General features: G+C 42.1%; 1 protein-coding gene and 1 non-coding gene across 4 annotated transcripts; one reads left to right on the forward strand and one right to left on the reverse strand.

Moving 5' to 3' along the window:
• Nucleotides 1-14,681: 14,681 nt before the first annotated feature.
• LOC126273191 (dTTP/UTP pyrophosphatase) lies at nt 14,682-134,615 on the forward strand. Of its 3 annotated transcripts, none has more exons than XM_049976714.1 (5): nt 14,682-14,787; nt 76,668-76,771; nt 105,955-106,196; nt 116,088-116,234; nt 134,285-134,615. In XM_049976714.1, the coding sequence occupies exons 2-5, from the start codon at nt 76,682-76,684 to the stop codon at nt 134,430-134,432; spliced, it is 627 nt and encodes a 208-aa protein (XP_049832671.1). In that variant the 5' UTR covers nt 14,682-14,787; nt 76,668-76,681; the 3' UTR covers nt 134,433-134,615. The 3 variants fall into 3 exon arrangements, with proteins under 3 accessions (XP_049832671.1, XP_049832672.1, XP_049832670.1); XM_049976715.1 differs by lacking the exon at nt 14,682-14,787 and adding an exon at nt 14,799-15,073; XM_049976713.1 differs by lacking the exon at nt 14,682-14,787 and adding an exon at nt 14,804-15,062.
• A 141,151-nt stretch (nt 134,616-275,766) lies between these two features.
• Trnas-cga (transfer RNA serine (anticodon CGA)) lies at nt 275,767-275,841 on the reverse strand. Its single transcript has one exon. It is a non-coding gene; the product is annotated as a tRNA-Ser (tRNA).
• Between the last annotated feature and the right edge of the window lie 12,517 nt (nt 275,842-288,358).

The following is a 288,358-nucleotide window of genomic DNA, read 5'->3' on the forward strand; positions in this document are numbered from 1 at the left end:
ACTGCACACAACACAGTCAGTGATTTTCATACCGAGCGCTACATGGCGTTACCAACATAAAAACCTAAACAGCCTACTTACAGTAGTTCGAATAATACGTTGCTAATAATTTCTAAACTATGAATTATACTGCTAGTCATTCAAATTGCTACACTGTGAAAAATAGCAAATAAGAAATTTTAGTAATTGTGCTTATGCACTATAGACGGTGACATATACGATTAAATTTGTAGGTGAACTTATGGGTATGCTGGGTGCAAAATTTAGTATACAGGGTTGCCAACACTAGCAGCAGCAACGCTCTAACCTAGTTGGTCATCGATTAGAATTTAATGTGGATGGCAGATATGGGTGTGTCATTCCAAGCTGCTTCAAGTTTGTATCACATTGAATCAATCACTGTGGTTGGTGAGTGGTGGCGTGGCAGTCTCTGGGCAACCCACGACCAGAAATGTTTATGGTGAGAGATATGGTGAGCACGCTGGCCAGGGTGTTGTTGTTGTTGTCGTCTGCAGTCCTGAGACTGGTTTGATGCAGCTCTCCATGCTACTCTATCCTGTGTAAGCTGCTTCATCTCCCAGTACCTACTGCAACCTACATCCTTCTGAATCTGCTTAGTGTACTCATCTCTCGGTCTCCCTCTACGATTTTTACCCTCCACGCTGCCCTCCAATGCTAAATTTGTGATCCCTTGATGCCTCAAAACATGTCCTACCAACCGATCCCTTCTTCTACTCAAGTTGTGCCACAAACTTCTCTTCTCCCCAGTCCTATTCAATACCTCCTCATTAGTTACGTGCTCTATCCACCTTATCTTCAGTATTCTTCTGCAGCACCACATTTCGAAAGCTTCTATTCTCTTCTTGTCCGAACTAGTTATCGTCCATGTTTCACTTCCATACATGGCTACACTCCAAACAAATACTTTCAGAAACGACTTCCTGATACATAAATCTATATTCGATGTTAACAAATTTCTCTTCCTCAGAAACGCTTTCCTTGCCATTGCCACTCTACATTTTATATCCTCTCTACTTCGACCATCATCAGTTATTTTACTTCCTAAATAGCACAACTCCTTTACTACTTTAATTGTCTCATTTCCTAATCTAATTCCCTCAGCATCACCCGATTTAATTTGACTACATTCCATTATCCTCGTTTTGCTTTTGTTAATGTTCATCTTATATCCTCCTTTCAAGACACTGTCCATTCCGTTCAACTGCTCTTCCAAGTCCTTTGCCGTCTCTGACAGAATTACAATGTCATCGGCGAACCTCAAAGTTTTTATTTCGTCTCCGTGAATTTTAATACCTACTCCAAATTTTTCTTTTGTTTCCTTTACTGCTTGCTCAATATACAGATTGAATAACATCGGGGAGAGGCTACAACCCTGTCTCACTCCCTTCCCAACCACTGCTTCCCTTTCATGCCCCTCGACTCTTATGACTGCGATCTGGTTTCTGTACAAATTATAAATAGCCTTTCGCTCCCTGTATGTTACCCCTGCCACCTTTAGAATTTGAAAGAGTGTATTCCAGTCAACATTGTCAAAAGCTTTCTCTAAGTCTACAAATGCTAGAAACGTAGCTTTGCCATTTCTTAATCTTTCTTCTAAGATAAGTCGTAAGGTCAGTATTGCCTCACGTGTTCCAACATTTCTACAGAATCCAAACTGATCCTCCCCGAGGTCCGCATCTACCAGTTTTTCCATTCGTCTGTAAAGAATTCGCGTTAGTATTTTGCAGCCGTGGCTTATTAAACTGATAGTTCGATAATTTTCACATCTGTCAGCACCTGCTTTCTTTGGGATTGGAATTATTATATTCTTCTTGAAGTCTGAGGGTATTTCGCCTGTCTCATACATCTTGCTCACCAGCTGGTAGAGTTTTGTCAGGACTGGTTGTCCCAAGGCCGTCAGTAGTTCTAATGGAATGTTGTCTACTCCGGGGGCCTTGTTTCGACTCAAGTCTTTCAGTGCTCTGTCAAACTCTTCACGCAGTATCGTATCTCCCATTTCGTCTTCATCTACATCCTGTTCCATTTCCATAATATTGTCCTCAAGAACATCACCCTTGTATAAACCTTTCATATACTCCTTCCACCTTTGTGCCTTCCCTTCTTTGCTTAGAACTGGGCTGCCATCTGAGCTCTTGATATTCATACACGTAGTTCTCTTCTCTCCAAAGGTCTCTTTAATTTTCCTGTAGGCAGTATCTATCTTACCCCTAGTGAGATAAGCTTCTACATCCTTACATTTATCCTCTAGCCATCCCTGTTTAGCCATTTTGCACTTCCTGTCGATCTCATTTTTGAGACGTTTGTATTCCTTTTTGCCTGCTTCATTTACTGCATTTTTATATTTTCTCGTTTCATCAATTAAATTCAATATTTCTTCTGTTACCCAAGGATTTCTAGCAGCCCTCGTCTTTTTACCTACTTTATCCTCTGCTGCCTTCACTACTTCATCCCTCAGTTCTACCCATTCTTCTTCTGCTGTGTTTCTTTCCCCCATTGCTGTCAATTGTTCCCTTATGCTCTCCTTGAAACTCTGTACAACCTCTGGTTCTTTCAGCTTATCCAGATCCCACCTTTTTGCAGTTTCTTCAGTTTTAACCTACAGGTCATAACCAATAGATTGTGGTCAGAGTCCACATCTGCCACTGGAAATGTCCTACAATTTAAAACCTGATTCCTAAATCTCTGTCTTACCATTATATAATCTATCTGATATCTTTTAGTATCTCCAGGGTTCTTCCATGTATACAACCTTCTTTTATGATTCTTGAACCATGTGTTAGCTATGATTAAGTTATGGTCTGTGCAAAATTCTACCAGACGGCTTCCTCTTTCATTTCTTAGCCCCAATCCATAATCACCTACTATGTTTCCTTCTCTCCCTTTTCCTACTGACGAATTCCAGTCACACATGACTATTAAATTTTCGTCTCCCTTCACTACCTGAATAATTTCTTTTATCTCATCATACATTTCATCAATTTCTTCATCATCTGTAGAGCTAGTTGGCATATAAACTTGTACTACTGTAGTAGACATGGGCTTTGTGTCTATCTTGGCCAAAATAATACGTTCACTATGCTGTTTGTAGTAGCTTACCCGCACTCCTATTTTTTTTTATTCATTATTAAACCTACTCCTGCATTACCCCTATTTGATTTTGTGTTTATAACCCTGTAGTCACCTGACCAGAAGTCTTGTTCCTCCTGCCACCGAACTTCACTAATTCCCACTATATCTAACTTTAACCTATCCATTTCCCTTTTTAAATTTTCTAACCTACCTGCCCGATTAAGGAATCTGACATTCCACGCTCCGATCCATAGAACGCCAGGGTACTAATCAAATATCCTCATAGTCAGGACAGCACGGGTGAGATAGCAGACTAACATTATCAATTTTGATAATTAATGTACAGAGATCACGAAGATAGGGTTCAGCCACCAACCTAAACACATCAGAAATCTAACACCTGTTGTCCAGATTATTTACTACATGAACCAGATGTAATTGTAGTGTGTACTCAGTGGTACTTCATAACATGACAACTGGTGTTGAGCCCATTTGAGAATGACGAATAAAATATGACAATGTTCATTCAAGCTTCCACAAGTGGAAATATCAGTTGTGTTGTATGAAGAATTGGGACTCATCGGAAAGGACGATGTTGCCATTAGATGCACAACTGTTTGCGCGGCTCTCTCTGCTGTCATATCCAGGAAAGCAGCAACATTTGTCGCCATGCTGCCAGTCTGTGGTGCTGATTATATCATCGCTAGTCTCACTGAACTCTTCTGAATTCTACATGTCATGTGTGGTCTGGGGTCTCCTTACCAGCAACAGGTCCCAGTTTCAAACTAGTTCCCTAAAAAACACGCTCAGAGCGTCGTTGCGCGAAAGTGGTAGGGATGTATCAGCAAGGTACAAGCTACACGGGAATAAAACTATTCGATAACTTGCCATTTAATGTAAAAAGTATTCTAAATATTAATGCTGTTGAAAGATCTATAAGAAATCAGCTACAGTATCACAGCTCAATTCAGTAAGTAAATGCTTCAACTACAGTAAATGGATAGATCCATAACTTTTATTCTTTATAGAATGTAAAAATACATTGTTCTCTGTAAGAATTAGAATTAAGTCCAATATTGTCTTGCATATTGTACCATCAATGGACACATGACCAAATACATAAACAGGGTGGTGCACATTAAAACAAATAATGCCTCTTGTCTGGGTTCTAGGGTCATACTTGGATCATTTCAGTGACTATTAGAAAAAGACCAGCACTTTCCTGGAATTTCAGTGAAACTCACAATCTGTAACACTGTCTATAAAACTCATTGTGTTTCTCTGATGTTAAATCGAGTGGGAGGCTTGAATCGGAAACTTCAACAAGCTAGGCTGTGAATCCCTAGACTTGTGCAATAGGGTTGATAACTGTAGGTTTCCTATAAATGACTCAGGGATTCACTACACATCGCTACCTAGATAGCTGCATGTGTGTCTCTCTAAACAGTCTAGATAATGATATGTGTATGACGACCCAAAATGTTATTGCAGTAATGTAAGAAATTCACTTTAAGTATGAGACTATTAAACTCCTAGTGAGAAAGTGCCAAAGTTTGAAGTGGTGCTAAAAAGTAGTGAAGCTCACATAATAATAGGTACAGAAAGCCAGCTAAAGTCCAGATTGGACATTGCTGAACTTTTTGGGAAGGCTATGCAGATGGGCTTTGATAGTGATGTATTCATCACATCTAGAACAGAGACTAAAATCCATGAAGACAGTAATTAAAGCTGCATATGGGATTGTTTAATCGGGCAGGTAGGTTAGAAAATTTAAAAAGGAAAATGGATAGGTTAAAGTTAGATATAGTGGGAATTAGTGAAGTTCGGTGGCAGGAGGAACAAGACTTTTGGTCAGGTGAATACAGGGTTATAAATACAAAATCAAATAGGGGTAATGCAGGAGTAGGTTTAATAATGAATAAAAAAATAGGAGTGCGGGTAAGCTACTACAAACAGCATAGTGAACGTATTATTTTGGCCAAGATAGACACAAAGCCCATGTCTACTACAGTAGTACAAGTTTATATGCCAACTAGCTCTACAGATGATGAAGAAATTGATGAAATGTATGATGAGATAAAAGAAATTATTCAGGTAGTGAAGGGAGACGAAAATTTAATAGTCATGTGTGACTGGAATTCGTCAGTAGGAAAAGGGAGAGAAGGAAACATAGTAGGTGATTATGGATTGGGGCTAAGAAATGAAAGAGGAAGCCGTCTGGTAGAATTTTGCACAGACCATAACTTAATCATAGCTAACACATGGTTCAAGAATCATAAAAGAAGGTTGTATACATGGAAGAACCCTGGAGATACTAAAAGATATCAGATAGATTATATAATGGTAAGACAGAGATTTAGGAATCAGGTTTTAAATTGTAGGACATTTCCAGTGGCAGATGTGGACTCTGACCACAATCTATTGGTTATGACCTGTAGGTTAAAACTGAAGAAACTGCAAAAAGGTGGGATCTGGATAAGCTGAAAGAACCAGAGGTTGTACAGAGTTTCAAGGAGAGCATAAGGGAACAATTGACAGCAATGGGGGAAAGAAACACAGCAGAAGAAGAATGGGTAGAACTGAGGGATGAAGTAGTGAAGGCAGCAGAGGATAAAGCAGGTAAAAAGACGAGGGCTGCTAGAAATCCTTGGGTAACAGAAGAAATATTGAATTTAATTGATGAAACGAGAAAATATAAAAATGCAGTAAATGAAGCAGGCAAAAAGGAATACAAACGTTTAAAAAATGAGATCGACAGGAAGTGCAAAATGGCTAAGCAGGGATGGCTAGAGGACAAATGTAAGGATGTAGTAGCTTATCTCATTGGGGTAAGATAGATACTCCCTAGAGGAAAATTAAAGAGACCTTTGGAGAGAAGAGAACTACGTGTATGAATATCAAGAGCTCAGATGGCAACCCAGTTCTAAGCAAAGAAGAGAAGGCAGAAAGGTGGAAGGAGTATATGGAAGGTTTATACAAGGGCGATGTGCTTGAGGACAATATTATGGAAATGGAACAGGATGTAGATGAAGACGAAATGGGAGGTAAGATACTGCGTGAAGAGTTTGACAGAGCACTGAAAGACTTGAGTCGAAAGGAGGCCCCCAGAGTAGACAACATTCCATTAGAACTACTGACGGCCTTGGGAGAGCCACTCATGACAAAACTCTACCAGCTGGTGAGCAAGATGTATGAGACAGGCGAAATACCCTCAGACTTCAAGAAGAATATAATAATTCCAATCCCAAAGAAAGCAGGTGCTGACAGATGTGAAGATTACCGAACTATCAGTTTAATAAGTTACAGCTGCAAAATACTAACACGAATTCTTTACAGACGAATGGAAAAACTGGTTGATGCGGACCTCGGGGAGGATCAGTTTGGATTCTGTAGAAATGTTGGAAAATGTGAGGCAATACTGACCTTACGACTTATCTTAGAAGAAAGATTAAGAAATGGCAAAGCTACGTTTCTAGCATTCGTAGACTTAGAAAAAGCTTTTGACAATGTTGACTGGAATACTCTCTTTCAAATTCTGAAGGTGGCAGGGGTAAAATACAGGGAGCGAAAGGCTATTTACAATTTGTACAGAAACCAGATGGCAGTTATTAGAGTCGAGGGGCATGAAAGGGAAGCAGTGGTTGGGAAAGGAGTGAGACAGGGTTGTAGCCTCTCCCCGATGTTATTCAATCTGTATATTGACCAAGCAGTAAAGGAAACAAAAGAAAAATTCGGAGTAGGTATTAAAATTCATGGAGAAGAAGTAAAAACTTTAAGGTTCGCCGATGACATTGTAATTCTGTCAGAGACAGCAAATGTCTTGGAAGAGCAGTTGAACGGAATGGACAGTGTCTTGAAAAGAGGATATAAGATGAACATCAACAAAAGCAAAACGAGGATAATGGAATGTAGTCAAATTAAATCGGGTGATGCTGAGGGAATTAGATTAGGAAATGAGACACTTAAAGTAGTAAAGGAGTTTTGCTATTTAGGAAGTAAAATAACTGATGATGGTCGAAGTAGAGAGCATATAAAATGTAGAGTGGCAATGGCAAGGAAAGCGTTTCTGAAGAAGAGAAATTTGTTAACATCGAATATAGATTTATGTATCAGGAAGTCGTTTCTGAAAGTATTTGTTTGGAGTGTAGCCATGTATGGAAGTGAAACATGGACGATAACTAGTTTGGACAAGAAGAGAATAGAAGCTTTCGAAATGTGGTGCTACAGAAGAATGCTGAAGATTAGATGTGTAGATGACATAACTAATGATCCGGTACTGAATAGGATTGGGGAGAAGTGGAGTTTGTGGCACAACTTGACTAGAAGAAGGATCACCAATTTAGTACTGGACGGCAGCGTGGAGGGTAAATATCGTAGAGGGAGACCAAGAGATGAATACACTAAGCAGGTTCAGAAGGATGTAGGTTGCAGTAGGTACTGGGAGATGAAGCGGCTTGCACAGGATAGAGTAGCATGGAAAGCTGCATCAAACCAGTCTCAGGACTGAAGACAACAACAACAACATGGGATTGTTTGAGTAAGACTCAGTGTCATTGGTGTACAAAATCGTCTGATTAGGTTCTTCTATCGACCACCCTGCTCAGCACAGGTATAATCGAAAAGTGTAGGGTAAATCTCAGCTCATTAGTACATATTATGTCCCCTAAACAAACTGTCATCATTGTAGGAAACATTACACATCTAACAATCAACTGGGACGTTTACAATTTTGCAAGTGGTGGTCATGCCAAGACATCTAGCAAAACAATATTACATGCTTCCCTGAAAACTACTGTGAACAGAAATTTCTGAACTAAACATTTTACATCAAATGTCATCTAACAGGCCTGACTTCTCTGAAGATGTGCAAATTAAAGCTGGCGACAGTGACCATGAGATAGTTGTAGCAATTCTAATTAGTAAAGTACAAAATGAAAGAAAGACAAATACAAAGATTTACATGTTCATTATACCAGATAAACAGGCAACAGTCTTATAACTCAAGAAGGAACTCTAAATATTTAGGTCTGGGCAGAAGCATGTAGAGGATCTGCGGCTCAAATTTAAAACAACAATGGACCAATCACAGGCTAAGATATACTAGATATTTCAGAAATAAGCACAGAATTTTTTTGGGATGAAAGGCTGGATATAGGCAGTTATTTTAATTATTCAAACACGGGGCCACTGGAGCAAATTTATGATGCTAGACGACCTCAAAAAGTCATTGAGGCACCTGGTAGGGCGGTAAGTGTCCTTATATTAGATTAATACTTGTTCCATAGCTCATGAATACGACACTTCATAATGATGTGGAAGGTGTCAGGTTAATAAAAGATGTCTGTACAAGATATTACATTACACGAAATATTGCATGACACTATTGTTTAAGTTGTTCCCCCCCCCCCCCCCCCTTAATTTATATCTAAAAAATCAGCCAATGAGTAGAAGGAGTTGTCATCTAGAAATTCCTTTAATTTATTTTTAAATGTTGGTTGGCAATCTGTCAGGCTTTTGATGCTGTTTGGTAGGTGACCAAAGACTTTTGTGGCAGCGTAATTTACCCCTTTCTGTGCCAAAGTCAGATTTAAATATGCATAGTGAAGATCATCCTTCCTCCTGGTGTTATAGCTATGCACAATGCTACTATTTTTGAATTGGGTTGCATTATTAACAACAAATTTCATAAGTGAGTATATATATATATATATATATATATATATATATATATATATATATATATATTGAAAGGATCATTAGATCCTTAAATAGATGTCTGTAGGATGGCCATGGGTGGGCCCCAGCAATTATTCTGATTACACGTTTTTGAGCAATGAATACTTTTCTACTCATCGATGAATTACCCCAGAAAATGATGCCATACGAAAGCAGTTAATGAAAGTAGGCATACTAAGCTAATTCGCTGAGATTTTTATCACTAAAATTTGTAATAACCCTAATAGCATACGTAGCTGAACTCAGACGTTTCAGAAGACCATCAATGTGTTGCTTCCAGTTTAACCTCTCATCAATGGACACACCTACAAATTTTGAAAACTTTACCTTAGCTACAGACTTCTGTTCAAAGTCTATATTTATTACTGGAGTTGTGCCATTTATTGTACGGAACTGTATATACTGTGTTTTATCAAAATTTAAAGAGTGTCCGTTTGCTGAGAACCATGTAATAATTTTGTGAAAACATCATTTACAATTACACCACTTAGTTCTTGGTTTTTGGATGTTATTACTATACTTGTATCATCAGCATAAGGAACTAACTTCGCATTTCCATCAATGTGGAATGGTAAGTCATTAATGTATATTAAGAACAGTAAAGAATATAGGACCGAACCCTAGAGGACCTCATACTTGATAGCCCCCCCCCCCCCATCAGTTTGAGAAATCAGCTGATGTTTTAACATTACATGAACCACTTATTTCAACTTTCTGCATTCTTCCAGTTAAGTGTGAATTAAACCAATTGTGCACTGCCCCCCTCAAACCATAATGATTTAGCTTATCTAAAGGAATTCCATGATTTACACAATCAAAGGCCTTTGAGAGATCACAAAAAATACCAATGGGTGATGTCCGGTTATTCAGGGGATTTAATATTTGATCAGTCAAATTGTTTATAGCATTTTCTGTTGAAAAGCCTTTCTGAAAACCAAACTTTATTTTTACAAATATGGGAGGCTACTCTTGAATGAATACATTACTTTCTCAAAAAATTTTGAAAGAGCTGTCAGAAGAGAGATTGGGTGGTAGTTGTTGACATCCGACGTATCCCCCTTTTGATGCAATGGTTTTACAATGGCATAGTTCAGTCTATCGGGGAAAACACCCTGCTCCAAAGAGCTGTTACATATGTGGCTGAGAATCCTACTTATCTGTGGGGAACAAACTTTAAGTACCTTGCTCGAAATGCCATCAATTCCTTAAGAGCTTTTACTTTTCAGTGAGTTTATTATTTTACTGATTTCAGAGGGAGAGGTTGGTGGAAATACAGTTGTTTCAAACTGCACAGGTATGGCCTCTTCTATTAGTAGCCTTGCCTCTTCTAGTGAAGATCTAGATCCTATTTTCTCCACAACATTTAAAAAATGATTATTGAAAATATTTTCAATTTCTGATTGTTTGTTAGTACACTTGTCATTCAGTTTTATGGCACTAAAGTCTTGCTGGGCTCTTGCTTTAATTTTATTATCAGAGTTACTGATGTCAGACATGATACACATGCTTCTGGACTTTTTAATAACTTTTCTTAGTACCGCACAATAGTTTTTATAATATTGAACAATTTCGGGGTCAGTACTCCCTCTTGCTGTTAGATACAGTTCTCTTTTACTGTTGCAAGATATTCTTATTCCTTTAGTTAGCCAAGGTTTTTTATATGTTTTCTTGGAATTATGTTTAACTATTTTCTTGGGAAAACAATTTTCAAATACCCTTAAAAATGTATCATGAAATAAGTTATATTTCAAGTTTGCATCGGGTTCCTTATACACTTCATCCCAGTCTAGCTGCTGTAGGCTTTCCCTAAAGTTTGCAATTTTTATATTGTTAATTGAAAGCACTGCTTTGAAATTCTGATTTGATATACTGCGCGGAGCTATGTCATGTACCGTAACTAGCTGCGCACCATGATCTGAAGTACCATTCTGAACAGGATAAGCATTTATGTCCTTAAACTTATCTTGGTCTATAAAAAAGTTATCTATCAATGTACTGTTGTTCTTTGTTATCCAAGTAGGAAAATCAGTGATGGAGCTCAAATTGAAAGAACTGAGTAATACTACAAGGTCATTCTTCCTATTACACTCTTTCAGGGAATCAACATTGAAATCCCAACACATGATAATTTGTTTCCCCCTGTCTGAGAGATAGCACAACAAAGCATCCAAGTTTTCTAGAAATAGCTGGAAATTCCCTGAGGGGGACCTATACACTGTTACAATTATGAAAGTGCCATCATTTAGTTTTAGTTCAGTGGCACATGCTTCCATATGTTTCTCTACACAAAATTATTTAGTTTCTACAGATTTTACACTGTGGAAGCTTTTGACGTATATGGCAACTCCTCCTCTCAACATATTATCTCTACTTACATGTGCAGCTAATTTGTACCCATTGATGCTAACCTTTTGCATATCAGTGACAATGTGATGCTCAGACAGGCATAGTACATCTATTACATTCTCAGTTTCTATATCTTCTAAACAAAGCAGAAGCTTATCAATTTTATTCATCAATCCCCCAATATTTTGGTGTAATATACTAACATTATTTATCACTTTACTTTGGTGAGTATCTTTAACTTTTTTTAACATCTTTAGTACTTGCCTGTTTGAGTTTCTCACTGAACACTGATCTTACACTAAAAAAGAATTTCCACCATGAGATATAGTTCCTTCCCCCTTTAAATATCCTGCTATCAGCCTAGTCAGTTTATTCCTCCCTTAAGTTTGAATATCTTGTGTCATATGTTTTCATCGATACTGACACCCTAATGAGAAAATCCCTGTACCAGTACCCTTCTTCCTTATTCTGTGCTGTGTGCCTGAAGTGATTCATAATCAATTTTTTTACCAAATTTAAGGTAGGGTGTTATAGAACAATGGTATGCACTTCCTAATGCAGAAGGATTGTTTACACTGTGTTATCAGGCAGGACATGGAACGTTTCAAGTGGAATGCACTTACAAATATGCACTTGGCCTTTGGTGCAGCAGGAACTATGGAAGGAGCACAGCATTTGTATGCAGAACATTATCCAAACAGACGAATACAAAATCAAAGAACGTCTGCTGCTGTGGACCGTCGTTTCCATGAAAGGGGCACATTTCTATGCTCGAGGTCCACCACAGAGTGTTCATAATCCTGGTTCTGAGGAGCAAGTACTACAGATGTTCTACAACAGTCCTTCAGATAGCGTGCGCTCCATTGCTCATGCTCTAAATGCTAGTTCTAACAGTGTCCAGTGTCGGCGTGAGATCATCGTCATCCTTACGAGTTGTGTAAAGCACAAGAGATTCTTTCCACTGATTTTCCAATTCAGAACGACTTTGCCGTATGGTTTCTGCAGCAAAGAATGCTAACTCCCGACTTATCAAACACTTTTCAAACACTTCATGGGTCACATCTCCCATGTTTTGCCTCTTGAAAATCCCTGAGATTCGGCTGTCCACCATTTTCAGGAACAATTTTCAGTTAATGTTTGGTCTGAAATTATACACAACCAAATTGTGAGGCCTTACGTTCATCCAAACTGTGTAACTGGTCATGTTTACCACATTTTTCTCGAACACATACTTCCCAGTATCTTGAAGATGACCTGCTTCAAACAAGAAGACGGAAGTTCTTCCAGCTTGATCGTGCACCTCCACATTTCACAAGTCGAGTGAGAAGATTCCTGGACAGACAATACTCTGGACGCAAGATTAGACATAATGGAACTGTTCACTCGTCTGCAAGATTCTCGGATAGCACATGACTTGTTTTTTTTTTATCTGTGGAGCCACTTGAAGGCTCTTTTATATCAAATTCCTGTAAAATCTGTGGAAGAACTCGTAGTTCGAATTGCTGTTGCTGCAAGAGACATCAGGCATCAAGCCAATGAAACATCATCCAGTATCCACCATTCCCCGATTCAATGGCTTGAGGTATGCCAGTAAGTCAGCAGCGCACATTTTGAGTATTTAATGGAGTAATTACAAGCTACAGCGATATTTCTTCCAGGCACAGTGACTGTGCTTTGCCGTTTTCTAGCACACAAACTATTGAGTCAGAGACCCCATGTTTGTATACTTATAACGATTGCCAATATCCAACCTGTCATCCCACAAAATTTGTGAACGTATTTATGAAACATTCGGTGTGTATAGTAAGATGGTTCATGATGGGATGGACTCTTCACGTTACACAGAGAGATTAGTACAAGAGGTTACTGAAGAGACTGTGGCACATGAAGTCTAAAATTAAACATAAGGCTCTATTTATAAATATGATAAATGAAACGTGTTTGGTTGTCAAAAAGTCAATATGTGTAGCCTTCAACAACAAACATAGTAGAATCTTATCGACAGACCTCTCACAAATAGGCTGATAGTTGTAATGAAATTAGTGTCCAGCTCAAGAACTTATAGAAGGTACATGAACCGAAACTGAGGACATCAGAGCAAAAGTATAAATGCTCAAGTTTGTTTTCAAATTATCTTTTATAAAGGAAGATTAAGGATTACTGCCCCAGTTCGATTCACACCGCTGTGAAGATGAGCACTGTAGGGCATTAGTGTCAGTGGCATTGAGAAACAGCTGAAATCGCTAATATTGAAGAAGGTCCCATGTTCATGTATTGAACTGTTTGTCAAACAGATTATTATTTTTCCTAGTGTACATTACATTCCGAAAAATATACTGACAAGGGGTTACAGAAATTTGTAGCATTTTAAGTAACTCAACACTGCTGCTAGTTATCACGATTTGCGTACCGCTTTTCTGTACCTTGAGCAAATGATGCATAAATGTATCTCGTTAATGAAATATCATCTTATTACTGATTCAGAATCTGTTTGAACTACATGTGATTGGCTCCAACAACAGAGAAAGCTTCTTACATAATTTAAAGAAATCAGTATTATTATGAGAGACAATATATTCCAAACTGAAGTTGGTCTTTAAATTAACGATCGAAAGTCAGGAATAGGGAATATTTTACAAACTTTAAATTAGATGGCATGTGTCAAGAACTAACACTTTTCAGTTTAGTTAATAGGGATGTTTCATGTAAAAGGTGTGAGCCTAATTTAAGAAAATTTTATACTGGGTGATTCAGCTGCCCCTATCTATGGCTTTTCTGCAACCCACAACGCCTTCAAATATCATCTGCAAGATTTCCATACACTCTCGCTCGCTAATCGCAAATTATTAGCTTTCTCTAGAGATTGTAGTTTCCGTGTTATGTAAGAAGAACGTACAAAAATGACATTCAAAACGCATTTTTCTTGAATAACTCGAAAACCAAGGCCTCCAGCGAGAACGTATCCTGATACAAAATCTAAGTACCTTATATTTCCTACAGAAAGATCATGTTCATTTTTTCTGTAGGATCAATAGTTGGCACTTGGCGAGCAAGAGAATATGAAAATCTCGAACGTGGTTTTTGAAGGCATTGCTGGTTGCATAAAACACATATGCAGGGGCAGCTGAATCACCATGTACGTATATGTTACGTGCCCCCTGCCATTAATAAAATTTTATTTGAATATTTTTCGTCCTCTAGATAGAGCAAGCTGTTCAAATAGAAAAAAGAGTTTGGAACTTTTCAACCAATACCAGGCGAGCTGGTAGTAGGACAGAAGGAGCCCTATCCAGCGTTTGACTTACAGCCAAGGTAAATCCCCCGACTCAGAACTGCGAGTTGGTGACCATTACTAATTTAATTCTGGAACAAAATCTGTATGTGAAAGTCTATTTGTTTGTAAATATGCAATGCCAGATCTATTATTTGCTCCATATTTTCACTGCAACTGACAAAGAACCTATGGTCCTTTAAGAAAAGTATCTCTCACACTATTTCATGTTGAACCATATTACGCCCTCTTGGAACTAGCTGAAAACTTGGCCATGTAACCATCTCGAAATAAATGATTGTCGATACACCAATCTGCGCAGAACAACGACGAACAGCTTGGAGGTAAGAACTTTGGCGTATACACTTCGTGTTGAACTCTGAAGTCGAAACTACAAGAAAGAGAATGCCATTCGCGAGAATAACTCATTCTATGACTCAAGTCCACTACAATTCTTAAAACCATTTAAATGAATGAGTTTCTGTCCTAACGTAATCTGTCATAAATTTTGTTATGCGATTGATGAACTATGGCAAATAGGGTTTTATGTCAGAGCGCATGGACCAAAGTGGCTGTAATAACTCAGGATTCTAGAAGTTCTTGTTCCTATAATTGGAAAGTAAGTCAATGGTTAGCACCTTCATTGGTTCTTTTCCTGGCATATGTGTAACTTGACAAATTCGTAGGTAGTAATGAAAAGGATTAACAAGTGTTTTTGATATATGTCAGCCTATCAAGCTTAGGTCGTTGTCAGTTCGGCGTTCTAGCACGTGCTAGCTGTAGCACATTATGACACTAGACATACATGGACAGTAATGCGGTATAATAGCTCATGTGGCACATCACGTATTGTGAATATCCACGGTGACTTTTAGCGAAGATGAAAATAATGCAACAGTAACAGTAATTGAATTTAAAGCTGTTGAATAATTACAGTAAACATTTTGTGCTACTATTCTTCCTCGATTTCTGTTTAGAAAATCCTGTAATGTCCTAGAAGACATTTCATCATAAATACACGTAGAATAGCCATTTTAACAATTCGTATATTCTTTGCCCCTTTTCCATTATAGTTGTATGATTTCCCGTACGTGATCTTGCAAATATTAGTAAAATAGTGAAATCCATGAGATTTAACATGTTTCATCATAATATTAATTTTCGGAAAGGATACAAGCATCATTTCAGCGTCCAGTTTGTAAAATTGCATTTTATTTTCTGTGACAAAGACAAAATGTAGAATTACTGTGCAGAAACATAGTTTTCTTTCTTCTTATAGCCAGCTTTTTGGTCATAACACATGAAGAGGATCCAGATTTTTAATAAGTGAAGTGCCTTACTATGTGATCCTGCTGACTTTTTACTTCAGGTGTATAATACAAATAGCATGGGGAAAACTGGGTTAAGTGTGAAACAGGCGCCCCCCCCCCCCCCCTACCACCACCACTGAAATCTTGGTTGTGGTGACAGATTTGACAGATTGCTGTGTAGCACAGCCCGAGGTCTAGGTTAGATTGAAAGTTGACAATTTGGTTGTGAGTTGAGGAGGCCAATGAATGTTAAATCCAAATAAAGATTATGATAAGTAATACATTGACCACTAGTGAAATGTAATGTTTGTCTGCACAATACTGAAAAATGCAAGTGTTTCCTGTAAGTAACTTTCTACGGAGACAAAGTATTCTTGTGAAATTGGTTACAGAAATATAAAATGGATGCACAAAAATGCATTTGCAATAGGTATGACTGCATTAGTAAGGCAAGCACATGTTCATGAGACACATTTCAAGTTCTTTCATTTTCCGGAACCACATGCTGTATAATACTTGCCTGATGGTTCTGAATATTTTATACTATTTGCTTCACACACCACATTTTTTACCGTGTTTTATTTTAGTTTGGTTATTAACCATCTAAAATGCAGAGGTCTTATTTTGGGATGATGGCATAAATACTTCAGTTTTGATGACTGATAAATATGCAGCTTCCATTACCTCAGATACCATTTGCAGCACTTGACTTTTTACTGCTGTTTTTCCATAACAACATGAAGATGATGATCACATTGACAAACTGCACTACGGGAATAAATTGAGCACGGAATGGGAGATATAAAATGCAGAGTTGTACAAGATTTGGCATTGGGTCTGCATTTGTTCTTGAAATGGGCAAAAAAAAAAAAAAAAAGAAAGAAAAAAAATCTCTTTGTCGTTAAAGGAACATTCAAAGATTTTATTGTTTGTGGTGAAGCGAAGATACTATACAAAGGTTCAAATTCAACCATACAATAAACCCCCCAAATTATAGTTGAACAGGGCTAAAACTGGCTGGAAGCAATCGGTCTGCATGTCAGAGAGATATAACATGTGATTATGTACAATTAACAGGAAACTTGCTTACCAGCAAGAAATAGACATTAATGTTCATACACTTAAGCGCAACCTGTGTGTAGAATTTCATGGGGCCCAGCTCGATAACACTAAAATGTCAACATGTAGATTAATGTGTAGATAAGTTCCATAAGAATTTTTTACACTTTTTGAAACTCATATGATGTGACTTTAAGAGCAGGGTACTAGCCGAGTGTATATACTTTCACGCCATGTTGTTATGTGGAGTTAACACCTGGAACCATACAATTCAAGTGTTGAACACAAATTTAGTATAAGAAAGCAATTTGTGTAAGATCAGTGTCCAGTGGGAAACTCAGCCAGGCAAATACTAAAGATGTCAAAAAAGTTAAAGATACTCACCAAAGTAAAGTGAAAAATAATGTTAGTATATTTCATCAAAATATCGGGGGGATTGTAGAATAAAATTGATGAGCTTCTGCTTCGTTTAGAAGATATAGAAACTGAGAATGTAATAGATGTACTATGCCTGTCTGAGCATCACATTGTCACTGATATGCAAAAGGTTAGCATCAATGGGTACAAATTAGCTGCACATGTAAGTAGAGATAATATGTTGAGAGGAGTTGTTGCCATATACGTCAAAAGCTTCCACAGTGTAAAATCTGTAGAAACTAAATAATTTTGTGTAGAGAAACATATGGAAGCATGTGCCACTGAACTAAAACTAAATGATGGCACTTTCATAATTGTAACAGTGTATAGGTCCCCCTCAGGGAATTTCCAGCTATTTCTAGAAAACTTGGATGCTTTGTTGTGCTATCTCTCAGACAGGGGGAAACAAATTATCATGTGTTGGGATTTCAATGTTGATTCCCTGAAAGAGTGTAATAGGAAGAATGACCTTGTAGTATTACTCAGTTCTTTCAATTTGAGCTCCATCACTGATTTTCCTACTTGGATAACAAAGAACAACAGTACATTGATAGATAACTTTTTTATAGACCAAGATAAGTTTAAGGACATAAATGCTTATCCTGTTCAGAATGGTACTTCAGATCATGGTGCGCAGCTAGTTACGGTACATGACATAGCTCCGCGCAGTATATCAAATCAGAATTTCAAAGCAGTGCTTTCAATTAACAATATAAAAATTGCAAACTTTAGGGAAAGCCTACAGCAGCTAGACTGGGATGAAGTGTATAAGGAACCCGATGCAAACTTGAAATATAACTTATTTCATGATACATTTTTAAGGGTATTTGAAAATTGTTTTCCCAAGAAAATAGTTAAACATAATTCCAAGAAAACATATAAAAAACCTTGGCTAACTAAAGGAATAAGAATATCTTGCAACAGTAAAAGAGAACTGTATCTAACAGCAAGAGGGAGTACTGACCCCGAAATTGTTCAATATTATAAAAACTATTGTGCGGTACTAAGAAAAGTTATTAAAAAGTCCAGAAGCATGTGTATCATGTCTGACATCAGTAACTCTGATAATAAAATTAAAGCAAGAGCCCAGCAAGACTTTAGTGCCATAAAACTGAATGACAAGTGTACTAACAAACAATCAGAAATTGAAAATATTTTCAATAATCATTTTTTAAATGTTGTGGAGAAAATAGGATCTAGATCTTCACTAAAAGAGGCAAGGCTACTAATAGAAGAGGCCATACCTGTGCAGTTTGAAACAACTGTATTTCCACCAACCTCTCCCTCTGAAATCAGTAAAATAATAAACTCACTGAAAAGTAAAAGCTCTTAAGGAATTGATGGCATTTCGAGCAAGGTACTTAAAGTTTGTTCCCCACAGATAAGTAGGATTCTCAGCCACATATGTAACAGCTCTTTGGAGCAGGGTGTTTTCCCCGATAGACTGAACTATGCCATTGTAAAACCATTGCATCAAAAGGGGGATACGTCGGATGTCAACAACTACCACCCAATCTCTCTTCTGACAGCTCTTTCAAAATTTTTTGAGAAAGTAATGTATTCATTCAAGAGTAGCCTCCCATATTTGTAAAAATAAAGTACGAACAAAATGTCAGTTTGGTTTTCAGAAAGGCTTTTCAACAGAAAATGCTATAAACAATTTGACTGATCAAATATTAAATCCCCTGAATAACCGGACATCACCCATTGGTATTTTTTGTGATCTCTCAAAGGCCTTTGATTGTGTAAATCATGGAATTCCTTTAGATAAGCTAAATCATTATGGTTTGAGGGGGGCAGTGCACAGATGGTTTAATTCACACTTAACTGGAAGAATGCAGAAAGTTGAAATAAGTGGTTCATGTAATGTTAAAACATCAGCTGATTTCTCAAACTGATGGGGGGGGGGGGGGGGCTATCAAGTATGAGGTCCTCTAGGGTTCGGTCCTATATTCTTTACTGTTCTTAATATACATTAATGACTTACCATTCCACATTGATGGAAATGCGAAGTTAGTTCTTTATGCTGATACAAGTATAGTAATAACATCCAAAAACCAAGAACTAAGTGATGTAATTGTAAATGATGTTTTTCACAAAATTATTACGTGGTTCTCAACAAACGGACTCTCTTTAAATTTTGATAAAACATAGTATATGCAGAGTGAAAATCTCATTCTGGAAACATCCCCCAGGCTGTGGCTAAGCCATGTCTCCGCAATATCCTTTCTTTCAGGAGTGCTAGTTCTGCAAGGTTCGCAGAAGAGCTTCTGTAAAGTTTGGAATGTAGGAGACGAGGTACTGGCAGAAGAAAAGCTGTGAGTACCGGGCGTGAGTCGTGCTTCGGTAGCTCAGATGGTAAAGCACTTGCCCGTGAAAGGCAAAGGTCCCGAGTTCGAGTCTCGGTCGGGCACACAGTTTTAATCTGCCAGGAAGTTTCACAGTATATACAGTTCCGCCCAATAAATGGCACAACTCCAGTAATAAATATAGACTTTGAACAGAAGTCTGTAGCTAAGGTAAAATTTTCAAATTTTGCAGGTGTGTACAATGATGAGAGGTTAAACTGGAAGCAACATATTGATGGTCTTCTGAAACGTCTGAGTTCAGCTACGTATGCTATTAGGGTTATTACAAATTTTAGTGTTAGGAATCTCAGTGAATTAGCTTAGTATGCTTACTTTCATTCATTGCTTTCTGGGGTAATTCATCGTTGAGTAGAAAAGTATTCATTGCTCAAAAACGTCTAATCGGAATAATTGCTGCGGCCCACCCACGGTCATCCTACAGACATCTATTTAAGGATCTAATGATCCTTTCAAAATTATATATATATATATATATAAAGATTCCAAGACTTACCAAGCGGGAAAGCGCCGGCAGACAGGCACATGAACAAAACACACAAACACACACACAGAATTACGAGCTTTCGCAACTGGCAGTTGCTTCGTCAGGAAAGAGGGAAGGAGAGGGAAAAATGAAAGGATGTGGGTTTTAAGGGAGAGGGTAAGGAGTCATTCCAATCCCAGGAGCGGAAAGACTTCCCTTCATTTTTCCCTCTCCTTCCCTCTTTCCTGACGAAGCAACTGCCAGTTGCGAAAGCTCGTAATTCTGTGTGTGTGTTTGTGTGTTTTGTTCATGTGCCTGTCTGCCGGCGCTTTCCCGCTTGGTAAGTCTTGGAATCTTTGTTTTTAATATATTTTTCCCATGTGGAAGTTTCTTTCTGTTTTTTATATATATACTCACTTATGAAATTTGTTGTTAATAATGCAACCCAATTCAAAAATAGTAGCAGTGTGCATAGCTATAACACCAGGAGGAAGGATGATCTTCACTATGCAGATTTAAATCTGACTTTGGCACAGAAAGGGGTAAATTATGCTGCCACAAAAGTCTTTGGTCACCTACCAAACAGCATCAAAAGCCTGACAGATTGCCAACCAACATTTAAAAATAAATTAAAGGAATTTCTAGATGATAACTCCTTCTACTCATTGGCTGATTTTTTAGATATAAATTAAGGGGGGGGGGGGACAACTTAAACAATAGTGTCATGCAATATTTCGTGTAATGTAATATCTTGTAATATCCGGCACAGGTTCCGCGTCCGCTCATCATCGACCAGTAATTTACGGGAATTTCTTGAGCTGTGAGTAGACATCAGGTCCATATACCTCCGGATTCGTGCGAGGGGGGTTCAACATGTAATTCGATACATTATTTGCTGAAAGCAGGTTGGTTTTCAGGATCCCAATACACATATATATTAAAAACAAAGATTCCAAGACTTACCAAGCGGGAAAACGCCGGCAGACAGGCACAAGAACAAAACGCACAAACACACACACAGAATTACTAGCTTTCGCAACCGATGGTTGCTTCTTCAGGAAGGAGAGGGAAAGACGAAAGGATGTGGGTTTTAAGGGAGAGGGTAAGGAGTCATTCCAATCCCGGGAGCGGAAAGACTTCCCTTAGGGGGAAAAAAAAGGACAGGTGTACACTCGCGCACACACACACACGCACGCGCACACATATCCATCCGCACATATATGCGGATGGATATGTGTGCGTGTGTGTGTGCGTGTGTGTGTGTGTGTGTGTGTGCGCGCGAGTGTACACCTGTCCATCCTACAGACATCTATTTAAGGATCTAATGATCCTTTCAGTATATATACTCACTTATGAAATTTGTTGTTAATAATGCAACCCAATTCAAAAGTAGTAGTAGTGTGCATAGCTATAACACTAGGAGGAAGGATGATCTTCACTATGCAGATTTAAATCTGACTTTGGCACGGAAAGGGGTAAATTATGCTGCCACAAAAGTCTTTGGTCACCTACCAAATAGCATCAAAAGCCTGACAGATTGCCAACTAACATTTAAAAATAAATTAAAAGAATTTCTAGATGATAACTCCTTCTACTCATTGGCTGAATTTTTAGATATAAATTAAGGAGGGGGGGGGGGGGGGGGGGGACAACAGCAACAACTTAAACATTAGTCTCACGCAGTATTCTGTGTAATGTAATATCTTGTACAAACATCTTTTATTAACCTGACATCTTCCACATCATTACGAAGTGTCGTATTCATGATCTATGGAACAAGTATTAATCTACTCTAATCATGGTGAAAAGGAGAAACCATAATTTTTGTAGAGACCTATTTAAGACATTGAGCATTTCTGTATTTAATGACATCAGGGATAGGCTACAACCCTATCTCACTTCCTTCCCAACCACTGCTTCCCTTTCATGCCCCTCGACTCTTATAATTGCCATCTGGTTTAAACTGTAAAATGCCCTTCGCTCCTTGTTTTTTACCCCTGCCACCTTCAGAATTTGAAAGAGAGTATTGCAGTCAACATTGTCAAAAGACTTCTCTAAGTCTACATATTCTAGAAACGTAGGTTTGCCTTTCTTTACTCTATTTTCTAAGATAAATCGTAGGGTCAGTATTGCCTTAAATGTTCCAACATTTGTACGAAATCCAAACTGATCTTCCCCAATGTCAGCTTCTACTAGTTTTTCCATTCGTCTGTGAAGAATTCGCATTAGTATTTTGCAGCTGCGGCTTATTAAAGTGATAGTTTGGCAATTTTCACATCTGTCAACACTTGCTTTCTTTCGGATTGGAATTATTATATTCTTCTTGAAGTCTGAGGGTATTTAGTGATTTATTATTATTACTATTATTGTGTGTGTCTGGGCTCTGTTGGATCACACAAAGCTATTAGGTTTCTGTTTTTGGAGTTTACAAGCATCTCTCTCTCTCTCTCTCTCTCTCTCTCTCTCTCTCTCTCTCTCTCTCTCTCTCTCTCTCTCTCTCTCTCTCTTTTTCTTCCCCACCCCCCACCCCACCCCTGTTTTCATGGTCTTGTGATACTTCATTCTCTGGCACTACTTCCCATTTGCTATTTATTTATTTATTGTCTGTATAGATTTGTGCTTCTGTTAAAAATGTTGTTTTATGGACTTTTCTAAATCCTTGTTGAGCTGCTGGATCCAGGGTACAGTTTGGAGTTTTTCAATTTATGCAGCAATTTTGTGACTGAGACTTGTTGTTGGGAATCTGTTGAAATGCCCTAAAATATTAATCTTATTTTTCTGATGTTTGCCATGAGATTTGATAGTTTCTTTTTGGGTTGTAGTCTGTACCCACCTTCTGTTCATTTGGGGCCAAGTATCACAGAAATTTGCATTCTTCTTTTAGGATCTCTTTAGATTATCTTTTCTGTGGAGTGTAAGTGATTTGCTAGCATATGAGACTTCGGGTGCAACTTCCCTGTAGTGCATGATTTTTGTGTTGTAGAGTTTTACCCTATGCTCTCCTAAAGTTTTGGAGCTGAATTTCCTGTGTCATTTTCCCTGCCACTATAGGTTCAAAGATTTCACCTACATACTTGAGGTATGGAACTCTTCTGATTCGACTATTTTTTGATCAGTTTTTAGCAGTGTAAGCCAGCTCTTTTAGTACATACCTTCATAGCGTGTACCTGTTTAATTGCTGTTGTCTCATTGTCTGCTAGTAATGCCAGATCATCTGTGTAAGTTAGGTAGGAAATTTCGATCTTATTTTTATGTCTTGCTGGTTGTTTGGTTTGCAATAGTTCCGGTTTTTAAGTTCTTTCTACCACTCGTGGATGACTTTGTCCAAAACCAGGTCAAAGATGATAGGAGTCAGAATGTCACTTTGCTGATATTTTAATGTCGTTTTTAAACTGAATATTTGTTCTATGCAGCTACAGCCAGCACAGTGTGCATGAACTCTTAAGAGGATGCATGCTGACATAATTTTGTATATAACTTGCAGATGGTTATTTAAATCTGATTTGTTGCTTTTTATGCCCTTTATCTACTGTGGCACTGTGGTGCAAGGAGCTGAGCAGTTTGACACTTTTTATTTTATTTTTTATTTTTTTTTAGCTTATAAACTACAATTGCCAAATTGTCTTCAGAATGATTTGATAAGGATAAAACTTCTCTGATCTTAAATGTCATAATTTCTGATGGAATTACTTTGTTGTTTATCTCTAAGTTTGCATTGCTGTAATCTTTTGCTCCAATACTTCTTCAAATAATGGAATATTTGGGGAAGAGATTATGCATTTAATGTTTGTCGAGGTTCTTCCCAAAGTCTTTGATAGTGTCCTTACTGTAGTAGAAGCAACAGTGGTTTGCATTGTCTGAGCAGAGTCGAAAAAAATGCATTCATTTCCTCAGGTGGCAATATCCTGCCAATTTTTTCCTTGATACATGCAATGTGTCTACCTTCTAAATTAGTATAGTGCATGTTCTCTTCTAGCATTGTTTGTGAGATAAAATAGTCCCTACATTCAAAGTGACAGGCACATTACCAGTTACTGGTTCAAGTGGAATTGTCATGATATTGTGGACTCAAATACTGCTGTGTGGTGGCAGTGTTTTATTCTGCTGAGCTGCATCATGAAAAATATAGAAATTTCTACTTCTTTTGTTTGTAATCACTTGGAATGCTAGAAGACACAGATTCATAATCCTGGAGGCTGTCAGTATTTGAATCACTGCCATCTTACCACTCAAGAAGAGCTTCATCTTTAAGACATGGAGGAACTATTGATTCAAAATTGTGATCACTTTGGTTACTTCTGATGATGATCTAGGTGATTTCGTCTCAAATCATACAGATCAAGAGTGAATGTGTCACATCACTATTTCAGAGTTCGCTGAAAAAATATATGTTGAAATTGCACATGATACCTCTTGAAACCTACAATATTCTCATGATTTGTTAAAATGCTACACATATCTCTAAATCAGAGTATTCGTGAACATATAACAAAAGGAAAATTAAAAAATTGTAATAAAGAAACCAAAAGTTGTAGAGATCTGAATTTATTTTCAATCAATACCATATTCCCAATACTACGAGACATTATTAATACATTCACACTTCTGAGCTCTTCATTTTTATTTTTTTTATTTTTTTGGAAAAATAAACTGTGAAATTTGTAACTTTATGCGAATTTCTAAATTATGTTTTGAAAATATGAATAGTCACAGGAATTTACTGTCTTGTGACATGATAATATGGAAGAACTGCAAACTGTCAGCTATGACATTATTATTATTATTATTATTATTATTATTATTATTATTTTTTTATTTTTTTTTTTTTTTGATTATTCCCATTTAAGAGAGCGTTTGAACTTGAATTTCTTTATGATGATTGTTTATGTTTTTTCTGAGCCCAGATTTTCTTCATGTGTTCACTGTGTTGTTTCTTTCACTCCGCTGTCCATTTGCATCCTGGTCTCTTCTGTGTTGTGGTGTCAAATTTATGTTTTTTGATGATGTTCCTGAATTCAGTTCTATTGTCTGCATCGTTTACTGTTGTGTGTGCTTGTCTGAGGTCCTCTTCAACTTCTTTTATCCATTTTGTTTTTCCCCTGCTTGAGTTGATGACTTTAAGAATTCGCTTTGAGATTCTGTTCTCATTCATCCTGTGGATATGTCCGTAGAACTGCATTCTTCTTTTCCTTATTGTGTCCGTAATCTTGTCTGTGTATTTATATGATTCTGATGTTGGTCTCTTCTTCCAGATTCCTTGCTCTCGTATTGGGCCAAAAATTTTCCTGAAAACTTTCCTTTCTTGTTTCTCTATTTCTTTGATTTTAGTTTGCTACCTATTTGTGTTGTTTCAGATGCATACAGTGCCTCCGGAAGTACGACAGTGTTGCAGTGCGTCAATTTTGCGTTAATGGATATGGTATTTTTGTTATAATAGTTCCACGTGAGGTTATATGCTTTCTGTAGTTTTTTTATTCTTTCCTCATTGGCCTTTAGGTTGATCCCTGATGGCTGGATGATTTCTCCCAGGTACTTAAAATGTGGTACTTGTACAATTTTCCCATGCGTTGTCACAATAGGCAATTTGTCTTGTGGCACTCTTTCTATGTACTGGGTTTTCTCATATGAGATTTACAGGCCGGTTCTTTGTGCAATTTCGTGTAACTTCTCTATGGCGTTAGTGGCTTCTTCTCTATTATTTTTGAGGATTGCAAGGTCATCCGCAAAAGCTAAACATTTCACATTGAATCTATTATCTTTTCTAAGGCCAATTTGGATTCCTTTGACTTCTTTTTCCCATATCCTGATAATTTTTCAAGAATGATATTAAAGAGTAATGGTGCAAGTCCGTCACCCTGTCACACTCCAGTTTGGATTGCAAATGGTTCCGAGATATCCCCCATAAATGTAACCTTGGAGACTGTGTCAGTTAATGTTTCCCGAATGATTGCTCTTGTCTTTCTGTCAATGCTGAATTCTTCCAGCTTCTTGCAGAGCGCTACTCTGTCTATTGAGTCGTAGGCCTTTTTAAAATCTAGAAAAGTGACCACTGTGTTTCGGGTGTTTCTCATTTGGAGAATCATTTTCAGATTCCAGATCTGCTCTATTCATGATCGACCCTTGCGAAAACCAGCCTGGTATTCTACATCTACATCCATACTCCACAAGCCACCTGACGGTGTGTGGCGGAGGGTACCCTGAGTACCTCTATCGGTTCTCCCTTCTATTCCAGTCTCGTATTGTACGTGGAAAGAAGGATTGTCGGTATGCTTCTGTGTGGGCTCTAATCTCTCTGATTTTATCCTCATGGTCTCTTCGCGAGATATACGTAGGAGGGAGCAATATACTACTTGACTCTTCGGTGAAGGTATGTTCTCGAAACTTTAACAAAAGCCCGTACCGAGCTATTTGTGGGTCAGCTTGTTCTTCTAATCTATTCATGAGAACTTTTGATAGGATTTTATATGTGACCGGTACGAGTGAGATACCCTTGTAATTATTTGGTTCACTTTTGTCCCCTTTTTTGTGGAGTGGATGAATGAGTGCGCATTTCCATTCAGAAGGGATCTGTTCTGTTTCCCAAATGTTTAATATGATTTTGTGAATTTTTCCTGTTAATCTTTCATCATTTAGTTTCCATAGTTCTGCAAGAATTCCATCTTCTCCTGGCGCTCTATTGTTTTTCAGTGACTTGATTATTTCTACTATTTCGTTGATGGTTGGCGGTTTAGCGTCAGGATTTGGTGTAGATGTCTGATAGTGAATATCCTCTGTAGGTCTTTCGCAGTTGAGAAGTTTGTTGAAATAGTCTGCGAGGATTTGGCAGTTATTCTTCGTGTTAGTTTCTAGTGAAACATCCGATTTCTTGAAGCAAAGATTGGGTGGCTGGCATCCTGCAATATGTTCTTTAAACATCTTATAAAAATTCCTGGTGTTGTTCTTCTCAAAGTCTAGTTCTGTCTCATCTAGTCGCCGTTTGTCATAATTTCTTTTTTCCATCCGAATAGTTTTCGATGATTGTTTTCAGATTACTAGAAATTGTTGCCATTTTTCTGATGTTTTGTGACTATTGAAGTTTTTCCAGGCATTGGTCCTTTCTTCTATTGCTTGGTCACATATTATATTCCACCACCTGTGTTTTCTCCTTCTCGGGGGTTGACCCAATTTCATCGTGGATTTGAGGATGTCCACAAGTTCTGTCCAGTTTGTGGTGTTTGTCTGACTAATTTTCTGTAAGATGTTTTCCTTGTTGAGTTTTATGTATTTGGGGTCTGGTCTCAGCACTTCGTTTAGTTTTGGCTTTTTTCTATTGTGTTGTAATCTGGTCTTTATCTGTGGAAAATGGAGGTCTGAGTCAAAAAATCCTCCTCTCGTTTTCACATTCAGAATTTCTGCTGTGTTACTCTTGGAGATGGCCACATGGTCTATCTGGAATTCACCCAACATTGTGCTGGGCGACTTCCAAGTATATAGTTTCTTGTTGGGTTTTTTGAATTGTGTTGACATAATTATATAATATTATAATAGTGATATTAATATATAAATATTATTATTGTTTTATTATTATTATTATTATTATTATTATTATTATTATTATTATTATTATTTACATTTTATGGCCTTCATTGGACCATTCTAGCCAACTTTATACAAGGATTTTTTCAGTTTCCTGTCAGCCCAGTATTTCTTCATTCGCTCGGATCTTATCCTTCTTTCTTCATCCGGAATCACCCTTCCTATTGTCTGTTTGTTGATTCTCGTTTGCAGTCTGTGATTTCCTGATTTTGTCAGTTTTGTTTTATAGGTCTTCCGATGTAATCTGTAGCTCATCCATATCTTCCTTGATTTCTGTAATCCACTTAATGTTGCACTTACTATTCCACAATTTTTATATTATTCTCCTAATGATCCTGTTCATGACTTTCCATGATTTAAACTGCCTACAATGTAACAATCAACACTGCACTGTTGAAAAGAGTTCCTTTTTTTTTCAACTGCTTCTCATTGAACTTGTAAAGCTGAGCTGAAATTGTAGACAGACAAACATGATCCAACAACAATACTTAGGAAATGAGGACTGCACACTGATCTTTTGATGATGGCCATTTGAAATTATTAGCAGGACCATGAGGTCTCATAAAGGAGACAATTGTGTCTTGCAGGTAATGTGAGACACTTATTATCTATCCAAGCCATCACTGATTGTCATACATACCACAAATGAAGTAGCTCACTATGAAGTCTTGTAGTATATAGTGTGGTCTCTGCATTGCACACACAGTAACAGGCTGCATCGTTCTTGTAATGTACGAGGGGGGACCCAAAAGAAACCGGATTGTTTTTGTAAAAAATTTATTGATGAGCCTTTTTACAAAATTACTTCAGTCACCTTCAAAATACTCTCACTTACATGCGATGCACTTGTCAAGTCTCTTTTCCACTGTTGGAAGCATGTTTCAAACTCTTCAAGTTTGATATTGTCCAGTGCCATTTGTGAAGCTGTTTTTACTGCCTCCACATCATCATAACGCTCCCCTTTTAGTGTTTTTTTTTTCATTTGTGGAAATAGGAAAAAGTCGCATGGGGCTAGGTCCGGCAAATACAAAGCGTGGGGAATGACAGACCACCTCTGAGATGCCAAATAGTGGGTTACTCGTAAGGCCATGTGTGCTGGAGCGTTGTTGTGATGCAGAAATCAGTCACCTGATCGCCAAAGTTCCGGACGTTTCCTCCTCACATCCTCTCGCAGATGCCTTAAAACGTCCAAGTAAAAGTGCTGGTTAACAGTCTGGCCAGGCGGTACGAATTCCGGGAGTCCTCCACTGGTTTCACACTTGCCTGGTTTCTGGGTCATACCCATAACACCAACTCTCATCCCCTGTAATGACTTCGTTCAAGAAGTTTGGATCCCGTCCAATCACTGGTTTCAATTCCTGACACAAATTCATGCGGATGGTTTTTTGCTCCTCTGTGAGAAGGTGCGGAACAAATTTAGCAGCAACACGTCTCATGTGCAAATCCTCACTCAAAATCTGCTGCCACGAGCTCCAACTGATTCCTGTCTCTGCTGAAATTTGGTCGATCGTTTGGCGATGATCCTCGTTGATCTTTTGGTTGACCTTTTCAGTGTTCTCCTCATTTCTCGATGTTGAAGGGCATCCAGAACGAGCTTGGTTTTCAACACACATCTCACCACGTTTAAAGCATCCAAACCACTAGAAAACCTGTGTGCGGCTCATAGAGTTCTCCTGGAAAGCTTCCTGAAGCATTTGGTGTGTCCCCGTTGCAGTTTTTTTAAGCAGGAAACAAAATTCCACACACACACTTTGTTTTTTTAAAGTTGCCATAAAGATTTCGCAGAGGTAAGCTGCCAACAGTCAGAGAAACACAATACCACACTTGCACGTTCAGCTCTACACTGACGGCGTCTGCACAGATGTTTCATGAAGGTCTCAACTAACACCATCTAGTGTGAGAACCCTGCACTACGTCTATGAGTAGCAGCACCCTTGGAGTCTGGTTTCTTTTGGGTCCCCTCTCGTATGTGCCACTCTGGGATGCAAACCAGTAGTGACTTGATTGAATTCCTACCACAGGCTTCACAGCAGACCACTCTTCTCTCTTTATTTAAATGGGATTCCCTTAAGGAGTACTTTCATTTGCAATTAAGTTTCATGTTTGTTACTTATGTTGATTTGGTGTCTACAAATCCAGTAGCATCTCGTATAGCAGCTTCATGCTGAAGATTAAATTTTGTTGCAATATGTTTACAGAGGCCTCCTGCCCTATCTTATGCACTTCTTCTGTTACCTATTGCTGAAAATAACCATTTTTTGTCTTAACTCCTGCACTGCAGTGTTGGCAAAGTTCATATAGCTGAAAACGGTTTTTAAAATGAGATGCCGCACCATCAATCACACACACATATGTTTAAGAAATGCCACTAGATACTATGTCATAAATTATCATTTTGACAGCGAAGTATGCTTGTGTATTGTCATGAACAAGATCATCACTGACAATAGCAAAACAGTGTGATGTTCCAAGAAAGTAACACATGTGAATATTGATATCTGTGATATGTGCCTGTGGTAATTTTGAATTTTGTTCTGCATAGCAACAGACCAGTTCTTAGCAAAGTCGAAATGAAGAACTAATGTGTCAGTATTCTGGGATGTGGCTGATTTTACTTCTGCTATGGTCAGTCTGTGAATCCTCTTGATATGATGGTGACCTATTCCTTTCATGAACCAATGCCTAACCTCTGTAACAAAGTTCTCTGGTTGTACTATCTTCTTTACCAACCCTTCTCCCTCCTACAATGCATAGGTTACATCATTGACAGAATCCTGAAAATGTAACGCTTTATCAGTCATCACTTCAGCACCAGGACACATTGCACACTCCTGCAATCAACATTTACCTTGCGGCTCTTGACGAATACACAAAAGCATCAGCTCTATATCTGTGTACTTCTTTCGTGTGACACTGCTTATGATGAAAAAATACAAGTTTCAAATCAGTGCAGTGAATACATGTGAATACTTCCTTCACTGGCTGGTATTTTACCCATTTTAGTCATAAGGAGTAGAATTTTGTGAGACCAATTATTAAATTGGGGTTCTCCATTTTCATTAGGAGATATGCTTTTCCTATTGATCTTATCATTGTTGTTGTTGTTGTTGTTGTTGTTGTGGTCTTCAGTCCAGAGACTGGTTTGATGCTACTCTATCCTATGCAAGCTTCTTCATCTCCCAGTACCTACTACAGCCTACATCCTTCTCAATCTGCTTAGTGTATTCATATCCTGGTCTCCCTCTACGATTTTTACCCTCCACGCTCCCCTCCAGTACTAAATTGGTGATCCCTTGATGCTTGAGAACGTGTCCTACCAACCGATCCCTTCTTCTAGTCAAGTTGTGCCACAAACTCCTCTTCTCCCCAATTGTGTTCAATACCTCCTCATTAGTTATGTGATCTACCAAACTAATCTTCAGCATTCTTCTGTAGCACCACATTTCGAAAGCTTCTATTCTCTTCTTGTCTAAACTATTTATCATCCACGTTTCACTTCCATACATGGCTACACTCCATACAAACACTTTCAGAAACGACTTCCTGACACTTAAATCTATACTCGATGTTAACAAATTTCTCTTCTTCAGAAATGCTTTCCTTGCCATTGCCAGTGTACATTTTATATCCTCTCTACTTCGACTATCATCAGTTATTTTGCTCCCCAAATAGCAAAACTTCTTTACTACTTTAAGTGTCTCATTTCCTAATCTAATTCCCTCAGCATCACCTGACTTAACTCGACTACATTCCATTATCCTCGTTTTGCTTTTGTTGATGTTCATCTTATATCCTCCTTTCAAGACTCTATCCATTCTGTTCAACTGCTCTTCCAAGTCCTTTGCTGTCTCTGACAGAATTACAATGTCATCGGCGAACCTCAAAGTTTTTATTTCTTCTCCATGGATTTTAGTACCTACTCTGAATTTTTCTTTTGTTTCCTTTACTGCTTGCTCAATATACATATTGAATAACATTGGGGAGAGGCTACAACTCTGTCTCACTCCCTTCCCAACCACTGCTTCCCTTTCATGCCCCTCGACTCTTATAACTGCAATCTAATTTCTGTACAAATTGTAAATAGTCTTTAGCTCCCTGTATTTTACCACTGCCACCTAAAGAATTTGAAAGAGAGTGTTCCAGTCAACATTGTCAAAAGCTTTCTCTAAGTCTACAAATGGTAGAAATGTAGGTTTGCCTTTCCTTAATCTTTCTTCTAAGATAAGTCGTAAGGTCAGTATTGCCTCACGTGTTCCAGTGTTTCTACGGAATCCAAACTGATCTTCCCCGAGGTCAGCTTCTACTAGTTTTTCCATTCGTCTGTAAAGAATTTGTGTTAGTATTTTGCAGCTGTGGCTTATTAAATGATTGTTCGGTAATTTTCACATCTGTCAACACCTGCTTTCTTTGGGATTGGAATTATTATATTCTTCTTGAAGTGTGAGGGTAGTTTGCCTGTTTCATACATCTTGCTCACCAGATGGTAGAGTTTTGTCAGGACTGGCTCTCCCAAGGCCGTCAGTAGTTCCAATGGAATGTTGTCTACTCCGGGGGCCTTGTTTCGACTAGGGTGTTTCAGTGCTCTGTCAAACTCTTCACGCAGTATCCCATTTCGTCTTCATCTACATCCTCTTCCATTTCCATAATATTGTCCTCAAGTACATCACCCTTGTATAGACCCTCTATATACTCCTTCCACCTTTCTGCTTTCCCTTCTTTGCTTAGAACTGGGTTTCCATCTGAGCTCTCGATATTCATACAAGTGGTTCTCTTATCTCCAAAGGTCTCTTTAATTTTCCTGTAGGCATTATCTATCTTACCACTAATGAGATACGCCTCTACGTTCTTACATTTGTTCTCTAGCCATCCCTGCTTAGCCATTTTGCACTTCCTGTCGATCTCATTTTTGAGGCAAATTACGCAGTCACAATCTGTCAGATGCATACTCACCCACATCACTCATCTCTGTTTCACCAACAACAGTTCAGACTGTTTGCGCATCAGCCAAAACTGGGTAGACCAGCTGGGATGTGACTTGATACACTCCTGAAGGACCTCCTACAGCCTCCTTTAGTCTGTGTTCCTTGAGCTCCCTCTTGACACCCCCCATGGTCTGTATCCTGCCCTATGATACAGGTGGACCTATTTTGTGGCCCAAAGAAGGATGCCAATCCTACCCTTCTCTAATACCAGTTTCATACAATCCTCCACAATTATTCTAGTTCCGTATGCATCTACATGAATGGATCGAAAGTCGACAACAGGGTTGGTTTCGCTTTTGCACATGCAAGGGGACATGAGAAGCACTGTCTGCTGAGTGCTTGCAGTGTATACACTGCAGAGTTGGTTGCCATATCCCGGGCTTCATATTACACCAAATCCATGGCCACAACAAACTTTCTGATCTCTAGTGATTCCAGGCCATGACAAACCTTCTGATCTGTAGCAATTCCATGATTGCTTGAAAGATGTATTCCTATGCTATCCCACAAGTCTTTTGGTGGCTAACATCCAGCACCTACTGGTTGACCAATACAGTTCTGGAAAACAGTGACCTTTATCCGGACACCCACCCTGGCATTCCATGAAATGTATTCAACATCCATCTAATTAAAAGCGCAACTACAAGAGATCAACTTGACGTTGGAATAACGGGCACTGACCTATGGTTACAACTTCAACACAATATTTTGAAACTCTGGAAATTGGAAAAGCAGGCTACTGTGACAAAAACAATTTGAGTGTGATTAGAGGGCCCACTAAGATGTGCCATATAGCTTTCCAGACCTCTCAGAAAAATGCCATTATGTTGTGCTGACTATTCTTTGGCCACACGAGACTCACCCATGAGTTCCTTCTGCATTGGGTGGATCCTCCTCACTGCAGCTGCAGTAGTCTACTGACAATAGCACAGTTCTTGTTGAGTGTGCCCTGCTGGCCAGTCTGCAGCGCACTCTCAGCTTGCCTATCTCACTGCCTCAGATTCTTGTGGATGACGAGACAGCCACTACCAAAGTGTTGCATTTCCTGAGCGAGAGCAGATTTTGCACTAAATTATAATACTCCTCCACTGGTAGTGTTAGGGTGACTGTGTGGGAAGCCTGAGTTGCAATAGAAAAATAATCTTTCTTTTTGACAATATTCCTTCCTATGTAGATGTTTTCCTTGTTTGGATTAGTTTAGATATTTGTTTTGTTCCATATGTGCATAGTGAGTTAGTGAGGAGAGTGTCAAGGATGTGGAACATGTGATAAAGCACAATACACAATACATATTTATAAGAAAAAGAGATTAACTAATGTCTATCAACAGATCCGACATAAAATCTCTTCCCTGTGCTTGGACTTCTTCCTCGCGGCATCAACATCAGGAGGAGGTAATTTTAACTAGACTTCTGATAGGGCACTGTCTTTTTAGCCATCGACATCTTTTAAGTGAAATTACCAAATATGCAGCAACCAGTCGCAAAATCATGTTTTATTTATTCACTTTTGCAAATTGATTTCAACTGATAAACAGCTATAATCGGTGCATTCAACCAATATGTGCCCTGAGTAGTAATACTGTCTTAAACAGAGGTCTCTGCTTAAGACAGTATTACTACTCAGGGCACGTATTGGTTGAAAGAACCGATGATGGATGTTTATCAGTTGAAATCGATTTGCAAAAGTGAATAAATAAAACATGATTTTGCGACTGGTTGCTGCATATCTGGTAATTTTATGATTTACGGTCACTGCACGAGTTGGGAACCACATAGAGCCCACCATTCATCTTTTAAGTGGCAATCCTCCCCCACTTTGTCCCCACTGCTATCAACCGTGGGTAATGAGACCCCTTTTACTTCAGTGCCTGTATTTTAATCCACTATGAGCCTGTTGACAGCTGTCACCCGATCTATATTTCCTTTTAGCAGCCAATGGTGTCCTTGATTTTATCAGTGTCAGTGAGTAGGCATTGGTCATTTGAAGCTCCTTTTTGGGGAAAACCACCCCCTTTAATAGCAATTTTCTATGATTTCCTTCTGTTTTTAGTTTCTCTCCACCTTAAGTTTTGCTCCCATTGCTGCTGATTTAACATTCGGTTTTTTGCTCTTCCCTAAACAACTGATTGGCTGCTTATGTTTGTAGCTGTTTTGTACCCTAAAACCATAACAAAAACAGATCCCAAATGAAATGATGCTCATGGATTGGCAATAAGTAAAAAAAGTATTAAATATATCCCCCATTTAAAAGGAAATAACAAACTTGTCACAAAACATGTAAGTGTACAATACACTGAGGTGCACATAACATTCCTTACGCTGTCATAGCCACACAATATCAAAGAGAACATCAGTTAATAACACTGATTCACATTGATGACATTACTGTACTGAAGAATGTGGAAGTCAGATTTTATGTTATATATTATTTCATGTTATTAATGATACCTATATACCAGTTGGTTTTATAAAGAAATTAATCAAAAGCATTGGAAATTGGCCATTAATAAATCCTTTGACCTCGTCTTTAACTAAACTATATTAGTAGTTAAAGTTTTTATGGCTGCTGGCAAGTTATTGAAGATGTATGTTCCTGAATAATGGACATCTTTGTGGATCAAAGTAAGTGCTTTAAATCTTTATGAAGCACGTTCTTATTTCTAGTACTGATTACACAAACATAGCTGTTGGATCGAAAAAGAGATATTATTTATGAAACATTTCATTAATGAATAAATGTATTGGGAAGTAGCAGTTAGCATCCCCAGTTCCTTGAGCAGTCCTCTGGAGAACATTTTGAGTTCACTCCACAAATAATTCGTATTACAGGTTTTTGGACTCTGGGAACTTTAGCTGGGCTTGATCAGTTACCAAAAACATAATGATCACATATGACCTATGTGGAATGAAAGCAAGTGAAGTGTACTAGTTTTTCTATTTTTATATCAACTATTTCCAACAATATACACATTGCAAATGAAGATTTGTGTAGGCACTTCACCAGTTCTATGGATGCTCCTTCCAGTTGAATTTGTTATCAAGCTGTAATTCCAAGAATTTAATAGTGTCAACCTCTTCCATAGTCTGTCGGTAAACTGTAGAGAGCAAAATCCTCTCGCTGTACTAGAACAATATAAAGGTTTCTCATGATCCATAAAAAGTAGTGTAGGTGATGTACACCGTAACTGATCACGTGTTTCTCAAGTAGAGACTGTGCTGGTTAAGCTAATGAATCTGTGTGTAGGATTTCCACCAGCTTGTTTGTGTGAGTATATCATAGACATTGTCCCTTGAAACAGTTCTTGTATGCACTGGTTTCTTCAGAAGATGCAAGCAAGCCACCTGTCATTATAAGTAGACCTGTGGATAGCTAATTTACTTGAAATAAGCCCTGAGATGCTATTACAGTGAGTTTACTAGTGTAAAACAATATCAGTTTAAGTCTGAAATGATTGTTTTCAAAAACTTGTTAAATTTTGAGAGGAGGTTGAAACTGACTACTGCATTAGAAAAGGTTTTGACTGGTGAGATTAAAGCAGGGTCAAAATCTCTTGCTTGCAGTGCAAAATTTGGAGTTCTTCATGCATCATTTGTGTACTGTATTAACTGGTTTACTGCATAGAGACGTTATGGTACTGAGGGGGTAAGTTCATGAAAAACACACACTATTTAAACGATGCACCAAACCTACAATTTTGAAGATATGGCAATGTAATGTTGTACTATGCTTCATATGAATTGACACATTTAGTGTAAAGTTCCTTGGATTGTATATATTTAATATTTCATGGAATTTAAAAATTATATTTTCAAAATATGTGTACCTTTTTCTCAGAAACTATGCTACAGATTCTACAAAATTTTCTCTGTTTAATCTGTTTGCAACAGTAAAGCTTTGTCATGAGGTTTTTTGAATATATTGAATAAGAGAATTTTAATAATTTTTAATTGTAATTCTGTAAGTATAAGATAAAATTCATGCAAAATTCCAAGCACTTTGTTCCGTATGTCAACTTAGAATTTCAAAATTTACTCTTGAGACAACATTTACTGGGTTTACAGAAGTAAGTGTACAAAATTTAATAACTCTAGTCATCATACATTCTGAGAAAAAGGTATATAAATTAAAAAAAAAAAACACAATTTTCAGGAAATGCAATTTAAAGTACAAAATCACATTTTTTTCTTATGTCATCTCTTCAGTAGGTCCTCGATTTCTACCCATAGACCTCATTCCCTTCAAGGCTTCTCTTCTGGTTTCTTGATTCCTGTCTTCTTTCTTTTGCCAGGTCATCAACTGATTTTTCAGCTGCAAAGAGACGCTGTAAATCTATTTTTCTCAAGATGTGTTTAGTGAAATTTCCTATTTTAAAGACCATTCTCTCTAATACCTTTATCCTCCCGCTGTTCCCTTGATTAAGTACAAGAACTGGATGATAAGTTACAATTATGACAACTGTAGCAGATGAAAAGGTGGTTTTAGGGTATCATTCCCTTATGAGTGAATTGAGAGTCTCATTTAGATTCTGCATTTTTCCATGAACACAGTTTTTTAGACGTTAAAGATTGGCCAGAAATCTGTAAGTGGGCTTGACAACATCCATTATACAATTTGGAAGCCTCTCCTTGTGAGTGTAGAGCCTGTTATCCTTCTATGCCTGTAGATTTTACACCAGCTAATGTGGCACAGATGATGAATGGGATGTTCATCAGTTGGCACCGTGTGGAAATATGTAGCCTATACTGCACTTTTCATGTCACTGGGTTGATCCTGTCTGATAGACTTGCCATAATACACTTGAAGAGTGGCTATCATCTCCTACGCAAATCTGTTGTGTCCAACAATGGCCTGCCCATCTTCCAACTTTTTGCCCTTTATATTACTGACAAGAGTCACAGATGATTTATAAAACCAAAGAGTGTATATCACTGCCTTCTAGATGTATCCCACACAAGTTTGCTTGAAAGTAGTCCATGGAAATGTTGTTCATCGAGCTGGTATTGAAGTGTTGCTTCAAAGAGTGGATGTAGCAGGAAGGTCATGTCACACGTTTAATTATTTTTCATGCACTTGTGATGCGATTTTGTCATTCAAACTTTGGGAACTTACTGCCCCAAGTTCTTCTACACTCCTGGAAATGGAAATAAGAACACCGTGAATTCATTGTCCCAGGAAGGGGAAACTTTATTGACACATTCCTGGGGTCAGATACATCACATGATCACACTGACAGAACCACAGGCACATAGACACAGGCAACAGAGCATGCACAATGTCGGCACTAGTACAGTGTATATCCACCTTTCGCAGCAATGCAGGCTGCTATTCTCCCATTGAGACGATCGTAGAGATGCTGGATGTAGTCCTGTGGAACGGCTTGCCATGCCATTTCCACCTGGCGCCTCAGTTGGACCAGCGTTCGTGATGGACGTGCAAACCGCCTGAGACGATGCTTCATCCAGTCCCAAACATGCTCAATGGGGGACAGATCCGGAGATCTTGCTGGCCAGGGTAGTTGACTTACACCTATTAGAGCACGTTGGGTGGCACGGGATTTTGCGGACGTGCAGTGTCCTGTTGGAACAGCAAGTTCCCTTGCCGGTCTAGGAATGGTAGAACGATGGGTTCGATGACTGTTTGGTTGTACCGTGCACTATTTAGTGTCCCCTCGACGATCACCAGCGGTGTACGGCCAGTGTAGGAGATCGCTCCCCACACCATGATGCCGCGAGTTGGCCCTGTGTGCCTCGGTCGTATGCAGTCCTGATTGTGGCGCTCACCTGCACGGCGCCAAACACGCATACGACCATCATTGGCACCAAGGCAGAAGCGACTCTCATCGCTGAAGACGACACGTCTCCATTCGTCCCTCCATTCACGCCTGTCGCGACACCACTGGAGGCGGGCTGCACGATGTTGGGGCGTGAGCGGAAGACGGCCTAACGGTGTGCGAGACCGTAGTCCAGCTTCATGGAGACGGTTGCGAATGGTCCTCGCCGATACCCCAGGAGCAACAGTGTCCCTAATTTGCTGGGAAGTGGCGGTGCGGTCCCCTACGGCACTGCGTATGATCCTATGGTCTTGGCGTGCATCCGTGCGTCGCTGCGGTCCGGTCCCGGGTCGACGGGCACGTGCACCTTCCACCGACCACTGGCGACAACATCGATGTACTGTGGAGACCTCACGCCCCACGTTTTGAGCAATTCGGCGGTATGTCCACCCGGCCTCCCGCATGCCCACTATACGCCCTCGCTCAAAGTCCGTCAACTGCACATACGGTTCACGTCCACGCTGTCGCGGCATGCTACCAGTGTTAAAGACTGCGATGGAGCTCCGTATGCCACGGCAAACTGGCTGACACTGACGACGGCGGTGCACAAATGCTGCGCAGCTAGCGCCATTCGACGGCCAACACCGCGGTTCCTGGTGTGTCCGCTGTGCCGTGCGTGTGATCATTGCTTGTACAGCCCTCTTGCAGTGTCCATAGCAAGTATGGGTGGGTCTGACACACCGGTGTCAATGTGTTCTTTTTTCCATTTCCAGGAGTGTAGTATATGAAAAATGTCATTTTTTATCTGTTTCGTGAACATCCCCCTGTTAAATCTCTGGTGACTCTCGAGATGCTTCTAGTATTTGCTATCTCAAAAGTGGATTTTAATGACTAAATTGTGAGTTTAATGCCAGAACATTTGTGATTCACCTACATATTGACTGCCAATCAAGATTCACTCTCAAGGCTTGCATACTTGTCTCCAATCATACGATTCACTGCCGCACCATATGGTTTGCTTGTCACCACTACCTTTTTGAGGACCAACTTCATACTCACTTCCATCACTGCAGAACTGTTTAAGACAGTGAATTAATTCTGCTATCTGCTGAGTTCAGATAAATGTAAAATTTAGAAAATAAACTAAATTCCAAAACATGAGGAACCTCACAAGAGTGAGCAATGCTTGTGATGGGGGAAGTCGCCTTTTACAGAAGAATGGCCTATCTGCTGTACAGGATGACTATACTCCAATTAAAATTCCTTTGTGGTGTACGTTTCAGCAAGTATAGTGGTAGGGGTCAGCCACCAGCCAACCGTACTTGTTTCTTGAGTGCCACATGCCCACAATGTTGCCTGTTTTGTAGGATGCGCAGTGCCATGCATCAACATCATACTCTGCAAGCCACCTAACAGTCTGTGGTGGAGGGTACTTTTTGTATCACTTACAGAGCCCTCGAACCCTGGTTCACTTATGAATAGGACCTCTTACAAGTTATGAACTGCATGTAGTGTGTTTTTCAAAGTTTAGTGGTAAAGAATTGGCTGGGAAGCATTTAGTAATGTCCGTGAAAATTTTATTAACTGATATTTCTAAAACTGTACTTGTTGTGCATTTGCAAACAAAACAAACTTGACATGTGGTAATGTCGCTGATGGAAAGTTCACTGCTATAAACATTAAAAAGTAAGAGCCCTAAGATAGAATCTTGTGAGACACCCCATGTAATTAGTTCTACTGTTGGATAACTGATACTTCAATATATGACTATTTCCTGTTGATAACCTTTGAATCCAGTTTGAGAGATACAATCTGAACATTTTATGGCATTTCCTGTTACCCATACTTAAAGGGATATTGTGACTTAAATAGTCAGATGCCTTTAGCAGAACACAGAACAGTAGCCTCTAATTTACTGTCTAATGAATTAAGTACATTTTTGCTGTATGTGTAAAGAACTTAATTGGGAACCCGTTGTAGTCTGAACTATGACTTTGAGAATATATATTGTTTCTATTCAAATGGTTTAAAAACTGATTTTATATTACCTTTTCTAAAATTTTTGAGACCTGCAAAAGTGGAATTGGATGGAAATTTGGGGGTATTTCTTTATTTTCTTTCTTGTTCACAGAGGCTTAACTACAGCATGTTTCAACCATTCAGGAAATGTTCAACTTATAAATGACTGGTTACTCATTTATCTTAGTCAGAATACTCTTTAAATAATGTTGTTCATACTTTGCCATAATCACTAGTCTTTTTGTTTCAAAGATTTTATAGTGGATAATACTGCTAGTGGTGTAGTGTCATATTCATATTCCTAAAGATACCACAGTTAATTTGTCTATCTTCAGTTAACTCCTGTATTCTCAGCCCACAGGTTTGTCTTCTACCAGAAACTCATTGTGAAGATATCATGACAACACAGTAACAAATACGGATATATTATTGTGCTTTCTCAATTGTCAAGGAATAGAAATTTACAAGGTAGCATTTGATGCATCCACACACACACACACACACACACACACACACACACAGACACAAAAGGTAGAAGAATTAGAGATTGTTTCATAAGGTCAAAGAGAGAAAATTGTTGGAGGAAATGAGATTTCTCAAGGATTAAACAAGAGGGAAGGGACAGGCAGGGCATAAGTACAGGCCAAGACCAAGAAGGAGATTAATCAATTTTCTGCTTGCAGTGGAAAGGAAGAAGACAAGAACAGGGAGTGACTGAGTGATGAGAATTTAAGTGGGTACTGGAAATCAAGCACGGTCCCTAATCTCTAGTTACAAAGTACTGTTATCAGGAGAAAAATCCACTTACATTCATTGTTGAGGTGTGTAAGGCCCTGTTTGATAAATGATAGTTCTTTAATAGTATAGCAATTTCCATGTCGATCTGTGTATTGTGTTGAGATTGAGGGAAAAGAAAATTTGAGTTCTCCTAATTAAATTTGTTTGAGAAAATAGAACTACAAAAGATGAATTAAATGGTCAAAAAATTGTTGAAAGAAAGAAATTGTCTTTCTTTCCAGATTCCTTCCCCCCTCCCTCCACCCCACCTTTCTTGTGACTAATTACCTGAGAAAGGTCTGTCCCTACATGAACACCTGTTACATAATGTAGATGCTATGTCCTCATGTCCATAGATGCTATATCCTCATGTCTGCCATGAATGGTCCCTCAGGATCTGTTGTGTACACTACCAAGTAGATGGCATGGTGGTTAACACACTGGACTTGCAACCTGGAGCAATGAAGTTTATATCTGTAAATTGAGCAAATAGAATGTCAAGACAGTTCCTTTGGAAAGAATTTGGCTGATATCCTCCACTATCCTTATTCTACCTGCGTTTGATCCGTGTCATTGATAAGACATTAAATCCTGGTCTTCCTCCCCCCATCTTTTGTTTGTTCTAGAAAATTGGCAATAATGGCTGGGACTGTGGGCTGATGAATAGTGAGTGTGAGATATCATTTTAAAGACTTTCTATTGACAAACTTATAAGTCAGGAATGATCAGTGAATAGGAGTATTTACTAGATGGGAAATCTCAGATTTATTTCCCTTATATTTTTCTTACTATCCTGCAAAGAACTTGGTCCATAAAACATGACTGTATAGCACAGCTATTATTAATGTGTCCTTTGGAATAATAGTTTTTGAGTAAGTAAACTCTATTGAATCTGGATCTTTCTGCAGAACTTCAAGCATAAATGCTGCACTGATTTGACTGCATACTTACTTACGCTATCTGACCAAAATTATCCGGACACTGTACATTAATTTGGGGTGTGCCCTCACAGCTATAGAAGTGGTGTGATAAACTTCTTTGTTGAGCATTTAAAAATGTATGCTAGACTGAATGCCTTGCAAGCAACTTCCGATACCTTGCATAAGGTTATCAGAGGGTACAGATACTGTACGACAGAAATTAAAAAATGAGATATAGATTGCTAGTTATCATAAAGATGGCACATTAATTTGCAAACAGGCACAATTAAAAGAGAGACATTAGCTTCTGGCCACAGCCCTAAACAGAAAAGAAGGAGAAACACCCACTCACACAAGCAAGCACACCCCATGCGCACATGACCCCCATCTGTCGCAGCTCGGACCAGAATGCAGCTGTCATGTGAAATGGTTGCAGCAACCTGAAAGGGCTGAGTAAGGGCAAGGGATAGCAGTGTACAGATAGGGAGAGAGAGGAGCAGTCTAGCGGAGTGTTCAAAGAATAGACTGCCAACAGGTGTAGTGTTGGAAGGCTGTAGAGTGGGGATTCAGTGGGACCAAGGGGGGTGGGGGGTGGAAACAGGGCAAAAAAGGAGAGGAGTGAAGAAAGATGGGTGGGTGCATTTGCAAAGGGTGGCACACAGAGGATGGGAGAAGAGTACAGGGAGGAGGTGATAGGACAGAGGGGATGCGAACAGTTGAGTAGAGGGTGTGGGGACAGTACGTACGTAGGCTGAGGCCAGCATAATTTCGGGAGCAGAGAATGTGTTGTAAGGATAATTCCCATCTTTGCAGTTCAGAAAATCTGGTGGTGGACGGGAGGATCCAGTTGGCTTGGGTAGTGAAGCAGCCACTGAAACTGAGCATGCTCTGTTCAGCTTCATGTTGTGCCATAGGGTGGTCCACTTTGTTCTTGGCCACACTTTGATGGTGGCCATGATCCTGGTTTACAGCTGCTTTGTAGTCATACCAGTATAAAAGACTGTCCAAGGATTGCAGCAGAGGTGGAATATGACACGGCTTCTTTCACATGTGGCCCAACCTCTGCTGGGGTAGAATAAGCCTGTGTCTGGACTGGAATAGGAAGTGCTGGATGGGTGGATTGGGCAGGTCTTGCACCAGGGTCTTCTGCAGGGATATGATCACTGTGGTAAAGGGATGCAATTGGGAGTGGCATAGAAATGGGCTAGGATGTGCTGGAGGTTGGGTGGGCGATGGAACATCACTTTAGGAGGGATAGGAAGGATCTTGAGTAGTATGTCCCTCATTTCAGGGCATGATGACAGGTAATAAAAGCCCTGACAAAGGGTGTGGTTCAGTTGTTCCAGTCCAGGGTGGTAGTGTGTGATGAAGGAATACTCCTTTGTGTCTGGTTCTTTGGGTTACTTAGAGGATCGGGTATGTGAGGAGAAATAGCATGGGTGATTAGTTTGTGACTCGGTCTGGGGATAGTGCGTGCCTGTTAAGTTCTTGTTGAGACCCTCACCATACTGGGTAAAGGGAGTTTTTGTCACAGCAGATGCACTCTCCCCAGGTAACCATGATGTATGGGAAGGATTTTGTGTGTGTGTGTGTGTGTGTGTGTGTGTGTGTGTGTGTGTGTGTGTGTGTGTGTGTGTGTGTAGGATGACACCTTTTGAAATTCGGGTGCTGTTGTGGTGTGGGTTCATTGTGGGCAGAGATGCAGATACAGCCATTAGAGAGGAGGAGATCAATGCCCAGGAGGGTGATACACTGGTTTGAGGGAGGGATTGGCACAGGAAGGAGCCATACTGATGCCTGAGGCTGCGCTATGGATTTGTTTGTATGCCTTCCATTCAAAGAGGAAGTAGTTATGAGTTAGGATAACATTAGTAAGTTGTATGAGAAACGAGGTAGCATCTTTCGAAACAGAAGGACACTGGGAGAGGCAATAATGTTCAATGGCAGTAAGACCATAGGTTTGGTGTATAGGGAGATGGTGTCAGCAGTGATGAGTAGGGATCCAGAAAGTTGTGGAATGGGGATGACGGAGAATTGATGATGGAAATGGTTGGTATCTTTAAACTGGGAGGCTAGATTACAGGCAGTTAGTTGGAGTTGTTAATCAATGAGGGATGAAATTCTTTTCATGGGGGCACAAAAAACAGTCACAATGAGGTGTCAGAGTTACTGCGTTTACGGCTTTTGGAGAGCATTTAGAAAACGTGTTTGAGGTGTCACAGGGATAAGAAGGGAATTGGACTCAGGGTAAGGGTTCTGGAAAGGCCCTAAGCTTTAACCAGGAGTTGGAGATTGTTGGATTCTGGGATGGGATCACTCTGGCAGAGGTTATAATTGGAGAAGCCAGTTACTTGGCAGCAGCTCTCAGCCAGGTAGTCATTGCAATTCATTGACAGTGGTGGAACCTTTGTCAGCAGGCTGGATGATCAGGTCAACATTTGTTTCAAGGTTGTTTATGATTGTTCTTTCTTCTGCTGGAAAGTTGATGTGAGGAAGGGACCTGGGGAAGGATGGTGAGGCCAAGTTGGAGGTAAGGACCAGCAGGTGGTTAGGTGAGAGGGGGGAGGATGCTGGTTGGTTGGTGGTATGAAGTGGGAGAGGCATGGTTCAATGTTGGAATTATGTTGGCTTTGTTTGTAGGGATTGATGGCAAAGAAGTGTTTCCATTGCAGGGATTGGGAGAAAGAGTGAAGGTCTTTGACAAGTCCAGCATGGTTAAATTTGGGTTTAGAGCTAAAGGTGATGCCTTTGGATAGGACTGAATATTCTGTGGGGCTGTGGTTTAGGTGGAAGGGTTAACAACAGTGATACATAATCTAGTCTCCCACATCAAATATACCAATCACTTTCTTCACTGATTCACCACTGTCCCCACCCTTTTACCAACAGTATCCCTGCTCATTACTGCTGATGTCGCCTCCCTGTATACCAAAATCCCTTATGCCCATAGACTTACTGCTACTGAATCCTAATTCTCCCAGTGTCCTTTAGTTTCCAAACCCACTTCCTCATTTCTTATACAACTTACTAACTTTATTGAGTATTACTAGAATGAAAGTTAACACTCACCATATAGCGGGGATGCTGAGTCGCAGAGAGGCACAACAAAAAGACTTTCACAATTTAAGTTTTCTGCCATTGGCCCTCATCAACAATAGACAACACACATGCTCACTTGCACGCGCTCCCGCACACACACACACACACACACACACACACACACACACACACACACACACACACACACACACAAACTGCAGTCTCAGGCAACAGTCATGGGCACCCACATGGCACCCTCCTATGCCAATCTGTTTGTGGACCATTTGGAGGAGACCTTTCTAGCCTTCCAAAATGCTAAACCCCCAGTCTGGTTCAGGTGTTCGGGTTCATTGATGATATCTTCATGATCTGGACTTAAGGTAAGACATCTTGTCCTCATTTCATCACAAGCTCAACACCTTCTCTCCTATCCACTTCACCTTGTTCTCAGTCCAGTGTGCCACTTTCCTAGACATTGACCTCTTCCTCTCTGATGGCTCCACCCATACCTCTGTCCTCATTGAACCCATCAGCCATCAACAGTACTTGCATTTTGACTGCTGTCATCCCGTCCACACCAAAAAGTCCCTCCCATAGAGTCTGTGCACCACGCCCCAGACCTAGTCCACTGACAAATATCCCATGCCATTTCCCCTCACACCCCCTATCCTCCTGCGACCCCCAAAAACCAGCCACAAAGGAGTGCACCCCCATTGTCACCCAATACCACCTTGGACTGGAACAACAGAACCACATCCTTTACCAGGACGTTGATTATCTACGATCATGCTCCGAAATGAGGAACATTCTACCCAAGATCCTTCCCACCCCTCCTAAAGTGTTGTTCCATTGCTCACCCAACCACCACAACACCCAGTCCATCCTTTTGCCACTGACAATCCCAAACCCTTGCCACAAGGATCATATCCCTTTGGGAGACCCCGGTGCAATACCTGACCAATCCATCCGCCCAGAACTTCCTGTTCAGATCCTGTCACAGGCTTGTCCCATCTCATCAGAGGCTGGGCTACCTGAAGCCATGTCGTATATTAGCTATGGTGCAAATTATTGCACAGCCTTGTACACTGGTATGACTACCAACCAGCTACCCACCCAGAAGAATGGTACTGCCTAACTTTGGCTAAGAGCAAAGTAGATCACCGTGTGGTTCAAATGCAGCTGAACATAACATTCTGTATTTCGATGTCTGCTTCACTACCCAAGCCATCTGGATCCTCCCACGCACCATCAGATTTTCTGAACTGCAAAGATGGGAGTTAGACTTACAACACATTCTCTGCTCCCAAAATTATACCGGTCTCAACCTATGGTAACATATTCTCCTCACACCCTCCACCCAAAAGTTTTCACCCCCTCTGTCCTATCGCCTCCTCCCCTGTTCTCTTCTCTCACCCTCTGTGTGTGTTATCTTCTGCCAATGGACTCACCCTTCTTTCACCGCTCATGTCCTTTTTCGATCTCCCCACCCCATCTTCCACACCTCTCTGCTTCTCATCCTCCCAATGCTACGCCTGTTGGCAGTCTACTTCCTGCACACTCCGCCAGACAGCACTTTTCTCTCTCCCACCTGTGAACTATCGCTTCCCCTTCCCTGCCCCTTCAGATCACTACATCCATTCATGTGACAGCTGCATCTGGACTGAGCTGCCAGAGATGGTGGTCCTATGTGCATGTGGTGTGCTTGCTTGTGTGGATGAATGCATCTGTGTGTCTCATTCTTTTTCTGATGAAGACTGTGGCAGAAAGCTAACGTGTAAGTGTCAGTTAATCATGCCTGCCTGCAACTTAATATGTCACCTTTATGGTAAGCAGAAATCTGTCTTTTCCTTAAATTATATATATTTAAACCTGGAGTTTCCATTGTTAGAGATTAAAAAGGCTATGAAAGTTCATGTGACATCTGCAGCAGTGACAAATTAGACTTCATTGGCAAAAGATATTCCTCAACATTATGTTAGTATAATGGATAGAAAGGTAAATGTGCTCCACTCTGAACATCCGTTGCCAGAGGAGAGGAAAAAAAGAAAAACAGTGAAGCACCCAGAAGACATGATCAGATATCAATGTACCATCATACACATACATATTGTGGGTGATTACGTAAATGATCATAACTGCAATTCTTTGTGACAGAACAACCAGCAGAGTGTGTTAGTATTGTTTGGTTCAGTGTTGTTAGCAGGCTTGGTAGGGTATGTAAGGGTCATAACAGCATTACATGTTGAGTGATCTTTTTAGTTTATGTTTCACCCTTTGGTTTGCTTCTTTCACTTCCTCTTTCAGTGTGCTTCACAATTAGTTTTACACCCTTTTACTTCCACCAACTCCATTGTTTTTAATTGTTTTACCTGGAGACTTGTTTTCTTGAGGAAAAAGGGACAGATGACCCTGTAGGTTGGTCCCTTTATACCACAAACCAACCAGCGAACCTACCATGTTGAGTTAGCAGTGTGAGGGATAGAGAGATGCCATGTACTCTTGTGGGTGAGCGTTTTCACCAGACGACTGTATTTGAAAGGGGCCTTATTGTTATTTCCATTTGGCTGGCTGGTTGAATCGTTCAATATCCAAATTTATGGGCATTTTGATATGACAGTAACCTGATGGACTGAATGGAAACAGTAGGGCAGTTCTGCTTATTGCCAAAGTTCTAGCAATCCCATCTGGCCACTGCCCCTTTACATCTGTGCCTACCATCTGGAAAAAAGTGATGGACTACCTGCAATATTCTGTGTCGTCCTGTACCATTGGTTGGAAACTAGCAGTAGCCAGACAAGGCGATTACTGTCCCATGCAGAGGCTGCCATTAACAAAACAACAAAAATGGCTGTATGTGGAATGGCATCCTGACTGTGAAGTATCGACTACCGATGAATGATGTCACATTGTGTTCAGCAATGAACCATGGTTCTGTAGTACCGTGGATGACCATCATCAGCAAATATGTTGACCCGGAGAGATGTCCCACCCTTCCAGTGTCTTGGAGAAGCACAATGGTGTTACTCATTGCGTCATGGTATGGAAATTCCGTGTGGCTAGGACCTCCTGGCGGGTAGACAGTTCGCCTGGTACAAGTCTTTCGAGTTGACGTCTCTTCGGCTACTTGCGTGTCGATGGGGACGAAACGATGATAATAAGGACAACACAACACCGAGTCCCTGAGCTGAGAAAATCTCTGACCCAGCTGGGAATCGAAACCTGGCCGTTAGGTATGACATTCCATCACGCTGACCACTCAGCTACTGGGGGCGGACTATTGTGTCATGGTGTGTGGAGTCACTGCATATGATTTCAGGTTGTGGCTAGTAGTGGTTGAGGGAATCCTCAGAATGAAACAGTACATCACAGATGTCTTGTTCCTCGTGTATTACCCCTTATGGGCCAGTAGCATGGTGCAACTTTTCAGTAGGATAATGCTCATCCACACACACTATGTGTGTATACTAACTGTCTTCATGATGATGCGGTCAGTCATTTTGTTTTAAAAAGGCTTCTGAAATTTATAAACATTTTGGCGCCATCAATAGGCAGGAAGGAAACTAAAAAAACAAATTGCTTCGAGAGTCACTGTTTCCTATTTGAACCTCCATTTTGTCATACAATCCAAATGTACACATAATGAAATGTGCCAGTTTGCATGCTGTTCACAGCAACAAACAGCCTGATAATGGTTAAAGCAGCAGATTAACTTTCATAACTTCTTATTTGACAACTGCAAAAGCCTGGACAATTTGGTAACAGCTTTGGCTGTCCACAAACGTGGAAACTATTATTTTCTCCATATTGAAATTTCACACATTATTTAATATATCCACTGTCCGCGGATAGGAAAATCTCAGAGTGTGAGTTATAGTGCTTTTATTTCAACTAAAGTCTTTCTTCAAAATTTACAAAACAATATTCGTGAGGTATGACTAATCCTCCAAGCCTACTGATAACTATATCAGAGATTCTTCCAAACATAAACTGTCTGTAGTAACCATACAACTTCACCAGACCAAGCCCTTGGCGTCTCATGAAGAGCGGAGTGAAGTCCACGTTGCCGTCACCTGAGTCCGAGGGCAAGTAGAGGCCCTGCGAGGATGGCTCTGATACGCTGGTGGCGGTGGACAATGACGCAGCAGCGACGATAACACCAGTGGGCTCGCTCTGCGTGAACTGCCTCTCCAGGCTCCTGCGCCAGCCTAAATACTGCTTGGCACATGGATATGGCTGGCTCTATTTGCAGTCAAGCGGAAGGAAAGAGGTCCGCGGCTGTAGCGACCTCTTGCGGCGCCGTGGACGCCTATTGGTGGTCTCTGGGAAGCGTCTGTGTGTCCGGGACGACCGGTCAGGTTGACCCCTACTCGGTCCAGGGCCCGCTGTACTGCTCTGCTTCGCGGGAAGTGAGAGTTGCAGACGCTTAGTCTGGACACGGTATTATTATTATTATTATTATTTTTGTAATCTGTCAAATGCTTTGCCGTATGGTCTAAACCTCATCAGTCATTATTGGTGGCACTCACCCTAAAGACATTTCTTGCAATTTTAGGTTTTCTGCCAGAATCAAGCACAGGTTTCACATGCTAATTCCAGTTTTTGAAGCTGTGTGTTTCATATGTGATCAGTGAACATCCGTAACTATGTGGCATGCATATGAAGTCATATGTTAGCAGTCTGATATCCTTCTTCTGAAATAGTCAAAGGATACACACACGCGCACACACACATATATTCATGCAAACACAACTGACACACACGACTACTGTGTGTGTGTGTGTGTGTGTGTGTGTGTGTGTGTGTGTGTGTGTTCTCTGGCTGTTTCAGAAGGAGGTCTTTTGACCAAGAAATCTTACTTGTTTGACAGTCTTTATGTTTTGTGTTGTGTCTGATTGCGACTCAACATATTCACTATATGGTGAGTACCAATCTCTGCTTCTCATTATACTTTTCCATTGTTAGATTGAGATTGACATTTACTCAGTTTTTGATTGCTGTAGTTCTTCCAACATCCAGATAAATACTGTATTCTGCTGCATCAAGAAAACAAATGGATAGGGAAATCTTATTTTGTGAGCTACAGCTGCAAAACATACGCTAAACCTCAAATATTACTAACATATTTATAGAAACTGAACTAATGAATACTAAATATGTGGAAATGAATCCCAAGTCATAAGCTTAAATGAAAACTATGCCCCACAAAAAGGAACCTAGTTCTACTGTGCATCTAAAGCTCAGTAAATCATATGTTTATTAATATTTTCAGTTTGTTGCAATGTGCAGCTCTCAAATATTGAAAAAAAAAAAAGACATTTTTAAATGTTGAACCCCAATGCTGGTATTTATTTACTGGCTGGTTAGTTTCGGGCTCTTCCCATTTTCGCAAGCCATGTATTTGCCTTAAGAATGTGTTTTGTGTGTACAGTTCCCTGTTTATGTCGTCAAAGTTAAATGTGTCTCAGACCTTCATTACCCAGAATGATATGATCCAGATGACAGTGATAGTCTATTTGATATAAAATGGAACATTTTTCTTATTGAATTACACTGTGTGTCACACTGGCTTTTTATCGTAGGTGTTGTCATAATTTTGACAGATTCTTTGTATCAGCATCTGTCAAAATTATGATAACATGTACAATAAATCAGCTAGCATTAGACACAGTGTATTTGTTGAGAAAAAATTCTCCATTGTATATCAAATAAAATATCTTTGTCACATAGACAACATCATACTGGATAATGAAGATCTGACATACATTTATGTGTGATGATGTAAATAGAACTGCCTACAACAAATATCTCCTAAATACAAATATGTGGCTTGTGAAAATGGGCAAAGCTCAAAACTAGTCAGCCAGGAAATAAATATCAGCTTTGGCATTAAACATTTAAAAGTGTCTTTTCTTCTATGTATGTTCATAGTGTCTTTGGGATTATGATGAAATAATCATTGCATTGAAGTGCAACTTACAAATGAAGAGGGGTGTAGGCATTAATGACGATGAAGTCACATACCAGTAGCAAAACTTGATCCACAAGTATGTTGTTACTGTACAGTGTTGGTAAACCTTTTCCAGACATTTTTGGTATCCATCTGCTTAAGTTTAAGTAATGTGTGACATTTTTTAAACCCACAGCAGCTCGTGTATTACTTTATATATGCGAACTGTGATCTGAGGATACTGTTATTGCAAGCTACTTCAAAACAAACCCCCCTGCAGGTATTCCTATCTGTCGTAAGAGCTGACTAAAAGAAATCTCCAACATTATGGCTTTTCTATGATGGTCCCCTCTTGCGTTTGACCTCTACCTTTTCGAAATTTCTGTTGATAGTGCGTGCCATGTGGGGAAGGACGCCTTATTTGGTGTTTTTTGTTTGTCCATCGTTCACCAGTGTCTTGCATGCTACTTATTGTCATGTAGCAGGCTTTTCACCCAACGTCTTATGGGTTGCCTACTTCTCGTCTCATGCGCTGTCCCACCCTTTGTGCCCATGATGATTGTTGACCATTTTGGCATCCGAATCCAGCGCGGTAGCTAGTCTGTTGTAGTGGGGTTGTCATGTACCCTCTTGATGATAGCCCCCTGAGAACACAGGGATCGCACTGCTGATGCCAGTGCTGAGATCTCCCTGCGTATTCCAAGGAGTAGGTGCCCGTCTTTTCTGGGGCTGCTGGCAATGGCCATCTCACCAGGTGGCCCTTGCTAAGGCTGGGTGGCGCCCGTGGCGAGAGCCCCTGGTTGGAGGTGGGTGGCATTAGGGTGGATGACCCACAATAAAATGGGTTAAATTGAATCTAGCTGGTGATCACTCGGCCCCAGCTATCCCAAAGTGTGTAAGGAATGGTTTGCATGCTGCAACCTATGATTCCCAATCATTCCTCTCCCTGGCCACACCTTCGGAGGACTGTAGGGCAACCAGGTCTCGCTAGCTGTATTCGCCTCATTACGTAGTTTGCAGCAGGACTGACAAAACGACCTTTCAGGCAACAAAGCACCAGTTTTTTGTCAATCATCTTGAAAATAGGTTTGGGGAAGTGGCGGCATTGTTCAAAATGCGCAGCAGATCAGTTAAACGACTTCCCCACCCTAGTCACGGGCATTGCTCGCCTGTGACAAGCTGGGTACGAACCCTGTCTCGATTACACCCCATAAAAGCCTTAACATGGTCCAGGGTATTATTTTCCATCATGACCTCCTTTTGCAATTGGACAACGAGCTACGCACCAACTTAGAGCGACGGGGTGTCCACTTCGTCCGGCGTGTGCATAGGGGTCCCCAAGACAATAGGGTTGCTACCGGTGCCCCTTCATCTTGGCTTTTGAGGGTGACTCGTTACCTGAAAAGGTCAAAGTGATGATTTACCTTTGTGACACAAAAACCATACGTTCCTCCTACGATGTGGTGTATCAAGTGCTGAAGGTTTGGCCACATGTCATCTCGCTGTAACTGCAGCGTCACCTGCAGGGATTGGGATAGTCGTCTGCACCCGGGTGCTCCGTGTGTGCCTCCTCCCACATGGGTCAGTTGTGGGCAGCACCACTCCCCCTGCTCGCCTGACTGCCCTGTTCTCCATAAGGAGTGGCGAATAATGGAGATAAAAACCCTGGACAGGCTCACCTATCAAGATGCAAAGAGGAAATACGTAAGACTTCATCCTGTTCCATTGGCTGCATCATGTGCTGCGACCGTGACTTCATTGCCCCCGTTGGCGACAGCTGTCCTGCATCTCAGGCCTGCCCTACCTCTTCTCCCGTGTCCATGGTGGGGGACACTGCTTCATGTGGTGCTCCCAAGGTTCCTCCTTTGGGAGACCAACCCCCCAAATTGACAAGGATTTTGGAACCCTCCCCCCTCCCCTGCCGGAGGTACACCAGCCTCCTCCGGCTTCTCTCGCATGGAAAGGGTCCCTTGGAAGTCTGCATTCTAAGGCATCCTCCTGCGCAACAGCTGACATCAGTCAGTGGCTCAAGGAGTCAAGAGTGGCAGATCGAGGAGCTTCCCGGTCTTCATCTGTCCCTGATCATTCTTCCGCGACTCTCTGCCAGGTTGCTCCTAAGGAGCAGCGAGAGGAGAAGAAGAGGAAGAATAGGAAAAAGCTGGGTAAGAAGGCAGAGGTTCAGGTTGCCTCAGTGCCACCTGTTACTGCCAGCTCTTTGTCTGAGGACGATTTGCAGATTGTGGTGTCCCCCCCCCCCCCCCCCCCCCCCCTCCGATGACCTCAATCTTGCCCCTACCTCGGACACAATGGTTCTTGATTCTGACTCTCCTTGGATGGTAGTAGATGACCCAGTGGTGTAATCTGCCTCCGCCATCCCTTCATGCCTTTTTCGGCTGTGGACAATGTCATTCTCCAGTGGAATTGCAGTGGTTTTTCACCCACCTTGCTGAGCTCCAACAACTAATCAGCCTTCACCCTTTCTTCTGCATTGCTCTCCAGGAAACTTGGTTTTCGGTGATGTGAATCCCCACCCTCCATGGCTATCGGGGTTATTATAAGAATCGGGCAGCTTATGTGAGTATGCCTGGTTGAGTCTGTGTCTACATCCTTAACTCTCTTTACAGCGAATGTATATCTCTTCACACAGCTTTAGAGGCTGTCACTGTTAAGGGGTGGACGCCTCAGGCTGTTACTGTCCGTAGTCTCTATCTTGGATGGTGACGTCCCATAGTATGTATTGGCTGCACTGATAGCCCACCTGCCACCACCTTTTATGTTACTGGGTGACTTTAATTCTCCATAACCTTTTGTGGGGTGGATTGGTGGCAACAGGCCGAGATACTGTCGTTGAGCAAGTGTGGGCACAGCTCAACCTTTCTTTATTAAATAATGGTGTCTCCACACATTTCAGTGTGGTGCATGCCACGTACTCAACCATCAACTTTGGTCTGCAGCCCTGGCCTTCTACCATCTGTCCAGTGGAGTGTGCATGATGACTTGTGCCGTAGTGACCACTTTCTGATCCTCCTGTCACTGGCACAGCGTCGCTCTTTTGGGCGCCTTCCCAGATGGGCCTTGAATAAGGCTGACTGGGACTCGTTCGCCTCCCTTGCCACTATTGAGCCTCTTTCTCACGATGCCATTGATGTGGTTGTTGACACAATAAACACCGGCATCATTTCTGCAGCGGAATCTGCAATCCCCTGTTCTTCTGGGTTCTTTCGGTGGAGGACTTTGCATTGGTGTTTCCCAGAGATTGCTGAAGTGATTAGAGATCACAGGTGGGCCCTCCAGCATCATAAGTGGCACCCATCACTGGAACATTTCATTGCCTTCAAGCTGCTCCGTGCCCGAGCCCATCGCCTTATTTGCCGACGGAAGCGGGAGTGCAGGAAAGATATGTCTCCATCGCAGGTTTGGACCAAGATTAGGTGACTCCATGGATTTCAGATGCCCGTCAGTGTACCTGGGCTTTCCCTGAATGGAGCAGTCTGTACTGAATCAGATACGATTGCAAAAATCTTAGCAGAGCATTATGCTGAGAGTTCGCTTCTCCGAATTACCCACTGGACTTCCACTCCCTGAAAGATTGGTTGGAATGTTGGAGCCATTCATTCTATACACGCCACCCCGAATCATACAATGCTCCATTCAGTGAGTGGGAATTCCAAAGTGCCCTAGCCGCTTGCCCTGATACGGCTCTCGGGTCGGATAGCATCCACTATCAGATGCTCAAACACCTCTTGGTGGACTGCCCCACTAGTCTCACCAATGTTCTGTGCAAGTTGCTCGAACGCATGGTGAGCCAGAGGTTGTAAGTCGGCTACTTGAGTCTCGGAGCCTTCTGGCTCCATCTCAGGGTGGATTCCATAAGGGCCGCTGTGCCACCGATAATCAGGTCTGCCTGGAGTCTGCCATCCGTATGGCATTTGCCTGTAGTCAGCGTCTGGTTGCCATCTTTCTTGACATGCGGAGGGCATACTATACAAGATGGCGACATCAAATCCTCACCACACTTCATGGATGGGGTCTTAGGGGCCCGCTACTTATTTTTATTCAAAATTTTCTCTCCCTTTGTTCCTTCCTCGTGCAAGTTGGTTCCTCCTGAGTCCAGGAGAATGGGATCCCGCAAGGCTCCGTCTTGAATGTCTGCCTCTTTTAGGTGCTATCAATGGGCTAGCTGCAGCTGTGGGAACATTTGTATCAGTTTCCCCCCCCCCCCCCTGTGGGTTCGGGGGTAAGAATAGGCCCACGGTATTCCTGCCTGTCGTAAGAGGCGACTAAAAGGAGTCTCAAACGTTTTGGCCTTGTGAGATGGTCCCCTAACGGGTTTGACCTCCATCCTTCTAAATTTTCCGAAGAGCGAGCCGATTGGGGAAGGGCGCCTTACAAGGAGCGATGTGTCCATCATGCATTACCATCTCTAGCCAGGTTTGTCGTCATCGCTTAGCAGTCCCGCTCACCTACCATCTCTTGGGCGTGGATTTGTTCTTGGGTGCAGTTTATTGCAGTCTGCTATGCTGTGTCGCTTTATGCGCCAATGACGATATTGGACTACATCACCTGAAATCCAGCACAGTAGCCAGTCCGTTGTGGTGGGGCCGCCATGTACCCTGTTGGTTGTAGCCCCCTGACTACACAGGGATCGCTCTGCTGATGCCAGCGCCGTTAACTGCCCCAAGTATGCCAAGGAGTAAATGCCTATCTCCTTGGGGCATTGGGACTCCCGGCAATGGCCATCCTGCCAGGTGGTCGTTGCTGAGGCTGGGTGGCGCCCGTGGGGAGGGCCCTTGGTCGGAGTAGGTGGCATCAGGGCGGATGACCCGCAATGAAGCGTGTTACATCATCTCTTGCTGGCGGCCAGCTGCCAGCAGTCTCTAAGCGTTCCAGGGCTCAATACAACGCAACTACATATGACCCCAAATCGTTCCCCTCCCTGGCTACACCATGGGAGGAACGAAAGACTAAGGATGCCAGCGAACCGTACTCGCCCCGCTACCTGGTGTGTACGAGAGCTGATGGTGAATCCTTTACATCCATGAAGCCTCAGTTCTTCGTCGAGCACTTAGAGGACAAGTTCGGGGAGGTTGAGGGCTTGTCCAAAATGCGCTCGGGCTCGGTTTTGATCAAATCGGCGTCCTCCGCCCAGTCCCGCCGGTTACTCGATTGTAACAAGCTGGGGGATGTTCCAGTTACAATCACGCCCCATAAGAGTCTTAATATGGTCCAGGCCATAATATTCCATCGGGACCTTCTATTGCAGTCCGATGACGAGCTTCGCGCCGATTTAGAGCGGCGAGGTGTTCACTTCGTCCGGCGCGTACATCGTGGTCCAAGGGATAAGCAGGTTGCCACCGGTGCCTTCATCTTGGCCTTCGAGGGTGATACTTTACCTGAGAAGGTCAAGGTGATGGTCTATCGTTGTGACGTCAAGCCATATATCCCTCCCCCGATGCGGTGCTTTAAGTGCTGGAAGTTCGGGCATATGTCTTCCCTCTGTACTTCTAGCCTCACATGTCGAGATTGTGGACGCCCATCCCATCCCAATACTCCATGTGCTCCGCCTCCCATCTGTGTAAACTGCGGAGAGCACCACTCGCCTTGCTCGCCGGACTGCAGGATCTTCCAGAAAGAGCGCAAAATCATGGAGTATAAGACCCTGGACCGCCTGACATACACTGAGGCCAGGCAGAAGTTCGAACGCCTCCATCCTGTTCGAATGACTGCCTCTTACGCCGCGGCTACTACTGTTATGGCCCCATTAGCTCTCCCTCAGACTGCCACCTCTCAGAGCCGGAATGCTACGCGTGCCCTCTTGATGGTGGGGGGCACTTCACTCCCTGCTGCTCCTGCACTACCTGCCTCAGGAGCAGCAACCCCCCAACCATCGGGGACATCAGTCCCCACTTCTAAGCTGGGGAAGCCTCAAACTTCCCTGGCTCGAATAGCACGGAAAGGGTCCCTTTGGTCCCTTCCTTCCCAGGTTTTCGCCTCTGGGAAGGGTGACGTCAGCCAATGGAAGAAAAGCAGACCAGCGGCTGATCGCAGGGCTTCCCGCTCCTCCTCCGTCCCGGAGACTGACTCGCTGGAGCCCTCCCAGCCAATGAAACCCAAGGACCAGAGAGACAAGACGAAGAAGAAGACCTCTAAGGCCAAGGACCACGCGGTGGCATCCACCCCACTGCTCCCTACAGGCTCTGCGTCCGAGGATAAGGTGGAGATCCGGGCGTCCACTGAGGACCTGGATCTCGCCGGACCCTCAGACACCGTGGAAGCAGATTGTACTGGTCCTCCATCGGTGGCAGCAGGTGACCCAGTGGCGTGATCTGCCTCCTCGACCCCTTCACGCCTTTTTCGGACATGGACAAAGCGATACTCCAGTGGAACTGCAGCACTTTTTTCCACCACCTTGCTGAGCTTCGCCAACTCATCAGCAGTCACCCTTTCCTCTGCATTGCCCTACAGGAAACTTGGTTTCCGGCAATGCGGACCCCTGCCCTACGTGGGTATCGGGGTTATTACAAGAACCGGGCAGCTTATGAGAGGGTATCTGGTGGAGTCTGCGTCTACATCCTTAACTCTGTCTACAGCGAATGTGTACCTCTTCACACACCGTTAGAGGCTGTCGCTGTAAGGATGTGGACGCCTCAGCCTATTACTGTCTGCAGTTTGTATCTTCCGCCAGATGGTGATGTCTCACGTCATGTGTTGGCTGCATTGATAGCACAACTGCCTCCTCCTTTTGTGTTACTGGGCGACTTTAACGCCCATAACCCCCTGTGGGGTAGCGCCGCGATTACTGGCCGGGGTAGAGATGTCGAAACTCTTCTCTCGCAGCTTGACCTCTGCCTCTTAAACACGGGAGAGCCGACACATTTCAGCGTAGTCCATGGCACATTTTCGGCCCTCGACCTTTCTATCTGCAGCCCCGGACTTTCACCATCCACTCACTGGAGTGTCCATGACGACTTATGTGGTAGTGACCATTTCCCCATCTTTCTGTCACTACCACAGCGTCACTCTTCTGAACGCCCCTCCAGATGGGCTCTGAATAAGGCTGATTGGGGCTTGTTCTCCTCTCTCGCCACTATCGCACCTCCTTCCCCTGACACCATTGATGCGGTGGTTCAGTCGGTCACCACCGGCATCGTTTCTGCGGCGGCATCTGCGATTCCCTGTTCATCCGGGTCCCCTCGGCGGAGGACTGTGCCTTGGTGGGCGCCCGAGATCGCAGAGGCGATTAGAGATTGCCGGCGGGCTCTTCAACGCCATAAGCGGCACCCGTCCTTGGAGAACCTCATCGTATTTAAACAGCTCCGTGCCCGTGCCCGATTCCTTATTCGCCAACGGAAGCAGAAGTGCTGGGAACGGTATGTTTCCACCATTGGCGTCTGTACCTCTGCATCGCAGGTTTGGGCTAAGATTAGGCGACTCCATGGCTATCGTCCGCCTGTCTCTGTCCCTGGGCTTTCGCTGAATGGAGTGGTGTGTACTGACTCCGGCACGATTGCGGACCGGTTAGCAGCGCATTTTGCTCAGTGTTCCGCATCTACGAATTACCCACTGGCCTTCCGCTCCCGGAAAGAGCGGTTGGAAAGTTGGAGGCTTTCCTTTCACACGCGCCACGCGGAGTCGTACAATGCTCCTTTCAGCGACTGGGAATTCCAGAGTGCACTATCTGCTTGCCCTGATACGGCTCCTGGGCCAGACCGCATCCACAGCCAAATGCTGAAACACCTCTCTGTGAACTGCCAGCGACGCCTCCTAGATGTTTTCAACTGCATCTGGGTTGAGGGTGTGTTCCCGTCTCAATGGCGAGAAAGCATCGTCCTCCCCGTGTTGAAACCTGGCAAGAACCCGCTGGAGGTGGACAGCTACCGCCCCATAAGCCTCACCAACGTTCTTTGCAAGTTGCTAGAACGTATGGTGAGCCGGAGGTTGAGTTGGCTCCTCGAGTCTCGAGGCCTTCTGGCTCCGTCTCAGGGTGGGTTCCGTAAAGGCCGCTCTGCCGTCGATAATCTGGTCTCCCTAGAGTCTGCCGTCCATACAGCCTTTGCACGCCGCCAACATCTGGTTGCCGTCTTCTTCGACATGCGGAAGGCGTACGATACGACTTGGCGATATCACATCCTGGCCACACTTCATGGGTGGGGTCTTAGGGGCCCGCTCCCGATTTTTATTCAGAATTTTCTGTCGTCTCGTTCCTTCCGCGTGCAAGTTGCTGCGTCCCATAGTTCCTCCCGGGTCCAGGAGAACGGGGTCCCACAGGGGTCTGTCCTCAGTGTCTCCCTGTTTTTAATTGCGATCAATGGGCTCGCTGAGGCGGTGGGATCGTCCGTCGCAGCTTCGTTGTATGCAGACAACTTGTGCCTCTACTACAGCTCCGCTGGCATTGCAGTTGCTGAGCGCCAGCTGCAGGGCGCTATCCGCAAGGCACAGTCGTGGGCTGTAGCGCACGGCTTCCAATTTTCAGCCGCTAAGACCTGCGTTATGCATTTCTGCCGGCGTCGCATGGTTCACCCTGAGCCACGCCTTTACCTTGACGGTGAACCTCTTGTTGTGGTAGAGACGCATCGGTTCTTGGAACTGGTATTTGATGCCCGGTTGACTTGGCTGCCTCATATTAGGCAGCTTAAACAAACATGCTGGCGGCATTTAAATGCTCTCCGTTGCCTTAGCCACACCGGATGGGGTGCCGATCGGTCCACCCTTCTCCGGCTGTATCAAGCGCTGATCCAGTCCCGCCTTGATTATAGGTGTGTGGCTTACGGTTCGGCATAGTCATCAGCGTTGCAATTGCTGGATCCCATCCATCACTGCGGGATCCGACTCGCTACAGGAGCATTTCGGACAAGCCCTGTTGACAGCTTACTTGTGGAGGCTGGTGTTCCTCCATTGCGGATCCGGCGCGACCGACTTCTGGCCGCTTATGCTGCCCACGTTTGTAGCTTGCCAGGGCATCCCAACTACCGTCTCCTGTTCCCGCACTCGATCGTCCATCTTCCAGACAGGCGGCCCCGGTCAGGGTGTACGATCGCGGTTCGCATCCGGGCTCTACTGTGTGGGATTGAGTTTTTTCCTCTCCCGCCTGTTTTCCGGGCCAATCTCCGTCTGCCCCCTTGGTGTGTGCGCCGACCATGCATTCGGCTGGATTTGGCACAGGGTCCGAAAGACTCGGTCCCTCCTCCGGCCCTCCGCCGAGTTTCCCGGATCTGCCGTGGCCTATACCGACGGTTCGATGGTCTCTGGTCGCACTGGTTACGCTCTTACTCTAGAGGATCATTGTGAGCAACGGTCGCTGGCACCCGGGAACAGTGTATACACTGCCGAGTTGGTTGCCATCTAGCGCGCCCTAGAGTATATCCGCTCCCGCTCAGGTGAGTCCTTTGTCATCTGTAGTGACTCCCTGAGTGGTTTACGAGCTCTTGACCAGTGCTTTCCTCGTTCTCGTCTGGTGATGGCCATCCACGAGTCGCTCCATGCTCTTGCCCGTTGCGGCCGCTCCGTGGTCTTTGGACCCCAGGTCATGTCGGCATCCCGGGCAATGAGCGGGTTGACACACTGGCTAAACAGGCAGTGAGTTCACCGGCTCTGGAACTCGGCCTAATGGAGTGTGATCTCCTGTCGCTTTTGCGCCAGAAAGTGCTTGGTGCCTGGGGTGACGAGTGGTGCACTCTGCCCACGCCCAACAAACTTTGGGCGGTGAAGGAGACGACCGGTGTGTGGCGCTCCTCCATGCGGGCCTCTCGGAAGGACTCTGTCGTCCTCTGCCGGCTGCGCGTTGGCCACACGTGGCTGACGCACGGCCATTTGTTGCGCTGGGAGGACCCACCGCTGTGTCGCTGCGGGGCAGCTCTGACGGTGGTCCACATTTTGGTGGACTGCCCGCTTTTAACAGGACTCAGGCAGACGTTTGCGCTGCCTGATACCCTCCCTGCCCTTTTATGTGATGACGTTGCTATGGCGGACCTCGTGTTGAGTTTTATTCGGGCAGGGGTTTTTTATCGTATGATTTGAGTGTTTGTCCTTTTATTTCCTGTATTGACTTGGGCCTTTGGCCTGTGGTTTTAAACTGTGGGTTTTAATGTCATTTGGTGGTTGGCTTTTCCTTATTTTCATGGTCGGCCAACCACCTTCACACTCGGTGTGATTTTAGTTCCGTTTGTCTGGTCTTTGTCTGTCTTTCTTGTATTGTGTCGTCCCTTGTCTCAGTTCTCCGTTTTTAACGACTGACAGTTTTTATTTCGTGTGATTTTATCGTGGAACAAGGGACCGATGACCTTAGCAGTCTGGTCCCTTCCATCCCACACCCAACCGTATCAGCTTCTTTGTATGCTGATGACTTTTACCTGTACTCCACGGGAATTGCAGTTGCTGAATGGCAGCTGCAGGGCACTATCCGCACAGTCTTGGGCTGTAATGTGTGGCTTGCGTCGTGCATTTCTGCCGATGTCGCACTGTTCACCCTCAGCCATGGCTTTATCGTGATGGCAAACCTCTTACAGTGGTTGAAACGCATCAGTTTTTGGGATTGCTTTTTGATACCTGGTTGACTTGGCTCCCTCATATTCGGCAACTTAAACAAACATACTGGCAGCCTCTTAATGCTCTTCGATGCTTGAGTCACGCCAGCTGGGGTGCCGATTGGTCTACCCTTCTATGGCTGTATCAAACGTTGATTCAGTCCTGTCTCGATTATGGGAGCCTGAATTACAGTTTGCCATTGCCTTCCGCATTGCGGTGCTTGACCCCATACGTCACTGAGAGATTCGACTCGCAACTGGAGCTTTCTGCACGAGCCCTATAAACAGCCTACTTGGGGAGGCTGGTGTCCCTCCATTGCGGATCTGGCGCTGACTGCTGGTCGCTTATGCTGCACACGTTTGTAGCTTGCCAGGGCATCCAAATTACTGTCTCCTGTTCCCCAACTCGATTGTCCATCTTTCAGAACAGCAGCCTGGTCAGGGTGTACAATTGCGGTTCCCATCCGGTCTCTTCTCTCTGGGCTTGAGTTTCTCCCACTCCTGCCCCTTTTCCAGGCTCATATATGTATACCCCCATGGTGTGTGCCCTGCCCATGCCTCCAGCTGGATTTTACGCAAGGCCCGAAAGACTCACTCCCTCCTGAGGCCCTTCGCTGACACTTTCTTTTCATCCTTGCCACATTTCACGGCTCTGACATAGTCTATACTGACGGTTCAGTGGTTGCTGGTCGAGTTTGTTATGCTTTTACTATTGGGGATCGATCTGAACAATGCTCATTGCTAGATAGCTGCAGTGTTTTCACTGATGAGCTGTTAGCCATCTCTCGTGCCCAAGAGTATATCTGCTCCTGCTCAGGTGAATCGTTCATCATCTGTAGTGACTCCTTGAGTGGTTTATGAGCTATCGACCAGTGTTTTCCTCACTCTCATTTGGTGATGGCTACCCAGGAGTCCATCCATACTCTTGCCCGTTGCAGCCGCTCCGTGGTTTTTGTGTGGACCCTGTGTCATATCGGCATTCCAGGTAATGAACATTTTGACAGGCTGGCCAAACAGGCTATCAGTGAACTGGCCCTGGAGATCAGCCTTTCGGAATGTGATCTCCAGTCAGTTTTGCAGCAGAAAGTCCTTGGTATCTGGGGTGATGAACGACACACCCTGCCTTCACCCAATAAACATCGGGTCATCAAGGAGACTACAGATGTGTGGTGCTCCTCCATGCGAGCCTTTCACAAGAACTCAGTTGTTCTCTGCTGGCTACACATTGGCCACACCTGGTTGATGCACTGTCATTTATTGCGCCACTAGAACCCACTTTTGTCACTGTGGATCAGCGTTGACAGTGGTCCACATCTTGTTGGACTGTCCACACTCAGGCAGACGTTCGCACTGCCTGATATGCTCCGTGCACTTTTCACGGATCACGCTGCAATGGCAGGTTTAGTTTTGAGTTTTATTCGAGCAGGGGGCTTTTATCGCTCAATCTGAGGGTTTGTCTCTTTTGTGTGTTGAGTCTGGCCTTTGGCCTACAGTTTTCGATTGGGGTTTTTAGTGTGTCTCTTGGTGGGTGGCTTTTCCTTTTCTTGTTTCCATGATTGGCTAACCATTGTAAAACTCTGTGTGCTTTTTAACTCCCCTTTTCTGGTTTTTGTCTGTGTCTTTCTTGTTCTGTGTCATCCCTTGCCCTCTCTGTTGCTTGTTTTTGTTCCTTGTGGCTGTTTCATGGTCGTAGAAAAAGGGACCGATGACCTTTGAAGTCTGGTCCCTTCAACTCCACAAACCCGCGAACTTCAAAACAAGAACAGTTGTATTTATTTCAAATCTTGTATATTTAGTTAACACACTAAGAAAAGATAGATTGCTATTTACCATAAAGATGACACATTAAGTTGCAGATAGGTACAGCTAAGACACTTATACAAAGCTTTCGGGCACAGCTTTCGTGAGAAAAAGAGAAACACACAACATTAATCCACACAAGCAAGCACCTCTCATGAACATATGACTGCCAAGTCCAGCAGCTCGGACAAGAATCCACCTGTCACGTGGGATGGAAGCAGCAACTGGAGGGTGCAGGGAAGGCAAAGAGGATAGCTTTATATGGGTGGGGGAAGAGAGAAGCACTCTCTGGTTAGTGTGCAGGGACTAGAATGCTAGCCGGCGTAGAGTCAGAAGATTGTGGGTCAGGGAGGTGGAGAAAACAGAGTGAAAAAGTGGGAAAACATGGGCGGGTGTATTGGTAGGAGGCGACAAACAATGAGGGTGGAAGTCAAGAACGGGGAGCAGGTGATAAGACAGAGCAGGTGGAAATTGTTGGGTGGAGGGTGTGGGGGCAGGATGTTACCGTAGGTTGAGGCTGGGGTAATTACGGGAGCAAACAGTGTGTTGTAAGGGTAACTCCCAACTACACAGTTCAGAAAAGCTGGTGGTGGACGGGAGGATCCAGATGCCTTGGGTAGTGAAGCAGCCATTGAAATCAAGCATGTTATGTTCAGCTGCATGTTGTGCCACAGGGTGGTCTACTTTGCTCTTGGCTACAGTTTGGTGGTGGCTGTTCAGCCTGTTGGACAGCTAGTGGGTGGTCAAATCAATATAAAAAGTTGTATGATGATTGCAGCAGAACTGGTAAGTGCCATGGCTGTTTTGACAGGTGGCCCGGCCCTGATGGGGGGATAAATCTGTAACAAGACTGGACTAGGAAGTGCTGGATGGATGTAATGGGCAGGTCTTGCACCTGGGTCTTCCAGAGGGATATGATTCTTAGTGCAAGGGGTTGGGTTTGGGAGGACTAGAATGTTGTGGAGGTTGGATGGGTGATGGAACATGAGTTTAGGAGTAGTGGTAAGGATCTCATTTCAAAGGATGATGATAGGTAATCAAATTCCTGTAAAAGGATGTGGTTTAGTTTTTCCAGTGCAAGGTGGTATTAGGTGATGAATGGTACACTCCTTTGTGGCTGGTTCTTTGGGGTGGTGGGAGGATCAGGGACATAAGGAGAAATGGCATGGGAGATAATTTTGTAGGCTAGGTATGGGTTAGTGCCTCTCTGTGAATGCCTTTGTGAGACCCTCAGCATACTGGGCAACCGAGTTAGTGTTTTTTCTGGTACGCAAGGGATGACAGCTGTGGAATACAGGTACCGTTGGTGGCTGGTGTGTGTAATGTGGATGGAGATGTAGATGGAGCCATCAGAGAGGTGGTGGTCAATGTTTAGGAAAGTGACCTCTTGGGCTGAGAAGGACCAGGTGAAGTGGATGGGAGAGAAGGTATTGATGTTGTGAAGGAATGAAGACAGGTTGTCTTGACCCTGAGTCCAGAACATGAAGATTTCATCAATGAACCTGAACCAGAGTAGGGGTTTTGCATTTGGAAGGCTAGGAAGGTCTCCTTTAGATTGCCCATAAACATGTTGTCATATGAGGGTGCCATGTGAGTACCTATGGTTGTGCCACAGATTTGTTTGCATACTTTCCTTGTTCAATCCTCATTGCATCTAAACTCTGCCTAACCGACCTTTTCAACTTGCCACATCTCCTTAAACCCCTTACCAGCACTCCACCAACTTAAGAGCCGGAACACTCTCATAACACTAGCGTTAACCTGTCCACCTAACCCTCGGTACCACAGAAGTTTCAGTCCTATCCAAAGGCCTTACCTATGGCCCTACATCCAAATATAACCATGTTGGACCTGTCAAACTTCTACTCTCCTTCTCTTGATCCCTGCAATGGAAACTCTTCTTTGCGGCCAATTCCTCCAACCAAAACCAATCTAATTTCAAAATCAAACCCTGCCTTCCCTAGTTCATACCAGCATCCAAGCGTGATCCACTCATAACGACCTTCTGGTCAACTTCCAGGAATTCCTTACCTCCAACTTAGCTTCACCATCCTTCCCCAAGTCCCTTCCTCAGTACACCAAGCTTTCAGCATAAGAAAGGACAACCATACATAACCTTGGAACAAATGCTAGCCTAGTCCTCCAGCCTGCAGACAAAGGTTCCACCACTGTCATAATGAATCACATGACTACCTGGCTGAGGGCCACTGCCAATTATCTGTCTCCTCCATTTATAATCTCTGCCAGAGTGATCCCATCCCAGAATTCCAGCAATCTCCAATTCCTGCTTAAAGCGTAAGGCCCTTCCCAGAACCCCTCCCCTGCATCCATTTCCCTTCTTATCCCTGTGACACCTCAAACACAGCTCTTCTAAATGCTCCCCCAAAATCCATAAACCCAACAACCCTAGTTGCCCCATTGTGATTGGTTATTGTGCCCTCACAGAAATAATTTCATCCCTCATTGACTAACAACTCTAACTAATTGCCCGTAATCTAGCCTCCCATGTCAAAGATACCAACCACTTCAGTCATCAATTCTCCATCGTCCCCGTGCCATGACCTTCTGGATCCCTAATCATCATTGCTGATGCCACCTCCTTATACACCAACATCCATGATGCTCATGGGCTTATGACTGTTGAAAAACCTCTCCCAATGTCCTTCAGTCTCCAAACCCAAACTCTATTCCTCATAGAAGTTACTAACTTCATCCTAACTTAGAACTACTTCTCCTTTGAATGGAAGGCATACAGACAAATCTGTGGCACAGCCATGGGCACCTGCATGGCATCATACTATGTCAACCTGCTTATGGGCCATCTAGAGGAGACCTTTCTAGACTTCCAAAATGCTAAAACCCGAGTCTGGTTCGGGTTCACTGATGATATCTTCTGATCTGGACTCAGGGTCAAGGCACCCTGCCTTCATTCCTTCACAACCTAAGCACTTTCTGACCCATCTGCTTCAACTGGTCCTTCTCAACCCAGTGTTCCACCTTCCATAACGCCTCCATTTGTATCTCTGTCCACATTAAACTCGCCAACCACCAACAGTCCCTGCATTTAATCGTCATCCCTTTCACACCAAAAAGTCCCTCCTATACAACCTGGCCACCCAGGTCTGCAGAGACAAGTACTCCCTTGTCCAATATGGTGAAGGTTTCACCAAGGCCTTCAGAGACAGGCAGTATCCCCCAGACCTAGTCCATTAACAGGTTTGCCATGCAGTTTCCCCTCTCATCCCCAAACCTCCCACTACTACCAAAAATCAGCCATAAAGGTGTGCCCCTTTATCACCAAATACCACCCTGAACTGGAACAAGTGAACCACATCCTTTGCCAGAGCTTTGATTACCCATCATCGTGCCCTGAAATGAGTGACGTTCTACCCGATGTTCTCCCACCCCTACTAAAATGATGTTTGTCACCTACCTAACCTCCACATCATCTTAGTCCATCCCAATGTCACTTCCAATTCCAAACTCCTGGCCACAAGGGCTTACCCATGTTGGAGACCCAGGTGCAAGACCTGCCCAATCCACCCACCCAGCTCTTCCTATTCGAGTCCTGTTACAGATTTATCCTACTCCATCAGGGGCTGGTCCACCTGTGAAAGCAGCCATGTCATTTACCAGAAATCGTGCAATCGTAGCACAGCTTTTTATATTGGTATGACTACCAACCAGCATGGTGAACAGAGATTCAGTAACCAGGTTTCAAATTGTAAGACATTTCCAGGGGCAGATGTGGACTCTGACCACAATCTATTGGGTATGAACTGTAGATTAAAACTGAAGAAACTGCAAAAAGGTGGAAATTTGAGCAGATGGGACCTGGATAAACTGAAAGAACCAGAGGAAAACCAGGGAAAATATTAGGGAACCATTGACAAGAATGGGGGAAAGAAATACAGTAGTAGAAAAATGGGTAGCTTTGAGAGATGAAATAGTGAAAGTAGCAGAGGATCAAGTAGGTAAAAAGACGAGGGCTAATAGAAATCCCTGGGTAACAGAAGGAATACTGAATTTAATTGATGAAAGGAGAAAATATAAAAATGAAGTAAATGAAGCAGGCAAAAAGGAATACAAATGTCTCAAAAATGAGATCGACAGGAAGTGCAAAATACCTAAGCAGGGATGGCTAGAGGACAAATGTATGGATGTAGAGGCTTATCTCACTAGGGGCAAGATAGATACTGCCTACAGGAAAATTAAAGAGACCTTTGCAGATAAGAGAACCACTTGTATGAACATCAAGAGCTCAGATGGAAACCCAGTTCTAAGCAAAGAAGGGAAAGCAGAAAGGTGGAAGGAGTATATAGAGGGTCTATACAAGGGCGACGTACTTGAGGACAATATTATGGAAATGGAAGAGGATGTAGATGAAGATGAAATGGGAGATATGATACTGCGTGAAGGGTTTTGACAGAGCACTGAAAGACCTGAGTCGAAACAAGGTCCTGGGAATAGACAACATTCCATTAAAAATACTGACAGCGTTGGGAGAGCCAGGCCTCACAAAAATCTACCATCTAGTGAGTAAGGTGTATGAGACAGGCTAAAAACCCTCAGACTTTAAGAAGATTATAATAATTCCAATGCCAAAGAAAGCAGGTGTTGACAGATGTGAAAATTACCGAACTATCAGTTTAATAAGCCACAGCTGCAAAATATTAATACGAATTCTTTACAGACAAATGGAAAAACTGGTAGAAGCCGACCACGGGGAAGATCAGTTTGGATTCCGTAGAAATGTTGGAACACGTGAGGCAATACTGACCCTACGACGTATCTTGGAAACTAGATTAAGGAAAGGCAAACCTACGTTTCTAGCTTATGTAGACTTAGAGAAGGCTTTTGAAAATGTTGACTGGAATACTCTCTTTCCAATTCTGAAGGTGGCAGGGGTAAAATACAGGGAATGAAAGGCTATTTACAATTTGTACAGAAACCAGATGGCAGCTATAAGGGTCGAGAGACATGAAAGGAAAGCAGTGGTTGGGAAGGGAGTGAGATAGGGCTGTAACCTATTCCAAATATTATTCAATCTGTACACTGAGCAAGCAGTGAAGGAAACAAAAGAAAAATCCGGAGTAGGAATTAAAAGCCACGGAGAAGAAATAAAAACTTTGAGGTTCGCGGATGACATTGTAATTCTGTCAGAGACAGGAAAGGACCTGGAGGAGTAGCTGAATGGAATAGACAGTTTCTTGAAAGGCGGATATAAGATGAACATCAACAAAAGCAGCAAAATGAGGATAGTGGAATGTAATCGAATTAAATTGGGTGATTCTGCGGGAGATGCTTAAAGTAGTGAATGAGTTTTGCTATTTGGGGAGCAAAATAACTGAAGATGGTCGAAGTAGAGAGGATAAATAATGTAGACTGGCAATGTGAAGGAAAGTGTTTCTGAAGAAGGGAAATTTTTTAACATTGAGTATAGATTTAAGTGTCAGAAGTCGTTTCTGGAAGTATTTGTGTGGAGTGTAGCCTTGTATGGAAGTGAAACATGGATGATAAATAGTTTTACAAGAAGAGAATAGAAGCTTTTGAAATGTGGTGCTACAGAAGAATGCTGAAGATTAGATGGGTAGATCACGTAACTAATGAGGAGGTATTGAATAGAATTGGAGAGAAGAGGAGTTTGTGGCACAACTTGACTAGAAGAAGGAATTGGTTGGTAGGGCATATTCTGAGACATCAAGGGATGGATCACCAATTTAGTATTGGAGGGACGCATGGAGGGTAAAAATCATAGAGGGATACCAAGAGATGAATACACTAAACAGATTCAGAAGGATGTAGAATTGCAGTAGGTACTGGGAGATGAAGAAGCTTGCACAGGATAGAGTAGCATGGAGAGCTGCATCAAACCAGTCTCTGGACTGAAGACCACAACAACAACAACAACCAACCAGCTGCCCACCAGGATGAATGGCCACCACCAGGCAAGAGCAAAGTAGATCACCTTGTGGCACAACATGCATCTGAACATAGCATGCCAGATTTCAGTGGCTGCTTCACTGCCAAAGCCACCTGGATTCTCCCCTACACCACCAGCTTTTCTGAACTGTGCAGGTAGGAGTTATCCTTACACACCTCACACACCTATGGTAACATACTGTCCCTATACCTTCCACCAAACAATTCCCATCCCACCTCATCTCCCTCCCATTCTCATCTCCCACCCTTTTTGTTTGCCACCCTCTGTCTCTCAAATCAGGAAACAAAATTCTTGGGTATGGTGTCACTGCAGATGGTAGAGAGCTGCAGATTTAACAACAGTTGATAAACATTTTTCCTGTTGGTTTAGATATTAATCTGAAATATATATATGGTTTTTCCATTAGAAACTGCTTGAAAAAAGTTTAAATTTTGTCATTTCATTTATAGAAGATTTGTGGAGGAAGAACATGAACACTCCTTTCATAATCTGGGCTTGTGCTCTGACTCTAATGACTGTGCTTTTGGTGGGACTGTGAACTTTTTCTATTAGTAGATTTTAATATTCAGTCGATAAAAGATAATAAAACCTGTTCACTTGATATACTCTGCTAGAAACCAAATTCTTTATCGTCCAGTAAGTTTCAGTTGTTTGAGGTGGCTAACTAACCCTCTACAAACAACCTTCCCAGAAATTTTTAGAAGCATCTAAGAAGAGGAGCTGAATAATTACTTCCACAATATTACCCATTTTACATCAGAGCTTAAGAAAGCAAGTTAAATGTTTCCTCCAATGCTATACTATAGTACAACAAGATTGGCATGTTGTTAGAAGAGAGTATATGTTCTAGGCTTCCTGCAGACACATTTCTGCTGTGGTATGGCTAACAAGTGCATGAAATGACGTGCCATCTTCAAAGTATTGTTTTTGTGGGCTAAACATTTAAATTGCACCAGATTCACCATGAAATTGTGGTGGTATATGGACCCAACACAATGTTGTGTCCAGCCACAGTAAAATGATGCCAACAATTTGTCCAAGGCCACACAGACATGGATGATACTGATTGGGAAGGAAGGCTATTCACATTGAGGATGGACAAAAATGTCAAGGCCATCGAGGAACTGATCCACAGCATTTGCAGAATGTCATATTGTGTAAATTGCTCATTGCAATAGGCATTGCTCATTCCAACATCTGAGATCATCTGGAGTACTGTAAATTGTACTTGTGCTAAAATCCATGACCTCCATCATATGCACACAAAGGCACAAGATTTGTGGCATCTATGGACTTTCTTGTGCATTACTCTGTAGGTGGAAATGATTTCCCGAGCTGCATAATTATGGACAATGAAACATTGAAACATCAGTCCATCATTTCTCACCAGCAGCAAAGAGGGTCTCTTTGGATTGAAGACACACCTCCTGGCCCCTGAGAAGAAATGTGAAGTTGCGTCATAAGCAGGGAAGGTAAGGGGAAATGTTTTCTTCATCTGTGAAGGAGTTGTGTAAACTGAGTTTATGGCAAAGGGCATGACCAAAGGGCATGACCATTGTTGCTGTTTTGTACTGTGCAACACCAATGTTTCTGAGCAAGGCCATAAGGAACAAAAGGGATGGAAAATTAAGCACAAGTTTTGTTATTCTGCATGAGAATGCAACACCCCACAGGGCATGCACAGAGCAGACTTTGCTTCAAAGTTTTCAGAGGGAGGTTTGGAAGCATCCACCACAAGAGTTCATATCTTGCATTATGCAGTTTTTGTCTTTACAGTGAGCTAAAATAATACCTTCAGGAGAATAGATTTACCAGTGATGAGGATGTCCACACAGCAGTTCTCCAATCATTCAGTGACCAAAAATTTCTGTCATCATTACAGAGACTTGGTGATTTTGTTAGAAAATAGCGTCATGTATATGTGTCATGTTGAAGTACAACACAGCATCCAATGAGTTTCTTGGCCAGCCTAAATAGTCAGCAACTTACATTTTGATGTCCTCGCATATAAAGAGGTTTAATGATGGCATACTTAAGTATATCTGGGACAGTTTATTGTTGCAGTGATTCATTAAAGATATGGCCAAGTATCCCATTTATAGGATAACAGCAGCATTTAAGTATTTTGATTGATATTTTACCTATACCAGTGGAGGTTTGTATTTTTTTGTTTCTGTAATTACCGTCTCAGTTTCATTTACAGTGGCCAAGACGTTTGAATATTGTTAACATTTGAGAGACACATTTTCATCAACAAAGCACTTACATTTTAGGATGCAGCAGACAGGAAACAATCATTGAAAATCTTTGCTTCTTCTTAGCTTTTAATAAAAATAATCTCATTATGTTCAGCTTAACTGACTTTTGGTATCCTCTGAAATTTTCCTGTTTGTCTTTTTATCGTACTCATATTTATTGCACTCATATTTTCTTTATTTTATTGTTGGAAGCATCAACTTCAGACTGAGCAGACAAACTATGTGCCTTTCTCAGAATGACTTTTACAATATTTCACTATAACTTGTAGTAAACATAAAAGAGAACATGAAAGTGAATCTCATCACTTTACTTGAATGATGGCAGTACTTTCAAAATCTATGGTTTAAGTATATGGCCGAAAGAGTCAGCCTACAGGAATTGTGAAACGAACCCTGTCATCCAGGACCACTTGCCACAAAGAGCACAGATTCACCACAAGATGGGGAAACTCACAGATGTGTATTGTCTATTGAGGCACACTATGGTGTGCGAGTGAGATAGATGAGAACCTACATCATAGGGAAACTCAGTAGAAGACTTTTGTGGCCAAGGAGACTTATCAGTGTTAAATATGGCGGACCTAAGATCGGCCATAAAGGGAAACATTTATGAAAACTATTTAATTCTGTAGTAATGCAGGGAATTGAGCCACAGAAATTTTAATCTTCCATCCTCCATAAATTTTCATGGTGATTCCAATAAAAGTTGAATATTGATCATATCTATAATAGTTTAGGATTTACTGTTAAAGTGAAACTAACAATTTGTGAATGCTAAAATCTAAAAGGTTTGGTCAATCGCAACAATCGATATTTCATGTAGAAGCACATCACTAAAATGAAAAATGTTGTAGATATCAACTCTGTAACATTATTTGTTTAAAAGATATAGTAAATGTAAATTATCAGTATTTTTAGTTAAGCGTCAGATTTCATCCACACAAGACACATTTAACGATGACAGCATGACACCTTATTGAATCATTAGGTAGTAGAATATTTCTTGTAAAATTTAGTGCATAATAGTTTCTTTTGTTCTTTATTTATTTATCAGAAAGCACATTGGTTCAAGGCTACTGACGAGACATTAAAAGTTAAGAAGGAAATTGTATTGGTTTTATGTAAAAGAATTTAACATTTATTACATAATGGATATTATTGTTACTTTATTTAGAACATGAATGTGGTCTAGCTTTGATTATTTAAATATGTTAAAATGTAAAATAATGTAGAATAAGCTGTAGCCAATCAGATGGACAGCTTCAGGAAAGGGAACTGCCCTAGTCAGTTGAGCGAGGATATTTGGCTCACGGTAAATGCAGCCAGGGACAGGTGGAAGAAGTGCTGGTGCAGACGTGAACGTGAACAGTTCTGGTCAAGCCACCAAAGGGGACAGTTCGGATGGAGATGCGAAAACAGATAGTTTGCCTGGAGAGATCAAAGGGTGCAGTTCTGATGTAGATGTGAAAGCAGTCAGTCAGTTTTTAGGCAGCTAGGAAGAGAAATGACTTAGAAAATTTAGCATTGTGTGGTATCGTGGGACTTAATCTCTGAATGGTGAGCAACTGCGTGCCTGGTGTGAATTCTAACTTTTCACGTAGATAACTTGTATTTTGCGATGAGGTTGTGAATGATCAAACTGTGTCAAATGGATATGCGCTCAAGTGTAACAGTAATTCTAAATACAACTACTTTCACTATTAGTTTGCTTTCTGAAAAAGCATTATTCTAACCAAATTGCAACTGTGGCGCCTACATAATTTATGAGCCGTTAATTTAATTCCCGATATTATTACTATTATTATTATTATTATTATTATTATTATTATTATTATTATTATTACTCTTACTGTTATTACATGCTATGTTAACTTTGTATTTCCCAAATTTGCCGTCAGCCAGGCAATTTAACCAAAGGGTCAAGTGTTTAATTTAGGACATGTAATGCGACATGTGCAGTTCAACCCATAGACGAGGTTGAGCCAAGACATTTTGATGTAGAGGAACCACATGTGAGCCCGAACATCTTTGGAAAGATAGCTCACAGTGTGAACCTAAAGAAGTATTAAACAAAATAAGAAATAATAAAGTTCCGGGAGGAGACTTGGTCAAGCTGTTCACATATGCGGGGAGTCATTTATAGAAATATTCATAAACTTCTAAAATATGTTGACTGATGACCTCACTGTCTGGTTTCCTCCCCCAAACAACCCAATCTTAAATATGTTCTTGTCAGGAGGAGATATACCTGAAGCTGAACTAAGTCAATTTTCATCCCTATCCTCAAAATAGAAAGCTGGAAACATTGTGAAAACTACCAAGAAATATGCTTGTTGAACTTCACATATAAAATTTTTTGCCATCATCATCAAAAATAAATTCCACAGACATTATGAACCTATCACCCATGAGCTGCAAAATGGCTTTCCAAAAGGAAGATCATGCTGTTATCTCTATTTTTCCCTGTAATTACTAAAAGAAAAACAAAAAATTGAGCCTAGAAGCACATATGGCTTTTGCGGACTTAAAAAATGATGTTGATAACAAATTACAAATTCTTGCAGATGATCATGTTCCACAGAAACTTATCAAAAATATACACAAAATATACAGATTAAATTTAATCTGTGCTAAGAAAGGGACAAACCTTGAGGCATAATACAAGTCAGGAATGTGCCCTTTCACTGCTCTTGTTTATCATTTATACAAATAAAAGCACCCTATAATGAAGCCAAATGCCACATAGCTTCATTCAGATCAACATTAAGACAAAGTTATATGCCTTACTTTTTGCATGTGGTGTAGTTCTTGCAGCATCTTCAGAGAATGACCCTGCAGCCTGTACACAATTTACAGATATTTTTTTTTTTAAAAAAACCTTGACATCAATACAAAAAATGCAAAGACTGTGACCTTCTGTAGAAAATACTCAGTACAAAGTAAGATTTGTTTGGAAAATAAAATTGTGGGAAGAGTGAACACATTCATATATTGAGACTATAAACTATGCTTTCTGGGAGAAACAGGCTAGCTGCAAAAGCCACAAGATGTACAAAAAGAATTATTGTCATTAATAATGTAATGAAACCATCCCTGTTCCAAAGCACTTCAGAATACACCTTTATAAGATCTTAGCAAGATCTGTGCTGTGCTATTGAAGCATGGACAATACACGTGAGCTCACTAAAAGAATGAAGATGTGTTGAAAAGACTTAAAATAGAGCCCATCACATACTATATAAAAATTACCAAAACAGCTGGAGGAAATATCTACAACAAATGAGCTCAGAAGAGGATCCCAAAATTCATGTGGCACTCCCACTCCAACTGCAGGAGAGTGCAGGATTGATCAGTGGAAAGATGGCAGGAGAACTTTTTGATGATACCTTAACCCCAAAAGACTTAGTCCATAGGAGGAGGAGGAGGAGGAGGAACTTTTACTGTGCGTGTCTTTCAGGCAAACTGCATTTTCTGAGTGAAGCAAACAGGTTTCACTTTCTGCTACACAAAGTTTTGAACTGTTTATGTCTTAAAGTGTGATTAAACTCATCATCTATGTTTTCAACTTTATAGATTGGACCCCATTACATATCCTGTAAAGTACTTATGAAACTTATAAGATTTTCATCTGAAAGTTGTAATACAGAAATAAATTTTGATATGTGGAATAAGTAATTGGGTATATTGATCAGAAAGACTGTTTAAAATTTGCTTTATTATTATTATTATTTTGCGGCTTCTGGTCCTGTAAATGAAAATGTTGTCAAGAAAAGACTTTACTTATGAGCTACTGCTGTTTACAATAGCAATGAGATAAACTGTGTGAGATCATTCTATTTGCTATTTTCCGGTAGTAATTTAGAAGATATTCTACTTTTTTTTTTTTTTTTTTTTTTTTTTTTTTTTTTTTTTTTTCAAGAAAATGTTGTTTCCCTACAGCAGCCCTATATATTTGTGAGCATAGTGATTACTGCATTTGCATTTATGACAAAGACATAAACTTCATTGTGTTACTGTATGCAGAATTTGCTTAAAATTGCCAATCTGTACACTAAATTTTCTCTGACATTTAACTCCATCTATCACTAAACATTTTCTACTGTAGTGGGCTGCTGTACTGTAACCATCCAGCTTTAGCATGTTCATTAATGTTAGCCAGGAGTATCCAAGCAAATCTAGTGTTGCTGTATTGTGTTGCATTTCATGCCAGAAAATATATAGTGTTGCAAAGCAGTGTGAAAGTGTGCAAAAACATCAATGTCAAATGAAGGAATAGCTCAGAATGTGCAGGCTGTTGACTCTTCTTGGTGTAAACAAAATTCAGACATAAAATGGCACCATTTATGATATTTTATATCAACAGAACAAAATGTGTACAGTGATAAAAATATGCATTTTGTTACAGTTGCACAGAATAGTTATAAATCATACACATACAGTAGCTCCAACAGCTTCTCCCATCATGTGAGTTACATATTGTGGGCAGTGTGAAAATAAATAATTTGAGATATATAAAAAAAATGACTACTTGCATAGCTTAACAAATAGTGCATTAGCTTCAGAAGCAAGAAGGCGAGGCAGACTGAATCTGCATACCAGCCAGTTTTAATGTGATTTTAGGTGGCTTCTCACATTTCTTATGCAAATGCTTGAGCTGTTTCCATATCTTCACCTCTAAATAGAAACTGTGACATGTGAAAACACAAGGAACATACTATCCATGTTTCATAGTCAATGGCTTCCCCTCCATTCTTAATGTAAATCACAACATAGTAATATGGATGGTGACTAGCTACAGTAAATAATAATAGCTAAATTTAGGATGGATGAGTGTCCATCATGTGTGGATCTTGAAAATGAAAGAAGCAGGTCCAATTGTAAAACAAGCAAAGAAATGGCAGAGAAACATAAAGGTACAGAACCAACATATGTGTGGCTGTACTACTGTTGCTCCTATCACAAATTTAATTACATCTCTGGTGACTATGCTTTGAATTTAATTTCAGATAATAAGTAAGAAATTAATAAAGGATTCTTTCTTTTCTGCAGGTCAGCAGATAAAAATGCTAGAACCTATTAAACATGTCCTCAACAGTCAAAGGATTGTGTTGGCAAGTACATCACCAAGACGTCAAGAGATACTAAGCAGTATAGTAAGTAAAATCAATAATCTGTTTTCCCAAACTGTGTGATTGTTCCGCTTGTAAGACTGTCTTTTTATAAAACTATCAAAAGAAATTTTCTTTACCATTTATATTCTTACTTACAGGTGCACAATAAAACATAAATTTATATTTAATGCACTTTCAATTGCTTGGCTTTAATGGATGTTTCTATTTTGTGTTTTTTTTATAGTTGACAGTATTCTTCTTCTTTTCTTGACTTACTGCATGCCATGGTCACCAAAAGTAATTTTGTATAATATAAATTGTTTAATCATCTTACTGAATTTTGGAGCTTATGTTACATTATTTTACCCACATTTGTGGAATAAATATGGGTTGCAGACTTGTACAGAACACCAGCTATTTCCCTTTTCTTCATTTATCCAGCTATGTTTAATCACATATGTGTTTCATCAATATATTCCACCTTGTTAAATCTAAGTCATAAAAGATTAGTGTTTAGAAGTAAGTGAGACCTTCTGTTGGTGTCAATCTCTCTAGATAGGTGAGCACGTTAACATAACATGACTGGGATTCAGGGAATTCTGTGTTTTTAGCCTTGCATTGAAATTTAGTTTTATTGAGTTTTATAAATCTCAGACTTCTAATTAGTTAATATTTCAGAGTGTCTTAGTTACGTAAATGTTATTCCTTATAAATGATCGATGTTTAAAAACTCCAGTTGATCTACTGCTTATAGGTATCTTAACTGAGAGAAAGATACATCTCCCCCCTTCCCCCCCTTTCTCCCCCCCCCCCTCTCTCTCTCTCTCTCTCTCTCTCTCTCTCTCTCTCTCTCTCTCTCTCTCTCTCTCTCTCTCGCTAGGTTCACCATTAATTTATCAGGAGCTTCTTAGCACCATCTTGCTCCTCACAAACCTGGAAATTTCAGGGACTTTTTTTTTTTGTCCAATTTTATATACAAACTCTGATGATGCACAAACATTCATACATTTTGAAAATGATCTCACTCTCAAACATGTGCTTTACTCTAGACACAGACAGATGGGGTGCATGAATTCCATCCTGAAGGGAAGGGGCGGCATCAAGGACATCTGTCACTAACATTGTTTCAGCCCATAATCAAACAGGACAAGGCAACGATGAAGATGTAGAAGAAGAAGAAGAAGAAGAAGAAGAAGAAAAGACAAAGACTGTTGGTGGCACAAAGATGTTTTAATGAGTCTGAGAAAATAAAGAACAGGCAATCATTTGGTGTTTTATAGATGGCAGAATCTGTAACCAATATTTATTAATTACTTGTTTTATATTGTAACAACAAAACATTCCAACCCTGAGACCTCTCAAGAAATTCATACGTATTGCTGTAAAAGATTACTCAAAGAACAAGTGATACTGTCTATAGTCTATTTGCACTGAAATTGAATTGCATTATTAGACATGATGTTATAGTTTCCCGAGTATGTTGAATCATTTTGTGTGGCATACTTACGCAAACACAGCTAGTTGCACATTTTTCTGTTTATTTCTGAAGTGTCAGAAATGTGGAGGTGGATGGAGTACAAAACTAAAGTGGAACTCGTTGAAAGTCTTATTTTAATAATAATAATTTTGTGTATTTGTTGACTCATAAGATGCTCCATTAGGCACAGAAATGGCTTGCAACATGTGGACTGAATGCTGAAAGCCTCCGAGAATCTATTTTGTAATATTTCGTGTGTGAGCTCAAATATTGCCACAAAAGAGGATAACTATGCTTCTCAGCAATCTTTGTTTTGTGTATAAAACTATCTAGATTGCTTCATAAATTTCTTTAGTTATGCTGTTTTGGCTTCTACTGTAATCACATAACAAAAAAATTGTAGAACTTGTAAAGGAAGGTTCAGTGACAGCATTAAAAACCTATGTCTAATTGGGGCATCTACTAGCAACTTACTAGTAGGAAAGCCTGGAGAGAATGGAATAGCAAGAAGGACCCAAAAATGGGAAGTTTTTCAAGGAAAAAAGAAAACACCAGCCAAAACAATTAAAAAGGAAGCAGCCAGAACAATTAAATGAACCAGAAGGTAGAGGATGAAACAGGGAGTGGATGAGTTTGATAACAATTTTAGGAAAAACAAGAGATGAGATTTTTTGAGAAATTAAATTAGGATCTAACTGGATACAGGAGAAAAGAACTATTTATACAAGGTAACTATAGCTACTTACAGAGCACTTTTATGACCTGCTGAAGACAAATTGGGGACGGACACAAGAAAGTGTGTGTGTGTGTGTGTGTGTGTGTGTGTGTGTGTGTGTAGTGTAGGAAGTGAACATGATGCATAGAATAATTTTTACAGTGAAACAACTGGTTGAACCTAGAGCCTTGGAAGATAACATTAGGAAGAAATGGTGAATGGTACTGAACAAGTAGAGAAAAATAATGAAGAAAATTCTAGAGCATGTCTTTTGACGCATTGTGTTCATTGCTGTCTTCGTATTATCGCCGCCACATGCATGTTGGTGGTGGCTAGGGTCGAGTTCTATCAATGCAAGAAATAGCCCCATCAGTCTTACCGGGCATGGCCGCTACCCTGCACAGTTTTAGTCGCAAGTGTCATATTGTCACGGAGCAGTCGCGAGAGTCATATACCCACATTATGGTGCGCGACGTCATTGTTCGTTTGGCCCCTGATAGGGAGGTTCAGCAATGGGCCCTGCAGTTGGAAGACCCTTCCCTTGAGGATGTCCTGTCCATTGCTCAATTGTATGAAGTCTCTCACGCCGCAGGTCAACAGTTGGAAGCGTCGTGCAACGTCTCGGCGGTTCAGGGTGGCGCGACGTCTCGGCGGTTCAGGGTGCTGCAGCCGCATCCACTGTATCCGGGCTGGATGATGTGCGAGCGGTACAATCTGGCCATTACGGCCGCTCCTGCATGGCGCGTAAACAGAGTTCCAGCCACCGGCCCCTGCCATCATCCTGTGCGTTGTGCCATATACATCATGATCGGTCAGAGTGCCCCCAGCATTGGGTCGTTTGTCGCAATTGTAATAAAAAAGGACACATTGCTAAAGTTTGCCACTCAGCCTCAAAAGAATCGAAGGAAGCAGGTACAGAGGACATGGACGTTGATATTCAGGAAGTTTCATCGGGCCAGGCTCCCAATGCATCGGCACACAAGCTCTTTATCGAGGTGTCAGTTCGGTTGTGCCGATTACAACTTGTTGAATGCACAAACTTACTCCGACCTTGTGTTGCCCCGTTGGCGCCAGTTTATTGATGTCTACGCGGTTATGGTAAACAGTTCATTTTCCTACTGGGTCAATTCACTACCGACATTACTTACAAATCAGTCACTCGGCCTCTTACTTTTATTGTTGTCAGTGATGCGAGCTCCGCTAACCTTTTTGGATTGGATTTCTTTCAAGCTTTCGGTTTTTCTATCGCAGACACCATACAGTTGGTCTCCGAAGACGTTCCCTATCAATCATTGGAATCTTTAATCTCTGACTTTAAGGATATCTTTGAGGAGGGACTGGGGCATGTTTGAGACTTTGAAGCTCACTTAACGTTGAAGGCGTTGTCTCGCCCACGTTTTCTAAATGCGCGGCAGATCCCCTTGGCTCTCAGCCCTCAGGTAAAAGCAGAGCTAGACTGGCTGACAGCCCTAGGGGTCGTTCTTCCCATTTCTTCTAGAGAGTGGGCTTCGCCCCTCATTATTGTCAGGAAACCCTTGGGAAAATTACATCTTTGTGGCGATTTCAAGGCCACCATTAATTCCCAATTGGTATTGGACACCTGTCCCTTGCCTCGTTCTGATGACTTGTTCTCCACCGTGGCGGGAGCCCAATATTTTTCGAAAATTGGTCTTTTGGAGGCTTATCATCAGATACCAGTTGATGAAGACTCCAAACGGCTGGCGGTTGTCAACACCCCGCTTGCCCTTTACCAATACCAGTGGTTGGCCTTCGGAATATCCAGTGCCCCAGCGATATTTCAGTGTTATCTTGAGCATGTCATGTTGACAATCCCTCATTGTATTAATTACCTGGACGACATAATTGTCACAGGCCGCAGCACGAAGGAACACTTGCACAACTTTCGAACCCTCTTTCTCAAATTCAGGTCCGTGGGCCTGTGTTGCAACCTGTGTAAGACGAACTTCTTCCAACCGTCCATTGAGTATGCGGGCTACACCATCTCTCGGCACGGCATCCAGCCGCTAGGAAGTTTTGGTCCAAGGTATCATCGACCTTCCGCACCCCGCTTCGCTGAAGGAGTTACAAGCTTTTTTAGGCAAGATGCCTATTACCACCGGTTCATTCCCAGGGCTTCCACCATATGCCACCCCTTCTACTGCCTTCTGCACAAGGGTGTTTCTTTTGATTGGTCGCCTGCATGCGAGCAAGCATTCACCTCGTTGAAGGGCCTCCTCATGTCAGCGCCTTGTTTGGCTACTTTTGACCCGCATAAGCCAGTGGTCCTGGCTACAGATGCTTCACAGTATGGGGTAGGGGAGGTCCTGGCCCATCGCAATGAGGATGGTTCCGAGTAGCCACTGGCGTTTGCGTTTAAAACTCTTTATCCCACGCAGGCCCATTACTCACAGGTGGAGGGACCAATGACTGTAGCAGTCTGATCCCTTTAACCCCCACAAAACCAACCAACTCCCAGGTGGAGAAAGAGGCTTTGGCTATTGTCTACGCTGTTACCTAATTTCACCCTTTCTTGTATGGCACGAAGTTTCAGTTAATCACTGACCATAAGCCATTGATATCATTATTTGGCCCCGCCTCTCAGATCCCAGATACGGCGGCCCACAGACTGCAGCACTGGGCCTTGTTCCTCTCTAAGTACCATTCTGACATTCATTTTTGCCCTACCAGACAGCATGCCAACAGTGACGCTCTTTCCCGTCTTCCGGTGGGGCCCGGATCCTACATTCGATCGGGAGGAGATTATGTGTTTTCATTTGGATGTGGCATCCCTAGTTCTAGAGTCGCCAGGGAAACAGCAGCTGACCCGGTTCTCCGGCAAGTAGCCCTCCTCATTCAGCAGGGGTGATCGTCCCGACCTCCAGGCCGGGCCTTGGACCCTCTTTGTAATTATTTTGTTCTGCGAGACCGCTTCTCAGTCTTGGAAGGAGTTCTCCTTCTGGCTACCGATGATACAGCTCCTCGCTTGGTTGTTCCTGCAAGTTTGCGAAGGGAGGTCCTCACGTTATTACATGAGGGCACTGGGGTGTTTCCCATCCTAAAACCTTGGCTCGCAGACATGTCTACTGGCCTGGTATTGACAGAGAAATTGAGCACTTGGTGGCCGCCTGTTCCCAGTGCGAGCCAACAGGCGTCTCCCAGGTCAGCGTTCTCTTCATGGCCACCTGCAACCCAGGCATGGGAATGTGTTCACATAGATTTTGTGGGCCCGTTTCTCAATGGCTTTTGGCTCATTGTCATTGATGCTTAGTGGTTCGCTGCTCCTCAACCACTTCAGAAGTTCCAATCCAGACACTAGCAAATATCTTTTCTGTGGAAGGTCACCCTGTTATCGGACAATGGACCTCAGTTTATTTCGCAGACCTTCCAGGATTTTTGTAGGCGCTTTGGTATTCGGCACATTTGCTCTTCCCCCTTTCATCCACAATCGAATGGGGAAGCCGAGCACATGGTGCTCACATTTAAGATGCAGATGAAAAAGTAGGTGCACAAATTTCCTGCAGCAGAGGCATTGACGTTTTTCCTGGGTGCACACCGGACCACACCGATTGGAGAGTGCAACCCCGCAGAGCTCCTCCACTGGCGCCAACCTAGGACTCTGCTGCATCTCCTCCGTCCTGGTCCTCGCCAGTCTTCGCAAAACGGTCGCAATACATGTTGGATACTGGTAGTGGTCCTGCGCCGCAATGGCCGCCGGCTCTATACCTTGCAGGCGGGGGACCGGGAGGTAAGTCATCACCAAAATCAGCTACGTCCACATTTGGGCACCCACCCTCTGACCCCTCAGGCGCCAGCTTCCCCATTGCCAGCACCCATGTTGTTTTCTCAGGGGACGCTACTGCCCCTCCCACCTGTGACTCCGCCATACTGTGATGGTTCTCAGCCTTGGCTGCCTCCAGTAGCTCCAGCACCAGCATCGCCATCGTTAGAGATGCCCCGACGAGAGCTGGCCCCCCTCGCAGGCCCGGTTTCTCAGGAGGCTGGTTCACCTGTGGTCATGCCTTCCCCATCGTCCCCACCACTGGGTCTTGCCCCTCCGGAGTTCGATGGCTTGTTGCCCGTTCTGTCCTGGGCTCAGGTGGTGGGACAACGGGGGCCTCTTCATGTGGGTCACTTCCAACTGTATTCGAAGGTTCTGGTTCGAGGGTTGGCAGATCCTCCCTGACTCCAGCCTTCCAATGGACGTGGAGGTCATCGCTACTGGATGACGCTCCACCTTCTGATGCAGTGGATCACAGTGGCTTCACCGCCAAAGGAGGTGGAGTGCAGTTGCCAACAGAAAGATCGTGGGAGGCGCACATGGGCACGGAGCCTCACGGACAGTAGTTGCCGCAAGTAAAGTCCCGTCCACCAGAGGGCACGCGAGAATTTGGACGCGCCCTCTGCCGGGGGAAACACAACAACTCAGGCAGCATGGGCCGTGCCCAGTCAGTTCACATTGGTCATGTCTAGTAGACAGTTCCCGGTCTACACTATGTGAAGTGCAACGGAAAATGTGAATCGTGTTAGTACAGGAGGGATAGCGGAAAAGGAGAGAAGTAGAAAGACTACTGGTGCATTGGTAGAACAGAGGGCTGTGAAGTGCAGGAAATGGAACTGGGAAGGGGCTAGATGACTAACAAATGTGATACGAACACATTTAATGTATGACAAATGAAGGTTGAGGCCAGAGGATTACGGGAATGTAGGGTATGCTGTAGGGAGAGTTCCCACCTGTGCAATTCAGAAAAGATAGAGTTGGTGGGAAGGGTGCGGATGCCACAGGCTGTGAAGCAGTCATGGAAATGAAGAATGTCATGTTGGGCAGCATGCTTTGCAACTGGGTAGTTCAGCTGTTTCTTGGTTACAGTTTGTCAGTGGCCATTGATGTGGACAGACAGCTTGTTGATTGTCATCCCCACATAAAATGCAGCACAGTGATTGCAGCCTAGTTTGTAGATCAAATGACTGGTTCCACAGGTAGCCCTGTCTTTGATGATATAAGTAATGCTTGTGTCTGGGCGGGAGTAGGTGGTTGTTGGAGGACACATGGGACAGGTCTTGCATCTAGGTCTATTTCAGGGATATGAGCCATGAGACAAGGGGTAACAGTGAGTAACAGAACACCACTGTGGAAGGGTTGGGAAGAATAGTAGGTAGGACATTTCTCATTTCGTGGCACAACAGGTAGTTGAAACCATGGCAGAGAATGTGATTCATTTGCTCCAGTCCTGGGTGGTACTGAGTCACAAGAGGAATGCTCCTCTGTCTTTGGATGGTGGGACTTTAGGGATGGTAGGTGACTGGAGAGATAAGGCACAAGGGATCTGTTTCTGTACAAGGTTTGGGGGGAGGGGGATTATATGTGTGAAGGCCTCAGTGAGAGCTGTGGTATATTTTGAGAGGGACTGCTTGTCACTACAGACGTGATGGCCATGGATGGCTAGGCTGTATGGAATGGACTTCTTGGTAAGGAATTGGTGGGAGCTTTCTAAGGGAAGTTATTGCTGGTTATTGGTAGGTTTGATACAGATGGAGGTACTGATGTAGCTCTCTTTGAGTTGGAGATGAACATCATGAAAGGTAGCTTGTTGGGTTGAGTAGGACCGATTGAAGTGTATGGGGAAGATGATTTTGAGGTTCTGGAGGAATGTAGATAGTGTGTCCTCACACTCAGTCCAAATCACAAAGGTATCAGTGAATTGATCAGGTAAGGGGTTTGGGATTCTGGGTGTTTAGGAATGACTCCTTTAGATGGCACATGAATAGGTTGGTGCAGGCTCAGACATGGTAATTGGATGTCTCTATAGGCCCCCGGGCTCAGCAGCTGTTGTGGCTCAGCACCTGAAGAATAATTTGGAGAATATTTCGAGTAGATTTCCCCACCATGTTATAGTTCTGGGTGGAGATTTTAATTTGCCGGATATAGACTGGGAGACTCAAACGTTCATAACAGGTGGCAGGGACAAAGAATCCAGTGAAATATTTTTAAGTGCTTTATCTGAAAACTACCTTGAGCAGTTAAACAGAAAACCGACTCGTGGCGATAACATATTAGACCTTCTGGTGACAAACAGACCCGAACTATTTGAATCAGTTAATGCAGAACAGGGAATGAGCGATCATAAAGTGGTTACTGCGTCGATGATTTCAGCCGTAAATAGAAATATTAAAAAAGGTAGGAAGATTTTTCTGTTTAGCAAAAGTGACAAAAAGCAGATTACAGAGTACCTGACGGCTCAACACAAAAGTTTTGTCTCAAGTGCAGATAGTGTTGAGGATCAGTGGACAAAGTTCAAAACCATGGTACAATATGCGTTAGATGAGTATGTGCCAAGCAAGATCGTAAGAGATGGAAAAGAGCCACCGTGGTACAACAACCGAGTTAGAAAACTGCTGCGGAAGCAAAGGGAACTTCACAGCAAACATAAACATAGCCAAAGCCTTGCAGACAAACAAAAATTACGCGAAGCGAAATGTAGTGTGAGGAGGGCTATGCGAGAGCCTTTCAATGAATTCGAAAGTAACGTTCTATGTACTGACTTGGCAGAAAATCCTAAGAAATTTTGGTCCTATGTCAAAGCGGTAGGTGGATCAAAACAAAATGTCCAGACACTCTGTGACCAAAATGGTACTGAAACAGAGGATGACAGACTAAAGGCCGAATTACTAAATGTCTTCTTCCAAAGCTGTTTCACAGAGGAAGACTGCACTGTGCTTCCTTCTCTAGATTGTCGCACAGTTGACAAAATGGTAGATATCGAAGTAGACGACAGAGGGATAGAGAAACAATTAAAATCGCTCAAAAGAGGAAAGGCCGCTGGTCCTGATGGGATACCAGTTCGATTTTACACAGAGTACGCGAAGGAACTTGCCCCCCTTCTTGCAGCGGTGTACCGTAGGTCTCTAGAAGAGCGAAGCGTTCCAAAGGATTGGAAAAGGGCACAGGTCATCCCCGTTCTCAAGAAGGGACGTCGAACAGATGTGCAGAACTATAGACCTATATCTCTAACGTCGATCAGTTGTAGAATTTTGGAACACGTATTATGTTAGAGTATAATGTCTTTTCTGGAGACTAGAAATCTACTCTGTAGGAATCAGCATGGGTTTCGAAAAAGACGATCGTGTGAAACCTAGCTCGCGCTATTCGTCCACGAGACTCAGAGGGCCTTAGACACGGGTTCACAGGTAGATGCCGTGTTTCTTGACTTCCGCAAGGCGTTTGACACAGTTCCCCATAGTCGTTTAATGAACAAAGTAAGAGCATACGGACTATCAGATCAATTGTGTGATTGGATTGAGGAGTTCCTAGATAACAGAACGCAGCACGTCATTCTCAATGGAGAGAAGTCTTCCGAAGTAAGAGTGATTTCAGGTGTGCCGCAGGGGAGTGTCATAGGACCGTTGCTATTCACAATATACATAAATGACCTGGTGGATGACATCGGAAGTTCACTGAGGCTTTTTGCAGATGATGCTGTGGTGTATCGAGAGGTTGCAACAATGGAAAATTGTACTGAAATGCAGGAGGATCTGCAGCGAATTGACGCATGGTGCACGGAATGGCAATTGAATCTCAATGTAGCGAAGTGTAATGTGATGCGAATACATAGAAAGATAGGTCCCTTATCATTTAGCTACAAAATAGCAGGTCAGCAACTGGAAGCAGTTAATTCCATAAATTATCTGGGAGTACGCATTAGGAGTGATTTAAAATGGAATGATCATATAAAGTTGATCGTCGGTAAAGCAGATGCCAGACTGAGATTCATTGGAAGAATCCTAAGGAAATGCAATCCGACAACAAAGGAAGTAGGTTACAGTACGCTTGTTCGCCCAATGCTTGAATACTGCTCAGCAGTGTGGGATCCGCACCAGGTAGGGTTGATAGAAGAGATAGAGAAGATCCAACGGAGAGCAGCGCGCTTCGTTACAGGATCATTTAGTAATTGCGAAAGCGTTACGGAGATGATAGATAAACTCCAGTGGAAGACTCTGCAGGAGAGACGCTCAGTAGCTCGGTACGGGCTTTTGTTGAAGTTTCGAGAACATACCTTCACCGAAGAGTCAAGCAGTATATTGCTCCCTCCTACGTATATCTCACGAAGAGACCATGAGGATAAAATCAGAGAGATTAGAGCCCACACAGAAGCATACCGACAATCCTTCTTTCCACGTACAATACGAGACTGGAATAGAAGGGAGAACCGATAGAGGTACTCACGGTACCCTCCGCCACACACCGTCAGGTGGCTTGCGGAGTACGGATGTAGATGTAGATGTAGATGTAGATACCCCAGACTGGAGCAACTGAATCATATTCTCCACCAGTGGTTTCGACTACCTCTCATCATGCCCTGAAGTGAGGAATGTCCTATCCACCATTTTCCCAACCTCTCCAACAGTGGTATTCAGTCATCGACTGAACCTACACAATATCTTCATCCATACCTGTACAACCCTGCTCCCAGCCCCTTGTCTCGTGGATCATATCCCTGAAATAGAGATAGATGCAAGACCTCTCCCATACTTCCTCCCACCACCAATTACTGCAGTCCAGTCACAAGCGCCACCTATCCCACCATAGGAAGGGCTACATCTGAAACCAGTCATGTAATCTACAAGCTAAGCTGCAATCACTGTTCTGCATTCTATGTGAGCAAGACAACCAAAAAGCTGTCTGTCCATATGAATGGCCACTGACAAACTGTGACCAAGGAATAGCTGGACCACCCATTTGCTGACCATACTGCCCAACATGATGATCTTTATTTCAGTGACTGTTTCACAGCCTGTGCCATCTGGATCCTTCCCACCAACACCAGCTTCCCTGAATTGCACAGGTGGGAACTCTCCATGCAATATATCCTAGGTTCCTGTAATCCTGCTGGCATCAGCCTTCGTTAGTGATACATTAAATGTGTTTTTAATGTATTCATTAGTCATTTAGCCCCTTCCCAGTTCGCATTCCTGCTCTACACAGCCGCCAATTCCACCAGTGCACCCACAGTCTTTTTAATTCTCTCCTTTTCTGCTACCCCTCCCCTCTGTATATCCTCCCACTGCACCTAGCTGCCCTACCCTCTCTCCACCTCATCCCTGTTTGCTAGCACAAGAAGTACTTCACCATACCCCATCCATACTCTGCTGTTCCTCCTCTTCCCTGCCACACCATCCTCCTTACTGCCACCACCTGGGCACTTCTCCCATCGTGCGCTGCTACTCGCCGTCTGGCCTATCTGCGGCTCAGCATCTCTGTCATACAGTACCAGCTTTCCTTTTCATAATACTGTTAAAGTCCATCCTGGATTTTCCAGTGTTTGATTCTATTCATATATTGTCCTATTCCATCCTGGATATTCCATTATTTGATTTCAGCAAATAAAATTATATATGTGAAAAAATACAAAAAAAAACCCTACATTTGTGGTCTTAAATCTTGTTACGGCATATGATGAGGAGGCTTTGCCTGAGTTTTTGTCATGTCTGCCAGCATTCAGCTGAATGTGTGCGCTCCACAGAGGTGTAGGCTAGCTATTTTTGATTTAACTCTTATAGTCACTTGATTTTGACAATTCAATTGCTGTCTTATTGTCATGTAGTAGTCTGAAGGATCCTTCTTGTGGTCAGACATAGTTTTGTATCTAATCTTTGAAATCATAGAGCCTCCTGACATATTGAGGTCTGAACCTTATGTCAATCCTCTGTTGTTGAGAACGCTGCTTACTTCCTATGCCAGGATATAAGTGCGTCTTTGGATTTAAACAGATATCCAGTTCAAATGAGTTCACAATTGCGAATAAGGTCTACCATCAGCTGTAGATGGAATTACGACAAGGAAATTTGTGTTGGGCTGGGACTCAGATACTGATTTCCCGTTTATGGTAAACAATCGCCTTACCATTTGGCTATCTGTGCACGACCCATGGCCAGATCCAAATTTCCATATGTCATCAACCAAGTGTCTATGACCTGAACTCGTGCATCCATTACGTATCTTCCTGTACTTGAAAGTCACTTGCCTGGTATCAGCAGATAAATACAGAATTGCAGTGCCTGTGTTAATCTGATTACAATGTAAAGTTCTTTTGGAGCTGCATCATAATCACAATAACACAGGCACTGCAATATTGTAGGTATACAGTTGTTGACAGTCTATCTTCAGAATCTCTGGCCCGGTCTGGAGCACAGGAACCTATTGTGTGACAGTCCTCCGCGCGGTGCGCGCTCTTTCGGAGCTCTGGCAAAAGTTAAGTGTTCAGTAATAGAATAATATTAAACTTAGTGTAAATTATAGTTTAGATAGTTAAATTAACGTCTGTGTTAGACTGTGTATTGAAGGTTTCGTGAATATTAGCATATTTTACTCGTAAAGAAGGTTTTACTAAACGGCCGGTTTTCGTCAGTGTTTGTTTACATTTGTAGGCGTAAATTTCGTGCATGTGTAGACCTCTTATTATTACTTAACTTTGCGCCTATAATCTTAAATACTTCTTTGGTCAATAATTAAAGACTTTTTATTGTCGGATTGTAGATTATTCAGACTTATTTGTTCATAGACTTTCCATTTGGCGTTTGTTTACTTTCAGGTAACGATTGTTTAAATTCACGTAGCTCGTTAGATTACATCCATTGTAGGTTCATTATCTTACTGATTTAAGAATATAGTTTGTTGTATTAAGAGATCATTGTTTAAATTTTATTACTGTACATTGCCATGAGTACTAAGTGTGGAAGCTGCCGTAGGAAGATAGAATCGGGTGTGGTATGTGGGGGTGTTTTTCATTGGGGCTCATGTAGCGGGAAATTTGACGAGATTATGCTTTTGGCTCTCCCATGGAACTGTAGGTTCTGCAGTATAGAAAAAAGATTCGTACAACAGGAGGAAAAGATGTGTGGCCTTCAGGCTGAACTAGATTCGGTAAAAACTGAATTAGCTAAGTTAAAGGGGGAAAAAGACTGCGGGAAATGGGAATTGGTAACAAGGAAATCGCGAAAAGGGAACAGCCACGTAGATGTTGTCGAAGTTCCAGTTATGAATAAATTCTCCTTGTTACCTGAAGTAGGAAGGGAGGAGCCAAAAACAGGAGTAGTTGAAAGTAGGGTGCAGCAGACTACTAAAATTGGTAACAGCATTAGGTCGGGAAAATCTAGTAATAGGAAAAGAAAAGTCTTGCTGCTAGGTAGCAGTCATGGGAGGGGTCTAGGCCAACTAGTGCAGGAGAAATTAGGAGCAGATTACCAGGTCACGAGTTTGTTTAAGCCAAGTGCTAGGCTTAGCCAGGTGATAGAAGACATAGGACCACTCTGTAGGGACTTTGACAAGAATGATGAGGTGATAGTAATAGGTGGGGCAGGAAACAGCCTGGCTAAGGATAGGAATTATGATATTAAGAGTGACCTGGATAAAATAGGAGCTGCAACAGGATGTACGAATGTGGGTTTTGTTGAGGTATTGCAGCGTTACAATCAGCCCTCGGTTAACCCTTCTGTGTGGCGAGTTAACAGAGTGTTGAGCGAGCAGCTGCTGGATGGTGCAAAAACACACATTTATACAGTGCCTGTTGGTAGCATTGGGAGATGGGGATACACTCGACATGGCCTGCACCTAAATAGTCTAGGGAAGGATAGATTAGCTGATTTAATTGTAGGTCGTCTAAAGGGGGCCACTAGCACTCAAGGCAAAACCTTTTTTAGGTTGAACAAGATGTCCAGACAGGCAGCTCTTAAAGGTAAAAAAATAAATGATTCGAATAAAGGTAGAGGAAACAGTTGTGTTAATATATTTCACCAAAATATCAGGGGATTAAGGAACAAAATAGATGAACTAATAATTTGTTTTGAGAATATTAAAAATACAACAGAAGTTGATGTACTGTGCCTGTCTGAACATCATATAACTACACAAATGGAAAATGTAAATATTAATGGGTATAAACTAGCTACTTATTTTTGTAGAGACAATATGGAGAAAGGAGGAGCTGCCATTTATGTTAAGGGGGAACACAGTTTTAAAAACATAGAAACCACAAAATTCTGTGTAGAACAGCACATTGAAGTATGCGCTTGGGAGCTTAAATTGGACAGTGGTAAATTCATAATTGTGACTGTGTATAGGTCCCCACTTGGAAATTTTCAAATGTTTCTTAAAAACCTAGATCTCTTGCTGCGTTATCTGTCAGAAAAGGGAAAACACATTATCATTTGTGGAGATTTTAACGTAGATTTTCTTAAACACTAAAGCAAGAAGAACTATTACTTTGCTCTTACAATCTGACATCAGTCATTGATTTTCCTACTCGTATTGTACAAGACAGTAGCACCCTGATAGATAACATGTTCATAGACCAAGATAAATTAAAAGAAGTAAGCACCTATCCTATTAAGAACGGGCTTTCTGATCACGATGCACAGCTACTTTCAATTCATGACTTTGCTCCATACAGTAATGTGAAGAAAAAAAAAAAAAAAACAAAATAATACGCCCAATTAACCATATAACAATTCAACAATTTAAGGAAAGCTTGAAAAGGGTAGATTGGGAGGATGTTTATCGGGAACCTGATGCAAATGTTAAATTTAACTTATTCCATGATAAACTTGTGGGTATATTTGAAAACAGTTTTCCTAAGAAATTAGTGAATCATAATTCAAATAAACTTGATAAAAAAAACCATGGCTGACTAAAGGGATTAAAATTTCTTGTAGCCGGAAATTGGAACTATACCAAGACACTAGAATAAGTCGAGATGAAGAAAAGCTCAACCATTATAAGAAATATTGTAATATATTAAGGAAAGTTATAAAAAAATCCAGAAGTATGTGTATCAAGTCTGAGATTAGCACCTCTGATGACAAAGTTAAAACAATATGGAATATAGTTAAAAGGGAAACGGGGCAACCAAGGTCACAGGACAACAGTATTACTGTTAAGCACAATGAAAAGCTTATAAATGAAAAATCACAGGTTGAAAATATTTTTAATAATCATTTTATAAATGTAGTGGAAAATACAGGCACCAGCTGCTCACCAGATAGGGCAGAACTCTATATGAAAGAGGCATTCCCGGTGCAAACAAATGAAATTGAAATCCTACCCACCTCACCGTCTGAAATTAAGAAAATAATAAATTCACTTAAGAATAAAAACTCATGGAACTGATGGTATCTCCAATAGAATACTAAAATCTTGTCCACACCTCATAAGTCGAGTTCTTAGCCACATATGTAATAGCTCATTGAATCAGGGAATATTTCCTGACAGATTGAAATATGCCATAGTTAAACCCTTGTATAAAAAAGGTGACAAGACAGACGTCAACAATTATCGTCCTATTTCACTTCTGACATCCTTCTCAGAAGTGTTTGAAAAAGTAATGTACTCGAGTAACTTTACACATTAGTGGGAATAATGTTTTAACAAAATGTCAGTTCGGTTTTCAGAAAGGTGTTTCAACAGATAGTGCTATACACACTTTCACTGATCAAATTTTAAATGCTCTGGATAGTAGAACATCACCAATTGGGATTTTCTGTGATCTCTCTAAGGCTTTTGATTGTGTGGATCATGAAATCCTCTTAGATAAGCTGAAGTACTATGGAATGAATGGTTCAGTACACAGATGGTTCACTTCATATTTAACTGGTAGAATGCAGAAGGTTGAAACAGTAAACCCACATAGTACACAAAGGGCATCAGATTATTCAGACTGGGGATGTATCAAGAATGGGGTACCACAGGGTTCTGTCTCGGGGCCTTTATTGTTTTTAATATATGTTAATGACTTGCCTAATTATATTCATGAAGATGCAAACTTGGTTCTCTTTGCAGATGACACAAGTATTGTAATCAAGCCTAAAAAGCAAGAATCAGCTGAGGAAAATGCAAATAATGTTTTTCAAAGAGTTATTAGGTGGTTTTCCGCAAATGGACTTTCATTGAACTTTGAAAAAACACTGTACATACAGTTCAGTACAGGGAAAGGCATAACACCGGAAATAAATATAGAGTGTGGGGGAAAATCTTTAGCTAAAGCAGATTGTTCAAAATTTCTGGGTGTCTGTATTGATCAGAATTTAAACTGGAAGACACACATTGACAATCTACTGAAACGATTGAGCTCAGCTACCTATGCTATTAGTGTCATTGCAAATTTTGGAGACAAGCACATCAGTAAGTTAGCTTACCATGCATATTTTCATTCGTTGCTTTCTTACGGAATCATCTTTTGGGGCAATTCATCACTAAGAAGGAAGGTATTTATTGCACAAAAACGTGTTATCAGAATAATGTCTGGGGCTCATCCAAGATCATCTTGTAGACAATTATTTAAAGAATTAGGGATATTGCCAGTAGCTTCACAATATATATACAGCCTAATGAAATTTGTTGTTAGTAACCCAGATCACTTCAGAATTAATAGCACAGTCCACAGCTACAATACTAGGAGACAGGGTGACCTTCACTATCGTTCATTGAATTTGACATTGGCACAAAAGGGGGTGAATTATACTGCCACAAAGATTTTTGGTCAATTGCCAAACAATATCAAAAGTCTGACAGACAACCAATCGGCATTCAAAAGTAAGTTAAGGGAATTCCTGAATGACAACTCCTTCTACTCCATAGATGAATTTTTAGACATAGGCCAAAGAAATACAGTAAGCATTAACAATTGTACCGTATATAAGACTAACAATGATTATTTGGGACAAATGAATCTTGTGTACTTTGACACATTCCACTTCATTATGAAAGAATCGTGTTCATGATCCATGGAACAAGTAATATAACTAACTAACATGTTGAGCTGCACACAGACACAAAGAAAAGAGTGTTACGCACTGAGCTTTTGGCCAAAACTTTCTTCAGGAAAGAAAAGAAAAGAAATAAAAAAACACACACACACACACACACAAATTCATACAAGCAAGCACACCTCACGCAAACATGACTGCTCTCTCCAACTACTGTGGCCAGAATGCAGTGATGTTATGGTCAGTGGAAACTGCAGTCTCAAATGGGCGGTGAAGGGCCAGGGATAGTAGGGTATTGGGGTGGTGGTGGTGGGGGGGGGGGGCGGGAGGGGGGGTGGGGGGGGGAAGGTGTCAGCACTGCCTAACAGTATGTGGATGGACTAGATTGTGGCCAGACAAGGGGGGGGGGGGGGAGGCGGGGAATTGGTGAGCGAGAAAGGAGGTTAGCAGACAAGGGAAAAGACTGGTGGCATTGGCAGAGAGAGGAACACAGTGAGAATTGGAACATGAATTGGGAGTAGACGACACGACAGAGGGGATGGAAACTGTTGGGTGGAGGATGTGGGGGTAGTAGATTACCACTCCCCCACAGCCTCAGCCTTGTCTGGTTGCAGTCTTTTCCCTGCAACTCTCTGAAGCAGCAGTGACTCATTTCCTCCCATCTTTACTCTGCTCACTTGCCATTTCGTGCCAACTCCAGTTTGTTGCTTCTGCTCAACAGGACACCAATGCATTCTGACCGTAGTGGCCAGTCATGCAGGTGTGTGTGTGTGTGTGTGTGTGTGTGTGTGTGTGTGTGTGTTTCTTTTCTGAAGAAGGCTTAGGCCTAAAGCTTGGTGTGTAACAGTCTTTTTGTTGTGCCTGTTTGCAACCCAACACTTCATCTTTATGGTTAGAAGCAATCTATCATTTTCATAATATTACTAAAAATCTGGTGGCTTTACCTAGATCATCCTGCTTGAGTTTATCCCTTAGTTTGTTTCTGAAGACCTCTTTCTGTCATGTACTTTACTGAAAATTAGCACATCTACATACATGCAAACTGTCAAAATATATGGAGCTTGAATTTTGCAGTAAAGGCATGGATCAACTGTTGACTGGTCTAAACTTAGATTCAACAATATACTGTCTAATGTCGAGTTCTGGTAGTGACCACCTTGTGTCAATCCATATACTGCTTTTTCTAATCTTTTAACCATTTAAGTGACACTGGTTTTTTTCAAGCATAAAATGAATTCATATAAAGAATGAAATTTTCAGGACCTTTGCCTTTCACAGGCAAGTGCTCTGCCATCTGAGCTACCAAGCATGACTCATAACCCATCCTCACAGCTTTACTTCCATCAGTAATGTGTCTCCTACCTTCCAAACTTCACAGAAACTCTCCTATGAAACTTGCAGAGCTAGCACTCCTGGAAGAAAATATATTGCAGAGACATGGCTTTGCCACAGCCTGTGGGATGTTTCCAGAATGAAATTTTCACCATGCAGCAGAGTGTGCACTGATTTGAAACTTCTTGGCAGATTAAAACTGTGTGCTGGACTGAGACTCGAATTTGGGACTATGAGCAAGAAAGGGAAGTAAGGGTAGTCAGAGATGGGAGATTACAGCACAATAAAGGAAGTGAACGTTGTAGGAGCTTGGGGGCTGTGGCTCACCACACGCAACTCATGAAAGATACACGAGTCCCTTGAGGAGGAAAACTTAACTGAAAGGCAGACAACAAAAAGCATTTCCATGCTATTCGCAGGTGATGCCAGAGAATATGTGGACATAATCTGATTAACTCCTTCAGAGAAGAATAGTTCCAACATTAGACTACAGCGCCATAAAAAAAAAAAAGATTAGCTGAATACTAAAATTGTGCAATAGTAGAAAAATCAAGATATTTACCCTCTGAAGTGAATTTGTAAAATAGATCTAGGCAGAAGCACACTCTATTGAGATCTACAAATAATTAATCGATCTCCAACTAAGGAAGTAGAACACAACACTCCATATCAAACGTGGACAAACAAGACACCAGATCTTTGCTATCTCAAATTATTTGGAAGCAAGCCTATGCCCACATTCAATGAGCCATCAGATGAAAATGGGCTGAAAATGTATTGAGTGCATCTTGGTAGGATGCTGTGAAGAATCAAAAGGGTAGAGACTTTTTGAACCAAATTTCTGGAGAATTGTAAAACTAAGGGGTGCTACTTTTGAGGAAGGTACTTTTAAATTGTTGTTGTTGTGGTCTTCAGTCCTGAGACTGGTTTGATGCAGCTCTCCATGCTACCCTGTCCTGTGCAAGCTTCTTCATCTCCCAGTACCTACTGCAACCTACATCCTTCTGAATCTGCTTAGTGTATTCATCTCTTGGTCTCCCTCTACGATTTTTACCCTCCACACTGCCCTCCAATACTAAATTGGTGATCCCTTGGTGTCTCAGAACATGTCCTACCAACCTATCCCTTCTTCTGGTCAAGTTGTGCCACAAACTTCTCTTCTCCCCAATCCTATTCAATACTTCCTCATTAGTTACGTGATCTACCCATCTAATCTTCAGCATTCTTCTGTAGCACCACATTTCGAAAGCTTCTATTCTCTTCTTGTCTAAACTATTTATTGTCCATGTTTCACTTCCATACATGGCTACACTCCATACAAATAGTTTCAGAAATGACTTCCTGACACTTAAATCTATACTCGATGTTAACAAATTTCTCTTCTTCAGAAACGCTTTCCTTCCCATTGCCAGTCTACATTTTATATCCTCTCTACTTCGACCATCATCAGTTATTTTGCTCCCCAAATAGCAAAACTCCTTTACTGCTTTAAGTGTCTCATTTCCTAATCTAATTCCCTCAGCAGCACCCAACTTAATTCTACTACATTCCATTATCCTTGTTTTGCTTTTGTTGATGTTCATCTTATATCCTCCTTTCAAGACAGTGTCCATTCCGTTCAGCTGCTCTTCCAAGTCCTTTGCTGTCTCTGACAGAATTACGATATCATCGGCGAACCTCAAAGTTTTTATTTTTTTCTCCATGGATTTTAATACCTACCCCGAATTTTTCTTTTGTTTCCTTTACTGCTTGCTCAATATACGGATTGAATAACATCGGGGAGAGGCTACAACCCTGTCTTACTCCCTTCCCAACAACTGCTTCCCTTTCATGTCCCTCGACTCTTATAACTGCCATCTGGTTTCTGTACAAATTGTAAATAGCCTTTCGCTGCCTGTATTTTACCCGTGCCACCTTTAGAATTTGAAAGAGAGTATTCCAGTCAACATTGTCAAAAGCTTTCTCTAAGTCTACGAATGCTAGAATTGTAGGTTTGCCTTTCCTTAATCTTTTTTCTAAGATAAGTCTTAAGGTCAGTATTGCCTCATGTGTTCCAGTGTTTCTTCGGAATCCAAACTGATCTTCCCCGAGGTCGGCTTCTACTAGTTTTTCCATTCGTCTGTAAAGAATTCGTGTTAGTATTTTGCAGCTGTGGCTTATTAAACTGATTGTTCGGTAATTTTCACATCTGTCAGCACCTGCTTTCTTTGGGATTGGAATTATTATATTCTTCTTGAAGTCTGCGGGTATTTCGCCTGTTTCATACATCTTAAATTGTAGAAAGAAAAACCTGAGTCACAGGAATCAAGCGAATTATTCATTCCATTCTCAGAATAATATGATCATGACTGAACTAGGAGTAATTGATCCTGTGACTGACATTGTCACAACAAACAGCAGTTTGATGAGTACTAACTGCATTGAGGAGTCAATCCCAGAAAATGTTAGAGAGAGAATGACAGCAGATACAAAAGTCATTCAGAATTCCAAATTCTAAGAAGATGCATGGCTGTGTTAGTTAATAGTCCCAACAGTCAACTGATTCTGATCCTTTGTTACTGGAATAAATCACTGATGCCAGAGAACACTGAAAAATGACTGTAGGCAATAGAAGAAGAGTTACAGTCTCATAAAGTGAATTTCACATGAGAGATTGAGGTTATAGGAGATATCCAGATATTGCAGTGTGGACAGTTGCAGTCTTACTGCTTACCCTATCCTGGCTACCTCGTGGGAAGAACGACAAGCCAGACAACCGGGAGCAAAACAATTTACTTAATACCTGGTGTGTACTAGAACAGATGGAGACACTTTTATGGTGATAAAACCATCATTTTTTGTGGAATATACTGAAGACAAATTTGGAGAAGGTTACTCACTGGAAAAAAAGGACAGTGGGTTGCTATTGATTAAGGCCACCTCTGCTGCACAATCTCGAGCTCTTCAACTGGGTGACTTACCAGTGACTGTTTCCCCACATAAAACTTTTGAACATGGTGCGATGAGTTATCTTTCACAGAGACCTTACACTCCAGGCAGGTGAGAAACTACGAGCTTATGTGGAACAGCAAGGTGCCTATTTTGTGTGACACATACAAAAAGGACCCAAGGATAACTGAACAAATACAGGCACTTTCATCTTAGTCTTTGAAGGAAATGTCTACCCAAAAAATGTTTAAGTCCCACAACTCCATCTTCAAGATCAACTTCCCGTCTGGCCAGAGAAGCAGCCATATCCCTGGAAACTTACTGATCAGTGGCATGACACCAGCCAATGGCAGAAAGAGCTGTGGCAGTGGGTCAGGGCTGCGTGCTCACAGTCAGTGCATCACATTTTCCTAATGCTGTCAGATTTTGTGCCAATGTTGATTGATGTTACCCTACCCAAACCGGTGACAGTCACAGTAACCCTGGGACATCACCAGTCACTTTGACCCCTTTGTGCTTAACCAGGTCACCCTCAGTGTTCTGGTCCAGTGTAACTGTAATGTATACTGCTGTCACTTGCCTGAACTGCAACACTAATTTGATCCTATCCTGCGGTCTGAGTCACCATCCTAGAAACTCACCTCACTGTTCATTCCCCAACACTTTGTTGTTACTATGCATTTTGTTGGAATTGTATTGGGCCTTGGAGGTAAATTGGAGTGGCCTGTGCATTGATTCGCACAGGTGTCGTTAGAGAGTGAAATCTCCTCCATGCCACATTGTAAGCAGTAGCAGTGTGAGTGCAAACTATGCCAGCAATCACCATTTGAAACATTTATTGTCCTTCAGACAGGGCATTTACTTCCAATGAGATGACTGTCTTAATCCAATAGCCCTCCTCCCTTTTCTCATACTCAATGATTTCAAAGCACACCACCCCTGTAGAGGACTAACACTTTGTCTGGTAGGGGGCTTCAGATTCACCTGCTCCTTTCCAATCATGATCTGTGTCTCCTAAATGGTGGTACTTCTACCCAATTCAGTGCTGCTCATGGCAACTTTTCAGCTATTGATCTTATGATTATGATATCTTCCCCAAACTTGTAGCTTTGCCATGGTGGTCACTCCACAATGATCTTTGTGACAGTGACCACTTCCTGGTGATTTTGTCACTTCTTTATCACCACCCAATGGACGTTACCATGATGGGCTCCTTGAAGAGCCATCTGGGAGTTGTATGCATACACTGTCACCTTCATGTCTTTTCTGTCAGACTGCATTGATGAGGTTGTAGAAGACGTCTCTGATGCAATCAGCTGTGCTGCTGGAAATGTTATTCCTCTTTCTACAGGCATGTGGCACCACCAGTCAGCCCCAAGGTTGGACAAAGATGTTGCAAAAGTTGTTCTGGATCATTATGAGGCCCTGCAACATCCCGAGCAGCATCCCTCACAGATCACCCTTCTCACTTTTAAGGAATTCTGTGCTTAGACTTACTATATAATTAAGCACAGTACGGAGGATTTCTCAAGAGTGGCATGTCTCCTATTTGGGAGTGTATGCCTTCCTCCTTGCAGGTGCAGGCTAAGCTTCACAGCCTTCTGGGTCATCAAAATCACAAACTGTCCAGGGCCTTTGTCAGGAAGATCTTTGTATTAGGGTGCCATTTCATGTTGAGCACCTTGTACAGACTTTGCAACAGTACCAGCATTTTCTTTTTTTTTCTCAGCTGCTTTTCTAACACAGGTTGAAGACATTCCTTTATGTTTCATCTCCAGCAAACCAAACTTAGATGATTACACCCTGTTTCTGTTTGTAACAGATCTGAAGATAGCAGTAGCTGAAACTGGTAATAGTGAATTGTAAAAGTTTGTGCGATCAAGATGGGCCTGTAAAATAAAGTGAATGTACAAGTGTGAGAATTTCCTTGTGTGTAGAGCTAGATCATGAAAAAGGAAGTCTATATTTATATGCATTCAAAGGAAATTGCACTTGGAAAAGTAACTGCTCCTTCAGATGAAATTCCACTAATCAGACTTGCACAGTGCATGCATTGCTTCATAATGCAATTACATAGGTCTTATGCCACAAAACTGTGTTGATTTTCTGCACTGCTGATTTTTCTTCAAAAATCTGATCATGTGGTTGATTGAGGTGATGCATTCCATTTGCTAGTGATGTACTAGCAAGCACATTTTTGGACATGTCTAATGACAGTCCTGCCTGTCAGGTAAAATCAAATGATCTTTTTCTAATATTTTACTAAAAGATAGTAGACTTGTGCTTCCTTGAGGTATGTACAGAATAGCTTTTATATTAATTGTATCTTTTGTGCTGACCATGATAACATTTGCATGTGAAGATTCTATTCCTTTTGTGGGAGGTTGCCATTATTTTCTATTACAAATTGTGAGCTAATCGCAGGTGTAACATTATTTTCATCACACGGATATTGGAACATATGCTCTGAAGTGCCAGAGTCTACATACCATTCTGTCTGTGTATCTTTACCTGATGCTGTGATTGATTTCAATGTATTCTAGTTTATTTTTTTGGCTGAATATTTTTCATCGGTGTTGGTCTTTTTGACAGATGTCCATGTTTGTTGTAATTAAAGCACTGGGACTTTTCATAATGCATTGGGATCACACTTTTTCCTGTTAACTTACAGAGCAGTGTTGGTGGTTTATTACAGATGTCATTGTTTATTTCTTGAAGCAAATTACTGTTTGAGTCTCTTGTGGTTATAAAGTTTGAATTTTCTAGGTTTATATTTGTCTGGTAACTCTGCAAGTAGAATACACCCAGGCAATTCTTATTTAACTTCAAACTTTAAGTCATTTAATATTTGTGATGTAGAAATCATCTTTGAGACATATTCTTCTACTGATGAAGCATTTTCACAGCGTGTTGTTAGCAGCATATTTAGTAATCCTCTTAGTTGGAAGAGGCCAGTCTTCATAGACTTGGTTTTTATCTTGTCTCGTACTTCTTTAGCTGCAGAGGTGACTTTCAAATGAACAGAGAGTATAATTTTGCCTCTTGCCTTGCACACGTTGGTTACACCCATTATTTTTCCATTGATGCAATCCCCTAACTGTACATGATTTATGTAAGTTCACATAGTGAACTGCCATGTACTATAGTTTCCTCTTCAACAAAGGGTTTCAATAAGAGGGAAGGAACTGGTATATTTAGAGAAACTATTGTATCTGTGATTATGTTTTACCAAATAGCTGCATGCTGCTGCCAATGTTATGGACCATTTTCATGCTTTAGATAAAAATTTCTGTAAACTTTCTGTGTCAAGTTCAGACTAAATCCTAAGCTTTTGATGGCTACCTCTGTCATCATCATCGTCAGGGGCTATGTATCTGACTGTTGTAAAATTTTTGTGGCTACCACTTTTACACCCAAAGGATAGCATCTGATTAGCTAGATTACATGATAGTGACGTTACAGAAATGCAGCATATGGAGGCGGTGCCCTGTGTATACATAGATTATGTACTTCAGATGGCACTGATGTTCATCAAAGCAGTCAGCAACAGTCTGTATAGGCTGACCCATGCATCTGCTGGCACACTTGCAAGGAATATTATGAATCACTGGCACTCTCGCACTGAGATTATCTTTAACATGTCACAACTTTTCCTTAATATTATTGTGTGAGAAAAACATCATTCCAATTCCTAGCCTTTATAGGAATCTACCTATCTTACTATCACTGAGATACAGGTCTGTAAGAATTTGTTTTTGATACACACAATACATTCTGTATATCAGAAACTGATGCAGACAGACATGTATCTCAGTAGACACAGATTTCATCTTCCAACACAGAAGATATATATGCTGATCACACTAATTTACTGATCCAGGGGTATTTTGGTCAAGGAACTCCTTGACTCAGAGATGAATCATTTGATGATGTGATGTTAGGTCAATGCTGCTGAGAATACCTAGATCAATACCACTCAACAAAGTCAGGCATACCAACACATAGTGTATCTTCCATTCTGTGTTGCAAAAGCTAGTAAGATAGGTGGAATCCTAACAGGCAAAGAATCAGACCAGTATGTTGCCCACCCAGGAAAATATAAGAAAATGTTATGACTTGTGACAGATTATGTCAACTAGGGAGTTCCAGGGATTTATAATATTCCTTGTGAGTGTGGGAGCTGTTATGTGGCTCAGTCTGTATGGACTGACATTGCTCCCTGTGTTGAATATCAGTATCACTTGAAGTACAAAAATTTTGAAAAATTATTGATGGCTGAGGCAGCCTGCTAAATAAACACAAGATTGTGTTTGAACAAAGAGAATTCTGGTCCATACTTCATACAACTGGGACTGTGTGATTAGAGATGTAGTTAAAATTAGACTCCATGATACAAACTTCAGTAGAAACACTGATTAAGCACTTAGCAGTGCATGGAAGTGTGCATTTAATGCAGAAAGTGCACAGGCGAAGACTTCTTGTAGCGTACTACCCGCTGCAAGTGATGGCGCTTTAAGCGATACTGGGTAGTGCACAGATGTAATCTGCGGACATAGTGGGTACCACATCAATGCATGCCATTTCTGTGTTGCTGCCATAGTGTAATGAAGCCAATCAGGTGCCACCTTTTGAGCATAAAAGTGGGAGCCTCGCCAGTCTCTCAACAGTGAGACAGTTCTTGACCATGATAATGGGGGCCGTCGTCAGAAACTTGGATTGTTATCCAAATTCGGTTTGGCATGTTTACCAAGAACTTTTATCCAAGGATTCCATTGTCAAAGACTTCATACCCACACTCTTATGCTTTGTTCTTATTCATGTGGAATTTTTGATATACTGCTTGTGGGATTGCCTTGTGATGTAAAAGTGTAAAAGTGACGAGCTTAGTGAACAGAAGCAGAGAAAACCAAGTTGGAAAGAGAGTTTATCCAGGGTGTTACAAAAAGGTATGGCCAAACTTTCAGGAAACATTCCTCACACACAAATAAAGAAACGATGTTATGTGGACATGTGTCCGGAAACACTTAATTTCCATGTTAGAGCTCATTTTAGTTTCATTCCACCTACATTCAATGGAGCACGTTATCATGATTTCATACGGGATACTCTACCTGTGGCGCTAGAACATGTGCCTTTACAAGTATGACACATCATGTGGTTCATGCATGATGGAGCTCCTGCACGTTTCAGTCGAAGTGTTCATACGCTTCTCAACAACGGATTCGGTGATCGATGGATTGGTAGAGGCAGACCAATTCCTTGGCCTCCACGCTCTCCTGACCTCAACCCACTTGACTTTCATTTATGGGGGCATTTGAAAGCTCTTGTCTACCAACCCTGGTACCAAATGTAGAGACTCTTTGTGCTCGTATTGTGGATGGCTGTGATACATTATGCCATTCTCAAGGGCTGCATCAGCGCATCAGGGATTGCATGCGATGGAGGGTAGATGCATGTATCCTCGCTAACGGAGGACATTTTGAACATTTCCTGTAACAAAGTGTTTGAAGTCACGCTGGTATGTTCTGTTACTGTGTGTTTCCATTCCATGATTAATGTGAAGTAATAAAATGAGCTCTTAACATGAAAAATAAGCATTTCCGGACACATGTTCACATAACATATTTTCTTTCTTTGTGTGTGAGGAATGTTTCCTGAAAGTTTGGCCGTACCTTTTTGTAACACCCTGTATACAAACTGAAAATATGTAAGCCATAAATTACAATAGATCAATAACAATGGCACTTTTTTTAAACATAGACTTTAGACTTCGTACAATGAGACATTCTTCACAGATGCAACTTGTAGCCTTTAGTGTGTGTTTTTAATCTTTGTCATGTAATGCTGTATATGATAATTGCTGAATATAAACTTCATTATTTCTGTAATCATGTGGAGACTGATTTCTTATTATCAAGGATTTCTTATTTTGACAGTTTCAAAGACTGTTACTGCTGCATATTCTTCAAATTGAAAACAGTTTTATACTGATAAGGAATGGACTTTAATTCCATTTACTTTTTCCTTTTGTATACAAGGTGGTCAGAGACACTCTGTATAGCTTGAAAGGGTGTTGAAGAGTAGGTTGTGCTGAGAAACAACTGCTGAGAAAAAAATTGATATGTCATACTGTTTCCAAATTAATTAGCATTGAATTTAGACAATCAGGCCATTGTGCACACAAATTCAAGCAGCCCACCAAATGGGGTGTTGCCAAATGCAGTGTTGCCAAATGTATTCTTCATTTGGTTTCCGAAAACTGAATGAGAGAGCAATACAAAAATTGGATATGAGACGGCAGTAAAGGTTGAATCCAAGCCAAAGGCTGAGAAGTCTCGTGCACTATCATCTGCATTATGACAACAACTGTCACTAATTTTATCTGGCAGGCTGCTTGAACTTGCAAGTGCGCGCACGTGTGTGTGTGTGTGTGTGTGTGTGTGTGTGTGTGTGTGTGAGAGAGAGAGAATAAACCAATAACGTCCTATGAACGAGTGTCCAATTTTCAACTGTTACCAAACTGGAGTGGGTTGAAGACTACACACATGTATTAATGATTGTGGTTATGAATTATGAACAGAAATGCTGTGTAGGTGCTGTGGTAGACAGAATCATGGTGGGACAGATGACTGGTACATCCTACAAGAGATATTGGGTACTCCAACAGATGGCAGCACTGTGATGTTGCACCAAGGCCAACAGCTACAATCATAACCATTGTGCAGTCAGGGGTTGGATCAGTGAGCAGTTGTGAGGCTGTATGTGTGACGTGCTTGAGTGTTGTTTAATTGAGCAACTCCATTGTGTCTGTGAACACCAATATGCCTCATACCTTTATCCATTATGCAGACATGGTGTTTGTGTACGGGTACTGTAATGGCAATGCCCATGCAGCTGTGGCAGAATATCAGAGACGTTTCTCTGATTGACAAATCCCCTGTGCCAGGGTATTTCCCAGGGTTTTGCAAACATTATGTGAATCTGAAACACTACCCATTGTACACATAACATCAGAACATGAAGCCATGCAGTCAGCTGAGGAAAGGTAAGACATTATTTCAGTGATACACTGGAGTACCACCACCAGTACACAGTGTATTAGCAGTCAGCTCAATATTCCACCACGTGAGTGTATTGTACATTATATTCTGAGGGCTTGTACCCATTCGATGTGCTGCCCATGTAACATTTGCATCCACATGACTCAGTAAGCAGACAATAATTTTGCGAATGGTTAGCTGTACATAGACACATTGTGCAATACACTTTATTTACAGATGAGGCTACATAAGGATAATTCACATGATGCTAGGGAAACAAGATACCAAGTTAGGTTCTCAGTAAACATCTGTTGTGGTATGATTGGTGACGTAGTGATAGGGCTTGTGTTCCTGCCAAATTGCCTGACAGCTACAGCAAACAGAAATGTTCTGAGGGAAGACCTGCCTGCACTTTTGGAAGGTGTAGCATTAGACCAACAATGGCAAATATATCTGCATCATGATGGATCACCGATTCACCATACCAAACAAGTATCCAAGTATCTGAATAACACATCACCTCAATGGTGGATTGGCCATTGTGGACCGGGCTGGTTAACGGGTGATATGTACCCTACGAAGGTGGATACACATGAAGAACTTGTGGCTCACATCACTGATGCTGTTATATGCATTAAAGCCCGCTGAGATGATGATTGATGTGCAATACAACACACTCTTTAATGCGTTAAGTGCATTGAGATGGGTGGGGGTTTATTGAACACCTCTTATGGGATGAGTCAGTCATGAGTCCCACCATTATTCTGTCCACCACAGTGCCTGCACAGCATTTTGGTAAGTAATACCCACACTTGTCTTCATTATCATTCGTGAATGTGTGCAGTCTTCAACCAACTCTGGTTCTATGGTTGAACACATAAGTATCAGTTTTAAAATAATTAATTTATTACATTTACATTTGTGATTTCTGCATAAGTCTAATGATGTTTCCTAATTTTTTTCTTTTCCTATTTTTCAGGGTTTAAATTTTGAAATTTGTGGCTCCAGGTATGAGGAAAATTTAGACCCATCACAGTTTCCTGACCCTTCACATTTTGTGTTGGAAACAGCTTACAATAAAGTTATGGAAGTAGTAGACCGATTGAAAACAGAGACTAGGCCACCTGATTTAATAATAGGTGCAGATACAGTTGTTTCACTAGACGGGAAAATTTTTGGTAAACCAAAAACCAAAGAAAATGCATTTCAAACTCTTGAAAAGTGAGTTCATCCTTCTTCTTCTTTTTTTGTTTTTTTTGTTTAACTTAATGGTGCAACATATGAGAATCATTGCAATTTTAACTGACTATGAGAGCACTGTATTATTCACTGAAAAATCCTGATGAGGTTTACAGAGCAATGCTGTGTTGAGTGAAATGTTTGGGAGATACCAGTTGAGCTGTACTTTTGCTAGCCACATGATATGTAAACCAAAAGCCTGCAAAAATGTCACTATAAAAACTGAATACGAAATGATTGAAAAAGAAAATTACGTAGCTTTGACGTTTGAGGAGACCTGCAACCTTGATATTGAGATAAATTGTAGAATTGTTAGTTCTGCACTTGGAGAGGGGAATGGAATAGGTTGGGGAAGGCATAAAGGAAGGGCAGGTCATAAAATTCAAAGATGAGAGGGACTAAATGTGTTGAGGGGAGAAGGGGAACAAATATTTTGCTCTCCTTAACCCCTTTTTTTTGTCTCCTCTTTTGTTTTCCTTGGGTGAGGTCCCTCACATCCTGGGTGTCTGAGTGACCTATCCTTCCTGTTAATGTTATCTACCATATCCTTCCCTCCTTTCCAAGAAAGGAACTAATAGTTCCAAAAGGTAGGAGACTGTCATGTACTTTAATATGTATCTGTCTTCTACAGGTAAGTTCTGGCCAGAAATTCTGTCTCATAACTTTGTACTTTACCCTAGACAATTTTCTTTTTGAAGCAATTAATTGTAGAATTATACTTAAAATAAGGGAAAGGCCAACCACTTACTGTATAGCAGATTGATCTATCACACACAGACACACATAAAAGTAAACTGTATTCACACTACCTTTCAGGCTCTTGTTCCATTTCTAGCAAAAGTACAGCCACTGTAGAATTCATAGTGTGACCACATTTTACTTTATTTGCACAGGTAATTGGCTTCAGCTTTACAGCCATCATCAGATCTGCAAGAGGGAATAAAAATGAAGCTATTTCAGTATTTGGGAAATATGAAGAGCAAACAGAAATGAACAAGCTTATTAGCTTATAAGGCAGTCATACCAAGGACATATAGCCAATAAAAATTCTGCATACTGTGTTTTGTTGCCTTGTAAGATCTGACAATGGCTGTAATGCTAAACTTGGTTATAAAAACCAAACAATGGAATATCCAGGATGGAATAATAACAGTATTATGAAAAGCCTAGATTGCTACTCACCCTATAAAGGAGATGTTGAATTGCAGATTGGCAAAAGAAGAAAAAGACTGCTTAACATGTAAGGTTTTGACTAAAAAGCCTTCTTCTAAAGTAGAAAACATACACATTCACACAAATACACGCTATACACATTCACACAAATACACGCTATACACATTCACACAAATACACGCTCTCGCTCTCGCTCTCGCGCCCCGCTCTCGCTCTCGCTCTCGCTCTCGCGCCCCGCTCTCGCTCTCGCTCTCGCGCCCCGCCCCGCTCTCGCTCCACACACACCACTGTGTCTGGCCACTGAGACCACACTGCAAGCAACTGCGCATGATGATGGATGATGGGGATCTTTCCCTACTCCACCCCTGCTTCTAACCCGTGCCCCGTGGGTCATATTCCTGTAACAGACTTAGGTGCAAGATCTGCTTCATACATCCTCCCACCAATATTTACTACAGTCTGAGCTCAAGAATCATCTACCCAATCCAGCAGGGATACCTATGAAAGCAGTCACATAATCCACCAACTAAATTGCAACCACTGTGTTGCATTCTATGTGAGCATGACAGCCAACAAGCTGTCTGTCCACATTAGTGGCCACTGACAAAAGAGACAGATGGACCACCCAGTTGCTAAGCATGCTGTCTAACTACACTTCAGTGACTGCTTCACAGTCTGCACCATCTGGATCCTTCCTTCCAACATCAACTTTTCTGAATTGCATTGGTGGGAACTCTCCCTATAATATATCCTACATTCCTCTAACCCTTCTGTTCTCAACCTTTGCTACTACCTGCTCTTCCCCATGTATCCCTTCCCTGCTCCCACTCCATTACACAGATTTCAATTCTACCAATGCACCCATTAGTCTTTTTCCTCTTCTCTATTTCTCTCCTTTTCCACTCTCATCACCCCCCCCCCCCCCTCCCCACTCCATCCTCAGACCTTCCGACTGCACATAGCAGCCCTATACCGTCTCTACTTCCATATCCCTGCATGCTCCCACAAGCAGTAATTTACTATCCCCCAGCCCTACCCTGCTGTGCCTTCACCTCCTCACCCCACCCTCCTCCTCACCACCTCCATGCAGATTATTTCTCCCATCATGCGCAGTTGCTTGCAGTGCAGTCTCACTTGTCAGAAATAGTGGTCGTGTGTGTGAGTCATGCTTTGTGTGTGTGTGTGTGTGTGTGTGTGTGTGTGTGTGTGTGTGTGTGTGTATCTTTTTGCTGTACTTGTCAGTGATTCAACGTCTCCTCTACATGGTGAACCTGGTTATTTGTACAAATAAAATAAAATGTAATGTAGACTCTGGAAACTACAATTCAAAATGCTGAAGCTAAGCAGTTATAGTAATGGTGGCAAGGGAAAGTTACATTACTTATTCTTATACATATTGTTATGAGTAAGAATATTCTGTACATCTACATTATTAAACACTTTAGACACAGAAAAAGACACCAACTATTTCTACATATGCACTGTGCAAACCATTGTGTAATGCAAAGGATATGTAGCATGGCACCATGTTGGTGTGAAGTGCAGGAAGAATGACTGCTCAGATGCATCTGTGTATGTTACAATTAGTGTAATCTTGTCTTCACAGTTCCTGGGGGTGTGATATGAAGGGATCTGAAGAATGTCTCTAGATTCTTCACTTAATATAATATCCTGAAATGATGAATGTAGGCTTGTGTGGGATAATTTGCATCTATCTTCAAAATTCAGGTTTTTCAACATTTTTTTGGTATTCCTCTGTGAGTCAGATCAACCTATGAGCATACAGGCTGACTGATTCTAAATGTGAATCATAGCTATTGTAGTCACATGATACTATATTTTGTTGGTTTCTAAAGTGCACAACTGAACATTTTTGTACATTTAAAGAAAAACACCAATCTTAGAATGTTTATGAAATGTTATCCAGATAGGATTCAACATTTCTCCAGCTTTTTTCAGGTGTTACTTCATTATAGATAACTGCATTATTTGTGAAAAGTGTAAGTCTCATATTAATATTTTCTGCCAAGTTATTAATACATAACATGAACAGCAAAGATCTCAACACACTTGACAGTGACTCTCCAAACAAGATAACATGCTGTGTCCTGCCTACTTAGAATCCTCAACCCTGTTAAAAGTCTTGTTTGGTATCCCACATAAGCATACTTCTTGTAATAAACATTGTGTTGGTGCTGAGCAAAAAGTTTTTCAAATGTCAAGCAATACTGTATCTACCTGGTTTCCTTGACCCAAGGCTTTCAGGATGACATGTGTAAAAAGTGCAAGATGTGATTGGCATGATACAAGTTTTCAGATTCCATGCTGCCTGTCATGGAGTGGGTCATTACGTTTAAGCTCAGAATATGTTCTAGGATTCTATAGCACATGATTGTCAATAAGTTTGGATTGTGGTTTTGTGGATAAATATTTTTCCCTTCCACAGGTGAGTGTGACCTGGGCATTTTTCCAATTACTGGTCACAGTTTTTTGTTCCAGAGATCTGTGCCCTATTACAGTTAAAATGGTAGCTAACTCACCTGAAAACTCTGTATAGAACTGACACAGGTGCCAACAGTCACTGGAGCCACATTTAATTTTAGCCATGGACGATGGCCAGTATCACTATGTCTCATATTGAAATGTTGTCACTCACTATCATGGTGCTACAAGTTGCTTCATAGATCTCAAAAATCTCTTAATTTATGGACATGATTGTAATTTAGTCACAAAATTAATCAATGAGAGAGTAGTCCAAGATTATATTAATGTGTCATAGAAAATTAGTCTTGATATCTGGCTGAGAAAATGTAAGCTACTGAGTTTCCATCAAGTCTGCATGTGAGTAAAGTTCAAAATTTCAAAAATCTTTCATAGTTCTTCTAGAAACTGTTTCCATAATCTTAATGTTTCTTCAGAGACACTTTTCCTCCTTACAATGGTTATGATTGCGCTCTTATTTCAGTGTTATTGAAATTTAAGAATATTAATAGCTCGAAAGATAGTGAAAAGCTTTTCGGCATCACATTAGAATTCCAGAAAAAGCCAACAACTATTAAAATATTTTTATTATTTATAGTATAATGTTTGCCTAATGCAGCAGTATATGAATTTTCTTCAGACATACTGCAATTTTCATTTATACAGAAGTCTGATGCGTCCTTGGTTATTTTCTGGAAATATATTATTTCAGCTTCCTTTCAACACAGTGAAATCAAACAGATAACATGACAACCTGCATTAGTCTCTGCCCTTTTTGGTTACAAGTTTAGTCTTACGTTGTTGCCTTGTTGCTGAATGTACTTCTGTAGTCATCCTCACAAGAAGCTGGTCACTAATAATTTTGGATCTGAGTGACTTGTCCTTCCTTTTTAACCTACCTGTACCTGTCCTCTTTGTTCCTTGAGGAAGGAACTACTGTTTCTGAAAGATAGCTTTTATGTATCTATCAGCAGTATCAGCCAGCCATTCTGTCTCCATGTAATTGTATAGTTTTTTTAGAACATGTGCTGTCACACAAAGAGAGCAGAGGAAGAAGCACTACCCCTTGACTAACTGCTCCAAGTTGCCTCTGGTAATTGTTCCCAAATTACCACCCCCAGTCAACACATTCACTTGTCTCTCTCTTTCTTCTGTCTATATAGGGAATTACTTTGTCTTCAGTTTGTCTTACCACCCCCAGTCTGAGACCATATGGCAATCAGATTTTTGTATTTTTTAATTTTAATTTTATTTTATGATACATTAAGTTCATAAGTTCTCTAAGCAGTATGATGCAACTATTGAAAATTCATGAGAAAATGGACTTTCAATTTTTATGAGGGTCTTTAATACCTTAGAGAAAGGTCTTTTATTCGACGTGCTGTGTGGCAAGAAATCAAACTTGGATCACTCACAGGCAAGCATAGAGCCATGCTACCTGTTGAAATATCAGCGTCCTTTAGGGTATTATAGATGTTTGGAAAACTCCAAAGTAGATTTTCTGGAGAATTTTTGACAGTTCCATTTACTTGCTTTGAAGGATATTTGAGTTCTGAACTTCATATATTATAAACATCAAAAATTACAAAAATGCATGGGTCTACTGGTTGGTTCCATATGTGGCATGCAGATTTGATGACTGTATCACAATTTACTTTGTCAAAGTCACAGGAATTTCGATTATGGTACAAGTACACTGAAGAGCCAAAGTAACTGATACAGCTGCCTAATATCATGTAGGGCACCCACAAGCACACAGAAGTGCCATAACATGATGTGGCATGAACTCGACTAATGTCTGAAGTAGTGCTGGAGGGAACTGACCATGAATCCTGCAGGGCTGTCCATAAATCTGTAAGAGTAGGAGGGGGCAGGGATCTCTTCTTAACAGCATGTTGAAAGACATCCCAGATATGCTCAATAATGTTCATGTCTGGGGAGTTTGGTGGCTGGCAGAAGTGTTTAAACTCAGAAGAGTGTTCTTGGAGCCACTCTGTAGCAATTCTGGACATGATGGGTGTTGCATTGTCCTGCTGGAAATGCCCAAGTCCATTGGAATGTACAATGGACATGAATGGATGTAGACGATCAGACAGGATACTTACGTACATGTCACCTGTCACAGTGGTATGTAGATGAAGTAGATGAATAAGGGGTCCCATATCATTCCAGCTGCACACGCCCCACACCATTACAGAGCTTCCACCAGGTTGAACAGTACCCTGCTGACATGCAGGATCCATGGATTCATGAGGTTGTCTCCATACTTATTCACTTCCATCCACTCGATACAATTTGAAACGAGACTAGTCCGACCAGGCAACGTGTTTGCAATCATCAACAGTTGATGGGCCCAGGTGAGGTGTAAATCTTTGTGTTGTGCAGTCATCAAGGGGGACCTTCAGCGCGAAAAGCATCTTTCGATGATGTTTATAAAACAGAAAGAAACTTCAACATGGGAAAAATATATTAAAAACAAAGATTCCAAGACTTACCAAGCGGGAAAGCGCCATTAGACAGGCACAATAAAATAATACACAAACACACACACAAAATTACGAGCTTTCACAACCGGCGGTTGCTTCATCAGGAAAGAGGGAAGGAGAAGGAAAGATGAAAGGATGTGGGTTTTAAGGGAGAGGGTAAGGAGCCATTCCAATCCTGGGAGCGGAAAGACTTACCTTAGGGGGGAAAAAGGATAGGTATATACTCGCACACACACACACACACACACACACACACACACACACACACACACACCCATCCATACATATACAGACACTGGTGTCTGTGTGCGAGTATATACCTATCCTTTTTCCCCCTAAGGTAAGTCTTTCCGCTCCTGGGATTGGAATGGCTCCTTACCCTCTCCCTTAAAACCCGCATCCTTTCACCTTTCCTTCTCCTTCCCTCTTTCCTGACGAAGCAACCGCCGGTTGCGAAAGCTCGTAGTTTTGTGTGTGTGTTTGTGTGTTATTTTATTGTGCCTGTCTACCGGCGCTTTCCCGCTTGGTAAGTCTTGGAATCTTTGTTTTTAATATATTTTCGATGATGTTTCATTGAATGGTTCACACACTGCCACTTGTTGATGGCCCAGCATTGAAATCTGCAGCAGTTTGTGGAAGAGTTGCACTTCTGTCACATTGAATGATTCTCTTCAGTTGTTGGTGGTCCCTTTCTTGCAGTATCTTTTTCCAGCTACTGTGATGTCAATGATTTGATGTTTTAGCAGATTCAACGGTACACTCATCTGGGAAAATCCCCACTTTATCGCTATCTCGGAAGTGATGTGTCCCGTCACTCCTGTGCTGACTATAACACCATGCTCAGACACACTTAAATCTTGATAACCTTCCATTGTAGCAACAGTAACTGATCTAACAATTACGACAGACACTTGTTGTCTTATATAGGTGTTGCCAGCAGTACCGTATTCTGCTGTTTACATATCTCTGTATTTGAATACACATGCCTATACCAGTTTCTTTGGCGATTCAGTGTATGTTGTTCTCATGGAAATATTCCTCAACTTTTCTCTGCCACAAGTGCATGGCTTAATCATAATTAGTGTTCTACTGGGTGTGTAGCAAAGACTTGGATAGTGCGATAATTTGTGAGTGGGGCATTGAATCCAATGTCTGTTTCTCTGTCCAATAGTGAACTGTTAATTTGGTCATCACTGCTGAGTGATACTGATAATTATTTTCTTTCTTCCATGCTTTATTATTATTCATGATATATTCCATACAGAACTGAGGTACAGACCAACTACTGAAAACCATTCAGTGATTTTGGTGCAGTATCTCTGCAGGACTTGGTTGGGATACTTGCATCATAAGCAAAGAGAACTAGGTCAGCTTTATAAATAAATTAAGAAACGAAGATAACTACTCACATAGTAGTAGAGACACAGACTCAACGAAAACCACATAAATGAGGTCAATAACTTCGCTAGCTTTCAGGAAAACAAGATCTCAGAAATACAGAGCAGACACACGCGTTGCCCCCCCCCCCCCCCCCCACACGCACACGTGCAGTGTGAGTGGGGGGGGGGGGGGGTGAAACAGAGATGGGTACTGCAGAGAAGAGGGTGTAGGTGTACTATGAGTGAAGTTAGAATGATGAGGCAGGGGTAAAGTTGGGTGTGGAGAAGGGGCAGCAGAGATGGAGGTCAGGAGGATCATGGGATCAAAAGATGTGTTTCAAGGACAGTTCCAATCTTCACTGTCTGATGAAAAGTATCCAGACGTTTATTAGTGGACATTAATATGGCCCTTTGCTTTTATGATGACTTGAATTCTGCTGGGGACGCTTTCAGTGGTGTGTCTGAATGAGAGTCCATTCCTCCTCGAGAGCTAAAAGCAGAAGAGACAGTGATATTGGACACTGGGTTCTGGAGCGAAGCCACCCACCCAGTCTATGCTACATTCTCATCGGTTCTTACATCGCACTCACCCTTAAGCTCTTGCCACATGAGTCTGTAGGAAGTCCTGACACCTGTCCAATAAACCACCCAGAACATCCAACTCAAGTCTCCTCACAGGCTATCCTGTCCTATTAGACAGATACCGTCTCTACTTCCATGTCCCTGCATGCTTCCACAAGCAGTAATTTACCGTCCCCCAGCCCTATTGTGCAAGCAGCCACATCATATACCAGCTCAGCTGCAGTTCCTGCACAACATTTTATGTGGGCATGACCTCCAAAGCTGCACGGCGTAGCTGCGTGGTCTGAGGTTTCTTGTCACAGTCCACGTGGCTCCCCCCGTCAGAGGTTCGAGTCCTCCCTCGGTGTGTGTGTGTGTGTGTGTGTGTGTGTGTGTGTGTGTGTGTGTGTAATTTCCATGACCTCCAACAAATTCTCCATTCAAATGAATGGCCAGCTGCAAAGTGTGACCAGTAGCAGAATGGACCATCCAATAGCAGAACACACTGCGGACCACAACATGCTTGAGTCAGTGGCTATTTCACAACCTGTATAGCCTGGATCTTTTGCTCTAGCACCAGCTTCCTTGAATTACAGAAAGGGAGCTGTTCTCACAACACATTGTTCAGTCCCATAATTTTCCTTGTTTCAGTCTCCACTACTGCCTGTCCCTCACCTTAAATTCACTCACATTTCACCCTCCCCCCCCCCCCCCCCTCCCATCTTCCCTTTCCCTGTTCTGTCACCCCCCTCTCCCTCCTATTTCACTCCTTCTTCTCAGGGCTTATGGGGCCAACTACTATGAACCTCTTGTTCCCAGCTGTCAGCCAGACATTTCCAGCCCTCCTTTCCACACTCTACCTCCTTTAGGCCCCCACCCACTTGTGTCCCATCACCCAACACATTCTCCTTCATCCCAGTCAAAGTTTTAGTACTGACACAATGAATGCAGTCGGCCTGGACTGTGTGTGTGTGTGTGTGTGTGTGTGTGTGTGTGTGGGGGGGGGGGGGGGGGGGGGGGGAGGGGGGGGGGGGGGGACCGATAGTTATCTGCCCAGAGGCAGAGATGGAAGCTGTTTGAGCTGTCTAATGCAACTGTCTGCTTCCTGTCAGTTAAATATGAAATGAACAAATTATGCACTGTATCTTGAAATCCATAAACCTAAGTTTCTCCAAAAATTTATTGTGACTGACAGAGCAAAATGTGTTTGAAAGCTAGTAAAACATTCCTGTAGACAACATTTTATTCATTTTAGTATTTTAATGTTTAAGGTAAAGATGTTGTTTAATGTTAAATGGCAGTTTAAAAGAAGGATTTTCTCATATTCTTCCAGCACAATATTTTATAGTGATGAAACATGGATAATGATTGAGCCTGAAAAGTTCTGTTCAGTTTTTGTTTCAACCTTTACATCACATCTGCAAATAATTTGTATATTTGGTATATGATATAGGGACACTAAGTGAAAGTGATGCACAAGAAATATCTTCATAATAATAATTACTGAATGAAAATAACTTAAATGAATGGTAGAAGAAATTTAGTAAAACATTACTACAAGAATGTTGAATGATCTTCCAGAAAAATTAGGAATAAATCAAACAAGATTGTGATTAGAATAATTTGAAAACTAAACAACTCCTACAATTTAGAGGATAATGAAGAGTAGCATTTAACTTTCAAAAATGTGAAGGTAAAAACAACATCAAACGTCTTCATTAGTGATTTTTGTTTTCTCATTACAAATTATTTCATTTGAGCTCTTGTCATATAGACTATTTTTCTATTTGTAGGCTTAGTGGAAGACCACACACTGTGTACACAGGAATAATTGTAGTCAAAAAGGATAAAGTTGTGAAGTTTTGTGAAAGCACCAAAGTTTACTTTGGCCAACTTACACCTGAGATAATCAGTGGCTACGTAAAAACAGGAGAGCCAATGTAAGTACATACTTCATGATTTTCGATAAACAAAAATTAAGCAACCAGTCACCTTGATGAGTGAAGCCTAGACATAAGTAACAGCTCATGTAATTACACAGAAAACAAATTTTCATCATCTTCTCCCCCTTAACTTAACTGTTAAGTGCTGTCATAACGTACTGTGGGCACCCCACACATTAAAAGCTACTTGTATTATTAGTTTAAATTTTCATAATTCTCTAAAAGTCCTGCAAGCTGATTTCTGTCTAACAGTTATGTAAGTAACAGCATTAGAATACACTAAGTTTCAGTTATCATTCTTGTTGAGTTGCCAAAAACTTACCCTGGGGTGTTCAGGGCACTAAATTCCTGTCCTATTGTAACAAAAATCAAAATAATACCAATTGTATGTTTTTAAAATTTTGCAACTGTTTCATTGTTGTCACATTTCATGTTTGTTACATGAACTTATTGTTGTCTAGTACTACAATTCTGCTTCCCAAGTGAGAAAGTCCTGCAATCTACATGTGTGCACATATGAGGAAAATGAAAGTTGAATATAGATTACTTGAAGGTGAAGCAGAGAAAATGTATTGTAAATCAAACAATGGAAAATGGTAAATCAGTTTCAGAATCATCTCACGATTTGAAAAATTGGAGCGTGTAACTGATATAGAGATTAATGGCGATGAGAATGAAATATTTCTTGAGAATAACAATTTCTATTGGGAAAAGAAAAATCAATGAAATGGATGGAGGTGTGGGGACTTAGAACCGCTGGCTCTACACCCCCCCCCCCCCCCCCTCCGCAGCCCCACACCCCAGCCAGTGCTGCCTCTCATCCACCAATCCACCAGGTCCCGGGTTTGATTCCTGACAAGGTTGGGGATTTTCTCTGCCCGGGGACTGGGTGTTTGTGTTGTACTCATCATTTCATCATCATTCGTGACAATGGCAAGACTGGATTGAGTAAAAATACTGGACTGTGTAAAAGTTGAGACTTCGTACGGGCACTGATGATGATGCAGTTGAGCACTCCACAAACCAATCATCATCATCATCATCATCATACAATTCCCCCCCCCCCCCCCCCAATAATATCGCTGCCCTACCGCAGCAAGAACAACAGTACCTTTGCCAGATCAGTTCTCTGTAGTTAGAGCTCTATGCTAAACGCATTGTGTATACACTGCGAGAATGAAGGCATTCATAGTAAGTTACGGGAGTGTGAGTGATTATTTATCCTTGTAATTCCCACGCCTGCCCCCACTACCTACAAATGACTCTTCACCAATAAATGTAAAGACACAACTTCAGAATACTGTTAGCCACTTGTCAGGTGCGAGAGGTTTAGCCAGATGTGTGAAATTGAACTTAAAGATCTACCTTTTGTTTTTTGATGAATTTATGTTCGAAAAAAGATGTGTGGCTGTACTAATATGTGAACAAAATCCATTTTGGGGAATTTTGCCCAGGAACAAAATGCCAAAGAGACAGATGTGGCTGAAATTGAGGCTTTTGCTGCTTTACTTATTCAGGACTTAACCTTAGAAGGCAGATAAAGGAAAGGCAAACCTACCTTTCTAGCATTTATAGACTTAGAGAAAGCTTTCGACAATGTTGACTGGAATACTCTCTTTCAAATTCTGAAGGTGGCAGGTGTCACATGTGGGGAGTGAAAGGCCATTTACAATTTGTACAGAAACCAGGTGGCAGTTATAAGAGTCAAGAGGTATGAAAGGGAAGCAGTAGTTGGGGAAGGAGTGAAACAGGGTTGTAGCCTATCCCTGAAGTTATTCAATCTGTATATTGAGCAAGCAGTAAAGAGCACAAAAGAAAAATTTGGAGTAGGAATTAAAATACATGGAGAAGAAGTAAAAACTTTGAGGTTTGCTAAAGACATTGTAACTCTGTCAGAGACCGCAAAGGATCTGGAAGAGCAGTTGAACGGAATGGACAGTGTTTTGAAAGGAGGATATAACATGAAAACCAACAAAAGCAAAATGAGGATAATGGAATGTAGTCTAATTAAATCAGGTTATGCTGAGGGAATTAGATTAGGAAATGACTCACTTGAAGTACTAGATGAGTTTTGCTATTTGGGGAGCAAAATAACTGATGATGATAGAAGTAGAGAGGATATAAAATGTTGACTGGCAATGGCAAGAAAAGTGTTTCTTCAGAAGAAATTTGTTAACATTGAGTATAGATTTAAGTGTCAGGAAGTCTTTTTCTGAAAGTGTTTGTATGGAGTATGGATGTGAAATATGGACAATAAATAGTTTAGACAAGAAGAGAATAGAAACTTTAAAATTGTCTTGCTACAGAAGAATGCTGAAGATTAGATGGAGAGATCACGCAACTAATAAGGAGGTAGTGAATAGAATTGGGGAGAAGAGGAATTTGTGGCACAACTTGACTAGAAGAAGGGATCGATTGGTAGGACATGTTCTGAGGCATCAAGTGATCACCAATTTAGTATTGGAGGGGAGCTTGGAGGGTAAAAATCGTAGAGGGAGACCAAGAGACGAATACACTAAGCAAATTCAGAAGGACATAAGGTGCAGTAGTTACTTGGAGATGAAGAAGCTTCCACAGGATAGAGTAGCATGGAGAGCTGCATCAACAATAACAACTTAACCAGGCCTTTTTTATTGCTCTGGAAATATGAATCTAAATTACCTGTGGGACATGGATGGTTTAGGAATGGAGAGATTTCACACTACAATGAGCACTGGTTCCTGTGCTTGTTAAGATACATATGGTTTGTTGACATTCAAAGGTGTCAAGAGAGAAGGAAAGTAGGCAAACTTGCACCTATTAAGTAAATACTTGAACTGTTAGAGACAAAATATAACAAGAACTATATAGTGTCCGAATATACTACAGTGGGTGAACAGTTAGTTACCTTCTTCTGAAAGTGTAGTTTTCACCAGTATAAATCAAGCAAACCGTTGAAGTATGGGCTGAAAAATCTGATGCTCTTTGATGCCAAGACTTGGTATGTCCTTGCCATGGAAATCTACATTGGAAAACAGCCAGATGAGCCATACAAAGTTTCAAACTCACTGCAATATCTGGTAATTCACCCGAGGAAGACAACTGAGGGGACTAACCATAATACAATAGCAGTTTACTAGTTGCAGCTTGGCTAAAGAATTGCTTCATCATCATCACAACCAGAACATCTACGTAAGTCATTGAAATATTAGTTGAATATGATGGCTCGAGTAGGAGATATTCACACTGTTAGTTTCCATCTAAAAAAGACAAAGCACTGTAAAAAGCCTTGGATATTGTTGAATGTAATTGATGAAAGTAGAAAATATAAATATTCAGCAAATGAAGCAGGCCACAGGGAATACAAATATCTAAAAAGCAAGAAGAAACTCAACTTGATTGGAGCTGTTCATAAAAATAAAACTGAACTTCCTCCTGAATTTAGGAGTGGGAAGTAGCATGAAATAAACAGTAGTTTAGATATCAAAATGGTTTGACAGTAGTCTTGTAAGTGCCAAAAAAGAAAAAGAATATGATACTTCTTTCATCTATATGCTTTGGTAATAGAATAGATGAAAGTGGCTCCATGAACATTTTTGTCCTTATCAAAAGCTCTACTCATGAACAGTACATCCATTTTAACAACTGTCACCTGCACCATATTTAGAAATCCGTCCCCTACAGTCTTGACATCTGTGGGTGCTGCATTGCAATGAGAAATAGGAGTTAACAAATATGTTGATATCCTTTTCAGAGTCTTTACAAGACAGCTAGTTAAAAATCAGATTTCTTGCTTTACTTATTTCCTGACATCAACAAATCATGGCCATTTTGTGCCAGCCACTGGCCAGTTTTCCCTATCACTAGTATCACTTAGGCCATAATTCCTGCTTGTGGTCTAACTCTGAGCATAATAAAAGACATGGTTATAAGAAATCCACTGTTTATTAGGTCACTACATGAAAGTATAAACATAAGTAGTATAATACAGTTTAGAAACATGTACAAGACTGCTGACCAAAGCCGGTACATGACAATATAAAGAGCATTTGCCCACCAAGGAGTGCTCACTATCGGCTAACAACGACCATGGTGCTTGATCAAGGTCAGCAGCCTTTGGTGGGAGCCAAGAGCAGCTGAACAGCACACTACTCAAACGTGTGAAATGCGCCATGATACAGTGGCAGAGGTATAGTAATGTCTGGGTTATACACCCCACCTTCCTTGGGAGGGGGGGGGGGGGGGGGGGATGGACCACTAGATGTCTTCTTGTCCATGATGCACTGGTAATTGACACATTCTTAATGTATGAAGTGGTTATCCTGAACATGAACAGTTCCTGGTCCATGAAAACCAGTGAGTACAGGTGTAAACAACATGAAAACAAACATGCACCCCCCCCACCCCACCCCTCCACCTGCAGGAGAGTAAGTGACCCTACAGGCAGGGGTCATGTTGACATCAGGCTCATCATTAGGTGTTGGGAGCAGGGGAGCTGTGGTGTCTGGAGGTAAAGTAGGTGGCACTGGCAGGAGGGCAGTATGTGTTGGTGTCATTGCAGGCATCACCTGCATCAGTGTAGGAGGCACCTGCATTGTTGTAGAAGGTACTTGGAGGTGTGCCGATGAAGCTTCGGCATCCCCCTCACACCTCTCCTTGAGTGAAGACACTGCAGGGGCATTGAGAGGCAGAGCCACATATGGGACCATGTCACTGGTGGAGTAGCCTGAGACCACGGTAAAACGGGGGGGGGGGGGGGGGGGGGGGGGTCCAGCTGGCATGCTGCCCACAGTGAATAGCAGTGATGGTGGAAGAGGTACTGGCACGACAGTTTGCCGGGAGGCGTCAGCACCCACCTGATTGTAGTGGCATGCCACAAGGCACTTGTCTGTACACACCATGAACACATGGTTCCTGCATTGGCTGTGGATGATACCTGGAGTCCAATGCTGGTGTCTTCTGAACCCTCAGGCCCAGGGCAGTGTTTCGGGTGCAGACTACAATGATGTCAGAACGACTGCAGGATGGCTGCTCAGCAGCAGGAGATGGAGCAGCGTCCAAGGCTGGCGGCCAAGCAAGAGTTTGGCTGGCCTTTTGTGCATGATTGGAGTCATTCTGTAAGGACTGAGAAAGAAGATAAGGGCCTCTTCCACTGGAAATTCTGTGGCATACTTATGTACTTCCATTTTGAAAGTCTGCATGAGACATTCTGCCTTGCCATTGGATTGTAGATGAAAGGGAGGTGCCATGATATGACAGATGCCATTGTGTGAACAAAAATACTGAAAGGATTGAGCCAAAACTTCATGACCATTCTCCATGAAACCACTGTACTAGGTAGGCCTTCAATAGAGAAAATGGCTGATGGTGCCTTGACCATTGCATCTTCTGTGGTAGACGGACAGTGAAAAGCACAAGGAAACTTGGAAAAGGCACCTGCAACCAACAAACAGAAAGTGTCTAAATGCTCCCACAGAGTTGATATGAATTCTTTCTTGTGGTAGCATGGATTCTAGCACAGTGCTGTTTGTTGATCTGATTATTTGTGGCAGTCAACAACCAGGCACTCCACTTCGTGATTAGTACCAGATCAGAACACATGACAATGTGCCAACTGTTTAGTGTGGGAGGCTCCTCAATGACTTTCGTGTAACAGTTTGAGACCTCCCTAGCCCCTACACAACATTGTTGGAATCATTATATGGGGAATACCCCCTTCGGTCAACAATAAAATACACCATCTAACAGGGAAAGATGATGACTGAAAGCATAGAAGTTATGCTTGGGTGGGTCACCCGGCCTGAAGGATGATCAGGCCACCTGTCTCATATCGTGTGCACCTCTTGTTTAAGCTCTGGGTCCATGGCAACTGCAGATGCAATCCTGGTGCTGTTAATGGGGAAGCCATCAATAGTCTTGTAAACCACATATCTTAAGTGTAATCTTATAAAGTCAATACTTTTTCTACACTTTATTGTGTATTCTATATCTACATCCATACTCTGCAAGCCACCTGACGGTGTGTGGTGGAGGGTGTCTTGAGTACCTCTATCAGTTCTCCCTTGTATTCCAGTCTCTTATTGTTCGTGGAAAGAAGAATTGTCGGTATGCCTCTGTGTGGCCTCTAATCTCTCTGATTTTATCCTCATGGTCTCTTCACAAGATATACATAGGAGGGAGCAATATACAGCTTGACTCCTCGGTGAAGGTATGTTTTCGAAACTTCAACAAAAGCCCGTACCGAGCTACTGAGCATCTCTCCTGCAGAGTCTTCCACTGGAGTTTATCTATCATCTCCATAACGCTTTTCCGATTCCTAAATGATCCTGTAACGAAGCGCACTGCTCTCCATCGGATCTTCGCTATCTCTTCTATCAACTCTATCTGATACGGATCCCACACTGCTGAGCCGTATTCAGGCAGTGGGCGAACAAACGTACTCTAACCTACTTCCTTTGTGTTTGGATTGCATTTCCTTAGGATTAGATTAGATTAGATTAGATTAATACTTGTTCCATAGATCATGAATACGATACTTCGTAATGATGTGGAACGTGTCAGGTTAATAAAAGATGTCTGTACAAGAAATTACATTACACAAAATATTGCATGACACTAATGATTAAGGTTTTTTTTTTTTTTTTTTTTTTTTTTTTTTTTTTTTTTTTTTTTTTTTTTTACTTTATATCTAAAAATTCAGCCAATGAGTAGAAGGAGTTGTCATCTAGAAATTCTTTTAATTTATTTTTAAATGTTAGTTGGCTATCTGTCAGGCTTTTGATGCTGTTTGGTAGGTGCCCAAAGACTTTTGTGGCAGCATAATTTACCCCTTTCTGTGCCAAAGTCAGATTTAACCCTGCATAGTGAAGATCATCCTTTCTCCTGGTGTTATAGGTATGCACACTGCTATTACTTTTGAATTGGGTTGGATTATTATCAACAAATTTCATAAGGGAATATATATACTGTGAGGTTACTGTGAGGATCCCTAGATCCTTAAATAGATGTCTGCAGGATGACCGTGGGTGGGCTCCAGCAATTATTCTGATTACACGTTTTTGTGCAATGAATACTTTTCTACTCAACGATGAATTACCCCAGAATATGATGCCATACGAAAGCAGTGAATGAAAGTAGGCATAGTAAGCTAATTTACTGAGATTCTTATCACCAAAATTTGCAATAACCCTAATAGCATACGTAGCTGAACTCAGACGTTTCAGCAGACCATCAATGTGTTGCTTCCAGTTTAACCTCTCATCAATGGACACACCTAAAAATTTTGAAAATTCTACCTTAGCTACAGACTTCTGTTCAAATTCTATATTTATTACTGGAGTTTTGCCATTTACTGTACGGAACTGTATATACTGTGTTTTATCAAAATTTAAAGAGAGTCCGTTTGCTGAGAACCACTTAATAATTTTGTGAAAAACATCATTTACAATTACATCACTTAGTTCTTGGTTTTTGGATGTTATTACTATACTTGTATCATCAGCAAAAAGAACTAACTTTGCATCTTCATCAATGTGGAATGGTAAGTCATTAATGTATATCAAGAACAGTAAAGGACCTAAGACCGAACCCTGTGGGACCCCGTGCTTGATAGCACCCCAGTTTGAGGAATCAGCTGTTTTAACATTACACGAACCACTTATTTCAACTTTCTGCATTCTTCCAGTTAAGTATGAATTAAACCATTTGTGCACTGCCCCACTCAAACCATAATGATTTAGCTTATCTAAAAGAATTCCATGATTTACACAATCAAAGGCCTTTGAGAGATCACAAAAAATACCAATGGGTGATGTCCGGTTATTCAGAGCATTTAATATTTGATCAGTGAAAGCATATATAGCATTTTCTGTTGAAAAGCCTTTCTGAAAACCAAACTGACATTTTGTTAGTACTTTATTTTTACAAATATGGGAGGCTACTCTTGAATACATTACTTTCTCAAAAATTTTTGATAGAGCTGTCAGAAGAGAGATTGGGCGGTAGTTGTTGACATCCGACATATCCCCCTTTTTATGCAATGGTTTTACAATGGCATATTTCAGTCTATCAGGGAAAACACCCTGCTCCAAAGAGCTATTACATACGTGGCTGAGAATTCTACTTATCTGTGGGGAACAAGCTTTAAGTACTTTGCTGGAAATGCCATCAATTCCGTAAGAGCTTTTACTTTTCAGTGAGTTTATTATTTTACTGATTTCAGAGGGAGAGGTTGGTGGAATTACAGCTGTTTCAAACTGTGCAGGTATGGCCTCTTCTATTAATAGCCTTGCCTCTTCTAGTGAAGATCTAGATCCTATTTTCTCCACAACATTTAAAAAATGATTATTCAAAATATTTTCAATTTCTGATTGTTTGTTAGTGCACTTGTCATTCAATTTTATTGCACTAAAGTCTTCCTGTGCTCTTGGTTGCCCTGTTTCCCTTTCAATAATATTCCAAATTGCTTTAATTTTATTATCAGAGTTACTGATCTCAGACATGATACACATGCTTCTGGACTTTTTAATAACTTTTCTTAGTACCGCACAATAGTTTTTATGATATTGAACAATTTCGGGGTCAGTACTCCATCTTGCTGTTAGATACAGTTCTCTTTTGCGGTTGCAAGATATTCTTATTCCTTTAGTTAGCCAAGGTTTATTATATGTTTTCTTGGAATTATGTTTAACTATTTTCTTGGGAAAACAATTTTCAAATACCCTTAAAAATGTATTGTGAAATAAGTTATATTTCAAGTTTGCATCGGGTTCCTTATACACTTCATCCCAGTCTAGCTGCTGTAGGCTTTCCCTAAAGTTTGCAACATTTATATTGTTAATTGAACGCACTGCTTTGAAAGTCTGATTTATTATACTGCATGGAGCTATGTCATGTACTGTAACAAGCTGTGCACTATGATCTGAAAGACCATTCTCAACAGGATAAGCATTTATGTCCTTAAACTTATCTTGGTCTATAAAAAAGTTATCTATCAATGTACTGCTGTTCTTTGTTATCCGAGTAGGAAAATCAATGACGGAGCTCAAATTGAAAGAACTGAGTAATACTAAAAGGTCATTCTTCCTATTACACTCTTTCAGGGAATCAACATTGAAATCCCCACAAATGATAATTTGCTTCCCCCTGTCTGACAGATAGCACAACAAAGCATCCAAGTTTTCCAGAAATAGCTGGAAATTCCCTGAGGGGGACCTATACACTGTTACAATTATGAAAGTGCCATCCTTTAGTTTAAGTTCAGTGGCACATGCTTCCATATGTTGCTCTACACAAAATTTTTTAGTTTCTAAATTTTTTGCACTGTGGAAGCTTTTGACATATATGGCAACTCCTCCTCTCATCATATTATCTCTACTTACATGTGCAGCTAATTTGTACCCATTGATGCTAACCTTTTGCATATCAGTGACAATGTGATGCTCAGACAGGCATAGTACATCTATTACATTCTCAGTTTCTATATCTTCTAAACAAAGCAGAAGCTCATCAATTTTATTGTTCAATCCCCCAATATTTTGATGAAATATACTAACATTTTTCATTTTACTTTTGCAACTATCTTGAACTTTTTTGACATCTTTAGTACTTGCATGGCTGAGTTTCCCACTGGACACTGATCTTACACTAAAAAAGAGTTTCCACCATGAGATGTAGTTCCTCCCCCCTTTAAATTTCCTGCTATCAGCCCAGCCAGTTTACCCTTCCCTTTCCTGTTGAGGTGTAGGCCATGTCTAGTATAGTCCCACCTACAGAGTGAATCAACACGAACCACACCAATGTGTGACCCCGCACCAGATCCAAGTAGCCGTTCCAACTCCAAATTAACTCTCCTGACAGAAGAGGTCAAATGAGGTCGGTCGTGGCGTTCCAGAACCGACACAAACCCAACACTGGTATGATTCGATGCCGATGCAATCTTTGCCAGGTCACACTCTATGCTGTACCCCGGATCTCTGTCAATACTGTTGCCCGGCCCACCCACAATAACCACGGTGTCTTCCTTAGTAAAACCTTTACATAGTGAACCTAAATCCTCTGTAACCTGCCCAAGTTCAGCACTAGGTTTGAAAAAACTTGTGACCTGGTAATCCAACCCTAATTCATCCTGCAGAAGTTGGCCCACACCCCTAGCATGCGAACTACCTAGCAACAAGACTTTCTTTCTCTTTGCAGACTTCCCTACATTCTTAATCAATTTGCTGCTGAAAGCTTGTTGAGCCCTGTGTACATCTACTTCTGTGAGAGGCTCATCAGTTTCTGACTGAGGCAACAGGTCAAACCTATTTTGTACATTAATAACAAAGCGGTCAGAAGAATTTCTTGGCCTGTTCCTCGTGCCTGTTGCCACTTCCCACCCCTGTTTACCCTTCTCCCCCCTTAACCTGCCCAGTTCTCGCCTAGCCTCATCTAACTCAGCCTGAAGGGCAGCAATTTTCCCCTCCTGTTCCACAATCTTCCTATCTCTACTGCATAGCCTACAGAACCACTGATGAGTCTCGCTCATTTTCCCAATTCCCACGCCACTACAGTCGCCCCAATGAAAAAAGTTACTACATCCATCACACCAGACCCCGGAGCTAACGATCCTACGGCACGTCAGGCACTTTACACTCATGGTACAAATCTATTTTAGTGACAGAAAGACAATTAAGTTACCGGAAAACAATGAAAATACGTGTACGAAAAATTAGGCCTACTCGCGACTATGTAAACAGTGGTTCAGAAGTTTTTTACTGGAAATTACTTAAGAGATGACGATACTCTACAGATATAAAGGGGCAGCAAACGTATTTAGCACACTAAACTATCAGTAAATGCACTTAAGATTGCGGTATGAAGTTTAATCTGAAAACTCAAAAGTTCGGCCTGGCCGCGATATGTAAACAAAATGAACTTTACGTGATTACTGTGAAAATACGCGAGTAAGACAAAAACCTTTAATGGTATGCTTGCAGAGCACTATAATTAACGTAATAAATTAGTTTAAAGTGTTAAAAAACAGTTTATTACTACTTAAATTACTTATCTTGTACAAGAGCTGTGACTCAGACGTCCGTGTAGCAGGCGCAGGGCACACACATACATTCTTCCAATGAATCTCAGTCTGTTATCTGCTTTACCAACGATCAACTTTATATGATCATTCAATTTTAAATCACTCCTAATGCGTACTCTCAGGTAGTTTATGGAATTAACTGCTTCCAGTTGCTGACCTGCTATATTGTAGCTAAATGATAAGGGAACTTTCTTTCTATGTATTTTCAGCACATTACACTTTTCCACATTGCGATTCAATTGCCATTCCCTGCACCATGCGTCAATTTGTTGCAGATCCTCCTGCATTTCAGTACAGTTTTCCATTGTTACAACCTCTCGATATACCACAGCATCATCCACAAAAAGCCTCAGTGAACTTCCAATGTCATCCACAAGGTCATTTATGTATATTGTGAATAGCAACAGTCCTATGACACTCCCCTGCGGCACACCTGAAATCACTCTTACTTCGTAAAACTTCTCTCAATTGAGAATGACATGCTGCGTTCTGTTATCTAGGAACTCTTCAGTCCAATCACACAATTGGTCTGATAGTCCATATGCTCTTACTTTGTTCATTAAACGACTGTGGGGAACTGTATCGAACGCCTTGCGGAAGTCAAGAAACACGGCATCTACTTGTGAACCCATGTCTATGGCCCTCTGAGTCTTGTGAACGAACAGCGCGAGCTGGGTTTCACACGACCGTCTTTTTCGAAACCCATGCTGATTCCTACAGACTAGATTTCTAGTCTCCATAAAACTCATTATACTCGAACATAATACGTGTTCCAAAATTCTACAACTGATCGACGTTAGAGATATAGGTCTATAGTCCTACACATCTGTTCGACTTCCCTTCTTGAAAACGGGGATGACCTGGCCCTTTTCCAATTCTTTGGAATGCTGCGCTCTTCTAGAGACCTACGGTACACCGCTGCAAGAAGGGGGGCAAGTTCCTTCACATACTCTGTGTAAAATCAAACCATTATCCCATCAGGTTCAGCGGCCTTTCCTCTTTTGAGCGATTTTAATTGTTTCTCTATCCCTCTGTCGTCTATTTCGATATCTACCATTTTGTCATCTGTGCGACAATCTAGAGAAGGAACTACAGTGCGGTCTTTCTCTGTGAAGCAGCTTTTCCAAAAAGACATTTAGTATTTCGGCCTTTAGTCTGTCATCCTCTGTTTCAATACCATTTTGGTCACAGAGTGTCTGGACATTTTGTTTTGATCCACCTACCACTTTGACATAAGACCAAAATTTCTTAGGATTTTCTGCCAAGCCAGTACATAGAACTTTACTTTCAAATTCATTGAACGCCTCTCTCATGGTCCTCCTCACACTACATTTTAGTCATGAACTTTCCATGCAGGGTGTTTGACCCCTGGAGCAGCATGTTGTTACATTACAGCTTTGCTCATGTGACCTATTTGCAGGAACTACAAGTATTCTGTGGTAAAATAGCATGTATCACCGGTTTCTTCCTGATACCACTGTGGCTCACCCACTGCACCAGTTGCTTTGTGAACATGCCTTTGTGCAGCTTGAGAGCAAATTATGTTCCTCACTTTGTTTCACTGCCTTCCAACTGGTAAACATTTAGTCTTGGAAACGGATGCATCCCAGTATGGGGTGGGGTCATTTCTGGCTCTTCATCATGTGGATGGCTCTGAGCAACCTATCACTTTTGCATCTAAAATGCTCAATGCAGCGCAGCAGCACTATTTGCAAGATGAAAAAGAAACCCTTGCGATGGTTTATGCTGTAAAAAAATTTCACCAATTCTCATACGGTACAAAATTCCAGTCACAAATCTTTAGTTTCCTTGTTTCATTCTTCAGCTGCTTTTCCTGGCAAAGCTGCTCAGTCATCTTCAATGTCGGGCCTTGTTTTTAGCTAAATATAATGAGGAGGTACATTTCCGCTCCAAGTCACAGTACAAAATGTGGCTGCATTGTCTCCGCTTCCCATCAGGCCCAATCTATTGTCTGAACAGGAAGACTTGTTGGGTTTTCAAAATGACACAGAAGCAAGGCAGACTATTGATGGCTTCCCCATTAACAGCACCAGGATTACATCTGCAGTAGCTGTGAACCCAGAACTTAAACAACCACAGAGGTTATGTAACTGTTCTTCTGTTATAGTGCCCAATACTGCATTATCATCAAGATAGTTGATACAGCAGGGAACCTCTGCTATGAGTTACTCCAAAAAGGATTGGAAAACAGCTATGTTGCCAGCCATCCCAAACAAGAAATGTTCATATTATTTATTAGTTAATCATATGGTGATTTTATACAGTCTACAGTTGATACAAAAGATTAAACCTTGAAGTCCATGTTTTTCAACCAATTAATTAAGCTGGGTGTGAAAGTGAACAAGTCGTCAGGAATTCCAGGGTATGAATGACGTGGACAGCGTTGGACAAGATGTTCATATTGAAAAGATTGAAAGACATGTTCACAACAAGCAGCTGTTCAAGGCAGATTGTATGTGTCAATAATAGACAGTGCACAGACGATAACGTTAAAGTCTCCACAAAGTCGGAGCTGACAGGACGGTGACAGCCACCAGTGGTGTAGCCCACTCACTTCTTGAAATCAGACGAACATTGCCAAGTGACATCAACTGATCCAGTTCAAACTTAAACTGTTTATGTAAGGACACAGGTACTGTCCATGCCTGGAAAAAACTGTGGCTCAACCAAAGATTTAAGTGTGATGTGTGCAGTGCAGTTGTTCACACCCCCTAATTCCTTGGGGGGGGGGGGGGGGGGGGGGGAGGAATCCAGAACACAATTGTGATGAAGGAAGCTGGGATATTTTTTGTTCCACTCTTGTTTTGCCATCTACCAACTTAAATTCATTTTTTTCATTTTTGAACTAATTACAATTAACATATGTGAGTATAATCTGCATTTTCATAAAAGGGAAAGGTTGACCCTCAGTTTTAAAGAATTTAATACCGTATCTAATTTTGTGCTTATTTTTATGTATATTATTGATTTTCTAATTTATTTTGATTATTCCTAGTTACTATCTTTCATTATAGGGCAAAATATGTGATTGTTTCATAACTTAAATTCTGTTGTTGACGTATAAACAAATATAGATTTTGTAATTATTGCAAACATTTGGAAGATAAAATGCTAGTATTCTTAAAGTATATATTTGGCTCTAGCTGGAAACATGTTATCAAAACCAGCTGCTAATTAATTCCAAAGCAATTTTAAGTTTCATCAAAAGTATTGTTTGTGTAACTATATATGTTAATCTCATCATTTAAACAAATAATTCAGCTTAACTCTTTTAATAGGAGAAACTGTTCAAAAGACGGAATCTTTTGATGTATTTAGTTAATTTAATGAATTAAGTTTTAATTGGAATTTCTGTAAATTTAACTTCGAACAAAGTGTAGTTTCAGTACCTATTATTGTGAGGATAAACATGGGCCCGATTTTTGGTCATGAGACAGTCAGTCCACAGCAGAGTTTCAGACAAGGAACCTGTGTTGGTTAGAACACCACCAATGCATCAACTTAACAGTGAAATAAGTGTTACACCAATAGGCCTTGAGTTAAAGCAATGACAGTGTCTGTTCCATACATACCTGATTATTCTGAAAGAACTGTGATTTCTGGGGTTATGTTTTTACTTCTCATAGATATTCAACAGTAAACTATTGTAGCAGTATGTGGAGGTTCGCCTGAAAACTATTAATAAGGCTTATTGAAAATTAAACAATAGTGCACTGGCCCTATTAAATGTGTATATGGAGGGTTGTGAAAAATGAAAGTAAAAGTCTGTGAAACATAACTATGCATCTGTTAGCTACATCATTTAAAGTACTCCGTGTTTGACTTCCACACACCATTTTTCAGCCAGTATGTCAATACCGAGGACAACAAACGAAGAAACAAAAGTAGGCGAACCGCTACACAATGCATCTAGGTCTTGATAGTGAACCTGGTCCAATATAAGATGTTCATTGTCAGTAAAATAAAATTCAAAAGCAACAAAAGTGTGTAATCCAAATAAATATTCATTATCAGGGTCATTAACAACCAGATATGTGATAGGATGGATTACAAATTTGTAAGTCATGGTGACACTAAATCGACAAAGAAGTGGAATATGCTGTTTATTGTAACTTGCCAAATGGTGTTTGATGGGAGCCAAAAGTGGGGAGCCCAGCTATGCATATATTTGATAGTTGAGGAGCGAAACAACCACTCTGGTGCCCACTTGAAATAACAATTATATGTTCATCACAGACACTATTAAAGAGCTTACTCTGACCTGCAGACAATGATGAAATAGAATGAAGCAGACAATGATGAAAATGAATGAATCTCAACATCTGTTTTTTCTGAGTAAAACTGAGCATGAAAAACTGGAGCAATGTGGCCTTTCTTTTAATGCACGTAGCATGACACCCACCACCTGGAGCATGCTGCTTCCTCATGCTGCACGTAGCAAGACGGGTATGACATAATTGTAGCACAGTGCCATAGCAGTTGTTGCTGATGGGGTTGCCTGTTGCGGCTAGGTTTGGTGGTTTGAATTACATCAACTTTCTCTTTGCTTGGTGAGCCTGTTTCTATGCATTGATGTGGTTAATTGTTGATGAAGGTGACATCCCCTTGTACTTTGCACCACAGGAAACTGCAAAGGACTGAGTAATGTTTAAAACTTAATCTGAGGATGGATGCTCACACTGAAGTGCTCAGTGATTAACTTCCTTATCGGGTGTTAGGCAGATGATCACATCTCTAATCACAGTGTCTGCATAGGATTCCTTGGAAGTATGGTAATAAAGTGACTATTACAGCTCAAACCCTGCAGCTGTGCTTGCAGCCCTGGTAAAATTCTACATGAGCAGCAATGACATGTGTGCACTCACGATGATAAGAAGATAACAGACTACAAATGACATCAAAAGAAAGTGAGGCCAGTTCCTGCAAAAGGGCTAATTGACATTTGTGCATATGAGGCAGAAACAAAGCTTACCAAGTATCCACATCCATCCAAAATGTATGAAGTGCTTTGTGGAGACATTTTTTATAAGCTTCCCAGTCTTCAGCTCAGTCGTCATACTGGTGGGTGCACCTGATACAGCACAGCTGGAACAGTCAGTGTAGCCATAAATTTTTCCAGTGTGGCTGTAGTAAGTTGTTGCTGGTGGAGAGGGGATTGAAGTTACATGAAAAAACAATAACTGAAGTTGGGGACATGGAATGTGCACTCATTGTCACTGCTGTTCTAATTAAAAACACAGTAAAAGACACAGTTATAAGAAATCCTCTGTTTATTACAGCATGGCATGATAGCATAAACATAAGTAGTATAACACAGATTATAGACATGTACAAGACTGCCAGCCAGAGCCAGTGCATGACAATATAAAGAACATTTGCCCATCAGGGACTGCTGGCTATCGGCTGCAGGGAATTTAGATGCTGGACCTTGGTTGCCAGCTTCTTGTGGGGGCTGGGAGCAGCCGAACAGCGCACTACTAAAATGTGTGGCATGCTCGGCATGCTCCGTGTTAGTGCTAGTAGTGGTGGTGGAGGCATAGTAATATGCAGGTAACAACAACACCCCTCCCCCTCCTGATCCTTTGAACTGAACTACAAAGATAGGAACTATACTTTTAGCACATTCTCCATTCTTTCATCCCCATGGCCTAAAGTTCCGCTTGTCACAATTGTCACGTGTCACCTTCCCCCTCTCTTGCACTTACTTTTTCTTCTGCTGTCTTTTTTTAACCCCATTCTTCCATGTCGTGGCATTGTACTTCCCTTTCCAACTGCTCTCCATCCCCCCCCCCCCCCTTACCACATGTACCTCTGAGAGCTCTTATTACTACTGTACCTTTACTTTGTCCTATACATCTTCCCCCTTACAGTTATTAAAATTCCTTTGCCCCACTCCCCTATACCATGTGCCCACAAAACTACTCATAAATACTAAATTTTGGTCTTGTTGGACAACATCTCTCTCTCTCTCTCTCTCTCTCTCTCTCTCTCTCTCTCTCTCTCTCTCTCTCTCTCTGTGTGTGTGTGTGTGTGTGTGTGTGTGTGTGTGTGTGTGTGAGAGAGAGAGAGAGAGAGAGAGAGAGAGAGAGAGAGAGAGAGAGAGTACCTGTAAAACACTTTACTTTTATTGGACATTTAATGAGTTCATCATAAATTAAAATCCTATTTTAAAATTAATGTCTTCTTTTTATGTGTAATGCAATCTTTGATACGACAGGTATTGACAAAGTAAAAAACCTGTGTAAATACAGGATATTGATAGAATAGATAGACAGAAAGAGACACTTAGGTAAAAAGAATAAGAGAAAAATAGAAGTTTAGTGCAGCAGGTGATTGCTGTACAATACATTATCAGTTCTGAAGTGCAGACTTCATCTCTCAGTGATGTGAGGAGCAACCAGAAATGACATTTAATTTGGATTCAGTGTTAAACTTTAGGTGTCCTTTCCTCGGTCGGACAGCTGGGGAATGTTCAAAACACACAAGTCACCAAAGTTGCGTCCAATTGAAATACTTGGACCAGGCAATTCAACTAAATGAAATTATTATATTATCAGTGTTTTCTTTTTGCAGCAAGTGAGGAAAAGAGAGATTGAGGTGAAAAGCAGTGTATAAACTGTTCAGGAGTCTATGGCAAGAAAGTGTCTGACCAAAATTTTGTTCCTCCGTGTTCTGTACTACATCCCTCAACCTGGTATTTTGTGAATGACTTGTAAACAAACTTAATGACATTCTGAACCATTAATTATACCATTCAGAATAAGGGAAACATTTTTTTATGGATGGATATTAAAGATAGAGAAAATTAAAAGGAACAGGTCTGAGAGTAATTGACATAATCATGCTCTTTCATGGGCTTTTCTCTTTCCACAAAGTAGCTCTATGACCGTATTTAAATCTAATAGATATATGTTTTAAATAAGTATGTGAATTGTGTTATTTCTTTAATATTTTTTCGTCCTAATTTCAGGGATAAAGCTGGAGGCTATGGGATTCAAGGTCTGGGAGGAAGTTTAATTGAAAAAATAGAAGGAGATTATTATACAGTTATGGGACTACCTTTGCATTCATTGTGTAAAAATATCCTTTCTCTTTATAAAGATGCAGAAGTTTCATAGTATATGACTGCTCTTTTGAGGTCACTGCTTATTTCCATTGCCTGAGCCTACGGTAGTGTAAGTCATATTTTATAGAGTTGATATATGTGATGTACGAATTTTTGCTGTTCAGCCAATTGATGTGAGTGAGTTTATTATTATCAAGAACAAGAATCACAACAATACATTTCTTTAGCACCTTGTTAGTATTTCTTGTTGTACCATATCAATTTTCACCTAAATTTCTCTCCCTCTTTTCTTTGTAGCTCACATACAAGTAAGGTTTGATACTAAAATATAGAAACTCCAAGATGGAATAACTAATATCTTGTAAAGGATAGATTACTATCCACAATATAGAAGAGATGTTAAGTTGTCAACTGGTCTCGGCAGCCGGAGACAGTGCTCATGTGTGTATGAGTTGTGTTTGCATGAATGTGTGTTATGTTTGATATGGAAAGATTGCGTTTCCAAGTGTGTTGTTACATGTGTTAGTCAGCACTGCACTTTAATAATTTTAATTGATAGTGAACACAGCTTTCTTATGTATGTTTGTTCACATAGGGTTTGTAAGAAGTTTTCTTCTTTATGTTTCTCTTGCATGATAACTATTTTGTGCAAAACATAAACATCCTAAAAATTATATAAAGTGGCCGTGAAATTTGAGAGGAACTGTGACTCTAAAAACATTTGTATTACCATAACAGTATACATAAGAGGTAACTACAAGAATGAAGTGAACAAGAATGATAAGGGGAAGAAGAAGAAGAAGAAGAAGAAGAAGAAGAAGAAGAAGAAGAAGAAATAACTAACAATAACAATAAAACAAGTGGGTAAATCAGATGCACTTCATGTGCACTCTTCTGGAAACAGGCCCATGTATCATCAATTTTAGTGAATGAGAGACCACATCTAGTAACAGACTACTTTTTACTCACAGCTGTTCGCATATATCAGTAGTTTTGTGATGTTGAGTAGGTAAGCCATTGTACGTGCAATAACGTCAACTGTCTGCATGTGTCTGCCTCTTTGGGTAAGCATAGCCTGTGATACTCCCCCCTCTCCCCCCAGCCAATGCATGACTTCTGAGTGGTGTGTGCAGAGGGGTACAGCCAGGAGTGCACATCTATGCATCCTGCTATGGCAAGAGTTATGCATTATACAGTGTGTGCATCATGCAACAAATTCAATAATTTTTAACATGGTTTATGTTCTCTGTTGTAAAGAAAGGAGGATGTTCCTCTCCCTAATTCTCCCTCTCAGAGGTCGATGCTTTTAATTTCTCAACACTTTAAATTACAATATTTTCTGTTCTGTGATCCCATTTGATGAAATGAAGGCTATACATTGCTCCAAACTGTGCTCATGTTACCTGTGAAAACCCCCATGAAAATTCATTGAGTCATTTTGAAGATTCGTGTGTTCAGACAGACAGACAGACAGGCACATCAGTTTTATTATTAGTATAGACTACTTGTTTCCTCCACGATAGACACAAAGCCCACACCCGCCACAGTAGTTAAAGTTTATATGCTAACTAGCTCTGCAGATGAGGAGGAGGCAGAAGAAATGTATGATGAGATAAATGAAATTATTCAGAAAGTTAAGGGAGACAAAAATTTAATAGTCATGGCGGACTGGAATTCGATAATAACAAAAGTAAGAGAAGGAAAAGTGGTAGGTGAATATAGACTGGGGGTAAGGAATGAAAGAGGAAGCTGCCTGGTAGAATTTTGCACAGAGCATAATTTAGTCATAGCTAACACTTGGCTTAAGAATCATGAAAGAAGGCTGTATATGTGGAAGATACCTGGACACATGGGAAAGTTTCAGATTGATTATATCATGGTAAGACAGACATTTTGGAACCAGGTTTTAGATTGTAAGATATTTCCAGGGGCAGATGTTTACTCTCGCCACAATTTATTGGTTATGAACTGCAGATTAAAACTGAAGAAACTGCAAAAAAGGCATGAATTTAAGGATGGGACTTAGATAAACTGAAATAACCAGAGGTTCTAGGGAATTTCAGAGGAAGTATTGTGGAACAACTGATAAGAACTGGATTGGGTAGTTTTGAGAGATGAAATAGTCAATGCAGCAGAGGATCAATCAGGTAAAAAGATGAGGGCTAGTAGAAGTCTTTGGGTAACAGAAGAGATATTGAATTTGATTGATAAAGGGAGAAACTAAAAAATTCAGCAAATGAAGAAGGCGAAAAGAAATACAAAGTTCTCAAAAATGAGATCGACAGGAAGTGCAAAGTGGCTAAGCAGGGATGGGTAGAGGACAAAGGTAAGGATGTACAAGCAGTTGTCACTAGGGGTAAGACAGATACAGGAAAATTAGAGAGACCTTTGGAGAAAAGAGAACCACCTGCATGAATATCAAGAGCTCAGATGGAAAACTAGTCCTAAGCAAAGAAGGCATAGCAGAAAGGTGGAAGGAGAATATTGAGAATCTCTACAAGGGAGAAGTCCTTATCTTACAGAAATAGAAGAGGACTTAGATGAAGATGAAATGGGAGATATGATACCACGTGAAGAATTTGACAGGGTACTGAAAGACCTAAGTTGAAACAAGACCCTGGGAGTAGACAACATTCCATTAGAATTCTAACAGCCTTGGGAGAGCCAACCATGACAAAACTCTTCCATCTGGTGAGGAAGATGTATGAGACAGGTGAAATACCCTCAGACTTAAGAAGAATATAGTAATTCTATCCAAAGAAAAAGCAGGTGTTGACTGTTGTCAAAATTACTGAACTATCAGCTTAAGTTATGGCTGCAAAATACTAACATGAATTCTTTACAGATGAGTGGAAAAACTGGTTAAAGCCAATCTCAGGGAAGATTAGTTTGGATTCCATAGAAATATTGGAACATGCGAGGCAATACTGACCCTATGACTTATGTTAAAAGATAGATTAAGGAAAGGCAAACCTACGTTTCTAGCATTTGTTGACATAGAGGAAGCTTTTGACAATGTTGACTGGAATATTCTCTATCAATTATGAAGGTAGCAGAGGTAAGATACAGGGAGCAAAAGGCTATTTTCAATTTGTACAGAAACCAGAGGGCAGTTACAAGATTGATGGGCATGGAAGGGAAGAAGTGGTTGAGAAAGGAGTGAGACAGGGTTGTAGCCTATCCCTGATGTTATTCAGTTTGTATATTGAGCAAGCAGTAAAGAAAACAAAAGAAAAATTTGGAGTAGGAATTAAAATCTATGGAGAAGAAATAAAAATGTTGAGGTTTGCCAATGGCATTGTAATTCTATCAGAGACAGCAAAGGACCTGGAAGAGCAGTTACGCGGAATGGACAGTGTCTTGAAAGAAGGATATAAGATGAACATCAAAAAAAGCAAAATGAAGATAATGGAATGTAGTTGGATTAAATTAGGTGACACTGTAGGAATTAGATTAGGAAATGAGACACTTAAAGTAGTATATGAGTTTTGCTATTTGTGGAGCAAAATAACTGATGATGGTCAAAGTAGAGAAGATATAAAATGTAGACTGGCTATGGCAAGGAAAGTGTTTCTGGAGAAGAGAAATTTGTTAACATCAAGTGTAAATTTAAGTGTGAGGAAGTCTTTTTCTGAAAGTATTTTTATGGAGTGTAGCCATGTATGGAAGTGAAACATGGACGATAAATATTTTTGACAGGAAGAGAATAGAAAAATTTTGAAATGTGGTCTGCAGAAGATTGCTGAAGATCTGATGGGTAGAGCATGTAACTAATGAGGAAGTACTGAATAGTATTGTGGAGAAGAGAAATTTGTGGTACAACCTGACTAGAAGAAGGGATCAGTTGGTTGTACACATTCTCAGGCATCAAGGAAACACGAGTTTGTTACGGGAAGGGGGGGGGGGGGGGGCGAGTCAGCGACAGGGCAGTGGGGGGGTTAAAATCATAGAGGGAGACCAAGAGATGACTATAGTAAGCAGATACAGAAGGATGTAGGTTGCAGGAGTTACTTGGAGATGAAGAGGCTTGCACAGGATAGCATAGCATGGTGGGCTGCATGGAACCAGTCTTTGGACTGATGACCACAACAACACCTGTTATCGGTGGCTTTTTTTGTTATGAGAGATAGAGTGTAAGTTAGGTAGTGTATGTGCCCTCACCTACCTGCCTGTTTGGGTAAACATAGCTCATGATGTGTGGCTCACTGTCTCCCCCCTACCTTACAAGCTGTCCCAACACATGATGCATCATCATGCACAGTGTCGCAGCTGAGCAGTGCATACAGAGAAACATGAGCAGGAATATGCATCGTGATATTGAAGTTGCTGTACATTATACATGTATATTTTTCAATAGATAGCGTGGAAGTGTTGGTTAAACACACTGAAGACTGTATAAGCATTGTATTCATTGCTTTAAATTATGTAATGTAGCACATATCAACAATTAAAACATTTTCACAAATATGATAAAGATCAAAAGTCAGAGAGTAAATAGCTTTTTCAAAGAGTAAATATTTTTCCCTGATTTACATAATTTTCTTCAAATCAATATGTATCTTGTAATTCACAATTTCTAAAGTAGCCTGTGTTCTTTCTCAGGGTTTAAGCTATCTTTATATCAAATTTCATGAAAATCAATCCAGCAGGAGAATTTAACAGGCAGTTACTTTCGCATTTATAATATTAATATGCAGAAAATTTTCGATTGTAATATATTTTTCTCTGTGATCTGGTTTTGATGTAAATAAAGCCTACATGGTGCCACAAGTTATGTTTAAGTTACCAGCAAAAACCCCATTAAAATTTGCCTAGTGGTTTTGAAAAAGTGTGTTCAAACACATGGACATGACAGTTTTACAGATTTATTATTATTGCAGATATATATGGTACACAGATGACTAGTTTCATATGTAGATGTAGAATCATTACAGTAACATTTCTTGTAAATCTTAATTCAAAAGTAATATCATGTGAAAGGTTGCACAACAGAAGCAAAAGCCAATGAAGGTTAAGATCGAGATAGCAATTAACACATAGGGGTAGAAAATCAGTTACTTTGTATTATGACATAGCACAGAACTAAATTATCTTCCCCGCCCGTTTCCTCTTTTCTTTCTTTGTGTGCATGTATAGCCAGTCCAGGTCAAATGCATCAAATACATCTGGCAGATTGACGATGAGGGCTGCTGTGTAAGCCATCCTTGGTCTTGTTTTTAGGTGGTTTTCTACAACCACAGAGGTAAATACTGGACTGGTTCCCAAGTGCTGCATTAAACATGATTCGCATACACTTTGTACAGCATTATGAGGCATAGGAAATGTTAGAAGTGGTAAAGGACTGGGAGGTGTGGGAGCACAAATACTTTGAGACATTATTATTATTATTATTATTATTATTATTATTATTATTATTATTATTATTATTATTCCATTCTCAGACATTATGTCTGGTTAAAAATGGAACTTGATCAAGTGTGACTCCCTTTTAACTGTACGGTATATGTTACATTGCATTTAGAAACTTTCGGCTAATTGAACATGTATCAATAATTACAGATTTCTGTAGTTGTATATATACATTTGGATGTAGCTGCATTGCGTTGATGTACTGGTTGATATTGTGTAGTTGGTAGTATAATTGGTATAATGTCAACTTTATCCTGATGCCACATGTCCTTGACTTCCTCAGCCAGTTGGATGTATTTTTCAATTTTTTCTGCTGTTATCTTCTGTATATTTGTTGTATCGGGTATGGATATTTCGATTAGTTGTGTTAATTTTGTCTTTTTATTGTTGAGTATGATGTCAGGTTTGTTATGTGGTGTTGTTTTATCTGTTATAATGGTTCTGTTCCAGTATAATTTGTATTCATCATTCTCCAGTACATTTTGTGGTGCATACTTGTATGTGGGAACGTGTTGTTTTATTAGTTTATGTTGTATGGCAAGTTGCTGATGTATTATTTTTTATACATTATCATGTCTTCTGGTGTATTCTGTATTTGCTAGTATTGTACATCCGCTTGTGATGTGATCTACTCTTTCTATTTGTTGTTTGCGAAGTCTGCATTTATCTGTTGTGGTATTGGAATCTTTAATGATATGCTTGCTGTAATATGTGGTGTTTATTGTTTGATCCTGTATTGCAATCATGAATCCTTCCGTCTCACTGTATATATTGCCTTTTCTTAGCCATGTGTTGGATGTGTCTTGATCAATGTGTGGCTGTGTTAGATGATATGGGTGCTTGCATGTAGTGTTTTCTTTTTCCAATTTTCTTTTTTCGTATCTGTTGATGTTATGTCATCTAAAGGGTTGTAGAATTGGTTATGAAATTACAATGGTGTAGCCGATGTATTTATATGAGTGATTGCTTTGTGTATTTTGCTACTTTCTGCTAGTTCTATAAAGAATTTTCTACCTGTCCATAATGTAGGTTTTTTATGACGATAAATCCCCTTCCTCCTTCCTTTCCGCTTAATGTGAATCTTTCTGTTGCTTAACGTATGTGATGTATTCTATATTTGTGGCATTGTGATCGTGTAAGTGTATTGAGTGCTTCTAGGTCTGTGTTACTCCATTTCACTATTCCAAATGAGTAAGTCAATATTGGTATAGCATAGGTATTTATAGCTTTTGTCTTATTTCTTGCTGTCAGTTCTGTTTTCAGTATTTTTGTTAGTCTTTGTCTATATTTTTCTTTTAGTTCTTCTTTAATATTTTTCCTATTTTTTGTCTGTATCCTAGATATTTATAGGCATCTGTTTTTCCCATTGCTTCTATGCAATCGCTGTGTTTATCCAATATGTAATCTTCTTGTTTAGTGTGTTTTCCCTTGACTATGCTTTTTTTTCTTACATTTGTCTGTTCCAAAAGCCATATTTATATCATTGCTGAACACTTCTGTTATCATTAGTAATTGGTTGAGTTGTTGTTTTGTTGCTGCCAGTAGCTTTGGATCATCCATGTATAGCAAATGTGTGATTTTGTGTTGGTATGTTCCAGTAATATTGTATCCATAATTTGTATTATTTAGCATGTTGGATAGTGGGTTCAGAGCAAGGCAGAACCAGAAAGGACTTAATGAGTCTCCTTGGTATATTCCACGCTTATTCTGTATTGGCTGTGATGTGATATTATTTGAATTTGTTTGGATATTAAGTGTGGTTTTCCAATTTATTATTATTATTATTATTATTATTATTATTATTATTATTATTATTTATTAATGACACAACCCTTAATCAGAGTGCTCAGAATCGATGACACACAAAATTATTTGTGCTCAGATTTCGCAAACATCACTCGACATAATGATAAACCAAATATTGCTTTAGAAAAACAGGATATCTTACAGTAAATGCGCTCTTGGTGAGAAATGGACAAATCTACGAATGTTCCTCACAGTAAAATGAGCACAAAGAATTAGTCAGAGCAAACTATAACTAATTAATATATTACTGTAAAAGACTGTAATAATTTAAAAAATCCTCCTATGCCCATGCTCAGATACATTGTTTATAAAATAAACCAACAAGAACAAGAAATCCCTCAGAAGCTTCCACTAATTCCGCAGTCCAAATTTAACATTGCAACAATTTTAATTTCAAGTAGTTCAGAGACAGCCCACATGATGCTGGAATATGGGGACAACGAAAAGGGTTCGATGGCTACAGAAACACTAGATCATGGACTAAACATGAGAAATCAAACCACCTAAAACAAGCTTAGCAACAATATGACAACATTCTGAAGGGGGTCAGTTCAATGAAGTGCACAACAGGATGGAAGTTATCTTTCTCCTCCCTCCTTAGTAAATGATTAAATGTTTATTCCATATTATTCACAAAAAGGAATAAAGAAGGAATTACATTGATGACAAGTATGAATTTGCACATAAGGACGGAAGTTATCATTTCTTCTCCCTCCTTAGTAAATGATTAAATGTTGTTTATTCCATATTATTAGCAAAAAAGGATTAAAGAAGGAATTATATTAATGACAAATATGAATTTTCTCAGCATCAGCACAATCTGTAATTTTTGGTCTGTTACTAATAAAGTGATGAATGACCATGGAAAAAATATAGGTATTGCAATGCTGGCATTAGAGTAGAATTTTTTTGTCGTGCATTATGCACAGCTACGTTCAGTAGTATTACTGTATTATAGTAGCACCAGTGTCCTCCTTTGCCCCTGATTACACTTCTGAAAATATGTTCAAAGTCAAGGTTTGTACGGAGAGTGATAACAACATTGTACCACCTTGTATCATGTTTAAATCAAATTAATTTGTCAAAATGGCACAACAGTATTACCATCTGCCATCCATGCAGACAGATAAGCCGCTAAGAGATGAGAAGTGTACACTGGACTCGCATTCGGGAGGACGACGGTTCAATCCCGCGTCCGGCCATCCTGATTTAGGTTTTCCGTGATTTCCCTAAATCGCTCCAGGCAAATGCCGGGATGGTTCCTTTCAAAGGGCACAGCCGACTTCCTTCCCAGTCCTTCCCTAATTCAATGAGACCGATGACCTTGCTGTCTGATCTCCTTCTCCAAAACAACCCAAAGACGAGAAGTGTAAAGAAGTAGCCAGGAGTCTCAAAGGTTTTCATACAAAAACATAACAAAAAAATTACAGAGAATGTAATGTCTAAATGCCCATAGAACCTGATACTTTAAGAGGCTGTGGATTTATCTTCTCAGTTTTTAATGGCCTCTTGAATGGTGCTGGAACTGTTTGTGATAGCTGACTTGATGACACCATTCAACCAATCACCACATGCACAGTGAGAGATGAGGGTAACACCAGATGCAATCAACATGGCCAATTTGTGGTCAAGCAGCACATAAACTGGTGTTTAGAGTCTGTCTGCTGTAAGAGTCTAATTGATTTGTTTCTTAGTGGAAGTCGTTGGTTCCTTATTTACTACGCACCACGGCATGCATTCAGTCAGTCTCACAATTCACTAAGGTTCATAATAGGCACCATCTGTGTCCCCAATAAACCCATTTTCATATCAATTCTGTTCATATCCTTTGAACATGTTTTAATGATGCTACCTGCACTACAATCAAATTCCTCTTGCAAGACTGGGATTGTTGCCAGGTGTGCGTGTGCCGCTAGAGCTCACAGCCAGTTGGCAATACAGTGTGGTGGCTACTGTGCTCGTGTGTGTTCTTTTTTAGGACATTGTTTTCTACACACCAAACTGCAGGCAGTGAGCAGCTCATGGTCTGAACTCAGGTAAGTGATGCTTTTACCTCCTTACAGCATCAACATCAGTAAAACTGTCTACTTGCACTACACAGCATTCGCCAGATACTGGATTTCACTTGCACATTTTCTGGGACATTAACCCCCTTAGTTCAGTCACAAGCATTAAATTTTTTTTGTAAATGTATGACCAGATTTCACAACAGCCCCAACACTGGTTTTCACTTTAGTGTCTTAGATGAATGTACTTCAAATGAGTACTCCCAGGTCATATTAGTCGTATTGTAACTGAGCCATTTCACTTTATTTACAAGAAGGTAGTTAATTCCACATTCTCTTGTCATTATTTACAAAAGTATTTACACTGTATAAAGTATCTTTTCTTTATGGTGAACTACTGATCAGATTGATCTGATTCCTTTTTTAAAGATTTACCACTACACGGACTCATCACAACATAACATTTGGACAACAGATCATTAATTATTCTTGAATGTGACTCATCTACTCAAAGCAGAAAAATTACATTGTGTGTGCAAAAAATATGAGAAACCTGATCAGAATTCTCAATCGGAGAAGTGTCATATCTTAATGTACATACAAGTTCACACTAAAATATTCATCCATCACTCAACTACAGCTGTGTGTCTATTACAGTTAAAGAACTAGAAATTTGCCTCATTCAGGCTCGTGAGTTTCCTTTTAACAAATGCAAACCATTACAGATTAGTACTGTTATACAAAAACATTAACTAAATCATAAAAATTTACATTTTGTCCTCTGCTTGAGAGATCATATTACTTTCAGTTGCTTTACTGACATGTTCAACCAGCCAACAATTACTCAAACAATATCTTATGACTAAGTAGGGCCTGCACTTCTTTTTGTCAAAAAAGACCTTGTGTATTTCAAAATGTAATTACAAACAAAGATTTGTGAACAACAAATACTATACCATTTTACAGGAGTTGGAGTTTTCTACTATCAGGTTTATCTAGTTACATGGAAAAACATTTGTTTGCAAGTCTCAGGTAAAATAGATCTGAGTTTTATGTAGTGTTTACTGTCCACAAATTGGTACATCATACTAAAACTATTCTGATATGAAATTGCTTGAAGCAAACTTCTATGTAAGTGACTAATTAAAGATGCATACTTTTTACATTTCTCAGCTTGGAGGAATATAATCATCACTACTACTTCTGCAGATATTGTGACTGTAAAGGCCTTTAACTTTACTTATTTTCAGAAAAGCTAAAAGGTAGCTCCCTGGTTGTGGGATCCAAATGATCATAAATGATCCTGCATTCAGTAGTTGCCATTTACTGTTTCTTTTCTGCACTGCACAAGATTTTGGATGCGATTTTTTTTAAAAATGGTTTCTCCAACTAAATATTCTTTTACATGCCTTAAGCTGGCATTATTTCAAATTCTAGCCTGATAAGTTAGGGAAATCAGTGTATTCCATACCTTTTCTTCCATAATTAATTCTTTTTTTGACAGGCATGGCAGGGAGTTTATCCAATTGTTAACTTCTTTATGTTTCATTAAGAGATCCAGGGTGTGTCTGGTTGTGTAGATTGGTAAGTTGTTTACTATGTGCTCAAAAGGCTCAGTGAATTCCACTCAATATGTATATTGTGTACTTACATACATTTGTTCGAAATGATTAAATTATCTGAAAATACATTCAGTTGAGATACTTTGCAAATAAATTTTTGATATCAAAATGTGTGTAATATTACAGTCTTGTAGGAAATCTTTCCACTTATTGCATGTAAAGCTTGACATATTATCTGTTATGAATGTGACAGGCATACCAACTGTTATTAAGAATACTTCTAATGATGGCAGATGCTATTGTCACCTTTATTGTATACATATTGACATAATTCAAGAGAAGATCATAAAGTCCAATGTATTTAACTCCACTGCATGCCAAAGGTAGTGGTCCAGCAATGTTGACAGATATACATTCCAAAGGTTGAACTGGTGATATTGGGTGCAGTTCTTTGTAGTAGCACTTGTTTGTTGGTTTTGTTCTTTGACACATCAACAAGTTTTCAACAACTGTTGTATACAGGGTGTTACAAAAAGGTATGGCCAAACTTTCAGGAAACATTCCTCACACACAAAGAAAGAAAATATGTTATGTGGACATGTATCCAGAAATGCTTACTTTCCATGTTAGAGCTCATTTTATTACTTCTCTTCAAATCACGTTAATCATGGAATGGAAACACACAGCAACAGAACGTACCAGCGTGACTTCAAACACTTTGTTGTTCAAAATGTCCTCCGTTAGTGAGGATACATGCATTCACCCTCTGTCGCATGGAATCCCTGATGCGCTGATGCAGCCCTGGAGAATGGCGTATTGTATCACACCCGTCCACAATACGAGCACGAAGAGTCTCTACATTTGGTACCGGGGTTGCGTAGACAAGAGCTTTCAAATGCCCCCATTAATGAAAGCCAAGAGGGTTGAGGTCAGGAGAGGGTGGAGGCCATTGAATTGGTCCACCTCTGCCAATCCATCGGTCACCGAGTCTGTTGTTGAGAAGTGTACGAACACTTCGACTGAAATGTGTAGGAGCTCCATCGTGCATGAATCACATGTCGTGTCGTACTTGTAAAGGTACATGTTCCAGCAGCACAGGTAGAATATCCCATATGAAATCATGATATTGTGCTCCGTTGAGCGGAGGTGGAAGAACATGGGGCTCAATCAAGACATCACCAACAATGTCTGCCCAAACGTTCACAGAAAATCTGTGTTGATGATGTGATTGCACAATTGCGTGTGGATTCTCGTCAGCCCACACATGTTGATTGTGAAAATTTACAATTTGATCACGTTGGAATGAAGCCTCATCCATAAAGAGAAAATTTGCACTGAAATGAGGATTGACACATTGTTGGATGAACCATTCGTGGAAGTGTACCCGTTGAGACCAATCAACTGCCGATAGTGCCTGCACACACAGTACATGGTACGGAAACAACTGGTTCTCCCGTAGCACTCTCCATACAGTGACGTGGTCAACGTTACGTTGTACAGCAGCAACTTCTCTGACGCTGACATTAGGGTTATCGTCAACTGCACGAAGAATTGCCTCGTCCATTGCAGGTGTCCTCATCGTTCTAGGTCTTCCCCAGTCGTGAGTCATAGTCTGGAATGTTCCGTGCTCCCTAAGACGCCGATCAATTGCTTCTAATGTCTTCCTGTCGGGACACCTTCGATCTGGAAATCTGTCTCGATACAAACGTACCGCGGCGCGGCTATTGCTTCGTGCTAATCCGTACATCAAATGGGCATCTTCCAACTCCCCATTTGTAAACATTTCACTGACTGCAATACCACGTTCGTGATGAACACTAACCTGTTGATGATACGTACTGATGTGCTTGATGCTAGTCCTGTAGAGCAAAGAGACGCATGTCAACACAAGCACCGAAGTCAACATTACCTACCTTCAATTGGGCCAACTGGCGGTGAATCGAGGAAGTACAGTACATACTGACGAAACTAAAATGAGCTCTAACATGGAAATTAAGCGTTTCCGGACACATGTCCACATAACATATTTTCTTTATTTGTGTGTGAGGAATGTTTCCTGAAAGTTTGTCCATACCTTTTTGTAACACCCTGTATATCTTGGGAAAATAACAGTAAATGTACAGTTTCCTTAGACATTTTGATGCATCATAATGCTCCGAAATATAATGTGTATGACAGACTAGATTGTTTCTGCAAGCATCTGGTATACACAATCACAAATTGTTATTTTGAGCATTATATGTGTAAAATACGTTATTTTGTAATTTATAGTGCTGTATGATTTGTTCAAATGGACTTGTGTGAGCAGTGTTTTGACTTTTCCAATTTGGATCTGCATCCTGTAGTACAGCCATGTTAGTGCACACATCTAGAAGGTTGTGGTGGTTGTTGTTGTTGTTGTGGTTGTGGTCTTCAGTCCTGAGACTGGTTTGATGCAGCTCTCCATGCTACTTAATCCTGTGCAAGCTTCATCATCTCCCAGTACCTACTGCAACCTACATCCTTCTGAATCTGCTTAGTGTATTCATCTCTTGGTCTCCCTGTACGCTTTTTACCCTCCACGCTGCCCTCCAGTACTAAATTGGTGATCCCTTGATGCCTCAGAACATGTCCTACCAACTGATCCCTTCTTCTGGTCAAGTTAGGCCACAAACTTCTCTTCTCCCCAATCCTATTCAATACTTCCTCATTAGTTATGTGATCTATCCATCTGGTCTTCAGCATTCTTCTGTAGCATCACATTTTGAAAGCTTCTATTCTCTTCTTGTCCAAACTATTTATCGTACACGTTTCACTTCCATACATGGCTACACCCCATACAAAAACTTTCAGAAATGACTTCCTCACACTTAAATCAATACTTGATGTTAACAAATTTCTCTTCTTCAGAAACGCTTTCCTTCCCATTGCCAGTCTACATTTTATATCCTCTCTACTTCGACCATCATCAGTTATTTTGCTCCCCAAATAGCAAAACTCCTTTACTGCTTTAAGTGTCTAATTTCCTAATCTAATTCCCTCAGCATCACCCGACTTAATTCGACTACATTCCATTATCCTCATTTTGCTTTTGTTGATGTTCATCTTATATCCTCCTTTCAAGACACTGTCCATTCCGTTCAACTGCTCTTCCAAGTCCTTTGCTGTCTCTGACAGAATTACAATGTCATTGGCGAACCTCAATGTTTTTATTTCATCTCCATGGATTTTAATACATACTCCGAATTTTTCTTTTGTTTCCTTTACTACTTGCTCAATGTACAGATTGAATAACATCGGGGAGAGGCTACACCCTGTCTCACTCCCTTCCCAACCACTGCCTCCCTTTCATGCCCCTCGACTCTTATAACTGCCATCTGGTTTCTGTACAAATTGTAAATAGCCTTTTGCTCCCTGTATTTTACCTCTGCCACCTTTAGAATTTTAAAGAGAGTATTCCAGTCAACATTGTCAAAAGCTTTCTCTAAGTCTACGAATGCTAGAAACGTAGGTTTGCCTTTCCTTAACTTTCTTCTAAGATAAGTCGTAAGGCCAGTATTGCCTCACATGTTCCATTATTTCTACGGAATCGAAACTGATCTTCCCCGGGGTCGGCTTCTACTAGTTTTTCCATTCGTCTGTAAAGAATTCGTGCTAGTATTTTGCAGCTGTGGCTTATTAAACTGATTGTTCGGTAATTTTCACATCTGTCAACACCTGCTTTCTTTGGGATTGGAATTATTATATTCTTCTTGAAGTCTGAGGGTATTTCGCCTGTTTCATACATCTTGCTCACCAAATGGTAGAGTTTTGTCAGGACTGCCTCTCCCGAGGCCATCAGTAGTTCCAATGGAATGTTGTCTACTCTGGGGGCCTTGTTTTGACTCAGGTCTTTCAGTGCTCTGTCAAATTCTTCACGCCGTATTGTATCTCCCATTTCATTTCCATCTACATCCTCATCCATTTCCATAATATTGTCCTCAAGTACATCGCTCTTGTATAGACCCTCTGTATACTCCTTCCACCTTTCTGCTTTCCCTTCTTTGCTTAGAACTGGGTTTCCATCTGAGCTCTTGATGTTCATACAAGTGGTTCTCTTATTTCCAAAGGTCTCTTTAATTTTCCTGTAGGCAGTATCTATCTTACCCCTAGTGAGATAAGCTTCTACATCCTTGCATTTGTCCTCTAGCCATCCCTGCTTAGCCATTTTGCACTTCCTGTCGATCTCATTTTTTAAACGTTTGTATTCGTTTTTGCCTGCTTCATTTAGTGCATTTTTATATTTTCTCCTTTCATCAATTAAATTCAATATTTCTTCTGTTACCCAAGGATTTCTAGCAGCCCTTGTCTTTTTACCTACTTTATCCTCTGCTGCCTTCACTACTTCATCCCTCAGTGCTACCCATTCTTCTTCTACTGTATTCCTTTCCCCCATTCCTACCATTTGTTCACTTACGCTTTCCCTGAAACTCTGTACAACCTCTGGTTCTTACAGTTTATCCAGGTCCCATCTCCTTTAATTCCCACCTTTTTGCAGTTTCTTCAGTTTTAATCTACAGGTCATAACCAGTTGATTGTGGTCAGAGTCAACATCATCCCCTGGAAATGTCTTACAATTTAAAACCTGGTTCCTAAACCTCTGTCTTACCATTATACACTCCTGGAAATGGAAAAAAGAACACATTGACACCAGTGTGTCAGACCCACCATACTTGCTCCGGACACTGCGAGAGGGCTGTACAAGCAATGATCACATGCACGGCACAGCGGACACACCAGGAACCACGGTGTTGGCCGTCGAATGGCGCTAGCTGCGCAGCATTTGTGCACCGCCGCCGTCAGTGTCAGCCAGTTTGCCGTGGCATACGGAGCTCCATAGCAGTCTTTAACACTGGTAGCATGCCGCGACAGCGTGGACGTGAACCGTATGTGCAGTTGACGGACTTTGAGCTAGGGCGTATAGGGGGCATGCGGGAGGCTGGGTGGACGTACCGCCGAATTGCTCAACACGTGGGGCGTGAGGTCTCCACAGTACATCGATGTTGTCGCCAGTGGTCGGCGGAAGGTGCACGTGCCCGTCGACCTGGGACTGGACCGCAGTGACACACGGATGCACACCAAGACCGTAGGATCCTACGCAGTGCCGTAGGGGACCGCACCGCCACTTCCGAGCAAATTAGGGACACTGTTGCTCCTGGGGTATCAGCGAGGACCATTCGCAACCATCTCCTTGAAGCTGGGCTACGGTCCTGCACACCATTAGGCCGTCTTCCGCTCACGCCCCAACATCGTGCAGCCCGCCTCCAGTGGTGTCGCGAATGGTGTGAATGGAGGGACGAATGGAGACGTGTCATCTTCAGCGATGAGAGTCGCTTCTGCCTTGGTGCCAATGATGGTCGTATGCGTGTTTGGCGCCGTGCAGGTGAGCGCCACAATCAGGACTGCATACGACCGAGGCACACAGGGCCAACACCCGGCATCATGGTGTGGGGAGCAATCTCCTACACTGGCCGTACACCTCTGGTGATCGTCGAGGGGACACTGAATAGTGCACGGTACATCCAAATCGTCATCGAACCCATCGTTCTACCATTCCTACACCGGCAAGGGAACTTGCTGTTCCAACAGGACAATGCACGTCCGCATGTATCCCGTGCCACCCAACGTGCTCTAGAAGGTGTAAGTCAACTACCCTGGCCAGCAAGATCTCCGGATCTGTCCCCCATTGAGCATGTTTGGGACTGGATGAAGCGTCGTCTCACGCGGTCTACACATCCAGCACGAACGCTGGTCCAACTGAGGCGCCAGGTGGAAATGGCATGGCAAGCCGTTCCACAGGACTACATCCAGCATCTCTACGATCGTCTCCATGGGAGAATAGCAGCCTGCATTGCTACGAAAGGTGGATATACACTGTACTAGTGCCGACATTGTGCATGCTCTGTTGCCTGTGTCTATGTGCCTGTGGTTCTGTCAGTGTGATCATGTGATGTATCTGTCCCGAGGAATGTGTCAATAAAGTTTCCCCTTCCTGGGACAATGAATTCACGGTGTTCTTATTTCAATTTCCAGGAGTGTATAATCTATCTGATACCTTTTAGTATCTCCAGGGTTCTTCATGATTTTTAAACCAAGTGTTAGCTATGATTAAATTGTGCTCTGTGCAAAATTCTACCAGGCGGCTTCCTCTTTCATTTCTTAGCCCAATATTCACCTACTATGTTTCCTTCTCTCCCTTTTCCTACTCTCGAATTCCAGTCACCCATTACTATTAAATTTTCGTCTCCCTTCACTATCTGAATAATTTCTTTTATTTCATCATACATTTCTTCAATTTCTTCGTCATCTGCAGAGCTAGTTGGCATATAAACTTCGTATCTATCTTGGCCACAATAATGTGTTCACTATGCTGTTTGTAGTAGCTTACCCGCATTCCTATTTTCCTATTCATTATGAAACCTACTCCCGCATTACCCCTATCTGATTTTGTATTTATAACCCTGTATTTGCCTGACCAGAAGTCTTTGTTCATCCTGCCACGGAACTTCACTAATTCCCACTATATCTAACTTTAACCTATCCATTTCCCTTTTTAAATTTTCTAACCTACCTGCCCAGTTAAGGGATCTGACATTCCTTGCTCCAATCCATAGAACGCCAGTTTTCTTTCTCCTGATAACGACATCCTCTTGAGTAGTCCCCGCCCGGAGATCCGAATGGGGGACTATTTTACCTCCGGAATATTTTACCCATCATTTAATCGTACAGTAAAGCTGGATGCCCTCGGGAAAAATTACGGCCGTAGTTTCCCCTTGCTTTCAGCCGTTCGCAGTACCAGCACAGCAAGGCCATTTTGGTTATTGTTACAAGGCCAGATCAGTCAATCATCCAGACTGTTGCCCTTGCAACTACTGAAAAGGCTGCTGCCCCTCTTCAGGAACCACACGTTTGTCTGGCCTCTCAACAGATACTCCTCGGTTGTGGTTGTACCTACGGTACGGCTATCTGTATTGCTTAGGCACGCAAGCCTCCCCACCAACGGCAAGGTCCATGGTTCATTGGGGAGGGGGGGGGGGGGATCTAGAAGGTATTGCCTCTAATGTGTGTGTCTTTCATTAAGAGAATTTGGTAATAAGTAATTTGCTAAGATCAATCAACTTCCCACCTGACAGAACAAGGCACCTCTACTACATTATCCTTACCTTTTATGTGCATTATCTCAGAACTATATTCTTGAAGAAAATCTGTCCATCTTGTGATTTTGAGCATGGCATAACTTGCAGATCAATAAAAAGGCTCAGTGCCTGGTGATCACAAAACACCATAGCATTTCTGCCATAAATGCATTTGTTAAACTTCTTGAATGCCCATATTACAGCTAAAGCTTCTAGTTCAGTAAACAAATGTGTACATTCACATTCTGAAAATGTCCTGCTGGCAAAATTAATCATTTTTACTGCACCCTTATCATTTCTATCATTTACAGGGATCTGAAATGGATAGGCTGCAAGTCTAGAAAAAGATGCAACCATGATAATAAAGCAGTCCAAATTAATGTCAGAATGACACAAGATTTAAGAATTTATGGAGACATTTTTTTTATACCATCAAAATTTGAGTGAAATTTCAGTCAAACTCCATAAGGCATTTTTCATCAGCAATTTTGAGAGTGCTGTGCTGCTGAGCAATGAATCTGGCACAAAATGACAAAAAGATAAACGTAGGCCAATGAAAGCTTTTAGCTGTCACTTTGTTATGGGAGCTGGGAAGTTCTGTATTGCACTTATTTTAATAGGATCAAGTGTTATTCCTGAGGATGAGATAACATGTCCCAAAAATTTAATTTCTTCCCTACGAAACTGTGACTTTTGAAAGCTGGCTTTCACTTCAACCTGTGAAAATTTACATGATGCCCTCTGCATTAAATTGAGATGTTCCTCCCATGCAGCAGTAGCAATTAAGATGTCATCCATACAGAGTGCCACCTTATCCTGTAGAATGGGTCCTAGAACTGTACCTAGAGCAACAGTGAACACTCTGGAACTTACTATGAGTCCAAAGGATGGTACAGAAAATTGGTAGCTTCTACCAACATGAACAAAATATACTTTCGAAATTCTTTGGATATGGATATGCCAGTATGTATACCTGAGATCAGTGCTAGTTAATTGTTGCTCACTGTGTAATTTCTGCAAAAATTCACCTAAACTCTCATGTTGTGTACAAACTGTATAGTTATTTTGTTACTGTCAGTGCATCCTGGACTAAACAAATCTGACCCTTAAGTTTATCTGCAGTATGTAGAGTGAGATGCCTCAATGACATTCTAAAGAAGCATTCATTTAAGTTCTCCAGTAACAGCCTCTCGTTTCGCTTACAGTGTGGAGCTTGGTTTTAGGCAGAAAATGTCCTGTGGCATTACGTCCATATTGTACACGTATGTATATACAGCATGTATGTATATACAGCACCTAGTTTCTTGTCAAACACATGTAAATACTTCAAAGTATGCTTCTCAACTTTTGTTGTTGCTATAGTCTGAGATGGGTATATTCCATTTATCACTAATGCAAGCTTTGTAACTGTTACTCTTACTATGAAGCTGATGGTGATATTTGGTTTTGTGGGGTGTTCAAATGCATTGTTATCGGCACCCGTACAAATTCTCTCCACTTCCCCAAATGATGATGAAGTGATGAGGAAAACACAAACACCCAGTCCCTGACCCAGCAGGGAATCTCTCTATAGGAATTGAAGAATTATTCACAAGTGCACTCTTTGTTTCCAAGAATTTTACCTTAATACTCTGGTAATATTTATCCTGTGCTACTGGACTTTGCATTAATTCAACCATGATATCTTTGTCTTCAGTGCACAGATCCCACTTGCACAAAGGAAAGTATAAGTTTACATCCTTGTCCTGAAAAAATTACATGCTAAGTAAACATTCAACTATGAGATGCTTCAAAATTCGGAAACGGCATAATCTAACTCCATTTCCTACCATGATACCTAATTGTGTTTGCCATTTAACAGTTGTGATTTTGCACCTAAAGCTTCAGTTATACGGCAGTCTTGTACTGGGTAAGGCAGCATTTTGTTTATTTCCTTACTCATGTTAAATTAATTCTGCGATATAACATTAATAGAGGCACCTGTGCCCAGAACAATGGAAATAGGAATTCTCCCAGCTATGGCCTTGATTGAGGACTGGACTAACACCTGTGGATTATTACAACATATGTCTTGATCCATAGTTAATTCCTATCTCATATTAATTTCTTCATCATACCTTAACAGGTTGACATGATTGCCCCCACCCCTTAAAAGAACCATCATCAAAGGGCCTAATGAAGTTGGAATTTGTTTGATAAAGCTTCATTATTGTATGAGGGCTGTGGCTTGTTGGCCACTTCACTGATATTTACTGATGGGTCCTAATTCTGCCATTTGTTACCAGAAGGATGACTGTACATCAGATAATTTGGCAGGTGAGTACTATTTAGATTTTCTCACTTCTAATTCACATTACACGAACTCCAGTAACCACTGTCATTACAAATACAAATACTTTATTCCACCGTTGAGCATGTTTACACTCAATTGGTGTTATCAGTGTTAACACAATAATAATAATAATAATAATAATAATAATAATAATAATAATAAGCTAAAACTAAACAAAGGTCGCTACACTACGCATACATTGATTACCAAAATGCTTTTGATAGTGTACCCCACTCATGGTTACTACAAATATTGGAAATATACAAAGTAGATCCTAAATTGGTACAGTTCCTAAACATAGTAATGAAAAATTGAAAACCCACACTTAATATCCAAACAAATTCAAATAATATCACATCACAGCCAATACAGATTAAGTGTGGAATATACCAAGGAGACTCATTAAGTCCTTTCTGGTTCTGCCTTGCTCTGAACCCACTATCCAACATGCTAAATAATACAAATTATAGATTCAATATTACTGAAACATACCAACACAAAATCACATATTTGCTATACATGGACGATCCAAAGCTACTGGCAGCAACAACTCAACCAATTACTAACGATAACAGAAGTATTCAGCAATGATATAAATATGGCTTTTGGAACAGACAAATGTAAGAAAAATAGCATAGTCAAGGGAAAACACACTAAACAAGAAGATTACATATTGGATAAACACAGTGACTGCATAGAAGCAATGGGAAAAACAGATGCCTATAAATATCTAGGATACAGACAAAAAATAGGGATAGATAACACAAATATTAAAGAAGAACTAAAAGAAAAATATAGACAAAGACTAACAAAAATACTGAAAACAGAATTGACAGCAAGAAATAAGACAAAAGCTATAAATACTTACGCTATACCAATATTGACCTACTCATTTGGAGTAGTGAAATGGAGTAACACAGATTAGAAGCACTCAATACACTTACACGATCACAATGCCACAAATACAGAATACATCACATACATTCAGCAACAGAAAGATTCACATTCAGCAGAAAGGAAGGAGGAAGGGGATTTATCGACATAAAAAACCTACGTTATGGACAGGTAGAAAATTCTTTATAGAACAAGCAGAAGGTAGCAAAATACACAAAGCAATCACTCATATAAATACATCGACTACACCATTGCAATTTCATAACCAATTCTACAACCCTTTAGATCACATAACATCAACAGATACGAAGAAAGTAAATTGGAAAAAGAAAACACTACATGGCAAGCACCCGTATCATCTAACACAGCCACACATTGATCAAGACGCATCCAACACATGGCTAAGAAAGGGCAATATATACAGTGAGACGGAAGGATTCATGATTGCAATACAGGATCAAACAATAAACACCAGATATTACAGCAAGCATATTATTCAAGATCCCAATACCACAACAGATAAATTCAGACTTTGCAGACAACAAATAGAAAGAGTAGATCACATCACAAGCAGATGTACAATACTAGCAAATACAGAATACCCCAGAAGACATGACAATGTAGCAAAAATAATACGTCAACAACTTGCCATACAACATAAACTAATAAAACAACATGTTCCCACATACAAGTATGCACCACAAAATGTACTGAAGAATGATGAATACAAATTATACTGGAACAGAACCATTATAACAGATAAAACAACACCACCTAACAAACCTGACTCATATTCACCAATAAAAAGACAAAATTAACACAACTAATCGAAATATCCATACCCGGTACAACAAATATACAGAAGATAACAGGAGAAAAAATTGAAAAATACATCCAACTGGCTGAGGAAGTCAAGGATATGTGGCATCAGGATAAAGTTGACATTATACCATCAACTACAGGAGTCATACCACACAATATCCACCAGTACATCAATGCAATACAGCTACATCCAAACTTATATATACAACTACAGAAATCTATACTTATCGATACATGTTCAATTACCCGAAAGTTTCTAAATGCAATATAACATATACCGTACAGTTAAAAGGAAGTCACACTTGATCAAGGTCCGCGTCACTTTCTACTTCTGACCAGACATAACGTCTGTGTTAATAAAGAAATAATAATAATAATAATTTTCTGTGGCTCAACAGCCTGGTGCAGGTTTTTCATTTGGGCGGCGCTTTGGATACTGGTGTGTTCCTAATCTACCCCAGTAATACTGCCTACAGTTGAACGAGGAATCTGAAACACACATTGTTCCTTTCTAATAGTGACATAATTGACAGGTAAAGGCTAGGTTAAAGACAGAAAAATTTTCATGTTCGACTGGGATTCAATCCTGTCACCTTTCGGTTTTCAGACAAGCACTTCACCACTAAACCAACATGCCTGAAAGTTATACCTAGTAGTGCCACATTCCATATTTTCGCAGGATGACCGGAGTTTTAGGAGGGGGGGGGGGGGGGGGGGAGAGGGTGTCATAAGCCACTTGTCCTGACTTTAGGGCACTGCTGAAAATTCGAAACATAATGCGTACTCACTTCAAAAGTGGTCGAAAACATGAAAGTACTGAAATGAGTTTCTGATCATGCACCAAGTAAAGTTGCACAGTGGTTAGCACACTGCACTTGCGTTTGGGAGGCTAACTGTTCAATTCGTGTCTGACCATCCTGACTTCGGTTTTCCGTGGTTTCCCTAAATCACTTCAGGGAAATGGCGGGATGGCGCTTTGAAAAGGGCACTGCTGATTTTCGTCCCAATTCTTGAAAAAATCTTGAGCTTGTGCACCGTCTCTAATGACGTGATGTCCAGGAAGTTAAAACCTAATCTTGCTTTCTACTGTCCTTCATTCTGACCACATCGATGGCAGTACCAAAAAAGTTTGAATATGATGCGCCAGGAAATCGCTATCAGTTAGTGAACTACGGGGACACCTCAGTACAAGCTTGAACTGTACTTTTTGAAAACAGTTAACCACGTGGTTTCCAGTGCTTTCTGAACAGCATTTCAACTTCTGCTTCCCCCATCCCTCTCTCCTCTCTACTCACTTGTGTCGCTAGTTACTACTTTGTTTTCTTGTGACAAAGTGTTCCAGAAGTTTTTTATTAGCATCCTCATGTGGGTGCTTTAGTTTCACAGAACAGTACTTTCAGCTACAGCTGTATCAATGAACCAACTTTGTTCATAATATAAGGAAATACAGGGTCACACAGAATAACGGGAATGTTTGAAATGAGGAGTCGCAGCCATGGGCAGGTGGCAGCACTGCGGGTTCGTGACAGTAAGCGAGTAAACAGTCCACCATTTCAGTAATCATGGATCAGTGGAACGGAGAACACGTGCGTTCGCCATAAAAATGTTTTATAGAAAAAATGATAGGTTGGTAGTGGGCAGAGGGAGTTTCGACGTTTTTATAATTTAGGACTTCTTGATACCGGTCTGTCGAAACATGCGATAAAATGTTGGATTGATAACTTTGAAGAGGCTGAAGAAACCAACAGGACGACCAAGAAGTGTGCGTTCTCCAGCGATCATTGATGTTGTATGCGAGTCTGTCACACAGAGCCCACGGCTTTCAGTTCGTAAGCAAGCAGCAATGGTTGAAATGTCCTGGGAGGGCGTTTGCACAATTCTTCATTTAAAATTTCATCTCTACAAACTATAGATGGTGGAACAATTGAAGGACATCGATTACCGGTTACGATTGGGATTCTGTCAACAAATGATAACAAAAATAAACAATGACGATGAATTTATAAAAAAGTTTTGGATGTCAGATGAGGCACATTTTCATCTCACAGGTTATGTGAATAAACAGAACTACTGTTACTGGGCAAACACAAATCCTAATGACGTTCATGAGCGCCCTTTACACGCTAGTAAAGTGACAGTATGATGTGGTGTTTCATCAGATGGGATTATCGGACCATATTTTTTCGGAAACGAACAGGGAAACACAATAACTTTCAATGCCGATCGTTACGTGGAGATGTTACGAACTTTCGTCACATCTGCATTGAACAACTTTTCAAACGTTCAAGAAGCCTGGTTTGAATGGGATGGAGCGACATCACATACTGCACAACAATCAATGACATATGTGCGAGAATTGTTTGGCAAACGTGTGATCTCACGTTTTGGTAACATTCCCTGGCCCCATAAGTCGCCATATTTATCCGTTTGTGATTTTTTTTCTTTTGGGCTACCTCAAGAGCAAAGTCTGCACGACTCGACGAAGAACCCTGGATGACTTAAAACAGAGAATTCGGGATGCAGTTCACAGTATTCCAGCTGAGATGTTGCAGTGGTCAATGAGGAACCTCAACAGCAGATTTCACTAATGTATTCGTACAGAAGGATGCCATCTAAAGGACGTATTTAAAAAAAAAAAAAATGGTAAATGCCATCAGTGATTCGTAAATGGAAAAGTTTCTATTACTATGAATGCAATTTCTTTCCTTCATCACTTCTAGTTCTATTGGATTATGGAAATGTTCCCGTTTATCTGTGTCACCCTGTACTAATCTAATGACTGAAAAAATACGCCTTATTTATTTATTTATTTATATACCTGTCCCGACTTCTAGGTACGTTTCTCGCTGATTTTTTTGAACCACCAGTCCCTAAGCGCAAATTTTCTGTAAACTGGATCTGACAACACGGCGTGAACCACTCTGACATAGTTTATCCACTGAACCCCTAAAATGATTTGAAATTTCTTGTATGAGTGTCATATAAAATGATAGTAGCAATGTATCTGAATATCATTCAAAGCCTCCCCATTGTTCATGTCGTGTCATCATCATCATCTACATTCCTGCTGATCAGTTAGTGGTATTATTGGTTAATGATTTAAGTCTTCCAAGTGATCAGAATAAAAAACAGTTTTCTTATATCAAGATTTTAAGTTTTCAAGAGACAAGGTTCACACATTTTAAGCTCTGAGCCTCGTAAACAAGGTGTATACATTACATATGGTCATGCTATATTGATAGAGACCGGGCCAAATATCTGACGAAATAAGCATCAAACGAAAAAACTACAAAGAATAGCTTGAAGGGGGAAACCAGATGGCGCTACGGTTGGCCCTCTAGATGGCTCTGCCATACGTCAAACGGATGTCACTTGCGGTTTTTAAATAGGAATCTCGATTTTTATACATATTCGTGTAGTACGTAAAGAAATATGAATGTTTTAGTTGGACCACTTTTTTCACTTTGTGACAGATGGCGCTGTAATAGTCACAAACGTACAAGTACGTGGTATCACGTAACATTCCGCCAGTGCGGGCGGTATTTGTTTCATGATACATTACTCGTGTTAAAATGGATCGTTTACCAATTGAGGAAAAGGTAGATATCGTGTTGATGTATGGCTATTGTGATGAAAATGCCCAACGGGCGTGTTCTTCTCGGTATCCTGGACGACATCATCCAACTGTCCAGACCGTTCGCCGGATAGTTACGTTATTTAAGGAAACAGGAAGTGTTCAGCCACATGTGAAACGTCAACCACGACCTGCAACAAATGACGATGTCCAAGTAGGTGTTTTATCTTCTGTTGCGGCTAATCCTCAAATCAGTAGCAGACAAATTGCGCGAGAATCGGGAGTCTCAAAAACGCCGGTGTTGTGATTACTACATCAACATCGATTGCACCCATACCATATTTCTATGCACGAGGAATTGCATGGCGATGACTTTGAATGACATGTACAGTTGTGCCACTGGGCACAAGAGAAATTATGGGACGGTGACAGATTTTTTGCATGCGTTCTATTTAGCGGTAACGTAAACCGGCATCGTATGCACTATTGGGCAATGGAAAATTCACGATGGCTGTGACAAGTGGAACATCAGCGACCTTGGCGGTTTAATGTATGGTGCGGCATTATGGGAGGAAGGATAATTGGCCTCCATTTTATCGCTGGCAATCTAAATGGAGCAATGTATGCTGATTTCCTACATAATGTTCTACTGATGTTACTACAAGATATTTCACTGCATGACAGAATGGCGATGTACTTCCAACATGATGGATGTCCGGCACATAGCTTGCGTGCGGTTGAAACAGTATTCAATAGCATATTTCATAACAGGTGGATTGGTCGTCGAAGCAGCATACCATGGCCTGCACGTTCACCGGATCTGACATCCCTGGATTTCTTTCTGTGGGGAAAGTTGAAGGATATTTGCTATCGTGATCCACCGACAATGCCTGACGACATGCGTCAGCACATTGTCAATGCATGTGCGAACATTACGGAAGGTGAACTACTCGCTGTTGAGAGGAATGTCATTACACGTATTGCCAAATGCATTGAGGTTGACGGACACCATTTTGAGCATTTATTGCACTAATATGGTATTTACAGGCAATCAAGCTGTAACAGCAAGCGTTCTCAGAAATGATAAGTTCACAAAGGTAAATGTATCACATTGGGACAACCGAAATAAAATGTTCAAACGTACCTACGTTCTGTATTTTAATTTAAAGAACCTACCTGTTATCAACTGTTCGGCTAAAATTGTGAGCCATATATTTGTGACTATTACTATCATAGAGTGGAAAAAGTGGTCAACTAAATCATTCATATTTCTTCACGTACTACACGAATATGTAATAAAAATGGGGATTCGTATTTTAAAAAACGCAGTTGATATCCGTTTCACCTATGGCAGCGCTATCTAGTGGGCCAAACATAGCGCCATCTGGTTTCCCCCTTCAAGCTAGACAAGTATCGTTCTTTGTAGTTTTTTCGTTTGACGCTTATTTCGTGAGATATTTGGCCCGGTCACGATCAATGGACCACCACTTACATATATAAATCTAAAAATAAAGGTGATGTGACTTACCAAACGAAAGCGTTGGTATGTTGATAGACACACAAAATTCAAGCTTTCGCAACCAACGGTTGCTTCATCAGGAAAGAGGGAAGGAGAGGGAAAGACGAAAGGATGTTGGTTTTAAGGGAGAGGGTAAGGAGTCATTCCAATCCCGGGAGTGGGAAGACTTACCTTGGGGGGGGGGGGGGGGGCGGGAAGGACAGGTATACACTCGCACACACACACACACATATCCTAAGTAGATCAACACCTTCAACCCATTACATGCAGTCTCCCATCCTTCGTCAAAGCCACCAAGCACTTTCTCGAACGCCTGGAATCCTTACCCACTCTGTTACCCCCGGAAACCATCCTTGTAACCATTGATGCCACTTCCTTATACACAAATATTCCGCACGTCCAGGGCCTCGCCGCGACAGAGCACTTCCTTTCACTCCGATCACCTGCTACCCTACCTAAAACCTCTTTCCTCATTACCATAGCCAGTTTCATCGTGACTCACAACTTCTTCACTTTCGAATGTGGGAATTACCAGCAACAAACTGTCTATTCGCATGAATGGACACAGACAGACAGTGTTTGTTGGTAATGAGGATCACTCGGTGCACGGCCAGCACATCTTTGCACAGTGTTACACCGTCCGGGTTATCTGGATACTTCCCACTAACACCAACCTATCAGAACTCCGGAGATGGGAACTTGCCCTTCAATACATCCTCTCTTTCCGTTACCCACCAGGCCTCAACCTCCGCTAATGTCAAGTTGCCGCCGCTCATACCCCACCTGTCATTCAACATCTTTGCCTCTGTACTTCTGCCTCGACTGACATCTCTGACCAAATTGTTTGTCTTTACATATGTCTGCTTGTATATACTCTCCCGGCACTGCAAGCCACAGTCAACTTTTGGCCTCATTAGGTAGCCTCCTCCTCAGAATTCTGCCCTTGACACCTAATTCCCTTGCTCCAAGTATCTGGAGATCCATGGTCACCTGGTCTATCCATCTTATTCTTGGTCTGCCTAAAGGTCTTTGTCCTATGGGTTTCTTCTCTGTTATTTCTCTCAGTACTGATCCCTCCTCTCTTCTATAGCTGTGGCCACTCATCCCAGCCTCCTGGTCTTGTCTTCTCCAACATCTGGTTCATTCTATATCTCCATCAGCTCCCTGTTCTTTCTCATTCACCAGTCTTTTTCCTCACAGACTGGTCCAAATGTCTTTCACAGGGTTTTGTTTTGGAAAACCTATATCTTTATCTCTGTATGCTTACCTATTCTCTATATATATGCCCCTCATAATAATACTAGTCTGACTGTAGTTACGTGTATGGGGGTGAATCAGAAAGTCTTGGCCCTCATTTTTTAGTTGCTAAAATAAGATATGTGTAGGTAATTGCAAAGACACACATCATTCTACGTATCTTACACTATTTTTCCACATGGGTTAGTGCCCACACTGGTTCAGACATTTGTCCCATTACACCACTAAATTTGATACGCTCCTGTGGTAGGATACGTCTGGCCGAGTGTAGAACCATCATTGGACTGCTGTCTTGGTTCCATTGTATGTGAATCACTGTCCTGCCAGGAATTTGCTCAGCGAACCCGGAACATGGAAATCAGTAGGGGCGAGGTTTGAGCCGTATGATGTGGGGTCCAGATTCTCCCTGTGAAATTATTGGAGCTTGTCAGTGGTTCTGATTGCTACATGCGATCTTGCATTGTTGTGGGAGATAAACAATTTGTCCACGTCGAGAATCCCTTGTGGCTGCTTCTTGACTGTAGCCTGCACACACTGAAAGTGGAATAATAAATGCCGGCACTGATGGTTCCATCTACTGGCATGAAATCCAGCAGAAGTGGTTCACGGCAATCACAGAAGGCCATTAACATCACTTTCCCAACAGAAGGCACTGAACGGAATTTTCGTGCCACAGGCAAACCGAGGTGTTTCCACACAATACTCTGCTGCTTGGATTTCTGTATGTAATGCTGTATACAAGTTTCATCACCAGTAACAATGCTTTCCAGGAAACTGCCATCCTCCTCGGTATACCAATGGAGATAATTCAGTGAACTGTCATTTGCTTGACTTTCATAAGTGCCAAGGCATGCACCGTAATGAAACCTTCCAGTACCCTAAGGACCCATGAGCAATGTCATAAACGCTCACTTAAGAAATGACAAGATCCCAGAAAATGTCCTCGACGTGCACACGCCAATCAGCTTTCACTATTGCATCCATGCGGAAAATGTTGTCGTTAGTTCAAATGGCTCTGAGCACTATGGGACTTAACTGCTGCGGTCATCAGTCCCTTAGAACTTAGAAATACTTAAACCTATCCAACCTAAGGACATCACACACATACATGCCCGAGGCAGGATTCGAACCTGCGACCGTAGCGGTCGCGCGGTTCCAGACTAGCGCCTAGAACCGCTCGGCCACTCCGGCCGGCTGTTATCATTAGTCATTGGCGAATGTGGCCTCCCCGAACGCTAGTTGTCATGCAAGTGTTTATAGCATCTAGGAAGCTTACAACACCATCACCTCACACTTCTCAAAGCAAGACACTCTTCCCCATACATGGGCTGCATTTCCCAGTGGATTTGGATGGGCATTCGTCCCTTCCTCTGAATCACACTACACTGCTAGTACACCCTGGACGTGTGAGGTACAACTGCCATCTTCAACAACTGACAATGGTGCAGAGCTGCGGAACTACTGGCAGATAAGGCTGGGCCTGTCTAAGAAAGGTCCACCATAATTAGGCTAAAAAAAATAGAGGCAAAGACTTTCTGATTCCACCTCGTACTCTTATTATGATTCCTTTTGAAAAAAAATTGGGTAGTAGTAATTTATTGAGTGAATATGACGCTCTGGATCCTCTTTGATCCTCGCTTCTATTTCTGTGTTTCCTCATCGTTTTTTTCGTTTACTACTAGCCCCAGATATTTAAATTTATCTATTTTTTCAAACACTCGGTTATCAGTAGCATAATTTCTCACCTTTTGTCTTGTCATTTTTTTTGTACACCCGTGAATTTTGTTCCTTTGTCATTTACCTCTTAAAGATTTTTTTTTTTTTTTTTGCTTTCTTAAATAACTTTCTTGCAAGTATTTTCAGGTTATCCAAATTTCCAGCGATTAATGCTACATCATCTGCAAAACCCAGTACATTCATTTTTATTCTTACGCCAGTTCTGTCTGCTGCTTTGCTTGCTGCATACAGTGCTTCCTGCATTATGATAAACAAGGGTGGTGATATGTCGTCTCCTTGCCTGACTCCTGTTTTTAATGCAAACGCCATAGAATATTCTCCATCCATTTTCACTCTCCCTATCGACCCTTCCAGTGTAACTTTTACAATATTTGCAATGTTCTTTGGTATTCCAAACTTCTGCATTTTCTTCCATAACTTCTCTCTGTGTGTACTGTAAAGGCGTTCTTAAAATCAACCATGAACATTGCCACCTGTACAAATATATCTAGTCAGTAGTGGATCGATTCTTCATAAATCCCACTTGTTTCTCATCTAATACCTCTCTGATATAATTCCAACTTTTTTCTCGAGAATCTTGGAGAAAGCTTTGTGGGCTGTGCCAGTAAATGAGATGCCTCTATAATTCCTGCATTCTTCTTTATCGCCCTTTGTGTGGTCTGGTACTATGATCGTTTCCACCCACGCATCTGGCATTCTTTCTTCGTTCCAAATGTTGGTCGCGAGTTTTTGATTTGTTTCGCAATTGTATCGCCTTCATTCTTAACCGGTTAATTGGATAGCTGGCGCATGCGCCTCTTCCGAAGTGGGTAATATGCGCCAGCGCGGCCGTGCGCGATGGTGCTGTGTACTGTTCTCACGCATAAAAGTTTTCCTTCATGTTTTCGTTGTTGAATTTAAATTGGTATTGGGTGGAAATGAGTAAAATATATTGTAGAAGTTAACAAGACCGATGTTACAAGTCGTTTTCAGTGTGGAACATTTTAAAACAAGATGCTGCACCTAAGGAAACTTCGCATTCTGCGCACCAGTATGAAGTCTCTTTGCGAACGCCTTTTCTCGTGCACGCCATACACCTCCTTGTTGGCCTTTTCTTCGTTGTGGGTGGCAGAAGGTCTGGAAAATGGCTGGCAGTAAGGTGTGTCGCTTCCGGTGTTCGAGGTGGGCGTCCTACTGATGTCCCTTGTTGTGGTGAAGGTGTGGTCAACTGTTGGCCAACACTAATCATGAAGCTCATTCTACTTCGTTCGCCACCGTACGTCTTGTGCAGGACTGTGCATTGACGCATGCAGTGTGCAACAAGTGGCGGAAGAGCTTCTGATAATATTTTTTTCAGCCTGCTCCTGACCATCTGGTAGCTTTGTAACTGAGACTAGCACCTATCCAAGCCCCCCATATTCTTGTTGTAGTCAACGACAACATGTGGCTTTTGAACGATTCCCTTCTTCGAGTTTACATTTAAAAATTTGTCTTCAAGGAAGGTGCTGACCATAACAACATCTCTTTTGTCCTTCCATTTCATTACCATTTGCTTGCCTCTGTACCTACATCTACATCTACATGACTACTCTGCAATTTACATTTAGGTGCTTGGCAGAGGGTTCATCGAACCACAATCATACTAACTCTCTACTATTCCACTCCCTAACAGCGCGCGGGAAAAACGAACACCTAAACCTTTCTGTTAGAGCTCTGATTTCTCTTATTTTATTTTGATGATCATTCCTACCTATGTAGGTTGGGCTCAACAAAATATTTTCGCATTCGGAAGAGAAAGTTGGTGACTGAAATTTCGTAAAAAGATCTCGCCGCGACGAAAAACGTCTTTGCTGTAATGACTTCCATCCCAATTCGCGTATCATATCTGCCACACTCTCTCCCCTATTATGTGATAATACAAAATGAGCTGCCCTATTTTGCACCCTTTCGATGTCCTCCGTCAATCCCACCTGGTAAGGATCCCACACCGCGCAGCAATATTCTAACAGAGGACGAATGAGTGTAGTGTAAGCTGTCTCTTTAGTGGACTTGTTGCATCTTCTAAGTGTCCTGCCAATGAAACGCAACCTTTGGCTCGCCTTCCCCACAATATTATCTGTGTGGTCTTTCCAACTGAAGTTGTTCGTAATTTTAACATCCAGGTACTTAGTTTAATTGGCAGCCTCGAGAATTGTACTATTTATTGAGTAATCGAATTCCAACGGATTTCTTTTGGAACTCATGTGGATCACCTCACACTTTTCGTTATTTAGCCTCAACTGCCACCTGCCACACAATACAGCAATCGTTTCTAAATCGCTTTGCAACTGATACTGGTCTTCGGATGACCTTACTAGACGGTAAATTACAGCATCATCTGCGAACAATCTAAGAGAACTGCTCAGATTGTCACCCAGGTCATTTATATAGATCAGGAACAGCAGAGGTCCCAGGACGCTTCCCTGGGGAACACCTGATATCACTTCAGTTTTACTCAATGATTTGCCATCTATTACTACGAACTTCGACCTTCCTGACAGGAAATCACAAATCCAGTCGCACAACTGAGACGATACCCCATAGGTCCGCAGCTTGATTAGAAGTCGCTTGTGAGGAACGGTGTCAAAAGCTTTCCGGAAATCTAGAAATACGGAATCAGCTTGAGATCCCCAGTCGATAGCGGCCATTACTTCGTGCGAATAAAGAGCTAGCTGCGTTGCACAAGAGCGATGTTTTCTGAAGCCATGCTAATTATGTATCAATAGATCATTCCCTTCGAGGTGATTCATGTTTGAATACAGTATATGCTCCAAAACCCTACTGCAAACCGACGTCAATGATATAGGTCTGTAGTTAGATGGATTACTCCTACTACCCTTCTTAAACACTGGTGCGACCTGTGCAATTTTCCAATCTGTAGGTACAGATCTATCGGTGAGCGAGCGGTTGTATATGAGTGCTAAGTAGGGAGCTATTGTATCAGTGTAGTCTGAAAGGAACCTAATCGGTATACAATCTGGACCTGAAGACTTGCCCGTATCAAGCAATTTGAGTTGCTTCGCAACCCTTAAGGTATCTGCCTCCAAGAAACTCATGCTAACAGATGTTCGTGTTTCAAATTCTGGAATATTCCATTCGTCTTCCCTGGTGAAGGTATTTCGGAAAACTGCGTTCAATAACTCCGCTTTAGCGGCACAGTTGTCGGTAACAGTACCATCGGCACTGCGCAGCGAAGGTATTGACTGCGTCTTGCCGCTTGTGTAGTTTACATACGACCCTGTTATGTACGCCCCTTTCTTCAGTTTCTCCTTTTTTTTATGAAGTCAGGGAACCCCTTCCTGTCTTGCCGCATTGTGCCGACAATGTCGGTGTTATTGTTGGTTATTTTGTCCACCAAATCTGGACTGGTGTACCAGTTGTCAAGATAAACGCAGTGGCCTTTCCCGAGTAGATCGCGTGCAAGCTCCAAAACAATTGGAGAGGTTATTTTTTCGTCTGGATAGTGGCTACCATAATTAGTGTCCTTTCCAGTGTAAACAAATCAGTCCCATACACACGCGGAGCTGCTTTCACAGAGTTCGTAGTTTGATGCCAAATCTGCTACGCTGTGATGGAAGAGCCTGTATTGCCTCCATCCAAGCCGTCCCTCCAGAGCAACAATGATTCGTCAACGGTGACGTTCCTTTCTGGCACGTATACTGAACTGAACGCCGAAGATGCTCCATAGTGGGGTGAATTTTGAATAATTTTCTGCTGATAGTACGTAGTGGGTCATACGAGGTATTGTCAGCAAAGTGGAGGAATTTCAATAAAAGATGAAAACGCTTTTCGCTCATCAGTTTCCTGAAGAAAGGTGTGTCAACTGATTCTCTCTTTGAAAAGTACATCCTGTGGTCTGGTTTTTGAAGAATTCCTTGAAGTATAAGCATTCCAATGAGTGCTTTTACCTCGGCACCCTGGAGCGTGATGCTAAATTGGGATGAGAAGCTAGGAACTGTTCTGCATATAAGTTCGTCTGTTTAGCTATTATTGTGCACAAAGCATCATCCACAAAACACATACAAGAACTCATCACATCATATTGTTTTAGAGGCGCAACTGTACCACTATTACCACTGAAAAAATATTGATTACGAACTGAACTAGCACGCACAAATGCACTATGTACCGTCTGCTGCAGTAGTGTCTCGTCGTCAGATGTTTCTGAATCTCAGCATCCGTATATTGAAAACTTTCAGAACTGTCACTGAAATTATCGTCACTTTCAAAAAGCACCTGCTCAATCTCCGAATCTAATAAACGACTTCTTTTCGTCACTGCGAAGGATCACTCACCAACGCGGCGGTAAAGACAGACGAAAAAGGCGCGCTTTTGCGGTCGCTTCACTGACGCATACTGTCGACGCGCGCTCGAGCGGCCAACGTTATAACTAGCGTCCAACACGCTGTGTTGCCTTGACGGGAGCTGCCATCTACTGGACGAAGCCCAACTAATACTGCAGTGTCAACGGCAGGCCGATAACTTGTCATTCCCATTAGCGACTAGCCATAGACACAGAAGGCAGTGGACGGATGTATCCGTCGAACCCACTGTGAACTAGCAGAGCGTGGCCGGATTATCAATCACGCCCACTTGACGGGTTAAGCAACCAGCTGTTTTTCCATCGTAATTGAATCAGCTGTGGGTTTTTGGTCAAATTTTGTAAATTAACTAAGCAAAGCCAAAAACACTGTTTGTTTAGTTAAGTTATTCCATCTCTCCCTGCAGCTTTATTGTTTTTTAGTGTGCGTGGGGACCACGCTAGCGACAGCTGCTGATGATGAGAGGAAACACTCTGACTAGCAAACAGCGGCGTGGTGTGTATTCTGACGAACTATGATTCAGTGTGCTTTACGCCTGCCGTGAATATAGACGTACATTTATTCTGTACGGAATACGGAATTAAGTGCATGTTAATAGACCCTACATAACTGTGTAGTTACTACACATTACCTATATCTCATCATTGGACAAAAATATCCGGGAAATGACAGGTTTGTCAATTAGTCTAATATAAATTCAAGTCTTTGGAAGTATTTTCTGAAGGTATTTGCCTTGAATGTTGCCTTTTACGCAAGTGAAACGTAGACGATACACAGTTCAGACAAGAAGACAATAGAAGCTTTTGAAATGTGGTGTTAGAGAAGAATGCAGAAGTTTAGGAAGGTAGATTGAATACCAAAAGATGGAATACTGAATCAAATCGATAAAAAAAAAAGAAATTTATGGCAAGGTTGACTAAACGAAAGGGATCGGTTGAAGAGACACATCATGAGGCATCAAGGAATTATCAGTTTGGTAATGGACGGAAGTGTAGGAGGTAAAAATTGCAGAGGGAGCCCAAGGATATTGGATATTGGACAAATATTTTGATTGCATCTACTGTGTCTTTCATTATTGGCAGTGCAACTAAGGATCTACTTTCTGATATTTATGTTGTTTCTCCATTTCTGTACTTCCATCTTCAACATTTAGAAGCTCCTCAAAATATTTCTTCCAAATTTTCACACTTCTATATTGTACATCCTCTTCTGAAGAACCTAATTGCCCTATAAAAATCTCTTGCATCCCTGAAGTTTAATCTTCTTCTGCTATTTTAATTAGACTGTCCTCATGTTCTCTCATTGTCCTTCTGAGATTTTTGGTTTTTGAATGCGTCTTTGGTTTCATTGGGATCTTCGTGTAGATGATTTTCCTTTGCTACTCTTCTGTCTTTCTCATTTTGCTCACATTATTCTGAGAACCATATTTGTTCCTTCTTCTTCTTTTTCGACATACTTCTACTGCTACTTCTTGCACATTTGTTTTTTATCGTTTCCCATTAGTCTCCGATGTTGAGGTTGTCTCCCATTGTTAGAACTTGAATAGACTTCGAAGCTGAAGGACAAACTACTGTGCCTTGTCAGTATTCTCCAATTTGGCTATATGAATATTTCCTCCCCTTGGCTTTTCTGTAGCTATTCGTTGTCATTCCTCTGTCATCACTAAATAATGGTCTGTGCATGTTTCGGCTCCCCTAACGGTTTTCACATACATTCATCCATCCATCCATTACACTGCTTTCATGCCTTTGGTCTACCACGGCATTTTCTATTTGGTTTCTTATTCTACCATCTGGTGATACCGAAGTTACCTTGTAAACATCCTTCCTACAAAAATACGTGCTCATAAACCGTAGGTTTGCTGCGCTTGCGCAGCTAAGTAGTTTCACTCCATTGACATCACCTTCAGCATATAGGCTTTCAATCCACTCTATTCAGGAACCGGGCATCGCAATATAAATATCGATATTCAATATAAACGAATATTGCTGTAGTAAATATCCATGTCACTGATTAATCGAATGAAAAATTTCAATATTCAGATAATTCATTGTCAAAAATTAGGTTTTACAAATCCGATTATAACTGCATGTGATATTTAAAACTGTCAGGATTGGGTTTTATAAATTAATAAAAAATTAAGGTAAACCAAATGTGATTATACATTATTTTTCAATAAGAGATAACTGTATTAATGCAGAATACAGGTTTGGAATAGCTTCCCACAATAACTGTGCTTCACACTTTTACTATCATTTGATTAAAATTGATCCATGCATAGCTTTTGAGACCGACAGATTTTTTTTTTTGTCTTCATACTCCAAAATCACTAATAGAGATACACAACAATCCATTAACAACACAAACAGTAGAGGTTTCGAGTATTACTTTTAAGACATTTCTACTATCCTTACTGTCGAGTGAGAAGAGATTACGAAAATGTATAGTTGACAATAGTCAGAATATCTCTAAAAGTTTCAAAGTAAAACACCGTAGGTTCCGTTCTAATGTTGGAAATATTTCAATATTAAGAAGAAAGTAGGATTAAGTATTCTCTATTGCGAGTTGGATAACGATGAAAATAATATTATTTTCGGTTATATTGCCACAAAATATCGACGTTACTGTTATGTAGTCTGGCTAAATATAAATTAAAAATTTCGCTTAACTGATTCCGATATTTCGATATATCGCTGGGCGATATTCCAACTAATTACTATTCCCTTGCACATGGTCTCCTTTCCGAATTCAGTAGCGGCCTCTCCAGCGGTGGGCTTCATATCATATCCTGGTATCTTACTAATTTTGTCTTTAAGCATTTCATAGAAACAGTCTTCCTTCTTATCCTCCGCTAAAACAGTTGGACCATTTAGCGTGACTATTGTTACGAACTCATACTGGCAACTAGATCGTTAAAGAAACTTTCAAGTGGTTCTGATGATATTCCGGATTGAGTCATAGACCGAACAGGACTTTATATTGTAGAACCGCTGAAACACATTTTTAATCATTCCTTCCCCGTAGGCGTATTTCCAAATCTTCTAAAGGTTGTGAAGGTAACCTCATTACACAAAAAGTGAGCTACAAACAATTTTAACAATTGCAGACCTGTAGCTCAGCATAGTGACTTCTCAAATATCTTTGAGAAAATCTTTTGTAGTAGAATGCTAGAATTTATTAACAAATACTCGTCTCTGTTAAATCACCAGCATAGTTTCAAGCAAGCAAGATCCACAACGACAGCAGTCTATGAATTCCTGCTTGTTATCCTCGAAACCTATAGACGAAAAGAAAATGGTTACTGCGATATTTCTGGATCTGTCCAAAGCAGTTGACATTATAGACCATACTGTGCTATTACAAAGGTTGGAAAGAAGAGGAATTCGAAATATTCCAAATGAATGTATTGTTCTTAAAAAAGATTAAATCACTGTAAACGTTCTAAGAATGACAACAACATAATCATCAGAAAAAGCTACAGTGAAATAAGGCGTGCTACAAGGGTTGACATTAGGGCTAATCCTCTTCTTTGGTATACAGATGGGCTGAATGAAACGGTAGCCATGAATTTTCATATATCCCACCCTAAGCAACAAAATGGAAAGTACATAAAAATTCTTACAGCTAAACTGTCATCCATCTGTTATATGCTATGGATACTAAACACAAGCTGTAACAGAGAAACGGAATGCAGGAATCATACGCACATTTCCAGTGAGCAATCAGATATGGAAAAATATTTTGAGGTAATACACCTTGTTGTTGATCGAAAACCCAAAAACGAGCTATCAGAATCATATGCAACATAAAGAGGCAAGATTCTTGCCACGCTCTTTTCCTGACATTAAAGATACTGAACCTTTCACACCTGTGCATATTTGAAATTAGTCTTTACAAGAGAATGTTTAGGAAACTCCAATGTATCTCACAAAAATCATAGAGGCACGCAATGTACAATTGTACAAGAAGTCATATAGGACCAAAGCGAAATAAGTAAGCAAACAAATATATCTGTGAATCTATCTCTTAGTCTCATAACAGCTACTCTTTTAGTAGTTAGTTGGAAATCAGTTATTACAGATATGGGAATTTTAAAAAAAAGTTTCAAATGGCTCTGAGCACTATGGGACTTAACTGCTGTGGTCATCAGTCCCCTACAACGTAGAACTACTTAAACCTAACTAACCTAAGGACATCACACACATCCATGCCCGAGGCAGGTTTCGAACCTGCGACCGTAGCGGTGGAAATTTCCATCTTCCGAACCACTGTAGTGGAGAACGTGTTTATCTGTTCCCAGTTTTCCTATTCCTGGGTAACTAGTTTCTTGTAGTGCTAGTAGATGCATTTCCATAGCTGTCGAGTTGTTCCGACGGAACGTTGAGAGCCCAGGTGTTACCACAGTTCTAATTCTTCATACTCCAAATCGGAAGTCGTTGTTTTTAAGACGTTTTCGAAATGCCTTAGATAAGCTTAAACGCATTCAGTTAACTAAAGGACAGCTAGTTTTATTAAAATGGTAATCTTCCTGCGCACAAAATAACATTTTATGTAGCGTCATACTGACGCGTCAAAACAGTAAATCAAGTGTGCTTCAGTCATAACGCATGACGCAACTTTGATAAATGCAACACGGCACTTCATTATGTAGCCGCAGATGCATTGTTCCTTTGATCCGTTTAACACCACTGAAGATCTTCCTAAATTCTGAAATCTACGATTGTGTGTGTGTGTGTGTGTGTGTGTGTGTGTGTGTTTGTGTGTGTGTGCACGCAACGAGTGCTAAATAAGAACTTAATGTCTATTTATGTCTTTTCGAAACTGATTTGTGGATAGCGCTCTCTCTGCTTTGGCCCCGTTTCATTAGTTTTCTGTCTATTCTTGTAGTTCTCGGGAAGAGGGATCGTAGGTAAACAAAGACTTACAGGCTCCCCTTATGTCTGTAGAGGAAGTTTCATGTTAACAGGAGATTACAGACAAGAGAGCAATAGCTCCGTGATGCTACACCTCAAATTTTCAGCAGCTCCCCAGAGGGCTGTTCCCGGATGTTCCAATGGAGATTTATTAGCGGCAGGGAGAACACCTACTGGACACATGACGTCAGACAGTAAGTGCTCTGACCTCTTGATCGGTAGTTGCGGGGGCGGGCGGAAGTGGAGCGATGAGCCGGGGGGGGGGGGGGGGGGGGGAGGGGGGGCTGGAGTAAACGAATTGTAACACTGTCGTAATGCAACTCGACGTAGCAGTTCGTGCTTTCACTAAGTTCAGACGTTATCAATACGGCAATAACTTTTGAAAGGCTTCATAATACTTACCACAATTTATCTGGGACGCACAGATCACATGGCAAATCATGTCGCTCGTAAATAACGAGTACGTGTGTCACTTAGTTGCTCTCATCTTTAGTCTGAAATATGAACTGCGAATATTATTATCCTGTACCTTTATTACAATTTTTGGCGAAGGGACTGTATTGTGAGCGAGTTTTGCCCAGATTAGTTAAGGAATCGACTGATAACATACATTAGCGTGCTCTGAAAAGCAAAAGAAATTCCGACGATTACTAACGGCAATACGTCGATTATTGCGTTACTTTCTTGCATAAAGTTCGGTCTCATTTCTGAAATTACTGTACGTTACGCTTATCTTGGAGTAACTTGCTCCTAAATTTCTTCAGAGTGATCAACGGTTGTAAGTAGGCTGTTTAGGTTTTTATGTTGGTAACGCCACGTAGCGCTCTGTATGAAAATCACTTGAGTGTGCTATGTGAAGTATGTGGCTGGTCTGCATTGTTACAATATTGCTATTGTAGTGTTGGGCAGTTAGATGTGAAAAGCGCGTAGCGTTGCGCAGTTTGAGGTGAGCCGCCAACAATGGTGGATGTGGGGAGAGAGATGGCAGAGTTTTGAGAGCGGATGATCTGGACGTGTTGTCCATCAGACACAGTAAATTTGTAAGACTAGATGTCATGAACTGATATATGTTTTATAACTTTTGAACACTATTAAGGTAAATACATTGTTTGTTCTCTATCAAAATCTTTCATTTACTAAGTATGCTTATCAGTAGTTAGTGCCTTCAGTAGTTACAATCTTTTATTTAGCTGGCAGTATTGGCGCTTGCTGTATTGCAGTAGTTCGAGTAACGAAGATTTTTGTGAGGTAAGTGATTCATGAAAGGTATAGGTTATTGTCAGTCAGGGCCATTCTTTTGTAGGTATTTCTGAAAGTCAGATTGCGTTGCGCCAAAAATATTGTGTGTCAGTTTAGTGATGATCAGAATAAGTAAAGAGAGGAATGTCTGAGTACGTTTAGTTTTGCTCAGCTGTTTTAAAATCAAATAGCGTAGAGGTTTATCAGCACAGTAATTCATTAATTTTTCTAAGGGGGCGTTTCACAGTGCACCTTGGTTTAATAATATTGGCGAAGTTTAAACCTTCGATTACACACTCAGGACAGAAGATGACCGTGGCATGTAGTTCATGAGCGACAGTGTGTGAAGCAAACTATATTGCCTTGCAGATGAGGGTGTATGGTACTTGATGATGATGATGATGATGATGATGCATGCGCCAGCTCGTTAGTCTACTTGATGCTCCCAGGGAGGAGTGGGTTGTGAGTCAACAGCATTTCCCCTCAGTCCAACAATGTTCATCCCATATTAATCCATGTGGCATAGTACAACTTTAAACACTATAGGCGTTCATTACTGTCAACCACATTATCATGTACAAATTTAGCACATTAGACACAGAATTCGTAGGAAGAAAAAGGAAACCTCTTTTCTTAGAATGTTGTCCTGAGCATATCCTGACCATTAATAGACTCTCACCGAGACATCTCGTTGCTTGCATGAAATTTATTTCGTTTTCACTTCACTGCCAAAGCGAGTGTTCTAGCGCTCCGTGCAACAGACCATGCATAGTCTGTGTTGGAATCTGCGTCGTTCACGGAAGAAAACTGTGAGAGAGTGTGAGAACAGTGGCCTGCTTTTCTCTTCCCGGCGAAAGGGCCTTTGTGCTGAGAAGAGCTGCATACATGCGAATGGTGCTACTTAACGGAGATAATACGTTGAAATATGTACGGCAATTAAACCGCCTCCAAGCACATCTTGCAGACTTTCAGCGGACTAGTCCTGTCATCATTAGCTTCAAGGAAACCTTGTAAGCTTATTACTCAGACGCACTGTCAAACATTCACACAGGTAATTGTCTCGAAAATGTTGTTCAGAATGGAGTATCAGCAATCGTGCTGGAGGCTACGAGGTGCTCGCTGTGTTGACGCTAATATTCGTTGTTATTGGTGTTCTGGCCTTCGATCTGAACACTTGTTTGATGTAGCCGTCCTTGCTAGTCTATTCTGCCCGAACCTCTTCATCTCGGCATGAAGGCAGCAACCTCCATCGATTTGAATATGCTTACTGCAGTCGAACCTTGGGCTCCCTCTGCAATTTTTACCTCCTACACTTCCGTCCATTACCAAACTGATAATTCCTTGATGACTCATGATGTGTCTCTTCAACCGATCCCTTTCGCTTAGTCAACCTTGCCATAAATTTCTTTTTTTATCGATTCGATTCAGTATTCCATCTTTTGGTATTCAATCTACCCTCCTAAACTTCTGCATTCTTCTCTAACACCACATTTCAAAAGCTTCTATTCTCTTCTTGTCTGAACTGTGCATCGTCTACGTTTCACTTGCGTAAAAGGCAACATTCAAGGCAAATACCTTCAGAAAATACTTCCAAAGACTTGAAATTATATTAGACTAATGGACAAACCTATTTCCCGGATATTCATTGTGCCAATTTTTTATTAGAAACGAGAAGGAAAAATTAAGTGTGTTTGTAGTGAAGTATCGAAAAAATTTCGTTTCGACGTTTTCGTGGGAAAATCTTTGTGATTACGAAACAGTGGTACAAAGAAATATGCGTAATGTACAAATGTATTAGTGTAGTATCCAAATTAAGAAATATGATTCCAGACAGTTACTGTTCGCTGCGCGCAACTGATTCGCCTGATCACAAAGCAATTTTGTAAACTTCTCCGTAACAAAGGCTCTTCACAGCTCTACAGACGATTATTGGTTTTCGCCTACAACCGTCTGTGCTGCGCGATTGAAAGTTGTCAAAAGCGCTGCCAGATACCAGGAATGTCCCTAACTGTTGGTGTGGCTTAGTACAAAAGAATAAATTTATTAAAACTTCACGGCCGATGCGGCATTCTTTTCTACATATCTCAGTGTCAATGGCGTTATATGTGAAGTACAATGATATATTCGTGTAGGTACATTAAGCGGCATATGTAGATACTGTCTACGAAATCTGTTGCGAATAGAGTTCGTACCAAAGAAGTAATAAATCTAAACGTCATGAACAGTGCTGCTGTTCTTGACGCATCTCAGTATTCATGAAGTCATATCTTTTGTGCTATGTGTTCTACCATAATATACTTTCGTAGATGCATTTAGTGCAATATGTGTATATTACCTGCGAAGTTTATTGCGAACACATTTAGTAGCACAGAAATAATAAATTTACATGTCATGCATGATGCGGCAACTAATTCTTACAGAGTTCCCTTCGATTATACCATACCTGTAAAACTGTTGCTCGCCGAAGTCGGCTGTTAGCAGCTGGTAGCTAACGTAACACGACGGAGGCGGCGAATCACAATCGTTGCGAAAGGCAGGATGATCGAGGTGGCACACCGCTGGACCGGCCGAAATTCTCCGCACTCTTCTAGTCGAGAATGCCTACTGAACGGGCGTGTGCCGGCTTATCTAGCCCCAGGCGGAAGGATATTTCCGGGACTATTTGCACACACGTGATCGCCAGGAAGTAGTTTGTTGATCGTCGCGCCCCTTCCTCCGCTGTTGGTTGATGCCCTCTGATGGACGGTGGCCGCACCTACGTGTTTGTTGTCAACTGTGGTACTTGCTGGTAAACAATCTTGCGTCAGCCCGACTTCGCAGTGGAGCCGGCAACCCGTATTGCTGGTCTGTCTGCGGTGTTGGCAGTGCTGGGGACCTCCTTAGTCACTGACTCCAGAAAGTCCGGAAAGATGGCTGGTGTGCTGGCGATCCCAAATGGCAGGCGGTTGTACCAGAAGAACCCAAAGGGAATACTGATGACGAGAACCTGTACGGAGGGAGCGTCAACTGGCAGCTGGAGGTATGCTTCCTTAAGGTCGATCTTGGTGAAGATATTTCCACCCACCAACTTGGACAAATATCATCGACCTTCGGGATGGGGTTAGAGTCAATGACAGGCTGGGCATTGACGATGGCCTTGAAATCGCCACAAAAACAGAGGGACTCATTCAGCTTTTCGAGGATGAAAATGGGTGAAGCCTAGTGATTATGGTGAACCAGTGTCAGAACTCCTTGAAGTGGTGCAGTTTCTTGCGTAGGGCGTCCCACAGGGCGAAAGGCATGGGACAAGCCTTGTGAAACTTCGGAAGCGCTGAGGGAAGTAGTTTGATGTGCGGTTCGAAACTAGACATCCCCAGAGAGGAATCAGAGAAGACGTCAGGGTAGGAATCAAAAACCTCCTGTCAGGGGACACAGATCGGACGGCTGGGGCTGAATCGTGGATTTCAAGGCCAAGAGAATGAAAAAGATCCATCCCCAACAGATTAGTGACTGTGGGGGGTGGCTAGCACCAAACCTCGTGTGGTGATATCATGAGAGAGGTACCACACCTGCGCCAGGAACCACCCCATGCACACGGATAATGTCATCACCATAGCTCTTAAAGGGAGTCGTGAACTGGTGGAGTGTCGGAGCACCCAAGAGGTGGTGAGCGTCACTGTCAACAATAGTAGCTGAGGACCCTGTGTCCAACTGGAAATGGAGAGGTGTCCCGGTGATCTGGACCGTCAGAGCGATGTGCGGGTGGACCGACTGGACATAGGAAACTCTCGGCAGCTGGTCAGAATCCCCTAAGACTGAGTCAGGAGGGTCCGAAGCTGTGAGGTCCACCTCCATTGACGAAGAGGAGTGGCAAACATCGGCCTGATGACCCTTCATCCTGCAGGCAAAATAGACCACCAGTCGAAAACAACAATCATGGCGGTGTTGCTTAAGAAAACATTGATGACAGGACGGCAAACTCTGACGGTGCTGAGCCTGAGAGCCTGTAACCTGGTCAGGAGGAGGAGGTGGCCGCAGGGCGTCCGCCGCAGGCTGTTGGCGTCGGTTCGTGGGCATGGATGACCAACAGACACGCGTCCAACGAGGGATCCTTCAGCTTCAGCAGCTCCGTTCGCAGGGCATCGTCAGGAGCATGGACCAGAACCATGTTGCGAATGAGGGCGAAGCCATACAACTGTTTACTCTCCGGGTTGGCACAAGAGAACTGGCAGTCCCGGAAGAGCTCTTGAAGACAAGCAGATTATTCCTTGTAAGACTGATGGAAGTTTCTGACAGTTGAAGAACTTGTGGTGAGCTGCCACGATGTGGACTTGGGCATCAAAATACTGTGCTACACTGGAGGTCAGCTGTTCGTAAGGGAGGGGATGGGGTTCTACCTCCAGATGCAACTGCTGCACTAAGTGATAAATATCAGGCCCCACATAGGCAAGAAAAAACGCACAACGCTGGCTGTCGATGATTTCATGAGCAAGGAAACGTTGTTCCAAGAGACCCACATAATTACTCCATGGTTCAATACACTTGTCAAATGGCGGGAACGTGGCAGGAGTGGACGATGCTGGAACCCCTGGAGGAACACTAGTCAAAGCCTGCAGATGCTGAATCAGTAGTTCCTTCTTGTGTAGCATATGATCCAACAGCTCAAGGACTCGAGCCGACAGCGCATCGACACCTGGAATACCTTCAGCCATGACAATAAACAACGAAGCACTGCAGGAATTTGAACAAACTCGTTGCCATTGCTAAATCTACAGAGCAAGAACGATATCATTTTGCCAACTTATTTATTAAGGAAACTACAATAAACCACCAACAGTAATATACTCTTCAAATCCAACTAAACAAGAAGGATCACTTCTGCAGATCAAGCAAATAACAACAAATTCCTACAATCAGAGTTTCCTTCGACTCTATACCCGTACAAGTGCTCCACGTCGATGTCAGCTGGTAGCTAGCATAACACGACGGAAGCGGCGTGCGTATCACAATTGTTACGGAAGAGAGGAAAGTTGAGGTGGCTCACCGCTGGACCGGCCGAACTTCTCCACAGTCGTCGGGTGGAGAGCTGCCCACTGAATGGCCGGGCGCCGGCTTATCTAGCCCCTGGCGGAAGAATATTTCCCATGCTATTTGCATACACGTGATCGACAGGAAATAGTTGATTGTCGCGCCCCCTTCCTCTGCTGCTGGTTGATGCCTTCTGATGGACAGTGGGCGCACCTAGGTGTTTGTTGTCAACTGTGGTACTTGCTGGCAAACACTCTTGCGTCTGACCGACTTCGCTGCGCTGGCAACACGCATTGCTGGTCTGTCTGCGGTCTTGCCGCTGCGGTAGGCGTCTGTGGCGATGCAGCAGCAAGCATTTTAGAGCTCGTGTTTACTAGACATTTTTTCTTGTTTTGGTCCATACAACCACTTGTGAAAGTTGCCTATCCTACAATCTGAGCAACATCAGTACTGGTACATACATTCCAGAGGCATCAGAAGGATTTTCGCTTATAAGTTTCGACTCAGTCGTTTCCGGGCCAAGGTCCCTTACCTCAAATTGATACACTTACCCTTCTCTGGCATTCCTGAAAGTTTGAAACATCGTCACGGATAAGCGGAGTAGAGACGACTTGGAATCATTCTTGAAACGGTATGGGCCGCAAATGGGAAAATCCACTGATGTACACTGAGGTAACAAATTTCATGGGATAGCGATATGGAAATAAACAGATGGCAGCAACGTCACGTACATAAGGTATAAAAGGTCAGTGCATTGACGCAGCTGTCATTTGTAGTTAGGCGATTCATGTGAAAAGGTTTCCGACGTGTTTATGGTCGCACGACGGGAATTAACAGACTCTGAACGCGAAATGATAGCTGGAGCTAGATGCATGGGACATTCCATTTCGGAAACCGTTACGGAATTCAATATTCTGCGATCCATAGCGTCAAGATTGCGCCGAGTATACCACGGGCAACGCAGTGGCTGAGCGCCTACGCTTGGTGACCAAGGGCAGCGGAGTTAGTGTGGTCAGTGCTAACAGACAAGCAACACTGCTTGAAATAATGGCATAAATCAATGTGGGACGTACGACGAACGTATCCGCTAGGGCAGTGCGGCGAAATTTGGCTTCATGGGCTATGGCAGCAGGTGATCGACGCGATGCCTTTGCTAACAGCACGATGTCGCCTGCTGCGCCTCTCCTGGGCTCGTGGCCATATCGGTTGGACGCTAGACAACTGCAAAACGGTAGACTTGTCAGATGAAGCCTGGTTACATTTCGTAAAAACCGACGGTAGGTTCGATCTTGGCGCAGATTCCACAATGCCACCGTCCCAATTTGTCAACATGACACTGTGCAAGCTGGAAGCTCCATAATTGTGTGGACAGTGTTTACGTGGAATGGACTGGGTCCTCTGCTCCAACTGAGCCGAACATTGACTGGAGTAGATCATTCGCAGCTATTCACCGACTATAAGTTCCCAAACAGTGATAGAATTTCTATGGATGACATTGCGCCGTGTTACAAGGCCACAATTGTTCGCGACTGGTTTGAAGAACCTTCTGGACAATTAGAGATAATGATCTGGCTACCCAGCCGACCGGGGTGACGGAGCGGTTCTAGGCGCTACAGTCTGGAACCGCGCGACTGCTACGGTCGCAGGTTCGAATGCTGCCTCGGGCTTGGATGTGTGTGATGCCCTTAGGTTAGTTAGGTTTAAGTAGTTCTAAGTTCTAGGGGACTGATGACCTCAGAAGTTAAGTCCGATAGTGCTCAGAGCCATTTGAACTATTTTTGGCTACCCAGACCGCCCAACTTTAATTCTGTCGAACATTTACTGGACATAATCGAGAGGTCAGTTCGTCCACAAAATTCTGCACCGGCAACAATTTCGCTTTTATGGACGGCTACAGAAGCAGCATGGCTCAGTATTTCTGCAGGGGACTTCCAACGATTTGTTGCGATCACGTCGATCTGTTGCATTACGCCGGGCAAAAGGGGGTCCGATACGACTTAAGGAAAGTGTCCCACGATTTTTCTCTTCATTTTAAGCGCCTGGGAACTAGCATACCAGGAATAGCGAAGGTGGGTTGCTGTCGCCGTACTACTGTCGCGGATGTCTATGGGAAGTGGCTGAAGGGGGGCGAAATGTCGAGAAGCGCGTGCGCATGGGACGTCTACACTTCATCACATAGCGTGGAGGTCGGAGACTCATTCGCTCTGCAAAGCAGGACATGCGGTGATTTGTGGCAGATATGACGACGGAGTACGATGCTGGTACAGGCACAAGTGCTTCGGAGCACGCGGTTCAGCGAACGTTGTTAAGCATGGGGCTCTGCAGCAGACGACACGACCCCTAGGTGTTCCCATGTTGACACAACGACATTGTCAGTCACATTTGCAGAAGACGCGGAATCATCGACCGGGCCGTGGATCAATGGAAACGTGTCGTCTGGTTGGATGAATCACGTTTCTTTTTGCACCAAGTCAAGTCCAAATACGCCGCAAACAAGGCGAAGGGCTGCTTGGTTGTCAGCCAGGTGTCCGGATACTTTTGATCACATAGTGGAGATAGTCGTTTTTTCCCCTCTTTCTATTTGCCATTTCAGATGAGATATTTGTATGCAACAATCTTGGGTCATTATCTCCGGATTATATTGATCTGCAAAAATTTTGTTCATTTTAAAATAATCGCAATAATAATTCGTAGTAACAATACTTAAGAAGGATGTAGGTTGCAGTAAGTACTGGGAGATGAAGCTTGCACAGGATAGAGCAGCATGGAGAGCTGCATCAAACCAGTCTCAGGACTGAAGACCACAACAACAACAACAGCAACAACAGTAACAATACCCTCGAAGCGGATAATGAGTATGTGCAATTAATATTTTAGTTTCTCCAAGAAAGAAAGAAGATTAAGTATATGGCACTTGAAAGTAAAAACGAAAGAAGATCGTCCATAAAAATATTTCAGTGGGTGATAAATCGATAATTTATTACATGTCGTCGCATGAAATTCGATGTTTGTCAGCAGCCCACTGTCAGTTTGGCGTACTAGGAGATCATTTCGCACTGTCTCTGAAGCACAGTTTACTAAAGCACAGACTGAACAACACGATAAGGTGCAGTACAAAACCTAATATATAGCGGAGGCTGTCCCTTCTTTTCCTGTAGCAAAACATGAGCTGGAAAACTTGTTTCTAGCAAGCGAAATGCCCATGCGTTTATCTCTTCAAATTTACACGACAAGTTCATTCCGGATATCCATTGCAAATTATTAAGACGTCTATGCAACCCGTGTACGAAAACCACGGTACTTTGGAACGCGATACCTCCAAAGTAGCGACGAAGTTAGACTGAAAAACTAAAGAGTGCTCATCATATGTAATCCAGTTCAGAGTGCCTGCATTCTTTCTACGTAGATATTTGCACTGTGTGAGGAAGATCCATGGAGTGAGCATAGTGTATGTCCTCGGAGTCTTTCGCGGCGGCGTCACTGAATAAAATTTTCTCGGTTTTCCAGCCGCGTCGATTCCAGTAAAATTTGATTGGAACTGACGCGGCTTGAAAACCGAGAAGATTTTATTCTGAGCACAGCGTAGTTCGCATGTCGCCAACATCTGACCGAAATATTCGCGTGACGTTAACGTTAAGGTGGTGTTTACATTTTGCAGCAAGACCGAAATCTTGGTATTATACGTAATTGCCCTGTTTTTACACATTTATTTATTACGAACAGTAATGATGCTGAACTGTTGTTGCTATAAATGTGAATAGAAATTCGCCAAAGGAGGAAAAGTTACTTTTCATTGGTAATTATCACTAAGGTTTAATTACAGTTTTATGCTGGTAAGAGGAACTTTATGCGTTGACTAATGTCGAGTCACAGTGCAATAAGGGAATTAAATCGTAGATCTAATTTATATGACTGTATGCTTAAATATTTATGAGACAAATGCTGGATAATTTCGGTAGTGTGGTAGTTTGATGCCAAACAAAACGTTCATTGTATACACATTTCGAGCAATGTTAACTTGTAGTATCAATTGTACTCGTTTTACAGCAGTCAAAATTTTCTGCGATGTTATCACCGATTACGTGCAATTAATATTTTAATTTCCATTCGGCTAAAAAAAATAAAAAATATTGTGTCGTGCCATACACGTTTCGCTTCTTTTCATTTGTGAAGCATCTTCAGTAGTCCGTAATACGTTTCTTGTAGGTATGTAATAACTGCGTAAAATGATAATTGCAGATGCGTTACTACGTTACAGCTTTTTGTTATTCACCTGCTGTTAGGTGAGAAACAATTTTCTGCAGCACACAAGTTTCATGGGGTGAAGTTACTATTTAGATCAAAAATCTTTTCCTATGTAACAACAAGAGAATAACGAAAACTCTAACGTATTAACATATTTGTAACTATTATATCAAATGGTTCAAATGGCTCTGAGCTCTATGGGCCCTAACCTCTGAGGTCATCAGTCCCCTACAACGTAGAACTACTTAAACCTAACTAACCTAAGGACATCAAACACTTCCATGCCCGAGGCAGGATTCGAACCTGCGACCGTAGCGGTCGCGCGGTTCCAGATTGTAGCGCCTAGAACCGCTCGGCCACTATTATATCACGCAGTTGTTATATACATAGGAGAAACCTTTATTACACGCCACGGAAGATGCTTCACAAATAGAAGAAGCGAAATGCATTTGACACAATACAAACAACGTTTCATTTGGTTGCAATAGACGAAAGACATCTCACAGAATATAGAAACAACTAGGAAACAACGGAAAACATAAAAAACGACGACAACGAATGTTGTTGGACTGTGAATATTTACCTATAAATGTAACTGCATTGTATTTGATGATTATAATATTTTGTGGAAATACGAACCTGCAATGAAAATAATCTTCGAAGTTATTATTCAAACATCGCATTCGGTCCGGAACATGATTGGAGAAAATGTTGTAGTCTACGATCTGGAACCCACTAAGCTAATATTTCGAATACAGTGATAGAAAGGTAAAATAATCTGCGGATGTCCAGACGAAGCACCGCGGTTTGTATGCGCTAATGGTTTGCGGAGGTTACTTGTCATTTGTGCTCACTTTCGTAGCTGAGTGGGCAGCGTGGCTGACTGCCATGATGGGGAACCGGGTTCGATTCACGGTACTGCCTGAGATTTTCCCTTGTTGGGAGGACTGTGTAACATTACAGGACATATTGGGACATATTGAAGTATTCGATACTGTAGACTTTTAGGGGATGTCGATACAGATATGCAAAATGTAAAGGGAAACTTTGGTGATGTTTAAATATTGTACTGTGTCAATATTAGGACATTTTGCACAGAAAGAACAAAAATAGAATTAATGTAAATATATATTAGTGTTAGTAACCTATTTTCATTCAATTTTGTAATTATATTTCATTTTGTAAAAGAAAGACTCACTGTTTACTGTAGCTCTGATTAATTGTATAAATTATCAGTTTTGAGCTAAATTATTTCGTATAATATGGACAAGATACTTTTAAAAACTCACCAGCTAAGAGAAAGTCTGTAAATGAACGTTTAATGCACACTTCTGGAACTTTCTATGGAGAAATTCTATATTATGATCGAAAAAATACGAAAACTTGTGAAAACTGATTCATAACCTAATTTCGAAAGACGATTTGTATCAAGAAATATTGCTAAAAAGATTTATTTACGTTTTGAAACACAATTTAAATCATTTTACATATAAATAGTTGTTCTAAATCACTCAAGAAATATCCAGAATCAAATGTCGAGATATTTCTGGAAACATCGATACAAATCTGGTGAAGGTTATCCAGAAGCTGATAGAAAAATGTTATAAAATCTATTTGGAAATTATGCTTGTAAGAATTTATATGTACTGATCCTTTTACTTACTTTAATCTGTACTAAAATTCTGTAATGTCTAATTTAGTTTTAAGTCGTGAATTGCTATCGTATTGTAAACAAAACATTGTCAAAGACTCTCATTTTTTGGAAAGATATTAATACACCTAGGAGTTGTCAGTTGCCAGTTCGGATATGCAGTGCGGTTAGCTCGGAGAGTCAGTTGTTGAGTCTGTGAAGTCTGTCAGTTCTGTTTTGTAAATAAACGTCTGTAATGAAGAATTACTTGTTGTCGTCAATATGAACTCAAGACCTTTTGCACGAAGCAGACACCTCCTAATGCAACGTTTTAATTTGGTTGAGGAAGCTGGGATCGCTATAAGTGCAAACAAATTTAAGTGGAACGTTTTAATTTGGTGTTGAGGAGCTGGAATGTTATAATTTGGTGGAGGAAGCAGAGGATATGACGACCACCCAGTGATTCTTCAAAAGAAAATACGTCTCTTCTGGGATCACAAGAAGGAAATACGTCTGTTTTAGGACCACAAGAAGAGGATATACGACGGACCAGTCATTCTTCAGAAGTAAATACGTCGATTCTGGGGTCACAAGAAGAGGAGTGAATCAACCGAGCGAAACCATCCTGGAATTGAAGAAATTTCGCAAAACACGGACACCAACGACCGCCGACGGACACTAAGATAAGTACCTGCTTCCTAAAATAATGGAAAAAGACGCAGATTTCAGTATTGACAGCAGTGTAGCGAGTACACCTATTAGGGAAAGTGCTTCTGACAGTGTAGGAATGTTGGAAATGTTAAAACAAATGTTTTCAGAGTTAAACTCGAAGTTGGATAACACAAACTCGAAGATGGACGATTCTCGTGCCGAATTACGTCAACAAATTGAACAGACACAACAACAGATGGACAGGTCGATTTTGAAGGCTGTGTGTGATTTAAAATCAGAAATAAATTCAAATACAGAACAGATTGCTCACACTAATCAGGTTCTCGAAGAATGGCGAATTACTTTTGAGTCAAACCAAAAAGAACTTAGTTGTCGTGTGGACACGGTTGAGAGCAAAATTTCTGTCCTTGAAACTGATTTAAGTAACGAAATTTCAAATAACCAGTTGAAGCAAAGCAAGCGCTGTATCATGTATAAGATACAGAGGCGAGCGAGTGCACGGGACTTACCCTAGTTCACTGCTAGTAGCGTCACGTCATCGTAACGCGCCTGCATATAGTATTGCACCACATTTAACATAAAAGTAAAAATTAAGATTTGTGTGTAAAACTTTGTTAAAGTATAGTTCTATGTAATAATGTTTCAGGTAACAAATCTTAATGTTATAAAATTAGTAGTTTACGTAAAATTCACGTTTTGAAAGAAAAATAGGAGGCGCTAAATAATGACGCTAGGAAGCCAAAATTTGGTGAGAAGGTGCAGTAAGAAGTCATTAATGAGTGGTGCTGGTTTCCAAAACCATAAAACTAAAATTGACTCCAGAATCCACGTTTTTCGGAAAAATCAGAGGCGCGAAATAATAGAGCTACAATATTGAAAATTGGTAGGATGCTTCAGTTCACCCTAATAATAATAATGGAAATACCACAATCAGTTACCTCTTCTAGTTTTTTAGTAATTTAGTAAAAACTACTTTTGTGAGTAAAATGTACATAAGCATTATAGATTAAGTACTTTAAATTTTAATGATAAAACAAATTCTTTAAGACCAATGATCAGATAGGACAATTAACAAAGCTACACCAAGTTTTAGTCTTGTAGCATAATTAACAGCTGATACAAGTCTTGATAAAGCTATGGTTCAGAGGTAACAATCTACCGTTAGTTCCATTGTAAAAATTCTAGAGAGTAAAGTTTTAATTTTAGCGGGCTGAGATTTTCTACGTGCTTCTGTACTGCTCAGATGTATGTATACAAAAATTGAGAAGTTTGTAAAGCTATTATTAAATGTGATATTTAAGATTATGTGCCTGAGATAGCGGTCATTTGGAGGCCGCAGGCATCTGCATATGAACGGAAAGAACAGATGCTCTCTTGGCGGTACGCGCCGGAGCTATATAAAAAGAGCGGCAGAGGCAGTAGTAAGCTCACTCCGCATTAGACCAACGCCTAGTCCACGCGAGCTTAACGTCCGATTGCGCCTCGCCTCGGGTGACGTCATAGCGGGCTGTGACATGCGCGTACTTAGCAATGTAAACGGACATTGAAAATCGCGAGGACTGTACACCGTCCTGGATCGTTTAGACTTCGGTAACAAACTGTTATTGTGCCGTCCGTGTGAAGTATAATTCCGCGTGGCAAGTGGTGACTAACTCCACTTTTAAGGCGAGCATTAATCTTTTTTTTTAACATTATTGCGAACATTTAATAGAGCACCGTTAGTTAGAGTAATGTACTATTCGGGAGGAACTTGCTGTAGAAGTCGCCTCTGAACTATTAAACGATTGGCTGAATTAACAATATTTAATGTCTTTAGCATTTTCAGAAGTTTCGAGTAATTTGTGTGAGCCTTTAAGATAATAAAATCTTGTTTGGAACTTTAAATTTTATTGAAGCAGCCCTAATCCCGTGAAGAACTATGGATATTTTTCGTTTATCTGGGCTGTACAGGAATGTGGCCGTGCAGACTGGGAACTAAGGTCAGTAAGTTTCCCTTCGCTTTCTGACTGGCCACCAAATTAGTTGCCAGGCTCGCGTGATTTAAGGTGGCAATGTTCAACTTTCATTCAACATTAAACAACGACTTCTTCGCCGTCCCACATATGTTGCATCGGCAATAGTCTGTTACGTGAAATGAACATTCAAACAACTCATTCGACAACTTCTTCGCCGCCCCACACAGTCAAAACTTAAAAAAGTTGTTGTTTTTGTAAATGAGGAAAATTCTCAATTGAGAAATGAATTTGACCAGACAAAACGATTTTTTGAAAGCGAAATTGAATCTTTCAAGTCTGATTCTGACAAAAAGGTCACAGAAATTTGTAGTAGAGTAGGTATTGTCGAAAAAACTGTAGACAGAAAATTTGTAGAAATACAAGAAACTATGTTGCAAAAAGGTTTTAGTAACAGTTGTAATGGGGTATGGGGAAATTTTCCCATTAAAACTTATCCCGGTGACAAGAATATACACCCAAAAGACTTCATGCAATTCTGCAAGGAGCAGTTCACGTCCATAATGACAGATGTTGTTGTTGTCTTCAGTCCTGAGACTGGTTTGATGCAGCTCTCCATGCTACTCTATCCTGTGCAAGCTGCTTCATCTCCCAGTACCTACTGCAACCTACATCCTTCTGAATCTGCTTAGTGTACTCATCTCTCGGTCTCCCTCTACGATTTTTACCCTCCACGCTGCCCTCCAATGCTAAATTTGTGATGCCTTGATGCCTCAAAACATGTCCTACCAACCGATCCCTTCTTCTAGTCAAGTTGTGCCACAAATTTCTCTTCTCCCCAATCCTATTCAATACCTCCTCATTAGTTACGTGCTCTATCCACCTTATCTTCAGTATTCTTCTGTAGCACCACATTTCGAAAGCTTCTATTCTCTTCTTGTCCAAACTAGTTATCGTCCATGTTTCACTTCCATACATGGCTACACTCCAAACAAATACTTTCAGAAACGACTTCCTGATACATAAATCTATATTCGATGTTAACAAATTTCTCTTCTTCAGAAACGCTTTCCTTGCCATTGCCAGTCTACATTTTATATCCTCTCTACTTCGACCATCATCAGTTATTTTACTTCCTAAATAGCAAAACTCCTTTACTACTTTAAGTGTCTCATTCCCTAATCTAATTCCCTCAGCATCACCCGATTTAATTTGACTACATTCCATTATCCTCGTTTTGCTTTTGTTAATGTTCATCTTATATCCTCCTTTCAAGACACTGTCCATTCCGTTCAACTGCTCTTCCAAGTCCTTTGCCGTCTCTGACAGAATTACAATGTCATCGGCGAACCTCAAAGTTTTTACTTCGTCTCCATGAATTTTAATACCTACTCCAAATTTTTCTTTTGTTTCCTTTACTGCTTGCTCAATATACAGATTGAATAACATCGGGGAGAGGCTACAACCCTGTCTCACTCCTTTCCCAACCACTGCTTCCCTTTCATGCCCCTCGACTCTTATTACTGCCATCTGGTTTCTGTACAAATTATAAATAGCCTTTCGCTCCCTGTATTTTACCCCTGCCACCTTTAGAATTTGAAAAAGAGTATTCCAGTCAACATTGTCAAAAGCTTTCTCTAAGTCTACAAATGCTAGAAACGTAGGTTTGCCTTTTCTTAATCTTTCTTCTAAGATAAGTCGTAAGGTCAGTATTGCCTCACGTGTTCCAACATTTCGACGGAATCCAAACTGATCCTCCCCGAGGTCTGCATCTACCAGTTTTTCCATTCGTCTGTAAAGAATTCGCGTTAGTATTTTGCAGCCGTGGCTTATTAAACTGATAGTTCGGTAATTTTCACATCTGTCAGCACCTGCTTTCTTTGGGATTGGAATTATTATATTCTTCTTGAAGTCTGAGGGTATTTCGCCTGTCTCATACATCTTGCTCACCAGCTGGTAGAGTTTTGTCAGGACTGGTTGTCCCAAGGCCGTCAGTAGTTCTAATGGAATGTTGTCTACTCCGGGGGCCTTGTTTCGACTCAGGTCTTTCAGTGCTCTGTCAAACTCTTCACGCAGTATCGTATCTCCCATTTCGTCTTCATCTACATCCTCTTCCATTTCCATAATATTGTCCTCAAGTACATCGCCCTTGTATAAACCTTCTATGTACTCCTTCCACCTTTCTGCCTTCCCTTCTTTGCTTAGAACTGGGCTGCCATCTGAGCTCTTGACATTCATACACGTGGTTCTCTTCTCTCCAAAGGTCTCTTTAATTTTCCTGTAGGCAGTATCTATCTTACCCCTAGTGAGATAAGCTTCTACATCCTTACATTTGTCCTCTAGCCATCCCTGTTTAGACATTTTGCACTTCCTGTCGATCTCATTTTTGAGACGTTTGTATTCCTTTTTGCCTGCTTCATTTACTGGATTTTTATATTTTCTCCTTTCATCAATTAAATTCAATATTTCTTCTGTTACCGAAGGATTTCTAGCAGCCCTCGTCTTTGTACCTACTTTATCCTTGCTGCCTTCACTACTACATCCCTCAGAGCTACCCATTCTTCTTCTACTGTATTTTTTTCCCCTATTCCTGTCAATTGTTCCCTTATGCTCTCCCTGAAACTCTGTACAACCTCTAGTTTAGTCAGTTTATCCAGGTCCCATCTCCTTAATTTCCCACATTTTTGCAGTTTCTTCAGTTTTAATCTACAGGTCATAACCAATAGATTGTGGTCAGAGTCCACATCTGCCCCTGGAAATGTCTTACAACTTAAAACCTGGTTCCTAAATCTCTGTCTTACCATTATATAATCTATCTGATACCTTTTAGTATCTCCAGGGTTCTTCCACGTATACAACCTTCTTTCATGATTCTTAAACCAAGTGTTAGCTATGATTAAGTTGTGCTCTGTGCAAAATTCTACTAGGCGGCTTCCTCTTTCATTTCTTAGCCCCAATCCATATTCACCTACTATGTTTCCTTCTCTCCCTTTTCCTACACTCGAATTCCAGTCACCCATTACTATTAAATTTTCGTCTCCCTTCACTATCTGAATAATTTCTTTTATTTCATCGTACATTTCTTCAATTTCTTCATCATCTGCAGAGCTAGTTGGCATATAAACTTGTACTACTGTAGTAGGTGTGGGCTTCGTATCTATCTTGGCCACAATAATGCGTTCACTATGCTGTTTGTAGTAGCTTACCCGCATTCCTATTTTCCTATTCATTATTAAACCTACTCCTGCATTACCCCTATTTGATTTTGTGTTTATAACCCTGTAGTCACCTGACCAGAAGTCTTGTTCCTCCTGCCACCGAACTTCACTAATTCCCACTATATCTAACTTTAACCTATCCATTTCCCTTTTTAAATTTTCTAACCTACCTGCCCGATTAAGGGATCTGACATTCCACGCTCCGATCCGTAGAACGCCAGTTTTCTTTCTCCTGATAACGACATCCTCGTGAGTAGTCCCCGCCCGGAGATCCGAATGGGGGACTATTTTACCTCCGGAATATTTTACCCAAGAGGATGCCATCATCATTTAATCATACAGTAAAGCTGCATGTCCTCGGGAAAAATTACGGCTGTAGTTTCCCCTTGCTTTCAGCCGTTCGCAGTACCAGCACAGCAAGGCCGTTTTGGTTAATGTTGCAAGGCCAGATCAGTCAATCATCCAGACTGTTGCCCCTGCAACTACTGAAAAGGCTGCTGCCCCTCTTCAGGAACCACAAGTTTGTCTGGCCTCTCAACAGATACCCCTCCGTTGTGGTTGCACCTACGGTACGGCCATCTGTATCGCTGAGGCACGCAAGCCTCCCCACCAACGGCAAGGTCCATGGTTGATGGGGGGGGGATGACAGATAGTGTTAAGATAAAATTTGTAAAGAAATTACTTGGTGGTGAGGCACTTTTGTGGGCCAATCAGAATTGTTCCGAGGAAATGTCCTTTGAAGATTTCGAAAAATGTTTCTAACCAAATTTTGGTCTGAAACTGAGCAAGCTCGAATCAAAAGTGAATTATTGAATGGTCCTAGTTACAGAGAATCTGATGGGTCAATGAAAGCCTTTTGTGAGAAACAGTTGCAAAAATTAGTGCATCTGGATAAGCCATTTGATGAGCTAACGCAAATTGATGCACTAAAACGGAGACTTCCGAAAAGAGTACAATGGGGTTTAGTATATGGTCCAGATGAGTCCATAGAACAATTCTTGAAATATGTGGACAAACTTGATAGAGCCTCTGAACAAAACAACAGATTTAACGACTTTGTAGGTTCATCACACAGAGGGTGGGAACCTAACCGTGGAAATAATAACAATAATAGTGAACGAAGAAACTTTAACAACAACAGGGATAATTACAATAGCAATGACAGAAGAAATTTTGGTAGGAATGATCAGCACTTTAATTCAAACAGAGAATGGGAAAATCGAAACAGGTCCTGGGGTAATGACATGAGAGAAGGTAACCCGAGGCAGGGAAACGACAGACATAGGCCTTTAAACGACTAAATACTCCACTGGGAGTCTGTCAGTTTGGGGCAAGAAATTTTCAGAATCAGGCTAATTTCACCCGGAACAGACAGCACTATAATCAGAGACCTAACCAGTATAGACAGTATGCTTATGATCGATCTGTAGATAGAGGTAATGAAAAAATTAAATTTGACAGGAAATTTTGGAATGTCATCAGAGAAAATATTAGAAACAACTGTAATAGGAACCAGGCTACCTTTGATGAAGTAGGCTTAGAAGATGATATAATTGCAAATTTATGTAATCAAGAAGAAGCACCTAATGCTGAAATGAAAGGTAAGGATAACTTTGATAATTTTGGATTGTACAAACTTATGTGTGGTGATGTTTTAGATGTAAGTTGTCATAATGATGTTCGTACTGAAGTTTCTGGAAAGTCTGATATTCATGTGGATGTGGTTGGTGAAGATGGTGTTGTGAGTAATGTTGGTGATACTAGTAGTGTTTGTAGTGTAAGCTCAGGCAATGATGATGATAATGTTGATGTTAAGGCTAATGGTGATTATGTACTAGAAGATTTTGATGGTGAATTGGATGGAATAGTTTATGTTGAAGTTAAGGAGGATGTTATAAGCAATAGCGTTGAGAATAGTTGTGCCAGGAACTCTAACTACATTCCACATGAGGATCAGATTGTGCCAGTTCAGCTTAGTAATACATCAGGAGACAGGGGGGTTGATTGTGCTGATGCATCTGAGATTATTTTGAAATCTGTTTGGGACAAATTTAAAGATTACAGTGATGACAATGATGTTAAGATCAAATTAAGGGAAATTTGTGAACCAGTTTCTGCTTTTAAGCATAATGAAATCATCAAACGGGGTACTAGTCAGGATGTGTGTGAGATAAATAGTAATCCAGACATTCCAGTAAATTCCAGTAGACCTAGAAGTTTGAAGAAAGTATTGCCTAATAAAGAAAACCTAAATATGGAACAGAGGTATGATGAGATAGCAGAAGATCTTTTGTATGAAGAACAGGAAGAAAGGGAAAACACCACTATTGGTAGTCCATACATAAAAATTAAAGCTGCAGGTTGGGAAGGGTATTGTTTGATTGACACAGGGAGTCCAGTTAGTGTCATTTCAAGCAAATTAAGAGATATAATTAAGCATGATCCTGACTTTGTTGAATTACCAGTTGTTGGAATAAAAATTAGAGGCATTACCGGCAAACTGAGCAAAATTGTTAATAGACAGGTGTTGTTGTCCTTCAGTATAAATGATGTACAGTTTACTCAATGATGTCTTGTAATAAGTGACCTAAATGAGAATGTACTGTTGGGTATGGACTGGATATTAAAAGCTAATGCAGCATTTGATTGGGAAAAGAGTTTGTTTACCTTTATTGATCCTAAGACGAGAGTATGTTCCAGTACTGACATGTCGGTTCAAAACTGTGCTGATAAGGGAATTGAAATTAGGGACGTTACATTTTCTAAAGACAGTGGTTATTGTGTAGAGGAAATTACTGAGGATTATGATGATGGAGAATATGGGGATATAGTTCAAGAAAAATTACGGGAATCAGATAATTTGAACCAAGAACAGAAGGTAGAGTTAGAAAGATTATTGTGGAATTACTGTGATGTTTTTGATGATAGACCTGGCAGAGTAAAGAATTATCAGTGTAAACTCAGATTAAAACCACATGAGCCATTCTTTATAAAACCTTATAGTGTACCCATTGCAAAGAGAAAAGATGTAGAAAAGGAACTTCAAAAGATGGAAGAGTGGGGCATCATTGAGAGAAGTAAGAGCCAATACAATAATCCTTTGGTAGTGGTTGCAAAACGTGATGGCAGTGTCAGGCTTGTACTAGATTCAAGACACCTAAATAAGTATCTGGAAAGAGAGACCGATCATCCCGAGAATATAGACGAATTACTTCATAAATTTGAAAGAATGAAATACATGACCAGTTTAGATCTCACATCACGATTTCACCAAGTAGAATTAGAAAATGATTCCAGAAAGTATACTGCCTTTTTGTATGGGGGAAGATGTTACCAGTATTGTGTGGTACCATTTGGGCTGAATGTCTCAGTAGCCGAATTCATTAGAACACTTGACTTTGTTTTGGGAAAAGATCTTTTATCAAAATTAACTGTGTATGTAGATGACATTTTGATCACTGGAGAAACTTGGGAAGAACATGTTAATACTTTGAGAGAGGTTTGCAATAGATTAAGGAAAGGGGGGATGTCACTTAAATTATCTAAATGTAAGTTTGGTATGAAAAAATTGAAGTTTCTGGGGCACAGTATTTCTGAGGAAGGTATTTTGCCAGATCCTGAAAAACTCGAGGCAATTGCAAAATTCCCAATTCCAAAAACCAAGAAACAACTAAAGTCATTTTTCGGGATGTGCGGTTACTACAGAAAGTTCATTAGTACACAAGCTCTAAATGCTCCAAGTCTTAACAGATTGCTGAAGAAAAACGCAATGTGGGTTTGGGATCAGGAATGTGAAGCTGCTTTTGAAGAAATAAAAACACAGTTATGTAACAGTCAAATTTTGTACCGTCCTGATTTAAGTTTACCTTTTTGCATTATGGCAGATAGTAGTGATTATGGCCTAGGTGCTCACCTTTTCCAAGAAGTAAATATAAATAGGAAAATAGAACACAGGTCTATTGCTTTTGCTAGTCGAACCTTGAAAAAACATGAGAGGCAATACACTGTTACCGAGGAAGAGCTTTTGGCCATTTACTGGGCATTTTCTAAATTCAGAAATTATTTATTGGGAAACCATGTAGTTGTCTACACAGACCATAAGCCATTAATTTATATTCAAGAATGTAGGTTGCATCATGGAAGGATTACCAGGTGGGCACTCTTGTTACAACAATTTAATTACTCAATAAAATATCTTAGAGGACCCGAATGTAGTTGCTGATGCTTTATCTAGACTACCTGTGGGGGGTGACTTTGAAGATGACAGTGGGAAATGTGAAAAAGAATTCAAAATTATGTATTTAAGAGGGGTGGACAATTAAGAAGAAATCAGAGACATTTGTAATGACATCCGACAGAATCAGAACCACGATGAGAACTGTAAACTGGTCAAAAGTTATTTAGGGAAAAAGGGACATGAAAAAGTGGGAGATTATTACAAAATCTACAAGGGGATTCTATTCAAGAGAAACAGTGTAGATAGCGATGTATGGAAATTATGTTGGCCTGAACAGTACATCAATGTACTCATCAAGTACATTCATGAAAGTTTTGGTCATTGTGGGATTCAAAAGTGTATCCAGAAAATCCAAGAAAATGTGTACTTTAATAACATAGCCAGGAGGGTAAGAAAAATTTTGACGGGTTGTGACAGGTGCCAAAGAGTAAAAGTATCCAACCAAACTTGTCGAGGATTGATGCAAAACATCTTACCAAAAGAACAACACGAGTTAGTCGCTGTCGACTTATATGGACCATTACCGAAGACCAGAGGAGGCTATTGCTACATTTTTGTTATGGTTGATGTTTTTTCAAAATTCATTAAGTTATACCCTCTTCGCAAGGCAAACAGTAAGAGCATTATTTCAAAAATCAGAGGAGACTATTTTGGCAGGGTTGGAAAACCTCAGTAAATCTTATCAGACAATGGGACTCAATTTACTTCTGGAGTATGGAAAGCTTTTGTTGAAGATGAAAATATAAGTCACATTCTTATTTCAGCTTATCATCTGTCAGGAAACCCTTCGGAGAGATACACGAGGGAAATTGGGCGATTCTTTAGAACCTACTGCAATACTGATGATGCTAGTTGGATTGATTATGTTGAGAAATTCGAAGATGTTGTGAACAGCCTACAGCATTCCTCAACAGGGTTTTCGCCTTATGAAATACAGTATAATAGCAAACCACCACATCCAATTAGTGATTTCATTGATTTTCCAGTCTGCAAACCATTAAGTACTCAAGAGAGAGAGGAAATAGTGAGAAAGACCATGAAATCTCAAGGTGATAAGAGGAAATGTAGACATGACAAAAGATTGAAGCCTACTCAATTTAAAATTGAAGACTTTTTCCTTGTTAAAACACAAGAGAAGTCTAAAGCCATCAGTGGTGAATTAAAAAAGTTTTTTGACATATACATTGGACCTTTCAAGATTCAGGACAATCCTCATCCGAATGCTTACCGTCTAGTCTACCCAAATTCTGGCGGACTGTTTGGCCTACGAAACGTGACCGAACTGAAATTGTATAAAAAACTGTAAAAAAGTATTTTAGATAATAGATGTTTATAGACTTTTATATGTAATCTTACCAGGATATTTTTGTATACTTTGTTATGTTGTATTTATCTGATTCCTCAGGGGAGCACACATTCTTTGTGTGCTAAGTGTTTGGCGAGCACTAGGTCCCCTAGCTATGCAATTGTCATATTTCATTTTCGTATTCTGGCATTGCATCTTACACTTATTCTGTAATCCTGTATAATCAATTTTCTCCATCTGTCAGTCTATCCTCTCTTAGCTTTAAGAAATTATTTAGAGTAAATTTTCTTGAGTAATTAGACTTTAGAGAATTCAAATTTCTGTGTCCTTAAAAACCGGTCCACCGACTATTAAATGCTTTTGCTAATGTTTAACTGAGTTTGACCACTGTATGCTGTATATTCATAGCGGACTGTGCTATTGCAGCCTGTGATAGCCTGCAGTGTATATGGAAACCATACGGACTGTGAAGATGAGACTGAAATACAGTGTGTGGCATTGAGGTATACCGACCTTTAAGGAAGAAGATCACCGGTCTTCAAGAAAGAAGACACCAAAGATATGTGTAAAACTTTTCTGTTTTGTAATGTAAGGACATCAACCCTTCCGTGTTTCACGTGGAAGTGCTGATGGGGGGGTTGTGTAACATTACAGGACATATTGGGACATATTGAAGTATTCGATACTGTAGACTTTTAGGGGATGTCGATACAGATATGCAAAATGTAAAGGGAAACTTTGGTGATGTTTAAATATTGTACTGTGTCAATATTAGGACATTTTGCACAGAAAGAACAAAAATAGAATTAATGTAAATATATATTAGTGTTAGTAACCTATTTTCATTCAATTTTGTAATTATATTTCATTTTGTAAAAGAAAGACTCACTGTTTACTGTAGCTCTGATTAATTGTATAAATTATCAGTTTTGAGCTAAATTATTTCGTATAATATGGACAAGATACTTTTAAAAACTCACCAGCTAAGAGAAAGTCTGTAAATGAACGTTTAATGCACACTTCTGGAACTTTCTATGGAGAAATTCTATATTATGATCGAAAAAATACGAAAACTTGTGAAAACTGATTCATAACCTAATTTCGAAAGACGATTTGTATCAAGAAATATTGCTAAAAAGATTTATTTACGTTTTGAAACACAATTTAAATCATTTTACATATAAATAGTTGTTCTAAATCACTCAAGAAATATCCAGAATCAAATGTCGAGATATTTCTGGAAACATCGGTACAAATCTGGTGAAGGTTATCCAGAAGCTGATAGAAAAATGTTATAAAATCTATTTGGAAATTATGCTTGTAAGAATTTATATGTACTGATCCTTTTACTTACTTTAATCTGTACTAAAATTCTGTAATGTCTAATTTAGTTTTAAGTCGTGAATTGCTATCGTATTGTAAACAAAACATTGTCAAAGACTCTCATTGTTTGGAAAGATATTAATACACCTAGGAGTTGTCAGTTGCCAGTTCGGATATGCAGTGCGGTTAGCTCGGAGAGTCAGTAGTTGAGTCTGTGAAGTCTGTCAGTTTTTTTTTTCTAAATAAACGTCTGTAATGAAGAATTACTTGTTGTCGTCAATATGAACTCAAGACCTTTTGCACGAAGCAGACACCTCCTAATGCAACGTTTTAATTTGGTTGAGGAAGCTGGGATCGCTATAAGTGCAAACAAATTTAAGTGGAACGTTTTAATTTGGTGTTGAGGAGCTGGAATGTTATAACTGGTAGGGGGTGCCCGTGAGACCAACTGGGGAAAAGCCGGCCTTCAGGCGTGCTACGGTGAGGACACGTGACTGCTTTCCGCAGTGAGGCGCTGCTAGCCGGTGTCTGTGTTTACGGCGGCCGTGACCTCAGGCCGTCGTTTACCCAACGACACACCATGTAATACATCTGCCGCAAATCGACATTGCGATTCACTTTTTGTCTCGATTTCGCCCGTCCAGTACTCTCTATGTCGAACGATTCCTTCGCGACGAAGCGAAGATACCGCCGAACGATCCATATTTCTATAGTCAGTACTACTGTCTAAGTGGAAAGCGGCATGAGACAAAATTGTACGAGAGGTCCACCGTAGGCTACGCTTCGATCACTCTGACGTCACTCTGTGCCACAACGATCAGAGTGTTCGTATTACCGTTCGACATCCCTGCAGACTTTGTGATCGGAGCCCTCCAAACCTACAATGTGGTCATCCAACACGTTGCCGAAATTTGGGAGCAGTTCAGGACATACCCTGTCTTGAATGGTACTAGGCAAGTTCTAATCGAACTTCGGAGCCATGTACCCTCCAGTCTGCGGATTGGAGGAGCATTTCATTTTCGATTTCTATTTTTTATGTAGCCATTTCACTTTATCTTCCCTGCACCCCCTAATTATTTCATTCGTAACTGACCTACATTCCTATATTTTACTGAGCATTTTGTACTTCCTTCTTTCGTCAATCAACGGAAGTATTTCTTCTGTTACCAGTGATTTACTGCAGTTACCTCCTTTATACCTCCGTTTTTGTTTCCAACTTCTGCGATTGCCGTTTTTAGAAATGTCCATTCCTCTTCAACTGAACTGCCTACTGAGCTATCCCTTATTGCAGTATCTACAGCCTCAGGGAACTCCGAGAGTATCTCTTCATTCATTAGTACTTCGTATCCCACTTCTTTGAGCACTGATTCTCCGTAAGTAGTCTCTTAAACATTAGCCTACTCTTCAGTACTAATTAATTGCGATCTGAGCCTCTATCTGTCCTGGGTAGACCTTACAATCCTGTATCTGATTTCGGAATCTCTGACGGACTAATATGTAATTTAACGCAAATCTCCCGACCTTTTCCAATCTCTTGCGATTCTTTAACAGAGTATTTGCTACTCCCAACTGAAATTTATTGCAGAAGTCAATTAGTCTTACTCCTCTTTCATTCCTACTAAAAATCCCACGTTCTCCTGTAACGCTTTTTTCTCCTCCCTCACCTATAACCACATTCCTACTACGAATCCCACGTTCTCCCGTAACGCTTTTTTCTCCTCCTTCACCTATAACCACGTTCCTAGTACGAAACCCACGTTCTCCCGTAACGCTTTCTTCTACTCCCGCACCTATAACCACATTCCTATTACGAATCCCACGTTCTCCCGTAACGCTTTCTTCTACTCCCTCACCTATAACCACATTCCTACTACGAATCCCACGTTCTCCTGTAACGCTTTCTTCTACTCCCTCACCTATAACCACATTCCTACTACGAATCCCACGTTCTCCCGTAACGCTTTCTTCTACTCCCTCACCTATAACCACGTTCCTACTACGAATCCTACATTCTCCCGTAACGCTTTCTTCTACTCCCTCACCTATAACCACATTCCTACTACGAATCCCACGTTCTCCCGTAACGCTTTCTTCTACTCCCTCACCTATAACCACGTTCCTACTACGAATCATACGTTCTCCCATAACGCTTTCTACTACTCCTTCACCTATAAACGCATTCCTACTACGAATCCCACGTTCTCCCGTAACGCTTTCTTCTACTCCCTCACCTATAACCGCGTTGCTACATCGAATCCTACGTTCTACCGTAAGGCTTTCTACTACTCCTTCACCTATAACCACATTCCTACTACGAATCCCACGTTCTTCCGTAACGCTTTCTTCTACTCCCTCACCTATAACCACATTCCTACTATGATTCCCACGTTCTCCCGTAATGCTTTATTATACTCCCTCACCTATAACCACATTCCTGCTACGAATCCCACGTTCTTCCGTAATGCTTTCTTCTACTCCCTCACCTATAACCTTGTTCCTACTACGAATCCCACGTTCTCCCGTAACCCCTTCTTCTACTCCTTCACCTGTAACCACATTCATACTACGAATCCTACGTTCTCCCGTAACGCTTTCTTCTACTCCCGCACCTATAACCACATTCCTATTACGAATCCCACGTTCTCCCGTAACGCTTTCTTCTACTCCCTCACCTATAACCACATTCCTACTACGAATCCCACGTTCTCCTGTAACGCTTTCTTCTACTCCCTCACCTATAACCACATTCCTACTACGAATCCCACGTTCTCCCGTAACGCTTTCTTCTACTCCATCACCTATAACCACGTTCCTACTACGAATCCTACATTCTCCCGTAACGCTTTCTTCTACTCCCTCACCTATAACCACATTCCTACTACGAATCCCACGTTCTCCCGTAACGCTTTCTTCTACTCCCTCACCTATAACCACGTTCCTACTACGAATCATACGTTCTCCCATAACGCTTTCTACTACTCCTTCACCTATAAACGCATTCCTACTACGAATCCCACGTTCTCCCGTAACGCTTTCTTCTACTCCCTCACCTATAACCGCGTTGCTACATCGAATCCTACGTTCTACCGTAAGGCTTTCTACTACTCCTTCACCTATAACCACATTCCTACTACGAATCCCACGTTCTTCCGTAACGCTTTCTTCTACTCCCTCACCTATAACCACATTCCTACTATGATTCCCACGTTCTCCCGTAATGCTTTATTATACTCCCTCACCTATAACCACATTCCTGCTACGAATCCCACGTTCTTCCGTAATGCTTTCTTCTACTCCCTCACCTATAACCTTGTTCCTACTACGAATCCCACGTTCTCCCGTAACCCCTTCTTCTACTCCTTCACCTGTAACCACATTCATACTACGAATCCTACGTTCTCCCGTAACGCTTTCTTCTACTCCCTCACCTATTACCACATTCCTACTACGAATCCCACTTTCTCCCGTAACGCTTTCTTCTACTCCCTCACCTGTAACCACATTCCTACTACGAATCCCACATTCTCCCGTAACGGTTTCTTCTACTCCCTCACCTATAAGCACATTCCTACTATGAATCCCACATTCTCCCGTAACGCTTTCTTCTACTTCTTCACCTATAACCACATTCCTATTACGAATCCCATGTTCTCCCGTAACGCTTTCTTCTACTCCCTCACCTATAACCACATTCCTACTACGAATCCCACGTTCTCCCGTAACGCTTTCTTCTACTCCCTCACCTATAACCACGTTGCTACATCGAATCCTACGTTCTACCGTAACGCTTTCTTCTACTCCTTCACCTATAACCACATTCCTACTACGAATCCCACGTTCTCCATTTACGCTTTCTTCTACTCCCTCACCTATAACCACATTCCTACTACGAATTCCACGTTCTTCCGTAACGCTTTCTTCTACTCCCTCACTTATAACCACATTCCTACTACGATTCCCACGTTCTCCCGTAACGCTTTCTTCTACTCCCTCATCTATAACCTTGTTCCTACTACGAATCCCACGTTCTCCCGTAACGCTTTCTTCTACTCCCTCACTTATAACCACGTTCCTATTACGAATCCTACGTTCTCCCGTAACACTTTCTTCTACTCCCTCACTTATAACCACATTCCTACTACAAATCCTACATTCTCCCGTAACGCTTTCTTCTACTCCCTCACCTATAACCACATTCCTACTACGAATCCCACGTTCTCCCGTAACGCTTTTTTCTCCTCCCTCACCTATAACCACATTCCTACTACGAATCCCACGTTCTCCCGTAACGCTTTCTTCTACTCCCTCACCTATAACCACATTCCTACTACGAATCCCACGTTCTCCCGTAACGCTTTCTTCTACTCCCTCACCTGTAACCACATTCCTACTACGAATCCCACGTTCTTCTGTAACGCTTTTTTCTCCTCCCTCACCTATAACCACATTCCTACTACGAATCCCACGTTCTCCCGTAACGCTTTCTTCTACTCCCTCACCTATAACCACATTCCTACTACGAATCCCACGTTCTCCCGTAACGCTTTCTTCTACTCCTTCACCTATAACCACTTTCCAATCCCTATGACTATTAGATTTTCATCTCCCTTTGTATGTTGATTTACTCGTTCCATACCCTCATATACATTCTCTAGTTTTCCATCCTCGACTTAAGACGTTGGCATGTGTATCTGATGTATCCTTGTCAGTTTTGGTTTGCCGTCGATTCTGATGCGGACATTCCTATCACTGAACTGTTCACAGTAACTCACTCTCTGCCCTAGCTTCCTATTCATAACGCATTCTACTACCGTTACACTATTCTCCTCTGCTGTTGATAACCCTATACTCATCTGACCAGAAATTGTCTTCTATCCACTTCTCTTCACTGAGCCCTATTATATCTAGACCGTACCTTAGCATTTCCCTTTTCAAATTTTCTAGCGTCTTCTACCAATTTTGACTCTTCCAGGCTCCGACTCATAGAGCCTTATACTTTCTTTGACTCTTCGAACTTTTCTCATGGTCACCTCCTTTTGGCAGTCCTCTCCTGTAGATCCAAATGGGGGCCTAGTCCAGAATATTTTGCCAATGGAGTGCTCATCAAGATTTTTTTTTCAGTTTCAGGCGACCATTTCTGTGGACAGACATTATATTTCTTTAATGCAATTATTTCCGTTGTTTTCTGCATCCTCATGCCATTTTTCGTTGCTGATTCTTCCGCCATTTAGGGTCAGTTTCCCACCCCAAGGGCAAGGGAGTGCCCTGAACCTCTGTTCACTCCTTCGCTCTCTTTGACAAGGCCATTGGCAGAGCGGGGGTGACTTCTTATGCCAGAAGTCTTCAGTAGCTGCTTTTGACGATTTTCATCCACAAGTCAAGCAGTGGTGAGGTTCGAAGCCGGGACGCCGAACATTTTCATTACTAGTCAGAGACACTACTCCTAGGCCACGGTTGCGATCACATAAAGTAATGGATTTTCACTTTACGATTACGAACAAAAAGGAAATTGCACAGAGGGTGTTGAGAGAACAGATAATGTGGTCTCCTCATACCACTTTCGCCGTTTTTAGAAGCTTCTCCGTTTTCTGTAATTGAAACCACATCTGCCTCGGATGAGACATATTGATTCTCTGCGTCCAAAAGGGTTTATCAGTGAAACGAGGAGCTGACGTGTGCCCTTGTGTTATCGCTTGATATAATTAGGCAACACTCCGGCTAATCAGCTTTACATGAGCTCCTATCAGACGTGTTGCGTTTAATAACCGTGGTAAAACACAAGGAAATTTTCCCAAAATGTTTCAGATATTTATGTCGCATTTAATAACTGTGGCCAGAGAGAGAATATTTTACATGACAGGGCAGTAGAAAAAGCTGATTGTAAAATCATACTCTTTATTTGCACTTTTAGCAAAAGATTAATGCAATTGAAGAACAACTCCATAGACATCCTTAGACTGTATCCTTACTTTTTGGCAGGCAATACTGTCACAATATTTTCATATTGTATTACAATGTTACGTAAATATACAGCATACACGATGTGCTGCATGCGTGTGAATTTCTGTGTGATGAAAGATGCACAGTACCTGTAAACAGATATACAAAAACTCTATCCTATAACGTTACCATTTATTTTTCTGTGACATTAAGTTCTCCGTTTTTCTCATTGTAATGGGAACATAAAAGGATGCTCTACTATTTTCCGTACTTCGCAGTTGTGGACGTCACTGTATTCAATACACAAGATTAATAACAATTCCTTCAGTCAAAACGTTTTCTTGCTGTGTTGAATCGAACGATGCATTTGCATCATCAGGTGCAAATCGCTTTAATACATTATTTACTTCTGCTCTCGAATGAGGTGATGCGAAATGTATGTTCCTGTTCTGAGAATGTTAGATGTGAAGTATCGAAAGTAACGAATAAAATAACGGAAAAGGTAATGAAAAAACGAAAAACTGTATTTACAAAATATAATAAATTCTTGAAACGCGTTGTGGTACGCATGAGAAACGTAACTGATGAGCTAGCATTACCATTTAAATAGCAATTAGAAAATGTTATGATATGATTTGTTTTTTATGGAAATCGACACGCAGTGCCAGCTTATTGTGCATCAGTAGAGAGTGGCTTTCCGCTTGACATAGCACAATGTTATAGCACAGTGTCTTTCGTAAGGAATGAATATGTCAAAATGTTAATTGCATTTCTCTCATCAATTGCTGTTCTTTTTCGTAGGTGCCTTTCTACTTCCAAATTATTGAATTTCTTTTAATAATGTTCGCGAAGCCACAGCGTTAAGGCTTGTGGTAAGCACTCCTTTTAGGAAATAACTGGACCTCCGCTCTAACAGTTTGGCGACGTTCCCAGTAAGGGAAAACCGCGCGCACTTTTTCGTCTGTCGTTGTACATTGTGTGACAGTTCGAACAGTTTCACGAGCACGTTTGTAACCGCTGTAACAGCAGAGCCCAAACTGATGCACTGCAAGAGTATAGATAAACACACAAACCTTAAGTGAGTTACGCATTTGCTTGCATTTGGTATAGTACGACACACATTCTCCTGACGGCGGCGCAGTGGTTGAGAGCGTTGTTTTCTTGTTACTATTAGGTCATTTTTCCGCATATGTCATGTCACTGATGTCCTCTTCGAAGGCTCTTCCCAGTGTCAGAGAAAGCAGTACATAGCTTGATTTAAGAACGGAAACGAAGTCGCCGTCATAATTCGGCAGCCATAAACGTTAAAAATTACTTGCGTATGTCAGAAAATTCGCCATATTGTCCACTATAATTTAATGAAAACTGCACCTCTGTATTTTAACACGTTGTGGATGTATTGGTAGCTGCCTGTCTTGGCTACTTTAACCTGTTACTTACTTTGGACACTGATTTAGACTTTACTTTGCATTACTCCAACCATAAGAATGCAAGACTAAGAATAAAAAGGGTGTACTGTTCAATACGTACGCGGAGGAGCAATGACGTAAATAAAAGAAAGGTTCAGCAGTGGGATTAAAATTCAGGGTGAACGGATAAGAACGATAAGAACTGCTAGCGACAATGCTATCCTCAGTGAGGGTGAGGAATAATTACAGGACCTGTCGAGTGGAATGAAGATTTAACTGTGCACAGAATGTGAAATAAGAGTACACCGAAAAAAGACAAAAGTGATGAAGAGTAGCAGAACGGAAATTAGTGAGAAACTTAACGTGAAAACTGGCGACTAGGTGAACTGAAGGAGTTGTGTCATCTTGCCAGCTAAATAACACATGACTGGAGCTGCAAGGAAGATACAGAGAACAGACTAGCACAGGCAAATACGACAGTCCTGCCTAAAATGCAGTAGGATTAAACATCGCCCATATTTTGCGTAAAAAATTTGTGGGGATGAACGTTTGGAGTACATCATTGCATAGTAGTGAATTATGGGCTTTGAGAAAACTGGAGAAGAAAATAATCGCAGCGTTTGAGGCGTGGTGCTATAGAAGGCTGTTGAAAATTGGACTGAAAATATAAAGAATGATATCATCCGCAGAACAGACGAAATATGAAACATATTGAAAACATTGACAAAAAAGGGGACAGGATTATAGAACATCAGGGAATAATATCCATGGCATCAGAGGGAGCTGTAGAGAGTGAAAACTATTCGGGAGAACGGAGAGTAGAATACATCCAGCAAATCATTGAGGACGTTGGGTGCCAGTGGTACTCCACGATAAAGAGGTTGGTACCGGTGACTTTATCATGATGCGCGTTATCAAGTCTCTCCGAAGAGAGATGAATGTCTCCCCCCCAACATAAGAGCCTCTCCATGAGACTACATTTTTCTTCATTTAATACTTCGGTCCACTGTCTCCTTGGGCTACAAAGTTGCGGTTGACTACAGGATACCTGAGGTAAGGTTAGTGCCGGTAACGTTGTTCCTCGTACTACGGGGCAGACCAATTATCAGGGTCTCTAGAAGTAACTTCATGAGGTCAGAGCTTGCGCAAAACAACTTGACTACTTGGCACAAGCGCTCTCTCGTTCCTAGTGCTGGGCGAGTCCACCCATTTGCTGCTAAAGCAGCCCTCTCACGCGACACGAAAACGTGGTTGAGGAACTGGTGACGTCAGAGCGCGCAAGCCCACGTCCCATTACACTGCGGAGCGTGAAGTGAAGAATGTGGCATGTCAGATTTTTGTCTTGTGAAGAGGAACGTGGCCAATGAGATTCGTCATCAGTTTTGTCACAAGCAGAATTTAGGGGCCGGGATACAGCATGGAGATAAACACTATATTTTATGTTTGTGTGTGTTTCTTTTTCTTTTTCCGTAGAACAAGTGTTATGAATATAAGGTGCTTCAGATCCAGGTTGAGGATCTCTCGAGAACGCCTCGTTTTAGGTACGATTGCTTATAATGAACTGACAGGTAACTACGTATCGGTAGTTCAAATGGCTCTAAGCACTATGGGACATAATATCTGAGCTCGTCAGTCCCCTACAGTTAGAACTACTTAAACGTAACTAACCTAAGGACATCACACACATCCATGCCCGAGGCAGGATTCGAACCTATGACCGTAGAAGCAGCGCGGTTCCAGACTGAAGCGCCTAGAACCACTCGGCCACAGCGGCCGGCTATCGGTAGTTAAAAGCTTCCCAAATTAGATGATATTAGTGTTATAACTTGCTAACTATGAAAGTATACAGTTTCAGTGCTACGGTACAACGACGATCTGCCAAAAGCGCGTCGTTTCGGGCAGAATTTATCGTTGTTAATTATCAAATAATTACATTTGTAGATACGGTTATTTCACAAGGTATACCATATAACAAAGAGGGGGGGAGGGGGTGCAGTCGTGTTGACGCCGCAGCGTAGTTGGTTGCTTCGTGAACTGTAAAGAGAAAGGTAGCCATTTCGTGTCTAGCTACTTCCACGTTTTTTTCACCTCTAATTTTCTAAAAGATTCTGGGTCCTTCTCAGTAATTTAATAGAAGTTTTATCTGAAATACTTGATGTTATTTACTATAAATAATGTATTTATTGTAATGATTTTTCTGCATAGGTCAACGACTGGAATGTTTATCCCAGTGATCAGAAATCTTAACTCGACTGCCTGCGTATATAAGGAAGTAAACACAACCTACACTATAATTTTTTGCTATTATGAAACTATATGTAAAATATAGTATATAACTATTATTTCTTGGTGTTATGGACTACCACATGTTTATGTTTTGCCGGAAATTTTTTTTTCAATGACGGTGAACAGCTTCGAAAAAAAAAATCACCTCTGCCATTCAAATGAAATTCCGAAACGAATCCTGATCTTGAAAATTGCAGTCTGTTAAGAAAGATCATGGTCGGGTTAATCAGTAGAAAAATGTATTGACAACAAACTAAAACATATCCATACGTCATATATGAACAAAAGAAAAGAAATGCCATTACAATTAATAATACGTCGAGTCACCCTCAGCATCGACAATCGCTTGGCATCTCCGAGGCATGCTTGAAAGCAAATTTTTCGCTTATTCACATGGAAGAGACCCCCTCCCCATATGGATCGAACATGCGTTGACAGATATTTCAAAGTGAAGATCTGTTTTCCTTGGAATTCCTTTTGGGTGTCAGATCATACTCTTTCAATAGGGTTAGCGTCAGGCGACCGTGAGGGCCAATCCAGTACCTACACACCTTTCTCCTTTTTCCAGTCGCTGCATAGCCCGCTGCGGTGCTTCGGATCATTGACCTCTTGGCGTGCCCAGTCTTCATTTTTGTCCATGTGCCAACGTTTGGCAGTCAGCGTCAAACACATTTGATAAGCGTGACGCGTAAGCTGCACTCATGTCTCTTCTTTTGTATATCAGTCAAGAATTCAAAGTAAGTGATGGTTTAAGGACACTGCATGAAGAGCAAACGTTCCCTGTGTTGGGTTGTAAAAGAACTGTGAGGACTGAGTTAACGAATAACTTCTGCTAGTAAGTGTCTCACATCATTGTACAGCATTACGTAGTGTTCCTTTGTCAGCATTTCGCTGTTACAGCCATCGTCGAGGTCCAGAATCGCCTTCGCGATTTTCTCCGCAACGGACAACAGAGATGACGCAGCTATTTTACGCTCATGTACGAGCGAGACCCCTCGCCTTTTCGTTATGCTGGTCCGCACAGCTTTAAAGTCTGCTACACAGTATAACAGGCAAGGCGAGGAAGTGCTACCAACATACTATGCAAGTTCGCTCAGCTGATGTGCTGAGATAGCTAGCACTGGAGAAACTCGCGCTTCGAAGACACCACAGCGTCGTCTTTCACCACTTCGTGGGAAACGAAACTCCTCAGATATAACCCAATGTGTTGTATTCGCATATCCGTGACTATCACTTGGATCTAAAGTGTGATTATGGATAGTACGTATGCTCAGATTGCGAATCTAACATCATGAATAAAGACAAGGGGAAATGAATTAGGCGCCCTTCCTCTTCCGTAACATCAAATATATTTTAGTTATTCTTTCTTAAATGAATTGCGCAGAAAATTATTTACTAGAAGTGAATAACTTCTTAGTAACACCAGATGATACTAACAGCTTGCCGGCGAGGGTTAGCCGTGCGCTCAACGGCGTCATATCGCGGACCGAGCGGCTCCTTGCGCCGTCGGTTCGAATCCTTCCCCGGCCGTGGATGTGTGTTAGGTTCTGTAGGTGTAATTAGTTTAGATATAGGGGACTGATGTCCTAAGCAGTTTGGTCGCATAGTTCTTAGAGCCATTTCTTGACTTTTCGCGTAAATTTTCTTTAGATAAATGGCCATATCTTTAGATTGCGTTGACGTAGCTCATTTTTTTACACCCCCGAGGGACCGTATACCGCAGGAAGTGCGATACATTTCCGCTTATGATGTTCACCCGAACTCGAGGTAAACTGGTTTCAAGGGTTGGGTAGACAGACAGACGGTCAAGAATATGAGACTAGTAGGGTTCCATTATTACCGATTTATGTGACGAAATCCTAACAACGAAAATAGCTACCAGAGTTACTGAAGATGAGGGCCGCATAATAATTTCCCCTACTCTTTATTCGAAATGTTCCAGTTGCAGTCGATACATCAGTCTATTAATCGTAACTACGCTTTCGATGCAAATCACGTCTACAGGAATGCAAATAAAATCCATTTGCCTATACACGTGGTAATTCAGATCTCTCTATTAATACCACCGCGTTTTAGATGTGCGAGCATTGCCATTGCTAGCTACCTTAAGGAACACTTCGGCTAACGAACGTTTTCTGGCTGTGGCACGTCTAATGGAGAATCCGAAACATTGCAGAATACGTTTGGCAGCTACGTCGCCGTTTATTTCCTGGGGTGGTGCAGAATTATCCTACTAAATTTACTCGCTAATAACAGTATTTTGTTATTTCGATACACATCCCGAATGATTGTCACATAAGCAGTGACATAAAGGTAGACAATTCATGTTTTTGAGTCCAGAAAGCTCTATCCAACAGAAACTGCAGATCATTTTGCCATTTTCATTGCGAAATTGCCGGCTTATTCATGTCTGGGGTAATAATAGAGGGCAGTTTGCCTGGGTTGTCAGCTAGCGTAGTGAAAGGTGTTTGCTACTGCAAGGGAGGTCTGGTTTGTTTTCGGTTCTAATCTCGATGGTGGCAGATAGACTATCAGTAAAGGAATTTTAAGAAATTCTCGCACCCCCAATATGTTTTATTGCTACATTTATTCTGTACTGGCGCCCTGTGGATGTCAACATGAAACTCTTGTACAATTTCAAACTTGTTACTGCCTTCCATTTTCCGATTCGGTCAATAATTGAACTGGCTTACGTGTGGCACTGACTGATTTTTAACTGAATTTCGTTATGAATCTTCTCGCATTGCTAAATTCGCACACTTTCATGGTAGGTCAGCAACGGTAATCCCGTATGACTGGTCCGAACGTTGACACAGACCGTTTCGCGGCCGAATGCGCATAATATTTTGCTAATTCGTAACGATCTGGGGTACTTTGTCTTACTAAAACAGTTATGTTGTCTCGATAAGCTCAAATTCACTTTTATTAATACAGTTCATACTAATTAGCGTTTCTTCTTTCATATATATATTATATTTACTTCTATTTACTAATCAGCGGTAATGTGGTCTTAAACATGATTGAAAACAGTCTGACAAAGTTCTGATAGTTTTTCAGTTTCGCGCCTGTGCTTAGTATGTTGGTAGCACTTCGCCGCCTTGCCTGTTATGCTGTGTAGCAGACTTTAAAGCTGTGCGGATCAGCATTTCGAAAAGGCGAGGTGTCTCGCTCGTTTTGTCCACGAGTGTACATTTTCGTAAAGAAAGTGTATGATTTGCGCGTCAGATATAGCGAAGAACTGCTGCTGGAGAGTGCTGAGCCGCAAACCATGATGAGGAGTATGTCGTGTTCTGTGAGAGGTAGCAGGTGGTTTCACAACAAGCAACTGAGCAAGGTGGCGCAGTGGTTAGCACACTGGATTTGCGTTTGGGAGGGCGACGTTTCAAACCCGCGTCCGACCATTCTGATTTCCATAAATCGCTCTAGGAAAATGCCGGGATGGTTCCTTTAAAAGGGCACGGCGGGCTTCCTTCCCCATCCTTGCCTAATCCGATGGGACAGATGACCTCCCGGTTCGGTCCCCTCCCCCGAGGCAACCAAGTAACCAACCAACGAGAACAAGCAGCAATCACGGTGGACACCACATCTGGTGTGCTTCGCGATGAGAAACACGAGTGGAGAGTTGTGTCCCAACGGTTCTAGGCGCTTCAGTCCGGAACCGCGCTGCTGCTACGGTCCCAGGTTCGAATCGTGCCTCGGGCATGGATCTGTGTGATGTCCTTAGGTTAGTTATGTTTAAGTAGTTCTAAGTCTAGGGGACTGATGACCTCAGATGTTCAGTCACATAGTGCTCAGAGGCATTTGAACCATTGTAGACCCCACGGAGCCTTGGACCCAAGTCGTCACTGTGGAAGCTGTTGGGGGCTCCATAAGGGCGTGGGCTGTGTTTAGACGGAGTGAGATAGGTCCTCTGGATGCAGTGACATAGTGCTCAGAGGCATTTGAACCATTGTAGACCCCACGGAGCCTTGGACCCAAGTCGTCACTGTGGAAGCTGTTGGGGGCTCCATAAGGGCGTGGGCTGTGTTTAGACGGAGTGAGATAGGTCCTCTGGATGTGCGGCAGCTTGTCATCGGTCCCATCGAATTAGGGAAGGAAGTCGGCTGTGCCCTTTCAAAGGAGCCATCCCACCCGTTCAGGGAAATCACGGAAAACCTAATTCAGAAAGCCCGGACGCTGGTTTGAACCGTCGTCCTCCTGAATGCGAGTCCAGTGCACTAACCACTGCACCACATCACCCGGTAGAATATTGTCTGCACAGGTACGTGCCAAGCTGTTTTGTACGCACTGTACATCTGCTGAATCTCGGCGACGGCCGTGAAAACCTCGCTGTTGCCAGTCACTGTAAATAAAGACACGCAGACGAAGAAACGACGGGGAAGGCCGAACGCGTTTCTCGCGGTGTCCTCCCCGTGGGGAGACTCACGGCCGCCCGCAGTCAGAGGGACGGCTGTCAGCCGGGGACGGAAGCTCCTCATCAAGGGGAGGGGAGCGGAGGGGGCGAGCCCACTCCAAAATAAACAAGCGCCGGAGACAATGGCGTCAATTACGGCGGGCCCGCAGGAACGCGGGCCGCCTTGTCCGCCGCCCGCCGGCTATTCGTGGAGAGGCGTGCGACATGGGCCATGTGGCAGGCCGCCGCCGCCGCCGCCGCCGCCGCCTCGCTCGCTCGTAGCACGCACTCCGCCCCCACGTGGCCCAGCCACGCGGCTCCGCTCCCGTACACGCGGCACGCAATGCGTGGCCGGAGACGGACCCACCGGATTCCAGCTACAGTCGTGCTCATATCACTTCGTTTCCAAAACTTGAATAAAGATGTAGATGTAGATGACCTTAAAGCCTCGGCACACGGGCAGTGCATCCGAAGGTTGTTTCTGACGTCATAGCGTGGAATAGGACGTTCGTGAGTCTTTCCGAACGTGCAGAGCAATATCGGGCATGTCAGATATTCTGAGCGTGCGTCTGAGCGTTGACCACCAATGGCATGGGACAACGCCACCTACGTCACTTGCACGCCATCTCCTCTCGGCACGGAGTTCTGAGGCGTCATATTGGTATTCATTTCAAGCCTATACAGGGTGTTACAAAAAGGTACGGCGAAACTGTCAGGAAACATTCCTCACACACAAATAAACAAAAGATGTTATGTAGGCATGTGTCGGGAAAGCTTAATTTCCATGTTAGAGCTCATTTTAATTTCGTCAGTATGTACGGTACTTCCTCGATTCACCGCCAGTTGGCCCAATTGAAGGAAGGTAATGTTGACTTCGGTGCTTGTGTTGAAATGCGACTCATTGTTCTACAGTACTAGTATCAAGCACATCAGTACGTAGCATCAACAGGTCAGTGTACATCACGAACGTGGGTTTGCAGTCAGTACAATGTTTACAAATGCGGGGTTGGCAGATGCCCGTTTGATCTATGGATTAGCACGGGGCAATAGCCGTGGCGGGGTATGTTTGTATCGACACAGATTTCCGGAACGAAGGTGTCCCGACAGGAAGACGTTCGAAGCAATTAGTCGGCGTCTTACGGAGCACGGAACATTCCAGCCTATGACTCGCGACTGGGGAAGACCTAGAACGACGAGGACACCTGCAATGGACGAGGCAGTTCTTCGTGCAGTTGACGATAACCCTAATGTCAGCGTCAGAGAAGTTGCAGCTGGACAAGGTAACGTTGACCACGTCACTGTATGGAGAGTTCTACGGGAGAACCAGTTGTTTCCGTACCGTGTACAGCGTGTGCAGGCACTATCAGCAGCTGATTGGCCTCCACGGATACACTTATGCGAATGGTTCATCCAACAATGTGTCAATCCTCATTTCAGTGCAAATTTTCTCTTTACGAATCAGGCTTCATTCCAACATGATCAAATTGTAAACATTCACAATCAACATGTGTGGGCTGACGAGAATCCGCACTCAATCGTGCAATCACGTCATCGACACAGATTTTATGTGAACGTTTGGGCAGGCATTCTTGGTGATGTCTTGATTAGGCCCCATGTTCTTCCATCTATGCTCACTGGAGCACGTTATCATGATTTCATACTGGATACTGTACCTGTGCTGCTAGAACGTGTCTAACATTCTGCGTGGTGTCTGTTTGTTCTATATCGTGTCTCCCTACCACTTTCGCGCAACGACGCTCTGAGCGTGTTATTTAGGGAATTGTCTAGTTTGAACCTGGGACCTGTCGCTGGTAAGGAGACGCCAGACCACACGTCACATCTAGAGTTCAGAAGAGTTCAGTGAGACTAGCGATGATATAACCAAATACTTAATGATTTCAGAGTCAGCTCCACTGCACTCCCTGTAAAAGAATATTAATACTAACTAAATTTAGTGGAAGGGGTTGAAGGCTTTCCTATTTTTAGTTAGCTGGCAAAATAAAGTCGAAAAAGCAGTTAAGTTTACCATTGGAAATTTTATTCTACTCACAAAACATCGTTTATAAATTGCACTATTGATAAAAGGAAATGTTTTAATACAGGATGGTAAAAACCAACTGCGTTCAACAAAAATGTGAACGAATATTCCCTGAATGGGTTTCCAAGTTCTACAATCGATCGAAGGATGACCTATGCCATATCACATCTATAATCTAGGTTTAATTTAAGTTTCACAAAAGAGAAAACTATCAAAATGGTCTACAGTGACCCTCAACTATCTTTAATTGCTTATCTAACTTGTCGTATATTACAGTGGCTCTTGTGGCTTCTCAATAAATATATAACAGAAAAATCACCGCGTTTCAGATTTTTACTTCAAGTGGCAAATGTGAACAGCATGAGCTTTAATTGACGATCGACACTAGTATTACGCAAAAAGGGGGTGAAACAGAAGAGACTTCTGCAGTTCTGAGTGAAACTTTATGCGCTGTTATGCGGCATCGCGTGTTTGTCAGGGGACGGCGGACGGTACAGCTCCGCTCACCTCGCTGTCTCGGAAGCAACTCTCTCCTAATTTCTCCTTACTACAATTTAGAGAAGTTGGTTTCAAAAAACTATCTGGCTGTGTTTTCATTTGACCAATCAGGGTCTCAATGTTAACCTTAAGCTCCACCTACAAAAATTCTGTCTATCCAATGAGAAACGTTATACTTTTCGTGGTGGGGCAATGTTTTTAAACTTTGCAACTTAACAGAGACGCGAAAAAGTCTCACGCTAAAACTTGCAGCTGGTGTGGTCCTTTTAGCGTTATCGTAAGATCTATACTGTTCTTCTGGAGGGCTCTAGCTTTTAACATGGGCTGGGGGGTGGTCCTAACGGTTAGCGGGCGACGTGGGTGTCCGTCCCTTATCGTAGGGCCTCCTAACTTAACACGTTTCTGCTCTCGGCTTCTGTACTCGTTTCTCCCCTAGGAACTGCGTCTGTCTCACGGTGGGAAGGTATGACATGCATTTAGGCATTCTTGTGTTAGTCTGTAGTATTCCATTTGCCCACTCGTTACTCGTATTACTTTGGATAATTTAATGTCACGATTTATTCGGAGCTATGTGACATACTACTGGATTTGCTTATCATGTCAGGGTTTTGCTGGAAGGTGTTGGATTTGCCTGACACCTTACACGTGTGCCTTTACAGGTACGACACAACATGTGGTTCATGCACGATGGAGCTCCTGCACATTTCAGTCGAAGTGTTTGTACGCTTCTCAACAACAGATTCGGTGACTGATGGATTGGTAGAGGCGGACCAATTCCATGGCCTCCACGCTCTCCTGACCTCAACCCTCTTGACTTTCATTTATGGGGGCATTTGAAAGCTCTTGTCTACGCAACCCCTGTACCAAATGTAGAGAATCTTCGTGTTCGTATTGTGGACGGCTGTGATACAATACGCCGTTCTCCAGGGCTGCATCAGCGCATCAGGGATTCGATGCGACGGAGGGTGGATGCATGTATCCTCGCTAACTGAGGACATTTTGAACATTTGCTGTAACAAAGTGTCTGAAGTCACGCTGCTACGTTCTGTTGCTGTGTGTTTCCATTCCATGATTAATGTGATTTGAAGAGAAATAATAAAATGAGCTCTAACATGGAAAGTAAGCGTTTCAGGACACATGTCCACATAACATATTTTCTTTCTTTGTGTGTGAGGAATTTTTCCTGAAAGTTTGGCCGTACCTTTTTATAACACCCTGTATGTATAATATGTCGTTTTTGAACACAAGCTAATTGAGAATCGCTCAAAAACCGGCTGTTAACTGTATGATTCGTTGCAATAAAATACATTCGCGCCAAAGAGAGTTATTGTAACTTGCGTATTAGGAGCGTATGCCATTTGAAGGCAACAACACACTGAGAATGCACCAAAAACCCATTGTTCGTGGTACATTTTGTTATAATCAAGTTTCAATTACTAACATAGCTACGATTAAATCTTTTAGCAAGTGCAACATGGTAGAATTGGCTGCTGAGTAATTGTTATCGGGATGTTAGCTCAGCGTGTTCGGTCAGGTGGCTTAGCTACCGTTTGTAATAAAAAACTGAGTGAACGGATCAACGAACAACCTAAACGAACAAATTCAACGAACAATATAGAACAAAATAGTGAGATAAAAACAGTTCTAATAAATGATTACAAAAAAGTGTAATGAGTAATGTTGCTGATTCTAAACTGAGTACATGATACAGCGGTGGTTCGTGTTTTGGCCCATCAAAAACTTTTTTTCCCAACATTCGCGTTTTTAATAGGTTCTGATGCTTTATTGTTAGTTTAATATAAGTATTTACTATAATATTCTATGTTATGTAAGTATACGTTCACCTTTTTTTCAGGAGTGAGTTTGTTCGAGTGGCTTAATCTACAGGACAACTTGCGCTATTTGTAAAAGAAAAAGACAGCAAAATATCTTTATACGTTTGTTGCAAAGATTCTGCTGGTGTATAGGAACAGTGATCAAGTAAGAATGACCTTGGGTTTTACTAAAATGTGGAAATGATGAAATAACGATTGTATTATGTGGAGAACTATCGCAAACTTTTATCGCACTGTTTGTAATGGAACTGTGTCGTTACTGATTCGACATGGTACTTTCCTTTTCGTCTTAAAACATGTACATGGACAGTGAAGTTTTTATTCGCGTATACAACGTGACTAGCATATGGACAATAGAGGAAATGTGCGCAGGTTCGAATCCTGCCTCGGGCATGGATGTGTGTGATGTCCTTAGGTTACTTAGGTTTATGTAGTTCTAAGTTCTAGGGGAATGATGACCTCAGATGTTAAGTCCCATAGTGCTCAGAGCCATTTGAATCCTTTTTTTTTAATGTGCATTTTAATAGAGCTGACGTTGGAATTTTACGCGCGCTCCTTTAGTAAACAGTGTGATGTACGAACTAGAAACATCCCGCAACTGCCGCTGGAGTGCGTTGCAATCGCGTATACCACGTTGTGGCCCACGTACCGTGGGCACGAGTCGCATCGATCCTGAGCGTTCAGCAGCACGTTGAACTCAGCACGCTCAACGTTGTCGTTCGATAGCACGGTCCGTGTGCCGACGGCTTAATCTCTTCAGCGTGCGAGAACCACACTGCCTGACAATAAACAGTGAACCACCCAGAAGAAGAGGAGGAAATGACGTGAAACATCACTGTTTGTAAGGGAATATGATGTTATTGCAATCCTATCAGCGGCGGGCCTTTCATCATTGCAGCTCTACATCATACTCCGTAAAGCCGTCGGCACACGGACTGTGCTGTCGAACGTCAACGTTGAGCGTGTTAAGTTCAACGTTCTGCTGAACGCTCAGAAATGATGCAATTTGTGCACACGGTACGTGGGCCCCAACGTGGTATACGCGATCACAGCGCACCCCAGCGGCAGCTGCGGGATGTTTCTAGTTCGCAAATCACACTGTTTACTAAACGGGAGCGCGCAGAATTCCCACGTCAGCTCTATTAAAACGCACATTTCCTACATCGTCCAATCAATAAGGACACATGCATATAAAAGTTCCATTACAAATAGTGCGACACAAGCTTGCAATACTTCTTCACATAAGATAAACATTATTTCATAATTCCCACATTTTAGTAAAACGCCAAGGTCAGTCTTACTTGATCACTGTTCCTCCCAGTAGCAGAATCTTTGCAACATGTGAATTACGAAGCGTAAAAGGAGCAAAATATCTTTATACAAGTAGCGCAAGCTGTCCTGTAGATTAAGCCAATATAACAAACTCGCCCCTCGAAAAAATCTGAACTTACATTTACATAACATCAGATATTATAGTATATACACAACTGGCCATTAAAATTGCTACAAGACGATGATGACGTGCTACAAAAACGAAATTTAACCGACAGGGAGAAGATGCTGTGACATTTAAATGATTAGCTTTCCAGAACATTCACACAAGGTTGGCGCCGGTGGCGACACCTACAACGTGCTGATATGAAGAAAGTTTCCAACCGATTTTTCATACACAAACAGCAGTTGACCGGCGTTGCCTGGTGAAACGTTGTTGTCATGTATTGTGTAAGGAGGATAAATGCGCACCATCACGTTTCCGAATTTGATAATGGTCGGATTGTAGCCTATCGCGATTTCAGTTTATCGTATCGCGACATTGCTGCTCGTGTTGGTCGAGATCCAATGACTGTTAGCAGAATATGGAATCGTTGGGTTCAGGAGGACGTGCTGGATCCCAACGGCCTCGTATCACTAGCAGTCGACATGACAGCCATCTTATCCGTATGGTTGTAACGGATCGTGCAGCCACGTCTGGATCCATGAGTCAACAGATGCCCATCTGTTGACTCAGACGTTTGCAAGACAACAACTATCTGAACGAACAGTTCGACAAAGTTTGCAGCAGCATGGACCATCAGCTCAGAGACCATAGCTGCGGTTACCATTGACGCCTGCGATGGTGTACCCGACGACGAACCTGGGTGCACGAATGGCAAAACGTCATTTTTTCGGATGAATCCAGGTTCTGCTTGCAGCATCATGATGGTCGCATCCGTGTTTGGCGACATCGCGGTGAACGCACATTGGAAGCGGGTACTCGTCATCGCCATACTGGCGTATCACCCGGCGTGATGGTATGGGGTGCCATTGGTTACATGTCTGGGTCACCTCTTGTTCGCATTGACGGCACTATGAACAGTGGGCGTTACATATCAGATTTGTTACGACCCGTGTCTCTACCCTTCATTCGATCCCTGTGATACCCTACATTTCAGCAGGATAATGCACGACCGCATGTTGCAGCTCCTGTACGGGCCTTTCTGTATACAGAAAATGTTCGAATGCTGCCCTGGCCAGCACATTCTCCAGATATCTCACCTACTGAACGTCTGGTCAATGGTGGCCGAGCAACTGGCTCGTCACAATACGCCAGTCACTACTCTTGATGAGCTGTGGTATCGTGTTGATGCTACATGGGTAGTTGTACCTGTACACGCCATCCAAGCTCTGTGTGACTCAATGCCCAGGCGTATCAAGGCCGTTATTACGGCCAGAGGTGGCTGTTCTGGGTACTTATTTCTCAGGATCTATGAACCCAAATTGCGTTAAAATGTAATCACATGTCAATTCTAGTATAATATATTTGTCCAGTGAATACCCGTTTCTCATTTGCATTTCTTCTTGGTGTAATAATTTTAATGGCCAGTAGTGTACTTACATTGAACTGATATTGAAGTAGCAGAACCTAATAAAAACGCAAATGTTAGGGAAAAAATTTCGTATGCTCCGGGACACGAACCACCACCTTGGTAAATTCTTTGTATGTAATAGTGACGCTGGACACTACGCTTTTTTTTTCTTTTTTAAAATATCATTTTGTTAGTTTTCGTTCTTTGCATCTGCTCGGGGCGGACGTCGTAAGACACCCGTTTAAGTTCGTTGTTGATCGATTAACTCAGTTTTTCTTATTACAGAGGGGAACTAACCCTCTGACCAAACACGCTGAGCTACCGTGCCTACGCTAAGCCAACAACACACTGCTTGTAATAAATGATAGCATATTACTACTTACTGAAAACTTTGATCATACCTATGTTACTGATTGAAATCTAATTATAGCAAATTGTACCAAGAATAATGCGTTTTGGGTGGATCTTCAGTGTCTCACTGCCTTCAAATAGCATACTCTCATAATACGCAAGTTACAATAATTCTCTTGCCACGAATATGATATTTCTCATTATTTTATGGCAACGAAACAGACAGTTAACAATAGGTTTTCCAGTGAGTCTCAATTTGCTGCTGCTCAGAAACGGCATATCTACGTATGGGCTTGAAATGACTGCCAATATGGCGCCTCACAACTCTGTACTGAAGGGAGATGGTGTGCGTGTGACGTAGGTGGTGTTGTGCCATCTCATTGGTCAACGCTCAGACGCACGCTCAGAATATCTGACATGCCAGATATTCCTCTGCACGTTCGGAAAGACTCCCGAACGCTATGACGCTATTCCACGCTATGACGTCAGAAACTAGGCACCCTCAACGTTCTGATGCACGATCCATGTGCCGACGGCTTAAGCCACCTAATGGTGTGTTCCATTCCCGAGTAGCATGTGGGAAAAATCATTGTCGGTAAGTTTCTGTATTGGCTCTAATTTCTCGAATTTTCTCCTCACTGTCATTTCACTACGCGAGACGTTTGTGGGGGCAGTAATGTGTAGCCCGACTCTTCCCGGAAAGTGCGCTCTCGAAATTTCAACGTTAACTTCTCCGTGGTGCACAACTACTATTTGGTAACGTCTGCAAGTGTAGTGTTGAGCTTGACGCTTTCGGGCCGACCAAAGGATCCCGTGACGAAACGCGCCGCTCTTGGTTGAATATTCTCTTCCCTTCTCTCAGTCCAACCTCGCAGGGATCCCAGATAGATGAACAATACTCAAGAATCGCTCGAACAAGGGTCTTATAAGCCACTTCCTTCGTAGATGAGTTATATTTCCTTAAGATTCTTCCTATGATTGTGAGTGTGGCATCTGCTTTTCCCTCTATTTCTTTTACGTGGTTATTCCACTTAAAGTCGCTCTGGATAGCTACTTCTAGATTTTTACGGCAGAAACTGTTTCCAGCGGTTTATCATCAATAGTGGAGCTATACATTAGTGGATTTCTTTTCCTATATATGCGCAATATGTTACATTCATTTACGTTCAGGGACAACTGCCAGAGGCTCCACCATTCATCAGTTCTCTGCAGATGATTCTGCAAATCGTTACTATCTTCTGGCTTCGATACTTTGTTATAGACAACGGAGATGATCGGCGAGTAGCATTAGAGAGCATCCGACCTTTTCTACTGGATCGTTTGTACATATTGTAAAGAGTAACTCTCCTATCACACTTCCATAGTGTACTCCGGAAACTACCTTTACATCTGTCTATTCTGTTCCTTTAAGACTGACGTGTTGATATCTGTGTGCAAGGAAGTCTTGAATCGAGCCGCAAATCTGCGCCGATACTCACGCAGTAGAGCCCTGCGCAGCTACTGAGTCACCCAGAGACACACACTGTGACTTCGCAGGGCAGCCCAGAGAGTTACAACACCAAGAGGAATGGCTTCTCGGATTATGGCGAGATCAATGTGTTTTTTTTTTTTTTACCATTGTGTACGTGGTCACCTCTATGGATGATAAACAGTAAAATCACCAGTCACAATTTCATTTTCACAACATCCGTGACCCTAAAACCAAATAAAAACACCAAAAAAGGAGAGTCAAGCCCTTATCAGAATAAAAAAGAGACCTGCCAAAACCTTCGTTGGCTATCTCACCAATATGATAGGTGCGATAAGCAGTCACACTACGAGAATAAAAACTCTCCGAGCCTGCAGCAGCAACAGCGGTACCTACCAGCTCTTACAACAGCAACAGCGCGCCAACCTCTTCTCGGGTTTACGCCGCGCGATTATCATCAGTTCTACATCTACATTTATACTCCGCAAGCCACCCAACGGTGTGTGGCGGAGGGCACTTTACGTGCCACTGTCATTACCTCCGTTTCCTGTTCAGTCGCGTATGGTTCCCGGGAAGAACGACTGCCGGAAAGCCTCCGTGCGCTCTCGAATCTCTATAATTTTACAATCGTGATCTCCTCGGGAGGTATAAGTAGGGGGAAGCAATATATTCGATACATCTTCCAGAAACGCACCCTCTCGAAACCTGGACAGCAAGCTACACCGCATTGCAGAGCGCCTGTCTTTGCAGGGTCTGCCACTTGAGTTTGCTAAACATCTCCGTAACGCTATCACGCTTACCAAATAACACTATGACGAAACGCGCCGCTCTTCTTTGGATCTTCTCTATCTCTTCTGTCAATCCGACCTGGTAAGGATCCCACACTGATGAGCAATACTCAAGTATAGGTCGGACGAGTGTTTTGTAAGCCACCTCCGTTGTTGATGGACTACAATTTCTAAGGACTTTCCCAATGAATCTCAATCTGGCACCCACCTTACCAACAATTAATTTTATACGATCATTCCATTTCAAATCGTTCCGTACGCATACTCCCAGATATTTTACAGAAGTAACTGCTACCAGTGTTTGTTCCACAGGCTGTTTAGGTTTTTATGTTGGTAACGCCATGTAGCGCTCTATGTGAAAATCAGTGACTGTGCTGTGTGAATGCTGTGGTTGGTTTGCATTGTTGGAGTAATATTCGTCATTGTAGTGTTGAGCAGTTGGCTGTTACCAGCGCATAGCATTGCGCAGTTGGAGGTGAGCCGCCAGCAGTGGTGGATGTGGGGAGAGAAATGGCGGAGTTTTGAGAGCGGATGATCTGGACGTGTGTCCATCAGAGACAGTAAATTTGTAAGACCGGATGTCATGAACTGCTATATATATTATGACTTTTGAACACTATTAAGGTAAATACATTGTTTGTTCTCTATCAAAATCTTTCATTTGCTAACTATGAATGTCAGTAGTTACTGCCTTCAGTAGTTTGAATCTTTGATTTAGCTGGCAGTAGTGGCGCTCGCTGTATTGCCGTAGTTCGAGTAACGAAGATTTTTGTGAGGTAAGTGATTTGTGAAAGGTATAGATTAATGTTAGTCAAGACCATTCTTTTGTAGGGATTATTGAAAGTCAGATTGCGTTGCGCTAAAAATATTCTGTGTCAGTTTCGTGTTGATCAGAACAGGTAAAGAGCTAAATGTCTGAGTACGTTCAATTCTGCTCAGCTGCTTGAAAATAAAATAATGTAAGAGGTTTTTCTGCATAGTAATTCATCAAGTTTTCTAAGGGGACGTTTCACATATAATCATACAATAAAGGATCCTTCTTTCTATGTATTCGCAATACATTAGATTTTTCTATGTTAAGGGTCAGTTGCCACTCCCTGCAGCAAGTGCCTATCCGCTGCACATCTTCCTGCATTTCGCTGCAATTTTCTAATGCTGCAACTTCTCTGTATACTACAGCATCATGCGCCAAAAGCCACATGGAACATCCAGCCAGTTATAGCAGCAACTGCCACCACCTGATGATGTCAGCAGTTGCATCGACGAAATGTTGTGCGATTTAGACAATGAGATCCGGCAACAAACCCGAGAAGTGAATTTGCAACAGATCTGTCAGGAAAGCTTTAAGGGTCAGCACACCAATAATTTCCATGACTAAAAGATTCATTATTAACAATACTAAAATTAAAATTACAGCGTACAAATACACAAGGACCATCAAGTATAGAGGTATTAACAACTCCTTCCAGTTTATTCCTAGCGACACCCTGTAATCTACCCCTTCCTTCCTACATTTACCTATTGCCCTCATATAAGTCATTTATGAAGATTTGAGATAAGCGAAGATTACAATAAGCTTTCTAGTTTACTTAGCTTGTCATGTTGAGATGACTCCAGTTCTTCTTGTCTTGGGGTTTGATTCTTAAAGATTGAAATGTCACATTTTAGGTCCTCACGGTTGGACTGAACTAAATAAATTTGAAGATCGTTGTTGCATAATTTTTGTTTTTACGTAAATATATTTAGTATATTTTCTCATATTGTATTATATCATACAGTCTTTTGATTTTTCACATTACCAAAGCCGAAATTACATTGTTCGCACAAAATACAAAAATATGTCCGATCACATCAGAGGCATGCTTATGACTCCCTCACTCTGCGAAAACAATAGTACTCCAAAAGGTTTACAATTCTTCTTGACAAATGAATTTCTGCTAAATATCGTTACGTTATTAATCTCGATTATTATTTCATAAATGAGTCCAGACATTAATATAGTAAACAGTACAGGAATGCATAATTAACAATAGAAATTTTAAGTGTGCCAGTAATTTGTAACTTAAAATGTTTCTAAAATAATTATTTTAAACTGTATATTCAGAACTAGTACTCATTGACTATAACATCGAAACTAAGATATTTTATAAAGTAATTATTTTTTATAAATTTTAGCTTGAAGTATAACATATTGTGTATCAAATTATATGAGAGTTTTCAGAAAAAGAACTGAGATAATACTGACCTGTTCAAAATTCGAAAAATAATACTGGTATCGGCAACTACTTTTGAAGAAAAGTAATGCTAGAGGAGGATGTCCCGTTACAACCCACTCAAGTGTCACTCTTAGTTTCCATGTTAACAATGCTTTTGAAAACAAATAGCACGATCATGCGCGATTCGAAGATTTCTGTAGAGAGTCAAATTTACACAGAACTTGAAACATCCCCTATGTAAAATTAATGAATTACTGTGCTGATAAACCTCTACGTTATTTGATTTTTAAACAGCTGAGCAAAACTGAACGTACTCAGACATTACTCTCTTTACTTATTCTGATCATCACTAAACTGACACACATTATTTTTAGCGCAACGCAATCTGAATTTCAGTAATCCCTACAAAAGAATGGCCCTGACTAACAATAACCTATAACTTTCATGAATCACTTACCTCATAAAAATCTTCGTTACTCGAACTACTGCAATACAGCGAGCGCCAATACTGCCAGCTAAATAAAAGATTCTAACTACTGAAGGCACTAACTACTGACAGGCATATTCAGCAAATAAAAGATTTTGATAGAGAACAAGCAATATATTTACGTTAATAATGTTCAAAAGTTATAATACACACACACACACACACACACACACACACACACACACACATATATATATATATATATATATATATATATATATATATATACTCCTGGAAATGGAAAAAAGAACACACTGACACCGGTGTGTCAGACCCACCATACTTGCTCCGGACACTGCGAGAGGGCTGTACAAGCAATGATCACACGCACGGCACAGCGGACACACCAGGAACCGCGGTGTTGGCCGTCGAATGGCGCTAGCTGCGCAGCATTTGTGCACCGCCGCCGTCAGTGTCAGCCAGTTTGCCGTGGCATACGGAGCTCCATCGCAGTCTTTAACACTGGTAGCAAGCCGCGACAGCGTGGACGTGATCCGTATGTGCAGTTGACGGACTTTGAGCGAGGGCGTATAGTGGGCATGCGGGAGGCCGGGTGGACGTACCGCCGAATTACTCAACATGTGGGGCGTGAGGTCTCCACAGTACATCGATGTTGTCGCCAGTGGTCGGCGGAAGGTGCACGTGCCCGTCGACCTGGGACCGGACCGCAGCGACGCACGGATGCACGCCAAGACCGTAGGGTCCTACGCAGTGCCGTAGGGGACCGCACCGCCACGTCCCAGCAAATTAGGGACACTGTTGCTCCTGGGGTATCGGCGAGGACCATTCGCAACCGTCTCCATGAAGCTGGGCTACGGTCTCGCACACCGTTAGGCCGTCTTCCGCTCACGCCCCAACATCGTGCAGCCCGCCTCCAGTGGTGTCGCGACAGGCGTGAATGGAGGGACGAATGGAGACGTGTCGTCTTCAGCGATGAGAGTCGCTTCTGCCTTGGTGCCAATGATGGTCGTATGCGTGTTTGGCGCCGTGCAGGTGAGCGCCACAATCAGGACTGCATACGACCTAGGCACACAGGGCCAACACCCGGCATCATGGTGTGGGGAGCGATCTCCTACACTGGCCGTACACCTCTGACGATCGTCGAGGGGACACTGAATAGTGCACGGTACATCCAAACCGTCATCGAACCCATCGTTCTACCATTCCTAGACCGGCAAGGGAACTTGCTGTTCCGACAGGACAATGCAGGTCCGCATGTATCCTGTGCCACCCAACGTGCTCTAGAAGGTGTAAGTCAACTACCCTGGCCAGCAAGATCTCCGGATCTGTCCCCCATTGAGCATGTTTGGGACTGGATGAAGCGTCGTCTCACGCGGTCTGCACGTCCAGCACGAACGCTGGTCCAACTAAGGCGCCAGGTGGAAATGGCATGGCAAGCCGTTCCACAGGACTACATCCAGCATCTCTACGATCGTCTCCATGGGAGAATAGCAGCCTGCATTGCTGCGAAAGGTGGATATACACTGTACTAGTGCCGACATTGTGCATGCTCTGTTGCCTGTGTCTATGTGCCCGTGGTTCTGTCAATGTGATCATGTGATGTATCTGACCCCAGGAATGTGTCAATAAAGTTTCCCCTTCCTGGGACAACGAATTCACGGTGTTTTTATTTCAATTTCCAGGAGTGTATATATATATCAGTTGATGATATCCAGTATTACAAATTTACTCTTTCTGGCGGACACGCGTCCAGATCGTCCGCTCTTAAAATTCTGTCATCTCTCTCCCCACATCCACCACTCGTAGGCTCGCCTCCAACTGCGCAACGCTAAGCGCTGTTCACATCCAACTGCCCAATATCACAATAGCAAATATTCCAGCAATGCCAACCTGCCACAGACTCCACACAGCAGTGTCAGTGATTTTCATATAGAGCGCTACGTGGCGTTACCAACATAAAAACGTGAACAGCCTGCTTACAAACTTTGCAATATGACCCCCACTTATGTATATCTAGTTGCAACTCCTCTGGCCTGGATGCATCCACTGATTCGCCTGGAGAGGGTATTATAAAGCAGTTGTATCCATTCCCAAGGCAATCTGGCACTGGAGTGTTGTAGCTTGTCCTTGATATCCCAGATAATGGCATCGGATGGAGGTGGCGTTCAAGCTGCTCCCAGGCGTGTTCTATCAGCGAGAGATCTCGGGATCTTGCTGGCTACGGGAGTAGCTCAACATCAAAGCCCGCCCGGCTAGCCGCGCGCTTTAACGCGCTCCTTCCCGAACGGGAAGGCGAGCCGGTCCCCGGCACGAATCCGTCCGGCGGCTTAGTGTCGAGGTCCGGTGTGCCGGCCAGCCTGTGGAAGGTTTTTAAGGCGGTTTTCCATCTGCCTCGGCGAATACGGGTTGGTTCCCCTTATTCCGCCTCAGTTACAGCATATCAGCAATTGCTGCACAAACACTTTCTCCACGTACAACATACTTACTTTACTACGCAAACATTGGGGTTACACCCGTCTGGTATGAGACGTTTTCGTGGGGTCCACTGGGGGCCGACAGTGGGACGGGTAGACTGCTGTGGTCTCTCGTGAGGTTGTGAATCACTGAGGGACACGGAGGTACGAAGGCACTCTGTCGTTTCTAGGTCCCCGATTCAATACACACACAAACACAATACACACACCACAACATCACGCCGACAGTTCATAGAGACATGAGTGAAAGAGTGTTGTCCTGCCGAAAAATGGCAGCATGATATTGTCGTATGAGAGGTATTTATTTATTTAGCGTATGGCGCTACACACATGGTTTACACTTATTACATTATGAAATTATATGATAAAATACACTATAAAATACATAAGTGAAGGATACATCTCCAGATAAAATATAATACATAAACACAATAAAAAGTAACATCACAGCATATATTTTGCGTTACACAAGGCTTCAAATTCTGACGTCCAGATTGGCGATCCATTCCAGGCAGAGCTCTTAATTCACAGTTCTGGGTGATGTGCTGTACTGTTTGATTAGGTGCCCCACAGTCACAGCTAGGTCTGAGAAGCTTTCCCCATTTGTGTAGATTGTGTGCACATAGTCCATGTCCTGTTCAGACTCTGTTTAGGCTTTTCCATAGCTTTTGTGGAAGTTCAAAGCCTTTAGGTTTCTCTGATGGACAGATAAGTTCATGGTTGTCAGGAGAGGCACTATCACTCCAGCTCTCGTGCCGTTTACTATCCATGCTGAAGTTGGCAGCTGACAGTTGGTGGGCCAGTCTTAAAGGGGGATTTCTGGAGAGGAGTCGTGTTCTTTCCAAAGTTGGGACATCTTAATGGGTACGAAGTAGAGGATTATTCATTATTTTTCTGTATTCCTTCATCAGAGCTTCCTGTCTTCGCACAGAGGGTGAAGCTATATGACTAAGTGATGGAAGCCAATATAGTGGGTTAGTCTTTATGCATCCGTTTATGGTTCTCATAGCAGCATTGAGCTAGGTGTCGACCTTGTTTACATGCTTGCTGGTTAAGCACGCTGGCGCACAGTATGAGAGGTAAGACATGAGGACGTGGAATGTCCGTGACGAACCACTGTGCCATCAGAGCTCCCTCAATCACTCCCAGCTGTGACCTGATGCTATACTCGATGGCTTCCCGCTCCCCGATGCCACGTGTAACACTACTGTCTGCTGTCTGCAAAACAGTGGAAGAATGGGACCTCTCCGCAGGTCGCCATTATACTCGCCGGCGATTGGCATCTAGGGTAGTTTAAAACCGCCAGTCACCGCTGAACATGCAGTGCGACACATTCGTCAGTAGTTCCTGCTTCCCAGTTATGGAACCACTCCAAACGCAGCCGTTTCTGTTGTGGTGGTAACGGCAGCCTATGTCTAGTACAGAAGTTCCCTTGTCCAAATTCCCCTGGCCTCCGACCAATGGTGCAAGATGACACAGAATGTTGTATGGAGTTCTGCTATGGCAGGCACAGATGCGAAGCCATTACAATGTGCTTGGTGTTCAATACGGCCATCCACCCTTGTGGCGGTCAGACGTGATCTACCGCAACTCTGACGACCAATATACCTCCCCAGGCCAAATCGGGCCACTGTCGTATCGGAGTGCTCCACAAATCTACACTCATGATCATAAATTAAGGATAATGCTGATATATGGTGAAACAACGCCCTGGTGGGCGATTTTAGGGTTTAAATCACCTCGGTGTATGACCATGGGGTACATTTCACCTGCGGTCGTCGCACAGTGGTGCTGGCAGCAGTCCACTTATGCAGAGGTGTGTTGGTGCGTGTCAGAGTACGGTGCAGCGAGTAAGAAGTGCTAACGATGACTGTGTATTGAAAATGGCTCAAAGAACACATATTGATGACGTTATGAGGGGTAGAATACTAGGGCGACTGGAGGCTGGTCGAACACAGCAGGTCGTAGCATGGGCCCTCCGTGTGCCACAAAGTGTGATCTTAAGATTATGTCAGCGATTCCAGCAGACAGGCGCTACAGTACGGGACGTCCACAGTGTACAACACCACAACAAGACCGATATCTCACCATCAGTACCCGCAGACGGCCACGGAGTACTGGAGATAGCTTTGCTCGGGACCTTACCGCAGCCACTGGAACAGTTGTCTCCAGACACATAGTGTTCCGACGACTGAACAGACATTGTTTATTCGCACAGAGACCTGTAAGGTGCATTCCACTGACCCCTGGTCACAGGAGAGCCCGTGAAGCGTGGTGTCAAGAACATAGTGCATGGTCACTGGAACAGTGCTCCCAGGTTATGTTCACGGACGAGTCCAGGTATAGTCTGAACAGTGATTCTCGCCGGGATTTCATCTGACGTGAACCAGGAACAAGATACCAACCCCTTAATGTTCTTGAAACGGACCTATATGGAGGTCGTGGTTTGTTGGTGAGGGGGTGGGATTGGTACATGTACACCTCTGCATGTCATTGACAGAGGACCTGTAATAGGTCAGGTGTATCAGGACGTCATTTTGTACCAGTATGCCCGACTTTTCAGGGGTGCAGTGGGTCCCACGTTCCTTCCAGTGGATGATAACGCACGGTCCCACCGAGCAGCCATCGCAGAGGAGTACGTTGAAACAGAAGATATCAGGCGAATGGAGTGCCCTGCCTGCTCTCCAGATCTAAACCCCATCCAGCACGTCTGGGATGCTCTCGGTCGACGTATCGCTGCACGTCTTCAAACCCCTCGGACACTTCAGGAGCTCCGACAGGCACTGATGCAAGAATGGGAGGCTATACCCCAGCAGCTGCTCGACCATCTGATCCAGGGTATGCCAACCCGTTGTGCGGCCCGTGTATGTGTGCATGGTGATCAAATGGCTCTGAGCACTATGGGACTTAACTTCTGAGGTCATCAGTCCCCTGGAACTTAGAACTACTTAAGCCTAACTAACCTAAGGACATCACACACATTCATGCCCGAGGCAGGATTCGAACCTGCGACCGTAGCGGTCTCGTGGTTCCAGACTGTAGCACCTAGAACTCCTCGGCCACCCCGGCCGGCTATGGTGATCATATCCCATATTGATATCGGGGTACATGCGCAGGAAACAGAAGCGTTTTGTAGCACATACGTGTTTCGGAACGGTTTTCGCAACTTATCATCAATAACGTGGACTTACAGATCTGTGTTGTGTGTGTTCCCTGTGTGCTTATACATTAGCGCCAGTTTTGTGGAGTGCCACGTTGTGTGGCACCACTTCTGCAATTATCCTTAATGTAGAACATGAGTATAGATGTTGTAAGATTTAACGGCGTGTCGAAGTGCAGACTCGCCGTGAGGCGACTTTCAAATTCTACCAGGTCTGATACGCTGTCTCAGACTAGTGTGCGCCTTGTGTCTAGTACTCTAAGAGCAAGTTTGTGTTTGTGTTTGTGTGTGTGTGTGTGTGTGTGTGTGTGTGTGTGTGTAAGTGTGTGTGTGTGCATGCTTACGTGCTCTCAAGCCTTATCTTGTTTAAGTTTAAGGCATTCTTAACCCACGGCTAGTTAATCTAACTGACACAGTTCTGCTTAGTCCAATTCAATTCTGCTGTCGCTGCCAAATGTGCTAATTAATTCCTTTTCTGTGTTGAGTGTCTTCGAAAGGAAAGCGGTAGCCCATTGCTCGTACACCACAGTCAGTATCAAAGCCCCTATCATTAACGTTACAAGACGCGAAACTCTCCTCCAACTGGGTAAATACGTCTGTATAGTTTTTGCAAGGGACAGCGCCATGTTGGCAGGCAGCAAGACAGATTACAATTATACTTGTCCTGTCTGCGTTAACTTCCTATGCGTAGAAACACTTTTTTGAAGCCACCACCTACTCCTCTTTCTCTTATTACCAAATACTGTCCGCTAAACTAGTCTCTTTACAGTCCTGCATAAGGGAGTAGCAGCCTGCTTTCGACTAATCAGTCTCGAAAAATAAGTCTAACTAATAGCTACGGAAGTACTAAGGAATGACGAGATACGCTTGAAGTTCTCTTAGGCTATAGGCACAGCAATGACGAATAGTCGGTAGGCAGTACAGTTGAAGAGGAATGGACATCTCTAAAAAGGGCAATCACAGAAGTCGGAGAGAAACTGCAAATAAACCATGGGCAACAGAAGAAATACTTCAGTTGATCAGTGAAAGAAAGAAGAACAAAAATGTTAAGGGAAATTCAGGAATACAGAAATACAATTCGCTGCGGAATGAAATAAATATGGGGTGCAGGGAAGCTAAGACGAAATGACTGCATGAAAAATGTGGAGAAATAGAAAAAAAAAATGTTTGTCGGAAGGACTGACTCGGCATATAGGAAAGTCAAAACAACCTTTGAGGAAGTTAAGGGTGGTAACATTAAGAATGCAACGGGAATTCCGCTGTTAAATGCAGAGGAGAGAACGGATAGGTGGAGAGAGTACACTGAAGGACTCTACGAGAGGGAAAATTTGTGTGATGTGATAGAAGAAGAACCAGAGTCAATTTAGAAGAGGTGGGGGATCCAGTAATAGAATCAAAATTTAAGAGAGCTTTGGAGGACTTAAGATCAAATAAGGCAGAAAGATAACATACTATCAGAATTTCTAACATAATTGGTGAAAGTGGCAACAAACAGACTATTCAAGTTGGTGTGTAGAATGTATGAGTCTGGCGACATACGATCTTACATAGGAAAACATATCATCCACACAATTCAGAAGACGGCAAGAGCTGACAAGCGCGAGAATTATCGCACAATCAGCTTAACAGCTCATGCATCCATGTATAGAAGAATGGAAAAGAAAATTGAGGATGAGTTACATGGCGATCAGTTTGGCTTTAGGAAAGCTAAAGTTGCGGTCGATAACGGAAGCAAGACGAAAGAAAAATCAAGACACGTTCATAGGATTTGTCGGCCTGGAAAAGGTGTACGACAATGTAAAATGGTGCAAGATGTTCAAAATTCTGATAAAAATAGGAGTAAGCTATAGGATGAAACGGTGATATACAATATGTACAAGAGCCAAGAGGGAATAATGGGAGTGGGCAACCAAGAACGAACCGCTCGGATTAAGAAGGGTGTACGACAGGGATGTAGTCTTTCGCACCTACTTTTCAAATTTTACAACGAAGAAGCAACGATGCAAATAAGACAAAAAAAGGTTCAGCAGTGGAATTAAAATTCAAGGTGAAAAGATATGAATGATGCGAATTGCTGATGACATGGCTATCCTGAGTGAAAGTGAAAACGAATTGCACGATTTGAAGTATGGAACAGTCTAATGAGTACAGAATGAGGACAGGGAGTAAATCTAAGAAAGACGAAACTAATGAAAAGTAACAGAAGTGACAACAGCTAGAAACTTATCAAGATTGATGGTCACGAAGTAGACGAGGTTAAGGAATTCTGCTACCTAGGCTGCAAAACAACCCATGACGGACGACGCAAGGACATCGAAAGTAGACTAGCACTGAAAAAGAGTTCATTCCTGGCCAAGAGAAGTCTACTGGTAACAAACAGAGGCCTTAATTTGTGGAAGAAATTTCAGAGAACTTACATCAGGAGTGCAGCATTGTATGGCAGTGAAAGATGAGCTGTGCGAAAACCGGAACAGAAGAGAATCGAAGCATTTGAGATGTGGTGCTACAAACGAATGTTGAAAAATAGATGGGTTCGTAAGGCAAGGAATGAGGAGGTCCTGCGCAGAATCGCAGAGGAAAGGAATATATGGAAAACACTGACAAGGAGAAGGTACCGGATGATAGGACATCTGTTGAGACAGCAACGAAAGTCTTCAACGGTACTAGAGAGGGCTGCAGAGGGCAAAAAACTATAGAGGCAGAAGAAATTGGATACACCCAGCAAATAATCGAGGACTTACGCTACAGGTGCTACTTTGAGATGTGAAGAGGTTGGCACAGGAGAGGAATTCGTGGCGGGACGCATCAAACGAGTCAGAGGACTGTTGACTAAAATAAATAAATAAAAACTTGTTTTGTCAGATGTGATGCAAAAATCGAAAATCGGAGCGTAGAGCACATGACACCGCGCGCATTACGCAATGATGATGGTCGTTTGAAACAGGAAAACTGATCAGACAATACTGTTTACTGTACACAGATAGGGAGAGGGTAAGATAGATTCATAAGTGAAAATATGTTTGTATTAGCCGCATCAAATCGGTAAGAAGACTGACGCCTCAAAAGACAAAAAAAAAAAAAAACAGTTTATTATGTTAGATGTGATGCAAAAATCGAAAAATTGGAGTGTAGAGAACGTGACACTGCTCATATCACACAACAAAGGGCAGTTTCTCTCAAAGAATTTATGCTTCAACTAGAAAGAGGTTTTAATGACACAAAATGACGGTGGTCGTTAGAAACATTAAAACTAATCAGATAAGTCTGTTTTCTATATGCAGTTAGCGAGAGGCAAGATTAATAGCGAAAATAACGTTTCTATTAGGTCACACTTCAGACTTCCCGTGTTATAAACAACCACAGGGAAACGGTGTTGGTGCTCCATGATTTTGTTTCATTGGATAACTGACGAACTTATTCCGTACTCTAGCGCTTTGAAACTGATGTTGCAGGTTTTTAGGCAGATTTGAGTTCCCTTGCTCACGATTGCTTTTAACTGTTCTTTCTTTATGATTTTGTATCAACAGCCAGTAATTTACAATTAAATTTACTTAATATTTTCATGAAACTAAGCTCATTTTTCTTTTACAATAATTATTTTCAGTTGGATCATACAGTAAATATAGATCAATTTGCTACTTAGTGAGTGAGCTGCTGCTACCAGCGAATTATGGTACACTGATGGCCATAAAAAGAGCTGTATCAAGAAAGCCAAGGCGGATTGTGCTCATTGCTGGCAGAGTTACCAGACATGTGTGATTATTACACTTTCAACTTTGAAAGGACCAACGTTCATTGCGTTGCACGGCCACAAAGCGTACTTGCTAGTATGGCGTGAATACAAGTTTCCAGGTGTCGCTGCATGGAGTCGTACAGGTGTAGTCCTGTGATAGTCCATCCCACGCCACTTGCAGCTGAGTCCACAGTCGCCGCATATTGGTGGGTGGAGGTGGAGTACTGATGATACACTTCATGACACGGCACGTATTCCCGATCGGACAGAGATCGAACGATGCGGCTGGCCGTGGCAGGGTATCCACAGCTGCAAGGTACGCACAGGTGGTGACACGAGTATGAGGCCGAGCATTGTCCTGTCGAAAGAGGCCTTGGTGTGAGAGTTCACAAACTGCAGAGCCACCAGTCGCAGGATCTTCTTCAGATACTGTGCCTCTGTCATGAAGCCAATTAGGAATACTGACAGTGAACGGGCACCATAGGATGTCACTCCCCCACACCAAAACACCAGACTACTGGGAGACCACAAACTTCTGTTCTACATCTACATCTGCATGGATACTCTGCAAATCACATGTAAGTGCCTGGCAGATGGTTAATCTAACCACCTTCACAATTCTCTATTATTCCAATCTCCTATAGCGCGCGGAAAGAACGAACACCTACATCTTTCCGTCCGAGCTCTGATTTCCCTTGGTTTATCGTGATGATCGTTCCTCTCTATGTAGGTCGGTGTCAACAAAATATTTTCGCATTCTGAGGAGAAAATTGGTGGTTGGAATTTCGTGAGAAGATTCCGTCGCAACGAAAAACGCCTGTTCCTAATGATTTCCAGGCCAAATCCTGTATCATTTATGTGACGCTCTCTCCCATATTTCGCGATAATACAAAACGTGCTGCCTTTCTTTGAACTTTTTCGATGTACTCAATCAGTCATATCTGGTAAGGATCCCACACCGCGCAGCAATATTCTAAAAGACGACGGACAAGCGTAGTGTAGGCAGTCTCCTTAGTAGGTCTGTTACGTTTTCTAAGTGTCTTACCAGTAAAACGCAGCGTTTGGGTAGCCTTTCCCACAAAATTTTCTATGTGCTCTTTCGAATTTAAGTTGTTCGTAATTGTAATACCTAGGTATTTAGTTGAATTTGCGGCTTTTAGATTAGACTGCTTTATCGTGTAACCGAAGTTTAACGAGTTCCTTTTAGCACTCATGTGGATGACCTCACACTTTTCGTTATTTAGCGTCAACTGCCACTTTTCACACCATTCAGATATTTTTTTCTAAATCGTTTTGCAGTTTGTTTTGATCTTCTGTTGACTTTACTAGTCGATAAACGACAGCGTCATCTGCAAACAACCGAAGACGGTTGCTCAGATTGTCTCCCAAATCGTTTATATAGATAAGGAACAGGTAAGGGCCTGTAACACTATCTTGGGGAACGCCTGAAATCACTTTTGTTTTACTCGATGACTTTCCGTCAAATACTACGAACTGTGACCTTTATGGCAGGAAATCGTAAATCTAGTCACATAACTGAGACGGTATTCCTTAAGTACGCAATTTCATCACGAGTCGCTTGTGTGGTACAGTGTCAAAAGCCTTCCGGAAATCCAGAAATACGGAATCGATCTGAAATTCCTTGTCAATAGCACTCAACACTTCATGTGAATAAAGAGCTAGTTGTGTTTCACAGGAACGATGTTTTCTAAGCCCATGTTGACTGTGTGTCAATAGACCGTTTCCTTCGAGGTAATTCATAATGTTCGAAAACAATACATGTTCTAAAATCCTGCTGCATATCGACGTTAACGATATGGGCCTGTAATTTAGTGGATTATCCTGCTACCTGTCTTGAATATAGGTGTGACCAGTGCAACTTTCCAGTCTTTTGGGTACAGATATTTCGTCGAGCGAACGGTTGTGTATGATTGTTAAGTGTGGAGCTAACGCATCAGCATACTTGGAAAGGAACCTGATTGGTATACAGTCTGGACCAGAAGACTTGCTTTTATTAAATGATTTGAGTTGCTTCACTACTCTGAGGATATTTACTTCTACGTTACTTCTGTTCGTGGCACTCTTCACTGCACCTCTAGACGCCGACCCTGTGGTCGTCACCTCGAATGCAGAAGCGGGACTCGTCACTAAGGATGACCTGTTGCCAGTCCACAGAGCCCCATATCCGTCGCTGCCGACACCGGGTTACTCAAACTGCATGGATATGAGTGAGAGGCGGCATAGCGGTCGACATGCGGCGAGCCCTGCATCATGCAACCATGTGGCAATAGCACTGTCGCTTACAAACATTGCGTAGAAGGCAGGGCAGCCTGCTGAAAGGCCCCATCATTGCTGCTGGATCTGTCTGCGCGTAGGGGACAATCCACCGGTCTTCTCTCCTTGTGGTGCATGTCAAAAATCACAGAGCCTACATGTCGTGCACGCGTGCCTTCCTTTCTCTATTGTCGCCAAAAACAGGCGACGGTGGTGTCCGTATGTCGGTGTGGCGTGTAGTGCGATGGTAGAACCATCCAGCCTCCTAAAGCCCTATAATGCAGCCGTCTCAAACTCGTTTAGCTGGCCAATGCGCATCGAACATGTGCATGGCCATTTGGGGTCCACCTACACGAGGTGACAAAAGTCGTGAGATACTTCCTAAGGTAGTGTTGGAACGCCTTCAGCCCATCATAGTGCTGCAACTCTACATGTCACGGGCTCAACATCTCGCTGGAAGTCCTTTGCAGAAATACTGATTCATGCTGTCCCTATGACCGTCCAAAGCTGCGGAAGTGTTGCCGGTGCAGGATTTTGTGTACGAACTGACCTCTCGATTATGTCACACAAATGTTCGATAGGACTCATGTCTGGCGATCTGGGTGGCCAGATCATTCGGTCGAACTGTCCAGAATGTTTTTTCACGGTAAATGATGACAGCCAAAACAGTTGCAGGATAAAGATTTATTAAAATTCTTGACCACGGTTTCGGTATATCTAAATATACCTTCATCAGAAGTAAAATACACCTGAACAGGAAGACACCTTCATTAGCAAAAACTTAGAATCGGAACTGAGAAAGAAAAGACACTATAGCTTAAGTAACTGTAAAATTATCAGAGTATTACAGGCCCAAAAACTTTTAGTCACTTACTAAAACCACCTCCTGCAATGGTGATTCATAAAACAATTGTGCCAAAGGCGTCGTCAGTAGTTAAAGCATCATCTCCATTTATACAACATAATTATGGATAGAGGGTAGATGCGAACACAGCTTAGCATCAGTACTCCGCCTATGAACTAACGTAAAGAGAGCGTGAAAGCCCTGGGGCAGACAGTTTCAACGAGAGAGGGCACTTGTGGTATGCGCGAGACACTCGCGCATATTAAAATGTATGGATGCATACACGTGCGCATCAAAATGATTAAAAGTTGTGCTAATTCAAACCATCTGTCTTAATCAATAAAACATATCAGAACCATTTAAAAACATCTACGTAAAATAGGAAGTATGACACCAATTTACCTGTGTCCTAGTGTCAAGCAGATGAGCTTGCGCTACGGAACACATCTAACGAGAGATGGTACTAGTGCTACCCGCGAGAATCTCGCCTAACTTAAACTTTTGCTAACGAAGGTGTCTTCCTGTTCAGGTGTATTTTACTTCTGATGAAGGTATATTTAGATATACCGAAACCGTGGTCAAGAATTTTAATAAATCTTTATCCTGCAACTGTTTTGGCTGTGAACATTTACCGTGTAGAATTTCCACAGTTGCTGTTTCAGCCATGTTTAAATTCTTGTCCAGTATGTTCTTCAAAAAAGCTATGAATAATTTTGGTGCAGTGACATGACATCGTTGTCTGGGAACATGAAGTCCATAAACGGCTGCAGAAGGTCTCCAAGTAACCGAACACTTCCAGTCAATGATCGGTTCAGTTGCACCAGAGGACCCAGTCCATTCCATGCAAACACACCCTACACCACTATGAAGCCACGATCAGCTTGAACAGTGACTTGTTGTCAGCTCGGGTCCAAGACTTCGTGCCATCTGCGCCACACTCGAATCCTGCCATCAGCTCACGGTTTTCCATTTGTCTCGGGTCCAACTGATCTGGTTGCCAGCCCAGGAGAGGCGCTGCTGCCATCGCCTCTTAACACAAAATTTGGCCACTCTGTCGTAACTGATACGCTCGTCGTATATTCCACATTGGTTTCTGCGGTTATTTCACGCAGGTTTGCTTGTCTGTTATTACTGACAACTCTATGCAAACTCCGCTACCCTCCGCCGATATACGAAGGCCATCGACCACTGCATTGTCCATGGTGACAAGTAATACCTGAAATTTAGTATCTTCGGTACACTCTTGACACTGTGGCTCTCGGAATACTGAATTCCCTAACGATTTCTGAAATGGAATGTCCCGTGTGTCTAGTTCCAACTACCATTCCGCGTTCAAAGTCTGTTAATTCTCGTCGTGGAGCCATAATCACGCAGGCAATCTTTTAATGACTTTTTTCGCCTCACGGACCCACCCACACTCGGCTTCCCGAGTGCGGAACCGACTGTGCAAAAGTAATCATTGACATAGCTGACGATGTACAACATACCTTCCATTTGCAATGGGTCAGTTGGATCGTTCTGGGTGCACCTCTTTTCATTGCGATTAGGAACAACATTGGAACAACCTAAATAAAATGTTCAACATACCTACGTTCTGTATTTTAATTTAAAAAATCTACCTGTTACCAACTGTTCGTCTAAAATTGTGAGCCATATGTTTGTGACTATTACAACGCCATCTATCACAAAGCGAAACAAGTGGTCCAACTAAAACATTCATATTTCTTTACGTACTACACGAAATGTAATAAAAAATGGGGGTTCTTATTTTAAAAAACGCAGTTGATTTCCGTTTGACCTATGGCAACGCCATCTAGCGGGCCATCCATAGCGCCATCTGGTTTCCTCCTTCAAGCTAGACTACTTTCGTTCTTTGTAGTTTTTTCGTTTGATGCTTATTTCGTGCGATATTTGGCCCGGTCACTATCAATGGACCACCCTGTATAGCATTCCCTACTTGATCAAGTTCAGTCCATGACCTGAGACGGCTAATGCAAAATGACTTTGTGGACAAGAAATAAGAGATCAGAACTCATGGTAAGGCTAAACGTATCAATGAGATATACAGACCTCTGGTTAGAATGCTAATTAGTCGACAGTTATAAGCGAAAATCAGAAAGTCTGTTAATTGTGATAAAAATGAAGTCGACACATAGTTGTAATAACATTATTCATCTGCATAACTTGAACATGGTGCTACAGACAAAACACTTCTTCCCCAGCTATATGCAGGCACGATGTCACCACACAAAATTCTGTCTTACTCCTTCGAACAGTCACACGCAACGAGAATTCTTGAGTGGAGATTCTTATTACTCTCATCAGGTGCCTTCTTAACGAAAATATTCAGGTGGTGCACAAGAAGAAAAAAGATAGGGCCAGACCAGACCAACGAGCTAGTCTCGAAATGTGACCTCTTTCTATCCATTTTGCTGAAGGCATGTCGTAGGTATTCAACAGGAAGAGGTGCAGAGCGAGCTGGGGCTCCATCATGCTGAACCCAATGTTGATTATCAACCAGTCTAAAACATCTGATCAAAAGAATTCAAATGGCTCCAAGCACTGTGGGACTTAACATCGGAGGTCATCAATCCCCTAGACTTAGAACTACTTAAACCTAACTAACCTAAGGACATCACACACATCCATGCCCGAGGCAGGATTCGAAACTGCGACCGTAGCAGCAGCGGGGTACCGGACTGAAGCGCCTAGAGCCGCTCGGCCACAGCGGCCGGCTATCAAAAGAATGCGGAGACCACCACGCAATGCAGAATTGACTACTAGATTTCACGAGAGGCAGACACACCAGTATAAAAAGAGGCGGGGCTTATTATGTTTCAAATGGCTCTGAGCACTATGTGATTCAACGTGGGAGGTCATCAGTCCCGTAGAACTCAGAACTACTTAAACCTAACTAACCTAAGGACGCCACACACATCCATGCCCGAGGCAGGATTCGAACCTGCGACCGTAGCGGTCGCGCGGTTCCAGACTGAAGCGCCTAGAACCGCTCGGCCACACCGGCCGGCGGCGTGTTATGTTGTCGGCAAAGTAGCACTAAGAGCAGTATAGGTCGGTCACTAGATCTCACTGTCTTCAAACGAGGAGTAGTCATTGGACGTTACCTGGTCTAACAGATCCGTGAGGAACATTTCAACTGTTCTAAAGTTGCCAAGCCGACTGTTGGTGATGTGACTGAGAAGCTGAAACGCGAATGAACCACCACAAGGGAGCCGGTAACCTCAGTGCCGAGCGCCAGTAAGCTTCAAACACACGAACAACAAACACAGATAAACGAAGACCAGACACATCTCATGTACTGAGGGTTGGGTAGCATCGAGCATTGACTAGGGTGATTATAAAAAACTTATGGAATCAATTAAAGGGATCACTCTTAAGTTCCAAAATACTACCAACAGTCCAGCTATGACAATGACTGCGTGTAAAGAATGCAGTACAACGGTCGAGAAGCTCCTCATAAGCCACACATTTCTGTTGTCAATGCTAATCGACGCTTGAGGTGGTGCAAACAGTAAAGCCCCTGGAGAGTGTATAACTGGAAATGAGTCTTTTGACTAATGAAACATATTTTCTCGGAGAGGAGGTAGCAACGTGCAAAGTCTTATTGATGAAATAATCAGCACATCTTGCTCTTTCATGAGTTCAGATTGTCTCTGGCTAAACCACAGCAGATATCTAAGCTCTTGTGAACGATTGCGTCAGACGCACTCCTGGACCTACGCCAGAATATTCGTGAGAGAGAGAGAGAGAGAGAGGGGTCGATAGGTCTTCGAGTCTGAAATCCCTATTTGCACTTTTATTGATTATGAAAGCACGCATTATCTTAAACACTGCTGGTACTGTCCCCAGTGCTAGACAGTCATTAGGAAGTTTTGCGGAACATGGGGCAGCCAATGGGCACGTTCTTTCACCTGCACAATGAAATTTCAGAGCGTTATTTCCTTCATTTCTTATTCTAATACACAAGGAAGTGTGGCGTTGTTGTTGATACATCGTTCAGCTTATTTCGCTACATTTCCGTAGTCATAGACCATGGAAATCATCGAGAAACCATCTAGGGTTGATGAAAGAGCCGGCACTCAAAGATGTACAGTCTGGTTCACTGGAATACAATGAAACTGCATAACTTTCGGAAACATTAATGTATTATAGTGGTAATGTTGATTATCAACTAATCTAAAACATTAATTTGAATAGTTTCGCCGGCAGCTGTGGCCGAGCGGTTCTAGGCGCTTCAGTACGGAATCACGCAGTTGCTACGGTCGAAGGTTCGAATCCTGCCTCGGGCATGGATGTGTGTGATGTCCTTAGGTTAGTTAGTTCTAAGTCTAGGGGACTAATGACCTCAGATGTTAAGTCCCATAGTGCTTAGAGCCATGTGAACCATTTTTTGAATAGTTACTGTGAAGGTGCTCTTCAGTGCAATAGAAATTTTCATCAACAGGAAGTCTTTTAATTCAGTCATAAGCCTCATAAAAAAAATGTCGTGTGACTAGGGCCTCCCGTCGGGTAGACCTTTCGCCAGGTGCAAGTCTTTCGATTTGACGCCACTTCGGCGACTTGCGCGTCGATGGGGATGAAATGATGATGATTAGGACAACACAAGGCCCAGTCCGTGAGGGGAGAACAACTCCGGCCCAGCCGGGAATCTAACCCGGGCCCTTAGGATTGACAGTCTGTCACGCTGACCACTCAGCTACCGGGGTTGGACATAAGCTGCATTACAACACCCATAAAAACATTTGATAAGGTCTAGTAGCTTACTTAATACATGTACCGAATGTATCTGGCTCCCTTTTGTATTCCCGCAGCAGGTCTTCCCACCTATTCGCTCTAAGACCCAGTTAACTAGGTAATGGATCACACAGTTAGTCATACACTGCAATTTTTTACACACAGATGTGGCAAAAGTGATGGGATACTTACTAATATCATGTCGGACGTCTTTTTGCCCGATGTACTGCGACAACTCGACGTGGCTTGGACTCAATAAGTCGTTGGATGCCCCCCTGCAGAAATATTGAGTCGTGCTGCGTCTTTAGCCGTCCATAACTGCGAAACTGTTGCCGGTACATGATTTTGTGCGCTAACTGACTTTTCGATTATGTAGCATAAGTAATCGATGGAAGTCATGTCGGGCGATCTTGGTGGCGAAATTATTCGGTCGAGTTGACCAGAATCTTCAAACCAAACGCGAAATATTGGGTCCGACGATGTGGGGCATTGTCACCCATAAAAATTCCGTCATTGTTTTGGAACATGAGGTTCTGAATGCCTGCAAACGGTCTCCAAGTAGGAAGAGCCAGAGGACCCAGTCCCTCACTCGTAAACACAGCCCACATCGGTATGAATCTACCACAAGCTTTCACAGAGCTTTGTTGACAACTTGGATTCGTGGCTTCGTGGGGTGTGCGTCACACTTCAACGCTACCGTCGGCTCTTACCAATTGAAATCGGGACGTATCTGACCACGCCACGGTTTTCCCGTTGTCTAGGGTCCACCAGTTGATGCTGGTGAAGTCGTCCTGTTAGCAAAGACACTTGCGTCAGCCTGCTGCCACAGCCCATTGACGCCAGATTTGACCAAACTGTCCTAGCGGATACGCTCGTCGAACGTCCCACATTGATTTCTGATGTTATTTCGCGGAATGTTGGTCGTGTCTTACTACCGACAACTTTACATAAATGCCGTTGCTCTTTGTCGTTAACTGAAGGCCGTCGGGTATTACGGTGTTCGTGGTGAGAGGTACTGCCTGAAATTTGGTAATCTCGGCGCACTCTTCACACTGTGGATCTCGGAATATTGAATTCCCTAACGATTTCCGAAATGGAATGTCCCATGCGCTTAGCTTCAACCAATATTCCGCGCTCAAAATCTATAAAATTCCTGTCTTGCGGCCATAATTATGTCGGAAACTTTTTCACATTGATCACCCGAGTACAAATGACAGCTCTTCCGATGAACTGACCTTTTATACCTTGTGTAAGCGACACACCTGCCATCTGTATATGTTCATATCGCTATCCCCTGAGTTTTGTCGCCTCAGCGTAGTACAAGTGTGCAGTCTACCCGAACCATTCCCGCTGAATTGGGACCCCAGAAAATTTGGGATATTGCCAAACCAGGAACCCACGAGGCAGTCGTCCAGTCAATTTCTGCACCGCCTGGAGCAAGGGTGTGTGAGGACCGGCCAAACGAGTACGAAGAACAGGGTGATGCCGTGGTTTGCAGTCAGAGTTGATTGGGTTTGAGCAAAGAATATTCGAGCCAAAACCTTACCCCTGATCTCACGGAAATGCTTGCTCAGTCAAAGGTTGCGTTCCAGTATCACGTCTTGGTACTTTCCAATTCTGGACCACGAGATGGGGCCTCTCATATGCGATGTGACTGCAGATCTGCGTTCGTTCTCTTGCTGGTGGTGGTTACCGAGCTCTGACCGAACTTGAAACTCCATTTGGTAGCTCATGCACTGAGGACATTGCAAGCCTATCGTAGTCTCCGTTGCAGCAGTTGAGCATTCACAGTCAGTGTAAACGGGGTGGTGTCATCTGTGTACAGCATCACCTACATGCAGACCGCCATCGAAGCATGAGGAGAAAACAGACTGAACGACACAATCCCAGAAACTAACCTCTATGGCACTCCGGCTCTCTGCGGTGTGGTGTTGACATTCTGTTATTGGCACATACGTGGAAGGTTCTGTTCTAGACGCCGAAATTCAGAGATGAGGTACGTAACACTGGTACGAACTGCACAGGGAGGTTGTAGAGGAAGCCGAATGTCTTGGAGGCTTATAAGAGAGGGCTGTCCCTAGGTACTCAAAATTTCCCATGAATCCCTTTGTTTCCTCCACCAGTCAAGGCTATGGGTGAGTGTGTAACACACCATTTCTTGGCTGTGCCTGTGTGATCTTCCATGGCTATTGTCTACGACAGAGACTTTTTGGGGAGGGGCGGCGTTTATGGGCTGTTCTTTCCCTAAACCTTGCGGCCGACTAGCCTGACGTAAAGGGCGAGTAATTCCTGTGAAGACCTGTTTTTCCCATCAGTCGTCCCGTAAAGCTTCTACAAGACCTCGGAGAAGGCGGCACCTTACAGAAACGCTATATATGGGAACTGGAAATGACGAATGAAACAGCCTGTATCTGCTGCTGATGGGCTGTATACAGGGTGAGTCACTTAACGTTACCGCTGGATATATTTCGTAAACCACATCAAATACTGACGAACCGTTTCCACAGACCGAACGTGAGGGAGGGGCTAGTGTAATTGTTTAATACAAACCATACAAAAATGCACGGAAGTATATTTTTTAACACAAACCTACGTTTTTTAAAATGGAAACACGTTAGTTTTGTTAGCACATCTGAACATATAAAAAAAATATGTAATCGGTGCCGTTTGTTGCATTGTAAAATGTTAATTACATCCGGAGATATTGTAACCTAAAGTTGACGCTTGAGACTGTAAGTACGCTGTTTACGTTTTCTTATTGGTAACGCCACTTAGCGCTCTGTATGAAAAATCACTGGCTGTGCTGTGCGCAGTCTGTGGCTGGTTTGCATTGTTGTCTGCCATTGTAGTGTTGAGCAGCGGCAGCTGGATGCTAACAGCGCGTAGCGTTGCGCAGTTGGAGGTGAGCCGCCAGCAGTGGTGGACGTGAGGAGAGAGATGGCGGAGTTTTGAAATTTGTAAGAATTGGTGTCATGAACTGCTATATATATTATGACTAGTGAGGTAAACATATTGTTTGTTCTCTATTAAAATCTTTCATTTGCTAACTATGCCTATCAGTAGTTAGTGACTTCCGTAGTTTGAATCTTTTAGTTAGCTGGCATTAGTGGCGCTCGCTGTGTTGCAGTAGTTCGAGAAACGAAGATTTTTGTGAGGTAAGTGATTTGTGAAACATATAGATTAATGTTAGTCAGGGCCATTCTTTCGTGGGGATTTTTGGAAGTCAGATTGCGTTGCGCTAAAGATATTGTGTGTCAGTTTAAGCACATTCGTGTATAATTGTTCAAAGAGGACGTTTCACATAGACCAGTCGTGTACAATTTTTCTAAGGGGACGTTTCAAGACCTCTGACGTTCAGTTGCGTGTTGTAACAAACACTGGCCACGGTCGGCGAGTAGCATCTGCAGGGACATATTTACAATGACGACCGTGTTTACGAGTGTGGCTGTAGTGCACTGTTGTGGTTTGGTCTTGCTGTCGCAGTGTCCGCACGCAGCGCTTGCTGCTACTGTTATTCTGCATTCGTCTCCGCACGCAGACCAACTGTAGTACACCGTGTCTGTAATAGTGTAGTGTTGTAGGAACTGTGACCATGGTGTATTCGAACGCTGAAAAGGCGGAGATGATACTCATCTATGACGAAATGCAGCTGAAGCCTGCAGGATGTATGCAGAACGGCAGCAGGACAGAGAGCATCCAACGTGCCGCACATTGCAAAACATCTACCGCATACTGTGTGCAACAGGTATGGTCGTAGCACGCAAGCGGGTCCGTAACAGGCCCGTCACAGGAGAAGTGGGTGCAGTTAGTGTGTTAGCTGCTGTTGCCATGAACCGACACATGAGTACACGGGACATTGCGAGAGCCGGTGGACTGAGTCAAAGTAGTGTCATGCGCATACTGCATCGTCACCGCTTTCACCCGTTTCATGTGTCGCTACATCAGCAATTACATAGTGATGACTTTAGTCATCGAGTGGAATTCTGTCAAAGGGCATTAACAGAGAATGCATTGCAGTTCTACCTCTTTACCAATGAAGCGGGTTTCACAAACCACGGGGCAGTGAATCTACGGAACATGCATTACTGGTCCGTGGACAATCCTCGCTGGCTCAGACAGGTAGAGCGACAGCGACCGTGGACTGTAAATGTATGGTGCGGAATCATTGGCGACCACCTCATTGGACCTCACTTCATTGCAGGGGCCCAAACAACTGCAACATACATCGCATTTCTACAGAATGATCTGCCAACGTTGCTCGAAAATGTCCCACTGGAAACGCGTCGACGTATGTGGTATCAGCATGATGGTGCACCAGCACATTCCGCAATTAACACTACGCTGACCCTTGACGGGATGTTCGACGGGCGCTTCATAGGACGCGGAGGACGCATAAATTTGCCAGCCCGTTCTCCTGACCTTACACCTCTGGACTTCTTTCTGTGGGGTACGGTAAAGGAGAATGTGTACCGTGATGTGCCTACAACCCCAGAGGATATGAAACAACGTATTGTGACAGCCTGCGGCGACCTTACACCAGATGTACTGCGGCGTGTACGGCATTCATTACGCCAGAGATTGCAATTGTGTGCAGCAAATGATGGCCACCACATTGAACATCTATTGCCCTGACATGTCGGGACACACTCTATTCCACTCCGTAATTGAAAACGGAAACCACGTGTGTACATGTACCTCACCCCTCATGGTAATGTACATGTTTGTCAGTGAAAAAGACCAATAAAAAGGTGTTAGCATGTGGACATAATGTGCTGTTCCAGTCTCTTCTGTGCCTAAGGTCCATCACCGTTCCCTTTGGATCCCTACGTAATTCTCTGATATAAACGATCGAACAACTTTAGGTTACAATATCTCCGGATGTAACTAACATTTTACAATGCAACAAACTGCACTGATTACGTTTTTCTTTATATGTTCAGATGTGCTAACAAAACTAACGGGGTTCCATTTAAAAAAACGTAGGTTTGTGTTAAAAAACATACTTCCGTGCATTTTTTATTTTTTAACCAATTACACTAGCCCCTCTCCTCACGTTCGGTCTGTGGAATCGATTCGTCAGTATTTGATGTGGTTTACTAAATATATCCAGTGGTAATGTTGGGTGACTCACCCTGTATATTGTACTAGTAAAATTGGATATGCGAGGTGTGGCTATAAAATAACAGGACTGATGCTGCCCCAGAGTGAATACTACGCATGCGCCAACGACAAACGACCAATACCTGTTAAATGTGAAGCCTTCTCAGTCGAATGCGACGTCTCTGGTTTTCTGTAGACAAATCAGTGTGGTCATGACCTCCGTAGCTTTCGAAATGTGGTGCTACAGAAGAATGCTGAAGATTAGATGGGTAGATCACATAACTAATGAGGAGATATTGAAAAGAATTGGGGAGAAGAGGAGTTTGTGGCACGAATTGACAAAAAGAAGGGACCGGTTGGTAGGACATGTTTTGAGGCATCAAGGGATCACAAATTTAGCATTGGATGGCAGTGTGGAGGGTAAAAATAGCAGAGGGAGACCAAGAGATGAATAGAATACACTAAGCAGAATCAGAAGAATGTAGGTTGCAGTAAGTACTGGGAGATGAAGAAGCTTGCACAGGATAGAGTAGCATGGAGAGCTGCATCAAACCAGTCTCAGGACTGAAGACAACAACAACAACAACAACAACAACAACATGATCTCCGTTTTCATAACGACTATTATTTTGTTATGCCTGAAAAATGATAAGTGTAATAACAGAGCATCAAATCGTCGTGAAGTTTAATGCGAAACTTGGAAAAAACCAATAGTGAAATGAATATTTTTTTAAAAGAAGTGTATGGTGAAGACTGTTTATCACGTACATGAGTTATTCAGTAGTCCAAGATTTCCAAGATAGCTGAGAAGACGTTGAAGACGTTTCGCGCCACGGACGCACTTCAACATGAAAAACTGATGAAAATATCGAAAAAGTAGATAATGTGATTTTATTTGACCGTCGGCTGAGTATTCGATCGATTACTGAAACTGTAGGAATTGACAAGAACACGTAAGGCACATTTTGCATAAACAGTTTAACATGAGAAAAGTATGTGCGAAACTGGCGCCGAAAAATGTTTGTACTGACGCTTTGATTACCACTGAAAACGATCCTTATTTTTTCGAAAGAGTGACAACATGTGACAAATATTGTTTTTTTTACTCATGATCCAGAAACTAAGCGACAGGCTATGCACAGAACGGGCACAGCTTCACCAAGAGCGAAAAAAAGCTCAAATGGAAAGCGACCTTTACTGTTTTTTTCGATAATTATGGAAATGTTTATCTTCCCGAAGGTCAAATAATTAATAAAACTTTCTACCGTGATGTTCTTGCTCAATTACGTGTGAAAGTAAGCAAAAAAAAGACACGAACTGTAGAAAAAAAAGTCATAGGTCCTGCATGGAGACAACGGACAGGCTCATACCGCATTGTCTATTAAGAGGTTTTGCAGCGAAATGCAGCATCCCAGTGTTGCAGAACCCACCTTATTCGCCCGACATAACACAATCTTCATTAAAAGAATCAAGCTTTTAATCCGTTGATGTAGTGAAAGAAACAGAGGAATGTGTCATCGAGGAGCTCACAGAAGAAAACTTCCAGCACTGTTTCCATCAAAGCAAAATCCGCATGGAGTGTTGTAAGGATAGAGGAGGTGAGTACATTGAAGCTGGAAATAAGTAAATATTTCTGTTTTTTAAATAAAATGTTTTACAGCGGTAGTCCCGTTATTTTATAGCCACAACTCTTTATGTGTATTCTAAGTATCCTCCTGAACCACAGGACCACTTTCAGTCAAACTTGGTACACATGCAACTTATTGTCTGGAAAGAAGTACTGTGGGAGTGAGAACCACCTCCCATTCGGATATGCGTGGGGATGAAAACGCGGTTACTTAGATGCGCAGAGAGAGGCGAGATGGAGAACGACAATGAGAGGGGAAGGAGGAGATGGATAAAGAGTTGGGAAGGAGAACAGAGAAGGAGAGGAGAGGTGGACAGGGACAGGTTAGAGGAGGAGGTGGACAGAGAAAAGCGGTAGGAGGTGGACAAGGAAAGAGGGGGAGGAGCAGTGGACAGAGAGACCGGGGAGAAGGATGGAAAGAGGCGGAGGAGGAGATGGACAAAGAGAGAGAGGGAGGAAATGGATAGAGAGAGGGTGACGAGGAGATGGTCAGAGGGGGCAGTAGGAGATAGAAAGAGAAGGGGGAGGAGATGGATAGAGGGGGGGGGGGAGAATATATGTGTAACAAATGTGACATGCATGTATGCAGGCGAAGCCACAGGTATAAAGCTAGTGTTAATTAATTTCATTTGTCGAGCAGATGCGCAAAACTATAGACCTATATCTCTGACGTCGATCTGTTGTAGAATTTTAGAACATGTTTTTTGGTCGCTTATCATGTCATTACTGGAAACCCAGAATCTACTCTGCAGGAATCATCATGGATTCTGGAAACAGCGATCGTGTGAGACCCAACTCGCTTTATTTGTTCATGAGACCCAGAAAATATTAGATACAGGCTCCCACGTAGATGCCATTTTCCTTGACTTCCGGAAGGCGTTCGATACAGTTCCACATTGTCGCCTATAAACAAAGTAAGAGCCTACGGAATATCAGACCAGCTGTGTGGCTGGATTGAAGAGTTTTTAGCAAACAGAACACAGCATGTTGTTATCAATGGAGAGACGTCTACAGACGTTAAAGTAACCTCTGGCGTGCCACAGGGGAGTGTTGGGGGACCATTGCTTTTCACAATATATATAAATGACCTAGTAGATAGTGTCGGAAGTTCCATGCGGCTTTTCGCGGATGATGCTGTAGTATACAGAGAAGTTGCAGCATTAGAAAATTGTAGCGAAATGCAGGAAGTTCTGCAGCGGATAGCCACTTGGTGCAGGGAGTGACAACTGACCCTTAACATAGACAAATGTAATGTATTGCGAATACATAGAAAGAAGGATCCTTTATTGTATGATTATATGATAGTGGAACAAACACTGGTAGCAGTTACTTCTGTAAAATATCTGGGAGTGTGCTTGCGGAACTATTTGAAGTGGAATAATCATGTAAAATTAAATATTGTTAAGGCGGGTGTCAGGTCGAGATTCATTGGGAGAGTGCTTAGAAAATGTAGTCCATCGACAAAGGAGGTGGCTTACAAAACACTCGTTCGACCTATACTTCAGTATTCCTCATCAGTGTGGGATCCGTACCAAGTAGGGTTGACGGAGGAGATAGAGAAGATCGAAAGAAGAGCGGCGTGTTTCGTCACAGGGTTATTTGGTAAGCGTGACGGCGTTATGGAGATGTTTAGCAAACTCAAGTGGCAGACCCTGCAAGAGAGGCGCTCTGCATCGCGGTGTAGTTTGCTGTCCAGGTTTCGGGAGGGTGCGTTTCTGGAATATATTGCTTCCCCCTACTTATCCCTCCCGAGGAGATCACGAATGTAAAATTAAAGAGATTCGAGCGCACACGGAGGCTTTCCGGCAGTCGTTCTTCCTGCGAACCATACGCGACTGGAGCAGAAAAGGGAGGAAATAACAGTGGCACGTAAAGTGCCCTCCGCCACACACCGTTGGGTGTATTGCGGAGTATAAATGTAGATATAGATTTAGATGACCGGTCTGAACCTAACTAAAATGAGGAATCGGTTGGCAGCCCTCATAAGTTGCAAAAGTTGTGTGCCTTCTGGAGCGGAGGAGGTGATTCAGTTGAGCGTTTCTGAAGAAGGGAGTAAGTGTTCCCTAGTGACCAAACTAGTATACAAGAAGAGAGAGCGTGATAATCTGCTGGGGAACCAGGTTTCTAGGCGAGCAAGTGTTGGGTAGGGAGACCCCTTACATCATATCGTGCACCCAGTAGCTAACTTGGTGGTAGGTTTTAGTGAACGAGATGGCCCTGCGAAATTTAATAGAAGCCAATATATTACTTTGTTTTTGTGAGACTTTTTTCTTTATCGACACTGAACTTTATTTCTTTTTTGTTGTGTGAAAATTATCGGTAGAAGTCACTCAGAGGAAACTGGAGGCACTGTATGAACTGCTAGCGGTCAACATACTCCAGTACAGTGATCGGATCCGAAACCTTTCTGAAAGTGGTTCGATTGCTAAAAGGGTTTTAATTGTTGAATTAGGATTAGTGGAAATTTAGCCGTGACTCATGGGTCACAGTAAGGCTGACGACCCTTATTTAGACTGATTCTACAGGCGTTGCTGTGCGGAGGTTTACCCCGGATCCGCCAGTTAACGGTTCCTATTAAACCCGTGGAACAGTACATCGCCTGATTTTTCTGGCGTGCCACGTCTCGCCAGGAATGCGTGGATTTTAGCCGCGGTCGCGAGTCTTAGTTTGCGCGACGCTACGGAAGTTCCGAGGCACGAACAAAATGAGCGTTTCTTGTCATGGAACTGATCCTTGGAAAGCGGGCTGCTAATCCAGCAGTGTTCTCCAATATTTTCAAGGCAGCCGGGCGGAGAGAGGTTGCCCGGTAGTTGTACGACACTCAAGGATACGTGTCACCCTAAGGAATGTGCTCCACTTGTGCGTGTTGCCACCTGTCAAGGTAGCACCTGGTCTGGAGGCGTACGCACTGCGTGCACCGTGGGATGCGCTGTGACCGTGGCAAGAAACTCTCAGAGACCTTCGCCGTCACTGAGCGTGGCAAACGCGCAAGTCCACTCCTGATGGCGACGTTCATATTATGCGGCCGCCTCGATGTCACGCCGGAGCTGATTTAGTGGCCACTTCGTGTCTAGACCCCTCGTGTAGTGTCATTCGCGATTTACGAGACTCTTGCGAGTGATCGCATTGAACACTGCCGGCGGGAGCTGCCGTGACAAGTTTTTCAGCCTCTGCAGCTCTCTTCGAGAGGCGGCAGCAGCTGTTTCAAGCGCCTGGCGAGAAAAGTGCAGCAGCGCCTCCAAAAAGCCCTAGACGTGAGGATTGGGAGTCGTACAGAGCACAGCAACCAAGACACCCGATAAGTTCATAGCTGATACTTCGCAACTGAAGACGGTTGGTTGCCGAGGTTTCTCTATTGGTGTAGATGGCAGAGATCACTGGGAGGTGGTCTGACCATAAGGCACTGTGCGTCGAAGCAGCGATATAACAAGGACGACTTCTTCCCTGGTCTGCGTTATATCCTACATGTCAGCTATCGATGATGTCTGCGGTATAGTTGATACTGAATCAGAGGATGTAATGATCCTAGTACCGAAAATCTCTGTAAATGAAACAATTAGGAACATAAGACACATTACCCACTGAGCAGCGATTAAAAAGTAGTGGTGCGGATCCTCACGCAAAGAATTAAAAAGTTCCAGAATGAGAATTTCACTCTGCAGCGGAGCGTGCGCACATATGAAACTTTTCTAGCAGATTCGAACAGTTGGTAGAGCACCTGCCCGCGAAAGGCAAAGGTCCCGAGTTCGAGTCTCGGTCCGGCACACAGTTTTAATCTCCCAGAAAAGTTTCATATCAGCGCACACTCCGCTGCAGAGTGCAAATCTCATTCTGGAAACATCCCCCAGGCTGTGGCTAAGCTATGTCTCCGCAATATCCTTTCTTTCAGGAGTGCTAGTTCTGCAAGGTTCGCAGGAGAGCTTCTGTAAAGTTTGGAAGGTAGGAGACGAGGTACTGGCAGAAGTAAAGCTGTGAGGACGGGGCGTGAGCCGTGCTTGGGTAGCTCAGTTGGTAGAGCAACTGCCCACACCTGTAAAATTCAGTGTCCAGTTGCTTCTTTAGACTTTGAAAAAGCATGTGATAAAGTAAACCACCAGCATCTTTACATGATCATGGGAGGTATGGACTTTGCACTTCAGTTTACCAACTTAATAAAAAAAACGCTTTAAATATTGGTGCAACAAGAATATTGGTTAACGGACAGGTAACTAAAGAAATCAAGATGCAAAGCTCTGTGAGAAAAGGTTGGCCCGTATCAATGGCACCGTTCGCTATCGCGATCGTATCCTTACGCGCCACCTTCTCAGAAAGCTACGAGAGTTGCACATAAATGGGAAAAAGATAGTATGCAATGCTTACGGAGGCGACGTAGAGTGCTTAGTAAAGAGCGAAAAAGAAGTAGATGAAGTCCTACAAATTTCACAGAAATATTTGTTCAAGCGTCTGGAGCTAAACTAAATTTGAAAAAAAAAGTGTGTCATCACGAATATAGGGAAAGAAATCCAAATGCAGAATCAGATGCATTTAGACACGCCATGAAAAATGAAATGCTTCGGCATTGAATTTTGAACCAACACACAGCATACTATTGCCGCAAATTACAAGCAACTCATAACAAACATACGGGCATACAAACAAGAACATAGTCATAGGCATTTAGACGAATTACAGGAACCAATCCTCGTCAATAATTATATTATAAGCAAAATTCATTACGTGACAAGTCCTGCCACTACCTCTACAAATGGCGAAACGAACCATGCCTGTGGGAGGATACTTCGTGAACCGAGGTCACATATTCAAAATCAATTATGACACACTAACGCTTGCTACTGCCAACGGAAGACTAGCCTAAATCTTACTGACATCAGTAATAAATCAAGAGCTGTGCAGTATGTATAGAGAATGGAAAATGACACCAAATAGTCTAACGGCACACTTATTAAATGAAATAGTCATCGGCAGTTTTCAACCTTCAATAAACGTTCAATACATACCAAACGAACTCTTCCATCTGAAACATTTACTAATAGGATGCAGCTACATTCAACTCAAAACACTGGAAAAGAAAATTTCCAAAGTCAGAAAGTTAATGGAAAGCAAGAACAGAAATGATATCGACCTGAAATTCCCACGTAGCGACTAACTAGCAGTCTGGACAAATATCCGTAACCGAGACCTCTCTGGCAGTGAGATAAGAGAAGAACGTAGGAGGTAGCAGAAAAATGTCTACAAATCGTAAATACCACAAAATAAATTATTGGAGTCACCAAGATGTCCCACCTGCAACTTAAACGATAGTGAGGAACATGGACTCGTGTTTAAAGAAGAGGAAGACTTCTGAAAATTGCCACACAGGAACTTGCCATCATTAACAGAACTTCTCCTAACGCTATAAGACCATTGGATTTTCTAAGCCCAGAGGAAATACAATAACCTAACACCAAGAAAAATACAGTAGACTCGGTAAAAGGACATTCAATGTATTACGTTTTAAGGAAGAGGGCAAAAGTACGGAAGAATTTTTGATATATATTTTAACGAAACTTCACAAATTACCGAAGAAGGAAAAGTATAAGGAATATTACACCAACTTTTTAAAGAATACCATAAAGTGAAAGGTTCCACAATGCCATACAAAGAAAGTAAAAAGAAGAAATACACAGGAAGAGCAGAGAAGGTAATAAAAGAAGCATTTTAACCTTTCAGCCTGTGGACTTGTATTAATTATTATTTTACATCTTTTAATCCTTAAAAATACATATTTTGTTTTAACGTTTTACGAAGGAAGATGTAATTTTTGAAGGGCACTGTATTAACTTCATAAAATGTGTACATAACTATGGAGGGAGAAGATATTAATTTACGAAGGACAAAACTTGCATTTTATGAAATAAGGCGTCGAGTTAACATTTAATGATAAAAAAACTAAAAAACAAAACAAAAACAGAAAAAACTTGGTAGAGCACCTGCTCGCAAAAGGCAAAGTTCCCGAGTTCGAGTCCGGTTCCGGCACAAAGTTTTAATCTGCCAGAAGTTTCCTAGAGTGCACGCTTCGCTGCAGTGTGCAAAATTCATTCTGAAAAGGCATGTTATCAAGTCACAAGCGTCCCACCGTGGTCGTCAAGGAATGATAATAAGGCTGTCAGTTAGCGATGACGAATGACTGATTTACACTATTGCAAACATCTGTAGCAAATAATAACGCTTAAATGAATGATTCAGTTTAATTTATATGAAAATTAAAAGCTCTCAAATTACGCTTCGTTTCTGATTATTCATCACGGTTCCTGCGAATGAATTCATTTCACATCTTCAAGACGTACACCGTAAATCTCTGTAGACCTGTGTCGCAGTGACTGACTTTCAGTGGGTCATCAAATTCCCTGAACAATCTGATGCAGGGACTATGAGAAGCTTATTTAGAGCTGTGGTAGGAAATTCTATACAAAAAACTGAAGACTCAAGTCTTCAGAAGGCCAAAATGAAATGTAGCCGATCCTTTCGGTATTTTAACTTGATTTTGTTATGTAGTGTCATGGAGTTAGGAACTCCCTGAGCATCTAAACTTTCCACTGTTCATTCCAGCATACAACTCATAACGGAAAAAGGAATGCAGATATTCATGCAAACTAAATTTCAGTGACAGAGGTCGCAGAAAACATACTAAGTCTGGTAGATACTAACTACTTTCAAAAGATACCTCATCCACAAGGAGAACAGGTTCCAAAGCACATATCTCCAGTTCACACACACACACACACACACACACACACACACACACACACACACACACACAGAATTTCTGATAGCAAAGCAGGGTCTGAGGAAAATAGGATGTTGATGCAGCATTCAAGGCAACTATAAAGTTGCTTGAATACTTCAGTTGCTCAAAAGACATGTATTCTCCGCCAGCTATGAAAGGAGAGTGTTGAATTCCTTGCACGCATGTCAGGGTGCAGTGTCTTTAAGAAAACAGGGTAATGACGGAGCATTCAAGCCAACTAAAAAGATGCTTCAGTAAGTCAGCTCCTCAAAGGATCTGTGTCCTCTGCCAACGGCAAAAGGAGAATGTTGAATCCCTTCCACACAGACATATCAGAGTGTACGTTATACCTTGTAAACAACGGATAAATGCTGGGCTCAATGAATACAAGAGCAACGGTTATCTAGGCAACGTTCATAAATTGACAGTAGCGGACCAAGTGTCAAATAGAGGTAGTATTCACAACGACTCTTCGAAGATAAAGTATTATTCAGAGTTTATCGTTTCTGTGCATGGAATATAAATAGAAGTCACAGAAAATCAAACATATCGATCAAGTTTTGCAGGGAAGAAGGAAGAACCAAAATGTGTATGTCGTGGGCTCGTGTTTTAAATTAAGGAAATTGCGCTAGTTCATCAGACATGTGAACACCAGTTTCGACTACTGGTCGATTTTGCTGACTTTGATAATGTTTGAATGACATCACGAGTTGCCGTTGAGTGGATGCGGACAAGCGATATCTGTTGTCTTGCTACTTCTAGAAGCAAACTGAATGAAGCGGTATGGCATCCCAGCCAAACCCTTCAGGTATCGGTCCCCACGAACTGCACAATGCTCTCTGAAACAGGCCGTATATTCTGTGACACCTCACATGAACTTCAGTACTGCTGTAGTCGAAACTGCAGTCTCATCTGAAACTATTAGTTTTATTGACTATTAGTGGTCATTAATGTATCTTTGTCACAGCTCGTCCATTCCCTTCAGCGCACATCTTCCACATATTCATATTTGTTGTAACTGTGTGTGACGTACAGTTTCTCTATACAACAAACTCCAATTCTGAAAAACAACCATCCGACCACACTTGTCACCGTAAAACGTGCCAGTCACATCAGTACACAGTGACCTCCCTCTAGCGGCAACGCAGGCATTTATTCTCGCATAAAAACTATCATAGAGGTGCCGAATGTCATCCAGTGATAGACTGTTCCAAGCATCTTGCGCCTTTTGTCGCAATTCGGCATAGGTTCCTGCAGGCCTTAGAGAACGAAAGTTCTCTCTTCATCTTGTCCTATAGGTGTTCATTTGGCGAGGTATCTGATGATCTTGCTTGCCGGGGCACGTGTCGTACACCACGAAGAGAGCGTTGCATCGCAGTAGTCGAATCTGGACGTGCGTTATCGTGCTGAAAAAGCACATAACCTTCCTGCCGAAGAAATTGCGGTATCACGGAAAGAACAGTTCTTGGAAAGTAGCAGGCAATGGTGACTTTACTCTGCAGAAATACCAAATGTGACTGCGAGTTGTAACTGGTAGCTCCCACACATGAAGGCTGGGATGGGACTTGTGTGACGTTGGCGAATACACTCTGGAGGCGGCAGCTCAGGTCTACCTCCATCACTCGCATACAGACAGAACATTCTCTCATCGCTGAAGACAACAGAGCGCAATTCTACTCGCAGTCAACTGTTTCATGACACCAGAGTAGCCATGCCTGGCAATGCCGCAATACGTCGATCTTGACGCGCGACTGTACGCAGGTGGACCTCCAGAACGCAGTCTTCAGTTGTGGACATGTTCCATTGACCACTGCTGACAGCAGCGACACATCACCGATACCTTGTGTTCAACATGTGCAGCAGTCAGTAGATACGTAAATCCAGCGCAGGTCCCCAATACGACCCCGTTCGAAAGGCTGAAACTGTTCAAAAGGAATATGTACTCATAGAAAGGCCACAATTGTAACCTAGAATGAATATGCAAAAACGTCCACTTCTAAAATCAGCAAAGTTAGTGGCAGCAGAATCAAATCAGAGGGTTCTCAGACAGGTTTCTGAACGACATCTCATCGCCAATAACCGTAACAAAAGAATGACAAACTCTACAAATCCTCAATATGCACAGACACTGATCAGCCAGAACATTATGACCACCGACCTACTATCGATATTAACCCGTTCAGGAGACAGCAGTGTCAACTGTCGAGGAATGACTGCTAGTCAGACATACGCACGGTGCGTGTTGTATCAGAGAGCGTGCTGTTTGTGTGTAGAATGGGGAAGGTGCGAGATCTATCTGAGTTTGACCAAGGGAAGATTGTGATGGCCCACAGGCTCGGCACGTGTTGGAGGAGTGCCGCGGTGAGTGTCTCCAACAGGTGGCGAAACCAGGGTGGAAACCAAGTCCAGACGTCGTGGATCTGGGCGGCCACCCCTCATTACAGATGTCGGATGTCGTAGGCTGGGCAGATTGGTAAAACAGGACCTCGGCGAACTGTGGCGGAACTAATATCAGACTTAAATGTTGGGCAGAGTACAGGTATGTCTGAACACACGGTGTACCGAACACATAAACCCCTTCATGACGATCACGTTTCCCGATAGCGCTGTCATTCTTCAACAAGAGACTGCGCCAAGTCACAAGTCAAGGAGTTTGATGGATTGGTTCAAGGGATACAGTGGTGAGTTACAACTGATGAGCTTCCCCCCCTCCTCCCCCAACTCGCCAGATCTGAACCCAATCGAATACGTCTGGGATGTGATTGACCGTGGGGTCAGAGCTCATTGCCGCCCCCTCTCTTGCCCCCAATTTACGGGGAATTAGGTGACTTGCGTGCGCGACCTATGAAGGCCTCGGTACTTCCATGTCACAATGCATCGCCGTTGTTATCCCTGTCAGAGGTGGACATACCGGCTATTAGGTGGGTGGTCATAATGTACTGGCTGGTCAGAGTATTATGCTCTGGAGCGACTGAACACAATCCTTGAAGGTGTTGCATTTTCATCCGAGAGTCTGCAACCAATGTGGCTGCCTACCTCCTAAGAAAGTGATAGTATTTTTCGTTGCATCCACTTTAGAATCTATACTAATTTTCTAATTATACATGAATGCTTGAGTGAGATATGTGTGAAACATTTGGCTGTTTTATCGATCAGTCCTTCTTATGTTCAGTGACGGTGGATACAGAGTGATAGGTTGAGAGATTGAAAGGCACACTGACTTCTGATTTCGTGTAGGGAATACGATCTACTGCGATTTGACTTCATACATTGTGATGAAATGGTAAGCAGCAGTTTATCGTCTTGTTTGTGTGCTCTAGCGAAAGAATTACGGTAACCTTAGCTGCGTTCAAAGGAACAGGATGCCGACTTAAACGACTACAGTAAAAGCACGGTGTTGGTGGGCCGACAAAGCGCGTTTTTTCTGGGGGACGAAAAATGGTTCAAATGGCTCTGAGCACTATGGGACTTAACATCTTAGGTCATCAGTCCCCTAGAACTTAGAACTACTTAAACCTAACTAACCTAAGGACATCACACACATCCATGCCCGAGGCAGGATTCGAACCTGCGACCGTAGCAGTCCCGCGGCTCCGGACTGAGCGCCTAGGACCTCGAGACCACCGCGGCCGGCTTTCTGGGGAACGATGAGGAGACATCTCCAGATGGCCGCGTGCAGTGGTCACATTGTGCAAAACACATTAGTTTGGCGCCAGACAAGGGGCAGACGTCCAGGTATATGGCCTAGCGCCGAAAAGTCGCCGACAGCGTATTGTAGGCCGGTAATAAAAGGGGAGGATGGACCCTCGTTAAAGAGCAAGCCGCCAAAAGAAATGTAAACGTTCTGCAAATGTCCGTGGGACAGGAAAACTGGCGACCAGACATCCAGACTCTGTTTCAAAAGATGTTTGTCAGAGCATCAAGCTTTTTTACGAGTTTATGGCTGTTGTTTACAAACTTTGAAATGGACGCAACAGGGGAGATAACTTATATCATTACGGTCACAACGAGTGATGCGTGGATCTACTTATTTGTCTTGAATCGGCCGTCTAAACATTTGACGTATTCCGACACGCACAGTCACGGCACGAAGTCAAATCGGTTTGGCAGACCAGCAAATGGGTCCAACAGCACACTGGAATCCATCGGGGTTTCAGAGGCTCTTAGCGAAGTACCTGCATTCTGAATCAACCGAACACGAGAGACCGCGTACTTTCATTTTTCTGGAACGTGCATTTAATAACAGATTGTCGCCGTTCATGACTTCAGTCGCCGAATGCTTCGTGGTGTGCTGCCTCGACCAGTAGGATGGTGAAGTATTCGCTGCTGCGACATAGGGCTATAATATCTGTTTCTCAGCACCCTGTTCTTTCGAACCGTATTTTCCCTTTTTTTGTTTGGTAGTGTATATATACTTGGTGGTGGCGTAGTTTGATGCCATAACCTGGATTCATGTGTATGAAGTGAGACAGAGCGAGTAGTGTTCTGGTTAGTGTCGTGTGTCGATCCCCAGAAGATCACTTTCTCCACCATAGATCCCATTTTAGTAAGGCTTTTGTTAAATGAATATTTTTTGTATGATGATTCTTTAACAATTTTGTTGTCTTGTCATGTTTAAGATCAATAAATCGATTGTGAATTAGACTACAACCCGTCCCTGAGTTCTGATTAACGGTTCCTTCTTACTTTTATTGCAGACTAGATCAGAAACAAAAGGAGTAGCTTTTTCACTTGATGTCCAGTGCGTGGGTATTTGCCGCATTAACAATAATCTTCTTTCAAGGTTTGGTGTGAATGCTCGAATGGTGATGATCGCTCCCTACCCCCATGAGTTCCCTGTTTCTAATGGAAACAAAGACAACGCTACACGGAACTCAAAATTTCATTGATCCTTAAGTAAAGACGAGGAGTGAACAATGGTGGATAGCAGCAGAGAGTATCACCAGGTCACTCTCTATTTTCGATTTAAGCAGACGGTACAGCGAAGCCCCCTCCACTGCACTCGCTGGTGCCACACAGTGTCGTAAGCACAGCCAGTGACGAGGCTCCTGCGGTGCTCCTTTAATTGGAAGGAACGGCGACAAGCTAGCGCGCAACCCCTGCCGTCTCAGTAACGAGAGCGCCGGGAATGCGCCCTCCGCTGCTGTAATTAGCGATCACCCCGTGGCACCCCGCCGCTCGTGTGCCCGCAGACTCGTCTTCGCGCCGTGGCTGGGCGCTCACCCGGCACGGATGGCGGCGCTGACAAGTCCACAGTAACGAGAACGCTCTACCAGCCTGCAGCATCAGAGACGCCCGCTTCTTACCGAGTTCTGCTTTCAGTACAGTCGCTGCAACACAGTCTGGCCTGGCAACGGAAGACAGCAACACGAAAGCTGAAATTTTAAATTTAGCATTTGAGAAACCTTTCACGCAGGATGATCGTACAAACATACCGCCGTTTGAGTCTCGTACAGATTCCCGTATGTAGGACATAGTGATAGACATCCCTGGGGTTGTGAAGCAGCTGAATGGGTTGAAAATAAATAAATCGCCAGATCCTGATGGGATTCCAATTCGGTTTTACAGAGACTACTCTACTGCAATGGTTCCTTACTTAGATTGCATTTATCGCGAATCTCTTTCCCAACGTAAAGTCCCGAGCGACTGGAAAAAAGCGCAGGAGACGCCTGTATATAAGAAGGGTAGAAGGACGGATCCTCAAAATTACAGACCAATATCCTTAACATCGGTTTGTTGCAGCATTCTCGAACATATTCTCAGTTCGAATATAATGAATTCCTTGATACAGAGAAGTTGCTATCCATGCATCAGCACGGCTTTAGAAAGCATCGCTCCTGCGAAACGCAACTCGCTCTTTTTTCACATGATATCTTGCGAACCGTGGATGAAGGGTATCAGACAGATGCCGTATTCCTTGACTTCCGAGAAACGTTTGACTCGGTGCAAACTGAAGACTCCTAACTAAGGTACGAGCATATGGGATAGGTTCCCAAATATGTGAGTGGCTCGAAGACTTCTTAAGTAGTAGAACCCAGTACGTTGTCCTCGATGGTGAGTGTTCATCGGAGGTGAGCGTATCATCTGGAGTGCCCCAGGGAAGTGTTGTAGGTCCGCTGTTGTTTCCTATCTACATAAATGATCTTTTGGATAGGGTGGATAGCAATGTGCGGCTGTTTGCCGATGATGCTCTGGTGTACGGGAAGGTGACGTCGTTGAGTGACTGTAGGAGGATACAAGATGACTTGGACAGGATTTGTGATTGGTGTAAGGTTCAAATGGTTCAAATGGCTCTGATCACTATGGGACTTAAGATCCATGCTCATCAGTCCCCTAGAACTTAGAACTACTTAAACCTAACTAACCTAAGGACATCACACAACACCCTGTCCTCACGAGGCAGAGAAAATCCCTGACCCCGACGGGAATCGAACCCGGGAACCCGGGCGTGGAAGCGAGAGCGCTACCGCACGACCACGAGCTGCGGACATTGGTGTAAGGAAAGGCAGCTAACTCTAAATATAGATAAATGTAAATTAATGCAGACGAATAGGAAAAAGAATCCCGTAATGTTTGAATACTCCATTAGTAGTGTAGCGCTTGACACAGTCACGTCGATTAAATATTTGGGCTTAACATTGCAGAGCGATATGAAGTGGGACAAGCATGTAATGTCAGTTGTGGGGAAGGCAGATAGTCGTCTTCGGTTCATTGGTAGAATTTTGGGAAGATGTGGTTCATCTGTAAAGGAGACCGCTTATAAAACACTAATACGACCTCTTCTTAGGTACTGCTCGAGCGTTTGGGATGCCCATCAGGTCGGATTGAGAGAGGACATAGAAGCAATTCAGAGGCGGGCTGCTAGATTTGTTAGTGGTAGGTTTGATCATCAAGCGAGTGTTACGGAAATGCTTCAGGAACTCGGGTGGGAGGCTCTGGAGGAAAGGAGGCGTTCTTTTCGTGAATCGCTACTGAGTAAAGTTAGAGAACCAGCGTTTGAGGCTGTCTGCAGTACAATTTTACTGCCGCCAACTTATATTTTGCGGAAAGACCACAAAGATAAGAGAGATTAGGGCTCGTACAGAGGCATATAGGCAGTCATTATTCCCTCGTTCTGTTTGGGAGTGGAACAGGGAGAGAAGATGCTAGTTGTGGTACGAGGTACCTTCCGCCACGCACCGTTTGGTGGATTGTAGAATATGTATGTAGATGTGGATGTAGACACAGAAAATACACTGGTGTCCAAAATTAAACCAGGAAACAGAAATTTTGCAAGGTTGCATTGATTTTGCCTCAAACAGTATAAATAGGCGATATCAAATTAGAAACAATGTGAAGCGTCCAGGACGTAAACAACTGCAACATGCATTAAAGCAGACGAAAATGTTCTTCAATTTTTTTCCAACTTAACAGACTTTCACACATATCCGGACAACCGTTTAATGTGCTCACTATGGGGTGTGACCACCTCTGGCAGCAATACAGGCCTGACAATGACGGAGCATGCTGTGAATAGCGTGATCAGTATCATGATGAGGCAATAACGGCCATTCTTCCTACGGAGCTGCTCAGAAGTCTTGGAGAGTGGTTGGTGGATGCTGACGTGATGCAACCCGTCTCCCTAGTGCATCCCAGACATGTTACATGGGATTCAAATCGGGAGAGCGAGCAGTGCACACCATGCGTACAACATCTTCTGTTTCCAACAAACATCAACCACTCGCGCTCTATGAGATCGAGCATTATTGTCCATCAGTACGAAGTCTTAGCGCACAGCCCCTCGCTACAACCGCACATGAGGTCCCAAGACCTCATCACGATACCCGACAGCAGTTAAACCTTGACGATTCACACGTACAATTTCATGAAGAGGTGTCCGAGTGATCAACATAATGCCAGTCCACACTATTAGAAATCCTCCTCGATATTAGTGTCTTTCCACGACGTACGGGTCTTGAAATCGTGTTCCACGTTCCCTTCAGACGCGAATCCTACAAGAATCACTCTCCAGTCAAAGTTGGGACTCATCTGTGAAAAGAACATTGGCCCACTGTTCGACTGTTCAGGTGGCATGCTTATGATTCCACTCTAGACGTTCTCATCTGTGAAGAAGCGTCAGAGACAAACATACGGCAGGTTTCCGACAGTAAAGGCTCTCTGTCGAAGCCTTCTCTATACCGTTTACCTCGAGACAGAACGTTCACCGCACGTTGCGAGGCCAGATGCCAGATGCTACACAGTACTGACGCACTACCGAAAAATGACTCTGAGCACTATGGGACTTAACATCTGATGTCATCAGTCCCCTAGACCCAAAATTTATCGGATTTCTTTTAGTACCCATGTGGATGACCTGGCACTTTTCTTTGTTTAGTACCAACTGCCACTTTTCGCACCATAGAGAAATTCTCTCTAGGTCATTTTGTGATTGGAATTCATCGTCTGGTGATTTTACTAGACCGTAAATTATAGCGTCATCTGCAAACAGTCTAAGGGGGCTTCTCACATTACCACCTAGGTCATTTGTGTAAATCAGGAACAGCAGAGGGCCTTTAACACTACCTAGCGGAACGCCAGATATCACTTCTGTTCTACTCGATGATTTACCGTCTATCACCTCGAACTGTGACCTCTCTGAGAGGAAATCACGAATACAGTCACACAACTGAGACGATACTCCGTATGCACGCAATTTGATCAATAGTCGCTTTTGAGGAACGGTATCAAAAGCCTTCTGGAAATTTAGGAATATGGAATCGATCTGAGATCCCTTGTCGACAGCACTCATTACTTCATGGGAATAAAGAGCTAGCTGTGTTGCACAAGAACGATATTTTCTGAATCTGTTATGTATCAATAAGTCATTTTCTTGAAAGTGATTCATAATGTTCGAGTACAGTACGTGTGTGATTGTATCATGAATTAGAGACGGGACGGGGAAATAGCTGTTTGTTGCTTTAATTTTTGACACCAGTGTAATACCCGCCGCCTTCCACAAACACGTACACATAAAATCACAAAATAAACTGGTGCGCCAAAACACTGTGGCCTACTGTTCAGTAGCGTGACGAACCACCTCTGGAATGCAGTGCTAGATGCGACACGCTTTCTGAACATTTCCCGCGTTATGTGACACCAGATGTCTACGCACAGGTCACACATTTCCCGAAAATTACGGGTCGATGGTTTACGAACACGAAGCAGTCGCCGATAGCGTCCCAGACGTTCCATTGGGTTCAGATCAGGCGTATTTGGAAGCCAAGACATCAGCACGAGTACATTATCATGTTCCTCAAATCACTGTAGCACGATTCTCCCTTTGTGATACGAGCAGTTACTCTACTGGAAGATACCATTGCGGGAACACATCAAGTTCGAAGGCACACGGATGGTCCGCAATAACATACGCGTGACTAACATTCGCTGTCACGGCGGCTGCTGTTGCAACCACATATGACACCATTAATTCAGATGTGCTTCCTAAAATTTTTGATTCTTATGTTTATTGTAAATATTGTCGCAGAAGAAGGACGCCAAGATATTTCAAATTATGCTTGCCTTAAATCGGCCAGAGGATGTGAAAGGACAATTTAAGGTAGTTAATGAATTACTTTGCAAGAAAAACTTTGATCCGTTTGGAAGGAGGTCAGACCATAACAATGCTTCATCAGCGCCGCTTATTGTTAGGGAATTTCCCCACTCGTGGAGCGTATCGTCACTATAAAGATTCCACATCCGTCTCCGCTTACACTCTTTAACGCCGCACGTGCGCGCATCTCCAAGAGGCAGCATTCAGTCTCTCTGCGGGCAGTGGTCATAATGAAGATAAATTCTTCTCGGGTTGACAGCCGAGTCAATGCGTTCTTCTCCAGCAACGTTTCAGCAAGTTTCTTACTTGCCATCTTCAGGCGAAGTGTCGGGTTCACGTCTCGTCCGGGTCTTTATAGCCGCTGGACCACGGGCATCTCTGCATCCTTGGCGCGGGTCGGGCCAATCAGGCGCGAGCGGATTCGGCGCGGCGGCGCGTGGTGGTGGGTGGGGAGGGGGGGGGGGGGTGGGGGGGGGGGGGGAAGCCGCGGGCGCCGGGTCCTGGCGTTACGTCTCGGTGAGGCCTGTTTATTCCATCCGCCGCCACCGACCTACCTCCATCGGAGCGCTCTCGTCTCATTCTTGATAATGTTGTATTCCACGCGCTGCTGAGTTGGAAGCCACTGTCCCGATTGACCAGGTTGTCACTAACCCGTATCTCCACTGCCTCTTTAATAACTGAGTCCCAGAAACCTTTCGCTCTACACAGCCTCTTGGTTTCTTCAAACTGAAACGTGTGTTCTTCACTGAGGCTGTGCTCCGCTACCGCGGATTTTTCTTTTTGTCCGAGGCGGACGCTTCTCACATGTTCAGAGATGCGTTGCGTTATGCAACGCTGCGTCTGCCCAATATATTGTTTCCCATATTCACAGGAAATACTGTAGACACCCGGAGTTCTTAGACCCAAGTTGACCTTCATTGAGCCCAGCATATTTCCGATTTTTGTTGGAGGATGGAAGATGGTTTTTATCTTGTTTTTCTCCAGTATCCTGGCAATCTTGGCCGTGGGTGGTCCTGTGTACGGGAGGAACGCCAGACTTTTGTTGTTCTCATCTTCCTGAAGGTTCTTCTCCTTCTTCTTCTTGCTCATATGGAGAGCGCGTCTAATCTGCGTGTCAGAGTACCCATTCATCTGGAAGGTTTTCTTCAGGTGCTGAATCTCAGCAGATAAACTGTCCTTGTCGCATACGTCATGAGCTCTGCGGACCAGGGTAGTGAGCACGGATTTCCGTTGTGCTGGGTGATGGCAGCTGTTGGCGTTGAGGTACAGGTCTGTGTGCGTTTTCTTTCGGTAGACCGAGTGTCCCAGTGTGCCGTCCGTTTTCTTCTTTATAAGGATATCGAGGAAGGGTAGGCACCCATTTTCTTCCATTTCCATTGTGAACCTGATGTTCTCGTGTTTTCTATTCAGATGGTTCAGAAATTCCGTTAGAGTGTCTTCGCCGTGCGGCCAGACCGCGAAAGTATCGTCCACGTACCGATACAAGACCCTGGGTTTAAGGCGTGCTGTTTCCAAGGCGATATCCTCGAAGTATTCCATGTACAGATTAGCGATACATGGTGCCAGTGGGGATCTCATAGCGACTCCATCCACCTCTTGGTAAAACCTGCCGCCACACTGGAAATATGTGGTCGTGAGTGTATGGCGGAATTATTCCACTGTGTCTTCGTCGAAATGATTTTCCAGTAGTTTCAGGGAGTCCTCTAACGGTACCCTTGTGAAAAGGGATATAGCGTCAAAGCTGACCATAATATCATTTTTGTCAAGACGCCACGCCTTGAGTGTCTTAACAAACTCCGTAGAATTCTTGATGTGGTGGGGACATTTACCCACGAGAGGCTTAAGCAGTAGCGCCAGGTGTTTGGCTATACCATAGGTGGGAGAGTTGATCGTGTCTACTATCGGTCGTAATGGTACCTCCCTATTGTGTATCTTGGGGAGGCCGTATAACCGTGGTGGAACCGGAGCTCTGGGGTAAAGCCTTTTTATCACGTTCTGGTTCAGACCTGAGTTGTTGAGAAGAGCGATCGTCTTTCTAGTTACAGCTTTTGTAGGGTCCTTGTCCACTTCTTTGTAGGCCTGTTCCTGCAGCAGCGAATTAATCTTGTCCCAGTAATCAGCCGCTCTTAGCAGCACTGTCGCGTTGCCTTTGTCTGCTGGTAGGACGACAGTATCCTCATCTTCTCTGAGGCTGCGTATCGCTCTGCGTTCCGCCGCCGAGATGTTGGTTTTCGGCATTCTCGCTTTGTCCAGGATTCTGCAGGTCTCCTTTCTCACCTCTTCAGCGGCTTCAGACGGCAGCCCACGTATGGCCTGTTCGACGCTGCTGATGATCTCTAGTTTGGGTAATGTGCTCGGAACCGGTGCAAAGTTCAATCCCTTGGATAGCACGGAAATTGTCGCCTCATCCAGTTCCTTGCTGGCCAAGTTGACGATGGTCCTCGAATCCTCGGTGTCAGCCTCCTGCCGTATCTTCAAGATTCGTCGAGAAAGCCTGCATTCTCATAGTGGTCATAATGTTTTGGCTCATTAGTGTACATCGCCGAATTTGATCTACATCGTCCGATATTTAATTACGAAAGAGCTTCACAAATTGATCACGTCAATAATGCGTTAGTCCACTTCTGGTTCTTATGCAAGCGGTTATTCTGCTTCTCACTCACTGAGAGAGGTGTTGGATGCCCTACTGAGCGATATCATGCCAAATTCTGTCCAATTTTTGCGTTAGATCGTCAAAATCCCGAGCTGTTAGGAGGACCCTCCTCAGTTAAGGAGATATCCGGCGACCACGATGGCCAAGATAAGGTTTGTCAGTCATCAAGACAAGCAATACAAACTCTCGCTGTGTGCTGAAATCTAAGCCTAGGATGGCGTGCCACGAAGAGCAATAAAGCAAGGCGTAGAGTGCGACGTACATACCATCATTCTTGGTTGTCCAGCCGTAAGGCGGGCGACAATGAGGTTGATGTCCCACAACAATCTTAGACTCGTAAGTTTGGCAAATTTCTGCAAAAAAGTTCTACATTTTTTAACTACACTGCTACTGGTAATAATAAAAGCACACCAGAAGAAATACACAAATACTCTCCGAGAAAAAAAAACGACGTATCAGGAAGGAATTATTCGAATGGAACGGAAATTGATTGATGGGATGGATAAACAAATCATTACAATTTCAGAAAAATTGGATGATTTAATCAACAGAAAAGTCAATAATGCGCTGGCCCACCTCTGTCCCTTGGGAAATCAGTTATTTAGACTGACACTGACTGGCAGATTTGTTGGAGGTCCTCATGAGGAATATCGTCCCAAAGTGTGTTCAACTGGCGCATTAGATAGTTAAAATCCTCTGATTATAACGCTTCAAAAGTTGGGGAGAGACCCGGAGAGCTTGCCGGCCAAGATAGGGTTTGGCAAACACGAAGACAAGCAGGAGAAGCTCTCGTCTTGTGCGGGCGTTATCTTGCTGAAATGTAAGCCCAGGATGCCTTTCCATGAAATGCAACGAAGCGATGTGTGGAACATTGTCGGCGTACTGCTGTGCTGTGAGGCTGCCGGAGATGACAATCAGAGAGTTCCTGCTTCGAAAAGAGATGGCAGCCCAGATCATCACTTCTGGTTGTCGAGCCGTAAGGTGGGTGACAGTATGGTTGGTATCCCACCCACTGTTCGAGGCGTCTCCAGATACGTCTTCACTGGTCGTCGAGGATCAGTTCGAAGTAGGACTCGTCACGGAGAGCAGTTCTCTTCCAGTCTATGAGATTCCAGGCAGAGGACGTGTCTTGAGACGCCCCAGACTGTGGTGGGACACCAACCTGATTGTCGCCTGCCTTACGGCTCGGCAACCAGGAATGATGGTATGTCGGTCATACTCTACGCCCTGCTTTGTTGCCCTTCGTGGCAAGCCATCCTGGGCTTACATTTCAGCACAAGGCAAGAGTTTCTATTGCTTGTCTTCGTGACTGAAAAATCTTATCTTGGCCATCAAGGTAGTCGGATGTCTCCTCAACTGAGAACGGTTGGAGTATTTTGTGCAGGGATTTTGACGATCTAACGCAAAATTTTTACAGAATTTGGCATGATATCCACCAGTAGGGCATCCACCACCTCTCTCAGTGAGTATAAAGCCGAATAACCGCTGGTATAAGAACCAGAAGTGGACCAACGCATTATTGACCTGCTCAGTTTGTGAAGCTATTTATCTTAAATAAATGATCCATTTTTCTGTAATTATAATCATTTCTTTGTCTATACGTCTGCATCTCACCTACCGATTTCCGCCCCATTCGGATAATTCCTTCGAGGGTGTCTTTTTTTCTTACTAGAGTGTAATAATACATGTCAATCTTTTTACAGATTTTACTAACTTCGAGAGGCATGTTTTGCTTGTAATTGTTCACGTATGTATGCAAAAAACTACAATATGTACAAAAGTTAGACAAGTTGCCGGTTTTAGAACAATCTAGGATTTCCTGCTGCAATACATCGTTTATCATAGGCGCCAAAAGTAGTAAGTCTTCGCCTTCGCCACGGTCTCGAGTCGTAATGTGTTTTTCTAGACGCAGACTTGTTAGTCTTTGTGGTGTGGACAGAATGTCCGCCAAGGACGACTTATTTCTGGCGGGAACTGTAATTTCTATTGAAAATTCATTCGGAAGGTTTTGCAAACTTGTTGACGACAGTGATCAGCACGAAATCTGTGAATGTTCGAAAGATAGCACAAGAACTGTCTCAAACGCGTAGACGAGGTTGCCGACGTCCACGCAGCAAAGGCGCACCAGCAGTGTCGTATTGTGAGGACAGCTGTGGCAGTCCGTGCAGCTACCACAGCAGAGGAAACAGGCCTTGTAAGCCCACACCTATCAACACGAACTGTTGCAAATCGGTTATTAACAATGGCTTCCTCTTTCATTTCTTCCCCCCAATCCATATTTACCTACTACGTTTACCTTTTGCTACTATCGAATTCCAGTCACCCATGACTATTAAATCTTCGTCTCCCTTCACTATCTGGATAATTTGTTTTATCACCTCATACATTTCATCAATCTCTTCGTCATCTGCAGAGTTAGTTGGCATATAAACTTGAACTACTGTGGTGGGCGTGGGCATCGTATCTATCTTGGCCACAATAATGCGATCACTATGCTGTTTGTAGTAGCTTACCTGCATTCCTATTCTTTTTTATTAATTATTAAGACGGCTCCTGCATCACCCCTATTTGATTTTGTATTTACAACCCTGTATTAACCCGACCAAAAGTCTTGTTCCTCCTGCCACCGAACTTCATTAATTCCCACTGTATCTAACTTTAACCTATCCAGTTCCCTTTTTAAATTTTCTAACCTACCTTCCCGGTTAAGGGATCTGACATTCCACGCTCCGATCCGTAGAACGCCAGTTTTCTTTCTCCTGATAACGACGTCCTCCTGAGTAGTCCCCGCCCAAAGATCCGAATGCGGGACTATTTTACCTCCGGAATATTTTACCCAAGAGGACGCCATCATCATTTAATCATACAGTAAAGCTGCATGCCCTCGGGAAAAATGACGCCTGTAGTTTCCGCTTGCTTTCAGCCGTTCTCAGTACCAGCACAGCAAGGAGGTTTCGGTTAGTGTTACAAGGCCAGATCAGTCAATCATCCATACTGTTGCCCCTGCAACTACTGAAAAGGCTGCTGCCCCTCTTCAGGAACCACACGTTTGTCTGGCCTATGAACAGATAACCCTTCGTTGTGGTTGCACCTACGGTATGACTATCTGTATCGCTGAGGCACGCAAGCCTGCCACCAGATGCAAGGTCAAGGTCCATGGCTCATTGGCTCATGGGGGAGGGGCGGGGTGGGGGGGGGGGGGTGGGGGGGTGGGGGGTGAGTAGTGTGCGATATGCTACAACAATCGTTCACCTTTGGTGTTTGTGGAGGGACGCTAACCAGCACTCGGTACCTGCAGAATGTTGTTTGACCCGTTCTTCCAACAGGGTGGTGACGTGTTATTTCAACAGGATACCCTTCGCGACACGCTACCCGTAACCTTCATAGCGCTCTTCAAGACGTGCAGCAACATCCCTGGCCAGCACGATATCCGGATTTGTCTCCGATCGAGTACGTGTGGGATATGATGGGACAAGAAGTGACTCGTGCCAATCGTCAGGCAACTTTTACACAGTTACGTGAACAGGACAAGTAGGCGTGGCATAACGTATCCCAGAACAGTATTTGCTCTCTGTACGATCGACTGGAAACCAGTGGCCGCTGGCATTGCCGCCTGTGGAGACTACGCCACATACTAATATGAGTGTTTCACCTGGGTCGATACCTGGTCGCTCAGGACAGGTTGTGCTGTTCAACTGTAAATGGAATCATTTCAAGTACTCCACATGCACTGTTGCAACAATAAATCTTGAGTGAATCGGAAACCTCTAAAATGGCGTACTAATTTTTTTTCCGGCAGTATATTTTTCTTATACTGCCCTTACGTCTCTTAGGCTACATATACGTTGGAGGCAGTAGGATCCTTTGACAGTCTGTAGCAAATGTGCACTAGCGTTTCACGAAAAGAACGAGTTCTGCTTTTCAAGGAATTCCACTTAAATTCACCGAGTGCTCCCGGCACACTCTGGCAATGCTGTAACAGACGTGAAATAAATCAACAACGGGACTTAAAAAGTGTCACTGTATTATGTAAGATCTAGTAATTTAAACAGAATGCTGTATTGAAAAGTAAAACAGGTACATAAGTCTATTTTTGAACATAGTCACCAAGTCTGTGTAAACAGTGGTCGGAAAGCTCTCCCAATCTAAACGTAGGCTTCCGCGGCCTTTGTGACAGTCAATAAATTTTTTCTGGGTTCGTGACCGCATTGTCAATATGTAAAACTACCGACGTGACCGACATGAGGGAAACGTCGGTAGTCTTGTGTATTGTCAATGCGATCACGAACCCAGAAAAATTTAATTGATTGTTCTGTCAATCGTTCAGTTCCTCGACCGTAGAAATCTGCTCCCTGGTCACGGAGCTGTTCAAGAATTGCTGTGTAAACGTCCTCATCGCTGGAAAATTTCTTTGCCCCCAGATGTTCTTTCAGCTTACTGAGAGGAAATCTCATGGTGCACGGTATGGACTTCCCGATTAACATCACCCTCGCCTGTGCACTCTTGTTCAACTTGTTGGCACCGATTCATTGCGACTGGACGCGACATCACATTTGGACCATATACCCTCAGAACTTCGCGCTGAGCCTGAATGGACCTTAATCTTTTGGCCACAAGAATCGTTCTGTCCCGCCTACTTCAACTTCGGAGCACGTTTCCAGCCGAAGCGCCATTTCAGTCACACACTGTGAGGCGCTGTTAACCGTACCGCAGTAGAACTGTGTATACAGGAAAATGGTTCAAATGGCTCTGGGCACTATGGGACTTAACACCTGAGGTCATCAGTCCCCTAGAACTTAGAACTACTTAAACCTAACTAACCTAAGGACATCACCACATCCATGCGCGAGGCAGGATTCGAACCTGTGACCGTAGCTGTGTCTACAGGAAACCCAGAACATGTAGCCTACTCTATTCTGACAATGAACCATTTCTCTTGCACACTGATCTGACCGTTGGACGATTGTGTAATGTTCTCTGTGAAGTTCTCACTTCGTAGCACGCATCTGAATTACTTCGAAGTCATCCTAAGGTCATATTACCATAAACATGTCTGAGATTCCGTCACTCATAAAGTATATTCAAGAGACTCAAGAGGAAATCACTGGTCGAAGCACTCGCCCAAAATAGTGAATATATATGAAATTTCGATTCTGAAGGAAATTATTTAGAGCGTCATCTCTCGGGTGCAGCTGAAGGACCTGTTTTTTCCAACGAACGAAGTGTAAAGGCTCTTACATCAGTTCATAGCCGCATCACAAAATACTGTTTTGGGGTAATACTATTATTGTTCCGTAAATCTGTTTCTTTGTTTCTTCTTCTTCTTCGCGGATGGATCACTTACGAACACGAGTAATTAGCATTTGTTGGCCTTCCTTTTCGCCCAGTATTCCTTCATACGCAACGAATAGGCTAGTTTTCGTTGCACAGACCACGTATGTCGGTTAGTTTCTCTCTTCTTCCTTAAAACTCCGTGTGTTGGTGATTTTTCTGATTTCATTTCGGTCATGTAGAATTGGAGACCCTAATTATCTCAGGTCTTTTTCCGTCTGTTTGTACCATTTCGGTCTTGTAGTTTTGTATTTTAAAAATGTATAGATTTTGTGCCTTAACCTGTTTGAGTCCATTCTTTCCAAATGCCCCATGAACTGGATTCTTCCCCTGCATATTGTGTCTATTATTTTGGAGATATTTTCATATATTTCTGCATTGGGTTTTGGATAATGCACACCATCTTTAGTACTTGGTCCTAGGATTTTCCTCTTTATTTTACGTTCTTTCACTTCTAAGTCCCCTTTTAGTGTTATATGTTGAAGATTTAGTGTCTAAGATGCGTAGAGAGTTTCTGGTTTAATTACTGTTGTCTAGTGTCGCATTTTGCAGTTCCCCGAGAGATTCTTTTTGTCGTAAACGTTTTTTGCTAACTGTAACGCCGTCTCCATTTTCTGGACTCTTGATCTGACATTTCTTTTCATTACAATTTTCTGCAGTCCATTCACCTGAATATTTAAATTCTTTTACCAAGAAAAGAGCCTCGAAAACCAAAACTTGGATCTCACCTAATCCATTAACTAGGTGAATATCAGTTGGAGCATGTAATGATCTCCCGCGTAAATGCAGTAGAAATCATGAAACTTAAAGTCGTTAACGGACTAGACCTAGATTCCCACAATTACCCAACAAAATTCTACCTATGTGTCATTCCAGAAAAAAGAAAATTCACTGAGAAGTCTCCACACCGTGAATATGATGTACAAAAGATAAATGGTAATAACAATTTACAAAAGAAACATAAAATTTAAAAAAACAAAATTGGCAACAACAATTTGAAAAAACAAAATTTATGACTGACATCAAAGACGCACCTTATGATCTCAAAATTGGTAATAACTACATCTCTCGAGTAAAAGAATTTAAATATTTAGTTGAATGGATTGCAGAAAGTTGTAATGAAAAGAAATCTGTCAGAACAAGAGTCCAGAAAATGGAGACGGCGTTTCAATAAACAAAAAACGTTTACAACAAAAAGAGTCTCTCGTGGAACTCCAAAATATGACACTACACAGCAATAATTAAACCCGAAGCTCTCTACGCATCTGAGACACTAAATCTTCAACATATAACACTAAAAGCAGAATTAGAAGTGAAAGAACGTAAAATAAAGAGGAAAATCCTAGGGCCAAGAACTTAAGATGGTGTGCATTATCCAAAACCCAATGCAGAAATATATAAAAATATCTCCATAATAGCACACACAATGCTCATAAGAAGAATCTAATTCATGGGGCATTTATAAAGAATGGACTCAAACAGGTTAACGCACAAAATCCATACATATGCCAAATGTGAACTGAAGTCCACTCATTTCTGAGTATACCTCCAGGAAGTATTGAATTGACAAGACCAGTACAACTTGAGGCTTCCATAGTTTGGTGTTCGAATAAAATGCGCAAAGGAACATGTGCCTGCAATTAACTGCCTTTTATGATTTCGCTGTGCTGTGCGAAAGATGGAGATATGTCTTTAGCCCTGCTCCAGTATCGCAAAAAGTCGAGCCCTTCACTTACATGATGGCGACTGGCCTGCTAAGCAACACGGCAGATTCATTTCATTTTTGGTTCTTTTCAGTACGGCTTTGCTCACTCTTCGTCGTAATAACATGTCTGTGTACACGTGGAAACTTCACGATATGGAAAACTGCGGTCACCCCTAATCAGGTTCGAATTGGGGTGTCTGACACAAACTATTGTCATCTTTCATGCACCATTTACGGCCAGTAGAAAACAACGAAAAATTGTCCACATTCTTCTTATAGCGGGGTTCCTACAGCTGTCGCACCATCTCGTATCTCTGTCGTCAAACCCCTCGATCTCGTCATTCTTCCTCACTCTCTTCCATTACTCTTCTCTCCATCGTTTCTTGGATACCGCTTAGTCGCACTTTCCGCGCGATCATCATCTTCTTCTTCTTCTTCTTTTCCTCCCAGGAGGTCGCCATGACAGTACTCTCCTGGCCCATCTGTCTTCGTCTGTTCTTTCGGCGTCCGGCTGCTTAGCTGAGTGGCGCCGGCACGGTAGCTCAGCGTGATCGGTCAGAGAGCTGATTGGCCTCTGTAATAAAAAAAAGAGTGAAAGGATCAACAACGAACTTCAACGGGTGTGACTTCCGCTACGACCAAATACAACGAACAAAATGAAAAAAATAAATGGTGACGTGAAACTTCCTGACAGATTAAAACTGTGTGCCGGGCCGAGACTCGAACTCGGGACCTTTGCCTTTCGCGGGCAAGTGCTCTACCAACTGAGCTACCCAAGCACGACTCACGACCCGTCCACACAGCTTTACTTCTGCCAGTACCTCGTCTTGTACCTTTCAAACTTTACAGAAGCTCTCCTGCGAACCTTGCAGAACTAGCACTCCTGAAAGAAAGGATATTGCCGAGACATGGTTTAGTTCTGCAAGGTTCGCAGGAGAGCTTCTGTAATGTTTGGAAGGTAGGAGACGAGGTACTGGCAGAAGTAAAGCCGTGAGGACGGGGTATGAGTCGTGCTTGGGTAGCTCAGATGGTAGAGCACTTGCCCGCGAAAGGCAATGGTCCCGAGTTCGAGTCTCGGTCCGGCACAAAGTTATAATCTGCTAGACAGTTTCATATTAGCGCACACTCCGCTGCAGAGTGAAAATCTCATTCTGGAAAGTGGTAACGTGTTTGCCTATCATGCAGGGACCCGGGTTCGACTCCCGGTCGGGTTGGAGATTTTTTCCGCTTGTGGGCTGGTGTTGTGTTGTCCTCATTATCAACTTATCTTTACCAACACGCGAGTCATCCAACGTGGCGTCACCTGAAATAAGACTTGCAACCCGGTGGCCGAACTTCCCCAGATGGGGCCTCCTGGCCATCAATGCCAAACGATCATTTTTTTCATTCTTTCAACATGTCCAAACCATCTTCGCTCTCTTTCTTCTGTTCTACCCGTAATACTCTAATGAGTCTATGTACCCCTTTCTATTTCCTCATTTCTTACGCGGTCAAGTCGAGAAATTCTACATGTTCTTCTCAAGTGGTCCATTCCACTTCTTGGCTTCGTGACTGAGCCTTTATGTGAGTTCTCAGCACTGAATCTCATAGCTTGTTATTGGTTGCACGATGGACTTGCATAAATGAATTTTTACCTTTAAATTCATTTTTGAGGACCAAAGTACAGAATTTAATATTTGGTAGCCGCCCTTCCATGCCTGTCACATCTTCCATTATGTGATAGGATACTACCCTGGTACTTAAATTCCTTACACACTTTAATAACATGTCCGTCATTGTCCCAGTTACTTCCCTCGTCCCCACGACATAAATATTCCGTCTTCTCAAAACAAAAAATTAATTTTCAGTCCCACTTTTCTTGTACTCTCCCAACAGCTTCATAAATATGTAAAATATACCCTCTTCATCGTTTGCCGCAATGCCCTGATCATCAGCATAGAAGAGTGTGTACATGCGCTGGTTTCCTACTTCAATATCCATATCCATGCACTTTCTACACCACAGATCAAGTGTCTTGTGCACCTGCATCTTGAAGAATGTGGGAGATAGACCGCATCTTTGCTTCATCACTTGGTTATGGTGCAGGCCTCGGTAGAAATTTATTTTCTCGCTGTAATGACACATTCTGCTGTCTTACATTCCCCAACAGTTTTTTTTTCGTTTACAAGTGCACTCATATTTAGGCCTAACGTTGACATATGGCTATACCTTACGTTCAATTTATGGCTCAAAAATTTCAGAGGCCCCTTGGAAATTTATATAAGTTTCATACGATTTACTCAAGTTATTTGTGCCGTTGTAATTTTAATTAACAGCAGTGTACAAGTAGTACACAAACGCAATTAAGACAGTTATGTTTCAAATTTATCAGAATACTTTTCACAGTTCTGTACGGATACCAGTGTTTTCTGCGTTGTTGACTCAGAAGTGTGTGCAAGTTAATGATGTCAACCTGTAGACACACGTGCGCACCTTCTCGTTAGGAGTTCTAATGAGCACTTCCACACCTCGTGCTTCTCGGAGCTGGCACACATCTTGTGCTGCTCGACACTTAAAGTTCCCCTACCTCCTCTTCATACCTCTGGAGAAGGCAGACATTTCGTGAGAGGAGTACGTACTCCTCATCTTCTCTTTCCAGAGTATCCACCCTGCCCTCCAACAAATGTCTTTGTTCTCTCGCGTCTCTAAGCTGTACAAGATATTTTGGCTTACAATTCGTGCCTTTAAGGGGCCACTGTAAACCAAAAGTCGACAAATGAATTTTTATATGCTTGTCAGTGAAACACTGTACTCTTCAGAGCATTATTGCTGTTGTTCGAGAAACAATAGGAGCTTCTAGAGAGTTCACAGATATTGTTCACGCCGAGTAATACGCAATGGAATGAGCGCTGAATATACTGCATATTAACTTCAATTGGATTTTGTAAGAATCGAAAGCCTACCGAATGAGTGCTTGGCGGTGACAACTCACAAAACTGTTTTCTTAAGTGGGGTTATTTACAGTATTTTGCTAACAATCTGCACTTATTTTAATACGACGCCTGTTTGGTACTCTTGCGTGGAAGTACAGCGCAAATCTTATTAATTAATGAGGAAAACGTAATTACACAGCAAGAATATTATAGACCATGCTCATTTGAAAAACAGTGGTTGGAATGAAAATGAGAAAAGGCTGAAACAATTCAGTCGCAATATTCGTAAGTTATAGGTGGTTAAATAACTACGGCATATACTGTTATTTTCAGATCTGTGTTGTATGAAAAAATTTCTTGGTAGTTTCAAACTCGGGACCATACGCAGAAATGAACGTTATTGTCTTCACTACTGATACTGAAATTCAAAGGTTTACTTATTTTCACACCCTTATTTGCTTTGATACCACACTGATACTATGGAGCAACTCTGTAAATTCACAAAGAAAATTTTTAGCTTAGAATAGGGAACCATTATTCTTTGCGATGTCAGTGCTCCAACATCAAATAAATAGTGATGTAAACATTTAATTACACTTTATCTCACTACCATAGTGTACACAATAATGTCTATTCATTCGAAATAAACTGCAAGGTTGAGTTGCCGATCGCCAGATAGAGAAGCAGATTTGCAACATACATTTTAACCAAAACTTGTTAGTGTGTTATAACCTAGCGCGTAAGACTTCGTTTACAACGCGCTGTGTTAGTATTTCGGTAATCACTCTTATGAAAAGAAGAAGAATATGCGTGTGTTGGGATCATTTGATTTCTCCTATACACTGAATGTGCATCTTTCATAAATTGATGGGAAAACATGAGCGTAATGGCTAGTAAAATAAATCTGCTAACCTAAATAGTGATTTTAAGGCCAGGACAGGAAATCGAACAGAAGGGTATGAAAAGGATATGGGTAAATTTGGAGAGGATATGGAGGCCAACAGGAACGGGAAACAACTCTTGGATTTCTGTGCCAGTATGGGCTTAGTAATCACAAACTCCTTTTTTAAACATAAGAACATTCACCGGTATACTTGGGAAAGCAGGGGAACCAGATCTGTCATTGACTATATAATAACAGATCAGGAATTCAGAAAGGCTGTGAGGGACACACGTTTAATCAGGGTATTCTTTTATGACACTGATCATTATTTAATCTGCAGTGAAATTGGGATTGTGAGGCCGAAAGTGCAGGAGGTCAGGTCCATATGTAGGAGGATAAGAGTGGAGAAACTTCAGGATAAGGAAATCAGGCACAAGTACATGACAGCGATCTCAGAAAGGTACCAGTTAGTTGAATGTAGTCAATTACAGTCATTGGAAAAGGAATGGACAAGGTACAGGGACACAGTACTAGAAATGGCTAAAGAATGTCTTGGAACAATAGTGTGTAAAAGTAGGATGAAGCAAACAGCTTGGTGGAATGACACAGTCAAGGCAGCCTGTAAAAGGAAGAAGAAGGCGTATCAAAAATGGCTACATACTAGAACTCAGGTAGACAGAGAAAGGTATGTTGAAGAAAGAAACAAAGCCAAACAGATAATTGCAACATCCAAGAAGAAGTCTTGGGAAGACTTTGGAAACAGGTTGGAGACTGTGGGTCAACTGCTGGAAAACCATTCTGGAGTGTAATTAGCAGTCTTTGAAAGGGAGGTAAGAAGGAAATGACAAGTATTTTGGACAGGTCAGGAAAACTGCTGCTGAATCCTGTGGATGCCTTGGGCAGATGGAGGGAATATTTTGAAGAGTTGCTCAATGTAGGTGAAAATACGATCAGTAAGGTTTCAGATTTAGAGGTAGAATGGGATAGGAATGATGATGGAAATAGCATCACATCTGAGGAAGTGGAGAAAATGGTCAATAGATTGCAGTGCAATAAAGTAGCTGGGGTGGATGAAATTAAGTCGGAACTCATCAAATACAGTGGAATGTCAGGTCTTAAATGGCTACACAGGATAATTGAAATGGCCTGGGATTCGGGACAGGTTCCATCAGACTGGACAAAAGCAGTAATCACACCAATCTTTAAACATGGAAACAGAAAAGATTGTAACAACTACATAGGTATCTCTTTAATCAGTGAACAGGGAATTGTATCTATGCTTTATAGATCTAGAAAAGGCATAGGACCGGGTTCCTAGGAGGAAGTTATTGTCTGTTCTACAAGATTATGGAATAGGAAGTAAACTTTTGCAAGCAGTTAAAGGTCTTTACATGGATAGTCAGGCAGCAGTTAGAGTTGACGGTAAATTGAATTCATGGTTCAGAGTAGTTTCAGGGGTAAGGCAAGGCTGCAACCTGTCTCCACTGTTGTTCATATTATTTATGGATCATATGTTGAACCAAAGGACTGGCGGGGTGAGATTAAGATATGTGAACACAAACTAAGCAGTCTTACATATGCGGATGACTTAGTTGTGATGGCAGATTCGATTGAAAGTTTGCAAAGTAATATTTCAGAGCTAGATCAGAAATGTAAGGACTATGGTATGAAGATTAGCATCTCCAAAACGAAAGTAATGTCAGTGGGAAAGAAATATAAACGGATTGAGTGCCAAATAGGAGGAAGAAAGCTACAACAGATGGACGGTTTCAAGTACTTAGGATGCATATTCTCACAGGATGGCAACATAGTGCAAGAACTGGAAGTGAGGTGTAGCAAACCTAATGCAGTGAGCGCTCAGCTACGATCTACTCTCTTCTGCAAGAAGGAAGTCAGTACCAAGACTAAGTTATCTGTGCACTGTTCAATCTTTCGACCAACTTTGTTGTATGGGAGCGAAAGCTGGATTCAGGTTACCTTATCAACAAGGTTGAGGTTACGGATATGAAAGTAGCTAGGATGATTGCAGGTAATAGTAGATGGGAACAATGGCAGGAGGGTGTCCACAACGAGGAAATCAAAGAAAAACTGGGAATGAACTCTATAGATGCAGCAGTCAGGGCGAACAGGCTTAGGTGGTGGGGTCATGTTACACGCATGGGAGAAGCAAGGTTACCCAAGAGACTCATGTGGGTTCAGCAGTAGAGGGTAAGAGGAGTCGGGGCAGACCAAGGAGAAGGTACCTGGATTCGGTTAAGAATGATTTTGAAGTAATAGGTTTAACATCAGAAGAGACGCCAATGTTAGCACTGAATAGGGGATCATGGAGGAATTTTATAAGGGGGCTATGCTCCAGACTGAACGCTGAAAGGCATAATCAGTCTTAAATGATGATGATGATGATGATGATGATGACCTATGTAGTGCCTGCTTTCAACGAGTCGTCCATCAATTTCAGATCTAAATTGAAAGGGTGGACAAGTGACAACACGTAACGATACAAAAGGAGAAAATTCTAAGCCTGAGATGCGCAATATATGTAAGCGAATTATCCTTCTTGGTGTATACAACCATCCAGTAGCCCACGGCTTCTGAAGAATGATTTGGAAGCAGTCAAATACGACTTTACGATACTGACATACTCTTATTCAAAAAATTCCCTGGAAAATGGAAGTAAAAATAAAAGAAAACCTATACCCTACCTGAGTGCTAGTTTGAACACAGCAGTATGTACATCTACATCTACATCCATACTCCGCAAGCCACCTGACGGTGTGTGGTGGAGGGTACCCTGAGTACCTCTATCGGTTCTCCCTTCTATTCCAGTCTCGTAATGTGCGTGGAAAGAAGGATTGTCGGTATGCTTCTGTGTGGGCTCTAATCTCTCTGATTTTATCCTCATGGTCTCTTCGCGAGATATACGTAGGAGGGAGCAATATACTTCTTGACTCTTCGGTGAAGGTATGTTCTCGAAACTTTAACAAAAGCCCGTACCGGGCTACTGAGCGTCTCTCCTGCAGAGTCTTCTTATCGCTATAAATACGCCTCCCCCTTCACTGTCCAGCCTGTCTCTGCGGTATACATTCCAATCTTACGTGTGATTTCAGCCAACTTTCTGTCCCTAGTACTATATGGGCGTTGTGACCGTTTATTAATGAGAGCAGTTCTGGGACCTTTCTATAGGCGCTCCTGCAGTTTACTATTAGCACATTAATATTGTTATTCCCTGTGGCATTTTGCCTACTCCTGCCTTGCCGCGTCTCAGGAGGCGCCTTGTCGGGCCTAGGGAGGGAATTATCTAACCTAAAAAAACGCCATGTGCACTCCACACGTACTCCGCTACCCTCGTAGCCGCTTCCGGCGTGTAGTGCACGCCTGACCTATTCAGGCGGACCCTACATTTCTCCACCCGATAGCTGAGGTCGAGAAATTTGCACCCCAGCTCTCCGCAGAATCGTCTGAGCCTCTGGTTTAAGCCTTCCACTCGGCTCCAAACCAGAGGTCCGCGATCGGTTCTGGGAACGATACTACAAATAGTTAGCTCTGATTCCACCCCGCGAGCGAGGCTTTCCGCCTTCACCAATTCCGCCAACCGCCTGTACGAACTGAGGATGACCTCTGAACCCAGACGGCAGGAGTCATTGGTGCCGACATGAGCAACAATTTGCAGTCGGGTGCACCCAGTGCTCTCTATCGCCGCCGGTAGGGCCTCCTCCACATCTCGGATGAGACCCCCCGGCAAGCAGACAGAGTGAACACTGGCCTTCTTCCCCGACCTTTCCGCTATTTCCCTAAGGGGCTCCATCACCCGCCTAACGTTGGAGCTCCCAATAACTAATAAACCCCTCCCCCCGTGTGCCTGCTAGGACCTTGCTGAAGGAGCAGCCACATGTCCATTCACAGGCAGAGCGGGCGATGAGACACGGCCAGCCTCCACATTGACCCTCCGCCTCGTGCGCTGCGAACGCCGCTGAACCCGCCACTCCCCTTGGGGAGAGGGTGGCCCAACCGCGCCCGGTACCAGCGAAGATGTCTCGACAGCAGGGACAGTGGGTGAAGCATGTAACACCTGGGGTGTACCTTGCGACGCACCAGACTCCCCACTGCCGCTACACTCCGAGGCAGCAGCCTGAAGACGGCTGACCGCGGCCATCAACACGCTCAGCTGTTCGCGAACAGTGGCCAGCTCCTCCTGCGTCCGTACACAGCAGTCACACATCCTATCCATCCTAAGGAATCAATTTACTGAAGAGACTTAATCAACTTTTAACTAGACTGCTAATTCACTAAAGGCGGCTGATTATTGACTAAACTGTGATTGCTAACCACTTCTTGTAGAAAACAATGAAAATAGCACTACCTGTCTCTGGACTGTATTGGAAACAAACACTAGCACTACTGACACTATGGCTGACTAAAGGGACTCTCTCTGACTGCATTCAAAACAAACACGAAATCTATGGAAGATTATTACTAGCACGCGACAATTAAAACTTCCTAAAAGCAAAAACACACGGAAGAAGAAGTGACAAGTAATAAAAATACAGTTAATACTTAAATTAAGGTAGCTCGCTGCACAGCAGACGTGAAGCAGACGGCGGTTAGGGCGAGACGTAGCAGTACTATAATAGGTATGGTCCTATTGAAGGTAGTATCCCCTTGCTTTACTCCGACCTTTGAACTGAATTTCCCAGTCATTTATAGGGAGACCTACAGTTTCATGTGTACTCCAAAACACTCTTTTTCCACATTAATAGGCCATTGTCGGGGGCGAGACGTAGGATGACAGAAAAAGTCCTCAACTACCAGTCATGATCTACGATCAGGCCACTACACTTTATCATGGGCGAAATTCCCACTCATCAGGATATGGGCAAACAATAAAGACTCGCTAATTGAAAAACCATCTTAATAGTCGATGTTAGCAGAACTTCCGAGACAGCAAATTGGCGAAGTAAGTCATGCTATGAATCTTGGGAGAAGCCGAACAAAAATCTCGAAACTTACAGGCACAAAAAGAAGACCGAGAGAGAGCGACAAACATCGATAGAACCGTTTAGCAAATGAAATTAGAATTATTTTAATACCTTCAGCTGCTGAAGGGCGTTGTTATATATCAACGGTGACAGGTGAAAATGTGTGCCCCGACGGGGACTCGAACCCGGGCTCTCCTTCTTGCATGGCAGACGCTCTGTCCATTTTTTTTAAATATTATTATTCGTTGGGTTTGGTCGTTGTGGATGTCACGTGACATACGTTGAAATTCGTCTGTTGATCCTTCCACTCAGGTTTTTTTTTTAATTGCAGAGACCAACCAGTTCTTTGACCGAACACGCTGAGCTACCGTGTCGGCTATCCATCTGAGCCACCGAGAGCACAGAGGATAACGCGACTGCATGGACTATCTCGCGCACGCCTCCCGCAGTGACCCACATTCTCACCTTGTATGTCCACACACTACATTCGTAGTGTCCCACCTCAACACGCTCATTACTCGTGGAAGACATTCATACCAAGTCCCGTACGAGTTCGGGGAAAGTGTGTGCATCGGCACAGAAGAAGAAGGTCATGGCTGGTATATGTAAGTATATTTATCAAATGGGTTGGTTTACGACTCGTAAGACAGAGCTGAGGTCATAGCTTCTGAACTCCAGTTTCCACTTCTAACAGTAATTACCGAGAAAAAGATGATTAGTTGCAACAGCTTTAAGAGCGCGAATAACATCTTTTTTGATAACGTCAAACACTTTGCTCGAAAACATCGAAGTCTTGTGTAAAAGTGAAGCTCTAGCCGTTGCATCTGGACCATCTTTCTCAAAATAGCATCGATTTTCTCACAGACATTTAGAGCGCATGCCTTTGTCAAATTTGTTTCACCAGGACTTGGGAACTAGCAAAAGTCGTTGCATTGCCAAACTCCGGAAGGAATCAGCAATATCCGCAAAATTACAGACTTATTTCTGTCTTAAGTTCCTTTAGAAACATAGTTACAAGTACCCTAAACTCTTTCGTGAATTCTTGAACGCGAGACAGATCGTCATACTACAACAACATGAGTTCCGCAAAAAGCACAGTGTAGTTCGTTAATGCATAAGGCGTGTTGAACATATTTGCAAAGCCCGGCACATAAAAGACAATACTGGTGCTGTGTTTCTCGGTATTGAAACAAAAGATCCAATAAAGTGTGTTACGAATGACTCATCGTCAAAGTGCTTCAGCTGAAATGGCTGTTTCGTCCAATCAAAATTCTTTCAACTTTTTTGTGAAATATGTTTTGTAGCTAATCAAATGTCAGTTACCCAACTGAGACACACGTAAGTAGGCGTCCACCAAGGTCCAATTGTGGGATAAGCTCTCTTTACTATTTATGTTAGCGACCTTCCGCAACTACCAGTCATTTGCTGACGACACAGGCCTGTATAGAAGCACATAAAACTTAAAAAATAACCAGTCCAGTTCTGGAAGTAAAAACGTACAGTTATGTTCTTTTGACACGACATACTAAACAAAATATAATTCAGAAGAAAAATGTTTAATAAAATGTTCAACAATGCAACGAATTATATTACAGTACATTATTACCCTTTACAACAATGTAAACAGATATTATTGACGCAAGATTTGCTGGTAGCACGCTAGTAAATTCATTTTCCGTTTTGTAGCAGGAATGCACATTTCACTCGAGTCCATTTTTTTCAAGAATTTGTAACTCATTTTCAAATGAACTTAGATCTATGTCAAGTTTGCAACTCTCATTTTTTTCTTCTGACTGAACCGGGTCTAAACAATCTGGTTGTTCAATTTTTTGCTCTTGCTCATACATTTCTGTAAGCTCATAAATTGTCAGCTCCCGATTGTGTGAATCCAGCAGTTCTTTAACGTCATTACGATCTACTTCTAAGTTTATGTATCTGGAAAGATCGACCATTTCTTCAGCCACATTATCAATCTGATCAGGATCTGGCGCTGATTCCCCTTGGTTCCAGTGGTGAAAAAAGTGGACACAGATTTCTTCAGGTGCCTTATATACTTCTTTGTGAAATTTCATTCCAAGATTCTCTAATAATTCTCTCGGAATTTAAAACATTGAATTACTTCCAAAAATCTCTAATATGGAGCTCGTTGTTTTGTCTCATAGCTTCATGTAGATACGCAAACGATCGTCTCTTGCAGTAAGCTTTAAATGTTTTAATGACTCCCTGCTGCATCGATTCAAACAAGCTGGCAGTATTCCGTGGCTAAAATACAACTTTCACACGTGGGTCGAAATTAGAGTAACACGAGGATGGCCGGGTGTGTTGTCGATTAACGGCATCATTTTAAATGGGATTTGTTATAATTGGCAACAATGTTCGACTTCATAATGATGACCAAACCAGTCCTCAAAAAGGGAAGCTGTATAATTATCTCGAGCTTCTCTGGACAGAGCTACGCAGTCTCTTTTTCAGTACTTGCCGCCTCTCCCCTTTTTGCGATGCTGGGCAAGTTTTTGGAATCGGATAAACCAACCGTTACTAGCTTTAAACATTTGCTCCTTGGTCTCCTCCCTAGTTTCTTCTTTCAGTCTCTCAAACATCTGCTTAATCTGAGAGCACGTCGTGTTTTGATCAATAGGACATATTTTCACTCTTAATTGGTTATCACACCATAATTTAGCATTGGTTTCATCTGAGCGAAAATCCCATGAAATTTACCAATGATATTTGAATTGAAAAACTGACAATTTTGACAGTTTCGAGAATTTTTTCGTTATCTTTTAGAACTGTTCTCACTGCTGATGCCGGTAGATCAAACTTCTTTGGAAATTCAAATATTTCAATTTCTGCATGGAAGTTTTAGATAATATTAAGTTTTACAGTTCAGAGATAATGGTTTTCTTTTTCTTGTCTGATGCAAGTAAATCTGTTCAGCTTCTTTTTTATGAGATAGTTAGAATCTATCAGTCAAACCAACTCGTAGATAAAATGATTCCTTAAAAAAAAGAAAAAAACTCTTCCGAACCTGTCATAAGCGGAACAGGAGAGGGGGTACGGATGGAGGGGGGGGGGGGGGGGAGAAGGGCGTTGCGATGTGGGAATGGAGGTGCCCTCAGATGAATCGCGTATCTCCGGATTTGCGTAGAACGGGGCAGTGTAGCAGTGTAAGTCGGTGCATTATTGTATACAGAAAGACCACTGAATATATCTGAAAGGTCTTCTTGTTGGCGTGCAGAAATAGACTAAGGAGCCAAAACATTGTAACCACCTACTTAATAGCGTGTTGACCCACCTCTGGAACGCAATACAGCAGCGATTCTGCGTGGTGGGGATTCGGCAATTCTTCGGTAAGTATCCGAAGGTACTGGGTACCACACGTTCACGCACAGATCAAGCGTTTCCCGTAAATTAAGGGTCGGTAGTTTGCGGGTGCGGACCTGGTACCCAGTAACGTCCCAGATGAGTTCGATCTTGTTCAGAAAGAAGAATTTGTTGAGCAAAACATCTACTTGACGTCATTATCAAGCTACTCAGTCCATTGTAGCACGGTTGTGGCACTGTGATGGGCACATTTTTCCTGCTATAAGATACTATCGTCGTCGGAAAGTGTTGTGGTTGGCAGGAGAGCCAACACATTGTAACTGAAGGAGGCCGAAATGCACGCGTTTTATCTCACGCAGGCTGGCGTGAGGTCTGGAACATGACAGGGAATTAGAAGTAAGAAAAACGGACGTAGCTGGTGGAATACTTAACTTTAATCCATAAATGGTGAACGTCGCTCTTGATGGTACATCATTTACAATATCAATAGAAACTGATCATGGCGCCTTGCTAGGTCGTAGCAAATAACGTAGCTGAAGGCTATGCTAACTATCGTCTCGGCAAATAAGAGCGTAGAAGTCAGTGAACCATCGCTAGCAAAGTCGGCTGTACAACTGGGGCGAGTGCTAGGAAGTCTCTCTAGACCTGCCGTGTGGCGGCGCTCGGTCTGCAATCACTGATAGTGGCGAGACGCGGGTCCGACGTATACTACCGGACCGCGGCCGATTTAAAGGCTACCACCTAGCAAGTGTGGTGTCTGGCGGTGACATTAAGCACGAAGAAATGCAGATGGTCCGCAGTGATGTTGAAGTAGTCCACAGTTGTCACGATGCCTCCTATTACTACCACAGGTCCCACAGAAATCCAGCTGAATGTTCTCCGTAGAATAATGCTGCCCCCACCAGTCCGCGGTACTTGTTTCGAGAATCTGTACGCCTGGGTGATGGCGCATCCAGACACCACCGTAGACCTGGTGTGGCGATAATCGTGATTCATCCGACCAGACAATACGTTTCTACATCTACATCTACATTTATACTCCGCTTTTATACTCCAACGGTGTGTGGCGGAGAGCACTTTACGTGCCACTGCATTTACCTCCCTTTCCTGTTCCAGTCGCGTATGGTTCGCAGAAAAGAACGACTGCCGGAACGCCTCCGTGCGCCGCCTCTCTTTCAGAGTCTGCCACTTGAGTTTGCTAAACA

The sequence above is a fragment of the Schistocerca gregaria genome, chromosome 5, assembly GCF_023897955.1.
Source record: "Schistocerca gregaria isolate iqSchGreg1 chromosome 5, iqSchGreg1.2, whole genome shotgun sequence".
NCBI classification, from domain to species: Eukaryota; Metazoa; Arthropoda; class Insecta; order Orthoptera; family Acrididae; genus Schistocerca; species Schistocerca gregaria.

What these genes read in the sequence shown, in the direction of transcription:
- LOC126273191 (XM_049976714.1), top strand. Translation starts at nt 76,682, where the DNA reads ATGCTAGAACCTATTAAACATGTCCTCAACAGTCAAAGGATTGTGTTG. An exon ending in AAGAGATACTAAGCAGTATA is followed by an intron (nt 76,772 to 105,954) that starts GTAAGTAAAATC and finishes CCTATTTTTCAG; the next exon opens with GGTTTAAATTTTGAAATTTG. An exon ending in GCATTTCAAACTCTTGAAAA is followed by an intron (nt 106,197 to 116,087) that starts GTGAGTTCATCC and finishes TTCTATTTGTAG; the next exon opens with GCTTAGTGGAAGACCACACA.